Raw genomic sequence first — 257,227 nt, forward strand, 5'->3', positions numbered from 1 at the left:
AAACCCTGGCCAGGAGGTCGATGGGTTCTTAAGAGTCAAAAAGTAAAAGTTCCCAAGACATTCAAGTCTAAAAGAGTGAGAACAAAATTGTTCCTGTCTTATGAGATAGCCATTCCTCTCTCAAGAATACGAAAGCAGAAGGGAATTACAAGTTAAAAGATAGAGAAAGAGATTTAAACCATCAAGAGCACAAAACCACTGCACAACAAGTTTTGTAAGTTAAAGGTGACATTTACTGTTTGGGGAATTTTACTGCATTTCTTTAACAACAACATAGTGACATTATTTCAAAATGGGCCATTCAAGTTTATTAGCACTGGAGTTCCGGTTGTGGCTCAGCAGAAATGAATCTGACTAGTATCCATGAGGACGCAGTTTCAATCCTTGGCCTTGCTCAGCAGGTTAAGGATCTGGCATTGCCATGCGCTGTGGTGTAGGTCACAGACGTGGCTCAGACCTGGCATTGCTGTGGCTGTGGCATAGGCCAGCGGTTACAGCTCCGATTGGACCTCTAGCCTGGCATGTGCAGACCAAAAAAAAAAAAAAAAAATTAGCACTGAAAAAGTAAAACAAAACCCCTCACTATCATGGAACAAAACAGCCTACCACAGTTGCTACTTTTATTTTACTTTGCCCTTATTTTTCCTGCTGAGAGCAGCATATTATGCTCACAGAACATTGTATCTTTCTCTTGGGAGGACTCTGGTTTTCTCAAAGCCTCTCCTCTGATTGCTTTGCCTCACTTAGCAGTGCTTCAGATGGCTGAAAATGTTTTCTTTTCTTTCCTAAATTCTGATGAACTGGAGTTATTCTGTGTTCTTTTAGAAGGAAGTGTCTTCAAATTATTTTGAACCCAGTTTTGACCTGTGATGGCATCTACATTTATAACAATGGTTTTGTAGCATCACTGTGCTGTTTAATGTGTCATCCAGATGTACAATGAAAGCCTTATCAAGACATTTTTGGTCTTTTCAGGTTGTACATGTGAGCTTATGTTAGAATGTATGCATGCTGGAACAAAACATAAAACTGGATTTTGAAAGGCTATGTGCGTTAACCAAAATTTTAGAAACGGACACTGGATTGAAATTAAAAGGTGTTTATTTGGGGTTTGTTGCAGCCCAGGAGACACAGATTCAAGAAGCACTGGAATTGTGTTCTGTCGGACTGCAAAATGAGGGAAGCTTATAAAAGGCAACAATCAGCAAGCTTACAGTTAGTTCCATGAATTATTTATCAAGAGTTATAATTGGAGCTGCCAAGAAGTAGGGGTGGTTTTTGTTTGTTTGTTTTTGTTTATTAGGGCCCCACCTGTGGCATATGGAAGTTCCCAGGCTAGGGATCTAATTAGAGCTGCAGCTACCGGCCTACACCACAGCCACAGCAACTCAGGATCCTTAACCCACTGAACGAGGCCAAGGATCAAACCCACAAACAACCTCATGGTCCCTAGTCGGGTTCATTTCCGCTGCACCCCAATGGGAACTCCAAAGGGTGCCTATTAAATAAGGATTGGTTGGGGTCCGACATGGTCCCATATCGACAGGGGATGATCTTGAGACCATAAGATTATAGCTACCAGGTGTTCTGAATACGGCGGGTGGTGTCCTTGGGTCTGGTGCAGTTCAAACCAAGCTCAAGTTTTCAGTGGTGCAGAGATGTGTCTGAAATAAGATCCTCAGGGGCCATTGGATTTCATTTTTGTATGTTTAAACTGTGATTACTCCATTCTTATTTCAATTTGTTATCACACATACAAAGAGTATAGAAAACTATGTCCATATTGAAAGAGGCTTAGTAGCTGAGGGAACCTGACATTGCCAGGAATGAGAAAATCCGAGTTCCTTCCACAATAAAGCCCCATGATTTGGGAAAGTGGGTTAACTTTATCACTCCGTTTGTTTTCCCATTTTTAATGATAAACTGAGATTGATTTCACAGCCATCATTGAAGCTTTTCCCCCAGAGCTTTGATTATTCTCTCAATGATATTATTTTGTATTATCTTAGCAGAAACTTCGTATCATGCATACATCAGCTAATTCTACCATTTAATATTTTCTTTCTTAATTTTTTTTTCTTTTTTTTGTCTATTTAGGGCTGTACCCACAGCATGTGGAGGTTCCCATGCTAGGGGTCTAATCAGAGCTGTAGCCGCTAGCCTATGCCACAGCCACAGCAATGCCAGGTCTGAGCTGTGTCTACGACCTACACCACAGCGCATGGCAACACTGGATTCTTAACCTGCTGAGCAAGGCCAGGGAATCAAACCTGAGTCCTCACAGGTACTAGTCAGATTCATTTCCGCTGAGCCATATGGGAACTCCCATTTAATATTTTCAATAAATTGAAAGATATCCTTTTTATGTCTCTAAAAAGGATATCTTTGCCCCATTCACATTTTGCTAGATTTGCTCTTCAGTATGAAAAGTATCCAACATTTCGGGGGTGGGAGTGGGGGAAACTGAACTAAGGCAATAAGTGGTCTAGCCAAGTTTCATCCTTGAAAGTAAGGAATAATCGTTGTAATCCGTTCTTTCCTTCTGGTTTTGGGGTGCATGGAAAGAGCAAGGGGAGGGTTCCTGCTTTCCATTCCATTTCTCTCGAACTTGCTTGAATCATTTGCTTGAATCCATTTACTCGAGCCAAGAATCCCTTGCTATGGTAGAGAATGTGCCCAGCAGTTGGCTATGAGCCTGTATCTGCTCATTTCTGAGAAGGTTCTCTTTACATACCAAGGCCCCAGATAAAACTGTTTCTCTGTGAGGCCTCCTCAGACCACCCCCTGTGACCCCCTCCTTCAGAAGGTTTAATCATTCTTCCTCACTGTCCAGTAACACTTTGTAACCACCAGTGGTACAGCACATAAAACATTGTACTTTTTTTATTTGGGGAAGGAACTGTTCCTTGTTTATCTTTGCATCCCCAGTGCCTAAATTTATGTGGTGTATATCAGTGCCAAGCTTAATGCCTGCCCTATTATTGAATTTATTAAAAATAAAATGGTGAATTTTAAGGGACCTCACTTAAGGTTCCTGATTATAATGAATACCATGGGAAGGGTGGGTTTTTATGGCAGAAACTATTTCTGATCTTTATTTTCTCTTTTCCCCATTGTAATAGAACCCCTGATTTTTGGCTGGGCATATGGCAACAATACAGAATAAGGTTGGATTTCCCAGCCTGCTTTGCTGTTGAGAAAGGCCATGTGATTCAGTTCTGGCCAATGAGATCTAAGTGGAAGTGTCATATGGCAGCTTCCAGGAATCCTCCTTTACAGAGATCAGCCTTGTACCATCTACTCTTTCCTCTTTGCCCCGTTTTTACTTGCTCCTGCCTGGAATTTAGATCTGATGGATGGCGCTGAATAGCCCTCCTGAGCCATGAGTGACCTATGGAGTCCATGTATGGTGCAGCATTAACACAGAGAAGAATAACCTAAGTGTCTGTGGATGAGTGGATGGATGAAGAAAATGTGATTAGATATAGATACATCAGTCACTTAAAAAAGAATGAAATCCTGCCATTTGTGACAACATGGGTGAAGCTAGAGAGCATTATGCTAAATGAAATAAGCCAGATAAGGACAAATACTATATATTCCATTCAGCTGTGGAATCTTAAAAAAAATTCAAACTCATAGGAACAGAGAGGAGAATGGTGGTCGTCAAGGGCAGAAAATGGGGAAAATGGAGAGATATTAGTCCAAGGATACAAACTTAAAGTTATAAGATGAACGAGTTCTGGATTTCCCATCGTGGTGCAGTGGAAACGAATCCGACTAGGAACCATGAGGTTGCAGGTTCAATCCATCCCCTTGCTCAGTGGGTTGAGGATCCAATGTTGCCGTGAGCTGTGGTGTAGGTCGCAGACATGGCTTGGATCTGGCGTTGCTGTGGCTGTGGCGCAGGCCGGCGGCTATAGCCCAATTAGACCCCTAGCCTTGGAACCTCCATATGCCGAGGTGCAGCCCTAAAAAAAAAAAAAAAAAGAACAAGGATCTAATATACATTCTGGTGACTATAGTTAATAATAATGTATTGTATACTTGACATATGCTAAGAAAACAGTAGATCTCAAGTGTTCCCAGGAAAAAAAAAAGTAACTATGTGACATGATGAAGGCATTAATTAGCTTGTTTGTGGTACTCATTTCACAATGTATATATATATCAAATCATCAAGTTATACACTTTAAATATAAATAACTTTACTTGTCAATTATACCACAATGGAGCTGCAAACTAAAAACTGGCCCTTGCACCTGCCTCTACAAGAATTAAGTCATGAACCAGTTCAGCTGATCTTCAACACCCCTGAAAGGAGTTCAGGGTGGAGCTCAGGAGTGAGGCACGCTGTGCTCTGGGAAAAAGCTAGCAGAACAAGCCTTCAGATAGTTAGATATTTTGGGGAGAAGATTTTATGAGCCCAATTCTTGCATCTTTCCATGTCTAGAAAAACACTAAAGTCATCAATGATGACATCTGTTCCTTGTGAACAGCAGCAGGCCTCCGCCAAAACGCGTGCTTGACTGCATGTTCCTCCCTTAATAAAACCATGTATACACTGACCTTCCCTTCTACCTCTTGCACACAGTTTCTCAGCACTATCTGAAATGCTGTTTCCTGGGCTATAGTCCTCATTTTGCCCTGAATAAAATTTCACTCACAACCTCATGTTGTGCTTTTCTTTTTTTTCCAGTCGCCAAAGCTGAGAGGGAAAATTAGAGAGAACCTGGATCCCTGAGGACCTCACGGAGTAAAGTGCCTCTCCAAACTTAGACAGATAATTCTGGGATTTTATGTAAGAGATAAATGTCTTTTAAATTTTTTTTATTAAAGTATAGTTGAGTTACAATGTTGCACCAATTTCTGCTGTACAGCCAAGTGACCCAGTCATACATATGGATACATTCCTTTCTTTTTTTTTTTTTTTTTTTTTGTCTTTTTGCTATTTCTTTGGGCTGCTCCCGAGGCAAATGGAGGTTCCCAGGCTAGGGGTCGAATCGGAGCTGTAGCCACTGGCCTATGCCAGAGCCACAGCAACTCGGGATCCGAGCCGAGTCTGCAACCTACACCACAGCTCATGGCAACGCTGGATCGTTAACCCACTGAGCAAGGGCAGGGACCGAACCCGCAACCTCATGGTTCCTAGTCGGATTCATTAACCACTGCGCCACAACGGGAACTCCTACATTCCTTTCTTATAACATCTTCCATCATGGTCTATCCCAAGAGACTGGATATAGTTCCCTGTGCTATAAAGTAAGACCTCATTGTTTATCCATTCTAAAGGTAGTAGTTTGTGCCTACTGACCCTAAATTCCCAGTCCATCCCCTCCCTCCCCCCTCCCTCACGGCAATTACAAATCTGTTCTCCAAGTCTGTGAGTCTGCTTCTGCTTTGTAGATAAGTTCATTTGTGCATATTTTAGATTCCACATATAAGTGATATAATATAGTATTTGTCTTTCTGAGGAGAAATTTCTATGTTGTTTAAGCCATGGTTATTTGAGATCTCACTGCTAAGCCTAATCCTGATATAGTATTCCATTTTGCTGCTTCCTAGTTGGCAGGTTTTGTAATGTCTAATATTAAAACAAAACAACAACAACAAAAAAACCCAGAGCCTTAGATGAATCACATCTGGAATCTCTAGCCTAGAAAATCCAATTTATTCTGTCACCAATTACACACACACACTCACACACACACACATGCATTTTGGGCATCAATTAGTAGCTTTTGTTATTGAGAGCTTACTGTAGGCCAGATTTGATGGAATACTTTATATGTATTGTTTTATTTAATTATTATAAAAACCTTATAATGGAGGGACTTTTATTATCCTCTCCTTATTGGTGAGGAAAATGTAGATTAGAGAAGCTAAGTAAACAGCTAGCCAATAGGGGCAATTTTCTCTCTAAGCCCATGTAATAACTGGATACTTGCTGTAGGAAGGGTTGAGGAGAGACCCTCCCTCTGTCCACCCACCAGAGAGATTTCCTTGCAAACCCATTGAGCACCAATGCTGAGAATACCAAGAATTCCAGGAATGAAATTCTGCTATCAGCAAGATGACCATTAGATACACTCCAGGGAGAGATCCAGAGAAAACTAAAGAATCCCTCTGCTGACCTCTTTAGAGAGAGCCAGAGGCTAGAGAAATTTGCTTCTTAGGAGTAAGTGGGTGGGTGGAGGGGTGGGGCGGTGGTGAACGTGGGATTGGTGAAGTCTCACAGCACAGACAGAGCTATGGAACTGAAGTCTGAGGTCAAACAGAATGACACAGGCACATAGAAACCATCAAATCAGCTTCCTATTTCAAGATCAGAAGGTTAAACTCCTGATTCATAGTCAACAAGAAAAGCATTCAGAAAAATAATTTCTGGAGTGTCTGTTGTGGTGTAGCAGAAACGAATCCAATGAGTATCCATGAAGATGCGGGTTTGATCCCTGGCCTCACTCAGTTGCCACGAGCTGTGGTGTAGGTCAGACGTGGTTCGGATCCCACATTGTTGTGGCTGTGGCATAGGCTGGCAGCTGCAACTCTGATTTGACCCCTAGCCTGGGAATTTCCAGATGCTGAAGGTGTGGCCCAAAAAAGCAAAAAGAAAAAAAGAAAAATGATTTCTACACCTTTCTACTCCAACCACCATGATAACATTCCAAACATACTGGAAGGGTCATTAATTACATTGGCCAAGGCATAAATGCTTATTTATTCAAGAAATATGCATTTGGGGATTAAGATGTGCTAGTCAGGGCCTGGAACACACAGAGGAAGGAATCCTCCAGGATGGCCCTTTAAACAGATCTTTACAGCATAGGATGCCACTCAACTTAGTTGGAGGTACTTCCAGGGCTCCGTGGACTTTAAGTGAGAAGCATCCCACCTTAGGGTCAGTGAAGGTCTCCAAGATGATGAGGCAGGGGGGATGATGAGGAACAGGGGGTAGGGAAGGTAGAGCAGGCTCCCAGGAGAGGGAAGCACAGGGGCCAAGCCTCAACAGAATCTATCACCTTCTAGGAACTGTGATTTCCTAGTAAGCCTGGAGCCCAGGTGTAAGGAAAGAGAGTAGTTCTTAGAGTGATTGGCTTCATGAAAAGTCATAACAGATCTATATTTATATAGACTAGCACTCTTGGTTCCTTCTGTTGCTTTTCACGGTATTTGAAAAAGGTAGTGGTTTCAAGCTCTATTCTTCCAAGAACAATGCTGTGAAGCATTATTGGCTGTTAGCATCCATCCCCCTTCCTTTCCAACAGAATACATTTCCTCATTCTTCACGCATGACCACTACTACCCACGTGACTCTGGAGATGCTGATTCATCACTAGGTTCAGGGATGGATCCTGGTCAGTCTAGGCTAGAAGTTGGTGAAACATCCATGGGCCTGCTATCTGTTTGTTTGTTTGTTTTAATGTATAATGTTTATTTGAAAGCAGTTCTACCCATCATCTCTTATGGCTGATTTCATGATACACAGTAGAGTTGAGTGACTGTATGGCTCACAAAATCTAAAAATATTTACTGCCTCATCCTTTTCAGAAGAAGTGTGCTGACCCCTGGTCTAGGCTAATCAGAGCACTAAATTCCCCTGGCAGATTGTATTGTTCCAGAGGGGGGCTTGTTGCTTAAACTGGACCATTGGATTAAAGAGAAGAATGCATATTTCAAGCTCAGAGCAATGATTTCCCTCACTTTTATCAGGTGATGCCTCCATGGCTACCAATAGCCATCTCATAATCATGAGCTGTTCTAGACACAGCAGAACCAAGAGATGGAAAGATCTGGGTCCCTGATAATACAGTCAAGCTATTAAAATCAAGTAAGCTGGAAGTCCCTGGATTTAGTGTGGTGTGAGAGAATGCATTTCCTTATTAAGCCAGTTTGAGTAAGACTGTTGCTTACTTGGAAGTAAAAGCATTCATCATTGCTATGTAATAATGCCATCTTGTCCGAAGGCCGGACTCAGGGCAGGCCCAGATACCTAGAGCATAGTCACAAACCCAGAGGAAAACAAAGGAGATAATGGTAAGAAGCAGAACCATCATAGTCCCACATGTTGCCTGCAAGGAGAGTCAGGAGGCGACCACACATCCTTACCTAGAGTTGACTGAAATTTTTTGAAAAATAAAGTTCCTGATTAACACTCAAGATGAGGTTCAGGAGTTCCAGTTGTCGCTCAGTGGTAATGAACCTGACTAGTACCCATGAAGATGCGGTGGTTTTGATCCCTGGCCTTGCTCAGTGGGTTAAGGATTCAGCCTTGCTGTGAACTGTGGTGTAGGTTGTAGATGAGTCTCAGATCCGGCGATGCTGTGGTGTAGGCCGGCAATTGCTGCTCCACTTTGACCCCTAGTCTGGGAATTTCCAGATGCCACACAAAAAGATGATGTTAAAAGACTAACAGTCATGTATAGTAAATTGGAAAAGGGGGGGGGGTTGGGAGGTACTACCAGAAGAAGTCCTTTCAACTTCAGAAAAAGCGAGAACTTACTCCTAAGAGAAGAGAAAGAAGATACAGAAACAACAAAACCAAAAAGGTAGCAAAAAAAGTAACTGCCAGTTAATAGAGAGGCAAAAGCTCCCTATAAAGCAGCTTGCATTAGCCCAGGGGATGACACTCTTTGTGTCAGATGCTCGCAAGTCATACTTATAAAAAATGGCCTCGACACACCAAGAATAGATATAGTTATATCCAATCTAGTCTATTTAATGAGGCAAAGAACAAAAGCTCTTTTTTTCTCCAAGATTGGTGACCTTCCTCAAAAAAGTTTTAATAACAAATTGACGATTCAGTGATATGGGAAACACATCCTGTTCCTAAAATGCTAGATCAGAGGAATCTTTACAAGAAGAATCCTACTTCAAGACACATCTTTATTGTTCCTCTGGACCAGAGGATTGGACTTTTCTAACAATCAAGCATAGAGTCAATTACACATTTTCCCAGAAATCAGAACTGAGGTATAGAATCACATTTTTGATGTGTGGGGCAGGGGTGGGGGGGGTGAAGAAGGTGGGCAGGGCAGTGTAGTGAGCAAAGCAGATACACAAGGGTCCAAATCCCAGTTCTACCTCCCAACTAGCTATTGGTCTCTGTTTCCAAATACGTGAGATGGGAATAATGATACCTATCCTGCATGGTTGTTGTAAGACCTCACATATGTATAATACAAAGCATCTAGCACACCATCTACCTCCATTTATGGGAGCTACTACAAGTAATATTGTTGCTATTATTCTTATTATTATCGTTCAAAAAAATTTTTTTTGATAAACAAAGTTGCTCTAGGACAGTTTCAAGGTGGAGTTGGACAATTCCCAGCTGTCTCCTTTAAGTCTTCAGTGACCTTCTGGGAGAACAGAGTGAGCCAAAATGCTGTGACTAAGAGCTGAGTCCACCATGGCAAAATCTTCCAGTGAGAATTCTGAGGCCTCCAGTGTCAAAAATCATGATTTGGAGTTCCCGTTGTGGCGCAGGGTTAACAAATCCGACTAGGAACCATGAGGTTACGGGTTCAGTCCCTGCCCTTGCTCAGTGGGTTAAGGTCCGGCGTTGCATGAGCTGTGGTGTAGGTTGCAGACGTGGCTCGGATCCCGTGTTGCTGTGGCTCTGGCGTAGGCTGGTGCTACAGCTCCAATTCGACCCCTAGCCTGGGAACCTCCATATGCCTCGGGAGCGGCCCAAAGAAATAGCAAAAAGACAAAATAAATAAATAAATAAATAAATAAATTCTTAAAAAAAATCATGATTTAACTCAGGATCAATAATTTCATGACATCCATTCACAGATGGGGAATGATTTCAAGTGGTTGTTGGATGCAGCAATGCACTGCTACTTCCAATGCATCAGAGCTCAGCTGGGGTGCAGTTTTCAACTTGAAAAGTGCAGTGAGGGGCTGAGGCAGTTGATGTGGTCAGTCTAGCTTCTAACAGGCTCTGGAGGAACCTAAACTATTCAACAGCGACTAGCATTTCACGGAGGTGTGTGAAAATTAATTATGACCTCTGGAGACTAGGAAATCCAAGATCGAAGTGCTGGTTAATTCAGTTCCTGATGGGGACCCTTCTCCTGACTTGCAGACAGCCACCTTCTCACTGTGTCCTCACAGGGTGGAGAGGGAGCCCCCTCTCTCTTCTTGTAGAGCCACCAACCCGTCCTGGGAGCCCCACCCCTTGTCATCTAAATCTTACTACCTCTCAAAGGCCCCATCTTCAAATACTATCACATTGGGGGCCAGGGGCTTCAACATATATATTACCCTTGTGAGATCTCATTACCTAAAACATTTCTACGATTCAATTTTCTCAGTCATAATAGCTCCTGAAAGTGAGGCTGGTCAGACGTCCCAAAATATTTGTTCTTTTTGCCACGATTAAGCATGAAACATTTCATCTCAGCTGGGAGAACCCTGGGGAAAATCAGCCCTGGATGACTATTTGAATAAAGAGACTTCGAGAGACTCCTCTCTGCTAAAGAGTACTGAGACATCACATGAGGGCAGGAGGTCGGGGAGAAGTAAAGGAAGGGCAGAGAATAGGCCCTCTGTCACCCTGGTAAAGCATCCAAACAGTTCTGTTCTCTCTCTGGGTCGCCTGAGCTGAGCTCTGGAACTAACTGGACTCCAAATGAGACAACACAGTTTTGACTACCAGACATCATATGTGTTATGAGGAAATAAACCTCTCATTTGTGAGAGAAATAGTCAGGGGAGAGAAAGGATTGAAAAGAGTAGTCAGCATTGCGTGATGTTCTCGAGGCTCAGGGGAATTCCTTCTGGAATAATTTAGTGAGAAAGCCTGAGCTGATGCAGGGGCCAGAGGACTGGTTTCACATTCATTCTGTGTTGATCTCTGCAGTGGATGAAAAAACAAAACGGAACCAAACCAAACCAAACAGCTCTGGCAAGGTCGGGCATCCATCTCTTGGTACCTGAGAAGGAACCGGGGAAAGAGAATCCTGACAGAGGATGGAAGCAGAGAAAGTCTTAAAATATGCATGACTGATTTGGTTACCGCTTGAAAGGTGTAGGGAAAGGGAGAGGCAGTAAAATCATGTTTCTTGAGAGCTAAGTGGAGTAGAAGGTCTTAGAAGGAAGGAGAACTGCCTTTCTTGTTCACCAGTGTGTCCCCAGCTCCTAACATAGACCCTGACATGCAGTAGACACTCACTTACTGCTTGTTGAAGGAAGGACAGGCAAGGCACAGAGCCTGCTACATAGTGGCAACCAGTAACTATTTTTGAAAGAATCGCTTAATGAATGAACACCTACTGTATACAAGACATGTCTCATTCTTTCCTTCAAGTCACAAATATTTTACAGAGTGAGCTCCTATCGTTTGCCAGACACTCTGCTGGAGGCTGGGAATTCAAAAAACAAAAGAGCAGTGCCTGCTTTCAAAGAGCTGACAGTCTTGGGGACATAGACCCACAGGCAATGGCATCGCGAGACGTAAGGACCTCAGGCTGTATCAGAATGCTGGCAAACGCAGAAGAGGTCTTAGCCTTCCTAGGAGAGTCAAGGCAGCCTTTGAACGAGACTTAAGATAAGTGGAGGCTCTCAGACATTTCAGACAAAGAGGATGGTGTGAGAGAAAATTATGAGTTCATCCTTAGAGGATAAAAAATACTGTGGGGCAAAAAAGTGGGACAATGAATGGAGAAAGGATAGAAAAGAAGCTTAGGACTAATCATAAAGGGTCCAGTATTTCATTTAAAGCAGCTTGAACTCACCCTACAGAAAATAGAAAAAAAACAGAAAAATACAGGACTGGCTTCATGGGTTCGTGCCCTGTGCAGTGGCATGGGATGCCATGCTGCCATCGGCTCCATGCTTGGTTTAAGGCTCTGGTGTCGGCTGTCTTGACAGTTTTAATAATGTTATCTTCTTTCTTATTTTAGAAAGAAATAAAATTTTCTTAGTTTCAATACGAAATATAATTTATATGGCATAAGTTACAAGTGTATGACGTAGTGATTCACAATTTTTAAAGGTTATATTCCATTTATAGTTATTATAAAACAATGGCTATAGTCTTCGTGTGGTATAATACATCCTTATAGCTTATTTTAGACATAATAGCTTGTATCTCTTAACCCCCAGCCTTCTCTTGCCCCTCCCCCTTTCCTCTCCCCATTGGTAACCACTAGTTCGTTTGCTGCATCTGTGAGTCTTTTTTTTTTCTGTTATATTCACTAGTTTGTTGTATGTTTTAGATTCGACATATAAGTGAATACAAACAATTTGTCTTCTCTGCCTGACATCTCACTTAGCCTAATACCCTCCAAATCCATCTGTGTTGTTGCAATGGCAAATTTTCATTCTTTTTATGGCTGGTAGTATTTCATTGTATGTAGATACCACAGCTTCTTTACCCATTCCTCTGTTGATGGAAATAATTTTATCTTTGACCTTGTGTTTTGTCAGTGAAGGCCAGTGGGACGATGCACATACACATGAGCAGAGGAGATGTATGTACTGTGCCCGTCTGCATTCACGCTGTTTCATTCGCATGTAGTGTTCATGATGGACCATGAGCATGGGATTCCAGTGGGAGTTTAGCAAGTCATAGCAAGTACAAGGTAAGCAATTCCCCTACCCACAGTATGGATGCTCCCACTGAGTGTTGGTAGACTGTGCACATTTCGAGAAGTGAGATAAAACAATTGGGCTAGTTTTGCACAATGGGCTATAAAAATTAAACACTCATACTTGCATTTAAAACTGGCATTGCACAGGAGTTCCTGCTGTGGTACAGTGAGTTAATGATCTGGCTTTTCTCTGTGGCAGCGCCGGTTCCATCCCTGGCCCGGCACAGTGGTTTAAGGATCCAGTGTTGCTATAGCTGTGGCATAAGTCACAGCTCTGGATTGGATTCAGTTCCTGGCCTGGGAACTTCCATATGCCACAGATGTAGTAAACAAACAAACCCACAAAAAAAAACAAAAAAAAAACTAGCATTGCACAACATAAAGATGAACAGTAAATTTCACACTAATAATTACTCATTTGAATTTTTCTTTCTTTAATGTATATATGTATGTGTAACTGGGTCACCATGCTGTACAGTAGAAAAAAAAATAATGTATTGGGGAAATAAAATTTTAAAAAAGAATTTTTCTTTAGAACATTAAGTAGCAAACAAAAACATTATGACATATTCAGAGAGAGTATGAAGAAAGAGGGGACACTTTATATTTTAGTAAATTTAAGGGCATTCTCCCCTTGCCTTCTGAACATTTTGCACCTGGCCCCACAAAATCTGTAGCTGGTCTTGATGGGGAAACTATTAAAAATATCTCAGGCAGGGAAGAGACCCAACAAGACTCCCACTTTAGGAAAATAACTCTCAGCAGATTATGGCAGTTATCATAGAGGGAGGCACAGCAAGGAGAAAGAAGGCTGTTACTAGGATCACATAGGCAAAGGATGGTGCGGTCCCTGCTAGGGCAGGGCTGGGGGATGGAGAGAAAGAGATGTGTGAGGAGTTCATGGGCAGAGTGCTAGGGCCGGGGGAGTCATTCCATGGGGGAGGCAAGCAAGAGGGGGGAGTATATCTTGACATCAGACTTCTGGCTTCAGCCACTGGATGCAGTCATTCACTCAGATGTGGAGCAGAAGAAAGAGAGAGTATGGGATGGTGAGGGAAGAGAGATGGGTTGAAGGTGAAAGTTGGTTTCAGTGATGGGGTAGCCTTCCCACACCTGATCTCTGCAGTACTTCTCCTCCACCTGGTAATTGACCCCACCTCCTCTGGCCTCGAAGGTGTGGTCCTCACCTGGCCTGGGCCCATTAGGATACCAGGTAGCGTGTGCACAAGCACACACAGCCACTGCTAGTGGTCAAAGGACTGGGTAGGTTGGAGTCCTTAGGCAGGATCATCAGAGTCCTTTAAAGTAAAGCTGGGGACATCCTTCTCTTCTTTGGTGCCAGAGGTGACTCTGCAATTACTAGCAGACATGCTTCTGGTGACCCTGGCACTTAGGTCTGAGAGACCGAAGCCAACATGGAGAGGACGGCTGGTGGAGAGCAAGCCTTGAGGGCTTTGATTTCCTAATTCCGTCAGTTCCCAGCTTCACATCTACCCTTCCTGCTTACACCATCTCAGAAATCCAGCCTTACTTTGCTCCCCTCCTCTCTCTCCCAGCTGTTTATATTCTGAGTAAATTGGAGTTTGAGTTCCGCCATTTGTGACAGAGAGAGTCCTGCTTAATACAAGACTCGAGGCTAGGTGCCCATGGACACAGCCCATGGTGGATATTATCATTCCCGTAGCATAGAGAAGTGAACTGAGGCTCAGAAAGTTTGGATGACTTGCCCCAAGTCTCTCAGCTAGCAAACTGTGATGCCAGGATTGGAATGCCGGTCTCCCTAACTCCAAAGTCAGTGATCTCTCTCTGCTGCCACGCTTTCTTCCTAATCTGTTCATTATTCTTAGCATTCTTCTCTATAACAGGGGGTTTCAAATTTAGGGATAGTCACGCTACTGAACTTCCAAGTTTCTTGCTTAATAACCAAAAGCTAGGAGTACCAGACACTGATTCCTCTGGAGCATTTCCCAGGCTCTTGCTCTTCCCACTTTAAAAGTCACTGGTACCAGAGGCCTCATTTCTAATTTTGCAGAAGTTTAAAGTCAGGGACCTCATACATGTATGTGTGACTGGGTCACTTTGCTGTACAGTAGAAAATAAAATGCTGTAAACCCACTACAATGGAAACAATAAAAATCATTAAAAAAAAAAAGTCAGGGACCTCATGACAGAAAGATTAGTTTCCTAAACTGTTTGTTTTATGAGTTTGCCGAGACCAGCTCAGCAGGATGGGGCTGAAGAATGGGTGCTGTGAAACTGAAGGAAAAAAGTTAACATAACACAAGACACAGAGACATTTATTCTAAGTAAACTGGGGGACTTAGGTCTCGGGGACCAAGAGCACCGCCTTAAGAAACCACACTGCTTTTATTGTGTTTTTTAGGATGACGTCAAGTGAGAAGGGGGTTGTAGGTGCAGGATATAGGTTTTTTTAAGTTATTTTAAAAGTCACATAGCCGGTTGCTGATTAAGCTTTTATTCTGACCTTTAGGCAGTTAGCAATCTATGCTATCTATATCTGTATCTATATTTATAGATATGCTACCTATATCTATAGATGCTATCTATGCATAGCATCTAGAGAATCACCATTGTACTTCTGCAGACAGCGTGCCTGTCTGCAGCAACCTCGCGTGCCTAGGTTTGCACCTGGGTTCTCCTTGCTAATGCATATCCTGCTAACGACCCCCATATAACCCCTTGGGGCCATGAGGCTCCTCTTTCTCTTATTCTTTAGAGGACATATCATGCTCGTGCAAACGGAGTGCCAATCTGCACAGGTCCAGCGTGCCTAGACCAACGCATTAAGTCCTCATTCAGCTGACCCTATGAATAACTTATGCCTTTAGGTCTTTGTTTTTAAGCTTAAGTCATTTACCAGCACTGCGACTGTTTTCCAAGCAGGAAGATTGGGTAAAGTAAAGCAGGACAAGATGGAGTTTTCAGCAAAGAGGCTAAGAAAATACTGTAGAAACATCTCTCATGACATGAGTTCAAATGGAAAGTTGAGTCTTAATTCCCAGCAAGGAAGTGATGATAAACTGAGCCCATGGCTTCAGAACTTGAGAACATCTCTCTGGGAGCTTTTCTCAAGACTGCTTCTCTGTTTATTGCCACATATTCTTCTTCTTCTTTTTTAAAATTGGACTATAGTTGATTTACAATATTGTGTTAGTTTCAGGTGTATATCAAAAGTGGTTTAGTTACACATATAACTAGAGAATATATATTCTTTTTCAGATTATTTTCCACTATAGGTTATTACAAGATATTGAATAGAGTTCTCAGTAGGTCCTAGTTTACCTATTTTATATATAGTAGTGTATATCTGTTAATACCAAACTCCTATTTTATTCCTCTCCCACCTTTCCCCTTTGGTAACCATGAGTTTATTTCCTATATCTGTGAGTCTATTTCTGTTTTATAAATCAGCTCATTTGTATTAATATTTATATTCCACATTTAAGTGATATCATATGGTATTTCTCTTTGTCTGATTTACTTCACTTAATAATCTCCAGGTCCCTCCATGTTGCAGCAAATGGCATTATTTCATTCTCTTTTATGGCTGAGTAATAGTCCATTACATATATAATGGGAAATATACATAATTCCATTTTATATATATTATATATATATATGTGATATATATATATATATATATATGTGATATATATTATATATATATATATATGTATGTATAAAACATCTTCTTTATCCATTGATTTCCTATGCTGGCTATTTCCTATAGCTGGAGCCTATATTAGATGGTCTTTACTGACTACTTTTATTTAGTTATTGCTTTCAAGATTCATCTGCATTGTAGCATGTATAAGTACTTCATTCCTTTTATTGTCAAATAATAATAATAGTAGTATTCTACTATAGATCATAATACCATATTTTGTTTATCCATCTCTAGTTGATGGGCATTTGAGTTGTTTCCCCCTTTGTGCAACGGAGGCTTTGTGGTTATTATGAAGAAAGCTACCATGAACATTCATGTACAAGTTTTGTGTGGACAGATGTTTTCAATTCTCTTAGATTTACACTAGGAGGGATTTTTCTGGGTCATACGATAACTTTAAAATTTTGAAGAGCTGCCAAAATATTTTCCACAGTGGCTGTGCCATTTTACATTCCCACCATTAGTATATGGGGAAATCCTTGTTTTTTAGGTCTTAGTTTGCTTACAGGCCCTCACTAGAGTTTCCAATTTCCAGAAATCCGAATTCCTGGGAAATTTCAGGAATAATAGCATATCTTAAAATATTTCTAGTATTACATATAATGGAGATTTTAAGAGCAAATAACCAAGGAGGTATTGAACAAGATACCAGGAGATAATGCAAGTAAAGTCATTAATATATAGCACTTGGCACACAGTAATGGCTCAACAAGTGCTTCTCTGCTATTATTATTATTGCTCTTATTATTATTATTATCCAAGGGTTTTAAACAGCAGGGTGACATGATCGAATGCGTATCCTGAGTGAAAGTCAAAGACCAGTCCCCACCCTAGAATGAATACTCATCACTGAGTCTCTTTCCTCTTCTCTCCCTTTTTTTTATTGTTTTGCATGGTTATCCCTCAGTCTGAAGGACTTCAAGCCTCCATGGAAGTCTTCTGTTTCTTCTCTTAGCTTCCCTGAACTGGCTGTAGGGAGGCAAAGGAAATGACAGGACAGTGAAATAAAGCCTGATGTCACAGAGTCTTCAGGGGAGAAAATAGGAATAGTTATTCAGTGACCGTCTAAAAAGCATTGTCTGTAGGTCAGACACTATCTAGGCACCACGGAGGTAAGGGAGACTAGTCCTAGGGTCGACCTGCCTTAGGAGTCCTACTGAGCAATCCTCCTTCTCTTTGGGGTGCAGTAGACACAGTCCTGACCCGTGAAATCTTGGTGCTATTATGTCATTTGTTTGAGCCTCAGTTGCAGCATCTGTAAAATGGGGCTTTTAATACTTCTGTCTCATCTGCCTGTGCCCCAAGATGACTTTATCATACTCTTTCCTCTCTCCTCCAAATTCCAACTCCCTCTCACCATCATTACTTTGAACTGATGAGTTTGCTTCTTATTTTACTGAGGAAATAGAAACATTCCAAAAAGAATTCCTTCATCCTCCTCCATTTAATCTACCAACCTACTGTCACTCATATCAATCTGAATGCACTGTCTTTGCTTTTATTCCCATCACGTGTGGTTTGGATCCCACTCCTTAAGGTCTGCTCAAGGACCGTGCTCCTGAAATTGTCATTTCCCCCCCCCCCGGTATCTTGAACTTCTATCCCCTTACTCTATTAGATCATCCTCATCAGGGTATAAATAATCTAAGAAATACAGTCTTCTCACACTTCAGTTTCTTCCAGACATTTATGTTTTCTCCAAGTAAAATGGAGCTAAGCTTCTGTCAATTGCAACTGAAAAAATCCTGATTAATGCAGGACACATAGATAAGTGACTGTAGAAACAGCCTATTGTCCTTTTCCCCATGGTCTTTAATGGGTAAAAAGATTACAGTTCCATGAGTTCATCCTTTCTCGCCCCAGAGTTCATGGCAAATAAATTGTCCATTTGTATACTTCTTGTCACCAACCTCACAGCTGTCCAGGGATTTAAGACAGAGTTGGGTAGATGTTTGAAGCCCACCCTCATAGTAGTTGAATAGGGACAGATATTTTTTAATGAAACATTTAAAAAATTTCTCATGGTTTACATAAAAATTCCTCTTACATAGTTTTGCACAGATTATCTGTTGAAGAGGAGAATATTTGGCTTCAGAATTAAATGAAAATCATAATAAATGAGAGTCATAATAAAAACAGTAAAATTAGTGGGGAGACCCAGGGCTCAACACTGAGCAGTCTATATTAAATGAATGAATAACTGCATGAATTAATGAATGAAATTACTTAACAATTTGCAGATGTGTTGTATTCCCAGAGTTGGTTTTGTAACTTAGTTGGTTTGAATTTGGGATGCATTTTCCCACAGAAACAATTTTATAAATGGTACTTAAGTGCCAAAAAACCCCACTAAGACTATTTAGCCCACAATGTAGCAATAAAATGTGGAAAAGCAATGGCATTGTATAAGAACACAGTTTAAACAATTCTGAATTCTTTTTTTTTTTGTCTTTTTGCTATTTCTTTGGGCCGCTCCCGTGGCATATGGAGGTTCCCAGGCTAGGGGTCTATTTGGAGCTGTAGCCACCAGCCTACACCAGAGCCACAGCAACACCAGATCCAAGCCGCATCTGCAACCTACACCACAGCTCATGGCAACGCCGGATCGTCAACCCACTGAGCAAGGGCAGGGACCGAACCTGCAACCTCATGGTTCCTAGTCGGATTCGTTAACCACTGCGCCACGACGGGAACTCCCTGAATTCTGATGTTAGAGAAAAAGTAACTTTCATTAGAACATGAGGTGGTGCATGGAAAATGTCGTGATTCCCAAAGAGACTTCTGAGAACTTTTAAGGTCTCTGCAAGGCACTATCTCCTTTTTACGTCCCTTTTCAAATAAAAATGCATGCATTTCTTTTCTTTGGTACAATCTTATACTATTCTTATCAACAGCAGGATCATTATTGTTTGCCTGGTAGGCAATTAATACTGCTGTGTTTCCAACTGGGTGGAAGGGTGGGAACAAAGCAAGATGTAAGGCTGAAATTTCTCTTAGGTAATTGGAAGAGTTGGAAGAATTTGCAAGTCATAAACAGCAAACTTGTGTTTGTTATCATATGTCTCAGTATTCATAACAGAGGCTGACTTGCTATACTCTTGAGAAGCTTACTCTTTACAGAGGGAGTAAGACCCACACATAGAAAGAAAAAGCATTGCTGGATAAGTCATGTTGGATGACAATCAGGGCAATGGCTGCTCAGAGGAAGCAGTGATCTTTGGGACTACGAAGTGGGAAGGAAGAGCTTGAGTCTGGCCTTCGAAGAGGATTTCAGTCAGAAGAGAGCTGTACGAGGTGAAATGAACTGAATGGTACTTGATGGAAAATAAAGGAAAAGAAAACGTGTGGACATGATTTTACCCTACCTAAGAAGAAAGAACATGGTGGGGAGAGGAAGCTGGATGATTTCCCTGGGGAGGCTACACCATGGCTCAGTAAAGGTTAGTGCTGTCTAGAGCAGGAAAAGGAATGGCCAGCACGTGATCACTTTCAGAGGTGTCTGCAATTCAGATTGGCCTTAATATACCTAGGTGTTTCTATAAAATACAGAATTTGTATAATTTTACCATATTCTGCCTGTTTTGATGATGTGTCCTATTGCACACATCATCAAAGATTCCCAAAGAAGGAAGTTTCTGAAACCCTTGCCTTTAGTATAAAAAGATGTTAAGTTCCCCTGGCCAGCATTTCAGTCACTCTTCCTTCCTTCTCTTTCTCCTCTAGCTTTAACTGTTTGACTAAATCACTTCATTCTTTGGGTTCCGCTTTTTAATCTTCAAATGACAACCCTGAACTAGATCATCTCTCCCTTCCACTCCAAAATACTCGATTATGAAATTTTCCAAAATGACAAAACACAGCAAACCACGAGGACGAGCCCTAACAATATTGGCCAAATTAAATAGCTGTGGTTCCCCAAACATTACTTCTAAATATCACAGATGATTCAGTTATCCATTTTCTTCCTAGGACTAGCTGATCTCTCTGTTCTCACGGCTGTTACGAGGGCCCTGATTTATCTAGAAAAAGTGGTACAGGAAGCATAGGACTTTCACAGAATTTCACAGCAGCAACATCTATTGGCTTCTATCTCCTTGGACTCAAAAAGTCTGGGTAGCCACAAGGAGATAAAACCTTATCTTCCCGCTCTTGAGTTTCCCCTCTTGGGCTTTAGATGCACCGACTGCCAGGAGAACCCACCCGCAAACGGCGGAGCCTTAACTATCTGAGGGTCCGCCGGCAGGGTCGGGGGTCTGCGGTTTCCCGCGAGAAGTGGGCTCGGGCGCAGGCCGGGCTGCCGCACTTCCGGTCTCCGGCGCTCGCCACACTTCCTGTTGATCTGGCTCCGCTGAGGGCTGGGCTGAGAGGAGGGCTGGATTGAGAGGAGGGCCGGCGGGCGGGCGGCGGCCACTGGCCAGGCGTGGGCGTGCGCGGCGCAGCCGCGGGCGCAGAGCGTCCGCCTGGTCGCCTGAGTCCGGAGCAACCTCGCCTCCCGCGCCACCCGCTGTCTGTCCTTCTCTCTGGACCTCGGCCCCGCCGCGCGGCACCATGCCCGCCGTGGACAAGCTCCTGCTAGAGGAGGCGTTGCAGGACAGCCCCCAGGTACTTCCCGCCGCCCCGGGTTCCTCTTGCTGAGGGCTTGAGGCCGAGGAGGCCCCTCCAGGCCCGGGATGGAGTCCTGGAGTACGCGCCTCCCCACCCCCTACCCCGTCCACCTGAGGTGAGGAGGGGGCGTGCCCAGCCCCGCGTCCTGAGCCCTGGGTACTCTGGCACTGGGCATCTCTCAGGCGGAGCTGGAGACACCACGAAAGCACCCCGCGGCTGGAGTCTTTGTCCTGACCCCTTTTCAAAACTCAGCTGAAACCTAGGCGGCTCCGTTTACACTGGGGCTCCACCAGTTACTAGCCGAGTGCCCCAGTTTTGTGTGCCCCACCTTTTTGTGCCTCAATTTTGCCATATGTAAGATAGGGATAATAATTGGTACCTGGCTCCTAGAGTTGCTAGAATTAAATAAGGAAATGCCTGTGAAGTTGCTTGTGAACAATGTCTAGTACAGAATAAGAAGATAACCGTATTATTATTGTTTTCCATTATTACTACTAGTCCTGGTATTACTCTACTACTAATGTGGGACCTGGTGGATTTAGAGCCAGAATGAGAGGCAGAGAACCTACATCTCTTAACCAGGGGTGCCAGAGCTCCCCTTGGACTTGTTTTCCCATTTGTGAAGAGGAAATTAGGGTACCTGCCCCGTTTGCCGCACAGGGGAACTTCATTAGCGCACCGGAGATGAGAATCAAGTCCTTTGAGCTCTGCAGGTGAAAGCTGGTGTGTAAAGACAGTAAAGGAGTGAAGCATGGCATTAGTTCTTAAGTCAGGGCCCCTTTCCCCAGGGAACCTTTGTTCCCCATTAACATTTCCCCAACTTCATATCTACTCCAGTGGTTCTGCATCCCTGGGTTATTTAAATACGTCTCTTTATTCTTTAGTATCTCAACTCTTGAAAAATTAGAGTAAGAGAAACCTGTTTTCCTTTCACAGTTTCTCTTCCCTTTTTGCTTCCTTTCCACTTAGTGAATTGTCCTTCCCTGGGATGACCCTTTGATGGACTTACCTACACCCACTCTGCATCTCTCCAGTTCAGAATAAGTAGTCAAAGGACTGTGTGCCTAATTGCTCTGTGCCTGTTTTTTTGGTGTGTGTGATTTTTTTTTTTTTTCTTTTCTTTTTCAGGGCCGCACCTTCAGCATTTGGAAGTTCCCAGGCTAGGGGTTGAATTGGAGCTGCAGCTGGCGGCCTACACCACAGCCACAGCCACAGCCACGCAGGATCCAAGCCGTGTCTGTGAACTATACCACAGCTCATAGCAACAGTGGATTCTTAACCCTCTGAGTGAGGCCAGGGATCGAACCTACATCCTAGGGTACTAATCAGGTTCGTTTCCAGTAATCTGTACGTAGGCAAGTAAGAAGCGGTACTTGAGCTGTGATTTTTTTTTTTTTTTTTAATTGGCATCTGCTGGTCTGATTGACTTTTCAAAGGCCTCTTTGAAGTCTCTAAACTTCTGGCATTTTATTGGGACCAAAGCCCTTGGTAGAAGTCATTTGGTCCATCCTTACACCCTTTGTGTGGGATCCAAAGATAATAATGTGGAATTTCTAGTGATAGGAGTTTGAATTAGGACTTACACTTGCTTTGTATTTGGAGAGACTGAGGTACAAAGATGTATAGCTTGCCTAACTGACCGTGGTGGTGGCTGAGCCAGGTGAGAGAGGTTGCACTAACTGATTCTGCATGTTGCCCTCGCTGAGGAGTTAAGTTCAGAATATTTGGCTCTCACATCAGTGAATATGCACTAGTTTTGAGTAGTTTGCAGGATGTGCTCAGTTGTGAGGTGGATGAAGGAGGACTGGCAAACAAGGCAGGATACCTCGGTCCTAATTCTGTCTCTCACACTAACTTATCCTTTGATTGGAGAAGTCACTCATCCCCTTCCTGTGACTGGCTCGGTTTCCTCCTCTGCAGAAGGAGGGTCATGGAGTAGATGATCTTTAAGGGGGTTAAAGTTCTGTTGTATCCACATGGTTGATAATTTTCAGCTTGTATGAGGAAGAGGAGATTTAGAGGCATTGTCGCTCTTATTTAATGTTCCTCTTTATGTAGGGAATTTGTCATCGTCTACATAATGGGTGAGAAATGAGTGTCACCATACAGGGGTTTTTGAGGTTTGGATGGAAGCTCACTTCCAAGGTCTTTGATGATCATCACAGCACATTTAGCACTATTGTATGGGGCACATGCCTAATGCAGCTTTATTCCCAAGGAGATCGATAGACTTGTAACTGGAAGGACTGTAATCTTAACTCCTTCATTTTATCTGTAGAGAATAAAAACAAAAGCAAACACCAGTATCAGACAATGCATTTTATGTGCCAGGCACTGTTCTCAAGCTTATGTTAATTCATCTAAACCTGCTAACAATCTTTTGAAGTAGGTCCTCTATTAAAATGAGCAAGAAGCAGGAAGTTCTGTGTGGCAGAGCAGATTAAGGGTCCCACATTGCCACAGCTGAGCATAGGTCGCAACTGTGCAGGTTCGATCCCTGGCGTGGGAATTTCTACATGCTGCAGGTGTGTGTGGGAAAAAAAAAAAAAAATTAGCAAGGAGAAGAGAAGTTAAAAAGCTTGCCCCTAAGATTATGTTGTTCAAGTTAGCCCAGCTACCTAGCACTTGACTTTTCTGTCTTTGGTGACCCAGAATATTTCACTAAAAGGAAGTGATCTTAAGAAACCATGTATTGTTTGCTTCTTGTTTTATGTAGAGAATTTATGAGGGTTGCTCCAGTAACCTGGTTGCGCAGGATTCATTAAATGAACACAAAAGCTTTTGTATGTGGCCCAGGAAGAGCTGAACTCGGTGGCCCAGGAAGAGCTGAATAGCAATTGACTGATCTTAGATGTATCTGTTCATGTGCTTTTTAGTTCATAGTATCTCACTAGTCTATGTGCATACACATATTATTTCTGGTTACTTCTGGTATATGAGAGGTAGAATGTTTTGGGGATTAAGCTTTTTTTTTTTTTTTTTTTGGTCTTTTTAGGACCGCATTTGCGGCCTTTGGAGGTTCGTTCCCAGGCTAGGGGTCTAATTGGAGCTGTTGCTGCCGGCCTATGTCAGAGCCACCGCAACGCCAGATCTGAGCCACATCTGTGACCTACACCACAGCTCACAACAACGCCGGACCCTTAACCCACCGAGTGAGGCCAGGGATCGAACACGCAACCTCATGATCCCTAGTCAGATTCGTTTCTGCTGCACCACTACGGGAGCTCCTCCTTTGCTGTTTGTGAGCCTCTGCTCCTGACTAGGTGCCGCTAATACTGGGAATGTAATGTAAGATATCAGTGCCTGGCCTCCGATGGTTCACAGTCTGTTCTGGGAGACAGATAAGCAAAACAGCAGTTCTAGTACTGTGTGAATACTGCTGTGATAGGAACACAGATGCAGCTTTGAGCCATTGCAGCTTGTGCTTCTTTAGGAGCTTATTCATGTTCTTTTAAGTAGTAGTGTGCTTTTGAGATAAAGTGAAGCAGTATTGCTTGCTGTTTTGTGATGCTGTTTGTTTCCTTTGCAGTTGGCACAACTAAAGCATAGAGAATTTAAAAATTAAATTCTGAGATTATTCAGCAAGTGGTCCAGCTGGGAAACCAGGCTGTTCTTTACTCAAGCAAGATGCTACAAAATATTACCTAGTGGCTTTGTCTTCATTGTGGAGGGCTTTCGTCTTGCTGTTCTCTTTATTAATATGTTTTCCTTTCAGTAGATTTGGTTCTAATGAGCTATTTCTCTCCCTCTTCCATACTGTGGGTAAAAGAGTTTTAATTGTTTTTACCTTTAAAAATATATAGATATATAGTATTTATACTTACATATAATAAATATTGAGGCATTTAAAATATATATAAAATATATGTGTGTATGTATACATTTTACAGTCACAGCTTAAAATTGTGCCATTGTATATTTAGAGGCTATTCTTTGGAGTGAAAAATGTCTAGGATTATTTTATTAGATGACACCTAGTTTCTTTATTCTAAGATAGAGAATGATATGGAGCTAAGGCTAAGGTGTTTGGTTTCATTTTTCTATTGAGGCATACTCTTGAGGGTGTGGGGTAGTAGAAAAGTGATGGAATTTAATTCTTGATTCTGCAGTTTACTCAACTTCTCTGAGCCTGTGGGCTGTTTTGTTTTGTTTTGTTTCTTTTTTAGGGTGGCACCCATGGCATATGGTGGTTTCCAGGCTAGGGGTCGAATCGGAGCTGCGGCTGCTGGACTCTGCAGCAGCCACAGCAATACCAGATCTGAGCCGCACCTGTGACCTACACCACAGCTCACAGCAACACTAGGTCCTTAACCTGCTGAGTGAGGCCAGAGATCAAACCCACAACCTCATGGTTCCTAGTTGGATTCATTTCTGCTGCCCCACAACGGGAACTCCCTGAGCTTGTGTTTTAACATAAGTAAAATTAGAATAAAAATAGTTATTTAATTCTGATGAAGAGTAAATAACATATGTAAAGTATCTTTACGCCAGCATATTGTAGTAACTCTGTAAATGGTTGCTCTTATTGTTTTTCTTTTTTTTTTTCTTGTCTTTGTTGTTGTTGTTGTTGTTGCTATTTCCTGGGCCGCTCCCGCGGCATATTGAGGTTCCCAGGCTAGGGGTTGAATCGGAGCTGTAGCCACCGGCCTACGCCAGAGCCACAGCAACGCGGGATCCGAGCCGCGTCTGCAACCTACACCACAGCTCACGGCAACGCCGGATCGTCAACCCGCTGAGCAAGGGCAGGGACCAAACCCGCAACCTCATGGTTCCTAGTCGGATTCGTTAACCACTGCGCCGTGACGGGAACTTCTGGTATACTTTTTTGAAGGATGATCAGGGCCCAGTTAAGTTAGAAGGGGAAAACTAGAGGGTTTTCTTGGTCAGTTCATGGTAAACTGGGTGTCATGATAAACATGTTCAGAATATAGAGGACAAAAATTAGTGATGTAGTTTTGGCAGTTAACACGGGTGAGAGCATGACAGTGGGATGACCAAAGAGAGGCCAGCTCCAGCCAGACTGCATCTTGCCTCTGAACAGGACAGTGGGCTGTGGACCAAAGAGCATGCCCACTGATGAGACCCACCTTGCTGGGTAATGGTTGCGGCCTCCTGCAATAGAGAAGTCATGGCCATTGGTGCCAGCCAGACCTGGGTTTACATCCTAGACCTGTTGCTTCCCAGCTGTGGGAGGTCTAGTAAGCATATTAGCCTTGATGAGCCTCAGTTGCATCGTCTGTAAAATGGGGTTAATGTAACTATGGTATCTACTTCATAGAGTTGTTGGAAGGATTAAATGAAGTAGTATTTGTGCTCAGCAAGTGTCTGACACATAGTAAGCAGAGTATAAGGGTAGTTTCAGTTTTTTTTCAGTTCTCTTTGTGTAGGACATTTACACCTGCCCTCTCTTTTCATTCTACCACTCATTTTCCATTCTATTTTATTCTTAAGAGTATTAAAAAGAGTAAATAGGACTCAACTAATAGGACACCAAGTCATATTTTAAAAATTAAATATCCTCCATCCAGTTGTATCACTCTTTTCATTCTCTTAGAAATGTTATAGCAAGAAAAAGAACCAGAATCATCATAGACATTGGTGGACTCCTCAAGCATTGTCACCATGGATACCAAAAGGGTCTCTCCTATGAGATGACGTTTATAGATCCTGTGTAGATAACAGTGTTTGCTGTAGTGTTGAAATCATACATATAAAGCCCTTAGTATCCAACATGTATAATAAGCAAAGTTCATTATCTTCTTTATAATCAGTGTCATCTGCTATCGAAATATATTAGGCACTGGTGGACACTCTCTGTATATTCATTACCTCTAGTGTTAGAGCCTGAATTTGGACACAGGACTGACATGGTTCCAAGGGGGATCCCACATCCTTTGAGAGGCCCCAGTAGACTGTAAGCTCCTGGAGAACAGTCAGTTCTCATTGCTTTTGAATCTCACATCGCAGCACAATGTTTCATCAATATTGGATGAAGGCAGAAATACATACATCAATGAATGACTGTAGAGTGATAGACCAATCACTGTTGGTTCTGAAAATGTCTTTTAACAATCCTTTTTTTTTTCCTTCTTTCAAATAAAAAGTATTTTTTAAAGAGATGTAATAAAGAATTCTAAACCAAGGTTTTTCACCTACTTGTTGCTATCCATTAATCCGGTAATGGATTATGAGATCCAAGTGAGTCACATCCATGACTTTTGTTTATTCTGGTCCTTCTGCTGATAAAGATTGGTACTGAAGAGAGTATGCTGGTTTCAGAGCAGGTAATTTTACCTGCTTGGGCAAAGTCAGGATAAGCATGTACTGGTGTGAAGTGCACCAGAATTTGTCAACAAAATCAAAAGTAGAATGATTCAAATGCCTGCATTCCTCTCCCAGTTTATTGGGGGTGCTTTATGGTCAGTTATTGTTCTCTTCTGTGAGATAGGTTGGATTAAGAAAGAAAGAATCGAAATTCATTTGCAGGGAAATAATGAGCCTTAATAAATTGTTCTTTCTGAAGTGCTTTGTTGTCACCTCATTAAAGACATTTCTATAGTTTACTTTCCATTGTGTGCCTCATGGCTTATTTTTTGAACTAGAGATCGCATTGTCACTGATGTAGTATTTTAAATTCCCTCTATGCTGGACGCATTAACAAAAGTTCCTTGAATACAGTCTTTTATGTGATGCCTTGATACTTCTTTAGACACTATTTAATATGTAAATATTTCTTTAGTGCTCAGCATGTCAGGCAGTACGCAGGAAAATGATAGGGAATACCTTTCAACCAACACATTATTCACCTGCTCCCCAAGCACTGAGTAGTCTTCCCAAAGGAACTGAGACTGTCATTCTTAAATTTCTATTTGAGTGTTATGCCCAGAGCTTCCACTGGTGGGCACAGGGTACATGAAATTTCCTGGCCATGAGTTTGAAAATTGGTTGAGTAGAGTATGATGAAAGACATGGAAATTGTAGTATCTTAAGCGGAAAGAATGACACACTCCTACAGAACATCCAAGATTGCAGAAAACCGGACAGATGGTTAACTGCTGTGATGATGCATTGCTGAGTGACCACACCCCAGGTACAGAGACAAGCCTGATAGGGAGTTCAGTTTATGGCCTTGAAGGGAGAGGCTCCCCTTTTTAACACTTATTTTATTGGATGGACTTTACTGTTGCTTAGGTCGAGGCCAAAGTTGAGACATAATAGCTCTTGAGTCTTAACCCTTTGCAAATTGGCTTTCCCTCTCTGGCCCTGATACTCAAATTGAATTCAGTTTGTCCTTGCACTAAACGATTGGAAGAGGAGTTCTAAATTAAAGCTCCAGGAATCGGCTTATATTAATATTATCAATAAAAGAATAAAGGCAGAGAACAGGCATCTCCCCATTTCCATGTGTGTGTTTTACCTCTTTCATAACTTTTCCACTTATAGGTAAAATTGATCTCTTTTCTTGCAGACTCGCTCTTTACTGAGTGTGTTTGAAGAAGATGCCGGCACTCTCACGGATTATACCAACCAGCTGCTCCAGGCGATGCAGCGAGTCTATGGAGCTCAGGTATCTTCCCGCCCCCTCACCTGGGGAGGGACAGAGTAGGAGCCCTCTGCCCTCATCTTGAACTTCTCTCAGGAGTTTGCAAGATTTGAGTCAGAACAGCACCATTTAAACTTCCGATATAAAATCAAAATTTTCTCTTCTCTTCACCTCAAGAACCTAAGGACAGTTTGTCTTCACAGCTTAAGAAAGAGGGTAATTTTCCTGTAACTGGTAGAACTAGTAGAAAGGGACCACATAACTGCTTTTAATCAAAAAAAAAAAAAAAAAAAAAAAATTCAGCCCCAAAGGGAAACATTTGAGTCTCTTCCGACTTGTGAATGAGCGGGTTCAGTAGTCTGAGGCATGGCTCTTTGTCTTTCTCATAAATGGGCAGTCTTAGATGTCAGCGCAGGCCAGTAGAGATGTTTTTTTTTTCAAGTGCTTCCTCTGAAAAGATTTGAGTCACAGTTCTGGAACTGTTGGGTAGCTGCTTTTGTTTTGAGGAACAAATATCTCTGCCTTGCAAAACCATGGAAAATAAATTGCTGAGTAGCAAAAGGGAATCTTTTTAAGATCAAGAAATGCCTGTGTACGTTACTAAGAGAAGACTTGTGATTACTTAAAAATAAAATTTGTTATGTTACACATCAAAATATTATGGCAGCTGATACTTTTCATTATTGATTCCTTGCTGACTTAAATCCGTATGTACTAGTATGTTTCTTTTTCTCATTGATGACCTCTAAATAAATACCACATTCTATGTATAATAATAATATATATTAATAATCATGTGTAGTCATTTATAGACATAGCTCTTAATATTTGTATATAATCATTTATTATCATTGTGTTTTATTCATTCATAGCGTTTGGGGAAAAGACTCAGTTTTTGCCATCAGGGAGCTTACAGTTGGTTTGGGAGACAGACAAGACAGTTACCAAAGAGTGTTATAGGAGAAGAGGGTCACTTAACCCCGAAGAATCGTGCTAGGCACCCAAAAGGCAGGTGATTGTGAGAGTGAGATTAATTTAATACTTCATAGTTTCCAGGTGAAGTTTCAGGGGCTTTTACATGTAATTATTTCACTTAAATTCCCTAACACTTCTGTGAGGTGGGTGTTGTTATTCTCATTTTATAGGTTAGGAGAATTAAGGATTCTGATTATTAGTGACTTTCCAAGTTCACCCTGTTAATACACGGCAGAGCAAGTGACCCTGAAGCCAAAGCCCAAAGTCTTAACCACTAAGCATAAGAGTGGTAGTGGCAGTGGAAATGGAAGAAGTGGATTGGCGGTTGGTGATTGATTGGATGTGAAGGGGTCAGGTGGGTGAAGGATGAATCAAGAATGATGCCCGGGTCTTTGCCTTGAACGACAGGGTGCATAGTTGGGAGAACACAGGAAGAGAAGCAGGGTGTGGGTGCGGGTGTGTGTATTGCAGGGATGCCAGTCTTAACTCTTTCTTGAAAGGCTGATTTTGAGATGTCTGTGGACTATAAAAGTGGGGAAAAAGATCTTGTTGAAAGTTCAGATCCAGAATTCAGGTTGGAAATAGAGATTTGTAAACTACTATATGAGTGTAACTTAATTGGAACAACAACAACAATAACAACAACAACAACAAAAAATATATATATATATTTTTTTTTTTTTGGTCTTTTTGCCTTTTCTAGGGCTGCTCCCGTGGCATATGGAGGTTCCCAGGCTAGGGGTCGAATTGGAGCTGTAGCCACCAGCCTACGCCAGAGCCACAACAACATGGGATCCGAGCCGCGTCTGTGACCTACACCACAGCTCACGGCGCACCCCGGATCGTTAACCCACTGAGCAAGGCCAGGGATCGAACCCGCAACTTCATGGTTCCTAGTCAGATTCATTCACCCCTGCGCCACGACGGGAACTCCAATTGGAACAAATTTTAATGACCAAAAAGATTGTGCTCATTTGTGATTTTGCTTGTTTGTTTAGATAAGACTTTCAGAAACTGGGGACATACTTTGTTGATTTTTTAAAAGCCCTATTTATTTTGTATTGCATGTCTTTGTATTTTTAACTAAATATTCAAAATTTAAGAGAAGAGGAGCTCCCTTCATGGCTTAGCAGTTAACGAACCCGACTAGGATCCATGAGGGTACGGGTTCCATCCCTGGCCTTGCTTAGTGGGTTGGGGTCTGGCGTTGCTGTGAGCTGTGGTGTAGGTTGCAGACTCGGCTCGGATCCCACGTTGCTGTGGTGTTGGCTGGTGGCTGTGGCTCCAATTCAGCCCCTTCCCTGGGAACTTCCATATGCCACGGGTGCGGCCCTAAAACAAAGCACACACACACAAATTTAAGAGAACAGAAAATTTTTTTGCTGAGCTTATACGTGAACTTGCTTGCTATTTAGTAATTTGAATATTGTTACTAAGTGATTTTGTCTCCTTTAAGGTTTGAGAGCCCCAAGCTTAAGGGACCATGTTTCTGCCAATCCCAAGTGTCCGTTCTGCCTTTCCATGTCTATCACAGTCATTTACTTGGCTGTGTCCAAACACTGTCTTATCCATTTTTTTCTTTTAAGCCAGAAAACTGCATTTTGCCAAAATTAAGTGGGTCTTGCATTCCAGGAGGCTATAACCAGCTTTTAATTCATGCCACATGATCATCACATGGGTTCTCCTACTGGCCAGAAACCCTTCCTCCTGCCTTGGCATTTCCTGCTGCAGAAGCTAACAAGAACATCTGGTTAGTGCTGCCAGCTCAGTGACTGATTCAAGTAGGGGTCAGTGGCATTCAGATGGGCTGGGTCAGGGTCAGGTTTATTTGAAGGCTTACATGTTTTTTATTTCTTTTTAAGTAAAAGCTTTTCTAACTCGTCTTTGATCACTTTGTTTATATATAGGTAGTTTGGTGGCTAAATAGGGAGGGAGGAAGGGAAAGAGAGAGAGGGAAGAAAGACTTCCCAATGTTTTCATTCAACTTTTTTCCATAAGTTATGTTCCGGGTTGTGTTTAATGTTATTCCTTAAATATTTCACACCCAGACATTTTAAATTAGATTAATAGAGTTTTATAATTTCATTTTTTAAAACAGAGGTACTTAGCAAAATGTTGTTTTTCATCACTATGTTTTAAAAATCAGGTTTATGCTGCTGACAAACAGTAAACGTTCATAAAAGATATTTTAAATCAGGCAACATGACAAGTTTCTGGATTCTGATATAGTGAATACCATTTGGACCTTAGTTTTAGAAAGAGTGTGTGGGGGGGAGACACTAGAGGAAAATTTTATGAGCAGTTTTGCTGATTTTGGATCGTTTGGGGGAAATTTTAAATTTTATTTGGCTTACGCAGTAGAATGCAGCTATAGGTTATAAGCTGTTTTCAGCATTTTACAGCAGTCTCCGGGTAACATCTGGTCTCTGTCAGATGTGCCTTTGGGCCTGGGGGGGATTGAGTACTTACTCCATCCTGGGTCCTTTGAGTGAAGGAAGCTGTACACATTTTTTTCTTGTGTTAATAAAGCAGAGACAGGTTACTTAGAAAGCTCTGCTGTCTTTCAAACTGTTCACTAAATAAGTTTAAAACTTGTAGAGTTCCCACTGTGGCACAGCAGAAACGAATCCAACTAGTCTCCATGAGGATGGCTGGTTAGATCCCTGGCCTCGCCCAGTGGGTCGGGGATACGGCATTGCCATGCGCTGTGGTGTAGTCACAGATGTGGCTTGGAACCCATATTGCTGTGGCTGTGGTGTAGGCCAGCAGCTGTAGCTCCGATCAGCCCCCCTAGCCTGGGAACTTTCATATGCCACAGTTTGGCCTTAAAAAGCAAAGGGAAAAAAAAGAGTTCCATAGTGTTTGAATAGATACATGTGTGTACATATTAAGTTATATCTGCTCAAAATTTGCATTTAAAACATTTGATATACTTGTTTGATTCTGTACATCTGCCTTAATTTTGCGTGTTTCCTAGAAAGGTTAAAATTTTATTTTTGTCTTTTTTTGTCTTTTTTAGGGCCACACCCGTGGCATATGGAGGTTCCCAGGCTAGGGGTCTAATCAGAGCTACTGCTTCTGGCCTACACCACAGCCACAGCAACACCAGATCCAAGCTTCGTCTTCGACCTACACCACAGCTCACGGCAACGCCGCCGGACCCTTAACCCTCTGAATGAGGCCAGGAGTTGAACCTGCAACCTCATGGTTCCTAGTTGATTTGTTTCCGCTGTGCTATGATGGGAACTCCGTAGAAAGGTTAAAATTTTAAAAAAATCTTTTAAAAATGGATTTATTAGGGTCTTACAATGAAATTTATTTAGGTAGTCTTACTTCTTCGCTCAGGTATTATACTGAGGAAACAGGGGCAGGTCAAATGATGTTCCCAGCAGTATTAGTGAAACCTGGCATCTCCTTTTGTTTATTTTATTTTATTTTTAAATTATTTTTATTTTTTCCATTATAGCTGGTTTACAGTGTTCTGTCAGTTTTCTATAATACAGCAAAGGGACCCAGTCACACATAATATATACATTCTTTTTCTCACATTATCCTCCATCATGCTCCATCATAAGTGACTAGATATAGTTCCCAGTGCTATATAGCAGGATCTCATTGCTTGTCCATTCCAAAGGCAATAGTTTGCATCTATTATTCCCAGATTCCCAGTCCATCCCACTCCTCCCCCTCCCCCTTGGCAACCACAAGTCTGTTTTCCAAGTCCTTGAGTTTCTTTTCTGTGGAAAGGTTCATTTGTGCTATACATTAGATTCCAGATATCAGTGATACCATATGGTGTTTCTTTCTCTTTCTGACTTACTTCTCTTAGTATGAGAGTTTCTAGTTCCATCCATGTTGCTGCAAATGGCATTATTTTGTTCTTTTTTATGGCTGAGTATTATTCCATTGTGATTTGTATATGACATCTTCTTAATCCATTCATCTGTTGATGGACATTTAGGTTGTTTCTATGTCTTGGCTATTGTGAATAGTGCTGTAAAGAACATATGGGTGCATATGTCTTTTTCAAGGAAAGTTTTGTCTGGGTATATGCCCAAGAGTGGGATTGGTATATGTGGTAGTTGTATGTGCTACATATGGTAGTTCTATATACAGTTTTCTAAGGTACCTCTATACTGTATGCCATAGCGGTTGTACCAATTTACGTTCCCACCAACAGTGTTAGAGGGTTCTTTTTTCTCCAAATAAGTGTTTGTTATTCGTGGACTTAACTAATTTAGATGGCCATTCTGACTGGGGTGAAGTGGTATCTCATTGTAGTTTTGATTTCTCTAATAAGAGAGGTTGAGCATTTTTTCATGTGCTTGTTGGCCATCTGTATATCTTCTTTGGAAAAATGTCTATTCAGGTCTTTTGCCCATTTTTCCATTGGGTGGTTGGCTTTTTTGCTGTTGAGTTGTATAAGTTGTTTGTGTATTTTAGAGATTAAGCTCTTGTCAGTTGCATCATTTGAAACTGTTTTCTCCCATTCTGTAAGTTGTCTTTTTTGTTTGTTTGTTTGTTTTTTATGGTTTCCTTTAGTGTGCGAAAGCTTGTCAGTTTGATTGGGTCCCATTGGTTTATTTTTGCTTTTATTTCTGTTGCCTTGGGAGACTGACCCGAGAAAACATTTGTAAGGTTGATGTCAGAGAATGTTTTGTCTGTGTTCTCTTCTAGGAGTTTGATGGTGTCTTGTTTTAAAGACCTTTAAGTCTTTGTGCCATTTTGAGTTTATTTTTGTGTATGGTGAGGGTGTGTTCCAGTTTCATTGATTTACATGTGGCTGTTGAAACCTGGCATCTCTTGAACCTGTCTTTCTTCTCCAACAGATAACAAGGCTCCACAGTTTGTTTGCTCTGTTTATTCTTTCTTTCTTTCTTTTTTTTTTTTTTTAAGTACATTTTGGATGGAACCATGGTTAAGGCTCTTTCACATTCCTTCAGCAAACAGGCTTACTCAAACATAGTCTCATGTCTGCAGCTGTTCTTAAACAGACTTTTCGGAATGCAGAACTCTTGATCCTGAAATCTAAAAGCCCACATTGGAGGTGGCAATAGTATCTTTTCAAATTGAGATAAGACAGAAGGAGGGGATAGGAGTAAAAATGCTTTGAAGGGAAGATATGCATAAACTTGGTATTATAAAGAATAAACTGTTTTTCTCTAGAAATGATGATACAGGTAGATATGAAGCTAAATAAGTTAACATTTCTATTGGGAATCATAGTGGCCATCCAGGAACGTGAGCTTGTGATAGGGGAGAGAGAAGGATTTGGGAGGCAGATGGGGTCAGAACTGTATATTTTAATAATAAAAATATTATTAGGCACCTAAATGTACCACACACTAGGCTAGATACTTCCTGTGTATAATCTTACTTAGCTTTCACAGTAAAGGGGAGGTATTATTATAGTTTTATAGATGGAGAAACTGAGAGATGTTATGTAGCTTGCCAATGGTCACACAGCTGATGGGTGGCAGGGCCAGATTTTGAACTCAGGTCTTTGACTCCGAAACCTGCGCTGTCACTCTGAACTGCTGTGTTGTACTCTTCTGACATACTGGCCTCTGAAAAGGCAGCGGAGGCTAAGGAAGTGGGAGCCTTCAAAGGTTTATCTTCTCACTGTAGACACTCCCACTTATCTGCCTAACAGCTTTATAGTGTGTAAAGGTGCGAGCCAGCTCCTTTTTGTATCCTAGAGTAACATCCCTTTTTAAATTGGTTTTTTATCTATAATTGTTTCAATCAGTGCCTTTTAACAGCTCTCAGAAACAGTCAAATTGAGGTTTGTATGACAAGGGCAGAGAAGAACTATGTATGTAACTTAAGGTGTGTAGAAACAGAGGGCCCCTGAGTGGTTTTTGGAAACAACTTCGAAGACTTGGAGTTTTGTACTTGGTTTATTCCAAACGACTTTGACCATTGCCCATTGTCACTGCAGAGTGAGTTTTCAGCTCTTACCTGGCCTGTTGTAGTGCTGTGCTAATCAGTCTCCCTGTTGTAAGGGGATGGTCTTTCCCCTTCATTTATTTCATCCTTTACCCTAGAGCTACCCCCTCCCCCCTCCCTTCCCTCCCTGTCCCCAGATGCATCTGCAGCTCCCTATAAGGACAAGGCAGAGGTAAACTCCTCAGCAAGGCACTCAAAGCTCTTCATGACTGAGTATCAGCCTCTTCCTCTGGCTTTGTCTTTGACTGTTCCAGAATGTGCCAGGCCCTTTGCACATCTTGGTACTTTGCTCTGCTGTTCCTGCTGCCAGGAATCCCCAATGACCCCTTGCCTTGGCAAATGGCCTTTCTGGCTTTTAATACTGAGTTGTCTGATACCTTTCCTTTCTTCCTTTTCTCCCTTCTGACCAAAGCACCCTTCACCCATGTGCCCAAATGCCATGTACTTTTATTGGACAGATCTTCTTGCCTCTCTCTGCACTGTCAGCTCCGAAAGCAGTTCTCTGTCTCCAGCACCTTGCCTTGCCCCATTCAGTGTTTGATAAATAAGTGTTCACTGCAAGTCTGCGTTCCAGACACCTCAACAAGAACGTCAGCATACCTGCATTATTGTTGGTTCTGGATCTGTGCCCCCTTCTCAGGGCTTTAGCCAAGGGTACTGCTATCATCTGTCACCTGGTCTAGGGTCAGTCCTCTATACTGCTGGTTCCTTCCTCTATCCTGTTGTTTTTGCCTCAGCAATATCAGGCAAATCTTCTATCTTCTCCTCTTTCTGGCTCAGGCTCAGACCCTTTTTTCTCTCTCACTTCCCTTCAGGTGGTCTCCTGAACCTCATGTCATTCTTTTTGTTCCTTTAGTGTTTCCTTTCCACCACAGCCACTCATGATTTTTCTTCTGCTCACACCTGGCCTTGTCATTCCCTTGCCCAAGCTCCTCGGGGCTTCCCTGGTACCTCTAGAATAATGTCAGAGTCCTCAGCAGGTATCCCCTCATGGCCTGCCCCAGGCACAGCTCTCCAGCCTCTGTCTTGGCTGCACTCCTTACCCCTTCCTCTGTGCACTGCCCAACCCCCCCTCCTGGGTTCTTGGTCCAGTGTGACTCTGACCCTGGCTTTGGGGGTAGCACTGTGAAGAATGAGAAGCAACCATTTGGCTTTGGGCAACATTTTGTTTGGTGTAGATCAAAAAGCAAAGCCTAATGTTGTGACTTGGACTCCAGTGGAGTTCCTCTGCCCCCGCTCCTGCCCCAGGCCTCTCCATTCCTGCCCAGAGGCTATCGGGTGGTTTCAGGTGACAGTTGCAGTTAGTGGTGCTCTGGGCCACCATAAGATAAACATTCCTTTGCCCAAAGCTCAGATTTCCTTCTGGGTTTGTTAACCACTGGTCTTTCTGCCTTGGCGCCAGCCCTGAGGAGTTCTGTTTTAACATAGGACATTCTGTCAGTAAAGCCATCGTTATCTCCTTTAAAAGGATTCTCATGAGGCAGCCAGTAGCATAGGTCATAACCAGAGGGCTCTTCCAGAGCAAGGAGGAATCTTACTTACGGAACTCCACTTGGAATCTAAATTTTGGGCCACCACTTTTGCTGAACTGGAGCTGGCAAAGTATGGGATTTATGCTGGTATTTATAGGCCCTTTGAGGCCTGCCCACTAAGTACTACTAGATAGAGTTTTAGACTTTGGATCAGAATAGTATAGTCTTAAGAACTTGAACTTTTTTTTTTTTTAAAGATTTTTATTTTTTCCATTATAGTTGGTTTACAGCATTCTGTCAGTTTCTACTGTACAGCAGTGACCCAGTAATACATATATATATATATATATATTCTTTTTCTCACATTATTCTCCATTATGGCTCATCACAAGTGACTAGATATAGTTCCCTCTGCTATACAGTGGAATCTCAGTGCTTATCCACTCCAGATACAGTAGTTTGCATCTATTAACCCCAAACTCCCCGCTCCCCGTCTACCCCCCCCCCAGGCAATCACAAGTCAGTTCTCCAAGTCCAAGCATTTCTTTTCTGTGGAAAGGTTCATTTGTGCCGTATAGTAGATTCCAGATATAAGTGATATGATATGGAATTTGTCTTTCTCTTTCTGACTTCTCTTAGTATGGGAGTTTTTAGTTCCATCCATGTTGCTTGAACTTTAGATTTCAAGTCTGGCAGGTCTGAGTTGAGTTTTTGCCTTGCCAGTTACTAGTTGTACAATTATAAAAATGTGTTGTCCTTCCTGAACCTTTTTCTTCTCGTTTTTAAGATGAGAGTAATAGCCCCTACTTTATAGGTGCTTTGTAGGGATTAAATGTGATAATATATAAAAAATGCTTAGCAGAAATGTCAAGTACCTAGAAAAGACTCAGTAAATGTGAGCAGCTATCTCTACTATTGTTACTCCTAATATTTACTCTTCATACAAGTTCCAGTTTTGCAAGGCTTGTTGCAGGGATAATTAGGCTTCCCTCACAGGGTGTGGAGGACTTAGCTGATGTTGGTAAAATATTTCATAAAACCTTTGTGTACAATAGATTTAGTATGAGTAAGATTAAAGTTGGTCTGGTTCAAAAGACTTTTCATGTCATGTGCTCTGTACAGGAGAGGTTCATTTCTTTTCCAGGCAGGCGACAGGCCATTTTGTAGGTGTATGGTTTGTACTTGGTGGAATCATTCTGGTAAAACAAAATGTTGCCAGCGGAAATCACACACATCTGAAATATATGGCATTTTCAGGAGGTGTTTCTAGGAGAGATGTGATGTGACAGAGTCCATTGGGAAGCAGTCTTATATGCTGTGTGCTGTGCCCCTTCTTCGTGAGCCTTGGTGGAGTTGTGTGTGTGGCATGTGTGCCCTGTTGGCCTGGATGCAGTCAGATGTCTGCAGCTCCCTGGCAGTTTTCTCCACTACCCGTGGGGTACTTGCCAGTACACTCGAAAGAAGAGGAGAATTGAAGTAGCCTGTGACTCTGGATTGTTATGAAAGCATAGAGGGTGGTTATTGAGGTGGTTATCATATCTGTCGACTGGTCCCTGAAGGATACAGATATAGGGAAGTAGTATTTTATTAATTTAATTTAATTTATTTATAAAATAAAATTAGTTTATTTTATTATTTTATTATTTTTTGTTTTTTGGGCCACACTCGCAGCATATGGAAGTTCCCGGGCTAGGGCTTGAATCGGCTACAGCTGCTGGTCTACACCACAGCAACTTGGGATCCGAGCTGCATCTGTGACCTACACCACTACTCATGGCAGCGCCAGATCCTTAACCCACCGAGGGAGGCCAGGGATGGAACGAACGCGCATCCTCATGGATCCTAGTTGGGTTTATTAACCACTGAGCCATGAAGGGAACTCTGGGGAAACAGTATTTTAGATTTAGCTAAAATAAAAGAAAGAAGGGACTATAAAACTATACCTTGAATCTGAAGCATTGTAGCTTAATGGAGGGACTCCTGAGAGACATGTGGCGGAGGACAGGTCTTTTGAGACATTTACCCGCTAAAGTAGTATAAGCGCTTTGTGGCCCTTGTACTGGCCTCATATTTTTGTAAATAAAGTTTTATCAGAACGAAGCCACATTCATTTGTTTATGAATTATTTATGGCTGCTTTTGTATTGTGACAGAGACAAAATGTTTCACAAGCCAAAAATAATTGCTGTCTAGCCTTTTACAAGAAAAGTTGGTCAATTCTAGCCTAAAGTAATGGCCTTCTCATGTCTTTTCACTTGGCAGGAGTTGGGATATTAGAGAGTAATGTTTAAGAGTGTGGATTTTAGATTCAGACAGACCTGGATTCATATCCTAGCCCTGCTGCTAACTAGCTGTGTGACCTTGGACAGGTGGCCTAACATCTCTCTGCCTCCATTTTTCCCTCTGTAAAACTGAGTTAATAATTAGAACCTGCTTTACAGGGCTGTCATAATTAGATGACATAATGCCTAGAATGTACTTAATGTGGCATCTGGCATGAATTAATTGCTTTGTGAGTATTAGCTGCTATTGTTGGGATGATTCTGTGGGTCTACAAATAAGTCTACATGGTGCTTCCCGGGGAGACAGTTGCTAAGGTAACTTGAATAAACCCTTCTTAAACCCACTGCTGCTAACTCAGAGAAGAGGAGTAAGGGATTTTCTGATCTTGCAGAGCAGCAGTTCAGCGAATGGGCTAAGACCCTTGTTCCTGTGCTCGGTGATCTTCAAAACAACACTGCAGAAGTGGGACAGCCGGGTGTTTCCAGGATGATTGCTTCATCCCTGTCCACTGTGTATTTTATTGCCCCCCATTTGAGATGTTTCCTTATAGGATTAGGAAGTGTTTTTTCCCCTCACACCATGATTCCAGGTATTGTTATAAGCTTGAGGTTAGATGAATCTTCTAACCTTGTTCATTCCTTCATTCGTCAGACATTTGTAGTGCCTGCTTTGTGCTAGGAACAGTTGCACACTCCTGGCTGGATCCAGGACATATGCTCTTTGCCTTCCTCTTGGCTACATGACCATCAGCTCTAGTTAGGTTTCAAAATGGTGGCATTCCAGTAGGATGCCAAAGCCAGTAGTTATGTTTGCTTGATTTTATTCTAGGGGAAAAGAGAGAGGGCCACATTTCAAGGTCTGTTGATGGCTGTTCCTTGGAGCAGATGAAGGAAGTCAGGGAACAGAGTGACCAGTTATCTGCCAAGAGGGCTCAAAAAACATAGGATTAGGCTCTGATGGGTCTTGCAAAGGAGAACCATGGGAAACGAAAAGAGCTCTGCAGTGCTCGCACCTTACCTGTAAGGAGTAGCAAACCAGGAGAATTATGAAGGAAGTGGAGGCCAAGAAGAGCAAGGCTGGTCAGTGCCCTCCCCTCAGCTGCTCCAGGTTAGACCTGGTGGCTCCCTTCCTCTCTTAAGAGTACACCCTGAACCTAAAGAGAAGCCTTAACTGAGCTTTAGAAACATAAGACACGTTGTCTAGGCTGGATGCGTTGATGATGGGAGGATAGTGGTAGATGACTGCCGTGTAGCCAGAGATTAGAGGGGTAAGTAAGAGAAGAAAATGGACGGTATTGGCTAGTGAAAAACGGCACGAAGGGGGCCTTCCTAGGTCTTGTTGCTATGCTTCTGTTTTAGCATCCATCATTCCTGACTTAGTGCTATAAATGTGATAGAAGCTGACCGTGTCGTAATGCTGCTTAAATTCTCACTGTACTTGAAAGTCTAAAACGGGGCCACAGAGTCTCACATGCTCGCACTCCGCCTGCCTTGCCAGCCTTGACTCACTTCTATGCTCTGCACCCCTTGCTCCAGCGTCACCTTGATTTATAGCTCTTGAAACAGACATTTACTACATACTCATCCCTCCTTCTGGAAAGCTCATCCCCATGGTCAACCCCTAGTCTTTCTCCAGGGAACTGAGACCATCTAGGTCCTCCTGTCAGATCCTCCTAATGTACCCAGTATTTCCTTTGCAGTTCTCATCATGCTTATAACTATTTGTTGATGTCTGTCTCCCCAGTAAACCCCATGAGGACAGGGACCATGTTTTTGTTGTATGCTTGGTGCATTTTAATTGCTGACTATGTTTGTCTACTGACCAAATGACCAGATGGGACACTAATTTATAAATGGCAGGGAGGAAAAAGTACGCTTTACCCTTTTAATTTGTTTTGATCTTATTTTCCAAATAATTTCTGAACAAAATATTTTACTATTTTACATTATGTACGCATGTTTAGTGATTCTGAGGTGGCATTTTTCGGTAATTCTGTGTGCATTGAACTTGCTTTTCTCTCCCTACAGAATGAAATGTGCCTGGCAACTCAGCAGCTTTCCAAGCAACTGCTGGCATATGAAAAGCAGGTAATGTGTGTATGTGGTGTATCATGCTGCGCTTAGGACTCTCCTAAGTAGAGTTCTCATGAAGGAATTCTCCAGAGGCATCCGTTAATGACATTCCTTCCTTTCTTTTTTGCTATAGTCCATTTCCATTTTTTCTTTTGTCTTGCCTTTCCCACGGATAAATTCTGATTATCTCAAGGTCTTATTGATGTGTTCTGATTAGCCGACAGAAGTATTCAACTGTCCTTGTAGATTCGTATTTTTCAAGGGACTGTAAGTGAATTAACACTAGCAATGCCAGGAGTTCCCATTGTGGCTCAGTGGAAATGAACCTGACTAGAATCCATGATGCAGGTTTGATTCCTGGCCCCACTCAGTGGGTTAAGGATCCAGTGTTGCTGTAAGCTGTGGTGTAGGTCGCAGATGTGGCTCTCAGTCAGGTCCCATGTGTCTGCGGCTGTGGTGTAGGACAGCAGCTGTAATTCCAATTTGACCCCTAGCCTGGGAACTTCCATATGCTTCGCCTAAAAAAACAAACAAAAAACTACAAAAAAACCCCACTTACAATCCGAGGAAATAAACTAAAGGTACCATGATATTTAGAGAGCAGGGTGATGACCAGTGAAGGAATAGCCTGGGAGGGGCGGCTGAGTGTACCACTGGGGAAGTACGAGGGGAGAGCTCTAGTTCTCTGCAGTCAGATGCTCTGACATGATGTGCTTTTGGGAGAAGAGGGGAGGTCAACCTGGAGGCCAGCGTATTGTGGGGTGGTGCTGTAGTGCTGGACTCCCTAGCATTCAGTTAACGCCTGGCACTTTTTTTCTTTGGTCTTAGAATTTTGCTCTTGGCAAAGGCGATGAAGAAGTAATTTCTACACTCCATTATTTTTCCAAAGTGGTGGATGAGGTAAGAATAGCAACACGGCAAATTTTTAAAAAATTTTTTAAATTAATTTATTTTTCCCACTGTACAGCATGGGGACCAAGTTACACATACATGTATACATACTTTCTCCTCCCTTTGTTGTGTTGCGATGTAAGTATCTAGACATAGTCCTCAGTGCTACACAGCGAGGTCTCATTGTAAATCCATTCCAAGAGCAATAGATTGCATCCATTAACCCCAAGCTCCCAATCCCTCCCACCTCCTCCCTCCCCCCTCAGGCAGCCACAAGTCTGTTCTCCAAGTCCATGATTTTCTTTTCTGTGGAAAGGTTCATTTGTGCTGTATATTAGATTCCAGATATAAGTGATATCATATGGTATTTGTCTTTCTCTTTCTGACTTACTGCACTCAGTATGAGAGTCTCTAGTTCCATCCATGTTGCTGCAAATGGCATTATGTCATTCTTTTTTATGGTTGAGTAGTATTCCATTGTGTATATATACCACATCTTCCTAATCCAATCATCTCTCAATGGACATTTAGGTTGTTTCCATGTCTTGGCTATTGTGAGTAGTGCTGCAATGAACATGTGGGTGCATGTGTCTTTTTTTGTTTGTTTTTGCTATTTCTTTGGGCCGCTACAACGGCATATGGAGGTTCCCAGGCTAGGGGTCCAGTCAGAGCTGTAGCCACCGGCCTACGCCAGAGCCACAGCAACTCGGGATCCGAGCCGTGTCTGCAACCTACACCACAGCAACGCCGGATTGTTAACCCACTGAGCAAGGGCAGGGACCGAACCCGCAACCTCATGGTTCCTAGTCAGATTCGTTAACCACTGCGCCACAACGGGAACTCCGCATGTGTCTTTTTTAAGGAGAGTTTTGTCTGAATATATGCCCAGGAGTGGGATTGCTGGATCATATGGTAGTTCTATGTATAGTTCTCTAAGGTACCTCCATACTGTTCTCCATAGTGGTTCCCTTTTCTCCACACCCCCTCCAGCACTTGTTATTTGTGGACTTCTTAAGGATGGCCCTTCTGGCTGGTGCGAGGTGGTATCTCATGGTAGTTTTGATTTGCATTTCTCTAATAATCAGGGACGTTGAGCATTTTTTCATGTGCTTGTTGGCCATCTGTAAATCTTCCTTAGAAAAATGTCTATTCAGGTCTTTTGCCCATTTTTCCATTGGGTGGTTGGCTTTTTTGCTGTTGAGTTGTATAAGTTGCTTGTATATTCTGGAGATTAAGCCCTTGTCCGTTGCATCGTTTGAAACTCTTTTCTTCCATACTCTAAGTTGTCTTTTTGTTTTTCTTTTTGGTTTCTTTTGCTGAGCAAAAGCTTGTCAGTTTGATTAGGTCCCATTGGTTTATTTTAGCTCTTATTTCTGTTGCCTTGGGAGAACTACCTGAGAAAATATTCATAAGGTTGATGTCAGAGAATGTTTTGGCAACATGGCAAAATTTTATTTGATTCTTTTTCGAACATTCTTTCATCTTTATTTTGGCCCACTTTCTATTTTTAGGTATCTACTTAAGTATCCGACAAAGTATCTCATCTGTATCTTCCAAGGCTCATTTCATACAAGAGGTCGTATGCTGATATGTTTGTTTTTGGTTTGAAGGGAAAGGCTTTGGTATACATGAACAGTAGACCAAAAGAAAGACTTCTAAGAATTCAGTTTCCTAAGGAGAGAGAATTAGTTTCTCAGGGCTGCTGTAATAAAATTACAAGTAGGTGGCCTAAAACAATAGAAATTTATTCGCTCACAGTTCTGGAGGCCCGAAGTCAAGTTGTTAGCAAGGCCACTTCCCGCTGGAGTATCCAGGGGGGATCCTTCCTTGCTGCTTCCAGCCTCTGGTGGCTCTGGGTGTTCTTTGGCTTCTGGCAGCGTAACTCCAGCCTCTGCCCCTACCTTCACATGGCCCTCTCTCCCCACCCCCACCCTGTGTTTTTTCTCTTCAGTCTGTATCATCTCTTATAAGGATGCTTGTCAGTGGAATTAGGGCCCACTTGGATAAAACAAGATGATCTTATTTTGAGATCCTTTATTGTATTTTTGTTGTATCTTTTCCCAAATATTCACATGGTATTTGGGATAGACATATCTTTGGGAGGAGTGTGAACCAACCCACTACAGGGAGAGTCATACAACTGTTCTTGTAGCCGTATTGTACAGTACCTTTGGAATATTTATGAAAAGCAGATATTGTTATAGGAAAAGTGCATAAATCCTCATTATAGAAAATATAAGAGCTCAAATGCTGCTGGTATTGGGTAGAACCCTCTGAAGTTAGGTATAGGTATAAACTGTTTCATCTTTCAAGGAGTTTGTAGTACTTAAAATAGAAACTCATCATAAACAATAAGCAAAAAAGACAATGTACAGGTGCCATTGGAAATAAAGCCACTTCACTTCTCAGAGTTTTGTTTTTTTTTCATCTGTAAATGGCAGTAGCAGGATAGCCTACTTAATTGGGCTATTATAAAAGGTTAAATTAAATAATTATATCAGAGCATCGGGCACAGAGCCAGTTCATTAAATTAATCTAATTAGCTGTTAGTAAAAAAAAATATATATATATATGGTACATTTTTTATTGAAGTTATTTAGGAACAGTAGTTAACACGATCTATCCTAATGCATTTTTTGGTATGGTTGTCTTCATGTATTCCCTGCAGAAAAAAGCTGCTATTCTTTGGCTTGACTGAAAGATAAGGGAGAACAGTGATTGCTTGGCTTGTCGCTCCCTTGCCTGGCAGACGGTGGGCCTTGGGCCAGTTTCTAAGCTTATCAGAGCAGCCTCTGCGAGCACAGCCCTGAAGGACCAGATCTGTTGGGAGGAGATCTGTGTGCAGCAGGGGGATTTGGACATGTGACTGTTGTCACTGCTGGAAGAAACTCTGCCAAATGTTTACTCCAAAAAATGACTGCTGGGTGATTTCCCTTTATACACCCAACAGGAATCCCGTACCATCCTTGTAGCATCTGGAAGCCTAGGCCTTTTACTGTGTTCATTACTGACAACCAGCCACACATTTAAAGTTTGGGTGGGTTTTGTGAGCATGAACGAGCCTATATCTGTATCCTGAGAGTATATTGGGAAGAGCATGGATTTTAGATTCCAGCAATCTTGGGTTAAAATCCCAGCTGTGCACTTGTTTGCTTTCTCGATTTATAGATTTACTTGCCTGCCTATAAAAATGAGGATAATAAATAATACACAGCTCACAGAGACAGAGCAGATGGGAGCTAAGTGGTATAAAGCATGTAAAGCTGGCACACAGGAAGTGCAGAGGTGGTAGTGCTGATGGTGATAATCTTTATTTCTCCTAATCCATTTACATAGACAGGATTTAGTAAGGCCTTGAGGTGGGAGAGAAAGAAGCAAGAGCTGTTAGAATTAGCTTGTGAGGAGCGTATGTGAATACAGTTGTCTTGTTCTCAGAAAGGTCTGAAATCTGGCTGAGTGGTTCCGTGGGCCACATTCTCTCTCCAGAGCAATGCCCAGGCCCACAGGCCTCCAGTTGAAGGGTTAGTGGGTTCCCAGCAGGCCTTTCCGGCGTGACCTCAGCCACCTCTGAGAGTAAGAGCGCACAGGCCTAGCCAAGTGCTCACCTGTGCTGCGGGCACCTCCCAGTTTTCTCCTCTCCAGGCTGGTGGAGAACACAGAGTGAGAGTTTACTCAGTGAGCAAACAATAACTGTGGGCCTGGAGACTCCCTCAGCAAACTCAACTGATGCCCCAGTCAGTTAGAACCTTGCATTTAGTTTTTACTACCTCTTAGCCTGTGGCATTTACTGCTTTATGAAGGGTATTTATTTGCTAAGGATATCCACCTGAGCTCCTTAACCAGCTCGGTGAAATCATACAGTGTCAGTAATAGTGAGTATCATTCTCTTCAACAGATTTCTCTTTCTTTCAGCTTAATGTTCTCCATACTGAGCTGGCCAAACAGTTAGCAGACACAATGGTTCTGCCTATTATACAGTTTCGAGAAAAGGATCTCACAGGTAAAGTAACTGAGTTCACTGCCATATGCTTTTGGTATACTAATTCATGTGGTAATAATTTTTCCTGCGGTTATTTCTTTAAGTGTGTGGATCATTTGAGAAATGCCTTCTTTTTTGAGCAGTTCAATTCATCTTTTATTAAAACCTCACTATTTTCTTGGCTCGCCTAAGGAAGTCACAGGCCAATGAGAAAACAGACTTGGAAACAGATAATATGTGATATCATGTAATGAGGGCAGCAGAACAGAGATGCACACAGAAAGGCATTTTGAGGATATGGTGCCAGGGAAGGCTTACTGCAGAAGGTGATCTCTGTGCTGGGTTTTAATCAATATTTACCAAGTAGACAAAGACGTTAAGGTTTATATTACAGGTTAGGAGGCATTTGTAAAGCAGGCTGTTCTTGGGGAGCCATTGAATACTTTGGAATGTAAAGTGGAAGGCTTGAGAGGAAAGGGGCCTTGCTTTATCTGGGCTAGACTCTGGGGCGCAGCTCTGAACCAGGTATCTGGGGTCCCTGCTCTGCTGGAGCTTACATTTAGTGAGTGGGAGTATCTGTGACTAGTTCAGGGAGCCTCGTTGCTCTTTTGGATTAATTGTGGTTCTTCAACTAAAATAAAACTTTAGAATAATTTTATATTGTTAGAAATCAAGGTATAAAAAGTAAATATAAAAAAGAACAAATAGTCTTGAAAAAAAACTTAGTTGATGTTACAGAAGGGGGTGCAGATTTTCTAGTTCTTTAGTATTTACCTATTTTATTGAAAATATTTATTGCCTAGAGAGTAAAGAATTGTATTTTCTAGGACACTGATATAAAAAAATTGCAGGCCAAAAAAGTCTAAACCAGAGTACTGAAAGATCTGTTCAGTATAGTACTTCCTCTGCAAAAATAGAGCATCTTAAAGTTTAAAATTGTGTTTTTAGGCAAAAAAGATGTAGTAAATGGAAGGCCACATCTTAAAGATGAGGCTTTTTCTCCCCCCTCACTTTGAGTCCTTTGTGATCGTGTCACCTGAGGTCTGTGTGGAAAATAGTAGAATTGGCATAAACTCTACCCAAAGGCAGTTTGACAACACTAACACTTGAGAAGTAAAAAATGATATGTCAGTTAGCTTGCATAAAGAGAAATGTTGATTGAGCAGGATTTTTAGTGTTTTTCAGTGTTGCTCTTCTATAATTGTGTGTAAATCCCAAACCTAAATGGAGTCCTGTGCTCATTATCTAGTAGTAACTGAAAAGCCTCATTAAGTGCCTTTTTAAAAACAGATTTTCTCTAAATGAAAACACTAGAAATGTGTGGGGAGGATATAATTTTAAAAACAACTCCAAGCCTTTTAGAAGGAAAATAATTACCCTCGAAGGATTTTATTGTCAGATTTATATCTTTCAGGTTTGTTTATGGGAGCAGGAGTGAGGGTGCCCTGTAGAGTTAATGCCATGGCCATCGTTAGTCCAGAAAGGCTCAACTCATGGATTAGTGGTAGTAGTAATAGTATTTATGCAGGATGATTTTTTTTTTTTTTTTTTTGGAGAATAAAGTGTGTGGTGGTAGTAAAAAAAAAAAGAAGCCTTTTAGTATCTATGAAAAAAAAGTTAATCACGCCATCCTTTTCTGATGACACCAAGACAGATTTGAAGTGTTGGCTCAGGTCATACCTGAATCAGCATCAGAACCAACTTAGAGTCCGGCATCCTCTCTGTTTAGTAGTGTTTTATTTTACATTTTGTTGCCTTTTTCATCTACCTACCAATATAAGTAAGTACATTGTCTAAATGAAGATAATATAAGAGTTATTAAGGAATCTATTTAAAATTGATGAGGAAGATACTCTAAAACTCCTCCAACAGGAGTAAAAGATGAGTAAAAAAGAAAAATTCAAGCATAGAAAGGCAGAAAGCAGCCCCGTATCAGAAGGAATAAGGATAATGTGAAGAGAAATATAAAAGCTGGATGCAATTCTGAGACAAATTGAAAACAACATAGAAAATGTGAAAATGCTTTGCTCTGTTTGACAAAGTAAAAATGGATTGTTTTAGAATTGCAGAAAGTGTCACTTTCTTTTAAGTATCTTTATGTTTTTAAGTTTTTAGCCTTGGACAGTCATTACTCTCATTGACTTTTCATTTTTTGATCTTAGACTATGTTAAGCCATCTTTGTGCATGATGGGTGTGACACCCACATGAGGTAATAGTTGTTGGTGTTGGCTTGTTGCAAGTACAGCATACTAGATTGCTTCAGATTTTTTTTTCATTAAAATAAGCACCCCCAGCCAACAGGATCTTCCCCCTTCCATGCACACAACCTTTATTTTCTTGGGAAGGCACAGAGCTCTGGGTTGGCATTTATTTTCCTTTACTCTAAGGTGTTTCTTTTCTCTTCTTCAGAAGTAAGCACTTTAAAGGATCTTTTTGGACTTGCCAGCAATGGTAAGCATCTTCTCTGTTCTTGGTGTATGGTTTAGTATGTCTGTGGGCAGAGATGCTGAATGAATACTCTTGCCTTCAACCTATCTGGATGCAAAAATGTCTCTTTATTTTTAGAGCATGACCTCTCAATGGCAAAATATAGCAGGCTTTCTAAAAAAAAGGAGAATGAAAAGGTAAGGATACCTACCTTCCATGTTATTTTTCACTTCATTTACTTAAGCTTCTTATGTGTTTTTCTGTTGTGAATTCATGGCATTAAGGGTATCTGGATGAATTTTTTTTTCTTTTTCTCTCCCACACATGGATATTTTAATGTTTATTCCAAATCTCAAAAGTAGACCTTCACGTCTTTCTTGTAGCTTTTCAAACTGCTTTATTAAAAAAGATCAACTTGGAACCATTGTAAAATGATAATCACACAATGATTTTAACTTAAGCTTGATGCTTCATATGGTTATCTGATTCGTATATACTTGGGCACTTGAATGCCTTTGCCCTGGTGTTACAACTCTGACCCTTTAATTCATGCTTTCTAGCTTTAGCTGCTGTCTATAATATTAAATATTTTCAGGCATGTAACTTTCACTTCTTTTCCATGATTTCCTTGGAATATAATCTTCTGCATGAACCAGGATGTTTATTTGTAGCTTTGAATGCATGCTGCCGTATTGTTTTCCCAGAGCATTGTAGCACTTTGTAGTGCTACCAGCAGAAAGCATTGTCTTCAGCCCAGTGCAGCATCACAAACACTGAGACACCATTAATTTGATATTTTTAATTTAGGTTTTTAAAAACTTGAGGTAGAACCTTATCTGGTTGTTATTATATTTGTCACAAAAATGGTTCTAATGAATAAACAAACATATTTTGAAGTTGCATGCTCTTAGAGAATTGCCACATACTTTGGACAGCTTGCCGTTTTCCCTTCCCCCTTAACCAGGTAAAGACTGAAGTCGTAAAAGAGGTGGCAGCTGCGCGGCGGAAACAGCACCTTTCATCCCTGCAGTACTACTGTGCCCTCAATGCGCTGCAGTACAGAAAGCGCGTGGCCATGATGGAGCCCCTGCTAGGCTTCGCTCACGGACAGGTAAGGTGGTCCTTTCCCCTGAGGCATCAGATCTAAGCCAGCTGTGGAGGACAGCATGGCATTTGCCAACTGAACAAGCATCACCAGAGAAGGAAATTCAGGTGCACAAGCTCCCTGGAAACGTCTGAGATTCAGCCCTCGGAGAGCTTCCAGAGGGGCTGGATCACTGTTAGCTGGACTTGTTAGGTTGTACGTGCAGGAAATGATGGCCTTGATCCCAAGACTCCTGTGGGGAGGAGCTGGTGTGGCCCTTTGTATCTGATTCAGATGAAGGCCAGGCCTGGTCCAGGTTTGTGGCAAGCACCTGGCTCCCAGGTTGGTGGAGCTAGGCTTGCAACCTAGGACTGCACGCCTTCCTCTGCTGTTCTGTGCTCAGCCGGGCTCTTCTCAAAGATGTTTCCAGGGTTATTGCTGGCATCGTGGAACCTGGGGTGTGGGGAGATGTTGCCACTGCCCGATAAAGTCTCTGTAGAATATTTCTCTGACTTCCTCCTCCCATTTCTTGTACTACTGAGCATTTGTCTGCTGGGAGTCTCCAGTTTTGGGATAGGGCCTTGACTGTGTGGCATCAGTCCTCACTGTCCATCCCTGTCCCACTTAGGTTGACTCCAAAACCTCACTTGGGCATGTGAGAAATGCACCTGGAAATCTTCTCTCATCTGACAGTCTAGGAACGGAAAGGGATGTGAGGAAGCAGAATGCTGAAAAGAAAAAATTCAGCAATTAAAAAAAAAAAAACACCACACACACACACACACACACACACACACACACACACACACACGCGCGCGAGAATGTTACTTTTAAAGTACTTTAAAAATATATATATATTCTGGAGTTCCCATCATAGCTCAGAAATAAGGAAGCTGACCAGTATGAAGAATCCGGTTCAATCCCTGGCCTTGCTTTTTAGGTTAAGATTCCAGTGTTGCTGTGAGCTGAGGTGTAGGTCACAGATGTGCCTTGGATCCCATGTTTCTGTGGCTGTGGTGTCAGCTGGTAGCTGTGGCTCTGGTTCGACTCTTAGCCTGGGAACTTCCGTATGCTACAGATGAGGCCCTTAAAAAAAAAAAAAAGACAAAAAATACGTATGTACTCCTAAAAAATACAACATCAGTTTCATTTCAGGAAAAGGAGAGTAAAAGAGGGCCTTTAAACTTCTAAGCTCAACTGTCTGTCTTCTTAATATAGTTGTTACATTGTTGCAAGGTGGGGGACACAAGAGTCAGCTTAGGTATTCAGAGGCAGTATTTAAATAGAGCAATATAGGAGTTCCCTAGTGGTTCAGCAGTATTGAACCTGACTAGTATCCATGAGGACACAGGTTGGATCCCTGGCCTTGCTCAGTGGGTTAAGGATCTGGCATTGCTGTGAGCCGTGTTGTAGGTTGTGGACTTGGCTTGGATCCCACGTGGCTGTGGCTGTGGCTGTGGCATAGGCCAGCAGCTACAGCTCCAGTTTGACCCCAGCCTGGGAACTTCCATATGCCGTGGGTGTGGCCCAAATAAATAAATAAATAAAGCAGTATAATCTTTCTGTAAAGTAAAGCTGGATTAAACCAAAAACTAGCACTGTTCAGCTGTGGGCTCCAGTCCTCAGCAAATCCTTGGGAGCACCCAGCTTCCTCATCATGGGTGCTTGTGTCCACACATGTGCACTCACTTGTTCTTTGTCACCCTCCCCCTCCTGTTAAGGGTTAGGGTTTGTTAGGGGACTCGAACTTTCCAGGAGTCACAGGAAGTAAAAAATTCTTTCTGTTCATTTCCAGAAAGTCAGCAACTGCAGTTTCATTTTCAAGCTGTAAGTCTTCAGGTCGCCTAGGGCCCCTCTCCCCTGGGGCAGAGAGCACATCCATCATGGAACATCGGGGGGGGGGGGGGCAGGAGGGGCCCTGTTCCTTGTGTCCAGCACCTATGCAGGGACACAGCCTGTTGTGTCTTTCACATACACAGTCCCCCTTCAGGTTGATGTTAGGGTTGGAAAATCTTTTTTTTTTTTTTTTTTTTTACAGCTGTTCCTGTGATGAATGGAAGTTCCAGAGCCAGGGATTGACTCAGAGCCACAGTTGCAGCAACACCAGCTTCTTCGGAATCCGCTGCATCAGGCCGGGGATTGAACCCACACATCCACAGTGACCCAAGCTGCTGCAGACAGATTCTTAATCCACTGTGCCACAGCAGGGACTCCCAGAAGAGCCTTTTAAGGGTCTTCAGCCCAGTTTTCCTTCTGTAGTATCATAGCCAAGTCATCCATCCCCCTCAGCAAGCAGGGGCAGTCATTGGTAGCCTTCACTTCAAGGAAAGCTGCCTGCTGCTTGTCTGCTCGCTGGTGCTGTACATGTCCGTATTCACACACCAGTTTAGTTCCTGGAGAGAGAGAGGTGAATAAGACCTAATCCTTGCTCTCAGCAAACTTACTGTCTAGGATTCAAACTTACTGTCTAGGCTGATGATGATAATATCAAAATAATTATCAGTGGTAAATATCAACGAGGTGGAATGTACCAAGCATTTATATTTACAGCCTATCAGCAAGTTAGTAGGCCTCACCGTCCTCACTGTCCAGTTGCACCAGGGGCTTTGAGAGTAGCTCTCGACCAGTGAGGTGGGGCTCGGCAGAGGCAGCAAGTGCTGGGGGCGAGGAGGGGCCGGCCAGTGTCTGCTGCCCCGTGCTCTCTCTCTCACATTTAATGAATTCATCATTCACCTTTCCTAGATATTTTGAGAATATTGTAATTATATCTTTCAGATTAACTTTTTTAAGAAGGGAGCTGAGATGTTTTCTCAAAGCATGGACAGCTTCTTAACCTCTGTTGCAGATATGGTTCAAAGGTAAGACTACACTTTGGTTTAAATCTCATGTGCCTTTTGCTGTTTCCGATGAATCAGTCTCTCTGGGAGGTGGGGGGAGGATTCTGACTCCAGAGTGTCCCACAGATACCTCCCCCCAATGCTACTTGAGCCCTCAGAAACAGCCCCTTCTTAGCTGCTGATGTTTGTGAATAGCGTGGTTGAAAAGTAAATGATTTCAGCAGTTCTTGAATCATGTGGAGGGAGCAGAGCCCAGAGTCTTATCTATTACATTAAAAGACTAAATAAAGGATTAAAATGTTTATGGGGTACTTTCCTATTAAGTCCAAGTTCCTATTCTTAGAATCTTCTTTTGTTAGTGTTCAAGTTTCACATATTATAAGCCTATGAGTTCATTTTAGACTTGTGGATTTAGAGGAGCTGCTTACTTTTTTCTTTGAGAGCTAATGGGGTTAGCAGCCAGAAGTGCTTCAGCTTTTCAGGAAACTTAACATCACATGAATTTATAATAGATATGTAAGGCATTAAACCTTTTTTGAATTAATTTAATAAATTTCAGTCCAGCCTTGCAAATGTCTGTTTTTTATTTTTATTGTATTTTTTTATTTTTTGCTTTTTAGGGCCACACCCGCAACATATGGAGGTTCACAGGCTGTGGATCGAATCAGAGCCACAGCTGGCGGCATATGCCACAGCCATAGCAACTCGGGATACGAGCTGCATCTGCATCCTATACTACAGCTCATGGCAACACTGGATCCTTAACCCATTGAGTAAGGCCAGGGATCAAACCTGAAACATCATGGTTCCTAGTTGGATTTGTTTCTGCTGCGCCACAACAGGAACTCTGCAAATGTCTATTTTTTTAAAATACATCATCAGGGAGTTCTTGTCGTGGTGCAGTGGAAACAAATCTGACTAGGAACTGTGAGGTTTCGGGTTCAATCCCTGGCCTTGCCCAGTGGTTAAGGATCCAGTGTTGCCGTGAGCGGTGGTGTAGGTGGCTGACATGGCTTGGGTCCTGCATTGTTGTGGCTGTGGTGTAGGCCAGTGGCTACAGATCCGATTCAATCCCTAGCCTGGGAACCTCCAAATACCATAAATAAATAAATAAGTAAAAATACATCATCAGACTGTCCTTGCCACACTTAATTGAGACTGTGGCTGCTCTGTCTCTCCTTGCTTCCTGTCATGGGCATACCCAGTAGTGGGCTTGTGGGAGGCACCCAGGCACCGCCAGTGCCAGGCTTATTTCATTCACACTACAGATTTGTGGTTCCTTGAGCACTTCTTGTAATTTCTGGGGTATAGAAACTCTGTGTGTGTGTGTGTGTGTGTGTGTGTGTGTGTGTGAGAGAAAGTGTGTGTGTGCATGTGTAAGTATAGTTGACAAGTGAATATACAAAGTGGAAATATACAAGTGAATATAAAAAGTGGAAAGTATAGGATTTTGTGTGGAAAAATGAAAAGTTGTTCATTTTCTTGATGTTGCATTTCATAATACCTTAAGAAGACTAAGGCAGAAGTCTCCCTAAAATGCTGAAAATAAAGAATGAACCCAAAGAAAAACCAGTGCCGAGCATTCACACAGACACGAGGGGAGAGTTGTAGTTTAGGAAAGCATATAATCCTTGCTGAAAGTCTCTGAGTTGGTTTTTTTCCTGACTGGTGGATGCAGGTTCAGTTTGAAATTATGCTAGAAAGCAATTTGAAATCTGAGTTCGGTCTCCAGCCTTTAATTTGACTCTCAGCCCCTGGGAATGTTAGGAGAAAGTGAAAGAAGGGAGCCTATTAAATTGTCACATCAAAACCTTCTGTCTTTTCTCTCTCACTGTCTCTTTCTCATCTTACTTTAACTCTCAGAATTCCATGGTTTTCTATGTTTCTGAGAGAACTAGCTGTGCTCCAGATTTTTCCATGTACTAATTTTTTTTTTTTTTAATGGATGGTTAGGCACTTGTGCCCATTTCTGAGAAGCTTCAGTGTGTACTCTTTTTGCAGATTCTCTTTCCTTATCAGTGTTTCTGTGAATCATCACTAGGCCACCAAAGCGGGGCACCAGCTGTTCTGACAGCCCCGCGCCTGGCTGTGAAAGCCCTGGCTACACAGCCCTCTCCCAAGGGCTGGGTCTAGTTTTGTGAGACCTGTCCCTGCTGCTTGACAAGGTGAATTTTGTTATAAGGGCAGCAGGCAGGGTTCCCAGCTGAACCTGTAAGCACTTGAGCCTCCTTGTTCAAAGAGGTAAAGCATTCATTTTAAGAATTTTAATTTCCTATCGTTTACATTTTATTTTGGCTAGTAGATAAATACTGCTGTTCCTCTGCTACCCGGAGGTGGTTCTGCTGCTATATTGCCCATCAGCAGTCAGTCCCCCAAAAGGCCAAGGAACAGTGTCTAGTGGTGGCTCTGGGGGTCTGAAGCCTGGTCAGGGTATAAGAGGACTCGAACCCAGCATGAACCCAGATGGGTGGCATTTCAGTCACTCACAGTGCCAGGGCCTTTTCTTCCTTACTTCACAATGATACACTGCAACCTTTTTTTTTTTTTTTTTTTTTTTTTGGCTCCTACACACACACACACACACACACACACACACTTTTTCTAATTAAATGAAACATGATTTTAAAAAAAAAAAGTCAATGGAAACAATTGAATACAGTTTCCTACCCTGTTCCTTGAGTTCCTGGGAGCCTTGGATTGGCTCAGTTCCAAGCCTGATTCTGTATGGGTGGGGGAGGGGGGCAGTTACTAAAAACTCCCTGGAGGTGTGTGCATGTCACGTTGGTTCACCTGAGGGCTTTTCCCAGGGAGGCAGTCCTTACCTTTCATCACATCTTCAAAGAGGCTTCTCTCAAAAGCTGAGGAAACTAAGCAGTTCTTTATTCTGTTGACTCCCTGCTTCGACTTCCTGTACTGCTTAGCTTTTTTTCTCATTCCATTCTTTCAGCCTTGGCAATGACAGGCAGGTTAAACTAATGAAGTTTGTTGGTGGAGGCCCCAGTCATTCCACCCAAATGTCAAAATAGCCAAGATTAACTTAGGCTGACTGCATTGGGGCTGCATTAAACAAGATACCAGCAGTTACCAGCAGTTCATTGTGAAGCTCCAAGAGGAGACTCTGGATGTCCAAGCCCAGTCCCTCTCCCCTATACAACCCTTGTGAAAGAAAATGCTGAGAGCCCACTCTGTAAAACCCTGGACTCGCTGGCCCCAGCATTCCTTCTGATTTCATCATTGTAATTCAGTCCTGTCTACCACAGTGGAGAAGGGCAACAACACCTCTAGAGTCTGATTTCTTAGCCAGATGGGCCGTGTTGGCAGATTGTATTTAAGATTTTATAACCTGGGCTGGGTCGCTGTGGAGGCCTCACATTATGGGGAGAAAGAGCAGCTGCTTATTTCAAGAGAAAGCTTCCAGGTTTTCCACACCTGAGGACACAAGGATTGAAAGCCGGACTGTGGACAGACCTTGGTTGGCCAGCTCATGCCATCTTGGGGCAGTTGTGCGGCCCTCATAAAAAGAAAAGCACTTCCTGTGGCTTTGTTGCACCTTGGTACCACCTCCTGGTCACTTGCCTGTCTCCAGTGGCTGACTCCACCACCACTCCTGCCTCAACTGGGGGTGGCAGTGGGGGCCGTGAATGACTGCTATTCCTTCTTGCCTTTTGGGCACTTTCGCAGGCTGCCAGCACATGTGGCTCCTGAGCATGGGCTCATCTTCTAAAATTTGCATCAACAGTTATGAGCCTGATATCACTTTTGTCAGCAGAGGAATTGTTTAGCTGGGTTCAGGCATCATCTGTTGTTATTTGTTATGCTCTGTTTGAAAACAGCAGTCACAGAAACATTTGGTAACACAGACTAGAGTCCCCATCATCTCCAGCTTTTGGGGCCTTGGTTGAAGTTGGGGCACTGTGGCTCCTGGTGTAAGGCAGGAAGTTGTTGGGGGGCCCAACCATCTGGGTTGACTGATGACAAGTGACTGACCTGACACCTTCTGTCCCAAGCATCCAGGTGGAACTTGAAGCGGAAGCAGAGAAGATGCGGGTGTCCCAGCAAGAATTACTTTCTCTTGATGACTCCGTTTACACTCCAGACTTCGATGTGGCTACTCCCCAGATCAACAGGAACCTCATCCAGAAGGCTGGTTACCTTAATCTTAGAAAGTGAGATTGCATTGCCTGGCCCTTTTCCTAAAATCTGTGTCCCGTAGGAGTAGCTCAAGAGTATCTGTAAGTGCCCCATCAGAGGGTGGTGGTGGGTGAGGTTGAGGAAGGGCGCCCCCCACTGCACCCCCCTGCCTGGGACACAGCAAGTCTCTCGGTTCAGATCCCAAACTGCACTGCGAGATGGGGCTTGAAATAGTCATGTAAGAACCCAGTGTGTGGGCTCCAAGCCACCACAGGCCACCCCTCCCTGGTCGCCATGGCCATTTGTCGATAGACTGCTCTTAACTGTCATTGTCCTAGACATTGAGACCCCTCCCCAGACCCCTGACAGGTGAGAGCGGTGCTAGTGAGCCAGCACTGAGGCTAGAGTTTGCAGGCTAGGAAGCTTTCAGGGTTGTCTAGCTGTATATAAACTGAATCACACATTTAACTGTCAGGTCTTTCAGTGTCCGTTATGAGTTAAAAAGATGATCAGATTTAACTGCCTCAGAGCAGAGCAGGGGTGTTGTCAGGTGCAGTGTGGGCTCCAACTTTGGTATCAGTTAGATACCCTGGCTCCGTTGGGCCCCCCATCACTTCATCTGTAAAGTAGAGCTGAAAATTGCACCCACTTCCTAAAGTTTTTGAAAAGATGAATTGTAATTCCTAACAGGTGGTAAGCACCCACTTTGGAGAAATTATAATTGAGGCGGGAAACTTAGGGCCTTATGTGGAGTTGCTCCTCAGAAAGTACTGAATTAAGTAAATATATTTGCTCTCCCCCAATGGGAGCTCAGTGAAGAGGAATTGCCAGCTGTTTTCTTACGAGGGCGGAGCTCTTCAAAGGTCTGTAAAGCTTGTTGAGATCACAAGCCAGATGTCTCCTTTAGTTCTGTACAGATAGAAAACTCCACAAGGTTCTGGAGTTATTTGCCAGGAATTGGATTTTTCTATTGTAAGCAGCCCACATCTAGCTGGAGCAAAACCCAATCTGGGAGGAAGTCCTCGGGATTCTGGGGTGTGTGCCGTGGGCTGAGGTGACGCTGGTGACTCTAGCGACATTTAGAGCAGTCCAGCTCTGCATCTTAGAGCAGTGGTCTCCCAGGTGTTCAGTTCCTGATGGTGATGGACGAATCCTGTTTCCAGATACGGGGTTTAGAAGCCAGGGTCTGGCTGTGCTGAGGGGAGGCGCAGCCTGCCTGTCCTGGAGTTGGCCCTGGGACTGGCTGCTCCCAGGGAAGAGCCCATCACCGCCCAGCTCATTCAAGCTAAACTGTACCTCTTCTGCTACTCTTTACTCCCGTTCTTTCTGGAGAAAGAATTAGATTTGCTTAATGTAAAGAAACATTATTTCTAAAGTGCTCCCAATACCCATAAAGAGGCAGTGAGACTCTGAGGTGCTGCTCGTGCTTCCTAGTACTAACAGGCTCTTCACAACACACCTCTGACAGCAAGACCGGCCTGGTCACCACCACCTGGGAGAGGCTCTACTTCTTCACCCAAGGCGGCAACCTCATGTGCCAGCCCAGGGGCGCCGTGGCTGGAGGTCTGATCCAGGACCTGGACAACTGCTCAGTGATGGCGGTGGACTGCGAGGACCGGCGATACTGCTTCCAGATCACCACTCCCAATGGAAAAGCGTAGGCCACACGGGTTTTATGTGGGAGGAAACAGGTGCAGTGACTCTGTTTCTGCCAGGGGACTTCTGGGTCACTCCTCTGTGCCTGCCCTCCATGGGAGAGGCCCTGCCCTGGGTGTGTTGACCTTCCCAGAGGGTGGGGTTTTGTTTTTGTTTTTGTTTTTGGTCATTTTGCCTTTTCTTGAGCCTCTCCCTCAGCATATGGAGGTTCCCAGGCTAGGGATCTAATACACCACAGCCACAGCAACGCGGGATCCGAGCCGCATCTGTTACCCACACCACAGCTCACGGCAACACGGGATCCTTAACCCACTGAGCAAGGCCAGGGTGTGTAAGATAGTGATCGAAGAGCTGTTTGTCAGCAGAGACTTAGAGGGTGTGGCTGCTTCTGGCTGTTCCTAGCTGAGCCTTTGTGTCTGCATCATCGGGGTGGGGCAGGGCTGTGGGAGGCAGAAGCAGGGATGAGGAGGAGCCCACTTCTCCAGCTGACACAGGAGCTGTGAACAGGGCATTCCACTGCAGCCGTGTCATTCCCCATCCCGGTGGGCTCGCCTCTCAGAGCGGTGGGTTCAGACTGCTCCAAGGAGTTCAGAGCCCTGTGAGGTTCTCCAGGCTTCACCTGTCTGGGGGAGAAGGGTGGCCCTGTCCTCAGCCAGAGCTACTCTGCTTGCACTTGCTCTCTCTGGGCTTCGGAGCTGAGGTTTTATTTAAACGGTAGTGTGTTTGGGACAGGCGGCAGCATTGGTATGGTGTCGACACTCTCCTCTCCCAGACCAGCAGAGCATTTTTATTTATTTATTTTCCTTTCAGCCACCCCGTGGCATTTGGAGTTCCCAGGCCAGGGATCAGATCTAAGCCATAGTTGGGACCTATGCTGCAGTTGTGGTAATGTCAGATCCTTAACCTATGGTGCTGAGCTGGGGATCAAACCTGCTTCCCAGTGCTCCCGAGATGCCACTGATCTCATTGCGCCACAGCAGGAACTCCATGACAGAGCATTTTTAGACATCATCTTCCTACCTGGGTGATGGGAGGTGACCTGGGAATAAAGACTCTGGATGCTAGTCATGGTCCCGCCAGTTACTTAACTCGTCTGGACCCCGATTCCCTCAGATGAGCAGTAGGGATAGGATCCATGTTTCCCACCTGCCATAGAACAGAGGAGCTATCGGGTGTGGAGTAGCTTTACAGAGTGACACCTCCACAAGAGTCGGGTGGTATTATCTGTACCTTGGCTCTGTGTTCAGGTCCTTGGTTCTGGTTGAGGGGTGGGATGGTTGCCCATTCCTTCTCTGGGTGTGGTTGCAGGGGAGGCAGGGCCACAGGCCTGGTTGCCTTGGACTGTCTCCCCAGAGCCAGCACGATGGCCCATCCTGTAGAACTGCAGCCCTTGGCAAGTAGGTCTGAGTCCAGGTTGCTCGTTTCAGCGATGGGAAGGCTGAGGCCCAGGGAAAGGAAGTGTGTCCGAGATCACATAGGCAGCAGCAGAACCAGACCCAGAACCCTATTTTCTGTCCTTCCCATCGTGGTGCCTTCCTAGCCCTTCGCTTTCAGGACTCTAGCTGCGTTCAGGTTTGTGTAGAAGAATCCTCAGTCACTTGAGATCTGGGAAGCGCTTACTGAGATGTTCTCTGTTTCAGGGGAATAATTCTCCAGGCAGAAAGCAGAAAGGAAAATGAAGAGGTAAAGATTGTGTTTGTTTCACTTCCATTCTGGTATAGTGGGTAACTTTGAGACTCAATGGGGTGTTTTTTTTTGTTTGGTTTTTTTTTTTTTTTTTCATGTTCTCTCCAGTGGATATGTGCAATAAACAACATCTCCAGACAGATCTACCTGACTGACAACCCAGAGGTAATTCACAGATGCCTTACCTGCACCTCGGCCCTTTTCTCCACATGAAAGGTAAGCGTCCACCTCCTGGAACTGAGCCTGTCTTCCTGTGGATTTTTAGGCAGTCGCCATCAAGTTGAATCAGACGGCTCTCCAAGCAGTGACTCCCATTACAAGTTTTGCCAAAAAACAGGAAAGCCCGTGCCCCAGGTAACTAAAGGACAAAAGAAAACTAGCTTTTGTGGAGCCAAACTGTGAATGCAGAATTTCACGTGTTCTAGGACTTTGATCCTGCCAGACTACTCGGGGTGGCGTTGAGCTCTGTTCCGCAGAAGCAATGGCTCTGACCAGGAAGGGGTAGATACTTTGCTGATGTTCACACCACACACGTGGGCAGAGGCCAGGATTCAAAGCTGTGTGGTTTCAGCACCTGCGTCCTGCCCCCTGTAGACCACGCTGCTACAGACTAGACGTGCACCAAGTGTCCCCACATTTTGTATCAGCATCACCAAAGTTACAAAACCAAAACAAAATTTTTTTTTCATTTTTTAGAGTTTTATTGAAATATAGTTAATTTAAAATGTGATAGTTTCTGCTGTACCACAAAGTGATTCAGTTACACATACACACACATTCATTCCTTCTCAGATTCTTTCCCATATAGAGTACCATAGAATATTGGGTAGAGGAAGAAAATCACCTTTTGTGTGTTCATGTTACAGTGCAGGCCTCATCAGCACACACGCTGGTATTTTCATATGTACGTTTATTTCACACATTTATTTTTCAAACTTTCACAGTTGGTCCTTTAACTACATACTATTCCATCATTTAATATTATTGGCTCTTTGAATATTTAGGTTGTCTCCCCTTCATTGGTTGCTGTTATTGTTTATAGTGAGCATTTCCACACATAGAGCTATTCTCTGGTTTGGAATACTGCTTTAAGATTTATTCCAGGAATGCTACCTTTTATCTTTTTTTTTTTTTTTTTTTTTTTGCTGCCTTTATCTTCATGAAAGTTTCCATTTGGCTAAGTAATAGAAGGCTGTATTGTTTGTTATGCTAATGAAAGCATGACCTCAAAGGGTAAGTTAGAATCATGATGGTGTGAGGCCGCCCTTCTCAGTGGTGTGGGAGAAAGAACTCCTTACATGTTTTGCAAGTATTGTCTAATGACTCTAGAAGGAAGTTATCAGAAGGCTCAGAGTGGTTCAGTCAGTGCTGTGCAGTGTGGAGCCAGTGTTCACACATCAGGCACTGGGACAGAGGAGGGAGAGCAGACAATAAAGCTGAAAGTAGGTTGAGTTCCACTGTGAAAGAATTAGGTGCCCTGCTGAGGAATCACAAGGCAGGGGCGGGAGACTGCAGGCCTTGAGAGAAGGGGAGGCACCGTCAGAAGCAGCCTGGAGAGACACCGTCTGGGGTACATCAGGTGGGCGGGAGGAGGGAAGGGCAGAGAGGGCCTCTGGGATGTCCCTCTTCTTGTAGTTGTGAAACCTGAGCAAAGGTGATGAAAATGGGGAAGAGGCAACAAGTCTGAAAATGCTCCAGGCAGTAAATGAAGAGTTTAACAGTTTACGCAAGTGGCGTGCTTACTAAGTGCAGCTTTAAGGAAAGCACTTCATGAATGGAAATGGAAATAGGGTCCAGCCAGTGGGGCTAATCTTTGAGCCTTGTACTGGGTAAATGTGTCTGTCTTCTCTTGGTAAAGCCACACGAATGTTGGAAGGACGGGGTGGCGAACACTGCACTAGACTGGGAGTTAGGAGACATGGTTTTGATAAGAGCCCTGGGGTGAGTTGTCAGCTCTCTGGGTCTATGTCCTCAATTCTGTGCCATAGGATGAGAGACATCAGAACACCCCCAAGGCTCTTATAGCTCGAAGATGCTGTTGTTCTCGGGTGTCAGTGAAACGTTTGCTGCGTGTTAGTAATTAGGAGGTGTGAATGGTTGTCTAAAAAACAGTTTGCAGATCACATTCAGTAACTGATTTTCTTCTCTGTTCTAGAATAAATAAATCACATTCTTAGAAAGGACCCCATAGAAGGGACGCAGAAGAATTCCTGTTGGGGGCGGGAAATGACTCTAGCCAACCAGCTGAATCCACCCAAAGATTGGAAGGGTGACAGATGTAGCTGCCAGCCGGCCCGGAGCTCTAGAGAGAAGTGCTGTCTCTTAGGGTCACCTCATTAAGAATTAAGAAACAGTTTAATGACAGTGGGGGGATGAAGCAGAGAAACTGCGCTCTTAGGAACAAACAGCCCTTTACTTCCCAGCAAATCTTATGTGAGGCCTTCCCTCATTCTACAGTTACTTATATCAGATATTCATTCATTTATGCAGCTATTTAGCAGATGTTTTTGAGTATCCAGTATATGTCCAGGCACTGAGCTGGGTCATAAAACTGACAGATTTGAGGGGAAGAGAGGCAAAAGCTAAAGAAATAACTTAATTAAAATGGAAAAAAAGCACTGTCGTGTGAAAGATGAGGGCACCATCATGGAGAATTAGGAGGAGACCTGTTTAGGGCTTGTATGTGGAGATAATAAACTGAGAAGTAACAGATGCAGAGTAGCCTCTCTTGCAAGAAGTGCATTCCTGATGGCAGCCGTGAAGGCTGAATGGCAGGAAAGAGCTTGGTGTCTTTGAGGAACAGAAAGGAGACCAGTGTGTGTAGACGGTGATTGGCAAAGGGAGGCCACGGAGAAGACGAGGGCGGGAAGGGAGGTGGGCAGGGACAGATCATGAAGAAGTCAGGGTCAGGGGCTTGGGGAGCCATGCAGGGGTTCTAGGAGGGAGGGGGGTGTGAGGAAGAGAGAGAGAGGTGACCCACTTGACGTTTTCCAAGGGCAGCTCTGGCTGCTGTGGAGGACACGGAACGCAGAGCTAGGCAAGTAGGCATCCAAGGAGGGGCGTGGAGCAGTAGTCCGGGAGAAGACAGTGTGTCTTAAACCGGGGTCATGGCAGAGGGGTTGAAAAGCAGATGGATTTGGGACCTTTTTTGAAGACAAAAATCTCTGGGATGTGTGATACATGAGATGTGGAGTGGGGGGAAAGGAACAAGTCAAAAGGATGACCACAGTCTGGGTGAACCCCTTGGCAGGTGGTGATACTTAAAGATGTGGAGAGGAGTTCCCGTTGTGGCGCAGTGGTTAACGGATCCGACTAGGAACCATGAGGTTGCGGGTTCGGTCCCTGCCCTTGCTCAGTGGGTTAACGATCCGGCGTTGCCGTGAGCTGTGGTGTAGGTCGCAGATGTGGCTCGGATCCCGCGTTGCTGTGGCTCTGGCGTAGGCCGATGGCTACAGCTCCGATGAGACCCCTAGCCTGGGAACCTCCATGTGCCACGGGAGTGGCCCAAGAAATAGCTAAAAAGACAAAAAAAAAAAAGATGTGGAGAAGAGTTGGTAGTGGGCGAGTATCAGGAGTTCAGTTTGGGATTAAGTTTGAGAGGCTCGTGAAACATTCCAGTGAGTTGTCAGGTGGTCCGCTAATGATACAAGTCTGGAGCGCAAAGAAAATGTGTGGGCTGAGTCTCTGCATTGCGAGCCCAGCAGCACTGAAGTGGCAGCAGCAGAGGTCAGTTAGGCAGAGTGTCAAGGGAGGAGAGGAGCCTGGGGCCAAAGCCTAAGGAGCTGCAAAGACAATAAGAAAGATCAAGAAAAATAGGCAGAAAACCTATGAAGCCGCAGATGTGAGCCCATCATTTTGGTTACCGAGGCAGCGTGGCATTGTGGGAAAGCACTGCATGGGCAGCGAGGAGACCTCAGCTGTTAATCTAGGTCACCCGCCAGATAACCGAGCGCCGTCAGGATTACTCAGCTTCTCTAGAGGCTTCAGTTTCCTTTTCCTTTAATGGAGGTTAAACTCAGTGTCTCTCCTTGCAGTGACCAGCTACTAGTTTGTCTGTTGTGTTTCTATCTGCTTTCCATTGATTATGCTCATTTGTCAAATAGTATTATAAAATAGTTTCATATAGTATACTTAGTTTTAACATACTTGAGAAATTTGAAATGCTGGGATACAAGATATCAAATAAATGGAAAGATACCAAGAGTCTTCTTATGGTTCAAACAATGTAAGAAACCAACATACTTTGACATTCTTCGCTCCTCAAAGGCATTCACACTGTAGCTGGGGAGAAACGATTATAAACCTATGAAAGGGTGAATTTACAACATCCTGACACTGGAAAAGAAAAAACACGGTGGCACACGATGACTCACTGTTCAGACGGTGTTCTGCCTTTAAGTGCCACGACCTCAAAATGGCATGAGTGAGCACGGCAATAAACTCGGGAGCCACACAGCCACACAGGACTGTCCTCGTGGCTTACTAAGGACCACAGGACTGCAGAGGAAGGAGAGGGTCAGGCTGGCTCAGAAGGCCCAGTGGATGGACGGAGATTGAGCTTCTGTTTGAAGTGTGGGAGAGAAAGAGTGAGCTGCAGAACTGCGGTGGAGGCAGAGACAAGCACATAGTGTGTGTGCTGTGGCACTGGGGAAGGCACGTCAGCAGAGGGCAGGGAGGCGCTCGGAAGAAGTGAGAGCCAGGCAGTTGAATGCTAGCCCAAGGTGTATTATGCATTCAGCTGACATTTTCAAATGCCTGTTATGTTCCCGGTAATAAATATGATTCGGTTACAGCCCCCATCCTCAAAAACCTCTCTCAAAGGGAGAAAGAACAACAGGGAAATTAATAGGTAATATAGTAAGTATTCTAACACAATGCAGGATATTGGGCCCCAGAACTAGCTACAGGTAATGGGGTATCTTAATCATGGACATAAATGATAATTTTACAAAGATTTGTTTGTAAAGTGGGTTAAATCTTCTCTCTCATCTATTTGTAAAAGTCAAATCAGCATTCACCATGTATTCATTTGATTGTAAAGGCTTAAGATTAAAAGGGACTTTATACAAAAAAGTTTCGGGACTGGGAGAAAATATTTGCACAAGATGCTAATCTCATGGGATTAATTTCCAAAATATACAAATAGCTCATGCAGCTCAATATAAAACAATCAAAAAAAGTGGGCAGAAGACCTAAATAGACATTTTCCCAAAGAAGACATATAGATGGTCAACAGGCACATGAAAAGATGCTCAGTATTGCTAATTATTAGAGAAATGCAAACGAAAACTACAGTGAGACATGACCTTTACACCAGTCAGAATGGCCATCATTAAAAAGTCTACAGATAATAATTATAATGCTGGAAAGGGTGTGGAGAAAAAGGAACCCTGTTACACTGTTGGCTGGAATGTAAACTGGTGCAGCCACTATGGAGAACAGCATGGAGAGTCCTTAAAAAACTGAATGTAGAATTACTCCTATCATCCCACTCCTGGGCATATATCTGGAGAAAACCATAATTTGAAAAGATAAATGCACCCTAATATTCACAGTAGCATTATTTATAGTAGCCAAGACATGGAAGCAACCTTAATGTCCATTGACAGATGAATGGATAAAGCGGTGTGTGTACACACACACAGACACCCCAGAATACTACTCATCCATAAAAAGGAATAAAATAATGCCATTTGAAGCAACTTGGATGAGCCTAGAGATTATAATATTAGGTAAGTTAGACAAAGACAAATATCATGATACCACTTACATGTTGCCTAAAAAAATGATACAAATGAGCTTATTTACAAATCAGAAGTAGACTCATAGAAGACAGACTTTGGTTACCAAAGGAGATAGAGGGGTAGACAAATTAGGAGTTTGGGATTAACTAGTATATATAAAATAAATAACCGGGACCATATATACATATAACCACACACATATATATATATGTATAATGGTTTTGTATATATAATATATATTTTTGTATTATGTGAGGTTCATATATTTTCTCATTCAGTGTATATGTATATGTTGAATCACTTCATTCTGTACCTGAAACTAACAAAACATTGTAAATTAACCATTCTTCAATTATAAAAAATGTCTGTTTTAAAAAAGGGACTTTTTCCCCTATTTTGTACTCCAGCCAGAACTTGAAAAATTCAGAGATGGAAAATGACAAGATTGTTCCCGAAGCAGCAGTCATTATACCTAAAGCAGAACAACTGATTGCTCCAGGAACACCTATTCAATTTGATATTGTACTTCCTGCTACAGAATTCCTTGATCAGAACAGAGGGAGCAGGTATGGGCTAAAGGGGGGTTACCTCTGGGAGAAGTGAAAATAAATTTAACATCTCTTGTGTCCCCACCTCCAAATACTATTGCCTTCTGACTTAGAGTTCAAGTGTTGTGTCCTTTTAGCTGAAACTGTCAAGATCATTTGATTCTGGCTATTCCTCTAGGCGTATCAACCCTTTTGGTGAAACTGAGGATGAGACGTTTCCAGAAGCAGAAGGTAAGTGGCTAGTTTTGTGTGCTTTTTCTTTCCCCAGCACAAAATGACCCAAGCTATGAATTGAAATTATGACCCACAGGTGTGTGTTCTCTGTGAAAACTCATTAGAGCACATGTAATTAGGGCAAGTCTGGATAAAAACTCAGGGTAGGCTGACGGATTTCCTCTGACTGTCCTACCATTAGCCACATCCATACCCTTTTTGTAGGCTCCTATGTAGAAATTGTTACCAAATCTAAATGCTGTCATCTTATTGCCAAACACATTCCAAGAGGATAAACGGGTTATATTAAAATACAGTCTGGTTAAGTCATAAATATGCTGTTTCATTTTAGAAAACCAAAAGCACAAATAACTCATTATTCAATTTGAAGGTACATGAAAGAAGTGTTTAATTTGTTCAAATGTAGATTTTTGTTGTTTGGTTTATATTCTTAGAAGATAACATAAGTACATACTCAGGAGAGCTGTCCATAACCTGCTACTCCATGGAGCAGAACCTGAGTTCCCAGCCAAGGCAATTTAGGAGCTGCAAGTGCTGGCCAGATCTCATTTTAACACAGTGTCATGATTGAAGCCTGAGAATGTTACTGGAATGAAATGTTACCTATTTACACTTAAGAGTGGGACTTGAGAATTGGCATTCCTTACAGCTTCAGCCACAAAATCTGATGCTCCACTTGTGTCTGGCTGACTTTTCATGGTCCACACAGTTTGTCAACAGTCTATACAAAAAACTTTCTAACTTGTAAAAACTATCTTCATAGCAGAGTAACCACTTACATGTCAGTTATGTTTTCCTCTTTTAACTGTTCAGTTATTTTCAGGGGCAAGAATACTAATAGGGAGGGCAAGTGAAGGAAAAGTAGGCCTCTTAGTTTCGAATGGTGGATAAGGGACTTAGTGTTCTTACAGATTAAAAAAAAAAAAAAAAAAGATCTTTTACACCTTCTTCACGATCTTCCAGTTGTAGTTGCTGTTACTTAGTTTGTCAGGTTATGTGCCATTATCAAGGAGCAAGTACTGTCAGTTCATTGGAATGGAATAATCTCATAAATAGCTTGAGATCTCCACTAGATTAGGGAGCATCATCACTGCCCTTCAGTAATAAAGGATGTGCATGAATTGAATGAGACCCCACCTCAGGTCTTATTTCTTCAAATAAATTTTATGAGAGGACTTTATCCATGGGCCAAAGTAATGAATGAATTTTTTCTTGTCTGATGAAAAAGCTCTTATTTTCAGAGAGAAAGGTAAGATGCATATACTGCCACATACATGTAGTTTTAGCACCAGGATGTTTGTCTGGTTTCATTTTATAGATGCACAAAAAAGAAGTGCTTTTCTAGTCTAATGAATAGTTCCAAACAGACAAAATTAGACAATAGGAGAGTCAGAGCTTTGGCAAATTGTGGTTTATAAAAGCAGAGTACTCCAGAAAGCAAGGCCCCCCTGAGGTCTTCAGCCTCTTCTCAGACCAGCCCATTTGCCTCTGGTACACAGGTTGGCAGGCAGGAAGTGAATGTGATCCTGAGCGGAAAATGCTCTCTTGCAGATTCTCTTTTGCAGCAGATGTTTGTCGTTCGGTTTTTGGGATCAATGGCAGTTAAAACGGACAACACTCCTGAAGTGATTTATGAAGCAATGAGACAAGTACTGGCTGCTCGGGCTATCCACAACATCTTCCGTACGACAGAATCCCACCTGATGGTCACCAGTCAGACTCTGAGGTACATTCACTTCCATTTGCAGAGTTTCTTACAGCCTTGGCTGATTTCTTTTAAGGCGTGTTTACTCATCTAGAATGTTCATACTAGAGTACTTGTTTGCTTGGATTAAGTGAAGATGCTACCCTTGGTTTCTGCCCTATTTTTTACATTTCACTTTTATAAGATACATTGAATAGAAGATGCTCCCTTAAAGACAAAAGCTGATATGTTTAGAAACTGGTTTCTTGAGTGGTGAGTGAATGCTAGCCTGTCGTGCATAAAGACACCACCATCACTCAAGATTTACTCTCTGTATCTCAGAGCTTGAAAATGAAAGGTTTTTTTGGTTTTTTCTTTTCCTTCTCTGAGAGTGCTAAATTATTTATCAAAATTAACAACAATGAAAACAGAACATGAGCCTTCCTGAGGTAACTAGACCACCACAAGGAAAATCTTAATATTTGTTGGGGTGAAAATAAAGCCAAGCCATGTTAACTACATTATTTTCAGTTCCAAGTAATAAGATGTATATGAATGATGGCAAGTCACGCTGTGGTCAGCATGGGCTTTATTAAGAGTTGCACTGTCAGCGTTCCTGTCTTGGCTCAACGGAAATGAATCTATCTGACTAGCATCCATGAGGGCAAAGGTTTGATCCCTGGCCTTGCTCAGTGGGATCTGACGTTGTCGTGAGCTGTGGTGTAGGTCGCAGGCTTGGCTCGGATATGGCGCTGCGTGGCTGTGGTGTTGGCTGGCAGCTGTAGCTCCAATTTGACCCCTAGTCTGGGAACCTCCATATGCTTGGGGTATGGCCCTAAAAAGACCGGAAAAAAAAAAAAAAGTTGCACCTGTCTAATGCTATAGCTACATACATACAGCACTTGAAACCTAATTTGTCTTGAGAAGTATTTTAAGTGTAAAACACATACCAAATTTCTAAGATCTCTTACTGTCCCCCCAAAAGAATGCAAAATAACAGTTTTTACATCAGTAACATAACTGACTAGTAATATTTTAAATCTTTAAAAATATACTTATTTACACTTTAAAATGTGGCTTCTGGAAATTTTCAAATTACATATGAGGCTTGCATTAAGTTTCTGTGGGACAGCAGCGCTGCTTTACAGCTTTATTTCTGACTTTGGCGTTTATCACATGAACTTGGGCAAGTTATTTAACTTCTCTGCCTCGGTTTCTTCAGCTTGGCATTTATCGTATGAACTTGGGCAAGTTATTTAACTTCTCTGCCTCGGTTTCTTCAGCTATAACATGAAAACAACCGTATCTTCACCCTAGATATGGTTGTTTTGTCATGAGGAATACACAAATTAATACATATATTTACAACTGTGACTGGCACATAGAAAATGCTTATTTAGTAAGTGGTAATTCAAGAAAGTTAATTAGTGCTTTGGCCAAAATCAGAATATAGTTTCGATAATTTCTTCCATTTATAAAAATGAGTCCTTTTCATTTGTTGTAAGCTCTCTACTTGAATAAGGTTCTTACATTTATTTAAAGCTTTTTTCCAAGTATGTCCTAGACCTTCATTGGCACTGGCTCATTGTTCATTAATTGCACCCAAAAAGATGAGAGTAAATGTGTGTAAAAGCACCGTGAAAAACCATAGTGTATCAAAGAACCCTGTTTAAAAAAGTGCAAAGACAGGCCTGCCTGCTTGCATCTCTCACAAGGATCCTATCTTAATCTATTTCTTGCCTATCACTTGGTCTCTCACTAAATTCCTTCTGTGTGGAGGCATAAAGAACCTGAACCTCAGTGAGTCCAGAGACTGATCTGGTTGATCAAGATGGTGGAGGAGTAAGACGTTGTGCTCACCTTTCCCCACAAACACATCAAAAAAACACATCTACGTGTAGAATAATTTGCACAGAACATCTACTGAATGAAAACAAGAAACAGGTGTTAGCAAGGATGTGGAGAAATTGGAACCCATTGCTGGTGGGCATGTAAGACGGTTCAGCTCCCTGGGGAATGATTTGACGGCTCCTCTGTAACTTCACCAGAATTCCAGGAGTTCCCTATTGTGGCACAGTGGGTTAAGAGTCCAACTGGAGTGTCTCTGCAGAGGTGAGCTTTGATCCCCAGCATGGTGCAGTGGATTAAAGGATCTGGTGTTCCTGCAGCTGTGGCTCAGATTCAGTCCCTGGCCCGGAAACGTCCATATGCCACAGGTGTGGCCATAAAATTAAAAAACAAAACAACATCAACAAAAACATAGAATTCCATTCCTGGGTTGATACCCAAATAAGAATGAAAAGTGTTCAGACAAAAACTTGTACACACAAACGTACATGTAACAGGACTATTCACAAGAGCCAAAAGGTAGAAATAATCCAAGTGTCCATCAAAAGGTGGGTAAACAAAGCACATGCAGATCATCCAGCCTTGAAGAGTAACGAAGTTCTGGTGCATATTTCAATGTGGATGAATCCTGAGATCATCATGCTAATTGAAAGACACAAAAAGCTACATATTATATATATATATATATATATATTTTTTTTTTTTTTTTGGTGTTTTTAGGGCGGAACCTGTGGCATGAGGAGGTTCCCAGGCTAGGGGTGAATCAGAGCTATAGCTGCCAGCCTCCGCCAGAGCCACAGCAACACAGAATCCGAGCCATGTCTGTGACCCACACCACAGCTCGCAGCATCGCTGGATCCTCAACCCACTGAGCAAGGCTAGGGATTGAACCTGAGTCCGGATGGAAACTAGTCAGAATTCGTTAACCACTGAGCCAAGATGGGAACTCCTACATGATCATTTATATGAAATATGCAGAATAGGCAGATCTATAGGGACAAAGCAGATGAGTGAGAAGCTGCCAAAAGCTGAAAAGAAAGTAGAAAGTGAATGCTTTATTAGGGATGGAGTTTCCGTTTGAGGTGACGATGTCGTGGAACTAGATAGTGGTAATAGTTACAGCGCAGTGACTATACTGAGGATCAGTAATGGTGAATTTTATGTTGGGTGTTTTTTACCACTGTATACACGCATACATACTTTTATGGGAATTCATGTGTTTTAAGGCAATTTAGAAGTCACATAGAAAATCAAATCTTAAGCACATCTAGATTACCATGCTCAGACAACAAACTTAAAAGTTACTTACAAAATATGATACGCATGTTTTAAATCTTTATAGGACAATTTCATAAAATACCTGTTGAGTAAAGTTATCCAATTTTTGAGGGAAATTGTGTATGTTGTATATTTTAAAAATCACTACATAAATTCATGCTCATTAATAGGGACATAAGCTAAATATTTATTTTGTAGCCTAAATATCCATACACATTTTCTCATTCTCTTACCTGTTTTACAAAGCAGTTGAGAGAAGTCAGGGTGAATTGCACAAGATCATAAAGTGAGCAGTCAGGTTGGAAATTCAGAGCCCTCTGATTATAACTCCCATGCTTTAACAAGTATAACTGCACATATTTCAAGTTGTAACTATTTTGTGTGTGAGGGGGGAGGCCAACAGCTTTACTGAGATATAATTTACATACTGTATAATTTGCCTATTTAAAGTGTTGTTTTTGGAAATTCAGATTTGTGCAGCCGTTACTACTATTTTAGAATCTTTTCATCATCCCCTCTCAAAGCAAACCTATACCTGTTAGCAGCCACTCCCTCTTTCCCCTGCAACCTGCTCAGCCCTAACTACTAATCCTGCTGTCTACAGATTTGCCTATCTGGACATTTTATATACATAGAATTATAACATCTTTTTTAACAGAGAATAGATTTTTTGCTTTCACTTACAGCAAATCAATAATTTAAAAATACAATACCATGTGTTAGAAAGTAGAAATTTTTATCTATATATAATAGTAAATCCTCATGCAGTTAATTTTCCCAGAGAAACCAATCGGATTATATTAGATGTTAAAATGTTGTTAAAGAATTTATCTAGGGAGTTCCTGTTGTGGCTCAGTGGAAACAATCCCACTAGTATCCATGAGGATTCGAGTTGGATCCCTGGCCTAGCTTGGTGGGTAAAGGATCCATGTTGCCCTGAGTTGTGGGGTAGGTCAAAGATGCGGCTTGGATCCTGAGTTGCTGTGGCTGTGACATAGGCTGGTAGCTGCAGCTCCAATTTGACCACTCGCCTGGGAACTTCCATGTGCTGTGGGTGCAGCCCTAAAAAGCAAAAAAATAAAAATAAAAACCCTAGAATACCCTCTTAAAGTTACTCCTCCTCTACCCAAACTGATAGGGAGTAGTTTTGTTAAAATACTTCACTGTCTTACCTCTGTTCTACCCCATGTTTTTTAAAAAAATGGTTAAACCTAGGTGTATCCGTTTACCCAGTACTTCGGTAGATGTTGAAGCAGCTGTTCACAACATGATCCACTCATGTTATACAGAATTTTCTGGAGAAGTATAATGCTGTCTTTTTGGATAAGCACTTAAAATATTGTGAAATTACCTATTTGCTATAATCTTCCATTAAAGATACCCTGAGGTTTAATTACAGTTTCTACAAAGGCAGAAACCATGGCATACGCTCTCTTTGGATGGTCACATGGAGCTAACCTCAACTGGATTTTAGGTTTTCATCTTTGGAGGGTATTTGTATTTCATTCTGAACTATTTATGATACAATGAATCTCTTAAAATTTCAGGTTGATAGATCCTCAGACTCAAGTAACAAGGGCCAATGTAAGTACCTTCATGCATGCTAATTTTAGTGATTAATTCACCTTTGTAGTCACCTTAAACACAAAGTAGGCACTTAATAATTTTGTTTGGCAAATTAAATGTCACTAAAACACTTTTTTCATGACTTTCTCTGTGGAGAATGACCTTGTCTTTTTCAATTCCAGCTTGTTGTGTGGTATTCAGTATATTCTTATTTTTTCTAGTTCGAACTTACCAGTGTCACTCAGTTTGCTGCTCATCAAGAAAATAAAAGGCTGGTTGGCTTTGTGGTGCGCATGCCTGAATCCACAGGCGGAGAGTCGCTGAGCACATATGTTTTTGAAAGCAACTCAGAAGGGGAAAAGGTCTTGTTATTTTCTTCACCTTCAATGTTCCATGATATCTCAGTCCAAAGACATTTAAAGAGTTATTTTGCATGACTCCCTTAGATATTCAGTTGGCTGTTCCGCAGGTCTCCATTGAGAAGTTTAGATAATAATACCTTCTAGGAAGGTCCCATTGATTGAAAACTGACTAGAGTAAAATTTCCTTCTGGAAAATACATATCAACCAAAATAGAGTGAATGAAGAACTTTAAAGATGAAGTAGAATTGTTTAGCAGAGATACTAGGGAAGTGTTAAAAGCAGTTCTTAAATTTGTTTGTTTTTTTTAAAAAAAAAAAAAACAAAGCAGATGTTACAATGGAGAAAATTTATTCTCAGTGAGCAAACCAAGGAAGCAGATGTCAGGAGAGTGTATCTAAACTATTCCCTTCTTTAATATGAAATACTTCATGGCTGCATTCACTACTTAGAAGTAATCAAAATGAACCAATCCTTATTTCAGAAAGTATTTGTTTGCCACTGTGTATATGAATATGCAGCGGCTAAATATGGGTAAGAGGGAAAGGAGAAAAGTACCCTGTTAAGAATTTTAAATGATTTAATAACTTTTCACTTAACCTGCATATTGTTTGTACACACAAACTGGCAGTAGGAGACCAGGCCTCTAGTGTTCAGAGCCCTGGTGCTGAGTCTCCTTCAGTCCTCTGTCCCCATGTTGACATGAGCAGACAGTGACTTCGTCGTACTTTCATAATCACATTTTTTCTAAAATTATTATTTTCTGCCTTTGCCAAACACTGCTTTCTTGTCTTTTCCAGATATGTTATGCTATTAATTTGGGAAAAGAAATCATTGAGGTACAGAAGGTAAGGTGCATTTTAGTGCTGGTTTAATGACTACTCAAAAGATTTCTATGCGCGTATTAAGATTTCACTCAAAAAGAGAAATGACAGTCAACTAGGCAGAGTGGCCAAGTTTGGGATTTTCTTCTAAGCATTCTGACTACCAGGCATTTTGGATCAGCTAGTTCCATGGTCACTGGTAACACTTGGAGTTCTTAATATCACTGCTGTAACTCCTGCTCTTTTATCAAGTTTTGGGGTTTTTTGGTTTTGTCTTGTTTTTGCTTGCTACTGCTGTTGGTTAGATTGCCTTTCTTCCAAATTAAGATGGTACAAACTTAATGCTCTAAGGCCCTGCTCCTCGGAGTGGTCGCAGGTCCAGCAGCATTGATATACGTCACGTAGAAACTTATTAGAAGTGAAGACTCTTAGACCTCTTTTTCAGCAGTTTACAGCCTTTCATTTACCCAACAAATTTTTGAGAGCAAAGTCTGTGTAAGAAAAAAACCTGGAATTAGAGCAATAAACAAGGGAGACACACTTCCTACCCGGGTTTGGGGGTGGAGGGCTTCTAGTTCTGCACTATGAAACAGAACTTTCTGCAGTGATGGAAATGATCTTTTATTTATTTATTTATTTGTCTTTTTGCCATTTTTTGGGCCGCTCCCGCGGCATATGGAGGTTCCCAGGCTAGGGGTTGAATCGGAGCTGTAGCTGCTGGCCTACACCAGAGCCACAGCAACGCGGGATCTGAGCCGCGTCTGCAACCTACACCACAGCTCATGGCAATGCCGGATCATTAATCCACTGAGCAAGGGCAGGGATTGAACCCACAACCTCATGGTTCCTAGTTGGATTCGTTAACCACTGAGCCACGATGGGAACTCCTGATCTTTTTAATATGCAGAGTGAATGAGGCTAGTGTGATCAAGGAACTGGATTTAAAAAAAATTTTTTTAGGAGTTCCCTGGTGGCACAGTCGATTAAGAATCTGGCATTGTCTGCTATGGCATGGGTTCGATCCCTGGCTAGGGAACTTCTGAATGCCTCGGGCACAGCCAAAATAAAACAAAATTTTAATTTAAATGCAAATAGTGATGGAGTTAGTGGGATCATACTATCATCTATCAAGGAGGGGCAGGTGGATCAAGGAGTAAGACCAACATAAGGAAAAAATGGCAAGCACTGCAAGTTCACATTTTATGGTATAGATCAAAGTTGGCGAACTTCAGTAATGGGCCAGATAATAAACCTTTTTAGGCTTAACCATCTCTGTTGCATCTACTTAGCCCTGCTGTTGTAACACAAAAGCAGCTCTAGATAGTATGGAAATAAATTGGCATGGCTGTGTTCCATTTAAACTTTATAAAAAACAAGTGATGAGCCAAGTGGCCATAGTTTGCCACCTCTCAGTATCAAGTAAAAGGAACAAGAGAAGTTTAAAGACAACGGGGTTGTTAAGGAAGTTCTTCCCTGGACTCTCCAGGAAGATGATTCTGAATTGACTGTAAATGATGTTTTGGCTGAGAGTTAAAACCTTAGCCTAGTTTCTGGAAGAGGATTTTTTTTTGAGATGCAGGACCTACTTGAAGGCACCCATAGACAAAAATCAGGAGTGAAGCTAGGTTACAGAACATAGTGACAGCCAAGCCAAAGCGGTTTTAAGTGCATTTTAAGCGTTTCTTTTCTTCCTCTTAAACTCCCATAACTTCAGGATCCAGAAGCATTGGCTCAACTAATGCTGTCCATACCACTAACCAATGATGGAAAATATGTACTGTTAAACGATCAGCCAGATGACAGTGATGGAAGTTCAAGTGAAAATAGAGGCGCAGAATCTGAAGCATAACTTTCTTGCTGTGCCTTTGGGGGAAGAGCACCCAGGAAGGAGAACTGCCTCCTTAAGGGTTTTCAACTTCTCTAACGCAGGCACACCACCTGGTTTCAGAATGCTGACAATCACTTGTGGAATGTACTCTTGATGCCTTGATACTGAAACTTGGGAGGGAAACAGTAAGCAATGGTTGACAACATACCCATCTGCAAATGTTATTTTAGGTGCTTTGTGGTAAGTCTTTTTCTTAGATTGCACTGTTCAGCGCTCAGAATGAAAGCTATGAAAAAAAGGCATTGTTCACTTTATTTCATCATCTCTTTTCAGTTTCCAGTATCCTTTTTTAAAAAATGGTAAAAGCCTAGATTTATAATTTGATAAACACTAAATATTTCCTATTAATATCTATTTTTGTATTTTACTTAGCTTTAAGTGCCTGTCATTCTGAAAATTGTGTATTTATAATCAAGCTTGTCTTATAATTGGACCTAATAGCATTAACTTGTGTAGTTAAATGAAGGGCCCTGTTCTTTGAGGCTCAAGCACTAGCAGAAATGCAGGTCTAGTTTTGGTAATTGTTCAAACATCAAGCAATAAAAAGACAAGCAGATGAGTATCACAAAAGATGTTTAATTTTACATTGGAACCTTAATGAACCAGCATTCAGAAGGTTATGGTCCTTTAGATACTGCTTTTAGGGGTGGATCACCATAGACAGGGTGCAGTTCTACCAATTCCTGTTTCTTCTGAGCCAGACCCTCCTTAAAGAAGGGGCCGATTCATTTTAAAACTCACTTGAAGCACAGCTGGCCATGGGGCTTGGAATAGAAGTTTCTATTTCTACCCTATGTCTCGTTCCAGGTGTCCCAGCCCACTAGGAAATAAGTATAATGATCTTGAATTGGTACAGGGTGTTTTAATTATAACTAAGTTCAACAGAATATCATTGTCTTTGTAATAAATTAACCTAGCAATAAATGCTAGCAAATAAAAACTATCATTCTGCTTCTTTGGCTTTTTGTGGTTATTTTTTAGAATATCCCTGAAAGAAAACTGTCAAAGCTACACAATCAAATTTCAGTTTTCCCCGAACCAGGTCATAATAGAATCACAGCATAGGGGATGTATTTTGCAATATGAGTGGAATAATGTGATCTCAATGCCAAGTTATTAAAAGGTGCTGCTTTTATGTCAAAAAAAGAAAAAGAAAAAAAGGAGTTCCCTGGTGGCCTGGAGAGTAAGGATGTTCAATCCCTGGCCTAGGAACTTTGGCCTGCCACAAGTGTGGCCTACGGAAATTAAAAGGTGCTGCTTTTGAAGTGGTGGGTTAATAAAACATCTTTTTTAGGTTGAAAGGCTTAATTAACTGAGGAATCCACTGCTATACTGTGTGCTCCATCAGAGACACAGTGAGCTGCTGGTCAAAACAGTATGAGATTATATACCATAAAATCATTACTTCAGTGTTAACGACTGCCTTAGAAACTTGCATATCACAGTCACAGTAGATCAGTAAGCTCTGACGAGCTTCAAGAGCCACAGTCCCCTAACTAACCCTAACCCTACACCGCAGCTGATGGCAATGCCAGATCTTTAACCCAGTGATAGAGGCCATGGATCAAACCTGGGTCCTCATGGACACTAGTCAGATTTGCTTCTGCCGAGCCACAGCGGGAACTCCTCTCCAGCATGGTATTTAAAAGTTTCTCCTTTACTATGATTGTTCAGCTCAGCTCATGTTTGTAAAAGGCACTACAGTTATTTCTAACAGTCCCTAACTAAAAAGATTTCAATTAATAATGTGTGGCCTATGGCAAACACTATGGAGGTTCCTTTAAAAACTAAAAACAGAGCTACCACATGACCCAGCAGTCCCAATCCTGGGTATATATCCAGAAAAGACAAAAACTATGATTTTTAAAAAGATAACATGCAGCATTATTTACAACAGTCAAGACATGAAGACAACCCAAGTGCCCATCAACAGACAACTGGCTTAAGAAGATGTGGTGTATATGTACAATGAAGTATTAGCCATTAAAAAAAAAGAATGAAATGTCATTCGCAGCAATGTGGACGAACCTAGACATATACTTAGAAGTCAGCCAAAGACAAATACTCTATTATATGTGGAATCTAGATAAAAATTATATACAAAACAGAAACTCAGAGAAAACAAACTTGGAATTACCAATTTGCAGAGTGAGAAGAAAGGTGAGAGTAGACAAATTAGGAGTATGGGGTTAATACATTATATGTGTACTATCTACAATAGATAAGCAGCAAGGATTTACTGTATAGTACAGGGAACTATATTTGGTATCTTGTAATAACAGTGGAAAATACTCTGAAAAGTATGTATAACTGAATCACTTTGCTGTATACCTGAAACAATATTATATATAAACTATTTCAATGTTTAAAATTGTAGCTTAAGCTACAAAGCATGCAGATCATAAGAATAACCAAAAAAGAATGAAATCCAATACCTGAAAACTTCATTAAAAAAAAAAATGGCAACACAAAATTAACGAGTATATTAAGCAAGCACACATGACCAACAAAAATTAGTATCCAGAATATATAAACTATTCCTACAGTTAGAGATACATTGAAAAAAAAAATAGAAGTCATGCAGGCATTTCATAGAATAAAAAATAAAAAGGGCTCTTAAACAGAAGTATCAATCATATAATAACAAAGAATTGCAAATTAAAACCACACAAATATTCTGTTGACCAAACTGCAGAAATTCAGCTGCTGGTAGGGATGGAACAATGGGGAATAATCTCACCTACTGCCGGGATGGCAGAAGAGTTTGGCTTTCTCACCAATGAACTTGCAGGTGCACCTGGCCCCACTTGCCAGGTGCACTTGTGGCACACACCCTGGAGAAACTCAACACACATACAATAATTATAGCAGCACTATTCATAGCATCCCAAATTTGGAAACAACCCAGATCTCATCAACAGAATAGATAAAATATCTGTGTATTCATGTAACAGAATATGGGATAAGTAAAGCTAAACTATGGCTACATACATCAACATAGATGAATTTCAAAAATGATACTGATTCTTTTGAAGTCATAAGCACACAGAATTCATTTACATTAACTTTAAAAAAACACCTAAGGAGTTCCCATCGTGGCCCAGTGGAAACGAATCCAACTAGTATCCATGAGGAGGCAGCTTCCACCTCTGGCCTTGCTCAGTAGATTAAGGTTCTGGTGTTGAGCTGTGGTGTAGGTCGCAGATGTGGCTTAGATCTGGTGTGGCTGTGGCTGTGGTGTGGGCTGGCAGCTACAGCTCCAATTGGCCCCCTAGTCTGGGAACCTCCATATGCCGCAAGTGTGGCCCTAAAAAGACGACAAAATTAATGGGGGAGTTCCCTTGAGCAGCAGGTTAGGGATCCAGCATTGTCATTGCAGTCACCTGTGTAGCTGCAGTGGTACAAGTTCAATCCTTGGCCCAGCAATTTCCACATGCCGAAGGTGAGGCCAAGCCTCGCCCCCCACCCCAAACAGTGGATGATTTGCCCTTGTTCTCAGCTTAACGCCAATGTGTATTAATGCATATCAAGGCACTCTGAACAATTAACAAGTGTCATGTAAATAAAAGGCGGGAGGGTAAAAAATATATTATCCGGATAACCTAGCCAACTTTCATTTCCCAGCCCTGCCTCTGGTTGTTAGCCACCTGTCAGACTACCTTTAGGGAAGAGTACAACCTGCCTTACATTGTCAACACTTTGCTATTTAAAAAGGAAGAGTTATTATAAAAGACCAACTCACTGTTTATTGTCATACTTTTCCACAGCTAACAGTTATGTGCCAAGTATAGTTCTGCAGATAAGAGCAATCATAGCCATAGCTTATATTTACAGCAATTACAGTTTCCTAATATAAAGTGCTTTATACAAATTAACCCATAAATAATCATGAGCTACATTATTAGGCCATTTTATGCCTAAGAAAGTGAAGCACACAAAGATTAAGGGTAAAAACCCTGGTAAGCAGCAAATCAGGATTCAAATCACAGTCTGGCCTCCAGAACCTATGCTTCTAACCACTATGTGCTACATTATTAGCACAGAGGAAACCGGAGACAAAGCAATCCCCACACACTTCTCAATACATTTGCCTTTAAAGGTTATTCGGATTTCAGCAATTAAATCAACTTAAAGCGCATCTTTAGGGCCTTGTTACCCTTTGTACAGATTCTGAAGTGATTGCTGTAATGCTACTTTTATATAAACAGGTGCTTCTGGGTATACAAGTGTTATTTTTCCTCAAGTTAAAAATAATGACATTGCCAAAGAAAGTTTCAATACACACAGATCTTACATACAGAATGTACAGTCCCCAAAGATGATCCCAGAATTATGACATCAGCTCTCCACTGATTGGGACATAAATTTCACCTACTTTCCTGAGTGTCTCCACTGATGGGAATGACTGGAGCTATCAGGTAAAGTAGGTGGTAAAGAAGAGCCAGACTATTAAAATAGAAGAAACATCCATATACTTGCTTGAATTAACTTTTACATGCTACATCTAAGAACTTTTTGTATAAACTCAAATTTTGCCGTCACCACCTGAGTTTCCTGAATAGTCCTATGACTTCACTCAATCTCTTTAGACCCACTTATTCTGGATTCCCTTTTTTAAACTGAAGTATTTGACAACCTGTTAAACTGTTCCTAACATCTAAAAACAAAACTGTAGCATTGAATCTCCCTTAGGAAAAGGATTACTGTCAGTCTGAAACTTCTGCAACTTAAGCTGGGAAAGAACTAAAATTATTAAAATTGGTTAAATTCTACCTTTGGCCAACCCAGCAAAAAAGAGTAACATGACAATGGATGTGATGGTATTATCTCATCTTTCCCACAAACTTACAAATTTACTACCTCAGAAAAGGACCGGCAATCAGACTTGGCTAAGAATAGTTTCTCCAGCGTAGAATATAATATATGTTTAGGGCCACACCAGCACATGTGGAGGTTCCCAGGCTAGGAGTCCAGTCGGAGCTGAGGCTGCCAGCCTACACCACAGCCACAGCAATGCGGGATCCGAGCCACATCTGCAACCTACACCCTAGCTCACAGGAACACCAGATCCTTAACCCATTGAGCAAGGCCACGGATCGACCCTAGGTCCTCATGGATACTAGAAAGAGTAGCTTCCGCTGAGCCACACGGGAACTCCTCTCCAGCATAGTATTTTAGAAGTTTCTCCTTTACTATGATTGTTTCAGCTCAGCTCATGTCTGTAAAAGCACTAGTTATTTTTAACATTAAACTGCAAACAAATGGCCGCTTCCCAGGATTAATATTTAAAATTAAACATTCATGTGGGTTCTTTTATTTGAAAATAGCAGAGTAACAGGAAGATTAAGAATGTTCATAGGGGAGTTCTCGTTGTGGCTCAGTGGGTTAAGAACCCAACATGGCATCCCTGAGGATGCGGGTTCGACCCCTAGCCTTGCTCAGTGGTTTAAGGATCTGGCATTGCCACAAGCTTTGGTGCAGGTCACAGATGCGACTCGGATCTGGCATCTGGCATTTCTGTGCCTGTGGCATAGGCTGGCAGCTGCAGCTCTGATTCAACCCTTAGCCTGGGAACTTCTGAATGCCATGTGTGCAGCGATAAAAAAGGAGGGGAAAAAAAAAAAAAAAGAATGTACAAAGGAAAGAAAACAAAAGTGTATCATCTGGGATACACGGAGAAGAGCCAATACCAATTTTATACTTGGAATTTTTTGCCTATATGCATGCAAGTATTTTTTGAAAAACATTCACATACTATTAAAGGGAACTCCGAAAAGATTAATAATAAGAACTAATGATTTAAGACACTCAATTTTGAACATAAACATCCAGAAGAAGTACATTTTTGAAATTATATTTATTAATGTTTTTTATTATACATACTGTATTGTCTTAGAATTGGGGGAGAGGAAAGCCCCACTCAAGGGAAGTAAAAAACTTGCCGTCTTTTATAAAATTTAACTAGAACTGACAATGTTATGGTTAGTCCTTAATTCCTGAGAATTTGAACATTAAGTTTTTTATGAATTTACACAAATGCTCACACTGATTTTACACTGTAGTATGTCTGAAAAAAAATGAAAATATTAACATTAACACACTGGCAAGGAAAACAGTCATCTAAATATATGAATTTAGGTGTGAAAACACTGAAGCCCTATTGCTTTGCACCTTAATAGCATTTAAATATGCTTAAGTCTTTTCAGAGATTTTATTTCAAATAAGTGAACTTATTATAACTTATCCAGACTGCAATGACATTATTTTGAACTAAAGATAAATTAATAATCTGTCACATTTTCCTCAATTGTAAGTATCCATGGAGTCAGCATGTGAACTCTACTGAATTCTATTAATAAATAATTGATCTGTGTGGGGATAATAATAGAGACATCTGATTCTCTTTTTTTTTTTTTTTTTTTTTTTTTTTGCATTTTAGGGCTGCTCCCGCGACATACAGAAGTTCCTAGGCTAGGGGTTGAATCAGAGCTGTAGCTGCCAGCCTACGCTACAGCCACAGCAATGCGGGATCCGAGCCGCATCTGCAACCTACACCACAGCTCATGGCAATGCTGGATCCTTAACCCACTAAGTGAGGTAAGGGATCGAACCTGCGTCCTTATGGATTCTAGTCAGATTCGTTAACCACTGAACCACAACGGGAACTGATTCTCTTCTAGTGACAGTTTCTATCCCTATTAGATAGGAGATGATTTTAGGGAAGTTAGAGAGGAAAAAGAGAAAAGACTATACTGTTGCTATGAAATGGTGATGAATTTGATAAAGTCAAATGCAAGATCATGAAACGTTTACAATAATGGAGATATAAATTAATTACGCAGCATGCTTTAGGGCCATTTCTACAGTTAGTATGAATTACAAATATTAAATACCTTTAATCCATCCATTGTACATAATTTTGTAAGTCATGTTTACATAATAAAAACATTCCTACCTATTCTGTGCCTTATAAATGTTAAGAGTGAACGTGTAGCTTGAGCTGGGAAAATCACCCTGACCATGATCAGTGAGCAGACAGGGCGCTGCACAACATTTCAAAAGCTGGAAATCAAACAACAATGTTAGAATTACTTGCGGGATTTACCCAAAGACATGCTTAAGAGGCAAGTGCAATGGAAAAAAATTAAAAATTTCCTAAAATGATGTTAGAATTACATGTCAAGTTTTAAACTTTTTGTTTTCCTGTAAAGGTATCACTGTAATACATTAAAAGATTACAGGCCATGATTAACCATTTAACTATTAACTGACATAATCTTTACAAAAATAAAGTTAAGAGCTTGCCAGGAACTAAATTTACTCAAAATCTTTCTGTACTTTTTAAATCAGTCTAAATAAGTTATTAGAACTTTATTCTCACAGTGGTAATTTTTAAAAGCCTACACAGTGCTTAATCTGATTTCTTCGATTCTACTTGATTTAAAGAAACAGTCTGCCCAAACCACCACCAAGATTTCAATTCAACCTAATGTCAAAGAAACCTGAGTCTGGATGGAGAAGTAAGAAGTCACTCAGTGTTCTCTGATCTCATACATAGCGCCTTCAACCAAAAGGGAAGCTTCAAGCAGGACTCTATGGCTTTATCTGTATTTTCCTCCACCTTGAGTAATAAGTAAATCTGAAATTTAAAGCAGCTGTTGGAGGTTAAATGTTCTCAAAGCAGTGTAAACTAATTACAAAATATCTCACCAAAGACAGGAGCAGCTCTAGCGAGACACCTGAAAGTAACGATGAATCAGTTCATACTGTACATAAAGGGCACGTAACACTTGTGTCTCACCTCTGATATCAAAACCATCTTCATATATCCCTTTTATAAGAATAGTGACATGTCTGCTTCATGAATTTCAGGCTCAGTTCCTTTTGCTGAAACATATTTACTGGCTGTACATAGTATATGCATTGAATTTCCAATGACTGAGACAAATATGTATCAAAGACCTATGCAAATACAAATTATAAACATTCATGTTGATTACAAGAGATCTGAGTGGCAGCAGAGCCTTCGGAAGAAGGATGGACATAACTTTAGAGCGCTGCTGTAGAGAGTTGCAGCATCTAAATGTTCCCCAGAGATGTGGCTCAGGAAATACTTCATCATTAGCTTATTAACATCCATTGCACACAGAATTCTGATGATTTCACAGGGGCAAGGCATACCGTCAATATCATTTGACAACAGGATCTGCAGACACTGTGCTGTCGGACAAGTCTCCATTGCTTGCTTTAGTCTCCTCTAGAAGCATGAGAGAAAATAATGAGCATGTTTATGTTCATTTTAAGAAATAAATTAAAAAGCCTGAGAACTATATTGCTAAATTTTAAATTAAGAAAATGTTGCATCTACCAAATAGTTCTCCAATATCACAAATTACATGTAGTTCATTTACCTTAGTTTTTTAGAAATCTAGGTTAAATATTGCAAATGTAACATTTTTCCTGGTTTGAAATGGGGGTGTAGAAATGTGAGTGATCAGAACTGCATCTGGGGTGGAGTTTCACACTGCATGTTGGAAGGCATGCTTCCCCGAGGTCGGTTCCCCCAACTGGGCCAAGAAAGCACAGTATTATTACTGCGAGAAACATGGCTGCAAATTCACACATAAAATTGTCCAGAATGAATACCTTCCCAATTGTATTTCTAATTTATTTTTAAATGCGGTTTTTTATTATGATTGGGATAAAATGAATTTTTGGCTTTTTTGTGCAACATGTCAGCTGCACATATTCTTCAACAAAAACAACTTAACTAACGCATTCAGCCACTTTGACAGTATCTATGGCAACCGTTAGCTTAAAGAGTCCTAAAAGAGAGGTAAGACCCAGGCATAGGGCATGTGGGTAACATTCCTTAAGAACAGTCCAGGAGTTCCTATCATGGCGGCAGCGGAAATGAATCCGACTAGGAACCATGAGGTTGTGGGTTCGATCCCTGGCCTCGCTCAGTGGGTTAAGGATCTGGCATTGCAGTGAGCCGTGGTGTAGGTCGAAGACGCGGCTCAGATCTGGTATTGCTGTGGCTCTGGTGTAGGCTGGTAGCTATAGCTCTGATTAGACCCCTAGCCTGGGAACCTCCATATACTGTGGGTGTGGCCCTAAAAAGACAAAAAAAAAAAAAAAAAAAAAAAAAAAACCAGCAGTCCAGAGCAAGGAGCTCCACTAAGAACAAAATGTTTGTTTTGCCTTGAAGTAAATATTCAATCTGCCCACAAAGTATTCGCAGCGCTAGATTGGAGACAAGGTTCTGACAACACGAAAGGCTTAAGCAGAACCTAAGCAACAGCTAAGTTTCTTCACAATTTAGATGATTCTGACTCAAATTCTTGAGAGGGATTTACTAAATATTATTTTTAAATGAACCCAAACATTAATATGTATTTTTTCATTTAATAAATATTATCTGCCAGGTAACAACCTGAGATCATTTTTTAAGCACATTTTTCAGTCTAGATTCCAGAAATGCCTGCACATGATCCTAATAATACTGATGCAACATTAGAAGTGAATAAAGTAACTGATACAAGTGATCTGCCCAAATGAATCACCTCTATTCAGTGTAAAATATATGTATTTCAAAATTTAACTGACAAAATTAAGATTAAAACATCATGTTTTATGAAATATCTTTTATTCCTGATTTGTGAACCACAAGTAAGAAAAAAAGAAAAAGAGCAAACATGAACTATCTTGTTGCTGTACTTAGTTCTGAGCTTCCAAGCAAAGAGGAAACTTAAACTACATACTGGTTTTTTTTTTTTTTTTTTTTTTTTTTTTTTTATGGCCAGAAGTGGGGCATATGGAAATTCCAGGCTAGGGGTCAAATTGGAGCTGCAGGTGCTGACCTACGCCACCACCACAGCCATGCTGGATCCTTAACCTACTGAGTGAGGCCAGGGATTGAACCCACATCCTCATGGATACTAACTAGTTGGGTTCGTTACCGCTCAGCCATTACAGGAACCCTGAAACCTAAGTTATATAATTTCTATAACAGAAAAAAAGGAAACATCCATTCTTTAGGGAAGATGATTATTGCTAAATTTCAAATATGGCAGAAATGTATCATGAAGGTCCCTTGTATATGAGCAATTTACACCTACAAGAATATAATGGACAGAATCCTTTGCTTAATGACTCCAGTTCACTGATGTAACTCTCTGTTATTATGGCTGTACTGCTGATTCTCTAAGGCCTGGCAATGGAGGAGCATAGGAGGCTCTTTATTGTGATACTAACATAGCCTTTACTTTTTACGCCTCCTTAATCACCTGTGCCACACATGTAGTCAGCACCTAGGAATCAGCAGCTCTGCCTTCAGCAACATTTACCCTCTTCTAATTTGTTCCTTCTTATCTGATGCAGTTGAAAGAGGAAAGAAAAAAACTAAACTTTTTTTTTTTTAAATTAAGAGAAAATGAACTGAATAAAGAGTTATCCCCAGAATGAAATATATTAACTATATTAAATTTCTTTTTGGTTTCACAAATGATCCACTTAGGCTTTACTTTTTTTTTTTTTTTCTTTTTTCTTTTCTCCAGCCTTACCTGCAGTACATGGAAGTTCCCAGGCTAGGGGTCAAATCGGAGCTACTGCTGCCAGCCTACACCACAGCTACAGCAATATGGGATCCGAGCTATATCTGTGAGCTAATCCACAGCTTGGGGCAATGCTGGATCCTTAACCCACTGAGTGAGGCCAGGGATCAAACCCACATCCTCATGAACACTAAGTCGGGTTCTTAACCCATTGAGCCACAATGGGAACTCTGGGCTTTACTTTTTTAAAAAGACATTTCTGGATCTATTTTATATTTTAAAAAGAAAAGTCTGACTAGATAAATGGGGTATTAATGTTTGCTAATTACAGAAAGACTTATTGGTCTTTCAAAATTTAAGCCACTCACCTTCCTTCTCTTTCTTTTCTTGGTTTTCTTCAGCTGCAGTCTTGTCCGCTCTGAAGAAAATTCTTGCACTGCTCAGTGAGAAATAGAGCAATTCAAATTCCTAAGTAAATAAAAAAAAAAAAAATAGAAAAGCTGAATACACTTGTTTTAGCAAAATAACAAAATTACCATATTTAACATCTCTATTATTTCTAAAAAGCTCTAGGGAGTGCAAATCATAAATACAGAAACTGATACAAGTAATCCATCCAATTTTAAGATCTGAGTCAAACGGCCTCCAAATACCATTTATTTAAAAATATATCCCCCTTATAACCCCTATCCATCTTACTTGTTAAAAACGGAGGTTTCCATATGATTTTTTTTTAGTGATCAAGAAGTAATGGGTATTAAAAAGTCAAAGCAGATTAGACTATTAGTCTCCTCTACCTGTAAATAAACATCCAGTCGCTTCTGAGTGAGATTCATGGTTTGGAGGAGTTTCTCATCCTGACTAGTGGACTGCACATTCTGTTGTTTAGCAACTGCTCTTATCTCCTTTAGATACTTCTCTCTAACAGACTGGAACCAGTGAAGTGAGTCAAATTCCTGGTACTGATCCAAAAGTTTTAGAATGTAAGCCACTCCTAGAATCATCAGCAAAATCAAAACAAAATTAAGGTGTTCAGGAGTTGTATTCTACTCAACCAATAATTCTTAAAATTAAGCTAACCATTTCGAATCAGTGCTCTTTCAAATTACAATTTACAGCACAAATGAATAAGTTTAGCAACATGGCTTAACTCCTCCTTAAAAAAAAAAAAAGATGTGAATGTATAAAAATAATCCAATAAAGAAGAAAAAAAGAAAAAACATAACTCTAAAAATCACCTGGAGGAGTTCCCATCGTGGCACAGCAGAAACGAATCCGACTAGGAACCATGAGGTTGCGGGTTTGATCCCTGGCCTTGCTCAGCAGGTTAAGGATCTGGCGTTGCCGTGAGCTGTGGTGTAGGTTGCAAACGCGGTTCGGATCTGGTGTTGCTGTGGCTGTGGTGTGGGCCTGCAGCTGTAGCTCTGATTCAACCCTAGCCTGGGAACCTCCATATGCCATGGGTGAGGCCCTAAAAAAATAACACAGAAAATTAAAAAAAAAAAAAAAAAAAAAAATCACCTGGAGATAACATGGCTGGAAGGGTGGGGGAAAACTTCCACTGCTAAATAGACAACTGAGGGAACTACAGGGGAACCAGGGAAACAATGCAAGATGCTGAAACTGTAAAACCACAACAAAAACAAAGCCTAAATATTAGGTCCAACTAGACAAAGTGGTTAGCAATACTAAAGGAGCATGAATAATAACAGTACAAATGACGTAAAACAAGTATTATCAATCACTTGGCCTAGCCAAAAAATACACAGTAAACATTACTGCCCCTGAAAAACAAATTTACAAGAACACATGGATCTATTCTCAAGCAGACATTTCTAAAAATCCATTCTAAAGTGAATATAAAATTCATGTGAAAACAATTCCATTAAGCTTACCCATGGCAAAACCATCATCAGTAAAGGCAGCTCCAATTTTATTTTTTTTATTCAATTTCTCCTTGCAACTAATGGAATGCTCTACAAAGTTGAGTGTCTAAAAAGATATAACAACATATTAGAGAAACAATTGTGCTAAAAAATCTTCAGAATTTAGTTCTTAAAACAGACATTTCAAAAATTATAAACAGAATCTTTTTAAGTTCCTGTCCTTTTGATTTGAAACATTTGCCTCATTTAAATAGCTTCTTGGTGAGGTCATAATTTTATTATAGTTGATTTACAATGTTCTGTCAACTTCTGCTGTACCGCAGTGTGTAGTTCTTAATGGATCTTCTTTCCAAGTCCTTTAAATATGAGCACTCCCTCAGGCACCACTTAACGCAAGCACAGGGCACAGGGCCTTGGTCATAGTTCGCTCTAGAATATTATGCACCTTTTGTAGATGAAGGGTCTGAGGCTTGGGAGGTTTAGTAACTTGCCTGAAGTCATGCTGTATATCAAAGTTGAAGTCAAAAGGAGGCCTGCCTAACTTCAAAGCTTAAGGGCTCTTAGCATGGCAGTCCTTACCTCTGCACACCCTATTCATTCTAAAATAGTATTTCTTGGAGTTCCCACTGTGGCGCAGTGGAAACAATCCGACTAGGAACCATGAGGTGCAGGTTCGATCCCTGGCCTTGCTCAGTGGGTTAAGGATCCAGCAATTGCTGTGAACTGTAGGTCGAAGACGTGGCTCAGGTCTGGCGTTGCTGTGGCTGTGGCATTAGCCAGCAGCTGCAGCTCCAACTGGACCCTCTGCCTGGGAACCTCCATATGCCATGGGTGCGGCCCTAGAAAGACAAAAGACTAAATAAGTAAATAAAATAGTATTTCTCATCATATTCTTGGCTAAAATGGCTAATTAGTCATTTGGATAAACAAATTCCCCCCAAAAAGCACTTTCTGGAGTTCCCTTGTGGGTACAGCAGATTAAGGATCTGGTGATTTCACAGCAGTGCCTCGGGTCACTGATGTGGCATAGGTTCAATCCCCGGCCCAGGAACTTGCACATGCCACAGGTGCAGCCAAAAGGGAAAAAAAAAAGGCACTTCCCTAAAAATTTAGCCCCTCCAAAATACCTTATCTAATCATAACATTTATTCAACAAAGATTTACTGAAACTTACTATGTATCAGGCATTAGTAAATAATTACAATAAATAAAGAATACAGAGTTCACCCTCTATAAAACAGCACTTCCAGCAATGACAGAAATGCTGTGTATCTCTACTGTCCAATACAGTAAGCCACTAGCCACATATGGCCATTGTGTTCTTGAAAAGTGGCCAATAAAACTGAGGAACTAGATTTTTTCCCTTTCCCTTTTTAAGTCCAGACCTGTGGCATATGGAAGTTCTCGGGCTAGGGGCTGAATCAGAGCTGCAGCTGCCAGACTATGCCACAACCACAGCAACACCAGGTCCGAGTCCCATCTGCGACACCACAGGATCCATGACTCACTGAGCGAGGCCAGGGATCAAACCTACATCCTCATGGATACTAGTCAGGTTCTTTCCATTGCACCACAGTGGAAACTCCTATACTTCTCTTCTTTATAGTATTCTTGTTTTCTCCATCATTGAATTCTGACATCTGCCCTGCAGAACGCCACCTCTTCCTCAAACCCACAAATGGTTCCCCACTGTTGTTTAGTATGGCTCCAAATTAAAGAAACATGGTGAAAACTCACCATGAGTTAATTACACTACTCATCAAAGTAATAACTAAGACTCACCTTGAGTCTCATACTATCTGAAGATGAAAAGATACTGCCTATCAGGCAAATATGGACATTTTTGCTACATCATATAACAATGACTATGATGGGATTAACAATAAATGTATTTAAAAAAAAACAGTAGAAAAGAAAATACATGAAGAAAAAAGCTGTCCATGGACCATCAGCTACTTTCAGCCTATAATAATGGTTATATGTTAGAATATATGTGTTAATTCAGGCAACAACATGAAAAGTTTTTTCTCTTGATCAAAGTCAGATGTAATCAAAAATTACTGCTCAGTGATATTTAGATTTTAGAGATATTTACAGTTTTTTAAAATAAGAGCTTTGTTGATGTTCCCTTGTGATGCAGCAGGCTAAGGATCCCTGATGCTGTCGCTGCAGCAGCTTAGGTTGCTGGTGTGGCTCAGATTTGATCCCTAGCCTGGGAACATCCACATACCGCAGGCAAGGCCAAAAAAAAAAAAAAAGCAAAGAAAGAAAAAAGAGCTTTGTTATAGAAATTTTTAGAGAAAAATAACTCTTACTGCTATATACCTCTCTAATCTCTTAACTCTATTTTCTCCACTGCTACAATTGTTTTTATATTGGGATTTTGGTTAACTTGGGCCATTTTTAAGATGTCAGCTATAGAATTAGAGCAGAACACTCTATATACTATAAAGAAGCAGCACTAAAAATTTAGTTTGGGTATTAGTATTTACTACAGAATAGAGAGAATTTGTCCCCAAACAGTATGTTTTTAAGAAATACTTCATGCTGTCAAAGTCTACATTAATCACTGAAAATGATTATGTAATTCAGCCCCAAAATTATAAGGTGTGTAGATATATAATGATGTATATTCAAGAATTTAAATCACACTAGGATTTCTCTGGCAGTTATTAAAAAAATTAAGAATCTATCTTAGCTATAAAAAAGCCTCATTTTGCATAGCTAATATGTAGAAATTCGAGGCCACATTCACTGAGAGCACATTTAATTTTATCACAACCAGAAAACCAACAATACAGTCTGCATTTCCTGCTGCAATAAAACTGTGTTTATTAATACTTTTGAAAAAAAAATCATTTTGGGTACTAAAATACTTACCAGAGGGGGAACAATGATATAAAAATTTCGGAGATGTATATTCTTTGGCCTGCGAAATTCTGGAGCAAAAACATCTACAAGCATTTTGAAATACTCTGTGCCTTCAGCAGAATTTCGCGTGTGATCACTGAGGACTGAATCCAAATGCCTAAAATGCAAAAAAATTTAATTACTTGGTTCCTTTCCAAAAGAAAATGTGGCTTTTTAAATCCATCTCTCATTAGCTTAGATGAGAACACTCCAAAATATCAAACATTTTAGGTTCAGAATGAACTCATTTTTTCAGACAGAAGTTAATCAATATTGTTTAATTTACTTTGCCCCTATGTAGGACTTCTCAAAACTGTATATAATTTTGTATTTCTTCTCACAATAAGCCTTGTAGAATTCCATTTCATTGTAAATAAATTCCTTTTCATCTTAAATCTCTTCACTACCACTTTTTCTATGCCTCCTTACCTCAACTGAAACTCATCCTTTTTTCAATAACTTAGCTTCCTGCTCAACCTTCAGAAACATCAGCTGCTTTTCCTCCTACAGCCTTCATGTACATAACTTTACCATTTTCAAATTACTTCCCTCCACTAGACAGTAGAAATCTCTCCTTTGCAATTCACACGATCCAACTATATCCAGCTACGCCCTCCCCAAAGCAGGAAGGCGGCTTTTACTAACGTATTAACCATTGCTCTGCGTTTATTTATCATGGACTATGACACCTATACTCAGGTTCTTCCCCATCATTCTCGAAGATTCAATGTCCATTCAGATCATAAATTCATTATCATAACCTCATAACTCCTTGAGTTCACTGGCCATGAACTTTCCTTCACCTAAGGAATAAACGTTTCTGGTGAGAATGCAACATAGGTTTTACGCTGCATCAGGGGGCCCTAAATGTCAGTGTCCTATTCCTGGTGATGTTAAGTCTGATCACTTGGTTAAGGTGGACTCCATCAGTCTCTCCACGGTGAAGACGGTTTTTCCCTTTGTGGTTAGTAAGCAACGTGAGAGAGAATTTTTTTCATAGTGAATGAATACTCTGTTATCCAAAAATATGTAAGAATCCAATGATGATTTCTGTCCGATTTCAAGTATTACAGTGGTGGTTGCACAACAATGACTTTTCCTCTAAAATTTCTCATCCCTTCTGTATCAGCTCAGATATTTATCTATCAGACCAGATAAATATGGACATCTTTGCTATAACATCTAACAATTATGATAGAGCATTAATGATAAATATATTAAAAAAAAAAAACAGTAGAAAGGAAAATGCATGAAGAAAAAAGCTGTCCATAGACCACCAGCTACTTTCATTCCCTGGTCCCCCTAGCCTGGGACCTTCCATATGCCATTGGTGCAAGCGTAAAATAAAATAAAATAAATAGGAGAAAATGAATTTTATTAATGAGATATTGAGATATTTGGCATTCTCTCTTTTTTTTTTTTTTGTATGGATGGTGCCGTGGCATATGGAAATTCCCGGGCCAGGGACTGAACCTGTGCCACTGCAATGACAACACCAGATCCTTAACCCACTGTGCCATAAGAGAACTCCCTAATATTCTTTTTTTTTAAACACTAAATCCTCAAAATCCTTTAACACACTTCAATTTAGACTAGCCACATGTCAGGTGCTCAACAAACACACCTTAGCATATCCATGAGATCACATTCAGTGACATTAGAAAGTTCTCAGAATACCGTAGTCTTAAAAAAATTATATTTCATAAATTGAGACCATTACTTGCATAATAAAAACATTGACATAAGCTTATTATTACCCTCTAGTCTGCTCTTTAATATTTAAATGAACATAAACTTTTTTTTTTTTGTCATTTTGTCTTTCTAGGGCCACACCTTCGGCATATGGAAGTTCCCAGATTAGGGGGCCAATCAGAACTGAAGCCAATGGCCTATGCCACAGCCACGCCAGATCCTTAACCCAACGAATAAGGCCAGGGATTGAACTCTCGTCCTCATGGATGCTAGTGGGGTTCACTATAACTGCTAAGCCACGACGGAAACTCCTAAGGGAACATAAACTTTTAAAATCTCCAAATTTAAATTACTACAAAATTAGATTACCTTGCTGCTTTTAATGTTTCTTCTGCAAGACCTTCTTCTTTTACTAGTTCTTCAAAATTTACAATATCTTCAAGATCAGGTACAAATCTATGTAAGAATTTGGGGAGAAATTTATTAAGACAAATTAAATATGTGCGGTTGGTACAGATATGAAAGCAGTACTGTAAGACTCTAAATTTGTCATTTATATCTTTGGAAAGAACTTTGCATTTCAGTTGTATTATTAATATCACCACCACTTTAATTCCTAAACTGAATTTGATTTTATTTTATTTTTGGTCTTTCTAGGCCACACCCATGGCATATGGAGGTTCCCAGGCTAGGGGCCAATTGGAGCTGAAGCCACAGGCCTTCGCCAGAGTCACAGCAACACGGGATCTGAGCCGCATCTTTGACCTACACCACAGCTCACGGCAACACCAGATCTTTAACCCACTAAGCAGGGCCAGAGATCAAACCCACGTCCTCATGGATACTAGTTGGTTTCCTTAACCACTGACCCATGACGGGAACTCCCCAAACTGAATTTCAGATATATGAATAATCAAATTATAATCCTTAAAGATAATTAATCTATAGAACCATTTACAAACTGTATTGATAAAATAAACTATAACTTGAAAAGAAATAAAGATTTTTAAATGACCGCTATAATCTTAAATTTAAGAAAAATTTAACCAGTACAATTATTGGTTTTCTTCCATATTTGATCTCAAAACATATCAACAAGAAAAAAAAAACTACAATATTTCTTACATTAAAGATAGATTTAAACAACATAAAATATCTAAATGGCATAAACAAGGCAAAAATATGTTTGCATCCATACCTAATGGCATTGCTGCTACAATGAAGGCCACCAGATCTTATCATTCGTACATAGCCCATAGCATTACCTTAAAAACCACACACAAAAAAAATCAGATGTTTATACATATAACTCTATGTTCTAATAATCAGGAATAGAGTTGCGCATAGCAGTAGATTAGAAGGTTTCTACTCCTAAGTACCAAAAGGTTCTCCTATATTTTACTTCAGATTTTGGTCCATAAAAATAAAACTTACATATTTGTGCGCTTAAAATATAAATGTACTACATACTTATATACAACTATATTAAATATTTTAAAATAAATGCAACTTTCATTTGATAAATGAAATTAATGAATTGCTAACTGTATTTTTAAAAATCAAACATTTTAAAATTACTCTATCAATTTCTTCCCTCTCAGATGAAGTATGTTTTTGTGACTCTCTCTCTCTCTCTCTCTCTCTCTCTCACACCACACACACACACACACACACAATTGAAAGTGATAACAAGAAATCCTTATTTGGAATTCCCATTGTGGCTCAGTGGGTTAAGGACCTGATGTTGTCTCTGAGGATGCAGGCTCAATTCCTGGCCTTGCTCAGTGGGTTAAGGATCCAGCATTGCCACAAGCTGTGATAAAGGTTGCAGATGACAGAGGATCTAATCCAGTGCTGCCATGGCTGTGGCACAGGCCACAACTACAGCTCTGATTCTACAGCTGGCCCGGAACCTCCATATGCTGCAGGTGCGGCTGTAAAAAGGAAAAAAACAAAAAAGAAATCCTCATTTGATGCTTCCCAAACTAACATCTCCAAACTGGACTATCCTCTAGGTTTTTTTTTATCCAATATCTACACCTACATGTTTAAGAAGAATCTGTAATTTAATAAGTTCAATTCAAACACAAGATCTTCTCCTTCAATGATACTATTTCAGAAACTAACAATTCTATCTTTAGGCATCAAAGTCACCTTCCTTTCTCATGCCTTATATCTAAGCAATGGGCAAAAATTATGTTGGCTCTACCTTCAAGATGTAGCCAGAATGTAATCACTTTTCCCTACCCTCACAGCTTTCTTCCTATTCCAAACTACCAACATCTCTTGCCTAGACTACTGCAGTATGCGATGGCCTCCCAATTTCTCTACTTCCACCTTCAGCATCCTGCCGCCCCGCAATGTTTCCTTTACATAATGGCTGGTAGTTCTTCTAAAACTATGCTGGAGCATTTCATTCCTTTTCTGAAAATTCTACAATCGCTTTACATCTCAGAAAGAACCCCAAATTCCTAACATGGTCAAGACAGCCTTGCATGATCTTTCCCTTTGCTGCTGTTCTGGTATCATGCCCTGCCATTCAGGTCTTCACTAACTTCCAGACCCGATTTCCCCAAAATGCTAAGGAGACCCAGGGCTTTTGCATTTACTGCTCATCTCTGTCAGGTATATATTGTCCCTAGATATGCATACATGTGGCTTACTTCTTTTTAGGTTCCTGCTCAAATGTCACCACCTTAGAGTTTTCCATCAAACCCCTAAAGAGCACTGCCCAGCCCCACTTCATCACCTTACTCAGCACCTATTATAGACATCATATATCTTTTTGATCGATCTCTTCCCACTAGAATGCAAGATCCAAAATACAGCTTTTGTTTTCTTCTCCGCTCCATCCCTAGAGCCAACATTTCCCACTCAAATGATTCAATGAAATTACTAGAGAGAAAGAACAGGCAAACAAGTAAGAGCAGTTAACATTTCACAACCATGTTATAGGAATATATACTTTACATAAATTATCTCATCTGATATCTTTAAAAACTCTCATCACAGTAATTATATTTACATTACATTTACATTATCTCATCTGACATCTTTAAAAATCCTCAAGTTGGTATCGCTGAATCTATTTTAAGGCCTATCCCAATATGAGAGATAATGTTAAAATGTGTCTTTAATATGCATCTTAGAAAAAGAAAGTATCTATTTTGACTGTTTTCCTCCAAACCATCAAACTGGTAGCTGGTTGACCAAAATGTGCCAGGGAGAAGCAAATACAGAGTAGCAGTTAAGAATGACCTCTGAGGTCAGACTTCTTGGGTTCAAATCAGGACTCTGCACTTTTTAAGCTATAAAACCTATGTCAATTTATAAACTCTGTGTCTTAGTCTCATCTGTTCAATTAAGCTCTAAAGGGGCAAAGACTTTTATTGGTATAGATATATATATCTATATCTATCTATCTATCTATCTATCTATCTATCTATCTATCTATCTATATATATATAGATAGAGAGAGAGAGAGATACATATCACACCAGCACCTAGGAACACTGAAACACTGTGTTGTCCTCAATAAATATCTACAGAATGAATGAATGGAAATAGTATTTACTTCATAGTTGTGAGTTTTACATGAGCTAGAACACAAAAAGCACTCACTCGTAGTAGCCTTGGCACATAATGAATGCACAATAAATGTTAGTGGTGGTGGTGATTATTTTCAGCAGGCAGGTTATCAGACAAAAGGACTTCTCATTTTTCTCCCAGCTCTGAGAGTACTTACTACTCCTTTTCTCAAGAGATTTAACAGACTCAAAAGCAGATTATACTTTTTTATAGGCAGAAGTAAAGAATTTATATTTCCTAAGGAGAGAATAAAGAATAAAATGCTGGAACATAGTAAAAAGGATAATATTTGCCAACTGTGGAATACCTGCCAGTGGCAACTGTGGAATACCTGTGGAATACCTGCCGGTGCTATTATTTTTTGTACACTGGGGAAAAGTGTACTTTGATGTGTATCAGGGGGAAAATGATTAGCATACTAAGCTGTTTTATTAAGTATTTCATAGTATAAAATTATACTTTTAAAAAACATAATAAAAATGTGAAATAAATACTACACAGGCAGTATTCACATGGGGGGAAAACTCTGATATTGGTACATGAATTAAATGAAGTTTTAAACAACACTGCTCTAGAAAAACAGCTCTTTATTCAAGGGCCATACACTCTAACTTTGAACATTTTTTTTTTCTCGGTCTTTTGTCTTTTTAGGGCCGCACCTGAGGCATATAGAGGTTCCCAGGCTAGGGCGTCTAACTGGAGCTACAGCTGCCAGCCTACACCACAGCCACCCAGATTCAAGCTGCGTCTGCGACCTACACCACAGCTCATGGCAACGCCGGATCCTTAACCCTCTGAGCGAGGCCAGGAATCGAACCCGCAACCTCATGGTTCCTTGTCGGGTTCATTTCCACTGCGCCGCAACAGGAACTCAACTTTGAGCATTTGAATTCCAGTACATCATATGCAAAACTGCATGTGCATATGTGCATTGCTCTAGGAAAAAATCAATCCAGAGTTTTCAGGAGATTCTCAAAACGGGTTAAAAACTATCGCCCCAGGAGTTTACAATCTAACATCAAATATCACTATGAATAAAATAACATTTATTTGATAATACCTCTTTTTTTTTTTTTTTTTTTTTTTTTTGGTCTTTTTGCTAGTTCTTTGGGCCACTCCCGCGGCATATGGAGGTTCCCAGGCTAGGGGTTGAATTGGAGCTGTAGCCACCGGCCTATGCCAGAGCCACAGCAACGCGAGATCCGAGCCGAGTCTGCGACCTACACCACAGCTCACGGCAACGCCGGATCATTAACCCACTGAGCAAGGGCAGGGACCAAACCCACAACCTCATGGTTCCTAGTCAGATTCGTTAACCACTGCGCCACGATGGGAACTCCTGATAATACCTCTTGATTACATTGTTTAAAATTTACAAAGGTAGGCTTCTCTTAGTTCTTGTTCTAATAGAAAGGTTTAATAATAATAGAAAGGTTTAATATCACTTAATTGATAAAACTTAAGCTACTGCTCATTATCTTTACTCCCTAAATGCTTATAATACCTTTCACACTAGTAAATTTAAAGCCCCTTGAGAAACAAAGACTATCTGCATTCTCAGCATCTAGAAAAGTATCTGATGCAATGGATTGTTTATATATGTTTAAGAAATGAATAAATGAATCTCAGGAGGCACAACTTTATCAAATTGTATAGACAATAAGGACTTACTAACTGCTTGGTGTCTGTAACTGTGAAGAATGTAAAATACCTTTAGATGTGGTACCAAAAAAAACGCTCATTTAAATGCCAGCAACACCACTTACTTATTTCTCTTTAGTTTATCTTTTTTTTCACATTTAAAAAGGTGATTACATGCCTATCTCAAGGGTTATTGTGAGGACATTAACAGAGATAAGGTATGTGAAAAGCTCAAGTAACTATAAAGTTTTTTTTAACCTAGGATTTTTTTTTTTGGTCTTTTCCCCTTTTCTAGGGCCACACCCACAGCATAAGGAGGTTCCCAGGCTAGGGTTTAATCGGAGCTGTAGCCACCGGCCTAGGCCAGAGCCACAGCAACGCAGGATCCGAGCTGTGTCTGCGACCTACACCACAGCTCACGGCAACGCCGGATCCTTAACCCACTGAGCAAGGGCAGGGACCAAACCCGCAACCTCATGGTTCCTAGTCAGATTCGTTAACCACTGCGCCACGATGGGAACTCCTAGGATTATTTTTAAATGCAGTTCTTGCTTCTGAATATAATGTTACACATTTCAGAAGAAAAGTTCTACTTGTAAGGCAGAAGGACAGCTTAGGAAATTACATATAAATATAAAACAGTGTACCATAGAAAAATTATTAGTTAACTTTTCACATAAACCTTTTACATCTTCGCAATTAAGCTTAACTTGAGGGAACCCTTTTAAAAAGTCTAAAACAGTGCCTTGAACAGAGTAGGTACCCAATAAACAATTATCAGCTGACTACTGAGTGTGGCCTTTGAGGTGAGTTAGTCATTGTGTTTTTAATTTAATTGAAGAGGTTTTATTTATCCACAATAAATATTTAATTATTTTGTAATTTAAATTAATCCATAATCTATCAATTATTTCTGTACCAACAGTCTAATCATACTTGAAAAACTTTCGATAAGAAAGGAAATCAGTGGCATAAAGTTGAACTCAAGTGCTCACATGTTAAGTTTATTCATCTGAGAGCCTTAATATATGAAACAGAAGCTTGGAGGTTTTTACTTTATTTCTCAACACTTTTACAATAACTTACCAATCTGGCTGATGAGTTGCCTGAACTGATCAAGGTAGCTTTGTCCCTCTGGGGTTATTCCAAGTTTTCTGATACCGCGATTGAATTTTTCTGCTCTTTCAAAAGGATACTAAAGACAGAATTTGGAGACTACCATTAATTACCAAAGACTCCTAAAACATAAAATGCCCACCAAATCAACCATGCTAACACCACTTTTCTTTCTAATTTTGTGTTTACATTTTGCTTAAAAAAAGAAAAAAAAAAAAAAAACACTAAAGTCTAATGGCAAAAAATGTATATATAGCGCAAAAACTACCAATATTCAAGATCAATACAAATTAAGATTTTTTGACATTAGCTAAGTGGAATAATAATTAATGCCACCAAATTTAGGTTTTCCACAATTATAAATCTCCCAATACCCAATTACTCTATTAGAAAAAAGAAACCAATTCTTCCTAGAAACATTTGTTCAGAGATAATGTGACCAAGTTTCTGTGGTCTGAAAAGTATTAGGGACTTATATAAACACACTCCTTCCCAAATAACACATATTGGCTAAGCTAAAATTTCTACTGGTAACTGTAATCTATAATTTTAGTAATTATTCCACTAAAAGTAGTATTTTGCTACTCTGACACTGAAAAGAACAACTGGTATATAAGAGAGTTGGAACTAGGTGATGCTTAAGAGTAATTAAAATAGCTCAGGATATGATACGGCAAATCAAACATTAAGATCCATCTAAGCCTATTGGTTCTCTATCCACACGGCTATATGCCTCCGTATTATGACCATTTACAATTCATTTCGCTGTGGGAAAATGGCATTCTTATACATTATAAATGGAAATGTCAACTGGTGCAGTATTTTTGGAGTACCTGACAATACCTTCAGATTTTTAAATACTCATATTCTTTGCCCTTTCCCTCTTCAAGAAATCTCTTTCAAAAAATAGTCTCTAAATACAGACATAAATGTGCAAGGGCATTACGTGCAGCACTGTTTTTAACACAGAAAAATCAGAAAAACCTACATATCCATCAACAGGTTAACAGAGTTACAGCATACATCTCTACTATTGACTCAAAAAAAAAAAATAAGGCAGGTATGTAACTACTGATACGTGATAAGCACAATACAAAACAGTATGTACTGTATTAGTCCATTTTTGTTGAGAAAAAAGCAGTATTTGTAATGTACAAATATGTGGGGTTTTTTTTTTTTGTCTTTTTGCCTTTTCTGGGGCTGCTCCCATGGCATATGGAGGTTCCCAGGCTAGGGGCCTAAAGGGAGCTGTAGCAGCAGGCCTACGCCACAGCCACAGCAATGCAGGATCCCAGCCGCGTCTGTAACCCACACCACAGCTCATGGCAACGCCGGATCCCTAACCCACTGAGCAAGGTCAGGGATCGAACCCGCAACCTCATGGTTCCTAGTTGGATTCGTTAACCACTGAGCCAAGACAGGAACTCCACAAATATATGTTTATCACATGGACATCTGGAAAATGTCACGTGACACTGTTAATGTCAACTGCCTCTAGAAAATGGAAGGTAAGAGAAATGAGGGAAGATATTTACTTTATGCACTTTGTGTTGTTCAAATGTTTCAAAATGAGCATATTTTGCTTTTGTATTATTCTGCTTTTTTTCCTTTTTTTTTTTAGGGCCACACCCGCAGCATGTGGAAGTTCCCAGGCTAGAGGTCCAATCAGAGCTGTAGCCGCTGGCCTACACCACAGCCACAGCAAGGTCAGATCCGAGCCAAGTCTGAGACCTACACCACACCTCATGGCAATGCTGGATCCTTAACCCACTGAGTGAGGCCAGGGATCAAACCTGCATCCTCATGGATGCTAGTCAGATTTGTTTCTGCTGAGCCACGATGGGAACTCCTAGTATTATTTTAAAATAAGGAAAAGTAACATTTGCTTACATTGATCATTTCATTTTTCCTTACACTTTCCCTTATAGACAATGTAAAGAGTAAGAAATTGCAAGGAAAAATATGGAAAATTGAAGGCCAAATCAAGGAGACATTATGTGACAAACAATAAAGAAAACAAAAGCTCCAGTTCAGTGACTCATAATGAATTTTAGCATAAACATCTAGTATACAGGCAAGCCTTGGAGATAGTGTAGCCTTGGAGATAGTGTAGGTTTGGTTAATAAAGCGAGTATCACAATAAAGTGAGTCATGTGAATTTTTTGGTTTCCCAGCACATAGAAAAGTTGTATTTACACTACACTATAGTCTATTAAGTGTGCAATAGCATTTTTTATGTAAAAAACTGCATGCCTTAATATAAAAATACTTTATTGCTAATAAATGCTAGCCATCATCTTACAATACAGATTTGCCATAACCTTTGATTTGTAAAAAATGCAGTATCTGTGAAGTACAATAAAGCAAAGCACAGGAATAAGAGGTATGCTTATATATTCAACAGTTGACTTAAATGACCTTAAAAAGAATATATGAAATACCTTATGATCATTTTGGTCCTTGATTTCCCGGAAAAAACGAATATCTTTAATCAATCTGGATTTGATATGTTCATCATACATAAATTGGCTAAATATATAGAACTTCTTTTTCAAAAACTGGTAGGTGAAATTAACCTATAAAATTAAAATTTGAATGGAAAAAGTTAATATAAAAATCAATATTACTGAATAAAATTATTTATGAAGTCTAATTCATGTTTGACCTGAAATATTTAAATGAATGAGGTTTCTACTGCCCACATTTTTTTTCTTTTTAGGGCTGCACCCATGGCACATGGAGGTTCGCAGGCTAGGGGTCTAATCAGAGCTACAGCTGCTGGCCTACACCAGAGCCATGCCAGATCAGAGCCTCACCTACACCACAGCTCACAGCAACGCCAGATCCTTAACCCACTGGGCGAGGCCAGGGATCGAACCTGCAACCTCATGGTTCCTAATAGGATTTGTTTCCGCTGCACCACGATGGAAATTACCACACAACTTTATAAAAGCTCCTCTTAAATACTTTTATGACACAAAAAGAAAAAAAAATTTAATGGAAAATAGCTGTTGATTTGCCTTCCAAAGCAACTTAGACTATCAGATAATCCACATAGATATATATTTATGATGATGTTCTCAAACTCCAATGTTATTTATAATGATGATCCTGAGATGGTAAGACAATCTAAAGTGCCTTTGAAATCACAGTTTCCATTACATCTAACACAATTTCAGTGCCAGACATTTTAATTATACCAACCAGAAAAATGGAAATTCAGGTATAACCTAAACAGGCAATAATGTACGTTTACAGGAATACTGCATGAAAAAACTATTTTTCAAACTACCAAATTAAACAGTGGTATATTACCCCCCCCAATCCCCTGTCCCAAAAGGTTCCTACTGTTGTATTCATGATTCCTGTGCCATGTGTTCGAATTGAGTTAGCAATATGCCGAATGTTAATAGTGTTCAAATGTTTGTTGTTGCTTGTTCGTTCAATAAAAATCTGTAATAAAACAAACACAGTCCACAGCAAACACTGGTCAGTTAGCTCAAAAATTTTAGAATCTATTTCATTAAAGATAAACTAACTGGAAAGTCATTCAAGAAGATAATATAGTCAAAAGCAAAGGAGTAAATAAGATGATCTAAACAATTATTGTTTGTTTTAATTTTCACTATTCAGACTCAATTCTTTGCCCCTCAGCCTTCCTACTATATATCCACCCCCAAATTTAAAAAGTAAAAGTAAAAAAATTTTGTTCTAAAATTCACTCACTTGATTATTGAGATTATAGAGATATCGAGACACAAATATATGAATGTTTCTCATAATTTCCAAGACATCCAGGCCCTACAAAACAATCCACACAGAAGTTTTATTATTATTAGTTTAAAATAATCAGTTAGACATATGAATATAGTGACTTACTGCTTTTACTAAGTCTTCCAACATTTTAAAATGATTTTAAAGAACAACTATACAAAAAGTACAACCAAAGGTTAAAAGAGCCTTCTGACATGTTCAATTCAAGACTATCTGCTTGGGGAAATCTGAATACTTGCTATCTCAGGCCTTCTGTATAGACAGTAAGAGTTAAACTTAAAATTCCAAGGATCTATGACTCACAATTATTTTCCCACCACTCTTGAGAATATAAGTCTTTCCAAGGATCTTTTATATACCTTTTACAAAGAAAACTAAAGGCCAGATTCTAAAAGGTAGCTAGAACATGTGGTGATATATACATACTATTTTTTAGGCATTGTGCAAGGTTCTTTATATGTAATTCAAAAATGAGATATTAGTCTTCTAAATTCCACAGCTGAAGGAAATGAAGCTAAGGGAGTTGCCAAGGTCAAACAGCTAGGAAGAGGCAGAACCCAGGAATTTTAGAAAGTCTAATTCCCAATCCTTATGCTTCTTTTAATTATAGTAGAGCACCTTTAATGTCAAAGTTACCTAATAAGGATCCTTCATTCTTCAGTTATTACTCTAATACCTAATGGTATCATAAATTGCTCCACAGCTTTTCTAATTGGGACTCAAAGTAATACCACAATACTCCTCTGATTAAGTTTTCATTATAGATTTTCTCAGGTTTTAATCTAAAAATTTATTTACTCACTCTTTTCTCTCACTAGGCCATGGTACATGAGCTGATACTGTTTCTCTTTATCTCATGTATCCCCATATATAGTTCAGTGCCTAGCATATTTTCAGTAAATATTAAATTTATAAATAAATGAATGAAAAGATACATAAACTAATCCTGGAAATGGCCGCTATATATGCACTAAGATTAAGGAAAAATTACAATCCCCAAACTTTGGAACTGAATATACATTTTTTGGTAAATATTATCTGGATTATCTTAGAAAGAATTACATGCAAATTAACTGAAAACATAAACCTTTGACTCATGAGATACTGCCATATTGTAAATTAGTTTACTGAATTAGCAAAGCTAACTATTTCTTTGCACTCCTCATTTTAAAAACAAATAGATTTATAATTATATAAACTTACCCATTTTTCTATGATATTAAAATTTATATATTATAATCTAGGTTTTAAATCCTTAACTATGACTTTGACTAAACTTTCTACAATTCTGCAGAAGTCACCTCACTAACCCAGTATGTTTCTGAAATACTATATACAAATCTATGTATATATCAAATGTTCAACAAAAGGCAAAGTATAAACATTTGCAAGTCTGTGGTAAATTTCTTCTTAAAGCAAACTGGCACTAATTTTTTATTGCCAAGTATGAGATTTTAGATAGCAAATATTTTCTTGAAATATAAACACATACAAAAAAAGGTTAAAAAAATTCTCTTAAATAAATACTATTATGCTACAATCAGACTTTACCAAAAACACTTTACACTGTACCTGTTCCAAAGTCTGACTAGGAAGATGTGCCTCTGTCATAACCAATCCATAACGCTGAGTAGCTAAATTTCTCATTTCACTATAAGTGGCCCAGTCATGAAGAGCTACGGTTGTTAGATTGTAAAAAGTCTTGTCTAGGTAGTGAGTTACATAAGCTACAAAAAAAAAAAAAAAAAAAAAAAAATCAAAAATTTTTGATTCATAAAATAGTAGAGAAGGAAGAGGAACAAAACTAAAAAAGAAACTTGTCTTCGAGCATTAAATTTCTTCCTTTAAAATAAAGAGCTAGGGAGTTCCGTCGTGACGCAGTGGTTAACGAATCGACTAGGAACCATGAGGTTGCGGGTTCGTCCTGCCTTGCTCAGTGGGTTACGATCCGGCGTTGCGTGAGCTGTGGTGTAGGTCGCAGACGCGGCTCGGATCCGCGTGCTGTGGCTCTGGTGTAGGCGGTGCTACAGCTCGATGACCCTAGCTGGAACCTCCATATGCCGCAGGAGCGCCAAGAAATAGCAACAATAACAACAACAACAACAAAAAAAGAGACAAAAAAAAAAAAAAAAAAAAAAAAAAAAAAAAAAAAAAAAAAAATAAAGAGCTAGAAAAAAAATGAAGAAATTCAAGAGTAAATGAACTAACTCCAAAAAAAAGACACTCTCAAAAAGTTTCATTTTTGCTATTTGTTCTTTAACAGACGGAGCGAATAGATATAGACTATGACACTAAGGAAAGCAGAACACTCACCTCGAATGTCAATGAAACGGTTGAAAAACCGAATTGGATTCAGAGAGAAAAAAAGAGCCAGGTCTTTCATGCCAACTTTGAAAGGGTTTCTGTCATCCAACTTTAAATGCGTATGCACAGAAAGTCGCAGGTCCTTCTCTATTTCTTTGCACAACTTGTCCAGCAAATGCTAGTAACAAAAGAATTGATATCTTAATTTTTCAAAACAATATTCCAATCGTATTGTTCCTCTAGGTGTCTATGTTCTAACCATTACAGTTTTATAATCAGTGCAATGATAGAAAAAAAAGTTTGTCAAACTGGTTTAAGAGTCTAAATGCTGTCTGATAAAATATTTTTATTTGGAGAGTGAAATTTGCTGTCCATTTTAAATCAATGATTTTCTTGACCAGGGAGCAGCTACATAAGTTTTTTTTTCCCAGTAATATTCGACACTCTTGAAAAGGAAATCAAAAGCTAATGTCTGACAGCTTCATTACAAGAAACATGAATATACAGAATAAAACAAAATTTATAGAAACCAGCAACAAAGAAGAAAAGGTCCTGAGAATGTGCAAGAGAGGAAATTTTAAAAAAGCTTCCTTGTAATAGTCACTGAAAATCATATAATTCACTGGGCTAAAGGTAATGAAATTAATCATCTTTTCTGGTCTACCATGGAATTCTAAACACTGGCCAGACATGTATCAGAATATTTAATACAAGAAAAATTTATGAATATTTAATACAAGAAATTATAATTTTCATAATTTTATCAAAAGTGAATGTTTATGTGATGAAGTTTACTCATTTTTAATTCCTCCCTCCATATAAAATATTGCTACCTGGAAATTTAATTTTAAAGATACCAGTATTTAAAATACATACTTCATTTAAACAAGGAGAAGTGTTCTTTATTCCATTCAAATTATTTGCTACACAGTAATTGTGTTTATCCTTTTAAATACAAAAGATTTTACTCTGTAGCTCTCCAAATGAAATTCAATAAAACACTGAGAGTTGTCTTAACTGTATTCCCATTAACTGCAGACAATATTCAAACCAATTTTGCATTTCCATTCTTCTAATAAACTTTAAATTCAATTATACAATTTGCTAAAGTAAAAAAAAAAAAAAAAAAAGGTTTTCCAAATTCCTATCTGGATTTCCATATTAAAATTAGATATTGGCATTCCCTCTATGGTCCAACAGGATTGGCAGTGTCTCTGGTGTGCTGGGTTCAATCTTTGGCCCAGCACAGTGGGTGAAGGATCCAGAACTGGCCACAACTGCAGTTCAGATCTGATCCCTGGCCTGGGAACTCCATATGCCATACTGTGGCCAAAATAAAATAAAATAAAGAAAAAAATAAAATTAGGTATTAAAGACCAATTTAGCACAACAGTGATATCTCCTTTGTTCTAGACAGTGATTTATAATTTTTAACTTGTGAAAGCCTGCTTTAATCCAAAAAGTTTTTAAAACACTGCATTTCACATACATGTTTTAAATAAGCTTTACAATCTCAAATATGTTACCTCATTTAAAATTTCCATAATTTCCTTGTCATAGCAATCCAGAAGTATTTCATAAGACTCTAAATGCCTTGCATTCATCATAGCTGGTACACAGTCACGTAAAGCACTGAACATGTACTAAGAATAAAATCAGAATGTACATGAATTTAGAAAAACTAAATCTCTAAATTATGTTCCAAAAGTTAAACACCTATCTGAAGAGACAAAAGCTTAATCTGAAGGCTGTTTTTTTTAACACGTGATTGTCTTACTTTCCTAAACAAGAGCTGAATTTTATTCTCTAAAGCATATACTATAAATATACCAAAAACCCACATTCACTTATCCTTTTCCTATCTTTAGCATTCAAAAACACTCATTTACATAAAGAAATGGAAAGATCTGGATAACATGTACCTTGCTAACAAATAAAAGTGAGATTATTTTGACATAAACTAAAATCAAGTGAAATAAGAATGATTAGGAATATGAGAAGAGTTACATATTAAATTAATTCATTAGTATTAATATAAAATTTATCTACAGACTAAACTTTGAGTTTTTAATTTCCCCTTGAATTTTATATATAGTTTTTTAAGTTAAATTTTTATTTTTAATTTTAAAGGATACTTTCCATTTACAGTTATTACAAAATATTGGCTATATTCTTCATGTTATACAACACATACGTGAACCTACCTTACACTCACTAGTTGGTACTACCCCCGACTCCTCGCCCCTATATTGCTCTCCCCGCCTCCCACTGTAACCACTAGTTTGTTCTATTTACATAAATTTTACTGAATATGCAGTCCTGTAAAACAGCATCTCGGCAGTTTTAAAATGGTTTATTACGTGATCTATTTCAAAACAAATTAAAATGGTTTGTACAGTGACTAAAAAAATAATGGGTTTATTCTTTACTTACATGTAATCTGGCTGCATCAACAGCATTTTCATATACATCATCTAAATAAATTGGGAAGACAGCTCGATGCCAGTATAAAAAACAACAGTCACATTGTGTTTGGACTCTACAACGTAAAGCAGTAATTCATGGTTTCAAAATTGAAGTAACACAAAAAAATAATGAAAGGAATAACATTATATACCATAAGGGTAAGTGCTTTGTCTTACTCATTTTTATACTGCCTACATCACTTAACCCCAAATTAGTACAGAAAAGCCACAAAATATTTTTCAAACTGAACAGTAACAAAACACTCTAATATCTAACATCCTCAGAATTCTGCACATAAGCTTTAGTTTTAAAGCATACTTTAAAAACAATGTAACTTTAAGAGCTTAAAATAAATTTATTTTCAGTATTATTTGATATGACTAGACTTATAATACCTGCATCACAGACATCATTTTACCTGTCTCAAAATTGAAAAGCGGACCACCTTTCAAAAAAAAACTGTGGCCAAAACAACAAAAATGAGTCATACTCAACCTGTCTATAATCTTTGTCAAGTGACTCTTTTACAACTATGGGGCAAGAAAATGATCATTAAGTAAATTATAGTGAAGAAGGCTCAGTATCTCTTCTAAAGATGGAAAATTAAAAGCTACTAGCTACAAAAACTTGAGCTTCTTAGGACAACAAAAAGCATTATGTTATAAATATGAGCATTAAATAAAAACTGTGCTATAACTTTAATTCAGCTGAGAACTGAAATTGAGACGACCCACTTTCCCTTCAAAAACTATACTGCTTATTCAATAAAAAGAAAATAAAGCCACAGGAGCTACAAAAATAGGCCATCCAAAAACTAATTTATCTTATGACTGACTACCAACAACGTAATTTGAATTCATGTTCCAAATTACATTACAGAAGACTACATGAGATGGCTCCAAGTCTCTCAAAAATATATAAAGCCCTGCTATACAGCAGCAATTTTAAAAGCCCATGAGAGATACTCATCACAACAAGCACAAAATGTAACCAGGGTCTGCCAGATGCTCTAAGGGCTATATCACAATTTCTCATGAGAGTTCTTCCAAAAGCCACATCCTTTTTGCAGCAACAAAGCTAAAGAAACATAATCCCTCGTCAGAGTCTCATTTTCGTCATGTTAAAAATGTTTTAAGGAGGAACTAATGGTCTATCTAGGTTTTATTTCTTCTCTTACTAGGCTTAAAACAAACAAACAAAACCTAATGTTTCCCTTAGCCCTATCCTGAGTATCATTTCATATCCTTACTTACCTTTCTCTAAGTTCACTGATAAGATCCAGCTTTTTTAAGACCACCTGAAGTGGAAAGAGTTCTTCGTCTTTAAATGTTTTCTATCAGGGAAAAAAAAGGCAGAGAGTGGTAGTTCAAGGACAAGTTTCTTAAATCAGTGACAAGGGAAGTGTGATTTCTCAAATCTCATCTTTATTTTCCATAAGTAATAGCAATACACTTACCATCTGTGTGCCAACACTTAGTGCCAAAGAAACAATAAGTCGTCGCTGCTTTGTGCTTGGTCCATTTAGAGTGTTTTCAGCCAAAACTAGAGCAGAAAGCACATCAAGACGCTGTTCACTATATTTTTTGTCAGAAATTACTCTTTTCTTAAAGAGAAGAGAAAACAGGAAATATCAGCTTTTTATCTGAGGCAGTAACAAAAGATTCAGAAGAAAAATTACTCAATTACTTTCTCATGATTCAATTTAAGAGTGCTTAGACAGGAGTTCCTGTCATGGCTCAGTGGTTAACGAATCTGACTAGGAACCATGATGGTGCAGGTTCAATCCCTGGCCTCACTCAGTGGGTTAAGGATCTGGCGTTGCTGTGAGCTGTGGTGTAGGCCAGCAGCTGAGGCTCTGATTTGACTCCTCCTGGAACCCTCCATATGCCTTGGGTACGGCCCTAGAAAAGACAAAAAAAAAAAAAAAAAAAGAAAGAAAAAAGAAAAAAAAATAATGCTTAGACAAATACTTTGTTCAGCTTCTTATGATAATGTTAGATGCTTTACTTGTATAACATTATCACTTAGCACTGTCAGGGACAGCAAATTACTATGCATACTTCAAAATTATCACATAAATTTAATACGGAAATCTTTCTTAGAAAAAGATGCATCATTTTTAAAAAATGCACAATGTCATTTTTAAAAAGAAGTGTGTTAATGTTGCAAATTCAGAGTAATGATAACCACAATCACTCTAAGAAAAACCATGGAAAACATGGAGATTATGACCAAGAATATTACGTTTGAAGGAATGGAGTAAACAGGCTGAACTAGAAAATACATAAAAGACAACAGAAGGGAAACCAAGAAAGATAATTATGCTGAATACATAATAACTTTCATACCTTGGCCACAGAAATAGAATTAAGAGCCTGATGTTGAAGGTGCTGTGTTATATGTGAGACTGAATCAGCCACAACCATACTTCTCCTGTAGAACATATGCTCTATTGCCTAAAAATAATCAGAAGTGATTTTGTGAAAATCGACTTAAAAACTTTTAGCCAAAATTACAGAATACTTTATGATCTTGGCCTAGGTAAGAAATTTGTAAATGAGATGCAAAAAAGCAGTACCATAAAGGTTAAGATTGGTACAATTAAAATTAACAATTTCTGGGAGTTCAGAAATTGTGGCTCAGCATGTTAAGGACCCGACAATGTCTCTGTGAGGATTTGGGTTCAATCCCTGGCCTTGCTCAGTGGGTTAAGAATCTAGCCTTGCCACAAACTGCGGCATAGGATACAGATACAGCTTGGATCCGGTTTTGCTGTAGCTGTGGTAAAGGCCCCAGCTGAGGCTCTGATTCAAGCCTTGGCCTAGGAACTTCCATGTGCCACAGGTGTGGCTATAAAAAGGAAAAGGAAGAATTAAGAATTTCTGTTTTTTTTTTTTTTTTTTTTTTTTGGTCTTTTTGCTATTTCTTGGGCCGCTCCTGCGGCATATGGAGGTTCCCAGGCTAGGGGTCTAATCGGAGCTGTAGCCTCTGTCCTACGCCAGAGCCACAGCAACGCTGGATCCGAGCCGCATCTGCAATTTACACCACAGCTCACGGCAACACCGGATCGTTAACCCACTGAGCAAGCACAGGGACCGAACCCGCAACCTCATGGTTCCTAGTCGGATTAGTTAACCCCTGCGCCACGACGGGAACTCCCAAGAATTTCTGTTTATTAAAAGCCAATATAAAGAAAACAGAAAAGCAAGTCAATGTATGAGAAAATATCTGCCACATATAAGGGATTAGTGCTCAGAATATATAAAGATGCCAAATAAATTAAACACTTTTTTAAAAAGGCAAATAATTTGATAACTGAGCAAAAGACATGAACATATTTTTCACAAAAGAAGAAACAGTTAATAATTGAAATTAATATTAAATATAAAAATTTTTTTGGTCATGCCTGCAGCATGTGGAAGTTCCTGGGCCAGGGATCAAACCTGCACCACAGTAGCCACTCAAGCGATTACAGTGACAACACTGGATACTTAACCCGCTGCATCACAAGAGAACTCCAAATATAAAATCATTTATACACATTAACTTGTGCATGTGCGTATATATTTGTACTTTGTATATTCACTTGTCAACTACACACACACACACAAGTCTGATATACCAATTTGCGCCAGTTAGGGAACAATGGGAAGTCTAATATATTGTGGGAGATATGTAACTACTTTGGAAAACAATCTGGCATCATCTTGAAAAGCTGAGTATGTACATAAACAAAGAACTCAGCAATCCATTCACAGGTACAACTCCTCAGAAAAACTCTTGCACAATTACACCAAGAACCAAATCAAGAATGGCAACATCGTTTATAACAGCAATGGAAAACAACCCAAGTCCCTCCCCAGGAAAGCTACACAGTAATGAAAATTAATGAAGTACAAGCTACTCATCCCAACAGAGCAAGTTCAAGCAAAAAATTTTGAATTAAAAAAACCAAAGTCAAAGAAAATACGAAGTATCACTCTATCAGTATAAACCTCAAAAACATTTATAATGAAATAAATTCATATGTAGCAAACAAAGAAACAAGGGAGTGATAGATATGAAATTCACGACAGTGGGTCCTCTGAGGGTGCAGGATAACATGCAGTCAGGGAGGGACAACACAGGGGACAATGGGCTTTGAAAATACTGGTAACATCCTATTTCTTAAATGGTATGATAAAAGGTTCTTAAGTGTTTATTATTTTTAAAATTATGCTTATTAGATATAAAATACATATTTCATTAAAAATATAACTGATAATATCATATCTTTACAAAAGGCTAAAAATCCAAAGACACAATCTCCAAAACTATTTTATTTCCTAAGCACATCTGAAACCAATATTAGCAGAAATTTACCAGCAAATTTTCATTTTAGTTTTTTCAAAAGGTTAAAAGGGGACTCTCCTGCCTATGAGGGATTTTTTAAAATTTATGTAGAATATGCTAAAAAACATTTTATCACACTTCCCGAAGTATTCAAATCACAAGATTACAACACTTTCTCTAAATTACAAAATAAACAGCCTTGTGTTGACTGGCCTCATGCATCTGAAATCTATAAAATAATAAATATCACGTGCATTTTTTTAAACTCCTGCAACATCCTTAAACCTCTCATGAGTAAAACTACTAATATTTATTTAGGCTAATCTTTTCATCTGCCTTCTTTTCTCTTTTACTACATGTTAACTTTCAATACAGTTTAAATAGATTGGCAATTCATAGAAAATGACTCGAAAATTTCTTTCAATAGTTCCTTTATCCAACTTAGAGTTAAGTGCGTTTTACGTATTTTTTTATTCTCACAATCAAGAAGTCAAATCTTACCAAAAAAATCCTAATTCAATCTCAGATCATTTCCCAATTATAATGACAAAGTAAAATAATCTAAAACCTACCTTGAGAAGTTCAACAAGCCTGCATAATGCCTTAACGGAGGTTTTGGTCATTGGCTTTTGCATGGACATGTAGAGATTCATTGTAGTTTTAATAATGGTACTAATACTATATGCATATAAAAAGCCCTATAAAAATAAAATAAAACACTGGTTATAATCACAAGAAAAGATTTCAAGTTCTAGAATTCATTCCGTAAGTAGTAATAATTTACTTTTCAATTTCCCAATAACTAGGGTTTTTAAAGTTCATTTTAAAATCACCTCTTGGAGTTCCCGTCGTGGTTCAGTGGTTAACGAATCCGACTAGGAACCATGAAGCTGCGGGTTTAATCCCTGACCTTGCTCAGTGGGTTAAGGATCCGGCGTGGCCGTGAGCAGACGCGGCTCAGATCCCTTGCTGCTGTGGCTCTGGTGTAGGCCGGCGGCTACAGCTCTGATTAGACCCCTAGCCTGGGAACCTCCACATGCCGCGGGAGCGGCCCTAGAAAAGGCAAAAAGACAAAAAAAAAAAAAAATCACCTCAAGATTTTGAAATATTCTTTCTTACACAATGTTTCTTACACAATGTTATACACAGTGGTGAAGTTTCAAAGCAGCCTTTAAAAGTTATATAACCTATCACATGCCAGAAGTTTAGTACTGTTGATATTATAGCAAAAAATCACAGTTAAAAAATCTTTCCACTAAAAAACCAAAACTTTCAGAGAAATGATTTGGATGTCAGGAAGATATATATTCAGCCTCATCCTACCTGTCAGGCAGGAGGCTAAAGACACCTATCTACTACAGCTTAAGACCAGAGCTAAGGAGCCTAAGGCAGCAGGAACTGAAAAGGAGAAGGAGATAAAGCTGCTCTCTGGCCAGTACAGATGTCTAATGGCATTTCTCAGCTCCAAGCCAACACCCCTCTTCCTCTCCACCCAGGCCAATCCCTACTTATCCATCTGCTATTATGTCCCCTGCTTATGTTGGTTCACTCCTTTCAGTCCCAAACAACAGATTCTCTCCTACCCCTGTATTTATGAAGGAAGCACACAGGTCTTATAGGGTTTTTTAAAAAATTTAGTGAAATAAACCCAGGGAAACAGTACAGAATAAAAGAAGAAAAGGATATTACCTCTCAAATATATTTTCATATATATATAAGATCCAAAAAGGATATACAGAAATATAATAATGGAGATTCTTTGTGTTTATAAAGAAGGGCCAAAAAAAGATACATGTACAGATTAGAGATGAACCTAAACTATATTACAGTGAATATATCCAAGGAGCTGGTGCAGAAGCTATATGCCAGTGATTCTCAACTGTTTTCTACTGCCCTACCATCAGCAACAGTGGCTCACTAAAGGAATGATACTCAATGAGGGTGGGGGTGGGGGGTTCATGTGAATCAATAATAGCTATGTGGTGAAGAGATGTGATAAAATTAAGAGAATGAAGAAATGAGACAGAGGGCAGTATTCTAAGAAAGGTGACAATAAGGCCAAAAGCTTGGGGCATACATGCAGGAAAGAGCCACAAGTCTTACCTTGTCAGCTACAGGACTATTACACCAGACTCTGCCCTAGTGCAGCACTGGGAAAAGTTAAAAAGCAGAGACAAGGAAGAGCAAATGCGTAACTCTAAGGCAGGCAGAAAAAGGGAGTTTCTTTTTTCTGGCAGAGCAGGGGAGGGAGCACAGACTCATGGGCCAGTATCACACCATTCCCAGATGGTCATTAATTTGTGAAGGATATACAATGAAGGATGTATTTTAAATATCTAAGCTGGGAGGGGAGAGGTCTGGGATCTGTTTCTGTCAATGACATAATAAATCATTTGGACCAACCATCCCAAAGAAAACAACTAGAAAATCTCGGCAAAACATCTTTTAAACCTCTTAGAAGGCATCGAAGAGCTATCAAGAAATTAAGGAAATAAAAGAGAAAATAGAAACCCAGAGAAGTGAGCCTGGCATTTGAGGCTCTCATGGAGGCATGTGCCCATTCCAAAAGAGGCTTAATAAAGACAGGAGCCAAACATATTTTCCAACAGCTCATGGTAAGGGAAGGAGGATAAAAATACGAGTTCATGCCCCATCAAGGAGGGGAGGGGATCTTAGTAAATCACCTAGGCTCTGAATTGGGATTCTTAAAAACTACCCCCTTAAAAGTAAAAGTGAACCTGAAAAAACATCCCACTTCAAATCATCTCAATCCACGACTGGGTGGAGGTGATCTGGGAGTTGCTAGTTGTCCTAGAATAGCTGTGTATTAGAAGCAAAAACTAAATTCTCTCTGGAAGAAGAAAAACAATATCCAGACCCTCAAATTATATCTATAGTGTTTCATATAGAATGTGTGTTACAAAAAAAAATTACCAGCAAATAAACAAAAACAACAAAAAAAAGAAAAACCCAGATAATGAAATTATTAGACATGGACTTTAAAACAATTATGTTGAATATATTGAAGGAAATAAAACACAAAATTATTTCAGAAAAGAACTGGAACATAAAAAAGAAACAAACTGAAAAGTAAAATAATTAAAATTAAGAACTCAGAGGAAAAAAGAACTTGGTAGGTGGGTTTAACAGGAGATAATTAGAAAAAAAGAGAAAAGAACAGAAATATATTTAAAGAGTCAATGGCTAAGAATTTCTACAAATTACAGAAGCTCTACAAATCCCAAATAGCATAAACACAAAGAAAATTGCACCTCTGTGCAAAGTAACATTGCTGAAAACCAAAAAGTAAATCTTATAAGCCATTAAACAAAACCGTACGTTAAAAAGCAACAAAACCAACAGCTGCTTTCTCAGCAAAAACAGAGGAAACCAGAAGACAATAAACTGGTATCTTTAAAAGCTAGGGAGAAAAAATAATTGTGATAATTCATCAACAGAAAGACCTTTTAAATGAAATACTAACAGGTACTTCACAAGCAGAAAAATAGAAGAGACACAGGAAGGATAAAAAGCAAGAGAATGGGTAAATATATGGGTAAATCTAAATGACAGTATTAACTATTAAAAACAACAGCAATAATGCCTTGTGAGGTTTACAGAATCAAAAAACACAACAGCAACACAGGTGAGGGGGGAAAAACAGAATTTAAGTGGTTTAAGATCCTTATACTGTCTGAAAGGATCTGAAAGTGGTAAAACTACTAATTTATGCTGGAGTTGAATGTTAAATAATGAATCTTAAAATTTCTACAATAACCACTAAAAAATAGTAAAATGTTGCACTAACAAACTAATAGAAGGCAAAAATAAAAATATAATTTGTAAAGAGAGGAAGAAAGGAAGAGAATAGGGGCACAGAATAAATGAGACAAATAGAAAGCAACTAGTCAGTTACTAATTTTAAACATGAATATCAGTATGAACATAAACAGAAAACATTTAATAAAAAATAAAGATTATCAGATTGAGGAGAAATATATGCTGCTTACAGAAGAAACACATTAAATAAAGGAGTGAGACAGGCTGCAAGTAAAAGAATCAAAATAGATGTACCATGTAGACCCTAATTAAAAAAAAAAAAAACTGGTACAGCTATGTTACTGTCACATAAGAAAGAGACCTATGCCAAAAAGCATTAGTAGAAATAAAAAGTGACATGTTATTATGACAAAAGGTTTGACTCATCACTAAGAACAATCCTAAATGTTAGGCACTTATTCAGTCTCAAAATATATACAACAAAAGCTGACAAAGCTACAAAGTACAGAGGAAAACACAGTAATAATGGGAGATTCTAACCCAACTTTCTCAGTAACTGACAGAATATGCAGACAAAATCATTAACAAACCTGACCCTACTTGGCATATACAGAAAACTAGAACCAACAAAAGCAAATTATATTCTTTTTAAGTGTGCATAAAATATTTGCCTAAGTGGTCATAGGCTGGGACATAATGTGAACTTGAACAAATTTCAAAATACTGTATTTTAGTACCACTAGAAATCAATAATAAAAAGATAACCAGGAAATCCTCATGCATTTAGAAATTAAGAATTACCTTTCAAAATAACCCACCGAGCAAAGTAGAAATCACAATTAAAGTTTTTAAATTTTGAAGCAAAGGACAGGAAAAATACAACACATCAAAAATTATGGGATACAGCAAAAAAAAAAAAAAGTTATGCTTTGAAGGGTGTGTAAACATTTAAATAAATAAATATATATATATATATATATATTAGAAAATCTAAATAAGTCACACAGATCCAAACACACATAACCAAATCAATATCAGTTTTAAAAAGAAAAATATATCCTATCCTTTACATTTTTTTCAAAACGTACCTTCTGTACACAGGATTAACAAAGATATGACCCCCCAAATACTCTGAGTAAGAAGATGCAACTACCTGTATAAAAACATTACATCTATTGGTGAGGTCTTCAGCAAATTTATCCATTCTCTGCTCTTTAGATAAAATAGATTCCATTTTCATCATCCATGAGCTCACAAAGACGTAGTAAGACTGTACATCTCTAACAAAGGAAAATATTGGAGTTACTCAGCATTGGAAAGAAAATTCACTTCCATGTCTTCATACTGGTTGGGATAAATATTTCCTTGCAGCAGCCATTACATCTTTCTGGTTTTCAAAATACACATGATCATATGTACATACACAATGTACTTATGCAACAAATATTTACTGAATATCTACACAGGCCAGGCATTGTTTCTTACTATCAAAACCAAAAATGAGCAGTAAACAAAAGAGACAAAAATCTTTGCCCCCTGCAGCTTACATTCCAGAAAGGAGAGTTGTATAATAAATCAACAGTTGAAATCTGTAAGATGTCAGATATGTGCTATGGAAAAAATACATCAGGGAAAAAAGAGAGTGACTCAGGTAGCAGGTACAATTTTAAACGCAGTGATCAAAGCAGGCTTATTGAAAAGGTGATTTTGAGCCAAGATATGAAGAAGTAAGTAATCCATGCAAAGATGTAATAGATGAGAATTTTAGGAAAGTAAGTAACAAATACAATCCTCCCAAAACAGCAAGAGTGTCTGGCATGTTCAAGTCAACAAAGAAGCCTGTATGACTGGAGCAGAGAGCAGGGATGAAAACAAAAAAGGAGACTAGAGAGTTACAGGGGTGGGAGGATTGGGAGAACAGGGAAAGTGGGGAGTGGACAGAGGTTAAGTGTAAGGCCTGGCAGGGAGTAAGGACTTCAATGGAAAGCCACTAGAAGATCTGGGCAGTGATCTACTCCTAACTCTGAAGAGGATCACTATCACTTCGGCTGATACGTTGGAAACAAACTATAAAGGGGATAATGGTAAAAGCAGGAAAACCATTTAGGAGCTCCTGTGATAATGCAAAAGAAAGGGGTAACAGCTTGAACAGGAATTGAAGAGTGGAATTGCTTAGAATCAATATAAAACCTAACATTTATTGAATGCTTACCATATGCCCAGCCACTGTTACAAGCACTTTACACAAATTAACTCACTTAATCCTTACATTAGCCTTATTGGGTAAGTATTATGATCTCCATTTTACAGAAGGGGAAACTGACAGAGAAGCTAAGTGATGTGCCCAAGATCATATAGCTAGAACTCAGCTGAGCCAGGATTTAAGCCCAAATCTAGAAAGCTTTTCCATGCTGGAAAGACTAAATCGATAATGTAATTCTACTATGCAGCTGATTATAAACACTAAATCACTCTAAAATGCATTTTAAATCACTCAAGATGAAGAACTTTTAGTCCACAGGCTGTTTAAACTGTATTTCTTTTATTTTAAAAATAAACTAAGTTTAATTTTACTTAATTAATTCAATGTGTTTTAAGGAGGTGAAACCTCAGCATCGGATCTGAGAAAAACGATCTCTGCTGAGCCAGGATTCCATTAGACAAAAGATACCAATATTTATACTTTTAATTTTGCCTCGAACGACCCTAAAAATGTACTGACTTGTGGATGGCTTGATTTAAAAGTCTGGAACACAGAGATAGAGGAGAATCGTAAGGCAATGCCTTTACTTTAAGGAAGAGGCTATGATCAGAACTCAAGCGGGGATACAATGCACAAAACATTGTGGGGAACAAAACATTCTGAGCAAGGACAGAAGGAAGAAGGCCAGATTGGAATAGCAATCAAACTGACGGCGATGAAGTCAGTCAAATTACGAAGAAGGACAATGTTGTTTGTGATGACCTTTTTTTTTCTTTTTATGGTCGCACCTGTGGGGATATGGAAATCCCCAGCTAGGGGGTCGGAGCTGCAGCTGCCACCTACACCACAACAGCCACAGCAACACAGGACCCAACCTGCGTCTGTAAGCCAGACTGCAGCCTGTGGCAACAATGGAACCATAACCACTGAGCAAGGCCAAGGATCAAACTCACATCCTCATGAACACTATGTCAGGTTCTTATCCCACTGAGCCACAACAGCAACTCCAAGGTTACTTTTCAATTTCTTAAACAGCTCCCCTCAAAGTTGTTTTTGAATAGTCTCGCCATTTTTTCAGCTGAAATAGTATCAAGCTTTCAAAAAATTAAGAGCCTCAGGGAAAGGCAGTCAAGAATCACTCAGTTTTAGATCAGACAATGCAGGATAAAGAAGAGGTTCATCTGTCACTGTGCCTGTCATTCCCACACCCAGACACCAGATAATCTTTGTCTCTTGTAAATATTTAAAAATGAAATTGCTTCAAGTTTTAAAAAACCAAGTTGACAAAGGAGTCAAAAAAGGGTCCTGTCACATTGTCAGCTTCATTTCAAAGTAAAAGGAGAAACCCCCCCCAAATAAACCCACATCTTCTGTACCAATATAAAGCGCTCAACCCTTCAGTTGCCAACAAAGATTCATACCTCTACCCTCTAAGGGTAGTATTCCCAGCATCAAAATGGCTGTGAATGAAAAGCAAAATGCAGCAACCCACAAGTCTTGACTCTGGTCAAGGCGATGGCTAGGGCAGTTGAGGTCTAATGCATAGTGTGGGGACAGGAAAACTATCCCCCACCACTTCCTCTTCCTACATAATGAACCCTGGAGCCTGACTGGGCCAGCTCTGAGTCACTCCCTCAACTTGTGCTAAACTGCCAAACAAAGCTCATGCTGACTGTACCTTCTCTTCTCTCCTGAGTTTCACTTTAGTGTTACGAATTTTAGGTTTCTTTGGTAGAATTACAAGGAGAATGAAAAAAGACACTACTCCCCTTAGGTCAGAGGAGCTCTATAGTGACTGTATATTTTTTAAAATCAAAAGTCAGAAACATTAAAATGTTGCCATACTGGCGAAAGGGGGGGAGGTCTTTGAAAGTCAGCTTATTCAATCTTCTACTTAGTAAGACTCACTTCCTACAGCACCTTGGACTGATGGTGATCTCTATTCTGCCTATGCAGCTCTCATGAAAGGGCACCTTCTCTCTCAGGGTGGCCTACACAACTCTGATGCAAAGACTGGAGTAGGATGGGCACAGGTTTGCATGCCCTCTCTGACACGTACCTAGCTGTGTGACCTGGAAAAGTTCATTTCTCCAAGCCTCATTTTCTTTATCTGAAAAGGGGATAAAAACAGTACTATAGAGAAGTGTTAAGAGCTTGTGCTCCAGAGCTAGACTGCCCAGCTCTGCCAAATATTAGTTGTTTTGATTTGAGCAAGTTTAATCTCTTATTTCAATTTTCTCATCTATAAATTGGACATACCAACAGTATATACCTCGAGATCTCCTAATGACTAAAAAAAGATGATACATATGAAGTTCCTGGAATAGTTATTGGTTTCTAGAAAGCCTAGGAGAAATATTAGTTGTGACTTTATTATTTTCCACATGAGAATAGGGTTTACTAAGACAACATATTTAAAGCCTTTAGCATGATGCCTGCTACATAGTTACAAACTTGATAATATTGGTAATTAATAATTTCTGTCACCTTCATCTTTTGGTTCTAGTTCAAACATTCTGGAGTCTGTTCCCTCTTCAGCACGAATGCCCTTCAAATATTTAAAGAAATCTAACACACCATTCTTCAAATTTCTCTTTTAAAGGCCAAACTACACAGAGACTTTTCAATGAGTGTTCAAAGGTCACGGTTCTCAAATCTAACTGATAAGCTTCATCTAGAGATGCTGCAGTTTGCAGCCCTCTTAAAATGTGGCACTATTGGACACTAATTATAATCTGACCAGTAAGAATTCAATGCAACTACCAACTCTCCTAGGCTAGGTATTGTAACTACTAGTTATTAATGTAGTCTACATTTATACTGACATTTTTTAGCAACTATATCACACTGTTAAAGAATATTAAGTCTCTGATAACTACAATATCCCCATCTTTTTAAAATTACTATTAAACCTGATTTCTATCCATCTTACTAAATTCACCTCTTTAATCTAAGTCCAAACTTGGGTCTTCAACCCTCCTCAATTTTTAGAATGTACCGGAAAGCCCTGAAATCCCTACCATGAGCAATCCTGCCTGAACTGAACTGTCATTTTCCACTGACTTTAATCATAGGCCTTGGGAGTACTAAGAGATGCTTTAGGGGATCTCCTCTATTCCAGACATACTCCTCCTTTCCCCACTGTACAGGAGTCACCCAACTTCCCTTCAATAGTCAAGATGAACAGAAAGGGATAAGTATCCCTATTACCCTTTCACCACATTACAGATATAATCTGTGTCCAACACTGGGCCAGCGGCAGAGTCCTATGTTGCTTCGCTGAAAATCATCACCCAGGACAACATGTGATTTTAGCAGTATACTCAAGTGAAAATGTACAATAAATTCAACTGTTTAGGCTAGATGAGAACACGGGGGCTCATACTATTTTCTCTATTTTGGGCATATCTGAAATTTTATATAGTAAGAGAAACTAAAAATAAGTATTTATTCTAAAAAAATATGTGTATGTGTATATTTGCCTACATCTTTGAGTTTAAATCTAAAATATTTAAAACAAAAAAAACACTTCAAGAATATAAATCTCTTAGAGACTGCCCAATCAGTTTGCTGGTAATGAGTAATTATGTTTGATCTTATAATTCAAATGCTTTATATTTAAAACCAGAATAAGATTTGAAAATATAAAACATCTAAATATTTTCACCATGAGTATTTTAAAAACCTACTTGGTAAGAGATTGAGCTTTCTGCTGTAGGAAAGTATCTCTGTATGCTTTAATGGCTTGAAGACTTTTTTTGTCTAACATTTTGGCAGCTGCTGGTATTTTCTGGATCAAGAAATTATCAGGAAACCAAATAATATTAGCGGTTAGAGTGATGGCTGGTACCTGAAATTGGAAATGTTAAGAGGAGAGAAATCATTAAGCACAAGATAAGCAATAAATTGTTTAATAGTTCTACAATATACAATGGAAGGCAATTTATTCTTGAAAAGTAACAATAAAAAGATCCCTTAGGAGTTCCTGTTGTGGCTCAGTGGGAAAGAAACTGACTAGCATCCATGAGGACGCAGGTTCAATCCCTGGCCTTACTCAGTGGGTTAAGGATCTGGCGTTGCCAGGAGCTGTGGTGTAGGTCACAGACGTGGTTTGGATCTGGTGTTGCTGTGGCAGTGGCGTAGGCCAGCAGCTACAGCTCCAATTAGACCCGCAGCCTGGGAACCTCCATATGCTGCAGGTATGGCCCTAAAAAGACCAAAAAAAAAATTCCTTAATATGAGACAAATTACATTACTATGGCACAGAGTTAAAGCATTCCTATATCTGGTGTGGTGCATGACAATAATTTTATTCTGCCTAAATATTAAACAACACACACACGTACATGTGCTCACAGATTTTCAGATGAATATGCAAAAAATTAAATAAAACTTGAATCCTCATGACCTTTACTTTCACAATACATATCTCAAAAAAGAAAATATAAATATCCAAAATGGCTGTGTACTCATGGTCATTTATCACATGATTCTATACATAAATTAAATTTTTAGTTTTGAAATCAGGTGCCACATCATGCAAACAGTAAAGATATGGAAAAAAAAACATTTCAATAATGAGAATGAGAGATAAGAAGAGGGAGAGAAGAAAAGAGAAAGTAGTAGTTAACAGTAATAGAAAGTTAATGTATAGGAAAAGATCTAGAAAAGCACTTATTATGTATTTATCCCCATACAAATACTATTATGTGTATGTATTTATTGCTTGGATTGCTATTTTTTTTTTGGCCGCACCCACAGCCTGCACAAGTTCTAGGGTCAGAGATCAAACCTGCACCTCAGCAGTGACAATGCCAGATCCTTAACCCACTGTGCCACCAAGGAACTCCAAGTATTATGTATTTATATAATATGAAATTTTGGGGTATTGTCATTTACTGTGTTACTCACTTCTGGGAATGCTTAGATTTTAAAAATAAATATGACATTATTTCTGTAATTATTACAAAATATTATTACACAAATTATTATTTTTATAAGCAGGAGTAAAATACATTTTACAATATCTAATTTTGGAGTTCTCTTCTGGCTCAGCAGGTTAAGGATCCAGCACTGTCACTGCAGCCACTCAGGTTGCAGCTATAGCATGGGTTCAATCCCTGGCCCTAGAACTTCTGCATGCTGTAGGTGTGGCTAATAAATAAATAATCCAGTTTTACCCAAAATATTTTCTATCTACTTAAATTGAAAAAATAAAAGTTCCAAGTTCTTACCTTCTTACAGATGTCCAATAAAGACTTATAAAACTTTTTATCAACAGTTCGAAAAATCTGAAAGTGCAGTACAAAGAGTCCACAAATTCCAACATACTTGCCCTCTGGTCAATTTCAGAAGGTTCCCCTTATAAAACAGTAACAGGAGAACAAAACAGAATATACTTAAAATTCTGCTTTAAAGGAAATGAAAACTTGATAAACAACAACCAAAAAATGCATTTTACATACCAAGTTTAGCTTCTACATTTGCAAAAATTGAGCGAATACTATGTGCAAATTCTTCAGCAAAAGTGCTATTTTTTGACACAGATATTCCTCCATTGAGAGAATCAAACTGCTGTTCTATACAGGCCTGGACAAAAAACATTTAGAGAAATTTAAACTCTCATAAGCTATTTTGACTTGATATGCTATTAAGCAGATTTAAATCTAGAGTGATAAACTCCTTCATTTACCATTTTAATTTTTAACTTTAACAGCCTCTAAATCCTATGAAGGGAAAATGTTTATGTACTTACATATTTGAGTACCAGTTATATGAAAATAAAATTGAACCAAAAATCTATAATTCTAAATGAGGTAAACACAGTGATGTTTGGTGATGTACAGAAGATCTATCTGATGGGAAAACATGCTTTATTATTTTAATTTGCACTTTTAAGAGTAGACATCATTTCTTCTGCTTACAATTACTTTCCTAGCACTTTATTAGACTATGTATAGAAGTGGCTCCTCGAAAAAGATTCAATAAAAAAAAAATTACCTTCTGAAATTAACAGATTAACAATTATAAATAAGATATAAGTAAGAGCTGGGTTCACTCTGCAAAGATTTTGATCATTTAAAATATAAATTAAAGAAGATTTTAAATAGAATATACAGCTGACCCTTGAACAAGCAGGGATTATCACGTATAATTTATAGCTGGCCTTTCGTATCCAGGTTCCTCCGCATACTCAGATTCAACCAATCATGGATTGTGCAATTCTGTAGCTTTACTTGAAAAATATCCATACATAAATGGACCCATGAAGCTCAAACCCATGTTGTTCAAAGGTAACTGTAATGCAATTTCTGGTTAATATTACTCAAAGAAGTGCCATCCAACAGGAACTTCTGTGATGATGGAAACATTCTTCACACATGTGTGCTGATATGATTCTTAGCCACAAATTATAGACATCTGACTTTCTCCCTAACTTTATTAAGATATCACTGACATATAACATATGTAAGTTTAAAGTGTGTAGTATGATGATTAGATTACATGTGGCTATGAAGCATCTGAATATTGCTAGAGTGGCAGAGGAAGTGAATTTTTAAATTTTAATTTAAGTAGCCACATGTAGTTAGAAGCTACCTGGATTGAGCAGATCCAAATTATATTCCCTGAGTCTGGGAAGAATCAGAGACTTTTAAAACTGTCTTAAGAAGCTAAATCTAGAGGTTAACAACAAACAAAATGCCTAACACAATAACTTAGATATTAATCCTTGAATAGTTTTATCCTTTTACATAAATTTAAAAAACCTTACCCCAAATGCAACTAGTACACTATTAATTTTGTTTGCTACTAGAAACTGATATAGTTATATTTCAGTACACTTACAATGCCTTAAACCAAAGCACTTTAAAGAAAAAGTCATAACGGAATGCTACAAGTGTCCCACTATAATTCTGAGCTGGGTCAACTAATATAAGTTCATTTATTATAGCCTGATAGAGCTCTCATACCTGAAATATCATTCCATCAAGTAACTGCCCTTCTAGTTTCAGCAAGAACTTTTCAAATGGCTTTAGTTTTTCTTCTTGAATTCCAAATTTTGAAGGATTGTGATGGACAGATTTCAGTAACCTTGTGGAAAATTAGGAGAAAGGCTTTCAATTTGCTTAATAGAGTGTTATAGTAAAAATATTCCCAGAAATTAGAGTTTTATATTTCTATTCCTTATTTGGCTCTACACATTTGAAAACTTGAACAAATACAATCCTAATATATTTATTTTTCTAATATTACCTTTTCATATCATCTTAAATTCAGATACCTGGTGCCTTCTAGATACTAGACATTTAGTGAATACTTATAAATTGAATAAAATAAAATGCCTTGACTTTAAAGTCTTAGAGTATGCAAAAAAGTAAAACCAACTTCAGGATGAACAACTATCACTTGTTCGGAACAAGTAAAAAATAAGTCTGAGTCCTCGGACAGTCAACTTAACACTAAACTACGCTTTAAGACTTAGGATGCTTCATGCAAGTATATCATACTCTCAAATAAAGCCATCTGAAATTAAAAGAATCGTTACTGTCTTCAAAAAACTTTGACATAAGATCCTTCTACATACAGATATTCAGGTTCTTTAAAGGATCTGCACTATTTATATTTATTTTTCACTAATACATTAGCTAAACAAAATAAGAGAATTTTTTTTTTCTTTTCATGGCTGCACTGTGGTATATGGAAGTTCCTGGGCTAGAGTTCAAAATGGAGCTGCAGCTGCAGGCCTACACCACTGCCACACCAGATCTGAGCCATATCTGTGACCTAAACCATGGCAACACTAGATCCTTAACCCACTGAGCAAGTCAGGGATTGAACCCGCATCTTCGTGGAGGCCATGTTGGGTTCTTAACCCACTGAGCCACAAGGGAACTCCTTCTTTAAACATTTTAATTGGCTTACCTTTTGTACATAGTCCAGTGGTCTTTCAGTGTGATATGATTATCAATAATTTCATCCAGGGTAAGCAAAATTGTTAGCAGCTCTCCCAGGTGCTCATACATAGTCTGTCAAAAAACCTTTAATGATTATCATTTAATCACTAGTTAGAAGTTACACCTCATGTGTTGTTTTTTGGTTTTTTTTTTGCTTTTTGGGCCGCACTCGCAGCATATGGAAGTTCCCAGGCTAGTGGTCTAATTGGAGCTACAGCTGCTGGCCTACACCACAGCCACAGCAACACCAGATATGAGCCACATCTGTGACCTCCACCACAGTTCACAACAATGCCAGATCCTTAACCCACTGAGAGAGGCCAGGGATTGAACCTGCAACCTCATGGTTCCTAGTCAGATTTGTTTCCACTGCACCACAACGGGACCTCCTCATGTGGATTTTTAAAGTTAAACACATCTGGGCCAATTACTAAATTAAAGCAGTGAAAAAATTAATTCATAGATGAAACTATTAATCCTCAGATGGAATACCCTTAAATTGGGAAACACTTCATCCAACATTTCATCCTTAATAGTAATGCTGTAGATTCTCCAAAGAGACCTCTTGGATAATCAGCATTGGGCAAAAAACTAGGAAAAAACTAAAAGTTACACTGAGAGTGGGTCAGTAACGCCTCAGCAACTTCACAGATGAAAGAGAACAAATGAAGAAATAAAAAATCCTTTGAGAGTCCTGAAATAATTGTTGTACTTCCAACCATATAAACTGCAAAGTATAGTACAGTAAAAATTACAGTTTTACAGGTCAAGTTAAATTATTTTTTACCTGAAAATGAACTCCAGTTGTCTCTATAATTTTGGGTGCAATCCTGTAATAAAATAACATGCAAGTTTTTGTTTGTTTTTTTTAATCTTTTTGTCACAGTTCATTTTTATTTTAAGGAAAACACATAAGTAGCAGAAACTCTTGGAATTTTAATATACATTTATCTTTTTTTTTTTTTTTTTAGGGCTGCACCTGTGGCATATGGAGGTTCCCAGACCAGGGGTCTAATCAGAGCTACGGCTGCTGGCCTACGCCACAGCCATAGCAACGCAGGATCCAAGCCATGTCTGCGACCTACACCACATCTCATGGCAACGTCGGATCCTTAACCCACTGAGCGAGGCCAGGGATTGAACCTGCAACCTCATGGTTCCTAGCCAGATTCGTTTCTGCTGTGCCACGACGGGGAACTTCAACATACACTTATCTTTATTTAGGTTTCAGTCACCAAGACTTATGAGATCCAAGGAATTACTATCATATTCTACCTTCCCAAGAAGGCAACTAACTTGTACATACAGAATCTGGGCTCTCCTTGCCTATATACAACTCAGTGAGTAGGTATATATATCAATATGCAGCCCATGAATTACCTTAGCTATTCAAACCTAAAGGGCTATAGCCTGGGATGGAGATAGAGAAATATCAAAACATATTCATTTCTTTCTAAACTATTAGAATTTCTCAATTAGAATCTTTATTATTCCGTCCCAACTGGCATTTGGGAACTAGTCCTCTCTTCAGATGAATTTATTTCTAGAGTTCTCATTCCAACTGAAAAAACACTGAACAGAAAGGGGATTATACCAAAGTCAAAAGCCGCAGGAAAACTGCATTTCACTTCCTGGAGAGTCAATCTACTCAACAGTAAATAAATTAATACTTGTATAACAAAGCACATATAAATATTCCACAAGATAGAATATTAAAAAAATACACAAAATTCAAATAAATTTCATCCTTCTAGGGCAGGGGTGTGCCAGTGGGGAGTCCCCTTTGAATAACACATCAGGGACTGCCATGCACTCATTCCCTTCTACCATGAGAACTTCAGTGAAAGTACAGAACATAAAATAAATACTTAACTGAGGGGGAAAAACATGAGAATGAGAAACAGTTAAGTCTTCCAGTTTATAAAGAAAGATAAGATGCAGCATGATATAGCAAAAACAATGAGAGGACTGGTGACCAAAAAAACAGCACCTAAATTCCTATGGAGTCTTGGCAAATAATTCTTTTGGGCCTCAGTTATTGCTCTTATAACTAGGAATCCCTAGCCTTATAACGAAACAAAGTTATTGTAAGATTATAATTAAACAGGAAATTGGAAAAAATGTAAGTGTAAAATAAACTATTACTCAAATGTGAGATATTACTCTGTGGTGGTTAAGAATACTAAGTAAGAGTTCTATGAAAATTTGATCATTTTTCTTGATTTAGAGCAGGGGTCCCCAAACTTGGAAGATCATTAGAATTACTCACAAAATCTTTTTCAGCATACGTCCCCTAGCCCTACTCCCCAAGACTCTCTAGTTTAAGAAAAATTTGTGATTCTAATAGGCCAGGGACCCTTCAATGTAAAGGAGAAAGGAAATAAACAGAGAGAACGTGAAACATACTAATTCTACATTAGCCTTTTTCAATACAATCAAATTTCTTTAAGATTATTCTGTCAATGTTCTCATTCAGATAGATAATGGCTTCATTCAGCATGGTAGAAAGTGTGTCTTACTAACCTATGTATTATACACATCAAGCAGTGTTTAAAACATCATGAGTGTTCAAAGAATGCTGAAAAAGTCAATGAAAGAATGAGTGAATAAATGAGTGAACAAATGAAAAACTACTTCGGATAGATAATTAGCTAGTTTAAGAAAAACATTTCCTGCATCTCTATTAAAAACACAAAAATATTTCTAAAATCCATTACTTGTTACTGATATAGAGGGCAGCCAACTGATGGACTACATTCATCACCACTTCATAGCACCTCGTAACAAAACAAGACAGTTCCTGAAATGACAAGTTGAGTATATGTTACAAGTTAAGTAAATGTCACCATTTCTGACTGAATGTTATGGTAACAGTGCTAGACAAAAACAGAACGGTTTTCTAATAAAAATCTCCAGTTAACCTGCTGTAAGACAACTTCAAGCACCCTTCAAGGAATCAGTTCTTAACTCACCTCCCCAGATCACTTCTACCTCTTTGCCCCCACAGCATTTCACTCATCCTTCTATTTTTTTTTTGTTTTCATTACTTATGTAATTCCTAAATAACAGAGACTGTCTTATTCCTTCTCTGAATATCCACTGCCATGGCAGCTAACCCTCAACTGCTTCTCAATAAATTTCTGTCCTATTAAATGAATAAATGAATGAACATCTGAATGAATGAAGAAGCTCAAAAGCTGCCAGTTTAGAAAGTATGACAATGAGGCAAAGGGGTCTCCAGAAGTCACTCTGAAATAACTTCAAATGTTAATGACCTTTATCTATAAATAGGCTTGGCACACACCAAATGAAATACTAATTATCCCAGGTATATGCTTATCATTATATAATTAAGTCACATCCCACACCTTCTAAAAAGCTCTAAACTTCTCAACCTGTATCTTAAAGTATTTAAAGCCTGATTAAACCGGTATCTGCTCTAAATTGTAAGCTTTGTGATGGCAGAAATTTCTGTTGGTTCTGTGCAATGTTGGTTTTACACACAAGCACTAAGAACAGTTTCTAATATATGCTAAGTTCATAAAACATTTGTTGAATGTTTAAAAATAGAATTATATGCAGCTCTTTGTGAAATTCGAAATTTAAATTTTTTAAAAGTGAAAACTGCATTTCAATTTTATTTAAACAGCTCTAGTTTTGCACTTCTTATTAAACTTCTAAAGTCTAATAAAAGCAGAGGAAAGAACAGAAAATGCAGGATAAACAGAAAATACAAAGCAAAAGGCAGAAACAAGTGCAGATACATAAGACCATGAGACAAATAGAATTAACCAATTAAAAGATTTTCAGATTATATAAAAAAGCAAAATCCAGAAAGATGTAGTTTTAAAGAAATACAACTAAAACTAATGATGCTAAAAATTTGAAAAATTAAAAAAAGAAAAGAAAATGCTATTTAAAAGAGAGCTGGGGCAGTGATATTAATATTAGGCAAACAGACTTTATTTACATTACTATAGCTAACTACTGTGTACATAATTATACACCATATAATTATTATCACAGCTTAAGAAGGTCACCACATAACAGAAGATCTCATTTATTGGGAATGATTAACAATTCTAAACTTGTATGCACCAAATAAAACACCCTCAAAATAAGAAATGCAAAATTTGCTAAAACTAAAGGAAAAATTGGAGTTCCCTAGTAGCAAGAGTTTGGAGTTGTCACTGCTGTGGCTCAGGTTCAATCCCTGGCCCTGGAACTTCCATATGCCATGGGTGCAGCCAAAAACAAACAAACAAACAAAACTAGAGGGAGAAATTGACACATTCACTTCACCAGAGCAAACTAACATTTCTTAGACTCCTGCTCGGCAGGCTTCCTGTGTCAGGTGGCACTAAAAGGAGACCAGAAGGCAGGAAAAGGACATCCTTTCTACTTCTTGCTGTTTTTATCAACATAATCCAGGCAGTTTACCCCAGTCTCCAGCTTCTTCCATCACTACAGAACCAATTTTGTGTTGACTTCTTAGAAGGTACTGGCAGCAGCAAGGCAGCACTGGTTTCTCAGAGCTATGATACTAATTCCCTAGGGTCCCAGATTCTGGCAACCTCAACCTGTTTCTCCTTAGATATAAAGGTGATATTTGCTTCCTGTGGCTTACCTGTTTCCTTTTTTCTTTTGTTTGGTCACACTCCCTGGCATGTGGAAGTTCCCAGGCCAGGGATCAAGCCTGCACCATAGCAGCAACCTAAGCCACTGCAGTGACAATGCTGGATCCTTAACATGCTGCACCAAAAGGGAACCCCTGCTTTTTCTCTCAGCTCTCCAATTCTTATATAACCAATTCTCTATATTATATCTCTTTATTTATTTGAAGTATAGCTGATTTACAACATTGTATTAGCTTTATGTGTACAGTGATTCAATTATATATACATATATTTATTTATTTATTTATTTATTTTATTTTTTTTTTTGTCTTTCTGCTATTTCTTGGGCCGCCCCTGCGGCATATGGAGATTCCCAGGCTAGGGGTCGAATCGGAGCCATAGCCACCAGCCTACGCCAGAGCCACAGCAACGCGGGATCTGAGCCGCGTCTGCAACCTACACCACAGCTCACGGCAACGCCGGATCGTTAACCCACTGAGCAAGGGCAGGGACCGAACCCGCAACCTCATGGTTCCTAGTCGGATTCGTTAACCACTGCGCCACGACGGGAACTCCTATATATATTTTTAGATTCTTTTCCATTTTGGGTTATTACAAGATATTCGGTATAGTTTCCTACGCTACACAGTAAATCCTGGTTGATTATCTATTTTATGTATAGTAGTATGTATCTGTTAATGCCACACTCCCAATCTATCCTTCCCGCTACCTTTCCTCTTTGGTAACCATAATTTTGTTTTCTATGTCTATGAAGCTGTTTCTGTTTGTTATTTAAAATCATTTTTTGGATTCCACATATAAGTGATGTCATATAATATCTATATCTGTCTAACTTCACTTAATGTGATAATCTCTGAGAAAACATGATAATCTGTAGTTTCGATCATGTTGTTACAAATGGCAATATTTCATTCTTTTTATGGCTGAATAATATTCCATTGCATATATCTACCACATCTTCTTTATCCCTTCATCTGCAGATAGACACATAGGTTACTTCCATGTTTTGGCATGGACGTGTTGTATCATTGGGATGCACGTATCTTTCAGAATTAGAGTTTTCATCTTTTCTGGATATATGCCCAGGAGTGAGACCGCAGACCATATGGTAGCTCTATTAAATCTCCTCTTTTGCTCTTGTTTTTTTTCTTTTTTTGCTTTTTAGGGCCACACCTGCAGCATATGGAAGTTCCCAGGCTAGGGGTCAAATCGGAGCTACGACTGGTGGCCTACACCACAGCCATAGTAATGCAGGATCTGAGCCGTGTGTGTGACCTACACCACAGCTCCCAGTAATACCGCATCCTTAACCCTGAGTGAGGCCAGGGTTCGAACCGGCATCCTCATGGATATCAGCTGGGTTCGTTACCGATGAGTCACAATAGGAACTCTTAAATTTCCTCTTTTGAAATACCTTGTGTGTGTGTTTTCTGTGCTGGACTCTTACACGTATTACATACCATAACAGAGGATAATTTCAACAAAATGCTCCCAATCAAATCAATAAGACCAAAAAAATAGTGAAGATATAAAAGATCTGATATATTAACATACTTAATGAAATATATCAAATCTTATACCCCCAAATAAGAAGTGGGATTATGGGTATTTCCTTATCTCCAATTTTTCCTTTTGTCATATTATATAAGCATTGCTTTATTAGCAATGCCTATTATCGGGGAGAAATAGAAGTTATTTCAGTCCTTGGATAAAATTAAACCAAAAGACCTAGAATAACTATAAAACTTAGCAGTAATGAAGAGCATATTTAAATTGAAACATTTGGTTAGAAGCATCAAATACTGCTGCTTTTAAAAACCTCATCTCTGCTTATGTAACAGCATAATGTTAATGATCTCTACCAACAACTTTTTCTAACACAGATTATGCTTTATTACCAAGTGCAAAATTTAACATATTTTAAAAGGCATGGTGAGAAATTGTCCATAATCAAAATTATACAAAGAAACTTGTTCTGATAGCTTATTCCACTAAAAATGCTATGAAAATCTTCCAGGAACTGCAAGCTCCTTAACTGTAATCCAATGTCAACTAAGGGTCCTACCTTCACAGTACATGGTCTTAGCATTTAAGGTTTTGAAACTCTTTTTTGATTAGGCATGATTTACTCAAACGTTTCAAAGAAAAGCCTCAAAAAGTAAAAATAATTTACCTGTAAGAATGAAATAAATCTCCCCATTTGAATTTGGCAATCACCTTCCACCATGCTAGAATCTGTAGCTTCAAAAGGCAACATGAAGACTATTTCAATTTTTTAATTTAAACTCAATCAACATTAAAAAAGAAAAACACGTTTTTTTAAAATCATTACATTTCTAATTTGCATGCTATTAAAAAAGTTTTTTCACAGAAGAGAAAAATGAGGTAATCACTAATCACACAATTAAAAGTAACCATCTGTTTCCCTATTTAATGAATTCAAGGAAAATCCTCATCTAGCTACATGCTTTGTAATTTATAAAAACATCACAAATAAACTTTATAGAGAATTTGTTGCTGCTTCATCACTCAGGGTTTTTTTTTTAAATCTCTTTATCAAACAAAAAAATAAACCAATAAAAAATCTGGATGTTTATTTTCTCACACCAAGACTTCATATGATCATGATAGTCCTAGAACTGTCAACTTTTTGTTCATTTCAATCTCAAAAAAGGCATCACAACATTACAATGTGAAGTTTTAATGCTTACCTCCTTCTCCATAAAACAAGAGACCATTATAAAATTTAGTTTCAGCCTGTTTAAAAAAAAATTAAAATAATTTTAAAGATTGCCGTTTTGTTTTTAAATTCCTAAACTCTAAGTAATCCCAATTTAATATTAAGCAGATGACATATACAAATTCACTTAAATTCAAAAACTGCTTAGAATATAGGTACCAAAGATATTACAGATAATCAAAGTTATCTCTTGATTTCTCTAGCCTTCACTTTGTCTTATCTGATCAGTTTAATTGTCCCACATCCTCCCACTAGAGGGAGAAAGCAATTGAACAGTGTCAAAAAGGCAGAGAAAGAAAGATGAAGTTTATCATCTTCTACCAGAGTTTCAATGGCTCATGGGTGAGGAAACACAAAGCATATTAAAAATTCAAAGCTTTTTTAAAAAATCAGTTCTACCTAGAAAGCCAGCATATATGACAGGTAACACAAGACTTAGCAGACCCAGACTCAAATCATTACTACCAGTAAAATGGCAGCCTTTAGTCAAACATTAAGCCTTAGTTACTTCATCTATTCCTCACATAGCTCTCTGTTCTGTTCTTAGTATTAACAGGGTTGGCAAGGTGTTTGGCACATAGTAAGTACATAGTGAATGGTACTATTTTCGCTATAGTAAATAAACAGTTCATTAAACATTAATATTTATGCACACTGTACATATATAAGCACTCATTTGCTTTTAAATCGTTTTTAATGTCTTAAGAATACAAAATAATTACCTCATATTTTAATTTCTTGATTTCACAACAAAGTGCGGCATAAACAGTGATGACTTTGTTTAAGACCTAGTTTCATGAGTAAACACAAAAGGAAAAAAGTAAACTATAGCAGATAACTAAAGCATTTTAAAAATAGATTTTAAGGTTTAGGAATCTGTACCTTATTTTCAGTTTTTATGAGTTCCAAAAGAGAAGACTGTTCATAAGGCAAAAGCTATAGGAACAAAGGAAAATAAATTTTTTTAATTTGAAAAAAAAAATTAAAAATTTAAATACACAAATTGAAACCAATTTAAACTTGGTTAAACCAATCTAAACTTGTCTCAGACCCTGTAATAGCACCACACCAGATGGGGAGTGACTGCTAACAGGTATGGGACTTTTTTTTGAGGGTGGTGAAAATGTTGTAAAATTGACTCTGGTAATGGTGGCACAATTCTAAGAATACACTAAAAACCAAAGCATAGTATATTGTGTGAATTACATCTCAAGAAAGCTGTTATTTAAAACGTCAAGATGTGACTTAGGACAAGTCTAGCACATAACATATGCTCAATAAACAGTTATTACTTAAGTGGTAACAGGCTGCCGTCAAAGACAAAACAAAACATAACTATCTCAAAATGGAACAGAGCAGGAATGACTTATTTTATACATTAAAATATCACTCCCATATCAAGATCCCCTAAATAGCATAAAGGAGCTTTCAGGAAATGATGGAAATGTTCTATATCTTGACTGGGATAAATGACATGGAAACAGTTGTCTGACAAAATACACTGAACAGTGTATTTTAAATCTACATATTTCACTGTTCATAAAATAACCTCAGTAAAAAACAGAGCCAGAATAATCTATTCCAACCCTCTTCACTTTCTTGATAATGAAAAACAAAAGCTAACTCATAGAGTTGGAGTATCATTCTTTAAAAATCAAAAACAAACACATGCAGAGCTTAGAGAAAATGAAATAAACCATTTTTCTCCAAGTTTCTTTTAGTTCTCTAGATTCCAAATAATAAAAATACACATCCCATTGGTGAAAATTGTTTTCAAGATATACTACGTCCTGAAAATATATGTCTAAGTTAAGAAATAAAACAAAATCAAACCTTTAATGCTATGGGATCAAGATTGAAATCCCAAACATCTCCAATTGAATCATCCAGTGCATCCTCAATTCTTCTCAACTGAGAGGTATACTCCTCAAGAAATTTTCCATAATTCTTAAGTTGGACTTCAGCATGAATTTCTAAATTTAAATTTTAAAAGTTTGTGAGAAGTAATGAAGACATTTACTTGAAATAATTTCAAAAGTCACAGCAAAGTAGATAGTAAGCACTGTTAATGTATTACTTTGGAATGTGTGGACTTCTTGAAAATAAAGTTTCAAAGTTAAACAATAATTGAGCTTTCAATCTTTCCCAAACAGATAAAGTAATTGTAAAAGCAGATGTTACTATATACAGAGATATCATCTTAAAACCAAAACTTTATAAAGTATGATGAAAAAGTCACTATACCATTTACCCTATAATCTAAACAATCTGAATAATGCCTTAGACAATTCAATGTCCTGATTCTGTTTTACTCATAACTTTTTTGTGCAAAAAAAAAAGCCCACAAGATTTACATCCAAAAATCTGTGTTGTCATAAAAGCAAAATTTTTAAATGCAATGCTTAACTGTACACCATAAACTTTACCTAAAAATACACCTAGGGAGTTCCCGCTGTGGTGCAGTGGGTTAAGACTCCAACTGCAGGGAGTTCCCATTGTGGCTCAGCGGAAATGAATCAGACTAGTTATCTATGAGGATGCAGGTTTGACCCTGGCCTCTCTCAATGGGTTAAGGATCTGGCATTGCCGTGAGCTGTGCTATAGGTCACAGACAAATTGGATCCAGTGTTGCTATGGCTGTGGCACAGGCCAGCAGCTACAGCTCCAATTTGACCCCTTAGCTGGGAACCTCCATATGCGGCCCTAAAAAGACAAAAAAAAAAAAAAAAGAATCCAACTGCAGCGGAGGTGCAGGTTCAATCTGCAGCGGGCACAGTGGGTTAAAGGAGCCAGCACTACCCCAGCTATAGCTCAAATTTAATCCCTAGCCTGGGAACTTCCATATGCTGCAGCTGAGGACAAAATATATAAATTAAAATGCTGTTTTTAAAATGATTATAGGAGTTCCCATTGTGCCGTGGCACAGCAGAAATGAACCCGACTAGGAACCAGGAGGTTGCAGATTCGATCCCTGGCCTGGCTCAGTGGGTTGGGGATCTGGCGTTGCCATGAGCTGTGGTGTAGGTCAGAGATGCAGCTCAGCTCCCACGTTGCTGTGGCGTAGGCTGGCAGCTACAGCTTGAATCTGACCCCTAGCCTGGAAACCTCCAAGTGCCTTGGGTGCGGCCCCCCCACCAAAAAAAAAAGTAAAATCATTTTAGATAGACCTGCTTCATCATAATAATATTCCTGTAATGCCCAAAATTTATCAAGTTATTTTGTTTTAATTATTGATCACAGTAAGAGTTGGGAAAGCCAGTAAAGAACACTGGGTACAGAATATTGTGGTGATATTTACAGAATTTACACATAAATAGATGACTCTAGGCACTCCTTGGAATAAACTGAAGAAAGGTATACTTATTAATCAAAATTAATGAAAGTAAATATTCCACCTTATGCATAAGAATTCACTATTTAGTCCAAAGGCAGCAAATTTGATTCCAAGTTTCTTTTATTGATATGAATAACTTTATTCAATTGTTGTCTCCCAAAAAAAGTAAAATTTTCTCTCAAATTATCAATGCTAAGCAACTCTAAGTATGTCCTACTTAGGATATAGACCTAGATTCATACTCTTCTTCTATTTTCAACTAATGCTCCCAATCAAGTGGGTTAAGTTAGTTCATTAAAGTTCTTATCTCATTATAGCATTAATCTAGGCAATTCTGGAAAACAATTCGTCTACATATGATTCATAGTCCAAAAATTAATGAAAACCAGGTACAGAGAAAAGAGGTCTTCTCTTCCCTACAGCTTAAATTTTAAAAACTGCCTAAGATTCTCATAATCCCAAGTATGGGTCTAATTGTCTGTTACATGGGAAATGACCGAAGTTGCATTTAACCAGCAAATAAGTTCTTAATGACATTGCTAAAAAAAAGTGCCAATCAATTATTCATTTAGGAGTTCTCATTGTGGCTCAGTGATAACGAACCCGACTAGTATCCATGAGGATGCAGGTTTGATCCCTGGCCTTAGTGCGTTAAGGATCTGGCATTGCCATCAGCTGTGGTGTTGGGTGCAGATGTAGCTTGGATAGAGCATTATTGTAGCTGTGACACAGGTTGGGGGCTGCAGCTCAGATTCGACCTCTAGCCTGGGAACTTCCACATACCACAGGTGCGGCCCTAAAAAGAAAAAATGTCCATTCAGCCTGTTTGAGAATTCATAAAATAACAGGCAAGAGAAAATCTGTAATAATATTAAAGTTCCTTACTGATAACAGTTTTAAAACTGATAAGAGTGATTCGAAAGAACTCCACAGTGATTCTTCGAGAGTAAAATTCTATTTACATGCTTATCTCTTCCAAAAGACTGAATTCCTCGTTTTATCTTTGTATCCCTAATATCTACCATAGGTGCTGGTATGCGGAAAATGCCTGCGTGAATCATTTTCAAACCCCAATCATACTTTCATTCCACTATTTTGCAGACACTAGACTAGGGAGTCTCTGTCCGTAAAACTTCATACATGACAAGGTGCAGTTCACTTTAACAGTGAATATAGAATCTTCCCCATAAAAAAGTTAAAGAATTTTGTTATTACCAACAGGTCTGGTTTTTCACGGTGCATAAGAGCTAACAACTTACAGAATGTTTTGTGAAAAACCGAATCCTGAATTAAACTCAGACCGCTTTGAGTAGTTAATAAAACCTAATTATATCTAATTTGTTTTTGTAAAATTATGCAAAAATCACACGTAATCTTTTAAAATTATGTTCACCTTCTGAAAAACCTACATTAAAAAAAAACATTCTAGCAGTATGTCCCAAAATCTCTTTTATCACCTATAAAAATTAATACCACCAATGGCAAGAAACAGGTTGCCAATTTGTATTCATCTTAAGCAGCGTTTCACCAAAATAATTTGGCATCTAAACTTTGCTCCATGAAACTGAATTTGTTAAGTTTTGGGGGGTTAGACTTATAAGGTAAAATGAGACAACTCAATTTTACATAGTAAAAGCTGAAGTAGACTTACTATAATTTCTGAAACCTTTCTAGGTGCGCTGAAAACTACAGGACAACACTGAAAAAGACCACTTAACATAAATAAAAGACCTCGAGGGAGATAAACTGACATTCGCGTGTATATATTTTACCGCGTGAAGAGTTCTTTTTCACTATCTTCTACAGTAATAATAATATGAATGAAAAAAAACACTCAAACTTCCACAAGTTGGTTTGGGAGGAAAAAGAAGAAAAACAGGAAACCGAAACAGGAACCCGGACTTCAGCCTCACTTAGAACTGAACGTTCTGAGGATCTGGTTAAAGCCCCAGAGGCCAGAGTCGCGGCGGCCTCCCCTCCCCGGGGTCCTGGCCTCCCGGGCGCGCCCCGTCAGGGCCCGCGGCTGCACAAAGTGGACGCCGCGCCCACTGGCCACTGCGGTCGCCCCAGGACAGTCACCGCCCAAATAGCCAAGCCCTGGCCTGGCCAGCCTGAGCCACCATCGCGTGGACTCCCAACCCCGAAAGTTACGTTTGGAAGGCGTCCCTCTCACACCCTAAGGCGCAGAAAGTATCCCGAACCCGGGGGCTACGCGCCGCTCCAAGAGCCCTCCTGCACAAGCGCTGCCCTGGCTGAGGCGGGATGGGGAGCGCCCACCCGCAGTCCTTGCCCTGCCGCTCCCTTACTCTGTGAGCCGTCGTCAACGCGGTCGAACTCCCAGTCCGGGGACAGCGTCTCTACCGCCATCGCACCGGCGCCTCCCACAGTCACAGCCCCAACCAGCCTGAGCTACAACGGCGGCCTCACCCCGGCGGCTGTCATAGCACGTGACTTCCGGCCCGGGCTCCGCCCCTCGCTCGCAAGGGCCAGCCGGGCCCAATGCCCCTGCCGGGCCGCGGGGACCGCTGGGAAAGCGAGTCCTCCGCGGTGGCAGAAAGCGATGGCCATGGCGGCGGCGGCGGTGCTTGCGGTGTCCTCCCGCTGCTACTTCGGCCTCGCCACCATTCAGTTCATGTCTCACGCCCCATCGTTATCTTCACTTTCGCTCTACTGTCTCCAAGCCATTTTTATACCAGGGGAATTTATCCCCCAGTCTAGCCTGAAAAGCACAAAATTGATGGAGCGGCGGCTGAACAAGAAGGTGTGGTCCTCGAGGACGTGGCTGTCCAAGCGCTTCTTCCAAGAAGCCCGTACAGCCAACGCCTTCCCGGTCGCCCCTGTCGGAGCTCTTTCAGCTCTTGTCCTGCACACCTTTTCTTGAGTTGGAGGGGGGGAAGGTGTTCAAGAGAAGGGGTTACTTTATGAACACTTAAGCGAGGAATTTTACTTCTCTGCTTATCTTGTTCTCTTGGGCTCTCTACCCACCTCCTCTAAAAAGGCAGGGCGGGGACGACGGAGTGGAGAAGAAAAGCTGTTTTGAGTTCTAAAATGCGCCTACCTACCAAGTGGCTTTTTGGTGATCAGATCTATGTTACCCAGTAATGCTGCATGTGTACAGGTAATTGCATGGCAGTGTTCACTACGGCATGGTTTTTAATAGTAGTAAGGAGATTTAAATGTCAATCAATAGGGAGTAAATACATAAAGTTTAATATGTGCATACTACGAAATGCTAGATCGGTGTTAAAAGAAATGAAGTAGATTTATAGAGACACCAGAAACTGACAGAAGGTAGCTGCAGAATAATGTGTATTTGTGGTTACATTTGTATTTTTCTACAAACGTGTACTTGCATGTGTGCATGTAAATACTAAGAGAACTCAAATCACTCTCAACAGGAAGTCAACTGGAAAAGAGTAAGTGTTGGTTATTAGTGAATTTTCAAGTTTTATTGTGACTACCTATGTCTTTAATTTTTAACAATAGGAATTTTTTTAATGTCTTCTGTAATCTTATAAAGGACCAAAAATAATTAACTTTATCAAAGCAAGTAAGCAGTTTCTTGAAGAGTTTTCCCTGAGGCCGGTGAATCTACAGTAGGTCAAATATTTGAATGCCCACTATGTACCAGACACAATCCTAGATGCAGAGATTATTATGAAAAAGCAGATGAGAAAAGTGGATCCCACCCCCATGGGGTGCTTGATGTCTTCTTGGGCATTTTAGAAAAGAAAAGAGGAAGAGGAGTTCCCATCGTGGCGCAGTGGTTAACGAATCCGACTAGGAACCATGAGGTTGCGGGTTCAGTCCCTGCCCTTGCTCAGTGGGTTGGCGATCCGGCGTTGCCGTGAACTGTGGTGTAGGTTGCAGACACGGCTCGGATCCCACGTTGCTGTGGCTCTGGCATAGGCCGGTGGCTACCGCTCCGATGAGACCCCTAGCCTGGGAATCTCCATATGCCGCGGGAGCGGCCCAGGAAATAGCAACAACAACAACAACAAAAGACAAAAAGACAAAAAAAAAAAAAAAAAGAAAAGAGGAAGAAAACTTGAAAATAGCAGGTAACATCAGTACCTAACGGCTGGCACACTTTTTTCCTTTTACTACCCATGTGATCATGAGTTTGACTTTGCTGTATTCTTCACATTTGTCTTAATCACTGTAATTAATCTCCCAATAGCTCATTATGATACATTGAAATCACAAGTCAGAGCAATTTGAATCTGCATATTCACTAATCTATTAAATCAGGGCAACAGGAAGTGTAATGTAGTAATTAAAAGCACAGATTCTACAGTCAAATTGTGTTGATCCGAATCATAGCTCTGCCACTTACTAGCCATGGGATATTGGGCCAAATAATTTAATCTCTGCCTCAGTTTCCTCATTTGTAAAGTGAGAATAATAATGGTAAGCTCTTAAAGGATTATTATAAATGCTGAGGTCTTAGTGAACTTATTTCTTTTTTCCTTTTCTTTCTTTAGGCTGCACTTGCAGCATGCAGAAGTTTCCCAGGCCAGGGATCGAACCAGTGCCGCAGCTTCAGCCTATGCCACAGCTACGGCAACATCAGGTCCTTAACTTGATGTGCCATAAGGGAACTTCCTGAACGTATTTCTTAATGTACATTTAAAATATGTTTCCTACAATAGGAAAATCTCTGGTGAAAGCTCACTAAAGACATTTTTCTTAGTAATTTGTCGGAATACGATGTGTACCTGTCAAGAAGATACCCAATCTGTTCATTCATATATTTCTTTACAAAATAATCTAACCTGGAAAAGAATCTGGGTCTTCCTAACCATACCATTTTACTATAGACCCATGAGAGATCTTTTCTCTCCATTGTCCACACACTGAGTGAAGTTCCTCAAAACCTGTCTGATCAGAGAATGTTCTACTTTAAGTCCTTCAGTGAATCCCATTGTCCTTGGCATGGAGTTTATGCTTCACAGGATATAACATAAGGTTTCCCATCTGCCCTCTTATTATTCTCTAAACTTTCTGCCTCATCTATTCCCCAGTTTATACCCACTTTGCTCTGCTGAGGTACCAAACCATTTGCAGTTTCTCAAACAGGTCCTGCTGCCTCTGACCTTCTTGAGTTTACACATGCCAATCCATCCCTTAGACAAGAGCGTGCCGTCCAGGCGTGGTCCCCCAACCAACTATAATGTTGTCAAGAGTTAGTTCAGGAGATCCCTGGTGGCCTAGCGGTCAAGGATCCAACATTGTCACTGCTGTGGCTCAGGTTACTGCTGTGGCTTGGGTTTGATCCCTGGCCTGGAAACTTCCACATGGTGAGGGCAGAGAGAAAAAGAAAAAAATAGTTCAGACATTAATTTTTCTATCAGAGATTAATTGCCTCCCAAGACACATTTTCCTTTCTTCCCACTAACAGAAACCAGCTTTTGGTTGGACCATGGCCACCCAAATCAAAGATTGCCTTTCCCAGCTTTGCCTGTAGTCAGGTGTGGTCGTACCATTAAGTTCTGGCCAATGAGATTTAGAATAATTAGGAGGGGGAAAAAAGGAATAAGGGGAGATTAGGTGTGATAGTAAAGATAGCAGCATCTAACAGTTATTCTGCATTTACAATGTCCCAGGGAGCATTTTAAGTCTTTATATATATTACTTTATTTAATCCTCATAAGACTGAGGTTCAACCCTCTGACCATCAGTGGGTTTATCATGTGTTAGGTTTCCACATGTATATAAGTCTGTGTTATTGGACAATTCATCCATCCCTATGCCCAAAACTCCAGTCTTAATTACAACAGCTTTTTAAGTGTTGGTATCTAGTAAGGCAAGCCCCACACCTGGTTCCTCCTAAGGAATATTTTTATTTTTGATTCTTTGATTTTCCAAATACATTTTAAAGTCCACATTTGTGGACTTCCATGGGAAACCCTGTTGGAATTTTGATTGGGATTGCGCTAAATCAATTTAGTGAGAGTAGATCTCTCTAGTGGTGTTGAGTCTTCCTAAGATTATTATTTATTCAGGTTCTCCTTAATGTCTTTCAATAAAAGTTTATGATTTTCTCTATAAATTTCCTGGAATCTTTTGTTAGACTTAAACTAAATCTGCTTTCAATGGTTGCTCTTATAAATAGCATCTTTTTAAATGTTTTCTAACAGTTTCTTGCAAGTATATCAAAATAATAGATTTATAGATACTAAACTTATATGCCGCCACCCTGCTAAATTCTCCTTTTAACTGTAACAATTTGTAGATTCTTTTGCATTTTCTACATAGTTATATCGTCTGTGTGTAATGATGCTTTGGTTTTTCCTTTTTAATCCTGATGTATTTTTCTTATTGTCTTTCTGCATTCTTCAGAATCTGTTCAATGCCGAATAGAAGTGGTGATAGCAGACATCTCTGTCTTGCTCCTGATTTTTTGAAGGAAGTGCATACATGCAAGTTTTGGTCATGAAAAGAAAGATGTTTGCTATAGTTTTTTTTGTTTGTTTTTGTTTTTGTTTTTTGTCTTTTTGCCATTTCTTGGGCCGCTACCGTGGCACATGGAGATTCCCAGGCTCTGGGTCGAATTGGAGCTGTAGGCTCTGGCCTACGCCAGAGCCACAGCAACACGGGATCCAAGCCTTGTCTGCAACCTACACCACAGCTCACGGCAATGCTGGATCCCCAAGCCACTGAGCAAGGCCAGGGATCGAACCCGCAACCTCATGGTTCCTAGTTGGATTCATTAACCACTGTGCCACGACGGGAACTCCTGCTATAGTTTTTTTAAATGTACATTTCATCAAGATAAAAATAAAGTCTCCTTCTAGTTTCGTTTTGCAAAAGGCGTGTTGGGATTTTATTTGTTTAATATTTATAAATGCACATTGTTTAGAGCAGTGATTAGAAAACTACAGCTCAATCCAAATCAAGTCTATTTTTACACAGCCCATAAACTATGAATGATTTTTTTCATTTTTCAAATGAAAAGAAAAAATATTTTATGACAACTGAAATTACATAAAATTCAAATTTCAGTGTCTATTAATAAAGTTTTATTGGAATGCGGCAATATCCATTTGTTTATGGATGGTCTATGGTGCTTGTGCACCACAAAGTCATCGTTAAGTAGTTGCAACAGAGACCATATGGCCTGCACAGCCTAGAATATTTACTATCTAGCCCTTTATAGAAAAGATTTGCCAGCCCGTGGTCTAGAATCACACAGTTATATACAATTTGTTATGAAAAACAGCAAAACCGCACTTACCTCTTCCCTCATTATCCCATCCCCAAAGGCAACCACTTCTATCTCTTTTAGTTGATTATTTTAGTATTTACTTCTGTTTCTCTCAATAGCATAACTACAGTATAACTTCTTTAATCTTTGACTTTGGGAACTATATATTATCTTTCCACTATGGGAGATGAGGATATAACTATCTTCTTCACTTCACCCCACCATCCATATCTCTGTCATCCATCTTTTTCTCCAATATTATATATATTATGTAAACTATATAATAATTTGGGTAGGTAAATATTCTTTGTTATGACTCTGTTAATGCAACTCATAGTTGAGCCATGTAGTAGACTTTGGTTTCTTTTCTAATGCAAAGCTTTTTATTTTTCCTGGCATAATTATCTTTTTTTTTTTTAATGTTGTTTCCTTAGTTTTGTTTTTACCAATTCAACCTGAAAGTCTTCACCAATTGTCTAAATTTCTTCCCAGGATGTTCAGATGCATTGGCAGCTTCACTAATCTCACCATCCTGAAGAAGTTGACTAGAGCTTTCTAGCTCACTGCCATCTGGACATTTTTAGTAAGTTCAGTGTTCATTATAATTTCCTCTTTGACGCAGCAATTATTTTTATGTGTGATGTTGCATGTGTTTTTAAATCTCCAAATGCATGGAGATTTTTACCTTATTTAAAATTGTTATGGTAACTCAATTGCATGTAGTTAGAGATGACTGTGTGATAACGATTCTTTCAAATATTATGAGACTTCATTTATATCCTAATTTGTAAACCAATAAGTGGTAAAATGCGAAAATTCATGTGAGCCTGAAAACAAAGTTAAGTATGGAATGTAGAGTAGTGCGTTCATTACATCAAACTTGTTACTTAGAGATATAATGAAATTTTGTTTCAGCCTCCTAATTACTATAAAATCTGCCACTCAGCATCCATGGAGTCCAGCAGCCATGGGTTACCAATGATTATGGGACCATGTACGGTTACCATCATATCTGATTCTGTGAATCTCAGCTTGGACTGAGCACTACCACCCTTGTGTTTCCATCATATTTACTTCTTCCAAATTGCATGTTGATACAATTGTCTCCTCTATTAGGCTGGGTGTTGGTTTCCCATTATTGCTGTAACAAATTGCCACAAACTCAGTGCCTTAAAACACCACAAATGTATTGTGTTACAGTTGAGGCCATCAGGAGTCCGAGATGAATCTCACTGAGCTAAAACCAAGGTGCTGCCAGAGCTGGTTCCTCCTGGAGACACTGAGTGCAGAATCTACTTTCCTGCCCTTTTTGGCTTCCATGCATTATTTCCATCTCTAGCTACTGCCATCATCTGTACTACTGACACCGATTCTATTGACTTTCTCTCATAAGCACCTTTATAATTACACCGGGTCCCTCCAGATAATCCAGCATGATTTCCCTTTCTCAAGAGCCTTAAGCTTTAACTTAATCACATCTACAAGGTCCCTTTGAATGAGCAAGATAACGTAATCATAGGGTTGGGGATTAGGACAAAGACATGTGTTGGAGTCTCTTATTCAGCTCTATACATATAGGACATCTTTCCTGGTAATTCCAATATCTAGATTTTTCTGTATGTCTCTATTCTAGTTTGGTGTCTTTGGTTTTTTTTTTTTTTTTTTTTTTTTTTCCCCTCTTGGTTTTCCACCATTTGGTCTTGTTCCTTGATAAGCTTGATACATTTTTTTTAGTGCACCCTGGTCTTAAGCTTGAAAAACTATAAAGATAAGTTAAGAATCTGCATGGTGTTATCTTCCTCCAGAGAGTATTAGAGGTTATTAGAGTAGGGGCAGATTACTTTATGCCAGAATAGGACCATTCCAATTCCAAACTGAGTTTCTGTCTTTATGATGGCTGATCGGTTTCTGAATTATCTGTTTCTGAACCATCTTAATCCTGGAATGTAACTCCACAGGGACACTTGACAAGTCCAGCCAAATTGCTGCCCAGCTTTTCAGTCTCACAGCTACTGCTTTCTGCCACTCAGCCTCTCAGATTCTTAGCTGCAACTTACAAATCAGAAAATGCCTCAGGGTTCATCTCTCAACTTTTTCTCCTGAATCTTGGCTTCTCAAAAAGATTTGATGCCTTTTCAAAAAGATTTTTAGCAGAGTTCTTGTGTGACTCAGTGGCTTAAGGACCTGGCATTGTTATGGTTATGTCTCAGGTCGCTGCTTTGCTACTGAGGCACAGCGTTCTGTCCATGGCCTGGGAACTTCTGCATGTTGTGAGTACAGCCAAAAAAAAAAAAAAAACCCATAAAGATTTTTAGCCCCAAAAGCCAAAGTGGACAAATGAGACTACACCAAACTTAAAAACCTCTGCACACTGGAGTTCCCCCTGTGGCACAATGGGTTAAGAATCTGACCACAGTGGCTCTCAAAAAAACAAAACCAAAACAAAACCCTCTGCCCATTAAAGGAAACAGTCAACAATGTGTAAAGGCAACCTATAGAATGGGAGAAAATCATGTATCTAATCAGAGATTAATATCCATTATATTCAAAGAGCTGCTACAGTTCAACCATAAAAAAAGTAACCCAATTAAGAATTGGGCAAAAGACCTCAATAGGGATTTCACCAAAAAAGACATATTAATGGCCAATAACAACAACAACAAAAAAAAACAAATCAAAACTGTAGTTAGCTATCACCTCCCACCCATTAGGATAGCAACTGTAAAAATATTTAAACAGACAAACAGAAAAAGCAAGTGTTGATAAGAATGTGGAGACATTGGGACCCTTGTGCGCCACTGGAAGGAATGCAAAATGGCACAGCCTCTATGGAAGAAAATATGGACGTGTCTTTAAAAACTAAAATTAGAATTACCATATAATCCATTTCTGGGTATGTATTAAAAAGAATTGAAAGCGGCATCTTAAAGAGATAATTTGCACACTTGTGTTCAGTTCACATTATTCATAATAGCCAAGTGACCAACAGCCCAAATGTCCATCTACAGATAAATAGATAAAGAAAATGTGATATGCACATGCAATGGAATTTTGCTCAGCTTTTTAAAAGAAGGAAATTTTGCCACATGCTACAGCACTGGATGAACCTTGAGAATATTATGCTGAGTGAAATAAGTCAATAACAAAAGGACAAATATTATATGATTCTATGTGTAAGAGCTATTTAGAGCAGTTAAAACCATGGGAAAGAAAGTAGAATGATGGTTGCCAGGGGTTGAAAGGAGGGGAAAATGGGGAGTTGTGCCAGGGAGTATGGAGTTTCAGCTTTGCAAGATGAAAAAATTCTAGAGATCTATTAACAGTGTGAATTAACACTGCTAAACTGTACACTTAAGAAGGTACATTTTATATTTTTTTTTACCACAATTAAAAATTCTCCCCCCTCAAGAAGGGAGTGGGATGGACTGGGAATTTGGGGTTAATAGATGCAAACTATTGCCTTTGGAATGGATAGGCAATGAGATCCTGCTGTATAGCACTGGGAACTATACCAAGTCATTTAGGGTGGAGCATGATAATGTGAAAAAAAAAGAATGTATATATGTATGTGTGACTGGGTACCTTGCTGTACAGTAGAAAATTAACAGAACACTGTAAATCAGCTATGATGGAAAAAATAAAAATCATCAAAAAGAAAATTCTCCCCCTGCAAAAAAGATTTTAAAATCTATTTTACTAACTCTTCTAGATGTTCTCAGCAGGAGTTTTTCTTGATATAAGCTAGGCAGTCATAGCCAGAAGCCCTAAAGCCTTTTCTATTTTTGGTTTTAGTAAACATGGTTGCTGGCTCACCTGCTTCCATTCTTTTCCTCCCTCCAGCTAATTTTTTTTTTTTTTTTGACTGCCCCACAGCATATGGAATTATGGGGCCAGGGATCAGATCTCAGCCACAGTTGCAACCTACACGGCAGGTGCAGCAACTCTGGATCCTTTATTATTACTTACTTATTTATTTATTTTTTGTCTTTTTGCCTTTTCTAGGGCTGCTCCCATGGCATATGGAGGTTCCCAGGCTAGGGGTCAAATGGAGCTGTTAGCCGCTGGCCTATGCCACAGCCACAGCAACGCAGGATCCGAGCCGCGTCTGCAACCTATACCACAGCTCACGGCAACACCGGATCGCTAACCCACTGAGCAAGGGCAGGGACCGAACCCGCAACCTCATGGTTCCTAGTCGGTTTCATTAACCACTGAGCCACGACGGGGAACTCCGTGGATCCTTTAACCTACTGTGCCAGGCTGGCGGTTGAACCTTAACTTGACTAAGTAGTCAGAGCTTGATTTTTAAAATACAGAGTATCCTGCTCCTTTGTTTTAAAAACTGTCAGTGACTTTAGTTCTGCTTTGTGGCAGCTCAGTGGGTTAAGGACCCTACATTGTCTCTGTGAGGACTGGAATGTACAGATTCCATTCTTAGCCTCACTCACTGGGTTAAGGATCGGAATTGCCACCAGCTGTGGTGTAGGCTGTAGATGGGGCTTGGATCCAGTTTTGCTGTGGCTGTGGCTTAGGCCTCAGCTGCAGCTCTGTGATTCCCCCTAGCCTGAGAACTTCCACATGCCACAGGTTCAGCTGTAAAACAGAAAAGCAGAGAAGAGGAGAGGAGAGAAAAGAAACTGTCAGTGACTTCCAGTCGTGCTTACAATAAAATATAGCATTTATAGGAAAAACCTGTCCACCTCGCCAACATCATCTTCACCCTTTCTTTTTTGCTCATTGTGATCCAGCCAGATCCATCTTTTAGTTCCTCCAACAAACCGAGCTCTTTTCCACATCAAGAACTGTGTACATACTCACAGAAACCATAGGAAACCATTTACCCAGCAACTGGTAATAATCATGCATCTGTGGGTCTTTACCTGATCGTGTCCTCACCCCTTCAAATCCAGCTGTGAAATGCTACAGTCTTACTGGCTCAAGGTGGTGGCAAATTCAGGGTTGTTTGAAGAGAATCCGGAAGCTTAGAGGGTGGGGGAATCCTGAAACAAAGGGCCCACAGAAACGGATGAGATCCAAATTCAAGTATAAACTCTGCAAATGCCTGGCTGACCTCTGAAATGCATGCCAAGGGTCTGCCGAGATAGCAGCCAGGATTCCTTGCGAAACAACAGCGCTAGGTGAGAGGTGTGTTTGCTGCCCTCTGACAATATAGATTCCCCAGCAGATGTGCGCCTCAGGTGGCAAAAGCTGAAGCCCTGTGGGTTTACAATAGCAGAGAACAGAGGCTGGGTTAGCAGAGCAGCTTGACATTCAGAAGGGAAAACTGATCATCCGGGGAACGACAGAGGGTCAAGCCCATAGTCTGAGCAAAAACACCGGCCAAATCTTTGTTTAAATGAAGAATTAAGCAGAAACATAAGCTGCTGCACTCCACAGGGAATGAGTCCAAGCAGATTTCTTCTTTCTAAAGCAAAAACCCCAATATTTTTTCTTGAGAACATAACAGAATCCAGAATGTCTGTGAATTGGCTTTTTTTTTATACCAAGAGATAGAGTTTAATTAACTAAAATCTGAAAGAATTACAAAGAAGATATATATAAAGTAATAATTATAGTTGGAAATTTTAACACTTCTTTCTCAGTATTTGGTATAAAATGTAGACAGAATATAGAATTGAACAATACTCTCAACTAGCTTGTCTTAACTGATATTTATAGAACATTTTACCCCAAAACAGTAGACATTTCTTCAAGTATAAAAGGAACATCCAGCAAGGTAGTCCATATGCCAGGTCATAAAATAGTCTCAACACATTTAAATGGATTGAAATGTTACAGTTATATTCTCTGACCACAGTGGAGTTATATTAAAATCAATAACGGAAGGACCTCTAAATCCCTGGAAATTTTCTAAATATTTGCACAAATCTCAAGGGCATTATTCTGAATGAAGAAAAGCAATGTAATAACTTAACATACTATGTGAGTCCATTTATTGACATTCCTGAAGAAAATAACACTACAGTGGAGTTTCCTGGGGGCATAGTGGGTTAAGGATAAGACATTATCACTACTATTGCTCTGGTCACTTCTATGGCCTGAGTTCCATCCCTGATCTGATACATCAAGGCAGCTTTTTTTTTTTTTTTTTTTTTTTTTTTTTTTTTTTTTGCTTTTTAGAGCCACACCTGCAGCATATGAAAGTTTCTAGGCTAGGGCTTGAATCAAAGCTACAGCTGCTGGCCTATGCCACAGCCACAGCAACACAGTATCCGAACAGTATCTATACCATAGCTCATGGCAACACCGGATCTTTCACCCATTGAGCGAGGCCAGGAATTGAATCTGCATCCTTATGTATACTAGTCAGCTTCCTTTCCACTGGGCCACAACAGGACCTGCTCAGGGTAGCTTTTTGGGTGCCTTCAGATAGATATGCCAAAATATTTTATCCAGATTTCCTTGATATGAATGCAAGTCTTCTCAAAGGAGTATCTCTTTTATGTTTTCAATGTCTATATGATCTGTACTGATGTCAACTTTTCTGTTCTTAACACTTGTTATTTCACCTTTATTTTTTATCAATCTCACCAAATTTTTATTTACTGTATGTTTTTTCAAAGAACCAAAGAATCAATTTTGTTGATTCTTTTTATTACATATATTTGGTTCTCAAAGAAGCAGATGCCAAGATAAGATTAAACATGCAAGAGATTCTTTTAGGGGAAATAGCTTTGAAGGAGAATGAGGAAGAAGCCAGGGGATGCTTGGGAGAGCCATCAGGCTGCAATTCAGGTCTGACCCTTTGTGAAGGAGAGAGAGAAGGAAAGTAGGCTAAAGAGGAGAATCAAACTGCTGTGAGGTTCAGAGAAAATCCAATAAGCTAATGGGGAGTCACCCTATCAGCAGTGATCTGGATCTTGCTGCCTTAGTATCCCAGGCATGGACTCAATGTGGATGTGGAGATAAACCTTGAAGTGCAGCAGCTGAAGCCATCAGTCAGTAATGCTTTCTACAGTTGAAGATTCATCAGTGGACATGCTCGAGAGTATCATTACTATAATTTGGGATCACAGGAAAGTTATACAAATGGGATACAAAATCCAAAAGAACTGCCTGGTCCAAAAGCTGGAAGTGAAAGATGAAAAGTGAAAGTGGGAGTTCCCGTTGTGGCGCAGTGGTTAACGAATCCGACTAGGAACCATGAGGTCGCGGGTTCGGTCCCTGCCCTTGCTCAGTGGGTTAACAATCCGGCGTTGCCGTGAGCTGTGGTGTAGGTTGCAGATGCGGCTCGGATCCCACATTGCTGTGGCTCTGGCGTAGGCCGGTGGCTACAGCTCTGATTTGACCCCTAGCCTGGGAACCTCCATATGCCGCGGGAGCGGCCCAAGAAATAGCAACAATAACAACAACAACAACAACAAAAAAGACAAAAGACAAAAAAATAAAAAAATAAAAAAATAAAAAAAAAAGTGAAAGTGAAAGATGAAAAGGAAGAACTGAAAAAAAATTTTATTTCAGGCCCTTGATGCCCACTGTCATAATGCATCACTGTAAAGTTATCCCAAGAAACTTTATTAAAATTCATATACTTAATTAGATCAACTACAGAAAAAAAATTAAATGAATATTAATCCTGAAGTCATATTTGTAGAAATAAGAGATCTAATTATTTACCAGGGACATATTCAATATAGTATTTGTATTATGCACTCTAATTGTCAAGGTTAATTCACTTAACTCATCAATGAAATCATTACCAGAATTCAGTCTTTCCCATTATAGATTCCTGGGTCAGTGCTCTCAAGTATTTGTTTTATCATAAATTTATTTTCACTTAAACTATAACTAAACATTAATTATAATACAGGTTCAAGAGTGAGTTAATTAAAATGAAAATTTATTTATTTATTTAGTCTTTTTAGGGCCACCCCCGTGGCATATGGAGTTTCCCAGGTTAGGGGTCGAATCGGAGCCGGCCTATGCCACAGCCACAGCAACACCAGATCCTTAACTGAGCAAGGCCAGGGATCAAACCCACGCCCTCATGGATGCTAGTCAGATTTGTTTCCAGTAAGCCATGATGGGAACTCCCTAAAGTGAGAATTAATAAAGAAAACACCATTCTAAAAATATTCAGCAGAACAAATTAAAAATAAATATACACAGCTATGTTTCCAAATAGTAAAAATGACTGCATGTTATAGTCAAATAAGCAACCAAACGAGAGGAGAGAATGAAAACTCAAAGTGTTTTGGAGTTCCCATTGTGGCTCAGTGGTTAATGAACCCGGCTAATATTCATGAGGAGGTGGGTTCGATCCCTGGCCTTGCTCAGTGGGTTGAGGATCCCTCGTTGTGTTGCTGTGAGCTGTGGTGTAGGTCACAGACATGGCTCATATCCAGTATTGCTGTGGCATAGGACAGCAGCTGTAACTCTGATTTGAATCCTAGCCTGGGAAGCTCTATATGCTGCAGGTGCAGCCCTGAAAAGACAAACGAACAAACGAAAAACAATAGAAATGAGATAATTTACAATTCAGCTTTTTTACTAAGGCAGTTTGCTAGCCACAAGGAATGGTATCTGGAAGGTCATGTCAAGTGGGAATATGATCCTTGTCTCCTCTTTCTTAGAGTTCCCTCTGTGGTGCACGGGGGTAGTGATCAGTCTTGTCTCTGTGGCTTCTCCAGTTCAAGCCCTGGCCCAATGCAGTAGGTTAAGGACCCAGTGTTGCTGCAGCTGTGACATAGGTTGCAGATGCTGCTTGGATTTGATCCCTGGCCTGGGAACTTACATATGGTGGGGGGGGGGCAATGGAAAAGGACGAAAAATTAAAAAATAAAGATATCTTAGTCTTCTCCGTCTTATCTGAGGTTGCTTGATCTTTGGGGGGAGGGGCAAAATAGAGGTAGGGAATTAGATACAAACTACGACTGATGAACTAAGCTACAGGGGTATAGTGTACAACACAGGGAATATGGCCAATATTTTATAAAAACTGTAAATGGAACATGACCTTTAAAAATGGTGAATCACTGTGGTGTGCACCTGAAACATATAATATTGTACATCAGCGATACCTCAACAAAAAAGTTATTTGAGCTTCATTTTTGTTTCATCCATGCTGTAATTGCCAAAAATTTTTAAGTGGTCTTTTTGCAACTATTTCCTCAAAAAATCTATTCCAAAACTTTCATCTCTGATGAGAATAACTTGCTTTCCACATTGCTTCTTCAGCTTTCTCTAGGCCCTTTTTCCTCCTGTTTCCTTTATCTCAGCAAAGATGTCTCAGGAATGTCTGCAGACACAGTGCTCCCTTGTTCATCTGACACTGAAAAAGGAAAGAACATGCCTTCTCTTCTAGTGACTTCCCCTATCAATTTCCAAAGAAGTGGCCACTACACCAATTATCTTTATCTATTTAAAAAGAAGGTGCCTTTGGTAGCTGGATGCTTTTAATTAGGCCAAGTTCTTGAATCATCTGTTTTAAATATTCTGTGTCATTGCTAATATTTTGCCTGCTTCTACCAGTTCTTAAGTATGTTAAAATCTTCAAGTATGGTTGCAGGTTTGTCTGCTTTTCCTTGAAGTTCTGTAATTTTTGCTTTATTAAATTTGAGGCTGTGTTATTAAGCGTATTCCAGTTTAGAATCTTTATGTCTTCCTGTCAGATTAACATTTTCTTTTGGTTAGTGTTTGGGTTTTTTGTATTTTTATTTATTTATTTATTTATTGTCTTTTTTTGCCATTTCTTGGGCCGCTCCTGCGGCTTATGGAGGTTCCCAGGCTAGGGGTCAAATCAGAGCTGTAGCTGCTGGTCTACACCACAGCCAGAGCAATGTGGGATCTGAGCTGCGTCTGCAACTTACACCACAGCTCACGGCAACACCAGATCCTTAACCCACTGAGCAAGGCCAGGGATCGAACCCACACCCTCATGGTTCCTAGTCGGATTCGTTAACCACTGAGCCATGATGGGAACTCCGGGGTTTTTGTATTTTTAAAGAAATCATCCTTTCTTAATCTTTATATTTTATGAATCTCTCTCATCAGAGTTTTGTTTTTTAAGCAACCTGATCATCTATGTCTTTTTTTTTTTTTTTTTTTTCCCTTCCCATTTTTGGCCTGCCTGGCATATATATGGAGTTCCCGGGCCAGGAATCAGATTGGAGCCAGATCAGTTGCAGTTGCAACCTAAGCCACAGCTGTGGCAATGCTGGATTCCTAACCCACAGTGCCAGGGATCGAACCCAAGTCCCAGCACTCCCAAGATGCCACCAATCCCGTCGTGCCACATCCAGAGATCCTATGTCGTTGTTTGTTTGTTTGTTTGGCCTTGCCTGCAGCACATGGAAGTTCCTGGGCCAGGGATCAAACCCTGAAACAGCAGTCACTTGGGCCATGGCAGTGACCTCACTAGATCCTTAACCACTAGGCTACCACGGAACTCCCTCTGTGTCTTTTAATTAAAGCATTTAGTCTGTTTTCATTTACTGCAGTTACTGGCTTAAGTCTAATGTCTTACTAATTTTTGTCTAGTTTTTCCACCTCTTCTGTGTTCCTCTTTCTCTCCTTTCTTGCCTTCTTTTGGATTGATTTTTTAAAATCATTTTATTATCTTGATAGTTTTATATTCTATTAATTTGGTAGTTATACATTGTATTACCATTCTTTCTGTGGTTTGCTAGAGATATTAATATGCATCCTTAACTTATTAAAGTCTAATGTTTAAATTAGTACTTTTATTTTGCTGCAACCTTAGGCAGTGCTGCAACCTTAGAAGCCTTTGACTTCAGCTTTCCTCCCTGAAAATCATATGCCGTTGTCATGTATTTTAATTATATATTTTTTTGAACTCCAAAAAACACTAAAAAATTTTTTTTGTCTTTTTTAGGGCCGCACCTGCAGCATATGGAAGTTCCCAGGCTTAGGAGTCTAATTGGAGCTACAGCTGCTGGCCTACACCACAGCTTGAAGCAATGCCAGATCCTTAACCACTGAGTGTGACCAGGGATTGAACCCACATCCTCATGGATGCTAGTCAGGTTCATGTCCACTGAGCCACAATGGGAACTCCCATAAAACATTATTAGAACTGTTTTAGACAATATTCACTTAAATTTGCCTGCATATTTACCCTCTTCTGTTGCTCTTCATCAGAATTTTCATCTCTGAGCTTCTATCTAGGATTATTTTCTTTCAGCCTAAAGAATATTTCATTCCTCCCAGACCTACACATTTATCCAACAATTTTTATTATTGTTTGTATATTTTAATATATAAATGTATACCTTGTGGATATATATATCTACAAAATTTTATTATTATTACTGTTCAAATGGTTAGTGTTTACTTAAATTCACTCACATATTTGCCTTTTTTGTTGGTCTTTATTCCTTCCTGCATTTCCAGCTTGCAAGTAGGTAATTTTCCTCCTGCTTGAAGGATACTTTAATATTCTCTTTATTGTATGTCTGCTGATGACAAATTCTCTTAAGTTTTTGTTTCTAAAGTTGACTTCATTTTATCTCCATTTTTGTTTTGTCTATACCCATGGCATGTGGAAGTTCCTGGGCCAGGGATTGAACTCATGCTGCAGTTTTGAACTGCACCACAGGTGCAGCAACATCAGATCCTTAACCCACTGCACCACAGGAGAACTTCCTCATTTTCATTTTTGCTGGGAATAGAAGTTTAGACGGGCGGGGATTTTTTTGTTCGTCAAACTCTCTAATTGCATCTGGCCTAACCTCTGATTATCAAGAGAACTACATTTTTGGTTCTTAAAGAAGAAAATCTTCCGACATCAAGGACATCTTGTTAGATCTGGATGAATATAAACTTATTTTCTAAAGTTGAGTTGGAGTATATAATAACGTCACTCAGGAAAAACCGCACTCCTTGCCCACCCTCCCCAGTTTAGAACAAATAAAATGAATACAAATATTTGGAAGTTTAGTAGAAGCAAGAAGTCACAAAATGCAGTCAGGGAGATGGGTTGAATTGTCAAGGAGCAGTTCCCAAGACAAAACCTTGGATGTTTGCAGCAATCCTCCAGGCTTTAAGAATGGTGTTTTTTCTTTCCTTCTTACCTTCTTAAATACATTCATTCATTTGTTCTCTCTCACTCTCTCTGTCTTTTTTCTTTTTATGGCCATACCTGTGGCATACAGAAATTCCCTGGCTAGGGATTGAGTTGGGGCTGCAGCTGCTGGCCCACACCACACCCGCAGCAACACCAGATTCAAGTCACATCTTCGACCTACTCTGCAGCTCGTAGGCAACGTTGGATCTTTAACCCATTGAGCGAGGCCAGGAATTGAACCTGAATCCTCACGGACACTATGTCAGGTTCTTAACCCACTGAGCCACAATGGCAACTCCTGTTTTCTCTTTCAACAAGTATGTTCTAAGCTTTTCTCAGTGGTAGATACTGTACATCCTGATAAATAAGGCATGGACTCACCTGCTATGAGCTTCCTGTAGAGAAGATGACAGAAACATAATTACCAGGAACAGATTCAGGGATGATAAGAAATGCATAGACAAAAATCCTCCTCAGTTCAGAGGAATGAAAACTCACCCTGTGAAAGAAAATGCCATGGAGGTGATGAGGAAAGCATCACAAAAAGTGCCTACAGGAGGCAGCATTTGAGCTATAACTTTAAGAAAAGAGGAATTTGGTCATGCCTAGATGGTAAGCTTTCCTGGGAAGCATAAACCAGGAAGGAAGAGGTAAGTACTACGGTTTGGCTTTATTACACGTGCAAAAGAGCAGCAATAAATCAGAGGAAATACCAAACTTCAAAAGACCTTGAAGGCCAGGCTAAGGAGTTCTGTTTGGGACAAGTGCTCAACTAAAGCATATCTTGAGCGTTCCTTTAGAGAGGTGAAGGGAAAGGACGTCTATCTTCTATCTACCTGTCCATCATCTGTCAGGACCGGCTCTGTGCCAGGCTCTCTGCCTGGAGCTTTGTACGCCGTCTCTCGTTTATCAGACAGGGAGATAGGAATCAGGACCCTCACGTGGTGAAGGTGTCCTCACCCGTTATCTTTCGCATCTCCACGCACGTGCCTGTTGTCCTCTCAAATCTGTGTAAGGACATGGCTTAGGGTGTCAGGCTGGCCTTTAAGGCAGATCCTTTTGTACCTAAGAGGGTGTGAGTAACAGGTAGAAGACTCCGCAGCGAGTGAGTCTGGAACCTAGGCAGCCGCCGGGAGCTCAGCACCGCACGAGCTCGGCTGCGGGCGGCTGGAGCACGCCCCGCCCAGTCGCACGGGATTGGCCGCGTTAGCCCGGCCAGCTGGAGGAGGCGGGGTCCTGGGACTGGCCGAGGCCTTTAGCTGCCAGCGCCTCCGCCCCGGCCTCGGAGGCTGTAGGCCGCTCCCAGGCTAAGGCGCCCCCGTCTGCGTCCTGCACCCCTGCGCCCCCAGCGCGAGCGGTCCTTTGCAGCATGCTGTGGCGGAGCAGCCAAACGCTCCGGCGCTTCTCTACTGGCCGGGTGAGTCCCGCCGGGGCGAGCGTCCTGACTCTTACAGGGGACTGGTTTCCAGACCCCGGGCTGGCGGGTGGGCCGGGCGGCGGGACTAAGGGTGAGCAGCAACGTTTTGACTTTGCTAAAAACCAAGACAACGTTTTTTAAATTGGGAGACTGAAGAGACGGGTCCGAGGAGGTTCTAGGATGGGTCTTGTCAAACGAGCCATTGTCTCCTACGGGGAAGGGGCTGAGGATGTAGTTTTTGAACATCTAAGGTCTGGCTGGGATTGACAGGGTGGAAACAGTCACTTGGCAAGGGGGACCGAGTCGGCTTCCTTTCTGCTTTCATTTCAATCCTGAGAGCCTTGCCTAGTTAAGAAATGGAGCCAAGATTCTGGACCAGGGTCATCCCCTGGAGAAGAGTAGAATCAACTCAGCGGAGTTCTTCCAGGCCTGAGAGGTGTGAGCGCCCCGAACTGGTACGCAGGGCCCATTCAGATAATGGCATTCCGAGCTGGTGGCTGCAATCTCTTCATTCCTGAGCTGCATGCAGCAAGATTTCTAGCATTACCAGGCGCTGCAGAAGCAGCCACCCTGGAACACTAGTAAACTATGGTGCAAGAACTGAGCCCTGGCATAGCCCCGAGCTTTGGAATTGCATCAGCTTCTCCAGAACTGGAATATGAGAGGACACGTTGCTTGCAGCACCGCTGCCTTCAGCACTTCAGGGCAGCCTCAGGAGAGGTGCCTCGCTGCATGAAGGCAGACTCAAGCTGTTTAGGGAAGAAAGAAATCCGTCCCATTGTACATTATCTCTTTTCAGGAAGTGCACATTTGCTGTATTATAAAAGAATTTGCTTTTGACTGTCTCTCTCTGCCAAAGTCATATGCACATGTGTACATATCCAGATGTTAAAAACTTGGAAGCAGAAGTCTTGAGTAGCATCAAGAACTGGCCCAAAATTGCATAAATGGAAAAGCTTTTGTCTTCCAGACAGCCCCAAATAATGAGAATTCATTTTATCCCAGTCACTTCTAGTTAATCTGGAAGTTACTTCTAGTTAAACTGGAGGTATTCATCATTCTTTTTTTAAATAAGGAAAAAGAGACCTACTCTGATGGAGATTTTGTTTGCTCTCCTTTGCCGTGGTCTGGACTCCTTCTTGGCTTTCTCCTGCCACGTGGCATAAGGGAATCTGGGTTGGAAAGTGAGGGGCTTGTGCTTGCCTGTTTTATTAGCTTTCTCTGTCAGGACTGTTCATTTAATTGCCTTTTTTGGAGAGCAGAATGGATTCTTCAAGGATAAAAAGATGTCAATAGTGGGGTTTACATAAGATTTCAGTAATAAAAGGTGAACATCCCAGGTGGCAAATGGCACACACAAAAACACCCATTTGGGGAAGTACTAGGCATGGTCAGTGGTCAGGGGCCTGAGTCTGTCTCCAGGAAAACACGTGGAAGAGCTGTGACATATGGCTGGGAAGAAGGCAGGTTCTTAAATGGCCAAAAGGAAAAACATGGAGTAATAAGTAAAGACTTTGAGATATCTTAGTCCATAGAAAATGGAGATTCATTATTTGGATTGTGCTCTGTAAGATTTGTTCAAAATCAGACATGGCTGGTGGGATTGTAAAATGGTACAGCCACTTTGGAAAACTGACCTTTTTTATCAAGATAAACCTACCACATAACCTAGCAGTTGCCTATGTAGGTATTTACCCGAGAGAAATGAAAACTTTTGTTCACAAAAATACATATTTGTGGATGTTTATAGAAGCTATATTCATAATCACCAACTTTGGACTTCCCATATGGCTCACAACATAAATCACCAACTTAAATGTCTTTCACCTGGTAATAGGATAAGCAGTGTGGTGTATCCATCCATACAATGGAATATTACTCAGAAAAAAAAAAAGGGGGAGTTCCCATCGTGGCTCAGTGGAAATGAATCCAACTGGGAACCACGAGGTTGTGGGTTCAATCCCTGGCCTTGCTCAGTGGGTTAAGGATCCGGCGTTGCCATGAACTGTGGTGTAAGTCGCAGATGCGGCTCGGATCCCGAGTTGCTGTGGCTCTGGCGTAGGCTGGCAGCTACAGTTCTGATTAGACCCCTAGCCTGGGAACCTCCATATGCTGCAGGTGTGGTCCTCAAAAGACAAAAAAAAATGAACTACTGATACATACAATAACATGGATGAAACTCAAATACATATGCTAAGTATAAAAGATAAACTCAAAGGGTTATGTTTTATAGGAGTCCATTTATCAGACATTTTGGAAAGAATAAAACTATGGTGATAGATAAAAAAAAGATCAGTGATTATCAGGGGCTGAGATGGGGGAAGGGGTTGACTGCGGTGGGGCAGGAGGAAATTAAGGGGGGGAAATGTTCTTTATCTTGATTGTAGCAGTGGTTACTGGGGTTTGCCCAAACTCACAGAATTTTACACTGAAATGGTGTGTTTCATTGTATCTTTAAAAAAATTCAAAAATTACACAATGCGTGTTCCTCCTGTGGTGCAGGGGGTTAATGATCTGACACTGCAGCAGCTCAGGTTGCTGCCAAGGCATGGGTTTGATCCGTGGCCCGGGAACTTCCATATGCCAATGTGTGCAGCAGAAAAAAAATAAATAAAAAATAAAAAATTACACAATGCAGAGTTCCTGTCACAGTGCATCAGAAACAAATCTGACTAGGAATCATGAGGTTGCGGGTTCGATCCCTGGCCTCACTCATTGGGTTAAGGATCTGGTATTGCCATGATCTGTGGTGTAGGTCACAGACGCGGCTCAGATCTGGCATTGCTATGGCTGTGGAGTAGGCCGGTGGCAACAGCTCCGATTACACCCCTAGCCTGGGAACCTACATATGCTGCGGGAGCGGCCCTGAAAAGACAAAAGACAAAAAAAAAAAAAGAAAAAGAAAAAATTACACAAGGCTTTTGAGTTTGGTATTAAAGCAGAATGAAGGAAGAATAAAAAAATTAATAACTTAGCAAAATCCAAGGGGAAAATTAGTTTATAACAATTTCTGATAGAATTAATTTTTCCATTCTCTCTCTTAAAGAAATTGACTTAGAAATAGTTAATGATATGGCTGGATCTTTTTAATTAGTGCAACTATATGTCATGATAAAAGCCTTTGTCAATTAGTTATTGTTGTCCACTTGCAATATATTGCCCAGCTCACTGCTCCTTAATTTCTCCCGATGGCGCAGGCTATTTAGCCCTCATGTTTATTTGGCACTCTATTATTTATCTTCCTCTGCCAGTGTCTGGGACAAGCCTAGCTGGTGTTCTGGGTTCATAGCCTGATTCCAGGACTTGGGGTTACTTTATGATCCAGTTCAAGAGGTCAGACCCTTCCAGCTTCTTGGAGCCAAGAATTGGCTTTATACCCTAATTCTTGAAAGTAGGTTAACTTGTTTCCTTCTGCTTTGGTGTCTCGCTTGTTTTGGGACCTCCAAATTCAACTTTGAATCACATTAAATTGTGTCTTTATGTACTGAGCACTTTGTCTAAATCCTGAGGGAATAGCAATAATAGATACCATTAATATAGGACTTGGTGTGCACCAGGCACTGTTGTAAATGCTTTGCATATATACCCATTTAATCTTTAAAACATCTCAGTGAGGTGGGTACTATTATTATGCACATTTTACAAATAAGGAAAACAAGGCCCAGAGAAATTAAATAACTTTCTGAGTCTTACAACCAAAAAGGATAAAAAAATAATAAATAGTTCCTGCTTTCAGGGGGTCCACAGATTAGTGGGACAAATGATTAAACTTGCCTTTAGATAAAGAGTAATAGCAGACAGTACCATGAAAAGGAAATACAAATAGGCAATAAAATATGGAAAGACACTCACCCAAATTAGGGCAGGGACCACGTTTTCTTTGTGCCTTTAGTGTAGGGGTCCCAAAGAAAAACACCCACAGAGGCAAAGAGGTAAAACGAATGAAGGATTTGGGCCAGATGGAGTGAAAGACCACGTGCAGAGTAAAGGCGGCAGCTGCTGCTCAGCTCCAGCTGACCATTGCCAGATGGGAACGTTGACCACGGTTGACAAGCCTCCTGATTTTTTTTTTTTTTTTTTTTTTTTTTTTGCTTTTTAGGGCCACACCCACACCATAGGGAAGTTCCCAGGCTACCACAGCCACAGCAATACCAGATCTGAGCCGCATCTGCCACCCATACCGCTGGATCCTTAACCCACTGAGCGAGGCCAGGGATCAAACCCACATCCTCATGGATCCTAGTTGGGTTTGTAAGCTGCTGAGCTACAGCAGGAACTCCTGATTTTTAAAGAGAAGTCAGAAATTCAGCTAGCTAATGTGAAGCCTCCTAAAAATCTAATCACGGTTCTTTTGCAAGCGCTCTGTGGGCCAAATAAAACACCCTTGCCAGGCTCTTGATTTGCATCCCCTACCATGCACTGTGCCCAGAGCGTAGTAAATGCTCAAAACATGCGTGTTGAACAGATCTGGCATATGTCAGGCACGATTTGGGGGGCACCATGTGCCAAAAGGTCCCTTAAGTATTAGACATCTCACTGTCTCAGAAAAATTTATTTTGTTTTATTCTTTTATGGGTAGGTCCTTTCTCCTTTCCAAGTCTCATTGGGAAAACTGCCATTTCTCACACTTCTAATGTGGACAGCTGTGACCTTATTTTATATCCAGCTCAAATGGTTCTATTAAGGTAGCATCTACTTCCAGAATGGTCTTCAGATCAGGGCAGACTCTTAGCACTGTGCTTTTAAGTTTTTATGGAAGACCATGTGTATTTTTTTTAATCTCTGAAGCATAATCAGAATTCATGTGAACTTGCTTCCTGAAGAATTTCACCATGATGTGGATAGCCTGGGAATGCAGTATTTGATCGTTTAAAAAGCAAAAGCTCTATTTCCTACAAAAGGCTCTTCTAATGCAGAATGTTATCTGTAGAGAATGCCAAGATGATAGCATGTATCACCTGGATTTAGAAATGTTGCTGGACCATTTTATGCCCTCTTCTTCATTCTCATCAATATAGCAGGCACCAGTAGTGCCTAAAAGAATGTTGTCTGCTTACCAGCCTCCCCTGCTGTATAGTGCTGTCACCCGTGTCAGGACCACTATAGTATCCCCTTAGAAAGTCTGATGGAACTCTTTCCCATAAGAGACCTGTCGAACTATCACCATGTTTTTCTTTAAAAAAACAATTGGGGTGGGGGAGTGGAGAGACCATCCACACCGGAAAACCACAGAAGCACATCCAGTGAAGCACATCCAAGTTTGAATCCTGCCTCTGCCCCTTACTAGCCCTGTCTAATTTCTTCATCTGTATCATGGCTTATTAATGCCTGTCTCTGGGAGTAATTGGGCAATCACAATGAGGGAACACATATTAAATACCTGGCACATGCTAGGGTCTCATTAAAATGTCTGCTGTAATTTCCACTACTTCTTCCCGACCCAAACTCTGCAGGGCAGAATCTTTTTTGTAGGGAGTGGACACACATTCCACACAGCAGAGATTGGCAGGCTTTAATGTGCCTGCCAGGCAATGGAGAGCTTGTTAAATGCAACTTCCCGGGCTGGGCTAGTGAAGTTCAGAGGCAGGGTCCAAACTTCCTCATAGGCTTTTGAGTTAAAGCCAGCTTCCTGAGAGTCTGACCCAGTAGATCAGGGGTGGAGCACAGGAAACCACATTTTTGACATTTCCTCCCAGCTAATTCTGCCAACACTGGCCACCAGTCCTCAGATCATATTTGGGGAAATAAGGGTAAGATTAAATATCCCAGCCCTGAGTCTGTCCGCTTGTTCCCCAGACTGAGCTGCAGCCGCCCCACCCCCACCTCCAGGAGTCTCTCCAAGACCAGAAAGACCAATTAAGATTGAGGCCAAAGTGCTACCCATGCTTCTGTCTCCTGCCTCCTGACCCAAACTTGGTACTCTTCCTGTGGCCCTGCATGGTTTGAGGGACCTCCTTGAATCGTCTGTTCAGAGAATGAAAATCATTTTGGTCACCGTGAAAATAAACTGCTAGTAGTTCTCAGGCTTGAACATCGAAAAAAGGGATGAGAGAGCCAAAGGATGAGGAGTCAATGTTAATTAAAGAAGAAATTGGGGAGATGGGATTAAGATGGTGGAATAGAAGGACCGGAGCTCAACTTCTCTCCTAAAAACAACAAAATTCACAACTAAAAACTGAGCACTCTTCACCCAAATGGACCGGAAACCTTAAAAAAGATAACCTACTCCAGAAGAAAAAGAGGAGGCCACATCAAGAGGTGGGGGAGGGGTGATTTCGTGATATAAACAACCCCATACCTCCCGGGTGGGAAGCTCCACAGACTGGAAACTAACTGGTTCACCGAGACTCACCTACAGGAATGAGAGTTCTGAGCCCCACATCAAACTCTCGCGTGTGGGGATCTGGCACAGGGAGAAAGAGCCCCCTGGAGCATCTGGCATTGAAGGCCAGCGGGGCTTGTGCGCAGGAGCTCCACAGGACTGGGGGAAACGGAGACCCCATTCTTAAAAGGCGCACACAGACTTTCACATACACTAGGTCCCAGGGCAGAGCGAGGTCTCCACAGGAACCTAGGTCAAACCTGACTGCAGTTCTCGGAGGATATCACGGGAAAACAGGGGTGAATGTGGCTTGTTGTGAGGGAAAGACATTGAAGGCAAAGCTCTCGGGAACATTCAGCAGTTGCCTTTCTCTGGAGGGGACCGTTTTGGGAAAATCTGGCCCCACCCTTCAGTCAACTGCTGAAAAGCCCCAGGGCAAACAACAATCCAGGTGGGATCAAAGCCCCGCCCCTCAGTAAACAGGCTGCCTAAAGACCCCCCAGGCATACCGCTGCCTCTAATCCCATCCAGAGACTAAGCCCTGCCCACCAGAGGGATTAGAATCAGCTCCACCTACCAGTGGGCAGGCATCAGCCCCTCCCATCAGGAAGCCTACTGCAAGCCCCCCATACCAACTTCAGCCACAGGGGGGCAGACATCAGAAGTAAGAGAGGCTACAACTCTATTATAGAGTTGCAAAAAGGTCACCACACCAAAAACCTATAAAAATGAAAAGACAGAGAACTATAACTCAGACGAGGGAGAAAAGAAAAACCCCAGAAAAACAGCTAAGCAATGAGGAGATTCTCAGCCTCCAGGAGAAAGACTAGACTGTTGATGCTGAAGATGATGCAAGACATTGGAAATAAACTGGAGGCAAAGATGGATAACTTACAGGAAACACTGAGCAAAGAGAAACAAGATATAAAACTTAAATAAGAAGAGAGGAAAAATACAATAACAAATTCACTAGGGGCAGCTAACAGCAGAATACAGGAGGCAGAAGAATGAATAAGCAAGGTGGAAGACAGATTAGTGGAAATTATGGATGCAGAACAGAAAAGATAAATACCCCAGTCCTATTATTTGCAATTATATAACTCCTTATAAACATTTAAAGTCATAAAATCTGGGAGTTCCCACTGTGGCACAATCGGTGATGTCTTGGGAGCACTGGGACATGGATTTGATCCTCATCCCAGCATAGTGCGTAAAGGATCAGGCGTTGCTGCAGCTGTGGCTTGGGTTGCAACTGCAGCTCAGATCCGATCCCTGGCCCGAGGAACTCCTTAAGCCCTGGGGCGGCCAAAAAATCCTAACAATCTTAAAATTTCTCCCTGTTAGAAACTCATCTTTATAGTTTCAGCTTTACTGCTAAACTCAGAAAATGTTGCAATGAGTGTAGAATTTCCAGAGTTGCTGATATGGTTTCTTTCAATGCTGTCTTTCTGGGGGAATTTGGCTCTGAAATTGAACTCCCAATAACCAGATGCCAGCTGAGAGCACATGACATTTGAGTCAGCTCATCCTCCTGACTCTTGTGTGTTTTAAGAGTAATATTTTAGAAGTCTTAAAATATTTGGTGTTGGTAACGGTATGAGGGAAAGCCAACTTTTGTAAGATAGTCAACCTGTCGGTTCTATTTCAAGCTACAGCATTACTTATAGGATTTGAAGATAGACTGTTTACAGAACATTTTGATTTTTTGATGAGAGGAAATGGAAACAGTCGTGCATTATCTGTAGGCAAATTGTGTTGTTCTTACAGTTAATTTGTTTGTAAGAATCTGTTAGGCATTGAAGCTCTAGGCTCTTTTGGGATAGCAACTTTGGCCCTGGAAAAGGAATTTTAAACCAAAACCTTGATTGTTTCATTACTAGCTCGTTTACAGGGAAGGTGTGAACCTGTATGCTTTTAAATTCATACCTAAAAAGCGATGCCATCTACACCCTTAATGAAGTGGGAAATAAGAGGAAATTAAGTTTCCTCTAGTCAGACTTTAACCACTGAGACTTTGCTAGTTTAGAAGACTTTCAAAACATGAATGGAAAAACATTCTAAATCCAAATCCTGGAAATCGTGTTGTGGCTCAGCAGGTTAAGAACCTGGCTAGTAGCCATGAGGATGCCAACGGGATCGGTGATATCTTGGGAGCACCGGTGCATGGGGTTCAATTCCTGGCCTCGACCAGTGGGTGAAGGATCTGGTGTTGCATCAAGCTGGGGTTAGATCACGGATGTGGCTTGGATCTGGTGTTGCTGTGGCTGTGGCATAGGCTGGCAGCTGCAGCTCCAATTGGACCGCTGGCCTGGGAACTTCCACATGCTGCGTACAGCCCTAAAAAGAAGAAAAAAAATCCAAATCTGGTGGAGCTATATTATTATTATTATTATTTTTTGTCTTCTTGCCATTTTCTTGGGCCGCTCTCGCAGCATATGGAGGTTCCCAGGCTAGGGGTCGAATTGGAGCTGTAGCCACTGGCCTATGCCAGAGCCACAGCAACACAGGATCCGAGCCGCATCTGCAACCTACACCACAGCTCACAGCAACGCCGGATTGTTAACCCACTGAGCAAGGCCAGGGATCGAACCCGCAACCTCATGGTTCCTAGTCGGGTTCGTTAACCACTGCGCCACGACGGGAACTCCATGGTGGAGCTATATTCTAATGTGGAGGAATGAAAGGTGGAAAGAGTTCTGGGGAGTTGGGGCTGGTCCTTTGCCCAAACGGGAAGCACATAGGAAGTTGTGACCCTCTGGTTACCATCTCTACTCCCGTGGTCCTGCATCTTGCCTGCTTCCCCTGATGGCTTTTCATCACCATCTTCACAATCATCACGTCAACATGTTACATTAAACTAGTGAAAAGGCTTCACCTTGGGAGAATTTACAGAAGGCTGAATTGCTTAAAGACAGTCATCAAAATCTTTAACTTTTTTTTTTCTTTGTCTTTTTGTCTTTTCTAGGGCCACACCTGAGGCATATGGAGGTTTCCAGGCGAGGGGGTCTCATCAGAGCTGTAGCCGCCAGCCTACACCACAGCAGTGTGGGATCCGAGCCTCCTCTGCAACCTACACCACAGCTCACGGCAAGGCCGGATCCTTAACCCACTGAGCAAGGCCAGGGATGGAACCCGCAACTCCATGGTTCCTAGTCAGATTTGTTAACCACTGACCCATGATGGGAACTCCAAAATCTTTACTCTTTTAGTGCCAGCTACTCTTATCTATATGGTGTTTGCATTTATTGACAATCACTATATTATTGTGCATCAGTGTTAAATGTTCTAAAAAGAAGGTGAACAAATGGGTGGTGGAGGCTCATTTTAAGTAGGTACGTGGATTTGGAGGCAGACAGACCTGGATTCAAATCCTACTTGCGTCCTTGTTTTGTTGGTATGACCTTGGAGATATGCTTGATGTTTCTAAGCCTTGGTTTCTTCATTCAGAAAATGGTACAAAATGAGGGATAATAAAACAGGCTAGATGTGAGGATTACATGAAATGAAATGATGCACCCCCATCAATTCCTTACCTGAAACATGTAGGGCCAGATGTGTTCAGGGGTTCTGCATTATTTACATTTGAGAAAGTCAATATGATACATCACATACAATTTATAGAGAGTCTGTTAAGATCTGTAACTGAGCATATTGATTTTTCTGCAGCAAAACATACCATAAGTAAAGACTATAAATAGCATTGTCAGTTCAGGTCAGGTTTGAAGCCAAATGAGTTTGTGCAAACTTAGCAGAAACCTGTAAGGACTATACGGAACATTCCGTTAGATCAATCCAGGTTTTGAGACCAAATGAGTTTAGGACACTTACCAAGAATTTTGGAATTCTGGATGATGTAAAAAACTGGATTGTCTAGAAGATAGAAAAACCTTTAAAACTTCATTAAAACTTTGACTTAAATGGTGCTTTGTGTCAGACACTGCATTAAGCCTGTTGCATGCCAAGTCATCTACTTCCATCAAAATTGTGTGAGATTGGTGTTATTTTCATTTTACGGATGAAGTGAAAAGACAAATAGAAGTTAGTTACTTGCTTAAGGCCATACAACTAGTAAGATGTGGGTGATACTAGATTTTGATTTCAGGCTGTCTAGCTTAGGGTCTGCTTTTGACCCCTATGTTATACTAGATGTTCACTCTTGGTCTTTTAGAGGTAAAAGATAATTCATCTGTTATTTCTATATTTCGGGGCATAAAATCATTGTCATATTGAAGTAGATCTTTCTCAGAGTTATCTCCTTTTTTTGTTTTGTTTTGTTTGTTTGACCACATCCATGGCATGTGAAAATTCCTGGGCCAGGGATCGAACCTGTGCTACAGTTGCGACCTGTGGCACCACAGCTGCAGCAACACTAGATCCTTAACCTACTGTGCCACAAGGGAACTTCCAGAGTTATACTCCTTTTAACTATAAACTAACACTTGACATCTGGCCTCATTTCATCAAGGAGAAGTGCCTTGTAAAAATATATACAATTCTTCTTATGCTGAAGAATCAAGGGAATTAGAGTGAAGGGAAAATGAGGAATACTTAGGTGTGAAATTATTTTCACTACTCTCTGTATATCATGTCTAATTTCATGTATGTCAATGAATATTTTCTTTTGTAGATCCTTGAGCCTTTTCTAGTTCTCAAGTCATCTTGTCTGATTGAAAAAATAATATGTATTATCTATATGTCCTCTATCTGTACTAATACCTGTCACTATTGAATTGTTTCTCAGGTATATTTCCAAAATAAGCTGAAGTTGGCACTTATTGGTCAGAGCCTTTTTGGACAGGAAGTCTACAGCCATCTGTGCAGAGAAGGCCACCAAGTGGTAGGAGTCTTCACAGTTCCAGATAAGGATGGAAAAGCTGACCCACTGGGTGAGTGTTTCTGGAGACAGCTGGATCAAGGACTCTGCACCAGCTTCCACTCTGCCTGTTGAAAGCCTTCTCAGGTCATGTCTATTTGTTTGGTGGGTACAGACTCAAAATTCCCTTCTCATGGGCCTCAAGACAAAGATGCAGGCCCCTTTTGTACTAAGAGTTTCTCCACGTACCTCCATGGTAATCACTAGGTGTATCAGGGGAATTTCCAAGCATATGTTTTTCCTGAATTATGTATTTGTGACTTTCCAAAGGTGCTGTGGAATGTCTGGAATAACGTCTGAAGCATAGGTTCCAATAGGAATGAAGGGAAGGCCACACTCAATAATAGCAATTGATGCGGGGTCCTAAAGAATGCATTTATCTCGGAACAAATTAGAGCTCTGGCTGCTTGGCCATGAAGGTAGGAAAAGAAGATAGCCGTTCTCAGAGACAACCTGCAGTGTGATTCTGATTTGTACACTGCAGTTATCAGAAAGAGTGCAAGACGCAGAGATAGAAATAGTCTACAGGAATAAAGATGAACATCTAGAAATCTTGGCTCATAACTTGAATCTTGATAAATCACTGGTATGATGCAATATATTGATTGGAAAACAATATCTGTGATAACCCTAAAATTTTACATTTTTTTCTTGGAGGAAACAGCTCTGGGTTTTATCCTAGTTCTTGTTACTGGGGGAATTAGACGAAGGTAGTCAGAAGGTATAAACTTCCAGTTATAAAATAAATGGGAGTACTAGGATGTAATGTACCGCATGATAAATATAATCAACACTCCTGTATGTGAGATATGACAGTTGTTAATAGCTCTCCAATTATGTGATGAAATAGAATAGCAAGCAGTTCTTGAAAAGGAAAGACTGTAATTTGAAGTCATTTCAAAAGCTAGTTTATGTGAAGGTAGAGAATCTGGCCAAGATCTGGCCAAGATCTGGAGTTCCCGTCGTGGCGCAGTGGTTAACAAATCCAACTAGGAACCATGAGGTTGCAGGTTCGATCCCTGGCCTTGCTCAGTGGGTTAAGGATCCGGTGTTGCTGTGAGCTGTTGTGTAGGTTGCAGACGCGGCTCAGATCCTGTGTTGCTGTGGCTGTGGTGTAGGCCAGCAGCTGTAGCTCCGATTAGACCCCTAGTGTGGGAACCTCCATATATGCCACAGGTGTGGCCCTAGAAAAGACCAAAAAAAAAAAAAAAATCTGGACAAGATCTTACATTTTTTTCAGTGCATAAGAAAGTAATACAACTGCCTAAAGGAAAATGTGTCTTGGGATTGTGTGCACAGAGCAAGGCCAAAGGGCAGGCATGTTCCAAGCAGACCATGATAGGAGGTTGATTAGAAGCCTTTCCAAAGATCATAGCAGCATTTCAGCTGTGAGCTGTCAGAATTCTGGCCAAAATTGGCAGTGATGGAAACTGTCATGTATCTTTGGATATTTTGTGGGGATTAATTCCTTGGCTGGGTTGTCTCTGATGAATGAAGGAGAATAATTCAGAGTCCGTCACTGAACACTTTTACCCTTAACTCGAGGGGCAGGATATCAATGAGGTAAATTAACTCCAGTGAGTTTCGAGTTTATTTACAACTAAACTGCAAAAGCTCCATCTCATCCATATTCAATGAGAGAAAAATGTGGCTCATCCAAGGCAAGATGTGAGCCAAATTTGGGGCGAGGCGAAGGGTAACCTCATCTAAAAGGGCTGAAAATAAAGTGCCAATTTGAATATCATTTGTATATAAATGATAATTAAAGCTGTGAGACTCAATAGGCACCATGAGAGAAAGTTAATAAAAATGGGGGGAAAAAAAGTTGTTAAGAGAGTAAATCTTAAGAGTTATCATCAACAAGGACAAATTTTTTTAATTTCTTTTATTTTTTATCTACTTGAGAGGATGGGTGTTTACTAAACTTGGGATAATCACTTCATGATGTATCTAAGTCTAATCATTATACTGTACATCTTAAATTTACATGGTGCTATGTGTCAATTATATCTCAGTAAAACTGGAAAAAAAAATTCAAGCTAAAAGAAATTGGGCCAAGAGCACATATGCACATAAATTTAATCACTTGATTTAGGAATTATCTTTGTTTCAGAAAAAAGTTGTCTCAACCTGGAGAATTCTGAGGGAATCTGCCTCATGAATTCATACCTGGCCCCAAAGGCAGAAGGAGGCAGATTCCCTTTGCTGGGACCACCTGTCTCATCCTTATCTGTTCCCACCAGCTTGTGTGGGAGATGTTTGGGAGGACTTATATTTGGGATATCAGACTGCCTGTTGAATCAGGGGAACCTCAAATAATATTAGCTTAAATAATATAGAAGTCCATTTCTCAAGTTTGTGTTGGCTATTACTGCTGTTGTAGCAGCTCTAAATTTATCACAGTGCAGGCTCATCCTGTTTGTTCTGCCATTAGCAGCACTGGGCTTCCATGTCATGGTCCAAGGTAGATGCTTCAGCCCCAGCTCTGCCTTCCACCAAACAGAAAGGGCAAGGGGGGAAGCAGATCAAGCCTTGATGAAGGCCATAATCCAGAAGTTGCACATATTACCTCCACTTGTGTCCTGTTGGCTAGAACTTCGTCGTAGGCCAAATCTATTTGCAGAACAGGCTGAGAAATATAGATTTTGTTCAGGGTGGCCATGTGTTCAGTTAAAGTAGAGGAATCCTTGCTAAAAGGAGAAAGGGGGCAAGTAGCAATCTCTACCATGTACACGAACTTCAGAAGGATTGCAAGCATATGATTCTTAGCCTCCTTTCAGAGTTTGTCCCAGGAAATGAACTTTTCCCTAGTGCCTGATCCCAGCATACAGTTAACTAGAATCATGACACCAGTTCAAACTCTGCCATTTGATAGCCATGTGTCCTTGGGCAAGTTACTTAAACTCGTTCAGCTTAGTTCAACAGTGCCCATCTCACATGGTTAAATGAAATAATGTATGTGAAGTGCTCAACACTGCACCTGATTCACAACAAGGATCAATGATGACAGCAGCTGTTTTGTTGTCAGAATAGTCAGCGAGAGCGGCCCAGAGTAGTCTTGGGGCAGCCAAAACTCAGTATGGGAGAGTGGAGTTCCTGTCGTGGCTCAGTGGAACCAAATCATCCTTGGCCTTGCTCAGTGGGTTCAGGATCTGGCATTTCCATGAGCTATGGTGTAGATTGCAGATGTGGCTCAGATCCGGCATGGCTGTGACTCTGGTGTAGGCCGGTGGCTATAGCTCCGATTCAATCCATAGCCTGGGAACCTCCATATGCCAAGGGTACGGCCCTAAAAACGACAAAAGAAAAAAAAAAGAAAAGAAAAGAAAAAGAAAAAAGAAAGAAAATGGGAGAGCAACACCTCAGGTCTGCCTCAGTGGAATAGATTTTTCAAATGAAGACTTCAAGTTCTCTTCCACCCCATTTTTCTGTCCCAGTCTAACCTTTCACAATGTTCTCCCAATTTCACCACGCTTTTTTTTTTTCCCCCACCATTTACCCATTTCCCCATATCTGATATTTGAGTTGCTACAGTTTTTTGAACATGTGAGGGACACTTACGTTTTGTGAACGTTATTGTATTGATCTCCTAAAGGAATTGACTAAAGCATCATCTTGAAGGCCAGGGCATTTTTAGGACTTGCTAGGCTTTGGACTTTAGGCTTTTGTGGCAGAGGCGTCACCCCCTCACTGAATGTTGATGCTTCGATGGGGAAAAAAGGAACCAAAACATGCAGGTGGAAAACTTTAGTTAAGGCTTCTGAATATGGCTTAAAATGTAGTTTCTCTGTTACTGATGGAGAACAAATATATGTATCCTTAATATATATAAGGTATATTGTTAGTAAAAGTGATATTTTATTGCGGAAAAAATAATAGGCTTGTGCTGTCTGTACTTTGGTGGGCTGTTCTGTTTCACACAGGGCCAGCATGGAGTCCTTACTTTCAGAAGGACAACTTTTTCCTGAGTAAAGAGCTTCAGATCTGCTTCAATATGGCACAGCCCTCGTGGGGAGCATTTATTTTCAGTTCTTGGCCTCTCTTCTCACTAACATATCTGAGTGGCAAATTTAAGAGAAGGACCTGGAAAGGTTCAGCTCAGCTACTTTCTCCATTTATCTCTTGGGGTCTGCCTGTTTGGTGGGATCTAGAGTTGGCCCTGTGATAAAAGGAACTTCCCCCAAATGGAATTGGGGCCTGGGAAGGGACTCGAGGTTTTCTAACTGTGCCAGAGGCTGAGTATGCCTAATTTTGGTGCTAATGTTTTGGCCTGTGACTCCAAATCTTAAAAAAGAAACAAACAAGCGTTCTTTAAATGGCCAAATCAGTAATTAAGGTACAATTTTCTTTTTCTTTTTAGGGCTGTACCCACACATATGTAGGTTCCCAGGCTAGGGGTCGAATTGGAGCTGTAGCTGTCGGCCTGCACCCCAGCCATGGCAACACCAGATCCGAGCCCTGTCTGCGACCTATACCACAGCTCATGGTAATGCCAGATCCTTGACCCACTGAGCAGAGCCAGGGATCGAACTCGCATCCTCATGGATAATAGTCAGGTTCGTTACTGCTGAGCCACAATGGGAACTCCATAATTTTTGACCTGTGAAAGAAGCAACTTCAGCTAAAATCTCAAAATGGTATCTGGCCACAAAGTTTTGAATTCATATTATGCCTTCAATATGCAGATAAAAATCCCATTAGAAAAATGGATGGATCTTGATAAAATTACAACAGGGCAAATCCTGGTCTGAATCTAAATTGTTCATCATGTTTTATTTGTGAATGTTTTTATGAAATTACCATGTATGAATCCATAGTAATATAAAATTATGGCTAAAACTTTTTTTTTGATGAAAATAATCTTCTCTTTCATGCTCAGCTTTGGCTGCAGAGAAAAATGGGACCCCTGTGTTCAAGTTCCCTCGATGGAGAGCCAAGGGCAAGACCATAAAGGAGGTGGCAGAGGCCTACAGGTCCGTGGGTGCTGAGCTAAACGTGCTTCCCTTCTGCACACAGTTCATCCCCATGGATATAATTGAGAGCCCAAAGCATGGTTCCATCATTTACCACCCGTCCATCCTTCCCAGGCACAGAGGAGCCTCTGCTATCAACTGGTGAGATTTTTTTTTTTAAATAACCAAGATGGGCCCATTTCTCTTGCCTGTAGTCTTTCTTTTTCACGGAGATGATCAAGGAACCAGATATGCTTGAACAGTTCTGAGGTCCTGATTGATGGCTACTGTGGCACAAACTCCCCTTAGATCTAGAGGTACTGCGTAAGCCAGAACAGCATTTCCCAAGAGTAATCTATGGTGAATTGGCTCCACCGAATGTAACTAGGTATTGAGCAAGCAAAGGTCCTGTGGTCAGACAAGTTTGTTTTTTGCTGGATTTCTTTATCTCAGCATTTGGAGATTTTTTTTTTTTCTTTTTATGGATGCACCTGCAGCCTTTGGAAGATCTTGGGCTAGCGGTTGCATCAGAGCTGCAGCTGAGGCCTGTGCCACAGCCACACAAGATCCAAGCCACAGCTTGTAGCAACATTGGATCCTTCACCCACTGAGTGAGGCCTGGGATTGAACCTACATCCTCACGGAGACAGTGTTGGGTCTGAGCCACAATGGGAACTCCAGGACTTGGAGATTTTAATATGTACTTTAATAGGAGCAGCAGCAGCATCTCCAAGAGGGAATCTGAATTCAAAGGGTTCCCAAACTTATTTGGCCATAGAACATTTTTTTTTTTTTTTGCATAGAATTATCTTAAATAATAAGATTTCAGGAAGTGCTGAATTATCTGAAATTATCTTTCTATGGTCTGTCTTCCCCCATTCAACTTTAAGCTTCTGAGGGAAGAAAGGACTATTCTAACTTTTTTTTTTTTTTTTGCTTTTTAGGGCCACACCCATGGCATATGAAGGTTCCCAGGCTAGGGGTCAAATCGGAGCCACAGCTGCTGGCCTACATCACAGCCACAGCAAGGCCAGATCCGAGCTGCGTCTGCAGCCTACCCCACAGCTCACAGCAACACGGGATCCTGAGCGAAGTGGTTCCTAGTCGGATTCGTTTCCGCTGCGGCACAATGGGAACTCTTATGGTCTGACATTTTTTTACTGCCGTCATGTCCCAGTATCAGGAACACTGCTCCGTAAACTGAAGGTGCTCAGTACCATGGGGACAGTATGCTGTGGGCAGAGGTAGGCCTTTCTTACCTCCTGTACCTTCTCTCCCTTACCTGCCATCTCCAAGCCATCTCTCTGTGTCACATTATCAGATAGACAGAAAAAAATCTACCCTTAGTTTAAATGTGGTGAAAAATTTTCATCATACTTAAAGACTGATTACATGAATTGATTTCTTTTTGGCTCTTGTAAATAGTACTATAGTGGATATCTTTGTACTTAAATGTGTATTTTTTTTCTCATCTCACATTGCGTCCACATACAGAATCATGGGATCAAAGTATATGAATATTTTCAAGGCTTTTGATGTCAGTTAATGCCAGTTAATTCCTCAGTATTTCTGATGAGTGGTTGATGGGTTGGTTGGTTGGTTGATTGACTTAGGTCTTACTTGATTAATAGCTCATGGCTGACCTACTAGTCCATACTCTGTTTACATTCATTCACCTACTCTCTGATTATGCTTTTTTATTTTTATTTATGTATTTATTTGTCTTTTGGAGGCTTCACCCGCAGCATATGGAGGTTCCCAGGCTAGGGGTCTAATCGGAGCTGTAGCTGCTGGCCTACCCCATAGCCATAACAACACCAGATCTGAGCTGTGTCTGTGACCTACACCACAGCTCATGGCAATGCCGGATCCTTAACCCACTGAGCGAGGCCAGGGATTGAACCTGCAACCCCATGGTTTCTAGTCGGATTTGTTTCCTCTGCACCACAACGGGAACTCCTGTACTTTTTTTTTTTTTTTTGCTATTTCTTGGGCCGCTTCCGCGGCATATGGAGGTTCCCAGGCTAGGGGTCGAATCGGAGCTGTAGCCACCGGCCTACGCCAGAGCCACAGCAACGCAGGATCCGAGCCGCGTCTGCAACCTACACCACAGCTCACGGCAACGCCGGATCGTTAACCCACTGAGCAAGGGCAGGGATCGAATCCGCAACCTCATGGTTCTTAGTCGGATTCGTTAACCACTGCGCCACGAAGGGAACTCCCCTGTACTTTTTTTAAATTATTTTTTTTTGGCCATACCCGAGGCATGTGGAAGTTCCCGGGCCAGGAATTGAACCTGCCTCACAGCAGTGACCAGAGGCACAGCAGTGACAACACTGGATCCTTAACCCACTGCACCACCTGGGAACTCCTAATATGCTTTTATGTATATATATTTCCACATATCTGGTTTGTTGTGTGTATTATAAGGTCTGTAGGGCTAGACTTTATAGAACACATAATACAAATAGTTGAATTAATAAACTATTTTTTATTACAATATATAGACAGTCTACAACTAATTCTAGCTCTAAGTGATGCTCGTACCTGAATTATGCAACCTAAATTAATAATCAGTTCTCCTTTTTTTTTTTTTCTTTTCTTTTGTCTTTTTGCCATTTCTTGGGCCGCTCCTGCGGCATATGGAGGTTCCCAGGCTAGGGGTCCAATCAGAGCTGTAGCCACCAGCCTACACCAGAGCCACAGCAACGCAGGATCCGAGCCTCCTCTGCAACCTATACCACAGCTCACGGCAAGGCCGGATCCTTAACCCACTGAGCAAGGCTGGGGATCGAACCTGCAACCTCATGGTTCCTAGTCGGATTCATTAACCACTGAGCCACGACGGGAACTCCAATCAGTTCTCCTTTTAACATTGCACTGATCATCCTCTGTTTTATCTTCCATTACTTTATTCTAACTAATAGTCAAGTACAATGTAGGAATTGGACCCGGGCGGGCAAAATTGATGCAGTAGAAAGCTGACACCTGGGAGTCAGTGAGTGGTGGTAATGATGGACTCTAATGCCTTTTTGCATATGCAGGTCATTAGATTGTGTTAACAAGGAAGACTGCAGACATGAGGATGTATAAAATAGCAGTACCATTAAGTTCTGCTTTTTATGTATGCTGACATCTCCCAGTTCTGCTGTAATTTCTCACAGTAGCTTCATTCACTGTATACTTTCCATTGAAACTACCTTGTATTTTAATGTCACTATTTCATCACCTTATGGTACAGTTACCCAACATTTTAACTTGAAACTCTTCTTTTCACAGGACTCTAATCATGGGAGACAAGAAAGCTGGGTTTTCTGTTTTCTGGGCTGATGATGGTTTAGACACAGGACCCATCCTTCTTCAGAGGTCATGTGATGTCCAACCCAATGATACAGTGGATGCACTTTATAATCGATTTCTTTTTCCGGAAGGAATCAAGGCCATGGTCAGTATATTTATGCCATCAAGGAGAATTTAGTAAACCTTTCAAGTTTTGGAAATGTTTTTCTTTTGCTGAGAATTTGCTCCTGCAAATTTTTACTAACATAAAAAACTGAAAAACAAAAATAGATTTTATATTTGCCAGTAGGATGGTATATTTAGGGTAGAAGTCTGAACTTTAGAATTTCTTAGTCTGTGAAGCTGATCTGTTCTTCTGCAAGCAGTTATCAGATGGATAAAGTAGCAGTCAAATGACTTCATTTATTTTTACCGAGTACCCGAATCACCAATCCTGTTTGTAAGGACGCGTGGTGAAGAAGTGTACGGAATCTTAAGAAAAGTTGCCATGTAATTTGGACTTCCTTTGAAAGTATTTGAAATCAGTCTCTGGGACAGGGTGAAATTTGTCATTGGTTTATTTGTTCTGATATGCTCTGGGTAAAAATCTCAAAGCATGTGCTTGAAGCTTTTTTCAGCTCTCCTTTTCCTTATCTGTAAGACAGGACTAATAATGTCCACCTGGTAGGACCAGTGGGGTGTTGCGAGGGATCTTTTACATAAAGTAGCTGCCACACTGCCTGGCACAATTATGGATCTGAAGAAGTGGTAGTTATTTGTAATCAAAGTCTGATTTTCTGGACAGATTTACATGTAATCTGTCAAACAGAAACTTCAATCAAACAGTTGACCACTGGGCTCTAAGAGGTAACATTTTTGACTTTAGGTGGAAGCAGTCCAGCTCGTAGCTGATGGAAAAGCTCCTCGTATTCCCCAGTCGGAAGAAGGGGCAACATATGAAGGTATCCAGAAAAAGGAAAATGCTGAGGTATTTATATCAATTCAGTGACACATCTCGGAGTTCTTTGTCCGGTACCTTTAAGCACTTCCCAGTGTACCATTTCCTCACCAAAAGGTAGAGCTCCGAGCCAGCTCACGTTATTCCTTTTTGCGTCTGCCACTGATGGACACAGATGCTTCTGTTGCCTTTGAGACTTGGAGCATTAGGAAGTTCAACCTGTGCTTTGTGCATCCCTAGATTTCTTGGGATCAATCTGCTGAAGACTTACATAACTGGATCCGAGGTCATGATAAAGTCCCTGGAGCTTGGACAGAGATAAATGGACAGGTATGTTCCAGGGACCTATTTTTTTTTTTTCTTGCATATGACCTTTGTAAGAGGTATTACACATAAGTCTAGGTTTCTTCTGGTTCTTCCTTTGAACCAAACATGTTCTAGGCACAAGTGAGCTGCTCGCTTTACTCAGCAGGTATAGAGCATTTGCTGTGAAGCAGACTCTAGGCACAGCCTCTGCTTTCAGGGAAACTGCAGTTTTTTGGAGAAGTTAGAGAAGTTCTAGGCACAAGTGAGCCGCTCGCTTTACTCAGCAGGTATAGAGCATTTGCTGTGAAGCAGACTCTAGGCACAGCCTCTGCTTTCAGGGAAACTGCAGTTTTCTGGAGAAATTAGAGAAGTGAATGAACATTCACAATGAATATGACAGATGCTATAGCTGAGGCCCAGACTCAAATGTCTTAGAAAATCTTTTTTGCTTGCGCTATGAAAAGAGGTCAACAGGTAAGGAATGAGATGAAAAGTTAAAGACCCAAACAGGGACTTGCAGTAGTGTTCCATGAAGCCAGAGCCCCAGGTGTGAGGAGCGAGTGTGAGAGGCAAGGGGAGAGATGAAGCAAGGGCAATGGGCAGGGGCAGGGGCGGAAAAGGCCTGACCCCTGGGGAATCTCCACTCGACTCAGGGTCTCAGCTTTCACCTCTTCTGGAAGTCTCCTGACCTCACACGCCTAGCCTGGTGGGATTGGGCGCCCCTCTCCACTCTGTTCCAGTGCATACATAATACATGCATAATAGGCTGCCTACCTCTGACACAGCATATTATGCTTTGTAAACGTCTCTTTATATATCTCTCTCCTGATAACCACCCCCTTCCCATAGCCTGTGAACCAAAGGCAAGGGCTTCATATTATTGCTTTGATCATCTCAGCACTTAAACAGCATTCTTAGTGTGTATTAGGTGTCAGTAAAAGTATGGGAACAATGTAATGGAATCAATCAAGGACAGGGGAGGAAGTTTAGTACAGTGGTTAAGAGTGTGGGAGTGAAAGGTATCATGCTACGTGAAAGTCAGGCAGAGAAAGACAAATACTGTATGATATCACTTATCACTGTATGAATCTAAAAAATATGACAAACTAGTGAATATAACAAAAGAATTAGGCTCACAGATATAGAGAACAAACTGGTGGTTAGCAGTTGTGGGGCGAGCAATGTAGGTATAAGGGATTAAGAGGTACAACCTAGGAGTTCCCCTGTGGCTTAGTGGGTTAAGAACCCGACTAGAATCCATGAGGACGTGGGTTTGATCCCTGGCCTTGCTCAGTGGGTTAAGGATCCAGCGTTACCGCAAGCTGCAGTGTAGGTCACAGGTGCAGCTGAGATCCGGTGTTGCTGTGGCTGAGGAACAAGCTGGCAGCTGCATCACCCATGTGACCCTTAGCCTGGGAACTTCCATATGTGTGGGTGTGGCCCTAAAAAAAGAAAAAGAAAGTACAACCTATTAGGTATAAAATAAGCTACAAGGATATATTGTGTAACACAGGGAATATAGCCAATATTTTATAACTATAAATGGAGCATAGCCTTTAGAGAGTGTGAATCACGATATTGTATACCTGTAACTTATATAATATTGTACAATAGCTATATTTCAATAGCAAACAATGCTACTGTAGACAGCCTTGCACATGTTCCCTTGATCACATGGGGAATGGGGGGTTTATATCTTAGACTAGAGTGACAGCGTCATAACCGAGTGTGGTATCGAAGCCAGAATGTTTCCATTCAAATTCTGGCTCTGGCACTATTTGCTATGTCACCTTGGGCTGGTTCCTTAAACAGTAGGTGCCCTGCTTTCCTCATTATAGAACGAGACTAATATTCAGAAGGTTGGGTTGTGGTGAAGATGAATGAATGAACATATGTTAATTCATCTAACTACTTAGTCCCTGACATAGAATAGGTATTCAATAAATATTAACTGTGATAATGCTCAACAAATGACAGATAATGGCCGTAGAATTATAATAATAACTATAATAACAAATCAGTTAATATCCAGTTCTTTTGGCTGCAGTCTGGAGCCAGTCCTTTTCCATGAACTGACCCACAAAGCACCCTGTACCCCCCCATCATGCACCCCACTGCGGTGGAATAGTCTCTTTAGGACTCTGCTTCTGCCCTCCCTGACCCCTCACCAACACCTCCACTTCCCGCACAAACCCTACCTTCAGCCTGCAAAGTCTGAGAGAGCTTTTGTCTCATTCACCTCTGTCACTGTGAGTAAATGATAAATGTCTATTTGTGTCGCCTGGATGTGGGGCAGTTTTTAAACTCTTCTGTCACACATCCACAGACGTCTCTTGCTTCCTGTCATTTCTGTGGATGCTTGTCTCTTACATTGGGAGTCGGGAGTCCCCACTTTGATCGTAAATGAGAATTCCATCTCCAGCATCTTGGCAGGGAGTGCTGCTTGCACACACCCTTAGACACAGCCTTCACTTCCTCCTGTCACCCTCTGGCTTTGATCTCTTTATTAGGTGGTCACTTTCTACGGCTCATCATTGCTGAATAGCTCCGTCCCTCCTGGAGAACCACTGGAAATTAAAGGTGCCAAGAAGCCCGGCCTTGTTACCAAAAATGGACTTGTTCTTTTTGGTAATGATGGAAAAGCAGTGAGTGTTCAATATGGTCACGTATAAAATACCTTTTTTTTTTTTTTTTTTTTTTTTTTGGTTTCCTTTAAGAACCCAAACTGTTGAGGAACTGGCTTTCACAGGGTAGTGTGGCATTGCAGTCGGGTGGGAGGCTTACACTGTCTGTGCCCTTTCTCTCTGGACATGCAGTGGCTCTACGTGCCTCCATAAGAGCAAGGCTTCTCGGGATGGGCCCTGTGGCTTGCACAGTCTGTTCTGTGATGCAGTAGACAGAGCTTGGAGTTCATTCAGGAAACCGGGTGTGAATCTCTGCTTCGTCACTTAATGGTCTTCGGCAGGACACCACATCCTCTGAGCCTCAGTGGCCCCATCTGTAAAACAGAGAGTAATCCCATCTGTCTGGAATCTGGGAGGGTCACGCATTGTCGCCCTCTTCAGGTGCTCCCTCCATCCTCACTGGGCAGATGCCCGCCCACACCACCTGTGCCTGGGAATTTGGACCCAGGACCTCACTGGGCTCTTTGCCCAAGGAAAAAAGTGAAAGGGAACCTGCAACCCACAGATACTTGCTGGTGGCTCACGGGGTAGATGAGGTATTAAGGTTGTAGGCCTCAGAGTCCAGCTAGTCCTGGGCAACCCCAGTTGTGACCACAGTTCCATTACTGGCTGTGTGGCACTGGGCAAATTACTTAACCTCGCTGAGCCTCCATCTCCTCATCAGAAAAATGGAGACGATAATGGCACCTGCCTCCATCAGGATTTATTAGCTCAAATAAAACTTCATGTACACAATACTTAGCACTGTGCATTCTACAGAGGCAGTTGTAATTATAGTAATAGTAATAGTAGTCACAGTGGGTTTTAGACTAAATGCCTACATCCAAGTGTCAATTTTTTAGGGACTTATTACCTATTTTGAGGTATATCTACCCCTAGACCTCTTCCTTTCTGCTGTCATGATTGAAATACTGTTCCCGTCCTTTTACACAGAGCGGCGAGTGCTTCTAATTCATGTTTTGAATTTGCCAGTAATCTGGTCCATAGACCCATATGAGACCCCTTCTCCCACCAGCCTCATTTTTGGAATTGTCCTAATCCTCCCCTCTTCTCTTTGTCGTGTTGTTATTTCCTAGCTGATGGTAAGAAATCTGCAGTTCGAAGATGGAAAAATGATCCCTGCCTCTCAGTACTTTGCAGCGGGTGAGACGTCAGTGGTGGAACTTACAGCCGAAGAGGTGAAGGTGGCGGAGACCATCAAGGTATGAAGTTCTTCGTGTTTCCTGTCTCTTGGAAAACATTGCCTTTTCTGTAACTGGTGCAATTAATCCTCGCAGTTACTTGGGATGAAACTTTATTTCCTCTTAGTTTTTTTGTCTTCGCCGCGAAAAGAAATCAGTGCCAAAATGTATACACAAATGTGTTTTTCCTTCACATTATTTATGAATAATAAATAACCAGCCACTCCAGGGTGGTGTGGGGGTCAGGGGTGAAGCTGGAATGCGAGGGTTGGGGAGGAATCATGCAGGGCCCCAGGCTCGCTATCTTCAAGGTCCCGCTGGGGGTCATCCCCATCCCTGATGGCCAAGAAGGGCACAAGCACACGGAGAACTGTGGGGGGGAGGTTTTTCATGGGCCAAGACTGGGAGGTCACTTAGATCCACTGGCCAGAAGTCAGTCACATGGCTGCAGCTAACTTAAGTAACTGCTGAGAAATGTCATCGAGCAGTGTAAAGAAGTGGGCTTGATGAAGAGCTGGTTGGTCTCTGCCACAGTGACCTATGTGGCACGTCCCTCATGAAAGTTTCCCTTGCATAGGTCATCTGGGCTGGAATTTTAAGCAACATCCCTGTTATTGAAGATTCAACAGACTTCTTTAAATCTGGAGCAAGCTCGATGGATGTTGCCAGGTAAAAACCACCGCTCAGTTTGCTTGCATCCCCTCCACCAGGGATTTTTTTGACCTCAACTTTGAAAAGCAAGTCCACACTCTTTGTCCTGTCATCTGAGACTCTTTCCCACCCATCCCACCCTGTTTCTCTTTTCTTCATCTGTTTTGGTCTTTTTTGTTCCCATGGTCAAATACATGTATTTATTCCCTTCTTTGTTGCTAACCAGGAGCTGTTTTCATACTTCCTATGTCCCTAGAAAACAACCTTTCTAATTGCTTCTTTTAAAAATCTGTCTTCATATTTCTTAGGTGATTCTCCTCTAATTTGATATTGGAATTGGGAAGCTCTGGTTGAGAATGTTAGTTGGGAATTTGCTCAGTCTCATCCAAAAGAATGCCTGACATTGATCGCACTTACCCGAAATCTTTTTTTTCCCCCATCCCCCCAAGTTACCCATATGACATGTCCAGAAGGAGGATTATCAGGCTACTTGCAAGAGTCAGGATCGTCACCCTAGAGTCAGAATTTCTCTACAGAGGTTTAGAACAAGTTGAAAGGCCTAGAGGAATAGAAAGCCTCCTCTGTGGCAGGAAGAGCAGACCACAATCCTAAAAATGGAGCATCTTGCAAAAGTGCCTTTTCTTCCCGGACTGAACCATGGCCATTCACTAAATAAACAAGGCGAAGGCCTCTTGACAGTCTTTCATGTTGACAGGATTCTCAAAGCAGGATGAATTCATTACCCTTCTTGATGAAAACTCTGTTTTACTCATTTATTCACTCATGTATGTAACACAATTTATTGCACGTTTAAGACGTATCAGGAGCTGTTTTTTGCACTGGGGGTACAGTTATGAACAAGCCAAAGTCCCTTCATTCATGGATCTTTTTTATTCCAATAATCAAAAACAATCCTCTCGAGAGCAGATGTCATTATCAGAAGTGAAGAGTTTTGGTCCCTCAAGTTACAGATTCCTCAGCACTGATTTCTCAGAAACTTCTAATTTGTTCAACTGAAGATTGCAACATTGTACTTTTAGTCTTTCTTTCTTAGTTTTTTGTTTTTTTTTTTTTGCAAGCAAGATACTCCTGCAGGAATTATCCATTTCCTGTTTGAGTGTCTGACTTATCACCATCATCTGATAGCATTTCGAACTAACAAGGCGCCTTATCTCTTTTAGAGAATAAATGGCTGAAAAACTATGATAGGCTTTCTCCACTGCATCTAGTACACTATTGTTGTTCAAGAAATGTCGAACTACAGCTGTCATTTAAAACATTAACAGTGAAAAATCAAAAGATTGGAAAGGAGTTTACAAATTATATGAACACACTCCATTGTTTTAGTTTGTACCTGTCTTATCCACGGAATACAAACAAATGTTTATTTTATTCTCACATAGGAACTGGAGAACATATTCTGTGATATGACTTTTGTTTCTCATCATCTTCCCAGTTCAGAAATATCCTTTATTTCTTTAAAAAATTTTTATTACAGTATAGCTGATTTACAATGTCGTGTCAATTTCTGCTGTAATTAAAGTGACCTGGTCATACCTGTATACATTCTTTTTCTTATCTTCCATCATCTTCTGTCACAAGAGACTGATTTCTTAATCCTTGAGTACATTTAGAAGGAAAGAAACTGACTTTATGTGCCATTTATCATCTTGCTTGCAAGTTAATTAAAATGTCTTTGCCTTGATTTCTTATATTTCTCGTCATGTGTAAAGTTTTTTATTTTCAAATTGCCCCTGTCCTTCAATACAGCTTTACAATTTTTATCTCCCAATCTTATCAACTTCTCTGATTAATATCAAAGAGACATAAATGGGCATGTGACATACATCTGACCTCAAAGCAACTTAAATGTAATGATACAGCCTTCCTAAACTCTGTAATAGAATGTCAGTCACATGAGCTTGTTCTTCCCTTCAGGCTGGTTGAAGAGATCAGGCAGAAATGTGGAGGGCTTCAGCTGCAGAATGAAGATGTTTACATGGCCACCAAGTTTGAAGACTTCATCCAGAAAGTTGTGCGGAAACTGAGAGGGGACGATCAGGAAGAGGAGCTTGTGGTGGATTACGTAAGCCTGCGCAGGAATGAGGGGGCTTGCCTCCATTGCTTTTTACACTTGCAACCTCTTAAAAATGACAGTGTTTTTTGGTTTGTTTGTTTTGCTTTTTAGAGCCACACCTGCAGCATGTGGAGGTTCTCAGGCTAGGGGTCGAATCGGAGCTGCAGCTGCTGGCCTACACGGTAGCCACAGTGACGCCAGATGCGAGCTGCTCTGCCGCCTACATCACAGCCCATAGCAACACCGGGGTCCTTAACTCATCGAGCGAGGCCAGGGATCAAACCTACCACCTCGTCGTGGTTCCTAGTCAGATTTGTTTCTGCTGCGCCACGAAGGGAACTCCTAAAATGACAGTTTTATTGAGATTTGAATTCAGGTACCATACATTTCACCCTTTTAAAATGTACACTTCATTGGTTTTTCGTGTATTCACTGAGTTGTGCAACCATCACCACGGTCTGATTTTGGAACATTTTTATCACGCCCCCCAAAGAAACCCAGTATTCACTGGCAATCATTCGTGCTCTCCTCTCCCAGCTCCTGCCCCCTGGAAACCACTCATTTACATTCTGTCTCTATGCATTTGCCTCGTCTAGATATTTCATACAAATGGAATTCTAGAACGAGTGACCTTTAGCATCTGGCTTCTTTCTCTCAGCATGATGTGTTCAAGGGTCATCCACGTTGTAGAGAATACTACCGCTCTATTTCTTTTTCTGGCTAAATACTACACTGTGTGGATAAACCACATTTTGTTTCTCCACTCCTCAGTCGATGTTCATTTGGGTTGTTTCCACGTTGGAGCTATTATAAATAATGCTGCTCTGAAACTTCATGTATGAGTTTCTGGGTGACCATATGTTCTCAACCCTCTTGGGTAAATATCTGGAAGTGGCCTTGGTGAGTCATGTAGTAACTCTGTGTTTAACTTTTTGAGGAACTACCCAGCTGTTTTCCAAAGTGACTACCCCATTTTACAATGCCACTAGCAACGTAGGAGGCTTCTAATTTTCATGTCCTCACCAACATATGCTGTGGTCTGTCTTTTCTGTTTCAGCTGTTGTGGGTATAAAATCGTATCTCGTTGTGATTTTAATGTACATTTCCTTAATGACTAATGATAAACCTCTTTTCTTTTTTTTTTTTTTTTTTTTTTTGTCTTTTTGCTATTTCTTGGGCCGCTCCCACGGCATATGGAGGTTCCCAGGCTAGGGGTCTAATTGGAGCTGTAGCTGCCAGCCTATGCCAGAGCCACAGCAATGCGGGATCCGAGCCGCGTCTGCAACCTACACCACAGCTCACGGCAATGCCAGATCGTTAACCCACTGAGCAAGGGCAGGGACCGAACCCGCGACCTCATGGTTCCTAGTCGGATTCGTTAACCACTGCGCCACGACGGGAACTCCTGATAAACCTCTTTTCATGCGCTTATTGGCCATTTGTATATCTTCTTTGGAGAAATATATATTCAAATCCTTGGCCTGTTTTTAAGTTTACAAGGCCTTTCTATATTTTAGATACTGGACCCTAGTCAGATATATTATTTCTAAATATTTTCTCCCATTCTACAGGTTGTCTTTTCATTTTTTTTTCATAGTGTCCTTTAACACACAGAAGTTTTAAAATTTGATTAAGTCTAATTTATCTCTGTTCCTTTGACACGTGCTTCTATATGTCTATTTTATGGGTTTCTTTCTTTTTTTCTTTTTTTTTTTTTGCTCCTTGATTCCTCCTTTACTGCTTTCTTTTTTGTTAAGTGATTTTGTCTAGTATGCTAGTTTAACCTCTTCTCATTTCTTTTGCTGTATATTTTTAGTTATTTTCCTAGTGATTGCCTTGAGGATTCCCATAGACATTTTTCTTAAAACCTTCTAGCTCAGATTAATACCAACAAGTGTAGAACTTTGCTACTGTGTAGCTCTGCTTCCAACCCTCTTATTTGTGCTATTATTGTCATGCAGATACATCTCTATACATTATAAGTCCACCGGCATAGTTTTATAGTTATTGCTCTGTGCAGTTGTCTTTTAAATCAGATAAGAGAAGGAAAGAACTTAAAAACAAATGCATTTTTTGAAGATTTCAAATATACTTTATTTCTTCAGTCATGCCATATTTTAATGGGTACAGAGAGCTTTTACTTGGCATTAATTATGAGGTGGTTTTGAAACAATTCAGTATTAAACCAGTTGGGATGATTGCTCTTCTCTCCAGTCCTTTGGGGTGACTCTGCCAACAGGGGACAGGTTCCATTCGATTGTAATTTGTGTTGCAACACAGCAACACAGAAAGTGGCTCCACTAGCTAATATAGCATTACTATATTTGTCATGGAAATCAGGTGCCTGCTTCTGGTGGCTCCGCCTTGCCATTGTTTGCTGAATGCTTCGAACTCTGAGATGACTTAGTGCATTTTTGGCCAAGGGAAACGTAGTGAAGCTTTAGACAAAACTGCCGCAACTGCTAGCTTCTTGCAACTACACATTCAGTACCTTTGCAAAGAGCCCTGAAAAAAAAAAAAAAACAACCCCAAAACAAAATGCATTTATACTGACTTATATTTACCTTTCTCAGTGTTCTTTATTTCTTCATGTAGATTTAAGTTACTATCTAGTGTCCTTTTGTTTCCACCTGGAGGACATCTTTTAGTATTAGTATTTTTTGAAAAGCAATGTGCTAGCAAAGAATTATCTCAGTTTTCGTTCATTTGGAAATGACATAATTTCTCCTTTGTTCTTAGAGGATGTTTTTGCCATATATAGAATTTGGGGTTGACAGTCTTTCAGCACTTTGAATATGTCATCCTATTGCTTTCTGACTTCCATGGTTTCTCAGGATGAATCATCTATTAATTTTATTGAGGATCCTTTTTATGTGATGAGTTGCTTCTCTCTTGCTGCTTTCAAATCTCTCTTTCTCTTTTGACCATTTTATTATGATGTGTCTAGGGGTGGATCTCTTTAAGATTTTTCTACTTGGAGTTTATTTATCTTCTTGGATGTGCAGATTAATGTTTTTCATCAAGTTTTGGACATTTTCAACCATTATTTCTTCAAATATTCTTTCTGCCCCCTTCTTCCTCTCTTCACATTCTGAGACTCTTATTCTGCATGTATTGGTACATTTGATGGTGTCCTGCAAGCTTCTGAGGCTCTGTTCATTTTGAAAATTCTTTTTCCTTCCTATTTCTCAGACTGAATGTATCTCTACTGACCTAATGTCTGGTGTGCTGATTCTTTCTTCTGCCTGCTTAAATCTACTGTTGAGCCCCTCTGGTGACTTTTGCACTTTTCAAATTTAGAATTTCTATTTGGTTCTTTTTTAATAATTCTTATCCCTTTATTGATATTCTCTGTTTGGAGAATATTCTGTTATTTTCATTTTATTTTTTATTTTTTGGCTGCACCCAGGTCATGTGAAAGTTCCTGGCCCAGAGATCGGACTGGCACCACAGCATTGACCCAAGCCACATTAAGGACAATGCTGGATCCTTAACCTACTTTGCCATGAGGGAACTCCTCCTTTAATTCTTTAGACATACTTTCCTTTAGCTCTTTTAATATATTTATAAAAGCTTATTTAAAATCTTTGTGTAATAAATCCAATGTCTAATCTTCTTCTAAGTGATTTCTATTAACTGTCTCCCCCCCCCCAGTGTATGGGCCTTTTTTGTTTGTTTGTTTCCTTGCATTTCTTATGATCTTTTGTTGAAAATTTGACCTTTTTGTTTTTGCTTTTTGTTTCATTTCGTGGTATGTTTTCTTGGCCATGCCTGCAGCATGCAGAAGTTCCCAGGGTGGAGATCAAACCCATGCCACAGTAGTGACCCCGAGCCACTGCAGTGACAATGCCTGATCTTTAACCTACTGTGCCACAAGGAAATTCCAAAAAATAGACATTCTTAAATAATAGAATATGACAATTCTGGAAATCAGACCCCACCTACCTTCTTAGGTATTGTTGCTGCTGGTTGTTGTTGCTTTTTCTTTGTTTAGTGATTTTCCTGGACTAATTCTGCAAAGCTTGTATTCTTTGTTGTTTTCCACTACTTAAGTCCCTGCTTGGTTAACTGAGTGGTCAACTAATGGTTATACATAGATTTCTTTAAATTCCTTGAACCAGTAAGTCTCCCAGCTTTTAATGAGGGCTGTATGTTAGGGTATACCTTTAAAGCCCCAGCAAGCAGTTTACAATGCTTTCGTAGTCTTCACACATTTCTTACTTGCACAGAGTTTCAGGTCAGCCACAGGTAAGAAATTAGGGCTTTTAAAGCACATGCACAAGTCTTATACTAGATTGGTCTTCTAGATTCCCAGGAATATGTCAGAGCTTCTTAAAGATCCCTGTGGATATCTCATGCCCATTTTTCATTTTAAGTCCTTTGATCACCTATTTGTTAGCCCCAGTTGGTATTACAGCCTTGGGCAGCTACAATATTAAACAGTTGCCACTGATTATTTTGACGAACGCCTAGAGATAGGATGTTTATGTATAGAAAGCTCTGAATCAGGTCAAATTAAAATAAGCCCTGAGAATGGAGCTTTTCATGGAGCTACCAGGCCAAATAATAACAACTGTCTTGGGATGAGGCTTTTGGAGAGCTCAGACCAATTTTCTCCCTCATAGCTAATAGACTGCTGCTGTTTTTCACAGCTCCCATACTTGCAAGGATGTTGATTTTCAAGTTACTGCAGAGCTGTCGAGAGAGATGGGAATGGGATAAATTAACATGCCACAAAGCTCACTGTTCTTATAAACATTCTTCTTGATTAAATGGATTCTTGCAAGCCTCTGATTAATTTCCAGAGTCCTGAGAAAAATAATTTTGACAGTATTTTCTATTGTCCACTTTTCTTTTTTCTAATGTTCTTTCAGATTTTCAAAGGTCCTTAATTTACTATTCCAGAAGTGCTTTTTATTCATTTTTTTAAAAATAAAAGGTAAGTTTGGAAAGCAGTTTAGCATCATCTGGTTGAGAACATGAATTTTGGAGTTAAACTAACCTAAATTTGAATCCAAGTAACATTGTTAGCTATGTGACCTTTGGCAAATTACTTAATTTCTCTAAGTTTCAGTTTCTTCGAATGTTAAATGGAATAATACTAACACCCAGGTGATAGGATTGCTGAGAGAATCAAATGTAAGACGTTTAGCATATTTCCAGAATGATGAGTTTATTTTTTAAATTTTTTAATTTTTTGCTTTTTAGGGTCTCACCAGTGGCATATGGAGATGCCCAGGATAGGAGTTGAATCGGAGCTACAGCTGCCAGCCTACACCACAGCCACAGCAACATGGGATCTGAGCCATGTTTGACCTACACCATAGCTCATGGCAACGCCAGATCCCCAACCCACTGAGTGAGGCCAGGAATCAAACCAGCATCCTCATTGGTGCCAGTTAGATTTGTTTCTGCTGCACCACGATGGGAACTCCAAAATGATGAGTTTAAAAACTGGACTAGGAGTTCCTGTCGTGACTTAGTGAAAATGAATCTGACTAGTATCCATGAGGACACAGGATCGATCCCTGACCTCACTCTGGCATTGTTGTGAGCTGTGTTGCAGGTCACATATGTGGCTTGGATCTGGCATTGCTGTGGCTGTTGTGTAGGCCAGCAGCTGCAGGTCTGATTTGACCCCTAGCCTGGGAACCTCCATATGCCGCCAGTGTGGCCCTAAATAGACAAAAAAAAAAAAAAAAAAAAAAAAAAAAAAAAAAAAAGAGGAAAAAAGAAAAGTGGACTACATGCAGGGGCTGAATACATCAATTCAGATTGTTTCCGTCATTATAACTTACACAAACAAATAGAAATATTCTATGGAACATGAGCAGTTGGTATTGGACAAGGCAAGATACCCCTCTTGCTATTTTTATTTCTTTTCTAAGCATCATCAATTTCTCTATATAAAATAGTTTCTTAAATTATTAAATTTCCTTTTTAATACCTTTCTTTGATGTGAAGTTTTATGCCAATAATGCTCTTTCACATGTTGTTTTAATTATTTCTCATATTTTTGAAAAAGTATTTCTCATATTAACTATATGAAATAGGTATATTATCTATATTTTGTTGAAAAAACTGAGATTAATAGGTTAATGGACTAGCCTAAATTCATTTGCTAGCTAATATTAGAGAGTACAATTTAAGCAACATATATGTAAGAGACCGAAAGTGAAAATAGAGAAAAACACAGGAAAGGAAACTTAAAATGGCACAAGTGTAAAAGGAAACTTAACTGACAAAGGCAATTTCAAGATTTTAAATGACAGCAGTGCCTGCATTTCACAGATGTTGCCACTAGATGGTGGTGTTTCCATTGTATGGTGGTCTCAGTTATCTTTCATCTCTATGAGAAAGAAAATCAGAGCTTTATAAAGCATAGCCTCCAGCACTTTAGTCATCACAGATGCTGACTCTCTGCTTCCATGGCAATCTGAGAATCATGAGGCCTAAATATTATGTATTCTTGTCTCTTCTGGAGTGTAAGCACTAGAATCCCATTGATTTAAATTTTCCCTCTGCATTAGTGAATAAGCTTCAAATGCATAAGCACAGAATCCATTGAGTCTATTAATATGATTTCTTTCTTAGGTTTCCAAGGAGGTCAATGAAATGACAGTAAAAATGCCATATCAGTGTTTCATAAATGGACAATTCACAGATGCTGATGATGGAAAGACCTATGACACTATCAACCCAACAGATGGATCTGTGAGTAATTATTTAGTGTGGGCAGTGGCCATTGATCATGGATTTTTTGTTTATATACAGTTATAAAACAAAGCAGTATTAAGAAGTTTCTTTATTCTGTTACTCGGCCACTGAGCACTCAATATATGTGTATTTCATGCATTTCTTTCAACTATTGAATTCTGGTACTGGCTCTTGTTAGCTATAGTAACCTACTTTGTAGAAGGAGTATTTGTGATGAAATTAGACAGAAGCTATACTTACACACATTAGAGGTATAATTTCACATAAAGCTATATGTGTGAAAAAAATCTTAGTCTCTGCAAGCGCATGGTGAGAAATTCAGCTTCCCTAAGGCACAAGAAGAAATAGTTACAGTTTCCTAAATGTGTCTTCCTGTAGTGTAGCCTGACATGAGAAGCAGCAAATTTTAGACTCACAATTTTCATGGTAAAATTGTTTCCTTCAGAGTTCCTGTCATGGCTCAGAATCCACCTAGTATCCATGAGGATACGGGTTTGATCCCTGGCCTTACTCAGTGGTTGAAGGATTCGGAGTTGCAGTGAACTGTGGTATATAGGTCGCCGACATGGCTAGGATTCTGTGTTAGGCTGTGGTGTAGGCCAGCAGCTGCAGCTCCAATTTGACCCCTAGCCTGGGAACTTCTGTGTTCCACAGGTGTGACACTAAAAAGCAAAAAAAAAAATTGTTTCTTTGTCTTTACTATATTACTGGAAGTATTCATTTTCTATCAGAAAAAAATTCTTTGGATTTTGTAATATAATATTAATTCCAAGAAACATATTTTTGTATCTCTTTATATAAATAACCCATAATTTATTTTTGCTTGTATTGAAATAGATAATATGCAAAGTATCCTATGCTTCTTTGGTGGATGTTGATAAAGCAGTAGCCGCAGCAAAAGATGCTTTTGAAAATGGTGAATGGGGAAGAATGAATGCACGAGAAAGAGGAAGATTGATGTACAGGTATGTTTTTAAGAATGCAAGTCTGTGGCCTTCAGATATTGACTAACATTGCCAAGATTTTAAAAACTTCCTCTGAGCATTTTAGTATGCACCAATTATACAGCATGTCTTTTGTTACTTGCATCCTATAAAATCCCATGTATATGAGTTGCTGATTTTTGTAATCTTGTTTGTTTTTGTCTGTGTCCCTGTACGAGAAGCTTAATGAAGGACTACGTAGGTACAAAGATGTGAGCCAGGGTCAAGGGAATCCAGCAAAGGATCATGAAGCATCCAGTAGAGATAGAATGGGGGACGCGGCTCCTCCTCCAAGGCATGAAGGGACAGAGGGAGGAGCTGATACTAGAATCTGGCAAGATCAATAGCTGTGGAAGTCTCTGCAGCTGTCAAACTACACATCATCAGTGGGACAGCCAGGGGATTCAACCCCCGACCACTTTCTTCTCCAGTTTGCCATTTTCCAGCCATGCCTCCTGTTGGCCTCTCATTAGCCAAGCCCAGGGAGAGCGCATGGGAGCCTTTGAGGTAGTCTATAAAGGTCATCCTCCAGGGAGTCCCAGAGCAGGGTGGAGAGTGGAGCAGGAACAGCCCATGGAGAATATCCAGCACCCTGCAGTTTCCAAAGACAGATTTTAAACCTATTTGACGTGCAGCAAGTTGGAACAAGGAGGAAAAACACTAAGGCCCAGGAAGGGTATTACACATTGTAGCTGAGCGTGCCAAGAGCAATTAGATTCAGTCATGAGTTCAGTTTTCTATTTACTGAAAGCCAAATAGCAGACCTTGGAAGAGATATTAGGAGAGGAGGATGTCAAGCCTGACTTCGGAATGGTTCAAAGGGAAAAGCTCAGAAAACACTGAAGGAAGGAAGGGAAACAAATGGAGTTGAACGCAAAAGGTGAATTTGGACTCTTTTGTAGTCATAAGACAGTCCTACACTTATCTTGCCATAGAACCTAGAAACCAAACAGATAGCTGCTGTGGTGTTTGTAATTCATTCCGTGTTTGACTTGTCCTCAGTTAGTGTTGGAAATATTTCTATACCAGCCAGAAACTCCCAGATGTTCGTGGGATCTCAAGGGGTGTGAGTTGCCCTCGAACATCTCCCTGTATAGTCACGAACTATCTGCATTCCTTCCCCCTGTTTTCTCTCACTGACCTCCTTTGATTACTGTGGCTCAATCCCTGTTTCACTTCTTATACATCGAGGATGCAGGCGATACAGACGTCCAACACCCTCTGCTTCTGCATTACAACCCTGACAACAAATTACTTATGAACTTATTTGTTTAATGTCTGAGTTCGCTGCTAGGCCATATTCTCCGTGAGGACAGAGACCTGGCCCATGTGGGTTCACCTCTGAATTCTCAGCCCTTAGGACTGTGCCCTTTACATAGTAGAGACTCAATATGTGTTGAATGGATTTCTTTCACTGACGAAACAGACTTGCAGACCTCCTGGAAGAGAACCAAGAAGAGCTGGCAACCATTGAAGCCCTCGATTCAGGGGCCGTCTATACCTTGGCTCTGAAGACTCACATCGGAATGTCCGTGCAAACATTTAGATATTTTGCTGGCTGGTGCGACAAAATTCAGGTAAGCGCAAATATTATTTGTCTCCGTGTAGATCATTCCCAAAGGAAAAGAGACAAATGTATATTAGTTTGTAAGAAGGCTGTGTCAGAGCCATCTCTTGCATAGGTTTTCTCATTTAATCCCTTTAATCATCATCTGCAGTAAGTAGGTAGCTGTTAACTCTTGTTACAGGTAAGGAAACTAAGGCTTGATGACAGTCAAGGACTTATCTGTGGTCGCGCAGTGAGTAAACCATAGAGCTAGGATTTGAACTCAGGATCCTCTGGACCTAAAATCTAATCATATTCTTTGTACTTTACTATAATGTCTCCCGAGAGCAGCCAGTAGTGTTGTTGGCATACAGAGAGATCCTTGGTATCGTGGAGGTACTGGAAACTCAAACGCTCACAGAGTTCAGAGAGCTGACACGGGCTATGCAGACCAGTTATAAGAAAGAATTTTTTAAAGACACAAGCACAATAAAAATTTCCATTTCCTTGTTTCTATAACAAAATAAATAGCACGAGTGTGATGATAAATGGCAGCTACCCTTGGCTTTGGTATTGGATCCAAAGAGAAAGTTCAAAGTCAGGGCTTGCAGCAAACAGCAGAATGCATGCCCCTCACAGACTCGTGGTAACCACGAAAGCACCGGCCATCATAGCTGCATTCCCCGTAGCGAGGAGGATGTGGGGAAGAGGGAGAAAAGTAAAAGGACTTTGAAAAGCTTTCCCAAGCTCCCTACACCTTGTGTTTATATCTCCCATCGGCCACCTCTTGCTGCTGAGGAGACTGGGAAACATGATGTTTTATCTGGGCACGTTGCTGCCACCACAATTAATGTAGTCAGAGTCCTGGTTCCAAGCCTCACCTCTGCCACTTACCAGCTGTTGTTGTTAAAATTATTTACCTCTCTCAGCCTTACTTTCCTCATCTGTAAAATGGTCTCAATAATATGGTATAATAACACAATATCTAATAATATGATCTATAACAATATATAATCTATGTTAATAAATTATATACTTATTTACAGATGATTATTAGCATAATAATATATGATAATAATAATACGATACCTCACAAGTTCTCTAATGAGGATTAGAAATGAGCATGCATATACTACAGGATTAAAGTCTGCAGCATGGTAGGTCTTGCACATGAATTTAGGTTTTATTATTGTTCAGCCACAAAGTGATACCTATCTAAGCATTTAACGATAGTGGTTCAAGTCCATTCTTTATCCTGGATTATGGAATCCCCATTGCTCTGGAACCCAAACATTGATTTGTCTGATTATTTCAAACTCATTTGGTGCCACAGCCTGACCTGAACCAACATGAGTCTATAATCTTTGTTTATATCACTTAGAGTGAATATTCCTATTTCCACTGAATAAATATTAATGTGTTTGATCATGGGGGGGCTCCCCCAGACCTTACTGGAGGTTATAGATAATATAACACTTCATAAGATGTATGCATTATATTTTGTTCCTAAAGTCAAAAAATGCTGAATCCCAAACACACTTGGCCTCAAGGGTTTCAGATAAGAGATAATATATGTACTTGTGTTAGCAACAACTGTCATATTTTAATGTTTTAAATATTTACTGTCACGAATCAGCCGGGATGAAGTGTGGCTGCATGTAATAGAAAACCCAGTTAAGAAGTTTGGTCTTGTCCCTCATTCAAGGCAGGCCATCAGGTCTAGTGTGTGAGATGAGGATGCCTTCTCTGTCTCTGCCAGTCCACCCTCAGCAGCACGTGCTCTCTGCCCTCATAGCTGCCTCATGGTCTCATGATGGCCACTGCAGTGCCAGCCTTTTTAAGTAACATTCTGATCAGAAAGCAGGAAGAAGTGAGAGTGGGGCAAGGGTAGAAACACCTGTCAGAGCTGAGTCAGCCTCCTTTAAAGCGCGTTCCCCTTCCAGTGCCTTGTGCTTACATCTTCCACTGAGCATCCCTATCTGCTGTGGGAACTCGGAGACAGCGCACTTTATCTGTGCACGTTGCCACCCCCATTATGAATACAGGATTTGTGTTACTAAGGACAGAGGGAAGATGGATATTGAGCAGTTAACATGCTCTGCCTTGCCAAGAAATCGGGACTGGAGGTGCCTTCATTTGAGTAATGTTTATTCTCCTGTGTCCCAGTTCTTTCAAGAAAGAAATAGCAGTTCCTTTTTAGGTGTGGATATATTTCTTATAAATTAAATGCTACTTTTCTTTTCTTCTTCTTTTTTTTTTTTGGCTGCATGTGGAAGTTCCTGGGCCAGGGATCAAACCTGTGCCACAGCAGTGATCTAGGTGGCTGCAGTGACAATGCTGGATCCTTAACCTGCTGCGCCACAAGAGCATTTCAAACACTGGTTATTTTATTATCAGCTAAGAAAAAAGAAGAGAAGATTGGTGTTCCCATTGTGGCTCAGCAGGTTAAGAACCTGACATGGTCTCTGTGGGAATGTGGGTTCAATCCCTAGCCTTGCTCAGTGGGTTAAGGATCTGGTATTGCTGCAAGCTGTAGCATAGGTTGCAGATGTGGCTTGGAGCTGGCGTTGCTGTGCTTATGGCGGAGGCCACAGCTGCATCTCTGATTCACCCCCTGGACTGGGAACCTTCCGTATACCGTGGGTGCAGACTTGAGGGAAAAAAAAGGAAAAGAAAAAGGAAAAAACAAGAGGAGGAGACAGAAAATGGATTCTTTGCGTTTATTCACTTAAATCTGTAAAACAACATCAACCTTTTTTCTTCTTTAGGGTTCTACAATTCCCATCAACCAGGCCCGTCCAAATCGCAATCTGACCTTCACCAAGAAGGAGCCAATCGGGTAAGGCAAGGAGGGTGTCTCTGAGTGACGTTTTCATTAGTTCGAGAGGACTGAGGATATCTGTTTCTCCCCCCACAGTGTCTGTGCCATCATCATTCCCTGGAACTACCCGCTGATGATGCTGGCATGGAAAAGTGCTGCATGTTTGGCAGCCGGCAATACCTTAGTGCTCAAGCCAGCACAGGTAAGACAACTGGGGCCAGGTGCAGCCTCTCCTCCTCTCTTAGTTATTAAAACTGGAGACATACATTTACAAATATCATGTCTTTAAACAAAAACGAGATCATCTCTTGTAACATCTTTTCATATATCATGGGCATCTTTTCGTATTAGCAGATATTTCTTTTTAATAGAATACTAATTTAGAACTTCCATAACAATGGAACCAAGCGGAGTGTAAGTCACTGAAATCCATTGAATTTCCACACACTCATTCAGTTCTGGCAAAATGTCAAATGCCCAATAAAAAGGAAGTTATGTAGAGAAGCTATGAGGTGTCAAAAGAAAAAGTATGATGCAGGCATTCAAATTTTAATTATTAAAAATATTGCAAAGGTATGGAAGATGAGGGGAAGCATGCAAAAGATTGGGCATAATTGTGGCAGCTGTGTGAAAATATATACGTGTGGGAAATAAGGAAATAAAAAATAATTCAGATGATAGAGTTCTCAAAAACATCTTTTTAATGCTACAGTAGCTTTTCAAGAAAAAAAATACATGGCCAACCTAACACCTGGCTAAGACTTTCTGCATAGTAGTAGACAGTGAGGTACCCGACTTGTGGAGAAAACTCAGTGTCTATTCTAGGAGAGTTTGCAGTTTGTTACATATTAACTATTCTTTCATTTCTTCTCTAGGTCTTAAAAAAATACAATTGCATTTAGCATAACTACCTATTCATGTGACCATACCATCTTGTTTTCCTCATTAGAAACAATTTAAGTAAAACAAAAGTTATACATTCAAAACATTTTAAAACAAAGAATTCGATGGTGAAAAAAATCTCCCTCCTGTTTGCCCAGCTAACAAATTTTCCTCTCAGAGGCAACCAATGTAATTGTTATTTATTAGTTTTTAAAGTATTCTGTAGATATCCTTTGCATATACAAACATCTGTTTTTAAATTAAATAAATAGATAATTTTTATTTTTAAAATATATGTTTAACCCATTAAAAAACAGAGGAGAAGAGGAAATGCGTAATAGGTAATGAACAGGTATAAAGTTTCAGTTGTGCAAGGTAAGTTCCAGAGGTCTGCTATACATCATTTTGCCTGTAGTTAACAATAGTGTATTGTGCACGTAACAGTTTGTTAAGAGGGCAGATGTCATGTTAAGTGTTGTTACCACAATATGAATTAAACTAAACTACACTAATAGCATTATATACATACTTACCAGAGGGCTTCCTTTTTAAAAAGTTTCCAATGTATGGATAAACAATATTTTATTTAACCAATACCTAATTAGTGGATATTTAGACTTTTCCACTCTTTTGCTACTGTAAACTGTGTTGCAGTTAATAACCTTTAAAGTATGGCATCCTGCACATGTGCAACTATCTTTATAGGGTATGTTCCTAGTAACAGCATCACGTAGGTAAAAGATACCTGTATTTGGGCGATAGATATTTGCTCATCCTTCCACAGGAATTGAACAGTTCACCATCCCTCTGCATGAGTGCTGTTCCTTCCAAGCATCACCCCTCATCAAACAGCAAGAAGCTAGTAGAGTGAAGAGAGGAGGCAGATAACCTAGCTTAGTGGTGCTCAGTCCTGGCTGCACATTAGAATTGTTTGGAGTTCTCTCTTTTAAAAATCCTGATATTGGTCCCACTCTGATTTAACTGATCTAGGTCAGAGGCCAGGCATGGGTATTACTTAAAATCTTCACGTGAGTTTCTAAGGAACAGCCAGGGCTGAGAACTGGTATCTGGAACCCAGTGAGAATGCTCATCATCAGAGTTCCAGTGATTATATACAGTGTTCAGAACTTAGAGGGAGTTCCTGGAACGGCGCAGTGGAAACAAATCCAACTAGGAACCATGAGGTTCTGGGTTTGATCCCTGGCCTTGCTCACTGGGTTTAGGATCTGGCGTTCCGTGAGTTGTGATGTAGGTTGCAGATGTGGCTCGGATCTGGTGTTGCTGTGACTGTGGTGTAGGCCGGCAGCTGCAGCTCCCATTTGACCCCTAGCCTGGGAACTTCCGTATGCTGCAGGTGCAGCCCTAAAAAGAAAAAAAAAAAAAAATTACAGACATGTTTTGAGGGAACACTCGTTGCCAGTGACAATGAAAAAACTTCTGACTCCATGGAAATTACAATGTGGCTCTATCTGTGATTTAAACGTGATAGTTTAATAATCAATGGTAATTTTAAACCAGAGAATAAAAGACCCCAAATTGCCATTGTTACATGGGAGATGTCTTTTTATTACAGTGTGAAACCATTGATAGTATGAAGGCTCTGTGGGAATGTCAGGGCTGAACCGGATAGCTTTTCCCCCTTGTATTACTGTATAAGAAGGTACAGATCTCCACGGCCTAAACCAGTTGCGGTCTGCCAGGTTCTAACAATAACCTAACCTTTAGTAATGATCTGCTTTTGCCTAGAACACTGCTAAATGCTCTCCCATATATCATTTAAACCTATAATCCTGCCATAATAAAAACTTATATTCCAACTGGTTAGCTGAATGAAAGAAAGCCAATAGAAATGAAAAAGGATGCGATAAGAATGGAACAATTTGTTGTATTTATTAATGGCTTAAAATATTGTTATTCTTACTTTAAAAGAATTATCATTCATTCAGGATAGTTTTTAAAAAGTCTTTCTAATTATGACAACTTCATATAAAGACATCATAATATATGCTTTGGGCTAGGATTTTTTTTTTTTTCTTGCCTTTTCTAGGGCCGCTCCCACGACACATGGAGGTTCCCAGGCTAGGGGTCCAATCGGAGCTGTAGCCGCCGGCCTATGCCACAGCCACAGTAATGCGGGATCCGAGCCGCGTCTGCAACCTACACCACAGCTCACAATACCACGGCAACACCGGATCCTTAACCCATTGAGCAAGGCCAGGGACCGAACCTGCAACCTCATGGTTCCTAGTCAGATTCGTTAACCACTGCGCCATGACGGGAACTCCCGGGCTAGGATTGTTTTTAACTGAAGTAGATATAAATCTACTATGTGAAATACCTTCTTGACAATTTCAGTGTTTGGGGGTTTGAAATTTCTTATCAAGTCTAACTAGATTGCCATGTTTTAAAAACCTCTCAATGTTTATTGCCATAGACCTGTTACCAGAGGGAGGACAAATGTTAACTCTGCCCTTTTCTTGTCATTTGCTTGTGTTCACCCTATTAGTGTTATTGATGATACAGTTTTTATACAGATTCTTTTTTAGTCACTTGACCATTTTATGAAGTTTGCATTAGTTAAAACAACAATATAGACTGTGAATCCATGCAAGCATGTACCCAGGCCTGAAAACTTCAACACATGGCCGTCTTATGAAAGCACATGAGCAATCAGGAAACCACTGTCTTTCCCTTGGCCTGTGAGCTCCTAGTTTTTCCTAGGACACCACACATACCTCTGTGCCCAGGGACCATCTAACTTTCACTCAGACAGAGTGAGAATACCATTACCCAGCCACATAATAAATGTTAGCTGTGTTTGATTTCTTTCGTATCCGTCTCTGTTAAAATATATAAATAGAAGCGCAACTATTCTTTATTCACAACTCAATTTTTGCACATTCCATTTTTTGAAGCCAAGCTAACAGAGTACTAATTTAAGACTTAATCAGCTTTGCTTTGTAAGGGTGTAAAAATATGCCTTTCATTTTGCTTCTGAGATCGGCATTGCTGCAATAGATCTTTAAAGCGAGATCCATAATTAGGCCCCCCATTTTTTGTAAAAAGAAAGAGAAAATAAGCATGTGTTCATTTGAGCAAAAGGAAACATAGGAAGGATAAATCAGACTAAAGAGCTTGATTAACTTCAAGTCAGGGGAGGATGAGGAGGAAAGTATGGGGGGAGGGTGCACAGGAGAATAACACTTCTCTGAAGGTACTTTTTTTGGTTTGTTTTTAACTTCTTTTTCTTTTTTGTCTTTTTAGGGCTGCACCTATGACACATGGAGGTTCCCAGGCTAGGGGTCAAGTCGGAGCTGTAGCCACTGGCCTACACCTCAGATCTGAGCTGTCCCTGTGACCTACACCACAGCTCACAGTAACGCCAGATCCTTAACCCACTGAGCGAGGCCAGGGATTGAACCTGTGTCCTCGTGGATGCTAGTCAGATTTGTTTCCAATGAGCCATGACAGGAAGGTACTTTTGTACAGGACTTGTTTGTTGGAAGCGTGTTTCCCATCCTGTCAGCAATGACAGCAAATGAACAAGTTAAAAAAAGAAATATAATCAACATAGATGGGGCAAACAAAACATATAAAATACTTTTTTTTTTGGTATTTTTGCTATTTTCTTGGGCCACTCCCGTGGCATATGGAAGTTCCCAGGCTAGGGGTTGAATTGGAGCTGTAGCCACTGGCCTACCCCAGAGCCACAGCAACACGGGATCTGAGCTGCGTCTGCGACCTACACCACAGCTCACGGCAACTCCAGATCCTTAACCCACTGAGCAAGGCCAGGAATCGAACCTGCAACCTCATGGTCCCTAGTCGGATTCGTTAACCATTGAGCCACAACGGGAACTCCAAAAATACCAACCAAAAAATCAGGTAACGCCATATTTCAAATGAATAACATCACCACACCAGAGAGAGTGATGAAGCACCAACTCCGGTAGCTTTTGACGGACCTTTGGACTGTATGTGCTCAGACTAGAGGCAAAAACACTGCAAATAAGTATTGAAGTTAGTAGGCTTCTTTTTCATAGGAATATGGCTTACTAACTCTCACATTACTTTCAAAACATTTTAGCATTAAGCAAATAAGTCAATATGTGGATACTGGGAGCTGTGTTTCTCGCTGTTGGAGAAGAGAGTTCCAGAGATGAAAAGAATGGAGGAGAGGATGAGTCCTGGGCTATTGGATGGGCCTGTCAGTGTAAAGTCATGGGTTTTCATCTCTTCAGAGGGCTAGATAAAGAAATGCCTATCAGTATATGTGGGGATAGATAGATAGATGTAGACAGATAGGGGTGTGTGTGTGTGTGTGTGTGTGTGTGTACACATCTGTTTCCAGCCCTGTCTGCTGAGAGGGCCTGGAAGCAATGGCATTTTGATAGTGTCCAGATCTTTGTTTCAAAAATTTTCAAAAATTTTATTCACAGCCCTGTTGACACCAAATGTGGTGTGGGATTTCTTTCTTTCCCTTTCTTTCTTTCTTTCTTTCTTTCTTTCTTTCTTTCTTTCTTTCTTTCTTTCTTTCTTTCTTTTTTCTTTCTTTCTTTCTTTCTTCCTTCCTTCCTTCCTTCCTTCCTTCCCTCCCTCCTCCTTTTCTTTCTTTCTTTCTTTCTTTCTTTCATTCTTTCTTTCCTTCCTTCCTTCCCTCCTTCCCTCCCTCCCTTCCCTTCCCCTTCCTTCCATCCTTCCTTCCTTCCCTCCCTCCTTTTCTTTCTTTCTTTTTTCTTTCTTTCTTTCTTTCTTCCTTCCTTCCTTCCCTCCTTTTCTTTCTTTCTTTCTTTCTTTCTTTCTTTCTTTCTTTCATTCTTTCTTTCCTTCCTTCCTTCCCTCCCTCCCTTCCCTTCCCCTTCCTTCCATCCTTCCATCCTTTCTTTCTTTCTTTCTTTCTTTCTTTCTTTTCTTTCTTTTCATTCTTTCTTTCCTTCCTTCCTTCCCTCCTTCCTTCCTTCCTTCCTTTCTTTTTCTTTCTTTCTTCCTTTCTTTCTTTCTTTCTTTCTTTTCATTCTTTCTTTCCTTCCCTCCTTCCCTCCCTCCCTCCCTTCCCTTCCCCTTCCTTCCTTCCATCCTTCCTTCCTTCCTTCCTTTCTCTCTCTCTCTCTTTCTCTCTCTTTCTTTCTTTCATTCTTTCTTTCCTTCCTCCCTCCTTCCCTCCTCCCTCCCTCCCTCCCCTTCCTTCCTTCCTTTCTTTCTTTCTTTCTTTCTTTCTTTTTTTCATTCTTTCTTTCCTTCCTTCCTTCCTTCCTTCCCTCCTTCCCTCCCTCCCTCCCTTCCCTTCCCTTCCTTCCTTCCTTCCTTCCTTTCTCTCTCTCTCTCTCTTTCTTTCTTTCTTTCTTTCCTTTCAATACCACCTATCCCTAACTCTCCAGACACCAACTGGATGTCCTACAAGTCCATTCCATTCTGATGCTGATGACCTGGAGTTTCAGCACAGACACAGACCCCACAGGTGAAGGCCTCGGCCCCACAGGACTGCCCCACCTTGAGACACCATTTGCAAGCCTTGGGCCTCCCAACCTTCTGATCAACTGGCTGTAAATTCATAGGTTTTTTGACCCCATCCTCTGATGAGATAATTTACTAGAATGGCTCACAGAATTTAAAAGTACCTTACTTATTGTCACTGGTTTATTATAAAGGATGTAACGAAGAACACAAATGAACTGTCAGATGATAAGGTACATAGGGTGAATCTGGAAGGATCTTCTGTCCCCATGGAGTTCGCATATGCCCCCCCTCCCATTACGTAGGTGCACGCACCAACCCAGTAACTCTCTGAGCCCTGCTGTTGAGGGGCTTTTATGAAAATTTCATTTCATAGATGTGATTGATTGAATCATTGGCTATTGATGATTCAACTCAACCTACAGCCCCTCTCCTCTGAGATGGGGCTGAAAATTCCAACTCTGTAATCATGGCCTGGTCTTTATGGCAATCAGATCCCATCCTGAAGCTACCAGCTAGGGGCTCCCAGCTACCAGCCATATCATTAGTATACAAAAGGCACTTTTTAACTGAATTGAAAAGTTTTAGGAACTGTGTGCCAGGACCTAAAGACAAAGGATATTATATATTTCACATTGTATTACAATTTTTAAATACTATTCTGCACTAAAAAATCTCAGCCTCTTGAAAAAATGATGGGAGCACAGAAAATACAAGGTGTTGCTGGCCAAAAAAAGCAAGGAAGTGCTCAAAGAATGATTGGGACATGTCAGAAAGGCACAGGATTCACAGTAGAGAGACTCCCATCAGCCAAGGCTGGAACAATTTGAACCTCAGAAGAAATAATAGCAAAAGATTATAACCATTTAAATAAAGTAAGAATCCATCAGTTCACATTGATATTAATTAATTAAAGAGAAGGGAAAGCTCTTGTAGTGAAAAGCCAATTAATACTCATAGGAGAAATGGAATTAGAAAATCACCATTTAGCAGCCATCATAATAATTGATTCAGAGAGGAATCATCGGTGGATGCTAAAACTATCGGAAGTTTGAAGAGTAATTGAATATTTAAAGTCTTGAAGTATCTCCCTAGAAAATATTTATGAACTATAAAGTGTAGAGCAGTAACTTGCAGTGATCAAGCCTGGCAGATCACCTTAACTGAGTGATCAAAGTTAATATTTCGAAGATTGGGATTATTTGCCAGCAGGTTCCTATTGACATGATGCACCGAGAAGAATCCAGCATCACTCCTGTGATGTTGTTGCCAAAAGTGAATGACCTGGATCTAATCATGAGGAAACAGCAGGCAAATCCAGACAAAAGAACATTGTACAAAATAACTGGCCTGTGTTTATCGAAAATGTCAGTGTAAGAAAATATAAAAGAAAATCCAGAAACTCTTCCAGAGGAAAGGAGACTATAGACATGGTACATACATGCAATGCATGATCTCGGATTTTCTTTTTCTATAAAGCACAATATTGGGCTCCTGGTGAAAACTGCATAAAGAGTATAAATTAGGTATTCTGCCGTTGTGAATTTCCTCATTTTGATCATTGCAATGTGGTTATGTAAAAGAATCTTTGTTTTCGAGAAATGTGCACAAAAGTATTTAGACGTAAAGGGACACATCTATATATTACTCCTTAAACAGTTCAAAAACAGGGAGGAGTTCCCGTCGTGGCGCAGTGGTTGACAAATCTGACTAGGAACAATGAGGTTGCAGGTTCGATCCTTGGCCTTGCTCAGTGGGTTAAGGATCCGGTGTTGCCGTGAGCTGTGGTGTAGGTTGCAGACGCGGCTCGGATCCCTTGTTGCTGTGGCTCTGGTGTAGGCTGGCAGCTACAGCTCCGACTGGACCCCTAGCCTGGGAACCTCCATATGCCGCGGGAGCGGCCCAAGAAATGGCAAAAAGACAAAAAAGACAAAAAAAGAACAAAAAACAAAACAGGGAGAGAAGGAGGATAAAGCAAATGTAGTAAAATAGGAACATTGGAGGAATCTGGGTGATGGAGACAGAGGAATGCTTTGTCCTATTTTTGCAACTTTGCTGTAAGTTAGAACTTATGTTGAAATAAAAGAAAAAATAAAATGAACTCTTGTGCAGCCATAAGGGAAAGCTGGGTACTGATCAAAAGGACAGGACAGAGTCTGAAGAAGGTAATTGCTGTCTGCCTCTGCTCAGGTCACGCCCTTGACTGCTTTGAAGTTTGCAGAGCTCTCTGTTAAAGCAGGCTTTCCGAAGGGGGTCATCAACATCATTCCAGGCTCAGGTAAGCCCCCCAAGGACCCACTTTGTTGTAACTAATGACTGGTTCAAGGGTAGCTAAATGAGTGTTTTCTCACCAGGGTCTCATTCTGACTCATGACTATATTAAAAGACGTTTACCAAACAGTCAAGTATAAACATACTTATCATGTGCTAAAACCTTAAAATGAGTAGGGTGGTAGGGGTGGAAATTGAACAACATTGTAAAACTACCCTAAGATGGCCCATTTCAATTTTAAAAATTAAAGATCAAAAAAACCAAGGTCCCCCCCATCTTTTGGGGGTACCAAAATCTGCATTGGAAACTTTATTCAGATTTTTGTCACTTTGTTACTAATAGAGAAAATGTAAAACTAAGATTTAAGCGAGAGCTTAGAAATCTACTTTAACGAATTCAAAACATGAGAACCTTTTCCATAAGAATTTGACAGTGTTTTAATTCATAGATTTTCCCATAATTCCACAGGTGGCATAGCAGGACAGCGTCTTTCTGAACATCCTGATATCCGCAAACTTGGTTTCACTGGTTCCACTCCGATTGGCAAACAGATCATGAAGAGGTATTGGTTTTAGTGTGTTGATTTGCTAAAAATTCTGTTAAAACCAGGTTTTTGGTTATGTTTTTGCTTTTTTAAATAGGGTGTTTTGGAGGGAGAAAAAACACATCTAATTTAAAAGATGTATCTACAATAACAGCAGGGTATTGAAATGTTTGAATACAGTAAAATATCTGCCAAATTGTAAAGCCCCGAGTCAGTAAAACCAGAGCCATATTGAAATTCTGCAGGCTTCTGGTAGCTTTCACAATCCAGCACGAAACATTTTCCGTACTAAAGCTGTGGCCAAAGCTGTGTTTGTAGCTTAAGAAACTGAGAAGACATATAAATGATAAATCTGGATTACTTATAAAACGAAGTCCTAAAAAGCAGTAACATTAGTTCAGAAAAAAAATGCAAACCATCTAAATGTGCAAAATAAGTCAGTGATTAAGTATGTCAACATAATGGAACACCGTGCGGTCATATTCATGGAAAATTTTTAAGAGCATTCGAGTGTTGTTAAATGGTAAATGGAAAGAAAAATATGGTGTAAGATTGTGTATATTGGGTAATCCTAACTATGTTAAATAAGGCAAAGCTTGTGCTCGGACCCAGGCCAGAAATAAGTATATCTAAATGGTAAAAGGAAAAAAAAAAAAGTCATTGAACCATGGAATGGAATTTTTGGATTTTTTTCCCTCCTTTCTGAATTTTTAAGAATATTTAAAATACTTTTTTTGTGTGTCTCTTTTGTTTTTTAAGGGTCACACCCACGGCTTATGGAAGTTCCCAGGTTAAGGGCTGAATTGGAGCTGCAGCTGCCAGCCTACACCACAGCCATGGCAACATGGGATCCAAGCCACATCTATGACCTACACCACAGCTCACAGCAGTGCTGGATCCTTCACCCACTGAGTGAGGCCAGGGATCAAACCCTCATCCTCATGGATACTAGTTGGGTTCATTATTGCTGAGCCACAGTGGGAACTCCTGGAATACTTTAAATAACAATAGTTCTGCACGAAGGGAGAGTTGAACAGTATATTTCTAAAAACGGATATTTTTTTCCCCAGTGCTCCAATAATCTGGTTAAAGGTTAAATTCTTTGCCAGGACTTTATGTAATCCAAATTTATATACCTAAAGGATCTGAATTTACTTACAAGGACCTCTAATCATTTGACCACAGGATTTAAAAAGAAGGAGTTCCCGTCGTGGTGCAGTGGTTAACGAATCCGACTAGGAACCATGAGGTTGCGGGTTTGGTCCCTGCCCTTGCGCAGTGGGTTAACTAACGATCCAGCGTTGCTGTGAGCTGTGGTGTAGGTTGCAGACTCGGCTCGGATCCCGAGTTGCTGTGGCTCTGGCATAGGCAAGGGGCTACAGCTCCGATTCGATCCCTAGCCTGGGAACCTCCATATGCCGCGGGAGCGGCCCAAGAAATAGCAAAAAGACAAAAAAAAAAAAAAAAAAAAAAAAGCAGCAAGTTTTTTATTGTGGGATATTTCTAATATACACAGAGCTGACAGAATAGCATAATGAACTCCCATATGTTCATCACCTAGCTTAAACAGTTCTCACTATTCTGCTGTTCATGTTTTGTCTTTGAATAAGCTTCTTAACATTTTGGAGGCTCAATTATGTTTTACGAGCCAAGTAGTAATTTATGGTTGAAAAAAATAACAGAGAGACTAATAGACTAAACGCTCATATCCCATTTATTTTTCCCTAGCTGCGCTGTAAGCAACTTGAAGAAAGTTTCCCTTGAACTTGGTGGCAAATCCCCACTCCTAATATTCAATGACTGTGAGCTTGACAAGGCCGTGCGAATGGTAAGGGTGGGTCAAGTCCAATAAATATGCACCTACTTCTGAAATGGATTTTACCCACTTCTTTATCAGAAATCTTAAGATGAGATTTTGTTTTGTGTAATCATAAACGGAGGCCGTCCTTTTTATGCTTAGATTTTGGACTGCTCAGAGCACTAATTTAAAAATAATGTCTTTATAATTAAAGATATTTTTTGAAGTTGGGGGCCAAGTTTTTACAAACTGATATAGAGGTTTATACACATTTATGATATGTATAAGTTGATGCAGAGATTTTAAAAGTGAAATTTGATATCCAAATATTACGTTTAAATGTGTAGAACAACCTAAATTTTCTGGCAACACAAAATCTGTTCTTATTGATATGTCTTTCTTGGTACACATTTTTTTAAAAGTACTTTTACACATGGACCAAAAGGAGGAGGAGAAAAAAGATTCCTAAAACTATGCAAGATGAAACACATATCTCCAAGCAGGTCTCATCACTAACTAGGCCAAGGGCTCGTGGTTTTCTATGACTTCTCTGTCTTGTCTGCTGTCTTTCAATAATACCTAATTCTCAGCCTGTGCAATTTTAGGGCAATCTTGACTTTCCAAACAATAACAGTATTTTTTCTTTTGCTGCTGAAGGGCATGGGGGCAGTATTTTTCAACAAAGGAGAGAACTGTATTGCAGCTGGACGGTTGTTTGTGGAAGAATCCATCCATGATGAATTTGTGACAAGAGTGGTGAGCATCTTCAGATTTGCTCTAGGAGTTGTGGAGAAATTGCCTTTATTTTAAAAATACTTCTGGGATTATTAGCAATTTTTAGAGATGATAATAGTACTGTGATTTTATTTTTTAAAAGCAACACAATCTGGGAGTTCTCCTGTGGCACAGCAGGTTAAGCATCCGGCGTTGTCACTGCAGTAGCTTGGGTTACTGCTGAGGCACAGGTTCAATCCCTGGCCCAGGAACTTCCACATGCTGTGGGCACAGCCAAAAATAAATAAATAAATAAAATAAAGGCAACAAAAGCCTTATCTTTTATAACTACTTTCTGACAAAGTCCAGACTTTGCTTAAAAAATCCAAGGGGGAGGAAGAAAATGGGGGATAAATTGGTCATTAGTTGACAATTGTTGAAGCTGGCTAATTGGTACATGGAGTTTCATTATATTATTTAATCTACTTTTAAAAAAATCATCTACGTTTATATTATTTAATCTATTTTAAAAAATGATCTACCTTTATATGTGTTTATAATTTTTCCTAGTAGAAAGTTATCGGTCTATATATTTTAACTTGATGAAGTATACTTGAGCTGTTCTTACCTATATTTTGCTCTGTATTTAGAATATATTAGATCCTTGATTTTTCTAAGTCCCTAAATTGACTGTGAGGGATATACCACTTCATTCTTACAAATCCTGAATTGAGAGTCAAATGATAGCATGTAATTTCATCCATTAAAATAGATGGCTAGATAGTTAGATTCCCCCTGTAGTTGGTTATGACTCCATAAATAGGAGACTAAAAGTCATTTATAGAACTACTAAGATGAACTCTGTGGCTAAAATAAACATATTACATTATGTCATTATTATGAAAATAGTAACCATGAATGTGTTTATACTTGAAAAACCGTCACCCAGCTTTTCTTTCTTCAGAGCCAGTGCCCCCATCCCATCCTCAAACAGCAAAGGCATCTCTCCTCATGAGAGTGGAGAACAAGGAAGGCACATGAAGAGCGTCTGATGGGCAGTGGCTGCCTCATGAACATTCCTAGAATTCAGCTTTGTGCCTCAGTCAAATACAAGTTAGAGCACCGTGTATCACTACCACTTGTTGCAGTTTCAAATGCTGAGACCAGAAATGTCAAGAATTTACTATATCAGTCCGTCAAACATGTTTTGCACACATACAATCATATATCCTTCTCCCAACAGCTGTTTCTTCAGCACTTACCAAGGGATTATTGCCAGACCCAAATTCAAATTCATGGCCCTGTGGGGTCATGGTAACTCCCATTCTTTCTTCTTACTTAAATTGGACTTAACATCAGAAAAGGCAGAAACAGGTTAAGATGACCAAGTAGCATATGTCAGTGGTGAACGTTGTGCAATAAAGATGGTTTTTCATTGGAATATTCTAGCACAGCCTCTGGTGTGGCTATACCATAAAAACTTAACAAGGGCAGTCTACCTCATTTGGGGAGAGAAAAAAAAAAAAAGACAACAATGTGGCCATTTTAGAAATTATTTTGCCATGAAGACTGTAAGTATGCTGTATTAACAAAAATTCCAGAGCATCAGGTTTGCCTTTTTAATGGATTAACATTCAGGAAAATTGTAATATAGCATGTGTGGCTTAGGTTCTATTAAAACTCAGGGGTTAAAAGTTTAGGCTTTTGAGTCAAGAAAATGCTATAGTGTTTAGTGGTTGTGTGCCCTTGGGCAAGTCACTTAGCCTCTCTGATCCTGGGTTTCTTCATACGTAAGAAGGAAATAATGTCTACCTCGATGCTATGGTGAAGACTAAATAAGGACATGGCTTTAAACAGCTTAGCACAGCACCACCACCTGGTGGAATCTCGGTCAAGGTATTCATTATTAACAGTCAATTGTGTTTTGTGAACTGGGCAACATACAGGTGGAAGAAATTAAAAAGATGAAAATTGGTGATCCGCTTGACAGATCTACTGATCATGGGCCCCAAAATCATAAGGCTCATCTAGAAAAGCTTCTCAGTACTGTGAAGCTGGAGTGAAAGAGGGGGCCACCTTGGTATATGGAGGAAGGCAAGTGCAAAGGCCAGGTAAGATGACTCCCATGGGAGGTATGCTGGGGGTCTGGCTTCTTAAGTCGGAATAAATGGTAACAGTTTTCACTGTAGCACCATCTTGCCTCAAAAGTAAGTGGTGGTATTTATGTTATGATCAGAAGAATTACTTTCTAGATCCCATTTGATCTACTTTCTAGATCCCAGTACTTTCTAGTATCCCACTCATACCTTAGGCAGTAGCTTTCCTGAGCCTCAGTTGTAAAATGTGATGAAATGTGCACATCCTGCTTTACGAGAATGTGAAAAGTCCAATGAAATGGATGTGACAGGCCCTTAGCTGTACAGTAAACAAGTGTAATGGATAACAGCGTGTTCAGGCGCTGGTGATTTTCATTCCTGGCGATGTGAGATTTAATCTCGGTCGCTTCAGCCTGGGAAGGATTCATTCCTGTTGTCCAAAGCAGTGCTTGTTACAGAAGCATGTGAATGGCTCCATGCCATGATACCCAAAAGGAGAGAAAAACAAACAAAAACAACTGCAAACTTCATTATTTACTGTTCTAGGTAGATTGTACACCAAGACTCGGTTCTGCAAATTGGTAACTAGAAGGAAAAAAAATTCAACAATTAGCCTGTGTATTGCATATGACATGTTTTTTGGTAACCATGTAGCTATTAAAGGAGTTATTTATTTAATTATTTATTGCAGAAAAACCTCTGCTCTTAATGTAGAAAAAATTATGGAATAGAACAATCACTGTTTTGTACTCCCTAATTGAGTGAAATAATTGAGTCAGGCAATGGTCATGAAGGGAAGCTAAAGTTATTAGGTGAAAGGTTGATGAGGCCGTGGGTATTTATAAGGTACCGCCCCCAAGATTGCCTGCCAGTCATACGGAGAACACAGTTTTACAATGAATGGGTCAGGTTGTCATCAGTTGGACCACTGGTCAATCTTAGCATCAGTGAAAGCAGGATAACTGGATAGGATATATTTCCATGGGATGCAACATGTAACATATAGCATCACCTATGAACTATTCTTGCCAAAAATATTTAACCATGAATCTAATTATGTCTTTAGGTCATATTTTCCATTTACAGGAAATATAGGGGATAGAGGAAAAAATTAAAGTTATTCCAAGGAAGCAATAGCAGATTTGAAATGCACAAGATATTCTGCAGGACAACTGAGTCAGTCTGTTTAATAAGTCAATGGCATGAAAAATAAGGGGCAGGGATAAGCGGAGAAATATTTTAGATTAAAGGACATTCAAGCCATCTAATAACCAAATGCAGTGAGGAACTTTTATTTGAATCCTGAGTCAAACAAATCAACTCTAAAAGTATGTTTTCTAGAAATAAGAAATTGAATAAAAATATCAAATCATTGTTATGCACTTGAAATAATGTTATATATCAATTATATCTCAATTAAAAAATCAGAGTTTTTTTTTGGTCTTTTTGCATTTTCTAGGGCCACTCCTGCGGCATATGGAGGTTCCCAGGCTAGGGGTCCAATTGGAGCTGTAGCTGCCGGCCTGCACCAGAGCCACAGCAATGTGGGATCGAGCCTCATCTGCAAACTACACCACAGCTCACGCAACGCCAGATCCTTAACCCACTGAGCAAGGACAGTGATCGAACCCTCAACCTCATGGTTCCTAGTTGGATTCGTTAACCACTGAGCCATGATGGGAACTCCTAAAAAATTAGAAGTTAAAAAAACTGAAAGGTAAACTATGAATAAGGAATTAGCATTAATTTGTTAGATGTGTTAATGTATGTAATAAAATGTCCTTTTTTTTAAAAAAAATAGATTTGTACTGAAAAACTGGAGTATAAATTGTGTAAATCTCTGGAATTTGCTTTAAACTATTTTAGTAAGGAAAAACATGAATCAAATATAGCAAAATATGTATCAATATTTGTTTTACTATTTATTATACTATTTTCTCTACTTTTATATATGTTTGAAATTTTTGTAATAAAGACATTAAAAAAATAAGAACCTAGGAATGCTAACACTAAAAAGGAAAGTGCAAGTCTTTTTGGTCTTACTGGTCAAAATTTACAATTAAATGAGAGAACCGTTAATTGAAAATTACCCTATAATTGACGTCATTTTCTTCTGCTTTTCAAATAGGCTTTTTTATGGAACCTACGGTCTTCACAGATGTGGAAGATCACATGTATCTTGCCAAAGAGGAGTCCTTCGGCCCCATTATGGTCATTTCTAAATTCCGAAATGGGTATGGTCTTCAAGTACAATTTAACTGGATTAACTATAGATACAAGGTTTTTTTTTTTTTTTTTTTTTCCCTGCCATTGTGCTATACGAGCATACAATCAGAGAACATAGAATTTCTCCCATAAGGATCATTGACTTAAATAATTAGAAGAGGATGCTAGCTAAGGTAGATTGTAATATGTTTTTCCTTCTTAGCTTACAATAACGGCAGACATTCTGGGATGTTGACTAAGTTTTAGTTTTTGTACAGTCAGCATTTGAAAGGTCTCTGGAGTAAGTCAGTAACTGAGAATAACAGACCTAGTTTTCATATTTACACTTCTAGGGAAAGCAGCATCTGTGAAATCTGATTTTCCCAAAGAAAGTACATCCTCCCTAGGGGACCATGCCCCCTGAAACCTAATGCTCAACCCTGTAGAAATGTCCACAGTTACCATATAATCAACTGTAAAGGACATCCTGGTTTTTTTTATGGTGCCTGAAACTTTCCAAAGCGTTGAGCATATCAAAGAAGGCCATATGCAAACTGAGCTCATAGCAGAACCTTTTTTTATTTTTTTTGCTTTTGCTTTTGCTCTTTAGGGCCGCACCTGCAGCACATGGAAGTTCCCAGGCTGGGGTTGAATCAGAGCTACAAAGGGAGCTCCTCATATCAGAACATTTAATACAATGGACTGTCATGGTATACTGCGCACAGAATTCTGGCTTGAGTTTTCCTTTAACCAATGAGAAGGTAGGAAAAAAAACAGAATGCAGAGTTTAGAAGGGCTTCTTGGTCTTTGATAGAAATAAGGTAGGAGACCTCTCGGGACACCAGACTGTAATGTGTAACCTTTTGACATGCTGGTCCAAGATCCCGTGACCCTCATTCCTTACTATAATTTCTCCAGAGGATACTGTGTGTGTTAAACATGCAGATATTAGAAGCGAGGTTCAGGGGATGTAAGGAAGCCTAGCTAAGTCACAGGTCCTGTCTGCAAGGAGCTGACCATCTAATAGAAGAGACAAACAAGGAGATGGGCAATTAACCACAAGGGCTAAGGCAGGGACACAGTGGTAGAGTCTGCACTGACTACCTCTGTGGGCCTGGGCCACTTAATTCCTCTATTTGTGAGATGGGGTTATTAATAGTACCTACCTTTTTGGATTGCTCTAAGGGTTAAATAAGTCAAGTCTTTGCTGTTGGTGCCGTTGCAATCCACATGCTTGTTATTATTCTAGAAGGGGGCAAGATGTGCTATGAGGCTGTGTCATCTCAGTGGTCCTGAGTGGGCAGTGGTGTTCAGCCATTTTTTACCCTTAGTCCAGTCTGTAATTATTTGGAGTGCAGTTAAGAGCAATGCATCAAGTGTGAGAGTTTTAGCAGCACCTCAGTCCACTGCAAGTGAAATTCCACATTTCTCATAAAAGTTGAAAATTGTGTATAGTCAAAATTACCTTTGAAAATCCCTTGGTAAGGCACCACATCAAAACCTGTGCTATCTCTCAAATTCAGCACAACTAATTTTTCCTCCAGTTTTGAAACAGAAATCCTGGTTCTTTGCTGAAGCCCCAGATGAAATCTGGTTTGCATTTACTGGCTGTATTGTAGAAAATTCATGCATATTTTTATCATTAGTGCATTTTTATTTTTTATTTTTAACATTTTTTGATTATAGTTAACTTACAGTGTTGTGCCAATTTCTGCTGTATAGCAAAGTGAGTCATATATATACATCAGTTCTTTTGCATATGTGTGTATATGTCTGTGTATATGTGTGTGTGTGTGTGTGTGTGTATACATACACATACATACAAACACATACATTCTAGGGTTTGGGTTTTTTTTTTTTTTTTTTTTTTTGTTTTTTAGAGCCACATCCTCAGCATACGGAGGTTCCCAGGCTAGGGGTCGAATCAGAGCCATAACCGCTGGCCTATACCACAAGCCACGACAGTGCCAGATCTGAGCCGCATCGTCGACCTACGCCTCAGCTTGCAGCAACGCCAGATCTTTAACCCACTGAGAGAGACAGGGATCAAACACACATCCTCATAGATACTAGTAGGGTTCTTAACCTGCTGAGCCACGGCAGGGACTCCATACATTCTTTTTTTAATGTTCTCTTCCATCATGGTCTGTCCCAGGAGATTGGATATAGCGCCCTGTCTATACTGTAGGACCTTGTTGCTTATCCATCCTGTATGTAATAGTTTGCTACTACTATCCCAAACTCCCAGTCCATCCTTCCCTTGCAACCAAGTCTTTTCTTTTTTTTTTTTTTTTTTTTTTTTTTTTTTTTTTTTTTGTTGTTTTTTTTCCTCCGCATATGAGTTCCAGGTTTGAATCGACTGTAGCCACTGCTACCCGACCAGCACACATCCACCTTCTGCACCACCCACTCACGCACGCCGATCGTTCCCACTGGCAAGGCACGAACCGCACTCATGTTCTAGTCGATTCGTTACCTGCGACGACTAGTCTTTTCTTTATATCTGTGAGTCTGTTTCTGTTTTGTAGATAGGTTCATTTGTGCCATATTTTAGATTCCACGTATAAGTGATATCATATGGTATTTGTTTTTCCCTTTCTGACTTCACTTAGTGTGATAATCTCTAGTTGCATCCTCATGCATTGTTAACATTAGGATGAGACTCCTAAAGATGAGATACTCACAGCGTGGCAGGCATGTTGGCACCGGACCCAACTGAGAGATGAGCAGGTTCGTGTCTGCACTTTCCACACTTACTTGGCTGTGCACACGTACCACGTACTGAATCAAAAGGGAGGGAAGGCACCAGACGGATTTAAAGGATGACTTTACTACCTTTTTATTGAATTAGCATATTAGTTGAATTCACTCTCATTTGATGATGCAATACCCAGGTATTAAAAAAAAAGAAAGATGTTATCCTTGCCCTCTGGTTGGGAACTTCCAGTCTGATTGGAAGGTGAACCACAAATACTCAAGGAGTTATACCAAAGTACTGAGTTGAAGGAATACATGCTTCCTGATGAGAGCTGGCCTCTACTGAGAACGTCCTGTGTTCCAGACACGCGTAGCTCATTTCATCCTCACGACAGTGAGACGGGTGCTATTCTTCTTATTTACATTTTTCTCAAGGATAAACAAAAGCAGGAGGAGATGAAGTTATTTGCCCAAGGTCACCCAGGCAGTCTGGCCACTACACTCTCTGCCTCAACAGTGGCCCTTGGTGGGATCTGGGAGGGCTTCAGGGTGAGGCACCAAGTGAGCTTGGACTCTGCGTGCAAAATCTGGATAGACAGAGGGGAAGTAGGGGGAGCTCTGAGACTATATCTAGAAGTGGAACTCAAGGGAGAAGAAATGGGAGGAGAACTCATGAAGAAAATTGAAAAGACTTCAGATTTTAAAAGGTGTTTCAGGATATATGTGAAGTAACACTAGGGTCATAATATTTCATTGGGACTTTCTTTTGGTATAGGCCTGGAATATTTCATTAGGAAAAAGTAAGCACGTTGGCGGTAAGGTTTTCCTGTTTCCAGCGTAGAGAGGAAAAATACGAGAACATGAAAGTGTTTGGCTTTACATTTAATGAGGTTTCATGTCTTCCTAAAAACATCTTGCAGGGACATCGATGGAGTGTTGGAGCGAGCAAATAATACCGAGTACGGCTTGGCCTCAGGCGTTTTTACACGAGACATAAATAAAGCCATGTATGTGAGTGAAAAACTGGAGGCAGGAACTGTTTTTATTAACACCTACAACAAGACGGATGTGGCGGCCCCTTTTGGTGGATTTAAGCAGTCTGGTTTTGGAAAAGACTTAGGTATGCCTTGCTTTTCTGCTGCATGTTCCCCTCATTGCTTTATGCTTCCTGCAGCCCTGGTGTATCGCTCTGAAGGGCGTTTCTTACACAGCAGTCGGGTCTAGGTTTTCAAGGGCACTCTTCTTTTCTTTCAATGTTGTCCACTTTTATTGAACATAATGTACCTATGGAAAAGTACACAAATGGTATGGGAAAGTGTCTTCTGAAAAAAGATGAATGTTGCAAAGAAAACCCTGACTATATCTTTTAGCTAAACCGCTTCTTTTTTCTTCTTTTTTTTTTTAACCTGCCATTCCGATCAATTTGGTTTAGATTTCATGGGACCAAGTGGAACCAGAAAGGAAAAGGGGTAGAAGGCAATAACCAGCTAGCTCCAAGAATAAATGCTGTCTCGAGCTGCTTGGCAGTCTTTCCGAGTCAACAGTAAAACTGGCAGGGTTTTCTGGGCATCTGGGAGCTCGGATTTAGAGTTTGTATTGAGCCTAAAATGTAATTCACTGTGGGCAGCGACACATCCCACTTCCAGTCATAGCTTACTTTGAACACTAAATACGTACCAGGCCCTAGTCTAACTACTTTGCTTGTAATAGCACAAGCAGTCCCCACAGTAGCCATGGGAGCATGGATGCTATTAGTATCCTTATTTTACAGGTGAGGAAAATGGGGCTCAGAGAGGTTGGGTAACTTGCTCAAAGTCAGCCAGCCAGCCCCTGGCCTAGAGAATGCAAAGCCGGGCAGTCTGGCTGTGGAGTCCATGTTCTCACACCCCTCAGCCAGTCGTCTGGCGTGCTGTTTCAAAAACGGAAATGTTTGTAATTTACCAAAATTAGAGTCTACTAACATAAATTTGGTTAATTTGAGGTATTTTTACATTTTCTCTTCCCCGATGACTTTTGGCAGTATATTTGCAGCAGTAAAAGTGCTCTCCTTTTAAATTCCATTGAGTTGAAGGTAAAGTCTTTTTTTTTTTTTTTTAATTTCTTCAATCTGGCTTTCATCCCTGTATTCAAAACACAGAGGGAGATTTTCTTTGGGAAATTATTATTATAAAGCGAGCCAACAGTGTTCCACTTGTCTTTTGTAAGAGAATGAGCCACTTCCTGTCGTTTCTGTTCTAAAACAGTAGACTTTGCCTAAAGTTTCTTCCTCTCCTAATTTGAAACTCCCTTAGCCCAGTGGTTCCCACCTGCACACTGGATTAGAATCACTGGGAGCTTTAAAAAAAATGCAAAGATGATGATTTAATTTGTCTGAGGTGCGACCTGGGATCAGGACGTTTAAAAGCTCCCTCAGGTGATTCTGATTTAGTGTTAAGACCCCTGGGTTCAGCTCAACTTCCAGAATCATATACTCACTAGCTTTACCTGGAGTATTCATGCCCTGTAACTGCTGTAGAAATCAATGACATGCTGGCTCAGAATAGGAACAGAGAGAAACAGAGAGGCAGACCTGTTTGACCTCTGCCTGGATATACCTTCTATCTTTCTAACATACTACACAAATCAGCAAGACTGCATTTCCCTTATCTTTATTTTTAATTTTTTAAAAATTATAGTTGATGTACAGTGTTGTGCCATGCATTTCCCTTATTTTTTTATTTTTAATTTTTTTAGGGCCATACTTGAGGCATATGGAGGTTCCCAGGCTAGGGACTGAATAAGAGCTGTAGCCACTGGCCTATGCCACAGCCACAGCCACACAGGATCCGAGCTGCATCTGCAACCTACACCAACCACAGCAACACCAGATCCTTAACTCACCGAGCAAGGCCAGGGATTGAACCTGTGTCCTCATGCAGTTAGATTCGTTTCTGCTGAGCCATGATGGGACCTCCCATTTTCCTTATCTTTAAATTGAGACCAAATGATCTCGAGCGTTCTTTCTCTGCTCTGTTCTGCTTCATTTCATGTAATCTGAAGGACAATATCCTGGTCACTCCTGTTCAGCCTAAAAGGGCATGGGACAGAGACGGAGATTTACCTTCCAGCCAGGAAGTAAAGGAGAAGGGTTTGGAGTAGAGACTGATAAGCCAGCGTGCTGGTCCTTAGAAGCCTGGTAGCTGGTCTAGGCCCTTACTCCTCAATGTGTGAACCACAGGCATTGGTATTCTGGAAATGGTTAGAAACGTTTAACCTTGGGCCTCAGCGGGACAGAATCCACAGTGTCACAAGATCTTCAGGTGATTCACATGACATTTTTGGGGGGCCACCCCTACAGCATGTGAAGTTCCTGGGCCAGGGGTCGAACCTGCACCACGGCAGTGACAGCTCTGGATCCTGAACCACTATGCCATCAGGGAACTCTGATTCACTTGACATTTAAAGTTCAGCCCCATTCTGTTTGCTTAGTGACTGATATGCGTACACCCATGTTTAAGATCTGGCAACCTCATATCCACCTGTGAACATGGTCCATCACTTGCTTTTCTCTTCCCTAGGTGAGGAAGCTCTAAATGAATACCTCAGAACCAAGACAGTGACGCTGGAATATTAGAGCAGTCTGCCATCAGGAACCCCTCACAGACGCACCGATCCTCAGCCCCCCACACTGAAGAAGCCTGGGCGTGCTGAGGGAAGAGGTACCAGCCACCAGCTGAAAAATCCACACACGGACCATGAAGATAGGCCACAGGTCTAAGCATTTACACATGCGCCTCATTTTCTAATACCGCTTGTATACCTTAAAATGATTTGTTGGGTTTTGACTATTGTGTATTCCCACACATGTTTCTAAAATACCAGGCTCCTTTTTATTTTTTTCCCCACCAAGACTAACCTGGTCATGGTTGCTCATCTTGAAAGCATCAATACCAGGCAGTTCTCACACAGAAGGTGCATTTTTGGGAACCCTCATATAATATACACAGGTTTTAACCTCTGAACGAGGCATATAGGGTTATTAAAAAGATTTTCTATAATTTGGCTCTCAAGGAACAGTATATCCTCTAAGGAATATGTCAAGGCAGTTCTTTGGTTGGGGGGAATAAGATACATCTTTGTGCCTTTGATGTCTATTTTTTCCACGTGATGTGTGATCAACCCAGAAGCAGTTCTTGAATACCTACTAAATACAAGGTACTATATTACATCCTGAGCATATACAGACTTTAATGATATGATCTTTGGCCCCCAGTAGTTTAAATTCTAGTCAATAACTTATTTTTTATTTTTATTTTTTTTTGCTTTTTAGGGTGGGACGTGTGGCATATGGAAATTCCTGGGCTAGGGTCAAATCAGAGCTGCAGCTGCCAGCCTACACCACAATCACAGCAAAGCAGGATCTGAGCTGCATCTGTGACTTATGCCACAGCTCATAGCAATGCCAGATCCTTAAACCACTGAGCAAGGCCAGGGATGGAACCTGCATCCTCATGGTTATTAGTTGAGTTCGTTACCACTGAGCCAAAGGGGAACTCTGGCTTTTAGTGAAGTTTATAGTATGATGCATTATAAAGTGAACAGCTTTTGGAGGCTGATCTGATCTTGGTTCATATCATACCACTATATGACTTTGGGGAGTTACTGCAACTTCTCTGAATTTCAGTTTCCTTATATGTAAAATGGGGACAATACTGCCCCCCTCAGGAGCCTTAATCAGAGGGTCCAATGCAGTAATCTAAAGCACCCTGCACTGTGCTTTATTCATAGGACATTTGGTTTTCCATTTTTTTACCTACTGGTTCTGCCACTCACTGGTTGTGTGATCTTGGGCAAGTTAGTTACCAAATATCTCAAAGCCCAGTTTTGGAATCTATAAAATAAAGTTCCTATCTCACTAGGTATTGTAAGGATCCCGTGGGATAATATACATAAGGCACTTAACAAGGTGTTTGGACCATAGTCTGTGCTCAAGAAATGGGTATTATTATAGCCCATGCACATAATTCCCCATTGTCAGACCAAAACCGGTTCTTACCATCCACGCATGACTAGAAGATGAGGTCCTATCGCAGAGTCTCTGGAAGCTGGTCAGAGCAGTTAACTTCCATTAATCTTCTTTTTAAAGTAAAATTTCAGTAAACATTCCTATCTGTCTGGCTTTGAAGAAGCCTTTAGGGCTTAACTGTCACTTTGGGCAGTTGGCACCTTACCGTAAGAGGAATGTAGGGAGTCAGTAATCAATGAAAACAATAACAAAGTCAGGCAGAAAACATTCAAAAGGAAGGATACCAGGTATGATCCTGGCCTGATCAATACAGCAAATTTGGCCTCTAAGCGTTTTTTATTATACTATGGCTCATTCTTCATCAGAGCTTGGCACAGGTGGAATTCTAAATTTGGACCCAGTCCAAATTTCATATTGACAGTTCATATTTGAATAAAATGACAATGTTCTTATTATAAAGGAACCATTTTTAAATGCAGTGTTTTAACTGATTTCATGTGATTTAAAATATCACTTTACCAGATATTTTAATGATAGATGAAATGGCAAGCAAAAAACATGCCCGTTTCTTCTGGATTGATTTTTAGCCTCTAATCATAATCTCAGAAGGAGTATTATAATCGTCTTTGGACCATAAACCTCTTTGAGAATCCGATGCAAGCTATGCATTCCCCAGATTCACACATACACACCTAGTTCTGCAAATATCTTCAAGAGATTCATTACCTCCCCAATATTTGAGGTCCAGATTAAGAACTCCCTTTTCCACAGTGAGTTCTAAAGTTCTTAGCAGCTTGAGTTTTTATATCCAATTGCTGACCAGAAGCAAAAGCTCTGTGGGATTTATACAATGATCAGTGAACTTGAGTTCTGAGTTGGAACATAAGGACCCCCAGCCTACTGGGTGATTCAGTTAACACACTCAGGAATTAAATCATCACCATTTCTTTAGATCACTGATTATTTTGCTAAACTAAAGGATAAAGCTGTGCTCCGTCACCCACACTGGGGAGTTGGGGCAGTGTGGACACTGTGAAAATGTTCTACTTTAAATACCATTTCCCTGTGTCTTTCTTTGCTAAAGCAGTGCCCCTTCTGCTGAAACGCACTTCCTGGCCTTTCCTACCCCCGACTTGGGCTTAAGTGTCTCTCCTCTATACTCTCACTTGTCTGGAACATAGTACTTACCACTTGGTGCTGAAATTATTGGTCTTCCTAATTAGATGTAAGCACCTCTCCCCCACCCCCCAGCATTGGCATCTGTCAATAATAAAAACAGCTACCATTTATGGAGGGGCTTCTGTGTGCTAGTCACTATACTAATTTACTTAATCTCGACATCTGAAAAGACAAACAAATTGAGGTGCTCTATTAACTGGCTCCACCACTACCAAGGGGGTTATTGCTGAATCTCTCAGCTGGCCTTCCTGATGTCTCCCGTGTGGTTCTGTTCAAAGCTTAGGTCAGATGTCACTCTGCTCAAAACCCATTTCACTTAAAGTTCAGTGCACTTACCATGGTCTACAAAGTCCTTTCAGTTTTGTTCCTGGCTACCCCTGACCTCACCTCCTATCAACTGCTCTCTCATTCTGTTTAGGCACCCTGATTGACGCCTTGTTCTTCAAACAGATCAAGCACACCCCTACCTCAGGGCCTTTGCACCTACTGCTCCTTCTTCCCAGTGGTGTGCTGGTAAATGTTTAGTAAGGGGCTCTCAGGGGGAGTGGAGGCACGGAATGACTCTGATTTGTAGCATTTGCTTTTCTGTGCATAAATGCTGTCATCACGGTTGCTATCAAGCTATAAACTTGACTTCAGTGAACTCTGAGTTGTGAAGAGATGCGTGTAGTTAGGATAAGTGTGGGCCAGTGCCAGCACACCACTGCCTCTCCCTCAAACTCCTCACACACTGTCTCTCAGCTGGCTGCCTCACTTCCTCAGGACTCTGCTCAAATATCATCTCAGTAGAGATCCATTCCTGACCACTTTTCTTAAAATAGCACATGTGCCCCCACATTCATACCTCATCACACCTCTCATTCTTTATCCTCCTTCTCCTGTGTTATTTTCATAACATCACAACCTGGCACATAATCATTCCCATCAATCTCTTCCCATTGGAATGTAAGCTTCATGAACAGGTGCTTATTTTGTTCAGTGCTGTATCTCCAGTGATTAAAACAGAGGAGGAGCTCAATATATATCTGCTTTCAAATAAAAGAGTTTAGGTAACCTGCCCAGATGACACAGCTATTAAGTGGCAGTACAGGCACTCAAGCAATTAAGCCGGTAGTCTTGACCAAGTTAAGAGGCTGTTACTGCCAAAGCCTAATCTGGCCCTGGGTGATGAATACTAAGCGCATGTTAAATATTGGTCAAACTGAAAGGCTAAGCAGGGTGGACATTAACTGCAAGTGCTTTTGTGGAAGTGACTAGAGACAGGGTGAGGAACCAGATTGGTTCCCCCGTACCTGCCTTCTAAGAAAATAAAAGATACCAAGGGAAACCTGGGCTAGAAGTAGATTATCAGGCATAAGACATGATGGATAGGGTGGATTATAATCATTACTGTTATGCAAATAAATGCAAATGTTTAAAAATGATTAATACTTAATTTTGTAAAAATAACAAAATGGGAACGTAAGATTCAACCATAAACTCTCTGAATAACCATAAATGATACTTGAGATTGTTCCAGATTTTTTTATGAATATATATAACACTTTTAGAACTAGCATAATACTGGACATAACTTTACCTTTTTTCAATTAACAGTATGTAAGCATCTTTCTGCATCAATAAACATACCTCTGCATATGTTCAATGGCTTTAGTTCAATTTGTTCTCTATTGTTGGAAATTTATATTTGCTTTTTGCTTTTTTAAATGTCTCAATCAGGAGTTCCCGTCGTGGTGCAGTGGTTAACGAATCCGACTAGGAACCATGAGGTTGCGGGTTCGGTCCCTGCCCTTGCTCAGTGGGTTAATGATCTGGCGTTGCTGTGAGCTGTGGTGTAGGTTGCAGATGCGGCTTGGATCCTGCGTTGCTGTGGCTCTGGCGTAGGCCGGTGGCTACAGCTCCGATTCAACCCCTAGCCTGGGAACCTCCATATGCCGTGGGAGCGGCCCAAGAAATAGCTAAAAAAGACAATAAATAAATAAATAAATAAATAAACAAACAAATGTCTCAATCAATCTTATATAGAAATTTGTGGAAGTTCTCTATACACTGCTGCAGGGGTGGCTTAGGTCACAACTGTGGTTCAATCCCTGGCCCAGCAACTTCCACATGATGTGAGGCCAAAAGTAAAGAAAAAAAAAGAAATGAAATTTGTGAACAAAACTATATTTACTTAATTAGAATAAACTCCTAGCGGTGGAATCTCTGATTCAAAGGAGATAGCAATCTACAATCTTACCAACAATTGTCTCCAAATGTTTGCCACCACCGTGTATTATTCTTATACCATCATAATACCACACACTTAACCGAGCACTGTTTCTAAGTGCATGATGTGTATTAACTCATGAATTTCTTACCAAAACCCCATGAGGGAGATACTGTTACCCTCATTTTACAAGTGGGAAAACTAAGATAAGTGGCTGGGCTGGGCTGGATCCAGCTTACCTATCGTGAGGCTTTAGGAAATTTGCTTAGTGTCTCCCTGCCACTTTTTTTTCATCCGTGAAGTGGGTATAAGAGAATATCTCATAAGGTGGTTGCCTTTTTTTTTTTTAACAAAATTGACTGGGTCACAAAACAAGAAATCCAGTGATAGTTCGGTCTACAGAGTTATTTAATGCAGTGATTCAAGTCATGTTCTGTGCTGCTCTATGCTATCCTTGACGTGCTGACTACACCCTCAAGAGCTGGCTCCATTTACGGCTGCTAGGTTGTGGTTCCAGAAATCATATCCACTCATAAGATACCCACCTTCCAAAAAGAAAGAAGCCGTCTTTTCATGTACCTCCTTTTTAGGAATGAGAAATACTTTCCTTTCCAAAAGTCTACTAGCAAGATTTGGCTTGTGCCTCATTGGGACGGTTGTCACACGCCCATTCCCAAACCAATCACTGGCAAGGGTTTTCCATGCACAGATGCTAGGGAGTCAACCACAAAGATTTCAACATGAAACTTTTGGGGAAAGTCTACCAGTCAGTAAGACAAAAGATAGCAAATCTGCCTTTTTTTCTTCAGGACTGTGAATCATTGATGTTCAAATGTATTACTTTATTGACATAAAGAGGAAAAAAATGCTTCATGAACATTTATTGTACATTCTGAGTGAAAGGCACCATGCCAGGCACTGAGGGAAATACAAATGAAAGACTCAACTTCTTTTCTTGTCTTTCCTGCCATATAGTGGTGGATTCAAGCACGGGAATATAAACTACTCTGCAAGGCAGGGTTTTTGTTTTTTTTTTTTTTTTTCCTATAAGTACCATATTTGATGCCCAATTAAAGTATCATGAGAATAGAGGAAATTCATTAAGAATATTTTTGCTTCAAAGACTATTTCACCTAATTGTATGATTTATGACTGTCAGCCATAAAGAGATAATACACAAGGTTGAAGAGAACACTTCATCAGCCTTAGGAAGAAGAAAATCATTCTCCAAATAGCTGCCATCATCTCACACCTAAGCATCAGGCAGAGAAGGCTCAGCACAAATGTTACAGGTACTACTCAATAAATATATATGTGTGAGTGGTGGTAACTGATAAATGTAAAACACTCAGAATAGTAGTGCCTGACACACAAAAAGGGCTCAGTAAGTGCTAGCTATTGTTTCACCTGCCACTTTGACAGGTAAAAAAAGAAAAAAATACAAGCTTGGTTTCATTTGCATTTCTATGAGAAATGGGATTGAACGTGGTTTTTTTTTTTCCTGTGAATTACGAACTGCCTGTATCCTAAGGCCTTTTCACTATTGAGAGATTAGTGTTTTTTTAAACTAATTTGTAAGAGCTCTTTATATACTAATAACGCTACTCTTTGCCTTATATTACAAATACTTTTCCCAGTTTGTCACTTGCCTTTTAAATTTCTTTGCCAACCACTAGTTTTAAATATTTGAATTTTATGCTCTTTTCCTTCGTGATTTCAACTTTGATGTTCTGCTTTAAAAAAAAACAACTTTTGCTCAACTGTTATTAAAGATTCATCCATAGTTTAGCATGGAACTCTTATAATTATTTATTTATACCGAAACCTTTAATCCATATATAATTTATCTTATACATGGTATGAGGCTAGAAACAGCCATCCCAGGAATTCCTTTGTGGTGCAGTGGGTTAAGGATCCAGCGCTGTCACTACAGTGGCTCAGATCACTACTTCGGCACAGGGTTTTTTTTTTTTTTTTTTTTTTAGGGCCACACCCATGGCATATGGATGTTCCTAGGCCAGGGGTCGAATCATAGCTGCAGCTCTTGGCCTACACCACAGCCACAGCAACACCAGATCTGAGCTGTGTCTGCAACCTACACCGGAGCTCATGGCAATGCCAGATGCTTAACCCACTGAACGGGGCCAGGGATCAAACCCACATCCTCATGGATACTAGTTGGGTTTGTTACCACTAAGCCACAATGAGAACTCCTTTGGCTTAGGTTTGATCTCTGGCCTAAGGACTTCCACATGCTGCAGATGCAGCCAAAACAAATAAACAAACAAAGCCCAGCCATCCCTGACACATTGTATATTCATCCATTTTACTTACTTAAAGTGACATCCTTATCACATACTAAATTTTTTTCTTTTTTCTCCTATGTCATAAGAATGTCTAGAGGAACAGAATTTAGTTGATTTCTTGATAACTGTATAGAACACCTCGTTGTATTACAGGGGATGGCCATGGCAGGAGAGAAACTACTACATTAAATTCTACCTACTAGTGTGTATTTCTAGACTGACTAGTTTCTTTCACTGACCGTCAATGTACTTCTCCTTGGACACATATTTCCAGTGAAGTTACACCTTCATATCCCCATGGATACTATGGCTTAGAACGTCCTATACATCCTCATATACCTGTTAATTCATTTATCTACATTACGCAGTGCCTACTGTGCACCATATACCACGCTAAGGAGTGAACCAGACAAATGCAACTCTTCATATAACTGTGGCGTAAATATCATCTGATAGAGGACGACCTTTAAATATTTACACCAATAATTCATCACAGCTGTGAGTGGTGCTACAAAGTACAGCACAAGACCCTTCCCAGCTGAGAAGTCATTTCCAGACCTGCTCATTTCTTTGTATTTTTAGTGCACAGCCTGGGTTCGAATTTCCAATGGGGAATTCCAGAAAGAACTTTGAGAATTATCTTCAGAATATTGACAAGATGTCTTAGGCTAATGTGAGGAGTAAGAAAAAGCAGTTAAAAGAGAACCCTAAAACCGCAGGGAAACAAGTTCCATCAGCTCAATACACTTAGAGACAGTCCTGAGCAAAGCCAGTCCCGGGGTAGATGAGAATGAATAAGGTCAAGAATGAGGCAGAAAGGCGACTCCGATGTAGGATCATTTTGCCTTTTGAAAGAGAAAACTCGTTATCACCTTTTCATGTACTGTGTGCCCTATTTTTCCTGGGGTGTCCCTATTCTCTTCATTTAATAGATTTCAAAACTGTGGACAACTATAAGGAATAATTTTAATAGCTGAAAAAACAACAAACTGTTTCACGAAAAAAATGAAAAAACAAAACCAAAAAACCACAATTTTTCCAATCCGTAAATTCTACTGAATGGCTGCAGAGTCACCAGCAGTGATTAAACCACAGAGCACCAGTTTTCCAGCTCAAACTGGAAAGGATTTTTTTTGTTTGTTTTAATGGAAGTAGACATGTCTGAGGGTAGCTAAATACAAGTAATTCTTTTCCTTGTAAAAAATTTCTTTAAACAATTTCTCCCTCATTGAAACCATTTTGATGGTAATAAATTTGACTTTATAATAACCTAAAAAAAAAGAAAATCCAAAAGACAGCCTAGGTTGTTTTATCCAAGAGGATAATTTAAAACAGAAAAACAGGTGGTTTTTGTTTTTGTTTTGCTTTTTCAGGCCACACCCTCAGCAAATGGAAGTTCCCAGGCTAGGGGCTGAACTGGAGCTGCAGCCACCAGCATACAGCACAGCCACAGCAACACCAGATCCGAGCTGTGTCTGTGACCTACACCACAGCTCATGGCAACACCAGATCGTTAACCCACTGAGTGGGGCCAGGGATTGAACCCATGTCCTCATGAATACTAGCAAGGTTCGTTACCCCTAAGCCACAATAGGAACTCCCTGTATTTTTATTTTAAAATAAGTTTGAGATTTCTGAAGTCAGTGCTGATGAAAGAAGATGCCAATAAATTCACTTACCACGATACACAGTAAAGTTTCTTAAACTAAATCTTTTTAGCATGGATCAAATACAGTCTGCTCTTAGAAGATCCCCAAATGCCATCTATTCCATCTCCTTAAAAGCCAGCTTCTATTTCTCCAAGAAACAAAAATACATCCAATATTGTATAAAAGCACCATAATGTCTGAAATGCAAAATAACCAGCGATCTATTCTTCACAGAATCAGCAGGCATCTATTACCTGTTTCTTAGATTGTTTATTTCCCTGTTTCTTTTTTTTCACTGTCAGGACTGTCCAGAACCTCTATCTTGCCTTTTCCAGCTTCTGAATGAGGAAGTTTAATGTTATCGATGGTGATTTCGCCTTCGGAAGAGGTACTGTCATCTTCGTCCTCAGAGGCTGAGCTGTCTTGTGAATTCTCTTCTGAACTGTCCTCTTCTTTTGAATCAGATGGATTCATCTCAAACAAGGCCACATCCTGCAAAAAACACCATGTGGGAAATTTATTTCAGGGCAGCTCCCTAAAAAGTTATAATAATAACTTTGGGGATAACCAACATTTAGCACAAATACTGAAGCACAAAGGACAAGAAATGTTCGTAATACAATATGGCACTGTTATTCCTTCAGCGTAGACGTTGCCAGAGTCTACCGTGAGTGATATTTACTACAAGTCTAAAAAGTCCCCCATGACTGAATTCTACATATCCTGAACACATTCAACAATATTCACTAACAAATATTAACAAATATCAATATGAATCAGGCACCACACTAGAGGCTAAACAATAACAACAAAATCCTTGCCTTTGTGGAACTTATATTTTTGAGCAGGAGCTGGCAAATCACAGCCTGCAAGGTAAACCCAGCTTGTGGCCTGTTTTTGTTCAGGTCATGAGCTAGGAATGGTTTTAACATTTTTAAGTTATAGAAAAAAAAATATTTTATGAGTTCCCACTGTGGCAAAAAGGCATTGAGGTGCACTGGGACACTGGTTTGACCCCTGGCCCCGCAGAGTGGGTTAAAGGATCCACCATTGCTGCGGCTTGTGTTGCAACCGTGGCACTGATTGGATCCCTGGCCCAGGAATAGCATATGCCACAAAGCAGCCAGAAAAAAAAAGGGGAAAAAAAGGAAAAATATTTCATGAAATATGAAAAGATATGTGAAGTTCAAATTTAGTGTCCATAAAGTTTACAAAACGTGTCTATTCATTACGTATCATCTACAGCTGCTTTCATGCTAAAATGGCAGAAATGAGTCGTCATGACAGATACAGTGTGGCCCACAAAGCCCAATGTGTTTACTACCTGCCCCCCTACAGAAAATGTTTGTTGACCTCTATTCTAGTTGGGAAAGACAGATAATAAACAATTACACAGAATGCATAGTTGCATAGTGTAGGGAAGTAAAAATTACAAAAAAAAAAAAAAAAAAAAAAAAAAAAGAGCTCCTGTTATAGTGAAACGGGGTGGGCAGCGTCTGTCGTGCCAGGACACAGGTTTGATCCCTGTCCTGGCACAGTGCATTAAGGATCAACAAACAAACAGCAACAACACACACACACACACACAAAAACCTAATAATAGAGCCATCAGGGAAGGCCTCTTGTTGAGGGGATACATGATAAGAGATGGAGGGAATCGGGGTGCAGGAATGTGGAGAAGGGCATCCTACAAAGAGGGCAAAGGCCCAGGGCAAGGAGATGGAGACTGGAGTTGAGGAAATGAGGGTCCTTGGTGGGAGAGAATGTCAACAGAGAGCTGGAGGCAGAATCACACAGGCCCAGGGGGGACTCTGACTTTACTGGCTCCCAAACTGTGGGTGACACACTGGGAAGAACAGACTCCAGGAAGAAAGGATGGAAGCAGGGAGAGCGGCTGGGAGACTCCTGGGATAATCCAGAGGGGAGACTGTAATCGCCCAGGCCAGTGGCGGCGGCGTGTGAAAAGGCTGCCTGGGGATACAGTCTGGAGGCACAGGTGAGGGATCTGCTGGCCGATCAGATATGATTATTAACACTGGGGTCAGCTCTGTCCAGACACAAGTGTCACAAAGGGAATTCCAGTGTAGAAATAAGCCTGCACTGAAAGACAACGTTCACATATGGCTTATGAATCGCTTACTCGGTCATACACATAGTTTATTTTTGCATTCTCAATGAATCAGACTATACTCATGCCTTTGGCGCCTTGGATAGAAAAATAAGAAAAAAAAATGCAGTGAGGACATTCAGTGAATAAATGCTTCAAGGTAACAAATGTGACTTGAAAAAAGCCTTCCTGTGAGGCTGAATTCCTAAATTCCTAACCTTCAGCCAAGGAAGCTTATTGACCCATGAGATCCTTAATCATAAAGTGACCAAGTACCTCTGAGTACTGGAAACATGAGCTGACTTTGCAAGAAAAATAGCACTCGGAATTAAAATTAAAAAGTACTCTCTCTCTTTTTTTAGGTGACGAGGCACACTGGTAAATTTTACTCTATGAAATGAAAGCAAAGTATAGTTACCATTTGTATAACTTTTCCGAGAGTCTCATCAATATTTTCAATGTTGAAACAACCAGGTGGTGCAGCTGCCATTTCTTTTCTTAGCTGTTCATTTGCCTGAGCCATCTGTGGGAGAAACGTCTGTACTCGGTCCAATACTGAGGAGAGAAAATACAGGTTATCAATATTTACATTACTTCAAATTTTAAAATCCAGAATTTCCTGTAAAACACGTCTCACTTTGATAGGAATGAGGACAATAATTACAATAAAAAATATTTCAAATTCCCCCTATTTAAAAAATCTTCATCCTCTTCTAAATTCTTTTTTTTTTTTTTTTTTTTTTGGTCTTTTTGCTTTTTAGGGCTGCTTCTGTGGCATATGGAGGTTCCCAAGCTAGGGGTCTAATCGGAGCTGTAGCCGCCGGCCTACGCCAGAGCCACAGCAAAGCGGGATCCAAGCCGCATCTGTAACCTACACCACAGCTCACGGCAACGCTGGAACCTCAACCCACTGAGCAAGGCCAGGGATCGAACCCACAACCTCATGGCTCCTAGTTGGATTCGTTAACCACTGCGCCACGACGGGAACTCCCTCTTCTAAATTCTTAAAGCAGAAGGACTATACAATTCAGCAGTTATTTCTCATTGTTTTGTGTTTTTCATATATCCTCAGAACTGGAAATGTCTACAAGGCTGGCTTTCAACAAATAGTCACTGCTTAAGTAGTAGACAATAGGATTTAATAGTTAAATGCAGGAAGCTGAGGTTTTGGGGTCAGACTGATGAGGTTATTAATGGAACCCCAGTTCCACCTCTTACCATCTGAGTTGCCTTGGGCATGTTAATAAAGCAGTGGTTGTTTTTACCTGCCCAACATCTGTTCCCTTTTCTTCTGAAAACAAAACCCTCACTTTCCTTTTAAACTCTGTCAAGAGTCTTCCGCACTCTTGTCCCTACCCCCATTCTTGCTGACATGTTCCACACTCTTGGTCACTGCGATCTGGTTCAGTGACACTGATCTGTCAGGCCCAAAAGAGATCACTCTGGGACTTCGGTTTGACCTGTTGAGAAAGATACCCTTCTTTCAGAGGAAAAGTATCCGTGAGCTGCTGAATGTAAGCCTGGAGCTGCTCCTAAACTGGTCCACTTGCCACCTGCTGGGGAGAGCTTGTTCTAGATGAAGCCAACACCTAGGAAAGCAGAACTAAGATACAGAGCAACTCAGATACAAAGCATCTGTCTGATGATACCAAGCACCTGGGTGCAGGTGTAGCTGAAATCACTGGGCTGTTTTTTCCCCAACAAAATGAGTCAACGTTATTTCTTTTTTTGGCTGAAGGCAACCTGAGCTGGTTGTTTTAGTCATCTGCAACCACAGGAGTCCTAACTAACACATTTACTCATTCAAAACCCCACTTTACTCATCAGTGTAACACTGTGCTAAGTACAGGGGAGTCAATACACAAGGGATATCTCATATCTTTAGCTCTCAAAAGAGGCCCAGGAATTCCCATCGTGGTGCAGCGGAAACGTATCCGACTAGGAACCATGAGGTTTCGGGTTTGATCCCTGGCCTCGCTCAGTGAGTTAAGGATCTGGCATTGCTGTGAGCTGTGGTGTAGGTCACAGATGCGGCTTGGATCCTGGGCTACTGTGGCTGTGGCATAGGCTGGTGGTTACAGCTCCAATTAGACCCCTGGCCTGGGAACCTCCATGTGCCATAGGTGCAGCCCTAAAACGTCAAAAGAAAAAAAATTTAAAAAGCGGCCCAGCACATAACCATGCACATAACGGGCTCTCAGATTTGTTAGGTCACCAGTGTAGTCACACAAGAGCTGACTAAAATATCCAGAGTAAGGAGGAAAAGAAGAAAACGGTGGTGAAGGTCAAGAAATGGCCTTTAATCGTAAAATAGGACTGCTGGAAGGATTCAGTGAGGTTACACACACACAAAGCCCCATACAATGCCTGGCACATACTAAATACTGAATAAAAATTAGCTCTCACACCTCTTTAAACACACAGTAAGATAAGTGACCTATAAAAATAAAGGTATAGGGGTGGGGGGTGGCACACCTGCAGCATGTGGAAGTTCCTGGGCCAAGGATTGAACCCATACCACAGCAGCGACCTGGGCCACCCCAGTGACTATGCTGGATCCTTAACCCGCTGTGCACAAGGGAACTCCAATGACATAAATCTTTACCACAAGAGGATGATCAGGCCAGATTTTGTTCTGCTTTTGTTTTTAAAAAATGAATCATGTGGAACAAAACATGCACCTACAAGTGGCATGAACCATAACTCTGAAAAGCCAAACGTTTCTAGAAGAGTACATGCTAAACTCTGAAACTAGGCCAGTTATAGTTCTTTTAAACAGAAGAAAACATAATCTAGCTTACAAGATAAATTTGAAATGTCCAGCATCCAAATTACCAAGCATGCAAATAAGCAGGGGAATATAATCCATAAAAAGAAAAAGTCAATAGAAATAGATCCAGAAATGACAGAGATTACAGAATCAGCAATAAGAATGTTAAAACATATTTATGTTAAAATAAAAATATATTATATATACATATTCAAGAAAGCAGAGAAAAATAAGAAAATTCTTCTCATTTCTCACAATGAGGAAATAAATGAAAGATATAAAAAAAGACAGAAAGTGGAATTCCAGAGATAAAAACTACAATACTTGACCTGAAAAATAAACTGGATGGGTGTAAGCAGCAGATTAGACAATAGAAAAGATTAGTGAACTTGAGGACATAACAACAGAAACTACTCAAAATGAAACACACACACACATACACACAAAAATAAGAGTGAAAACAACAACCACAAAGCCCCTACAAAACAAAACCAAGCATCAGTGAGCTGTGAGACAATTTCAAGTAGCAAAATTATGTGTAACTGGAGTCCCTTAGTGAGAGAGAAGGGGGACGTAAAAAAAAAACCTACAAAAATGACCCCAAATTTCCCAAATTTGAAAAAAAAAATTATAAATTCACAGATCCAAGTTCAACAAACCCAAACTCAAGAATCACAAAGAAAACTACAAGGCACATCACCATCAAATTGGTAAAAAATCAGGGAAAAAGAAGAACACTGTACAAACAGCCAGAGAAAAAAAGAAATCTACACAAGACAAAGATGAGAATGATAGCATCAAAAACCATACAAGTCCAAAAGACAGTAGAGCAACATCTCAAAAATATTGAAAGATGGGGCTCCCGCTGTGGCACAGCGGAAACGAATCCGACTAAAAACCATGAGGTTGTGAGTTCGATCCCCAGCCTCGCTCAGTGGGTTAAGGATCCGTCGTTGCCATGAGCTGTGGCGTAGGTCTCAGACGCAGCTTGGATCTGACGTTGCTGTGGCTATGGGGTAGGCTAGTGGCTGTAGCTCCGATTAGACCCCTAGCCTGGGAACCTCCATATGCCGCAGGAGCAGCCCTAGCAAAGGCAAAAAGACAAACAAAAAAACAAAAAAAAACACAAAAAACCTAAAGATAAAAAAAACCTGTCAACCTAGAATTCTGCATCCATTAATGACACCTTTTGAAATCAAAAGCAAAATACTTTCTTGGAGATACAAAAGCTAGTAAATTCATCAGCAGCAGGTCTGCACTCTAAGAAATGGTGTTTATCAATAATATAAACACCTTGTTTTTTAAAATGGGCTAAAGATATGAACACACAACAAAGACATAAATGGTGAATAAACATGAAAAGATGTTCAATATCTTAGTCACTAGGGAAAAACAAATTAAGGTCACAATGTATAATCATAACATGCACACCAGAATAGCTAAAATTAAGATGACACACTTTAACACAGCTTGTGAGAATGTACAGCAGCTAAACTCTCATACCTGGCCAGTGGGAACACAAGATTGTATATTCAACTTTGAAAACAGTTTAGAAATTTTTTTCTCTTCTCTTCTTTTTTTTAAATTGTTATTTCCCCAATACAATTTTTTTTCTACTATACAGCATGATGACCCAGTTACACATACATGTACACATTCTATTTTCTCACATTATCATGCTCCATCATAAGTGACTAGACATAGTTCCCAGTGCTACACAGCAGGATCTCATTGCTAATCCATTCCACAGGCAATAGTTTGCATCTATTAACCCCCAGCTCCCCATACACCCTCCCACTGCCCCCTTGGCAACCACAAGTCTATTCTCCAAGTCCATGACTTTCTTTTCTGTGGAAAGGTTAATTTGTGCTGTATATTAGATTCCAGATATCAGTGATATCATGTGGAATTTGTCTTTCTCTTTCTGACTTACTTCACTCAGTATGAGAGTCTCTAGTTCCATCCATGTTGCTGCAGATGGCAGTATTTTGTTCTTTTTTATGGTTGAGTAGTATTCCATTGTGTATATATACCACATCTTCCTAATCCAATCATCTGTTGATGAACATCTGGGTTGTTTCCATGTCTTGGCTATTGTGAATACAGCTGCAATGAACAAGTGGGTGCATGTGTCTTTTTTTAAGGACAGTTTTGTCTGGATATATGCCCAAGAGTGGGATTGCTGGGTCATATGGTAGTTCTATGTAGAGTTTTCTAAGGTACCTCCATACTGTTCTCCATAGTGGCTGTACCAGTTTACATTCCCACCAACAGTGCAGGAGGGTTCCCTTTTCTCCAGACCCCCTCCAGCATTTGTTATTTGTGGAGTTATTAATGATGGCCATTCTGAGTGGTGTGAGGTGGTATCTCGTGGTGGTATCTTGATTTGCATTTCTCTAATAATCAGGGATGTTGAGCATTTTTTCATGTGGTTGTTGGCCATCTGTACATCTTCCTTGGAAAAATGTCTTTTCAGGTCTTTTGCCCATTTTTCAATTGGGTTGTTGGCTTTTTTGGTGTTGAGTTGTGTAAGTTGCTTCTATATTCTAGAGATTAAGCCCTGTCAGTTGCATCATTTGAAACTACTTTCTCCCATTCTGTAAGTTGTCTTTTCATTTTCTTTTTGGTTTCCTTTGCTGTGCAAAAGCTTATCAGTTTGATTAGGTCCCATTGGTTTATTTTTGCTTTTATTTCTGTTGCTTTGTGAGACTGACCTGAGAAAATATTCATAAGATTGATGTCAGAGAATGTTTTGCCTATGTTCTCTTCAAGGAGTTTGAAGGTGTCTGGTCTTATATTCAAGACTCTAAGCCATTTTGAGTTTATTTTTGTGCATGGTGTGAGGGTGTGTTCTAGTTTCATTGATTTGCATATAGCTGTCGAGGTTTCCCAGCAATACTTGCTGAAAAGACTGTCTTTTTCCCATTTTATGTTCTTGCCTCCTTTATCAAAGATTAATTGACCATAGGTGTCTGGCTTTATTTATGGGTTCTCTATTCTGTTCCATTGGTCTCTATGTCTGTTTTGGTACCAGTAGCACATTGTCTTGATTTCGGTAGCTTTGTAGTATTGCCTGAAGTCTGGGAGAGTTATGCCTCCTGCTTGGTTTTTGTTCCTCAGAATTACTTTGGCAATTCTGGGTCTTTTTTGTTTCAATATAAATTTTTGGATTGTTTGTTCTAGTTCTGTGAAAATGTCATGGGTAATTTGATAGGGATTGCATTGAATCTGTAGATTGCTTTGGGTAGTATGGCCATTTTTACAATATTAATTTTTCCAGTCCAGGAATATGGATTTCTTTGCATCTTCCATTTCTTTCCATCTTCTTTAATTTCCTTGATTAATGTTTTATACTTCTCAGTATATAAGTCCTTTACCTCCTTGGTCAGGTGTATTCCCAGGTATTTGATTTTTTGGGGGTACAATTTTAAAAGGTATTGTATTTTTCTATTCCTTTTCTAATATTTCCTTGTTAGTATACAGAAATGCGACTGATTTCTGAATGTTAATCTTATATTCTGCTACTTTGCCAAATTTGTTGATCAGTTCAAGTAGTTTTTGGGTTGAGTCCTTAGGGTTTTCTATATATAGTATCATGTCATCCGCATATAGTGACAGTTTTACCTCTTCTCTTCCCCTTTGTATGCCTTTTATTTCTTTTGTTTGTCTGATTGCTGTGGCTAGGACTTCTAGTACTATGTTGAATAGCAGTGGTGAGTGTGAGTATCCCTGTCTTGTTCCAGATTTTAGCGGGAAGGCTTTCAGCTTTTCTCCATTGAGTATTATATTTGCTGTGGGTTTGTCATAAACGGCTTTTATTATGTTAAGGTATCTTCCCTCTATACCCACTTTGGTAAGAGTTTTGATCATGAATGGATGTTGGACTTTGTCAGATGCTTTTTCTGCATCTATTGAGATGATCATGTGGTTTTTGACTTTTCTTTTGTTAATGTGGTGTATGACATTGATTGATTTGCGTATGTTGAACCATCCTTGTGCACCTGGGATGAATCCCACCTGGTTGTGTATGATCTTTTTTATATGTTGTTGGATTCGGTTGGCTAAAATTTTGTTGAGAATTTTTGCATCTATATTCATCAAAGATATTGGCCTATAGTTTTCTTTTTTGGTGGTACCTTTGTCTGGTTTTGGAATTAGGGTGATGGTGGCATCATAGAATGTCTTTGGGAATGTTCCTTCTTCTTCAACCTCTTGAAAAAGTGTTAGGAGGATGGGTATAAGTTCCTTTTTGTATGTTTGGTAGAATTCACCTGTGAAGCCATCTGGTCCTGGACTTTTATGTGTAGGGAGTATTTTTTTTTTTTTTTTTTGTCTTTTTGCCATTTCTTGGGCCACTCCCGCCACATATGGAGGCTCCCAGGCTAGGGGTCGAATCAGAGCTGTAGCCACCGGCCTACGCCAGAGCCACAGCAATGTGGGATCCAAGCCGCGTCTGCGACCTACACCACAGCTCATGGCAACGCCGGATCATTAACCCACTGAGCAAGGGCAGGGACCGAACCCGCAACCTCATGGTTCCTAGTTGGATTCGTTAACCACTGAACCACGACAGGAACTCCTGTAGGGAGTATTTTTATGACATATTCAATTTCATTTCTAGTGACTGGTCTGTTCAGTTGATCTATTTCTTCTTGATTCAGTTTTGGCATTTTTTCTTTATAAATGTTTTTCTTTCATTTCTGACTCATCAATTCTACTCAGGTACACACCTCCCAAAATAAAAAGCCATGTCCACTCAAAGCCTTGAATGAGAGCCACTGTGCAGTCATTTTATTTTGTTTTATTTTATTTTTTTTCTTTTTATAGCCACACCTGAGGCATATGGAAGTTCCCAGGCTAGGGGATGAATTGGAGCTGCAGCTTCAGGCCTACCCTACAGCCAGAGCAAAACCAGATCTGAGGTGCATCTGTGACCCACGCTGAAGCTTGTGGTAACACAGGATCCTTAACCCACTAAGTGAGACCAAGGATGGAACCTGCATCCTCATGGACAGGACACTTTGTCAGGTTCTTAAGCCACTGAGCCACAACGGGAACTCTTATAGTCATTTTAGCTGTTGCAGATTTAGTGCATGCTATAGTTAAATTCCCCTCTCAGAATACTCACAAGTTCTTAGTTTATAGACCTGATAACCTCATGAATCATTTACACTGTTTTCACAAATTCTTGCCTTTTTAAAAAAAAAAAAACATTGAGTGAATTACACAGATGCTGAGTATTACATGAAAGCTATCTCAACAGTCTGAGTGGTTTATATTTGAGCGTGCAGTAGAGCAATGTCACAGAGTAATTAAGAAAGAGAACTGGCCCTGTTGTGTCACATCATGAGTAACATTTACCATTTAAGTAATTATGTCAATTTAATGGGATGTGGTGTTTTTCCATACATGTATACTAAATTTGAGACTCAGAAGCCTCTAGAAAAAAATTCCCATGAAGATTAACAATAATTGGGTTTGCTTTCCAAAACACTCTCCCATAAGGAGTTTTTCTGGGCAAAGTTACCCTCTTACAGCAGAGGAATAATACAAGAAATTTCATCAGTGTGCACTGACTTCATGATGTAAATCCCAAGTAAGAACTGCTCACTGGACTCTCTGTGGTTTGATATCTGACCACAAAGGCAGATATTGTCTCATCACGTAAATGCTTGACAAGGCAAAATTTAACAGAGAGGGTTCTTGAGAGAGAGGAAGAGAGAGACAGGGAAGGGTACTTACAGGGACTCCTCTCTATCCGAACTGTTTGAAGAGTGGAATTCTTTCTGGAATTAGGCTTGGAGTTGATGAGCAGCTTGTCCCATATACCTGAAAACACACACTAAATTTATTAAAACATAAAGGAATAAGAGCCCACTGGCAAACTTGCCAAGACCACCCTCAGGTTTTGACCATTCTTTCCTCCCTTCCCAAGACACTGTTTAACAAAGAAGCTCTCCAGAGTTCCCATCGTGGCACAGTGGTTAACGAATCTAACTAAGAACCATGAGATTGTGGGTTCGATCCCTGGCCTTGCTCTGTGGGTTAAGGATCCGGCGTTGCCGTGAGCTGTGGTGTAGGCTGCAGACGTGGCTCGGATCCTGCATTGCTGTGGCTCTGGCAAAGGCCGGTGGCTACAGCTCTGATTGGATCCCTAGCCTGGGAACCTCCATATGCCGTGAGAGCGGCCCAAGAAATGGCAAAAAGACAAAAAACAAACAAACAAAAAAACCCCAAGAAGCTCTCCAAGTTCTAATACAACATTTTACTTCTTTACACATATCGATCTCCCCTTTCTTAAACCTGTCTCATACATCTGTGTCACCAATGCCAAGTAATACATGCACCCAAAATGCATCTTTCTGGGTCAGAAACCCATCCGCCACAAATGCAGGTTGGCCATGACAGAACTCAGGAAGCAGTACAAAGTACAATCACAGTTAAATGAGGCTTTACCATCTGCATTTTATTGGGAAAATTACTTAAGCTCTTTGAGCATTTGTTTCTTCATATAAAACACACCTGCCTGGTTAGTTCCCTTTCGGTAATGATGTCCAACCTAGACAAAAAACCCTTTGGAGAAATGCTCTCTCTCCCCACTCAACTCCACCTATTTACTCTGATTCAAAATTCCTCAAATCAACCCTCTCTTCTGTCCATTAGAGCTCAGAGAATAAGACTTGTCTTTCAAAACCCAAGGCTTTGTGTACCTGGTTTCCAACACCTGGAAAATCTCTTCACTCTGATATAAAAATTCTGTTCACCCTCAGCTTCATATTCCCTAAACAACTACCTTAGGCCTAGCAACTGGATTAGTGTAAAGAGCATGGACCCTGGGGCCACAATGACTGGATCCAAATCCCAGCTTTGCCACTTCCTGGTCACATGATCTCCAGCAAGTTACTTATTTGTATGACACCAGGACTCAGTTTCCTCATCTATAAAATAGCACTAACAGAACTTTTACACAGGGCAACTGCAGAAGATTGGATTTGTGAGTCAATTCCTGGGGCATAGTAGGCACTACTAAAGCTTATGTATTACTTTAACTTTGGATGTTCTGGGTTCTCACAGCATCGTTTCTTCAAGGTAATATTTAAACAATACGGCCGAGACCTTAGGTACATTCTTTTCAAAAAAAGTTTTACAGGTACTACTACCTCCATTTTCCAAATGTAAAAACCCCGGGGTATTGAGAATGTAAACAACTCTCCTGAACTTTCACAGCTAATTACTCATGGAGCTGGGGTTGGTGTCTTGCTTTTTAATTTTCTATTATGTTGTCTGAAATCCTATGTGGATTTCCTGGACCCACCAGACTCTACAAGAAAGCGGCACTAACGGTGGCTCTGTGAGCATTTACAGAGAGAGGGTGGTTAATGCATTATACTCCTCTGCTCCCCCTACCAGCCACCTCTTGGGACACAGGACCGACCCTAAGGCCGCCCCTTTAGGGGCGATGTTTTGCTACAGCGCTCGGCAGTGGGCACTCACCACCGTGCGGAACACCTGGACCATCCTTGAGCCCCGACCCCCGCGGTGGGTGGGGCACTCTGGAGTCCTGAGGCCACTTTCGGGGATCCCTGTCAGGTGCCGGGCCTGGATAGGGAGCCGCCAACTGGCCCCGGTCGGCTCTCACTCCCCGCCCCCCGCCACATGTGAGCGACCCAAGCCTCCACTGCCACTGCCGCCGCCGCCGCCGCCGCCCGCCCCTCACCTCCTTGGTCGCCGCTCCCCGCCGTCAGCAGCTCCTTGGACACCGAGACCCCAGAGTGGTTCTGGGAGGACGACGAACAGGTCGGGCCAGACTGGGATTCCGACTGAACCTCCATGCTGCTCACCAGTTGTCAGAGCCAGCCCATCCAGGACCGGATGCAGGAAATAGGCTAGGGCGAGGGGCGGAGCCAGGACTCCGATTGGCGGATAATTGGAGGGGGCGGGGCTAAAGGCGGGGCGAGGACGGCCCAACGGCGAGGGCGACACCTATCAGAGCCAGGAGGCCATTCCTGTCAGGGGTAAAGGAAGGCGGAGGCTCTACAGACCCTGTAATTGGACGAAAGAACTGGCCAGGCTGGATTTTAGCTAAACCAATCCGAACGTGAAGTGCCGCACCAGGAGGCCAAACCCCTCTTCATTTTTTTTTTTTTAGTTTTTTTTTTTTTTTTTAATTGTGGTTAGAAAAACACACAACATAAAATGTACGATCTTAAAATGTATTTACCAAGTACAATTCAGAAGTATTAATTGTATGTTGTTATATGACAAATCTCTGGAATTCTTTTCATCTTACAAAACTGAAATTCTCTGTCCATTGAGCAACCCCCACCCCCTTGCTTCCAACCCCTGGCAATCACCGTTCTAATTTCTGTTTATATGAATTTAATTACTTCAGATATTTCATATAATTGGAATCATACAGTATTTATCTTTTTGCAACTGTTACGTTTCACTTATTAGTACAATGTACTCAAACCTTACCCATGTACCACATGATTCCCTTCTTTTTTAAGGCTGAGTGATATTCTGTTCCATGCATGTACCACATTTGCTTTACCTATGCATTCCTTGATCGACATTTGGGTTGCTTCCCCTTGGATATTGGGAATAATGTTGCAGTGAACATAGCTATGCAAATATTGATACTGCTTTCAATTATTTTGGATTTATACCCAGAAGTGTGATAGCCGACCATGTGGAAATTTTTTTGTTTGTTTTTACGGCCACAGTGTGGCATATGGAATTTCCTGGGCCAGGGACTGAATCCAGCCCTCAGCTACAACCTGAGCAGTAGCTGAGGCAAGGCCAGAATTCTTTCACCCACTGTGCCTTTCAGGGATTGACCCCATGCTTTTCTAGCAACCTGAGCTGCTGTAGTCAGATTCTTAACCCACTGTGCCACAACAGAGGGGAACACTTGGTAATTCTATTTTTAACTTTTTAAGAACCTTTGTACTGGTTTCCATAGAAGCTGCATTATCTTACATTCCCACCAGTAGGGCATAAGGGTTCCAGTTTCTCCACATCCTCACCAATGCTTTTTCCATTCATTATTTCTTTTTTTTATTAGCGGCCATCCTAGTTGGTCCTGGGTGGTAATTCAGTGTAGTTTTGATTTGCATTTTTGTAACGATTGGTAATGTTGAACATCTTTTCATGTGTTCAATGGTCATTTGTACATCTACTTGGGAGAAATGTATATTCACATCCATTGCCCATTTTAATTCAGGTTGTTTTGTTGGTGAGTTTGAGTTGTATGAGTTATTTATATATTCTTGTCAGATATATGATCATGTTTTAGAGACAGAAACCATTATGAACATGCAAAAACTTGGGAAATATTGTTCCCATAGCCTTCTTGAGGAATTTAGTAAAGGATATGATTCAGAAAATAATTGGAGAAATCCAATTCAAGTTTTGTTGGTAAACATTTTACAGTAGAATTGAGGAGGAACAGTGAGAATAAGGTTGAAAGAATAGTATTTAATTTTCATAGGTTTTGACAATATGGATGTAAGACAAAAATTAAGATGGGGAGAGGCGTTCCCACTGTGGTGCAATGGGTTCAGTGGCACTTCTGCCTCACCAGGATGCAGGTTTGACTCCCCAGTCTGGCACAGGGGGTTAAAGAATTTTGTGGCGCCGCAGGTGTGGGTCGAAACTGTGGCTTGGATCTGATCCCTGGATCAGAATTCCATATGCTGCAGCCACAAAAGAAAAAAAAAATGGGGAGAATCAGAGATTATATCTGAAGAGGAAATTTTTCTTTTTAAAAACTGGGAATAAAAGGGTAAGACTTTAAGTTAGATGTTGGGAGTAAAGGAGAGAAGAGAAGAGAGAGGGTACTAGCTAATTACAATATTGTTCGCAGTGGGAAGACAATATCAAAATAAAAGAGGACTGAGTGGTATTGAGTAAAGTTAATAAAATGAAATTAAAAGATTCTGAAAACCAAAATTCATTAGACAGAGAAAGAGAAATAAAACAGACTTCCTAGGAAAAAATGTATATGACAAACTGAAGCACAGCATTCAGTCGTATCTGTATATGCAATAGGGCTTAACTCATCTGAAAAAAGAAGGATTTTCAGATTGGATAAAAGTCAATGTCCAACGTTATGCTGGATAGAAGAGACACCTAAAACATAAAGTTAAAGTGGAAAAAGGATGATTTTTAAATAAATGTTATTGAAGTATAGTTGATTTACAATATTGTGTTAATTTCTGCTCTACAGCAAAGTGATTCCATTATACATATATATGTATTCCTTTCCATATTATTTTCCAGTCTGGTATATCACAGGATATTGAATGTAGTTCCTTGTGCTATACAGTAGGACCTTATTTATCCATCCTACATATACTAGTTTGCATCTGCTAATCCCAAACTCCCCATCTTTCCCTCCCTCACTCCCCTCCCTCTTGGCAGCCATAAATCTGTTCTCTTTGTCTGTGAATCTGTTTCTGTTTTGTAGATATATTCATTTGTCTCGTATTTTAGATTTCACATCCATTTAGACTCACATGATATTTCCCTTTCTCTTTCCAACCTACTTTGCTTAGTATGATAATATCTAGGCCATTCATATTGCTGGAAATAGCATTATTTCATCTTTTTATGGCTAAGTAATATTCCATTGTGTGTATATATCTTAATCCATTGTCTGTCAATGGACATTTAGGTCATTTCCATGTCTTGGCTATTGTGAATAGTGCAGCTGCTATGAACATAGGGGTCTAAGTATCTTTTCGTATTATAGTTTTATCTGGATATATGCCCAGGAGTGGGATCGCTAGATCATATGGCAACTCTTTTTCTAGTTTTTTAAGGAAGCACCATACTATCGTCCTAAGTGGCTGTACCAATTTACATTCCCAAGGGACAGTGTTTATTTTTTAAAATTTAAATACACCTGATTTATCTATAGCTATTCTAAATAAAACCTAAATTTTAAAGGGGGGGGCAAATCAAAATCACGAGATATCACCTCACACCTGTTAGAATGGCTATTATTAAAAAAGACAAGACATAGCAAGTGTTGGCCAGGATATGGAAAAAAAGGTCACCCATGTACACTGTTGATGGAAATGTATATTGATGCAGCCACTGTGGCAAACAGTATAGAGATCTCTCAAAAATTACAAATAGAACTACTATATAATCCACCAATTCTGATTCTGGGTGTTTGTTTGAAAAAAATGCAATTTCTATCTCAAAAAGATATAAAAGATGCTCCCATGTTTTGCAGCATTATTTACAATTGCCAAGACATGGAAACAACCTATGTGTCTATCAGCAGGTGAATGGATAAAGAAAATGTGGCATATATATTATTCAGCCCTGAAAAGAAGGAAATCCTACCATTTGAAACAACTTGGAAGGACCCTGAGGGCATTACACTAAGCAAAATAAGTCAAATAGAGAAAGACAAATACTATGTGTTCTCACTTACATCTGGAACTAAAAAAAAAAAGAAGGAGAAAGAAACTACAGAGAGCATAGATACAGAGAACAGGTTAGTGGCTGCCAGAGGAGGGGAGTGGTGGTGGATGAAATAGATGAAATTCTAGTTATAAGATAAATAATTGGAGAAATAAGGTACAACATGGTGACTAAAGTTAACAATACCGTATTTTATATTTGTAAGTTACTAAGAGAATAGATCTTAAAAGTTCGCATCACAAGAAAAAAAATTGTAAGCATGTGAGATAATGGATGATAACTTATTCCGGTAATCATTTTGCAGTATATACATATATCAAATCATTGTAATTTACACCTAAAACTAATATATGTTATATGTCAATTGTATCTCAATTTAAAAAAAGGAAACAGGATCATGACTTTTTTTTTTTTTTTTTTTTTGTATTTCTTGGGCCGCTCCCGAGGCATATGGAGGTTCCCAGGCTAGGGGTCCAATCGGAGCTGTAGCCGCCGGCCTACGCCAGAGCCACAGCAACGCAGGATCCGAGCCGCGTCTGCGACCTACACCACAGCTCACAGCAACGCCGGATCGTTAACCCACTGAGCAAGGGCAGGGATCGAACCCGCAACCTCATGGTTCCTAGTCGGATTCGTTAACGACGGGAACTCCGGATCATGACTTTTTTACTATACAAGGCACAATTCAGTCCTGTCCTCCCACAAGGAAATGAAAAGACCCTCTATTATGCTAAATGCGACAATTTACAAAGAGGAAAACTATCATTAATATTCACATGCTAATAAGACAGTAACAAGTATTATAAAAGAGAAACCAAAAAGTAGTGCAAGATTAATAAGCAGAAACTCTAATAATTGGAAATTTTATCACCTTTCAGAACAGAATAGACCTAACTGGACAAAAATTAATATGGATACAAAAGACCTAAACAAAATTATCAACAAAGTAGATCTAATAAATGTATACTGAACACTGAATCCTAATAATAGAGATTAAACCTTTTAAGTCACATGGAAAATTCACTAAATTGATCTATTATAGTCCACAAAGAAAATTTCAATACATCTAAAAATGAAAATGATGTATGGGACTTCTGTGATCACAATTTTCTGTAACTACAAAGAATGACATTAAAAAGTCTCTTCCACCTAAAACTTTAAAAATGCACTGCTAATCAATCCTTGCATCAAGAGGAAATTATGAAATGAAACTGTCTTCCAAAAGCTAAGTATCGAAAGGGTAAAAATAAAATTTTAAAAGGCAGGAAAATAGACAAATCACTAGCTAACGTAAACCAAAACAGGAGAGAGGAGGGAGTTCCCTGGTGGCTCAGCAGGTTAAGGACCTGTATTGTCACTGCTGTGGCTTGAGTCACTCTGTGGTGCAGGTTGGATCCCTGGCCCCAGAACTTCTGCATGCCATGGGTATGGCCAAAAAAAAAAAAAAGTTTAAAAAATATACGGGAATGGAGAAAGGTTTGGAGGTATAAATATATGAAATAAAAGGTATGGGTAATAGAACAATACCCATAAAATCAGAGGAAATGTATAGAAACTGATGAAACAATATAAAATGGTTAACAGTCCAGAAATACATAATTTACAAAAATTTCCCCAGAATCAATAGCAAGCCTGAACAGATCAATTTGTGTAGACATTACAGAGAAGATGGTCAGAGCTCCTACATGAAAGCACCATACCCAGTTGGTTTAACAGGGGAGTTCTGCCAAACTTCTAAAGATCAGATAAATCTAATGCTACTTAAACTATTTCAGAGTATAGGGAATAAAAGTAAAATTCCCAAATTCTAAGAAATGAATATAGCATTGATACTCAAACATCACAAAGATTGTATAAAAAAGCAAATTATAGACCTGGCTTAATTGGTTTTCCCTAGAGGCCAATCTAGAGGTGAGGTTCAAGTGCAAGTAGTTTGGGAGCCAGAGAGGGAAAGAGAAACAAGAAAGGAAGGGAAGCAATAATGTGTCATTATTAAGAAAATTGTTGCTAATGGCAACTGGCACCTAATTCACAGTTATCCTGAGTGAGCCTACGTATTCACCAGCTTATGTCAGTCATTGGTTGAGGGCTACTCCCAGAGGATGCAAACTTATCATTTCTGGCCTGCTCCTTGCTCTCTAGGTATGTGGGCTCCAGTGGCCAGAGAAAATCTTCAGGCAGGGTTGCAAATGCTGGCCAGTGAAAACTGGGCAGAGGTGTTCACAAATGGTAAATGCCAATGGGGGTGTGGGAGAGGCACTGACAGTCTCTGTTACAAGACGGGTCTTATTTGCGAATATTGACACAACAAATTAAATATTAGCAAACAAGAGCACATTAAAAAAAATAGATGCCATTCTGGAGGTGTTTATTCCAGGAGGAATTAGTTTATTCATTAATATACTGGGTTTTTTTCTCTTTTTTTTGTTTTGTCTTTTCTAGGGCCACACCCGCGGCATATGGAGACTCCCAGACTAGGGGTTGAATCGCAGCTGTAGCCACCGGCCGACACCAGAGCCACAGCAACACCAGATCTGAGCTGCGTCTGCGACCTACATCATAGCTCACTGCAACTCCAGGTCCTTAACCCACTGAACGAGGCCAGGGATCGAACCTGCAACCTCATGGTTCCTAGTCGGATTCTTTAACCACTGAGCTACAGTGGGAACTCCTCATTAATATATTAGTATAGTTATTAATAGAATTCATAGACTTAACAAAATTAAGGAGGAAAATCGTATAGTCATCTGTATAGATGCTAAAAAGATACTTGACAAAATTCAACAATCAATAAGATGAAAATTGATACCCATTATGTATAATAAAATGTATGTACCTCTGCCCCCCAAATCAGCATTTAACTTAATGGAGAAAAATACAGGGTTTTTCCTGTTACAGTCTCTAGAGGAAATACAAGGGTGTACACACTCTTCCCTTAATTGCAATATTAGCCAAAACAGTTTCATAAGAGGAAATAGAAACATAAGAAATGGAAAGCACGAGGTAAGACTATTTCTTTCTTTTTTCTTTTTTGTCTGTGCCCAAAGCATACAAAAATTTCTGGGCCAGGGATCAAATCTGTGCCACAGCAGTGACCCGAGCCACTTCAGGGACAATGCCAGATACTTAACATCTAGGCCACCAGGGAACTCCCAGGTACTATTTCTTTTATTTATTTATTTAGGTATTTATTTATTTATTTTGCTTTTTAGGGCCTCGCCCATAGCACATGGAAGTTCCTAGTCTAGGGGTCAAATCGGACCTACAGTTGACAGCCTACACCACAGCAACGTGGGATCAGAGCCTTATCTGCAACCTCCACCACAGCTCACGGCAACGCCAGATCCTTAACCCACTGAGCAAGGCCAGGGATTGAACCCGCATCCTCATGGATTCTAGTCAGATTAGTTTCCCCTGCACCACAAAGGGAACTCCCCAGGCACTGGTTCTATATGTAGAAGCTATGATGGTGTCTGTATCTGGGGGTGGGGGTGGGGGAAGCATTAGAAAAACTGCTACAGACAAGAAAATGTGGTAAAGTAGTAAGAAATAAAATAAATATACAGAAATGCCATCCAGGAATATAAACCTTGGACATCTGTGGAGCCAGAAAGCAAGGAAGTTCTCCAAGACTATTGGGGTGTTGTCAAAAGGAATCTGGAACATATTTCGGAGACTGCCACTAGCCAGAGCTGACAAAACTGGCTCTGCCAGCTCTTCTGACATCACTCAGAGCGTGACCAATCCGAGTTTGTGTGCCCCTGACCTAACACATTAGAGGGTGCACAGTGCCACCGAATACATTCTGTAAAACAATGAAAACTTTCCTAAAAGCCCCAGTTCTAAGTACCATCTTGTAGGAAATATGAGGAATAGAAAGATAAGTGACACTACTCAAGGAAGCAATCAGCCAAAGCTAGAATGTGCGAAATCCTGCAGGATAAATGTCTCTTTTATTCAACAGGAAAATCATACAATAAGAAGGTGAACTGTTTTAAATTTTAAGATATGTAAAAGGCACATAAATATAAGAAATTTGCTAGTTGACTTGCACATAGGTTATAGTTACTCTCTTGGGCGAGAAGGGAAGAAGCTCCTGATTGCTGATTGGATAATAAAACTTTGCCAGGAAATTGGAATTAAGATTGCCATCCAAAAGTTATAATGTAAAACTAACCAATTTGGGTCACAGGCCCACCATGGAACTAGTTAAGACACTGGGAATAGATTAATCCTAATTGGTTTAGGCCTATCAGGGCCTACCCCCTTCAGCTGGGGGTGGGTGGGTCAGTATTACCCAGAAGGCAGAGCTGCTGTGAATGGAAGAGGGTGCAAAAAAAATTAAGGAGGCACCCACATGTCTACTACAATCAATAATATTTGGGATTTATTATTTTGAGCTTTCTTCCTAAGAGGTAAATTTTACTTATTTTTTTTTTCAATCTTTGGCAGATTAACCACACCAACTATTTATGTTGGTAAACTTTCAAGTTGGTATTACCTGGCTCCCAGGCCAGTAGGAACAATTATCTGCTTGATTTCATTACCCAATTTTGTAAATCAAAACAATTTTATCTCTAGAGACATGTATACTTTAATGCTGAAAATGATGGTGTAATTACATGGCAAATAATTTATTTTGGCTAGCCTCTAATTCGTCTACTTAAGGCTATGGATAAAAATCAAACATTTGTGTCAAAGAAATACTTTATTTTCTAGCAACATAAAATTTTCACTCCAGGGTAGGGAGTGGGAAAGAGGGGAAAGAGGATTGTATTTCTAGTAATATTCTGAATAGTAGCCACCTAAAATAAACCGGCTTAAACCTTGATTTTTCTGCCTCCTGTGCTAGAATTATTTATTCATTTTTAAATTTGTTTTGCCTTTTTAGGCATTATCTAAGTTCCCAGGCTAGGGGTCGACTCCAAGCCACAGCCACACCAGATTTGAGCCACATCTGTGGCCTACACTGCAGCTTGTGACAGTGCTGGATCCTTAACCTAATGAGTGAAGCCAGGGATCAAACCCATATCTTCCTGGATACTAGTTGGGTTTTTAAACTGCTGAGCCACAGCGGGAACTCCTTTTAATTACTTTTTTTAAGGTTTGAATATTGTATATAGTGCAAGGCATCATTTATTCATCAAAGTTTCATCCATAGCAAAGCACAAATGAGGTCTGTGTTAAATTCTGCTAAATATCCCAGAGGTAACACTCATGAGTTAAATTTTGAGAGAGGACTGGAAGGAAACAGATTTTTTTTTAACATGGGTAAATTGTGTACGGTTTGTACTGTTCCCTTTTCTCATCCTACACTACCTCTTTCACCTATCTCATGTTAAGAATATCTTGCATGTTCAGATATTCTGATTACAAACTATGACAGGGCCCTCAAATTGCTATCCAGTACAGAGAGATCTCTAGTGTTTAAAATGAATACTTTCATTTTCACAAAAGCCATCTTCCTTTGAAGTTGCCCGAACTGAACACCTACACAGTGGCGATTAGTCCCCGATTTTTTCAGCCGAGAATACAGAAGTTATCAAAAGAGAAGTGGCTGCAGAGAAGCAGAAGCAGAACCAGCATATTTTTGTATGGCTTTTCCCACTGCACTGGTGGGATGTTGCCAAAGTAATTTTTATGTCCCTGTTCCCCCATCTCAATTTTTTGTTGGCCATATTCTTAAGGCACAGCAGGTTAAGGACCTGACATTGTCACCGCAGTGGCTCGGGCCCATGCTGTGGTATGAGTTCCAAACCTGGCTGGGGAACTTCCACATGCGACGGGCTCGGCCAAAACAAAAACTTTGTCACTCTTTTGGGATATCATTTCTTTTTTTGCTTTTTAGGGCTGCACCCATGGCATATGGAGGTTCCCAGGCTAGGGGTCCAATCAGAGCTATGGCCACCGGCCTACGCCACAGCTGCAGCAATGCAGGATCTGAGCCGCACCTGCGATCTACACCACAGCTGACAGCAATGCCGGACCCTTAACCCACTGAGCGAGGTCAGAGATGGAACCCGAAACCTCATGCTTCCTACTCAGATTCGTTTCTGCTGAGCCACGACAGGAACTCCTGGGATATCATTTCTGATTTTGGGGCAGGTTGTATAACTCCTACAAACTTTTTGTCCAGATTAAAAAATGGATACATTTTGCCCCATTTGTTTTTTGGCTTTGCGGCATGTTTTCTCTCTCCCCACATCATAGAGCATAATTCTTATTTTGAGTAATTCCAGAGCAACTTATAGATAGGCTTTTTAGTCTACTTACCCATCAACTCTTTTGTATATAAATCCTAAGTACAGAGATATTTTCTTACATAACCAGAGTACAATGAACAAAAGCAGACAATTTAACATGGTTATAGTGTAACCCACTGTTTGTATTCAAACTTTATGTCTCAATGCTATCCTTTATAACTTTTTATTTTTTGCCAGTCTAGGATTTGCATTGCATTCCGCCTTCTCCTTCAATCTGTGACAGTGTCTCAGTCATCTATTGTCTTTTATGATTGACATTTTTGAATTAGATAAAACTGAAATTTTGTAGAATGCCCCTCAAGCTGGGTCTTGCTCCTGTTTCCTTGTGATTAGATTCAGATTATGTATTTTTGGCAAATAAACGATAGAGGTGATATTAGGTCCTTCTTGGTCCATCACCTCAGGAGGAACATGATGTAGATTTGTCTCCTTCCTAGTGATCTTAACTTTGTTCACTCAGTTAAGGTAGTGTCTATGTGATTTCTTCCCTGTCAACTTACTAGTTATTTCTTTTCAATTAACGAGTATTTGTGGAGAGATACGTGAACATATTGTCTCAAACTTTCACTCCTTAATTTTTACATCTATTGATTATTTTCTCTTTTATTCATACACTAATATATTAGTTTTTTGCTGTTTTTTTTTTTAGCCCCCCTCCCCACACACAGCATATGGAGGTTCCCAGCTAGGGGTCAAATTGGAGCCATAGCTGCTGGCCTACACCACAGCCACAGCAACACCAGCTCCAAGCCACGTCTTTGAACTACACTGCAGCTGGTAACACCAGATCCTTAACCCATTGAGCAACACCAGGGATCAAAGCTGCATTCTCACAGACACTATGTTGGGTTCTTAACCTGCTGAGCCACAATGGGAACTCCCATTTACTTATTTATTCATTTATTTATATTTGTTTTGACACATAGATTTTTATTTTATTTAATGGATTTTAATCCATTACTATTATAATTTATTTTGGTACTAAAATTGCCCCAGCGGGAGCCCTTTCAATTCGCAAATCTCTCCTTTTTATGTATTCCCATCATTCTTTGAGTACTTTCTTAAGTTATGGTACAGTTTATTTCAGGCTCATTTTGTATTTTTCCTGCCCTAGCCCTGAAAGTAACCTTTACTCCAAGGAGCTCTAATTCCTTTTAATGTGGAGCATTGTATTTAGAAAGTGAGATCTAGATATGTTAGTTAGCTAGGTATGCTAGTTACTACTGACCTGTTCTAGCTTTTAGGTCTTTCTACTGTAGAAAGCAAGGAAACATACACATACACACTCATATCTACAATATACCTATATTTATTTCCACATTTATCTATATTTAAAAACTTCATGGAGTTCTCTTGTGGCACAGTGGGTTAAGAAACGGGTGTTGTCACTGCAGCAGCTCAGGTTGCTGCTATGATGTGGGTTTGATCCCTGGCCCACATACTGTGGGCATAGCCAAAAAATAATAAGTAAGTAAAAACTTATTTATGATAGGTTTGCAGAAGTGTGTTGGAACCAGTTTATGAAGATGCATTACTAATTATTTGTACCTTTGTGAGCTGGTTATTGCTTGAAATCAGCCATGGGAATATTTACACCATTGCAATTGGCAGCTTCTACAAATCGGGTTTTTTGTTTGTTTGCTTTTGTTTTTGTTACCCACCAAGAGAACCAGTTGAGCGGAACAGCACTGGAAATCTAACTGTCATTATTTTCGATATATTTCTTCAGAATACTTACGTTATGTGGCAAAAGGGTATTAAGGTTGCTAATCAGCTGACTTTAACACAGGGAGATTATCCTGGATTATCCAGGTAGCCCAAGGTACACACAAGGGTCCTTAAAAGTGGAAGGAGTCAGAAGAAGAGAATCAAAGAGATGTGAGGATGGAAGGAGGGTCAGAGATGCTGTCTTTGCAGATAGAGGAAGGAGGCCACAAGCCAAGGAATGTGGTTGCCCTCTAGAAGCTGGAAAAGGATTCTCCCCTCAGACTGTCAGAAGAAACGAAGCCCTGCTGACACCTTACTTTGAGTTCAGTGAGACTCATACTAGACTTCTAACCTACAGAACTGTAAGACAACAGACGTTTTTTTAAGGCACTAAGTTTGTAGTAATTTGTTACAACAGTAATGGAAAACAAATATGCATAGTATGTATATTTTTTCTTTCAGGGCTCTCAGAATAATATCAGTGAGATTCATCTGTTTTGTTGAGTATATACATAATTTGTTTCATTTCACTGTGGAGTAGTATTCTATTACATGAACATAACAAAATTCATTTTTCCATTCTCCTATTAATGAACTTTTGATTATTTCCAGTTTTAGACCACTATGCCAAAGCTGCTATCAACAGTTTTGTATTCTATATGAGCATCCATTTAAGGGAAAGCTTACAAATACTGGGTTTGCCTGGTCCTTAAATCAAACAGTTTCAGCAAGGCTACATCCTCATTCCCAAAAGTGTAGTCAATACCCAGATGTCCCTGAAAAATATCTTAGCCATCAGCATCCCAGGGTTGCAGAAAGCCTGTCTCCCAGCAAAATCCAAAAAGGTGAGTCAAGAAACCAGAACAATGCGACATATAATTACATTTTAAAATTTATTCAGTATTCTGCTGGGAGTGGAACTGGAATAGGAAATCCAAATGCCAATGACAGCACCACTAAAAGTAAAGGAAGGTCAATTAAAACGTATTCGTCCATTCATTTCAGGGTGAAAATTATTGAGTATCCACTCAGGGCTAAAAACTGTATGCCAGTCTGAGAGAGAAAGGCCCTGCAGACAACCTACGCAGAAAGATGGACAGATTAGTAAACCTTTACAACGTGGCAATTTTAAGTGCTATGATCATGCCCTTCCCTGACTGTGTGGAGGCCAAGAGGGAAGACCCCAAGTCCACCTGGTGGGTGTAGACCCAGGAAGGTTTATGGGAGAATGGAATGTCCTAGTTAATGAGAACAACAAGCCCAGACGCTGGGAGGCAGGAACCCGTAGCATGGTTGAGGGATGACAAAGCCCTGAAGAGTATTCAAGGACAGCGGACCTCTGCTTTCTCAGACAACAGGAATAGGGAACCCTTGAAACACTCCAGGGTGTTGGTAAAGGAAAACCTTCAATCAACAAGGTGCTCTAAAAGAGAGACAAACATCACACTGAAATACTTTCAATTCACTAAAATCCCCCCTTTTTTGCACACGTAGTTCCCTCTACCTGGAATACTCTCTCCTTTCTTCCTATGCCACCTCCTAAAATGTCTTTTAGGTTGGCTATTGATCTTCTAGATTTTGGCCCATGATCACCTCCTCTTACAAGTCTTCCCTGACTTCTGCCTGTCTCCCTTACTCCCAAACTTTGCAAGATGCTCTTGCTCTGGACCACTGCAGCCCCTCAGACTCCTCCTCCCATAGCTCTAGCGATTGTTGTAATTGTGTATTGAGCTGTCTGTCTTCTCCAACAGACAACTCAGTGGTAAACTCAGGAGAGTCAGTATCCCCGCTTTACAGCTGTGAAATCTGAGGCACACTGTAGAGTGAATGATTCGGTCCCTCATCTATAAAATAGGAATAACAACAGTACCTACTGAAGAGAGCTATTGTAAAGACTGAATGAGTTCATCCAGACAAGGCACTTAGAAAAGCGAGCCCTCACTAGGTGGCCTCATACCTGTCTCCTGACTTGCTTCTCATAATCTCTTCCCTTTCAGCAAACGGTAACTCCATCCTTCCCATGGCTTGAGCCAAAAACTTTGGAAGCATCCTGAACCCTTCTCTTTCTCTTGTACTCCTCACTTACTCCATCAGCAAATCCTGCCTGTCAGCTCCACTCTTATTAACTGTATCCAGAGTCCAGACTCTTCTCGCCACTTTTTCTGGACCACCAGCCCTCTCACCTGGATCACTGGGGAAGCCTCCTCACTGGTCTTCCTTCTTCCATCACTCCTCCCCTCAGTCCGTCCTCCACAGTGACCTCATCGAGCCCTAAGCCATTTCTCTGCTCAGATCTTTTCAGTGGCTCCTGCCTCCTCCAGTGTGAAAGCTCAAGATCTTACAATGGCTTCCAAGCCTTGCACCTGCCTCCAGCCACTTCTCTGACCGCATCTGTGACCACTAGCCCCTTGATCATGTCACTCCAGCCACATAGGACTCTTTGCTGTCTTCTGAACATAATGCACACACTTCTGTCTCAGGACCTTCGTGCTTGCTGTACTTCCCTCAGAGAGCATAGCTGCTCCTGCACTCTTTTCTGTTCAGACCAGCAAGACCTCCCTGGATCACCCTGTAGAAAATAGTCTCCCCTTCTCTCTACACCCCTCCCATGACCCTGCCCCCAAACTCTCCAACTTTGTATTATTTGTCTTCATACTAGTTATCACCATATGGGATATACATTAATCTATCAATATACATATACATGTATATTTGCTTGTTGGTTGTCTTTTCCCACTTGAATATGGACCCTGTAAGGCATTTGTGCATTTTGTTCACAGCTATACTCCCAGAGCATAGACTGGAGTGGGCTTGGCACTAGGTGAGTGCTCAATAAATACTTATAAACAAATGAATGAGTATTGTTATTTGGTACACAGTAGGTCCACCATAACTGCCTGTTGAATGAATGAACAAATGAATGTCCTAGAGAGTCCCAGGAAGGGTATTATAATGGGGGTCTGGGGTTGGGAAAGAAACAGAGACATGTGTCTGCAAAAATGTGCTGCCTGGGCTCCAGTTCCTTTGAATCATGCTTTCCCCTAATCCTGTTTTATATGGTTAGTGGGATCACTTTGAAGTGGTCCATCTGGTAGTTCTTGAACCTCAGTGGTCATCAGAACTATCCACAGAGATTCTTATTTAGTTGGGAATTTAAGTAATTTTGAGCAAGGATTAAAACCCTAGCTTCCGTACATGAGAAATAAAGATTATAATACCACCCTCATAGGGAGTGAGGATCAAATGAAATAATCTCTCTGAAGGGTCTCACAAATAGTAAATTTTAGGTTCCTTTGCTTTTGCTCATTTTCTCTAAAGTTTACAGGTTCAATTCTTACAAACAAGTCATATTCCCTGATCTCTTAGAATTTAGCTTCGATTTCTTCTTCCGCTACTTTGAGTTCCAGATTTATTTTCCAAATATATATGGAGCATCTTCCCAGATATGTCTCATAGAGAGACGTCAAACTCAACACATGTAAAGAAACTCAAAATAGTCCCTCAGACTTCCTCCCCCGGGTTTCCCCCCTTAGGGAGTAGGGTAAGCTCAAGCTAGAAACCTGGGGGTCAGTCAGTTTTGGACACTTTTCTTCACCTTCCACTTGCAAAGATCAAGTCTTTACTTTTTTTTTTTTCTTGGTTATTTTTCTTTTTAGGGCTGCACCTTTGGCATTTGGAAGTTCCCAAACTAGGGGTCGAATGGGAGCTGTAGCTGCCAGCTTATGCCACAGCCACAGCAATGTGGGATCTCAGCCACATCTGCAACCTACGCCGCAGCTTGCAGCAATGCCAGATCCTTAACCCACTGAGCAAGGCCAGGGATCAAACCTGCATCCTCGTGGACACTGTGTTGCGTTCTTAACCCACTGGGCCACAGTGGGGACTCCATGTCCTTACAGTTCTAACCCTGTTCTATTTCTTTGATCCACCATCTCCTAATCCGCATTGCCTGTAAGCTGGTCTTCGCACTTCCTTTATAGCTCAGTTCTTATTCCTGCTCCACACTGCAGCCGGAAATGTCTTTTACAAATACGGATTCTCATCATGTCCAGATGGACCCTTTCCAACTCTTCAGTGGCTTTTTTTTTTTTTTTTTGTCTTTAGGAATAAGTCCAAAGCCTTCATCATGGCCCTCAAGGCGCCCACCTTCCTCTCCCGCAGAGCTAGCCACCTCATCCCAGCCACAGGGGCCCTGTCCCAAGGCCTCCACAGGTGGAACCCCTTCCCACCAAAGGGCTTTCAAACCTGCAGTTTCTGCAGCTTCAAGGGCACACTCCTTACCCCACCCCCTTCCCTTTGTTGCCAGGACTACTCTTCTTTATTTTTCCAGGCTCCGATTAAATATCATTTCCTCAAAGAGATCTTTCTTATCCTTTAGAACAGGCAAGTCCCTTTGTTACACATTTTCATAACTCCCAGGCTTTTTTCAAGCAATCATCACAACAGTGATTACTACATATCCTCAATTCTAAGTCACTTGCTTCACATTTGAATTTGCCAGCTGTCAGGCAGAAGATGAAGAATCAAAGTGATCATTGTTGCCAGCACATGTTGGCACCTAATTTTTCAGAAGAGGGTGTCACTTCACCAGCTTCCACCTTGAGTTATTTTCAGAATTCAAATTTAACTTAAATATGAATTCCAACTTGAAGCTTAAAATATCTAAATACTCTAGGTTGCAGCATACAGAATGAAGAGCACTGCATGAGTAGAAGGTTGCCACATGCCGACTAATGAAATCCAGGGCACTGGAAACCATCATCTTTCAGAAAAAAATGCTGGTAGAGTTTTCAAAACCTGTAGAGGGTTTCCTATATATGGAGGTTTGTGCAGAAATCTTTTTTTTTTTTTTTTTTGTCCTTTTTTGGCTGCACCCGAGGCATATGGAAGTTCCCAGGACAGGGAGTGAATCCGAACCACAGCTATGACCAGTGCCATGGCTGTGGCATCGCTGGATCATTAACCCTTCGCACTGGTCCAAGGATTGAACTGGCATCACCACAGAGACAAGCCAGATCATTAACCATTAATCCACTGTGCCACAGTGGGAACTTCTGGTGCATAATTTTTAAAATGATAGTCTCTCTCTTAGGAGAAGAGCCTGAGGATGAAAACCTTTGTTTTGGTTAGTGGAATACCACTGGAG

At 40.2% G+C, this 257,227-nt stretch overlaps 4 protein-coding genes and 1 pseudogene across 7 annotated transcripts; 2 read left to right on the forward strand and 3 right to left on the reverse strand.

The window, feature by feature from the left end:
• Window positions 20,617–76,806, forward strand: APPL2 (adaptor protein, phosphotyrosine interacting with PH domain and leucine zipper 2). 2 transcript variants are annotated; one of them, XM_013997990.2, is made up of 21 exons: window positions 20,617–20,889; window positions 28,361–28,459; window positions 41,141–41,200; window positions 42,014–42,085; window positions 45,989–46,076; window positions 48,466–48,507; window positions 48,622–48,680; window positions 49,448–49,594; window positions 52,343–52,425; window positions 56,412–56,570; window positions 58,004–58,192; window positions 59,832–59,874; window positions 59,986–60,042; window positions 60,143–60,231; window positions 66,029–66,187; window positions 66,348–66,400; window positions 67,955–68,129; window positions 72,761–72,797; window positions 73,001–73,141; window positions 73,940–73,987; window positions 75,893–76,806. In XM_013997990.2, the coding sequence occupies exons 1-21, from the start codon at window positions 20,836–20,838 to the stop codon at window positions 75,917–75,919; spliced, it is 1,881 nt and encodes a 626-aa protein (XP_013853444.1). In that variant the 5' UTR covers window positions 20,617–20,835; the 3' UTR covers window positions 75,920–76,806. The 2 variants fall into 2 exon arrangements, with proteins under 2 accessions (XP_013853444.1, NP_001129433.1); NM_001135961.1 differs by lacking the exon at window positions 75,893–76,806 and adding an exon at window positions 75,678–75,812 and having other exon boundaries at window positions 20,836–20,889.
• Window positions 81,690–139,226, reverse strand: WASHC4 (WASH complex subunit 4). Its single transcript, XM_021092625.1, is given in 34 exon segments — window positions 81,690–84,108; window positions 86,776–86,875; window positions 87,205–87,401; window positions 88,303–88,399; window positions 91,174–91,321; window positions 93,265–93,351; window positions 94,094–94,160; window positions 99,211–99,319; window positions 101,682–101,816; window positions 102,589–102,693; window positions 102,967–103,041; window positions 104,587–104,741; window positions 105,328–105,496; window positions 106,845–106,961; window positions 107,752–107,857; window positions 109,038–109,117; window positions 109,241–109,387; window positions 110,133–110,240; window positions 112,689–112,814; window positions 117,050–117,176; window positions 121,789–121,949; window positions 123,334–123,434; window positions 123,437–123,460; window positions 123,565–123,688; window positions 125,071–125,191; window positions 126,023–126,126; window positions 126,842–126,884; window positions 128,772–128,854; window positions 132,865–132,932; window positions 133,403–133,448; window positions 134,154–134,219; window positions 134,314–134,367; window positions 135,265–135,404; window positions 139,072–139,226. Coding segments are annotated over 34 exon segments (3,519 nt in total). The 5' UTR covers window positions 139,133–139,226; the 3' UTR covers window positions 81,690–84,040.
• Window positions 157,243–223,273, forward strand: ALDH1L2 (aldehyde dehydrogenase 1 family member L2). Its single transcript, XM_001926587.6, is given in 24 exon segments — window positions 157,243–157,435; window positions 168,499–168,643; window positions 173,510–173,744; window positions 176,862–177,027; window positions 177,748–177,849; window positions 178,060–178,149; window positions 180,636–180,770; window positions 181,886–182,011; window positions 182,568–182,659; window positions 184,580–184,727; window positions 191,313–191,432; window positions 192,273–192,400; window positions 193,845–193,995; window positions 196,733–196,803; window positions 196,882–196,987; window positions 205,312–205,399; window positions 205,862–205,955; window positions 207,666–207,765; window positions 208,393–208,491; window positions 210,396–210,486; window positions 210,489–210,560; window positions 212,674–212,779; window positions 216,368–216,567; window positions 219,005–223,273. Coding segments are annotated over 24 exon segments (2,769 nt in total). The 5' UTR covers window positions 157,243–157,387; the 3' UTR covers window positions 219,061–223,273.
• LOC102158073 lies at window positions 186,630–191,038 on the reverse strand (annotated as a pseudogene).
• Window positions 216,311–240,569, reverse strand: C5H12orf45 (chromosome 12 open reading frame 45 ortholog). Of its 3 annotated transcripts, XR_002343816.1 has the most exons (6): window positions 240,390–240,564; window positions 238,415–238,501; window positions 230,321–230,457; window positions 228,050–228,287; window positions 218,328–218,514; window positions 216,311–216,731 (listed from the first exon to the last, which is right to left on the reverse strand). XR_002343816.1 is itself a non-coding variant. In XM_021091093.1 (5 exons), exons 1-4 carry the CDS (start codon window positions 240,502–240,504, stop codon window positions 228,066–228,068), a joined length of 561 nt encoding a protein of 186 aa, XP_020946752.1. In that variant the 5' UTR covers window positions 240,505–240,564; the 3' UTR covers window positions 216,311–216,731; window positions 228,050–228,065. The 3 variants fall into 3 exon arrangements, 2 of the variants coding, with proteins under 2 accessions (XP_020946752.1, NP_001231588.1); XM_021091093.1 differs by lacking the exon at window positions 218,328–218,514; NM_001244659.1 differs by lacking the exons at window positions 216,311–216,731; window positions 218,328–218,514 and having other exon boundaries at window positions 227,268–228,287; window positions 240,390–240,569.

This window comes from Sus scrofa, chromosome 5, assembly GCF_000003025.6.
Source record: "Sus scrofa isolate TJ Tabasco breed Duroc chromosome 5, Sscrofa11.1, whole genome shotgun sequence".
In the NCBI taxonomy this organism is placed as follows: domain Eukaryota; kingdom Metazoa; phylum Chordata; class Mammalia; order Artiodactyla; family Suidae; genus Sus; species Sus scrofa.

Excerpts from the sequence above, each read along its gene's own strand:
- APPL2 (NM_001135961.1), top strand. The coding sequence starts at position 20,836 with ATGCCCGCCGTGGACAAGCTCCTGCTAGAGGAGGCGTTGCAGGACAGC. Across the intron at positions 42,086-45,988 it reads TTTCCAAAGTGGTGGATGAG|CTTAATGTTCTCCATACTGA; the intron begins GTAAGAATAGCA and ends TCTTTCTTTCAG. Across the intron at positions 58,193-59,831 it reads ACCACTCCCAATGGAAAAGC|GGGAATAATTCTCCAGGCAG; the intron begins GTAGGCCACACG and ends TCTCTGTTTCAG.
- C5H12orf45 (XM_021091093.1), bottom strand. The coding sequence starts at position 240,504 with ATGGAGGTTCAGTCGGAATCCCAGTCTGGCCCGACCTGTTCGTCGTCC. Across the intron at positions 230,458-238,414 it reads TCGGATAGAGAGGAGTCCCT|TATTGGACCGAGTACAGACG; the intron begins GTAAGTACCCTT and ends TTCTCTCCTCAG. Across the intron at positions 228,288-230,320 it reads TCGGAAAAGTTATACAAATG|GATGTGGCCTTGTTTGAGAT; the intron begins GTAACTATACTT and ends TGTTTTTTGCAG.